At 35.1% G+C, this 288358-nt stretch overlaps 2 protein-coding genes across 7 annotated transcripts in view; one reads left to right on the top strand and one right to left on the bottom strand.

Annotated features, from left to right (window-relative positions):
• Positions 1 to 21513, top strand: part of LOC149567027 (Ubiquitin-like superfamily protein) — a 66563-nt gene extending 45050 nt beyond the window's left edge. For all 5 annotated transcript variants that reach the window (XM_089820244.1, XM_089820242.1, XM_089820246.1 and 2 more), the window contains one exon: positions 21252 to 21513. In XM_089820244.1, coding sequence (XP_089676370.1) covers positions 21252 to 21334 — 83 coding nt within the window. In that variant the 3' untranslated portion in view covers positions 21335 to 21513. The remainder of the gene's footprint in view (positions 1 to 21251) is intronic.
• A 64378-nt stretch (positions 21514 to 85891) lies between these two features.
• LOC149567028 (uncharacterized) lies at positions 85892 to 191117 on the bottom strand. 2 transcript variants are annotated; one of them, XM_089820249.1, is made up of 4 exons: positions 190197 to 191117; positions 164042 to 165303; positions 163484 to 163562; positions 85892 to 86010 (listed from the first exon to the last, which is right to left on the bottom strand). In XM_089820249.1, the coding sequence occupies exons 1-4, from the start codon at positions 190500 to 190502 to the stop codon at positions 86005 to 86007; spliced, it is 1653 nt and encodes a 550-aa protein (XP_089676375.1). In that variant the 5' UTR covers positions 190503 to 191117; the 3' UTR covers positions 85892 to 86004. The 2 variants fall into 2 exon arrangements, with proteins under 2 accessions (XP_089676375.1, XP_089676374.1); XM_089820248.1 differs by lacking the exon at positions 85892 to 86010 and adding an exon at positions 87258 to 87902.
• Positions 191118 to 288358: the final 97241 nt, after the last annotated feature.

Raw genomic sequence — 288358 nt, forward strand, 5'->3', positions numbered from 1 at the left:
ATGGCCACTTCTATTCTTGTGTCCAGGTATTTTCTGTTGTTTGTTGATGAGTTCAGTAGAAAAATGTGGGTGTATTTCCTTAAAAGGAAATTAGATGCATTTCTTGTATTTTAGAAGTTTAAACCTTTAGTTGAAAGAGAGTCTGGGAAATCTATTATTACTCTTAGATCAAACAATGGGGGAAATTTTGTTCTAATGTTTTCTCTAGCTTCTCGGATACACATGGCATCAAACACCAGTCAACCACACCCCACACGCCACAACAGAATAGTGTAGTTGAACGTCCAAACTGAACAATCATCGAGATGGCTCGATCCATGCTCAAATAGAAACATGTTCCGAAGAAGTTTTGGGCACAAGCAGTTAATACTACAGTTTATCTGTTGAACCGGTCACCCACAGTGGCAATCAAAGGTAAAACTCCGAAAGAGGCTTGGTCAGGTCGCAAGCCCAAAATCAGTCACCTGAAGGCTTTTTTGGCTCCCTTTTTTTTGTTTGATCCCCGATGCATCATGCACCAAGTTGGATGCCAAGAGTCAGAAACTCATGCTTGCTAGATACAACAGTCTTTACAAAGCTTACCGCCTGATCAATGTTGAGACATCTCGTCTCATTTACAGTCATGATGTGGTCTTTGATGAGCAGGGAGGACCATTAATGCCTGTTTTTCTTGTTCCCGATCCCATAGACCAACCTATGAAGGCTCATAATTTGGGAGTTAGGCTTCCATTAGGTCCACCTGATGGGAGGGCTCCAGTAGCTCTTATAGCTCCGATCATACCAATGATCCTTGTACAGACACCTCCAACTTCTCCTGCAGGATCACCTCACTTTGTAGATGCTTTGCCTGAGTTTGATCCAGATTCTTCTAATGAGGAACCTAATTACCAAGCATCTCCTGATACTAATGTTGGTCATCTTGCTCTCCGGCCTTAGTGGTGGGCTAAGACACTTGCTGATTTTCGTGATGATGAGCTCATTGATGGGAGAACTGCTCGGAAAAAGAGAAAACCTACAAAGTTTGTTAACTTTTCTCTCATGGCCAACATTCACAGTGTGTTTGAACCTCAAACATATTCCGAGGCTAAAGGAATTCCAGAGTGGGAACAGGCCATGGCATCTGGACACCATAGCCTGCTGAAGAACAACAACTAGGTCCTTTTTGATCTTCCACCAGGTTATAAACCCATTGGTTGCAGATGGGTTTACAAAATCAAATACAAATCAGATGGTACTTTAGATAAGTACAAAGCTCGTTTAGTTGCGAAGGGCTTCTCTCAGCGTCAAGGCATTGATTATGAGGAGACATTTTCTCCTACTGCAAAGATGAGCACCATTAGAATAGTCCTAGCCATGGCAACACAATTTGGCTGGAAGGTCCATCAGATGGACATCAAGAGTTCTTTCCTGAATGATGATCTCCATGAAGAGGTCTACATGACGCAGCCTCCTGGTTTCACGGTTGTTGGTAAAGACCATCAGGTTCTCAGATTGGTGAAAGCTCTCTATGGCTTGAAGCAGGTCCCTTGGGCATGGTACATAAAAATTGAGAAGTACCTCAATGATGAAGGCTTCAAGAGGAGTTCATCAGACTCAAATCTGTACATCAAGACTACTAACAATGACATCATCCTTCTAGTTATTTATGTGGATGATTTGATCATCACTAGCAGTTCGACATCTTTGATTCAGGGAATCAAACAAAATTTATGCAAGTCTTTTGATATGATTGACTTTGGGCTCATGCATTATTGCCTAGGTGTTGAGGTCTAGCAATAGTCTTCTTGTGTATTCATCTCTTAGTCCAAATATGCCAGGGCCTTGTTAGACAAATTTCGTATGCAGGATTGCAAGTCTGCATCTACACCTATGGAGAAAGGTCTCAAGTTATTTGTAAAGTCTGATTCTCCTTCCATTGATGATACTACATACAGGCAACTAGTAGGCAGCCTCATCTACCTCTCTACTACTAGGCCTGATATCAGCTTCGTAGTCAGTGATATTTCACGCTTTATGACAGCTCTTAAGGTTGATCATTGGATGGCAGCAAAGTGTGTGCTTCGTTATGTGAAGGGCACTTCAGATTATGGACTTTTGTACTCTCAAAGTTCTAATCCTAAACTCAGTGGGTTCATAGATTTAGATTGGCAGGCTCTATTGGTGATAAAAAGTCAACTTCTAATATGTGTGTTCAGTTTGGGATCCGGTGCAGTCACATGGACCAATAAGAAGCAGTAGGCAATTTCTCTCTCCTCTATAGAGGCCGAATACAAAGGGACTGTCAAGGTAGGATGTGAAGCTGTTTGGCTTCGTTAGATGGTTGGGGATATGCAGATGTCACCAGATGACATCACATAGTTCACCTAGGCTATCCTCAATCAATTGCATAGCCTTCTTCAAGATGGTATCATTGTAAGGTGTAATAGGAGCTGCTATTCTGATAATTTCACTAAGGCAAGAGGCAACCGGAAGTCTCATATTTTCATGCGGATTCTCTATCAACTTGTGTTGGACTAAATCAACCATCAAGGGCTGCAAAGCCCAATTCAACATTCTCCAATCAGACTGGTCTGTTTTGGATAAACATGAATCCACTTCTTCCATCTTAGAAAGAAGACTATCCCAAGACTTCATTGACTCCAATTGCAATCTTAATACACAACCCATTCCCTACTTCTGTTTCTTTCTCCAAGTCTCGTAATTGTTCACGATTAAAAGTGTCATTAAATTCATTTGAGAAAACATAACTTTTCAGGTTTTCCATAATGTTTATATGTTGTCCTCTGAAACTAAATCTTCCTTACACTGCTCTACTCTATCTTTTTCTCTCAGAGAAAACTTGTCAAAAAGTTGCACTCAATTACTAAGTCAAGAGCACTCTCAGCTGTAAATTATTTGTTCCCAGAAATGATAATCTTCTTTGATGCATGTAATAACCTGCAATATTTTCAGATATGATTAGTCCTTCAGAAATGAGTAGGCCATACTGAGTAGGATCAACTCCACATCAATTTACAAAGGCAAAGTCTCCTTTAAATCACTAGATTCCAGCATCTATGAATGGCTTGTAGACTTGAAATTGATTCCACCATAGATTGGCTTGTAGCTTCTACATTTCCCGAATTGACAAATTATAGAAGCACAAATTTACATATCAATCTAGCTACCAGACATTCTGTCAAACAGTGTGCTGATTGTTACTACAGATTTTATATATCGGCTGAAACTAGTTAATCAGTTGTATTTCCTAACTGTAAACCTTAGGAAATCTTCCCTATTCCTCAGTGGCTTGGAAAGATGAAGACTGACAATTTTTAGGCCGACAAGCACTGTCAGGGCTCACTATATACACCTAATAGTTTGCAGCTGATGGAGATGTAGTTATTACATTTGGTCTTTGCGCCTTCTCTGGTTTCCAGATTGTATGCAGATCGCACCAGTCAATGCTCCCTTGACAGCTTGGTTCCTAATTTCTTGTTCTGGTCAATTCACTATATTATTATCACAATAATAATAGAATATATAATATTAATTGATACAACATAATATAATGTTATATATATTGATGAATGAACATAATTATGATATAATTCATTATTAAATATAATATATTATATTGATAATATATTATACTTGCAAAATAGATAGAAGATAAATATTCTAATCACTATACTATCATTGTAAATTTAATATACTTTAATGTATTAGATAACATACACAGACTGAGTATAGCAAGGACAATTATCTTGAATATCAATAGAAGATTTTGGGAAGAAGTCGATGATTGATATTTCAGAGAATAAGATATGAATATATGATTAAAAAAGCATTACAAGGAGGAGGACGACAGATTGGCAGAGCATTTGACTCAGCTGGCAAATTATCCATTTCATATCAGTGTTGAATTAACTCATGACACAACCAGGGGATGACTGGTTGTGAAAACTAAACTTGTTAACAATGTATGATAAACAATAATAGAAGTGAAAAGAAATATATACTCCAAACTGCCCATGCGATGATCGTAGAATACGCAACAAATGGAAACAATGAGTAGTTTAAAATAAATGATAACAAAATCATAAGCGGTGCCTTCATTATAAGGAAAGGTAATATTTATAAGACGTGTCTCTTGGAATTATGTTATTCCATGGTATAAGGTGTTCACAATGTCTCAAACAAAAAAGCAGAAAAAGCTTACAGCTCATTATAAGATCCACTCTTTGAGCACTTACTGTATGGATACAAAGAAGGGCAAAATAAGGAACCCTCCTTCTTAGCTGGCACCAAATTACAAGAATAAATATTTAAATCAATACCATTTGTACAATATTACAGGAGCATAGCGATAGTTAAGTCATAGATGGCAATCATAATAAGACACCATCGAGAGTTAGAGCATAGAAATAAAGAAAAAGTGGTTAGTATGCTGGAGGCATGTATAGTAAACTTGTAAACAACCCCTCATTAATATTGTAAAACAATATTCATTGGGAAAAGCTGACATCATCGCATTAATCCAATCTTTATTTAATATCACTGTGCACTCTTGGCAGGTCACAATCATAACAAAGGCATCAATTTGATACATTTGGGATATACATCAGCAAGTTGATTCAATGCACTCAGCACATAAATATTACAAATTTGAATAAACAAACTGGATAAGAGTTGATTGCAAAAAATATTTGAGGCATCTACATGAGGCATACAACAGATAAAGGGAATAGTTTGTTTTATTTCTTATATCCATCACATATCGGGTTTTGGGAGTAATTTCCGCATTGGAATGAATTAATGATATACAATTAAGTATTTCTATAAGGAACAATGTATATATTGTACCTTTTATTAATTACAGATCAGATCCATTGCACATATCAAAAGACCTAAATATTTTATAATGGATTGAGATAACTTTCATCAAGACAATTTTATTAGTATGGGGAAGGGTTTGTCTATGAAATTGAGATTGGAGAAATACACCACATACAACTCTTGACAGTTAAACCTCTACATATCAGAGAAACAGATCTGGATAGTCTCCTGCAAGACAATATTAGTCCCGATCCGTATAGCACCGGAGCAGGGGCATTACAATAATGGACCTGTTAATAGTGTCTACAACAATTAAATCTCATGCACCAAACGGAGTAACATTATGGATGCCCCCAAAAGCTTAGGAATCAGATCTAGTACACCTCAAAAATTCATGCATAGGAGGAACCACTCAACAATGACATGAATTAAAATTATAGGAGCCACTCATTTAAAGGTCAACCCCACCAAATATTTAAACGTCGAATAGAAACCTCGTAGTATTTTTTTTGCCCTTCATGATACTTATCAGAGGCATTGCATTAATACTATATATCCAATTTATCTACTAAGATCTCTATCACATGGTTACCGAGCTTATAGCTTCTTATGAATATTGTATTTGATGAGCTGACAACATTATGCTACTTAAAATCTTGTGGCCTGATTAATTATTATTCGTGCTGAAGTAAAGATAGAAACCAAATAATGTCATTGTTAATCTCTCATACAAAGTGACGTTTATCCTTCAATCATTGGCATAAATTACACCTCACTTCCAATTTTGGAATGACGTTCCATTGGTATTGTCTTCCACGGCTGACAGCTCCTTGCAATCTTCTGATTCATTCCCATTCCTACTGTCCACATTCGAGCATACCTCTATCTGTAAAAACCCAAGATGCCTGTTCGAATTTTGGTATGGGTTTGTGGGTTCGGGCAAAAAGAAAATTGCATTTGGATTTGTGGGGGGTTCGTGAGTGTGTATATATATGCATTATATATAAAATAAATAAATAGAAATAATATAAAAAAAATAAGAAAAACAATATTTAGGACTAGGCTTGACTGCTATGTTGTTTTTAGTTATTTAATATGTATTTCAATTTGGTGTGATATTTTAAATCATATTTATGCCGTATTTGGATTAATTCAATTGCTATTGATATTTAGCATATTTTATTTTATTAATGGTGGGCTTGAATGCACACACACATGCACACACATTTGTATGAGCTGTACCATTTAAGCCTAAATCATATCAAGTTGCAGTTTACTAATGGTACTATTATACCATTTTGGCTGATTGCATCTTATAAAAGTACCATTAGTAAACTGCAGTTTGATATACACAAATTAATTAAGGGATTAATTTTGTGTGTGTGTGTGTGTGTGTGTGTATACACACATTTGTATGAGCTGTACCATTTAATTTAAAATTATATCAAATTGCAATTTACTAATGGTACTATTGTACCATTTTGGCTTGCATCTTATAACCGTACCATTAGTAAACTACAAATTGATATATAAACAAATTAATTTAGGGCTCAATTAAGGCTCATCTTGGCTTGAATTGTGGTTCGTGTATATATATATATATATATATATATATGTATGTATGTATGTATGTATGTATGTATGTATGTGTGTGTGTATGTATATTTACGTATGTGTATAAATATATGTATATACACACACACATATAGCTGTACCATAATAAAATAATTAAAAAAATAGTTTTCGTGTTTTTAACATACTTTTTGGCCTCATGGGTTCTTGAGGGTTTGCTCGAGGTCCTTGAGGGTTCGCACGAGGTCCTTGAGGGTCCCTGCAAGTCTAGGCATGGTCCGCGCTCCTTGTGGGTTTGCAGATCCGCGGGCCCATATGGACCCACAATCCATGGCATGGACCTTCCCCTTACTGACTACAAGCCCAATACAAATTCGGTCCCAAGAAGGGCCCAGACCCGAACCTAGTTGATAGGGTCTGAACCCTGCAACTTAGGTAAAAAAATCTTATGATATTCTCTATTTCTTCCTCGGCAAATACCAAAAATTGTCTTCTTGTCTAAAGGCATGGACCACCACATTGTTTCATGTGTAAGGGCTAGGGCAAGATAATGACGCTTGGAATGTAAATATGACTTGTTTCACCTTAGAGGGAGGCATTTTTTTGTAAGAGCTTCAAGCATATTCAGAATATTAATTCTATTATATTCTTCCCTCATCTGTCAACGAAGCATGGTGGCCATGCCATTTGGCACCAAATATTACTAACCACCTTGGTATATAAATGATACAATATTATAATATTCAATTCATACATGTTGCACAAACATCTAATTCAACTTCTCAAAGAAATATTATATTGTCCCCAATCCTTTTTAAAATTTTATCAAACACTGTTGTTCCCTTTATTAGCACCAAACATCAATTAGAAGTAGGACCCAATAATTTCAATATGCTCTCGTAAAGATACAAATGTTTATCAATATCATTAAAGTATGACATCTTAAAATCACTGGAACAATTCACATTAAATAATTATTGAGAACATTAATATATGATATTATTTACTTCATACTAACATCCGTCAACAATTTCCTTGCTATAATACTTTAGAAAATAGTTTTCCTCGTGTTGTTGATGAGTATCAATGAATCATCCATAGCCAAAATAAATTATTTCTTAAAATCTTTTTCCAAACCTTCAAACTACCACCATGTGCATCACTTGTCTCCAGTTATTCCCCTCTTCTAGCAACTAGGATGCATGCAGGAGATTCTACAAGCGTTCAATAGCCCCACACACTTAATTCCTTCTATAGAGTAATGAAGCAGGTGTTCATGCTTAAGGTGTTTACAACTATCTCAGGAGGAGGGCAATAATGATTCATTTCTACTAGCACCTTGCAAGCGTATTTCGATCGTTTGTGTCAACTTGTGGTGAAATGTTCAATAGGGAAAGACCTTACCGTTTTCGCACAATACTTGTTATTTGTAGCTTATTGTGGGGTAAAAGTACAAACCTGTATTTTACTTTTATAAAGGATAAGGTCAATAACACACCAACTGTTCAACATCAATGCCACAAAAGTGGCATTTGTGTTTAGAATTTGAAGATGGTGTAAACTGATCAAATGCATAAAATTGGATGAAGTTTATGCCTATGATTTTAAAATTTCTTTTTGAGCAAGAATTTATATATTTAAAAAAAAATTGAAGACCCTTTTTTAATTGCTGAAAATATGGGGTGTAGTTCCCTTCAAACAAGTATATGCAAGCAATTTTTTAGTCTCTAATATCAAAATATGTATAGATGAGATAGCTAGTGGAGAAAAAAGAAATATTGATTTTCGATGTATATTTTCTCAGTCATAAGTACTCAATGTTGAACTTATTAATAATCAACTGTTTTTTCTCCTGTCAAAATGTCCAAATCAAAGCTACCTAATTTTAAAATAAAATTACATATTCTTAAAGAGGACTCTCTCCTCTAGTGCTAAATATAAATTTTAATTTTTTTGATATGCTTTACTATTTATTTTCCTTTTTTGAAGTAGCATCTTCTTGAATGTTAAAACACCTACTTGCAATATTTTGAAATTTTAACATATTATAACTAATCAAAATGCTAGAGAATTTAATATCACGTTGATTTTGAGTTTGAGAACTACAAAATGTATTTTTAGTTTTTGAAAGAAGTTGTGTTTTGATGGAAAAATGTGATTTGGCCAAAACAGGGTCGGATGTTCTCTACTCTGACATATACTTCTACCTTGTGCTAAATAATGAAAAAGTACTGAATCTCAAGAAACATAGAGGCTTCTTCTAGACTATAAACCAAGAATCCCAGTGATATATTTGTATAGAAAATATAGATGCCAATTAAATACTTATGGTCAAAAAAATTCAAAAACTCTTGGCCAAGCTCGATATTCACTGTAACAAAGATTAATATTTTGCCATGTGAATGATAAACTGAGGATGAGCTTTGTACCTCATAATTATATGTTCTTTATAAAATAAATGCATTCATCGACCCTTTTTATGCAATTTTTAATCACTTATTTGTAATACCCTTATAGATATTGAAGCTGTCCACAAACTTATTTGATGTCTTGCATTGCATATAACGTCCAAATTTTTATTAAGTCTTAAATAATTGGCCTTGTAATCTTCAATTATCGACATTTATTCTGGCATATCAGATATAAAACCTTTCAGTTTTCTACATAGTAACACAGAGCCACGTACCCCCCTCCCCCTTTTGCCCCACGTCCTGGAGATGGGGACACACCGGGGACTTAGGCACTTTGTCTTCCCATTCCCAATGGCGCCACCAAATTCTGCCACCTCTGCTGAGGATGAGGGGACGTCTCGGTGTTGACTATTTGTTGATTTGACTATTTATGTTGAATGTTTGATGTTCCAATTCAATGCAATGTTCAAGTATTTACTCTTTTACATCTATATATCTTATATTGCAATATATCTTTTCATAACTAGCATTTTAAGTAACATATGTATAGTATATACAAGCCCCCTCTATCCCTCACCACCGTCCAGGCCCCTAAGTCACCTCGCCCTAGAAACTTGTCCCCCCGTTTCACCATCCCCTCATCTCCTAGGGCAGTGTAACAATAGTTTTGTATTATGCAACCTCATGGTCTTGCAGGAAAGCTGGATCGGATACCACTATTATATCTCCAACCAAATATTCTCCCCAAGTTCCTCAGAAATAATTTTTAGAATGCAAACATATTTTTTAATGCAATAAATTACAGATTAGTCAGTAAATAAACCAACAAATATTCAAATAAAGATGCTCAGAATTGTTATTGCTTTATAATAACCAGCAATACAATAAGATAACAAATTCCAATCTTAAATACAGTATCAACAGTCAGATTGACATGACTACAAAATGAACCTGTAACTCTCGATGTGAATTTTGTCATGAATTCACCACATAACACAAAACCTGGACTTGTATCCTATCCACCCAAGAAGCCTGAAGGTATCCATCCTCAGGTTCTGAAAATGAATGCTGAAAGCTTTTAAGTTTCTCAAAGAGAAAAGTAAACCCAGACTGAATCCAAGTATGCTGCAAAAGTGTTCTTTCTTTAAACTCAAAGCTGTGACCCTTGAGCTTTGCGTTTTGTCTTTTGTCCTCTCTCTTCCTCTTTTGTCACCTTTTGTCATTTCTAATATTAGAAATGACCTTTAAATTATTTGCATTTAGCTACAAACAAGTCACCTTTTAATTATCTACGAATTGTGCTTGTAATTTCCAAGTGTCCCCAAAAGGGATATTACAGTCTCATTTCATATATTTCGCGTAAAGAGATCTCCTTTTGCAGGACTGCAGATCTCAAAAGATCCATGCCCTCATATGTGTACCCCATTCTGAAACATTACATAACTGTGAACAAACATAATCACATAAAATGAAAACATCTATAAAATTCACCTCTACGATTTTTGCAATTGGTACTCAAAAGCTTGGTTATAAAATGTAATTTGCTACATAACTCCTACATTGGTCCCTTTGCTTGAAGGGAAGATTGTGATTTAATAAAATTGTTAGAAAACTGAGTTATTTCAGAATGAGCCAACTATTTCCTTTTGAATTGCCTCAGTAGGTTGAGGATCCGTGTATGATTGTACATGAACTTACAAATATTTTTGGTGTTTACTGAAGTATCAATAGATTTGATTAACACTGTGCTACTTGAGAAACAAACTTAGTCAATGATTCCATAAAGCTTATATTAAAAATTTTAATGACTAAATCAATGTATTTCAAGAAGTACAACCACTTGAGGAAGAAACTTGTAAATTTAGCTATATTATATTTTTATCTGCCCTACCATTAGTCATGATAGTGCAACTCTTTTTCCTCCTCCCATTCATTTACTATTGTGGCTTTCACGTCAGCCATCTTTTGTGACAAAATGGTGCCTTTTATCTCCTAAACATTAGGGGCTTTGAACCCCGTATCACAAACAATAATGCTTAGTTGTTGATTTGTGACACGAATCCGATTCGTGTGCATGAATCGGATCCGTGGATTCAGGATTTTTTTTTCCCAATTATGATTCGTGGAGGATTCGTGCATATATGTATATATATACACTAAAAAATGAGAGAAATATACATAATTCTAAAACTAAATCATTTCATAGTATGAATCTATGATTTTAATATGCATCTATAAATTTAGTATACTTGATAATTAATCTATTTTCACGATTATAAAGAAAATCAACACATTTACATTGAATTATTGAAAGTGAAAGTTTGTAACATTCAAAATATAGATCATTAAACTTAAAAGTTTGTTACATGATTTACTCATAAAAGAGTCGAGGGTCAAGACTAAAGTTTTTGATTTAATCATCAAATGAATTTTCAAGAAAATCCGCATTAGAGGGGTACAGATGAGCTGCAAGTCCTACATCTGTATTAGTAAAGCGACCCAAACCACTAGCAGTAGAGGGGATTGTGAACTCTAAAGCCTCCTCCTCATCATCCACAAAAATCAAAGTGGATCTAGCAAGATCCCGGATGGTCATATCTAAATCGGGAGTCTCGGGTGCTACATCCCAAAGCTTTTCGAGCACCTTCTTGTACATTGGATCCTTCGGTGACAACAAGCGCAAATTGTTGTGAATGAACACAAGGTCTTCTACTTTTTTGGAGCCAACGGGTTGCGTTTGACTGAGTGGATAAAGGAGTAAGTACTCCAATTCCGTTGAGCTACAGAAGAGCTGGCAACCTAAAGAGAAATAAAAAAATTATCAATACAACAATCAAGATAAATTCAAGGAATTGAGAGTGTAGAAATGAACTTTAGGTGCTAAATTTTACAACTTACTTAGGATAGGACCTTTATGGCAAGAGGTTGGAGGTACATGAAGGCTTCTCGTAAAGGTACCACCATTTGATGGCATCCATCCTGCTTTGGTTTGCTATAGCAATAGAGTGGAAATTCTCACCTGAGATGAAGGTAGCAAATTCACTCCTCACAATTGCCCCAATCTCTGGATCTTGGAATATTTTAGCTAGTGCCCTCTTATACCCATTTGCAACCTCTGCATTTCTAAATGGTGGCACTCTACCTGGAAGGCGAAGTACATCTGCATTATAGTACCTGGAGATAACAAAAGACAATTGAACACTATCAAATATCAATAGCACAAACATTGGATAACATAAACACAAGCATTTGATATCACTATAGTAACTCGGGGATAGAGCATATGCAAGGAGGTGCAAAGGTGTGGTCATCTTGTTCCATGATGACGAACAATTGTTTCCACCTTGTTGTAAAGGGTGCCCTGAGGATCATTCTCCCTCCTCTGTATGACCTAGGATACGAGTTATGAATAATAATTATAATTAGTGATTATGTCAATTTAAACTTTAGAATCTAGATATCTTTCAAATAAGCAATTGTTGTAAAAGAGCATAAAACTTACTATTTTAATTTTTCCAACATAGTGTCCATAGAATCATAAATATCCCCAAGGCATGGCTCATCACTGTTTGCAAAACGAAGCATTGCCATTATTGGATCGGTGACTTCCAACACATAAGTCACAAGACCCCACCAATCTTCATCTAGTATCATTCTTCTCATATTTAAGGCCCTTGCTGTATTGGAATTCTTCCAAACGCCCGATTGGGGGCTAATGACTATATGTTGCAATGCTTCCTTTACCTTCACAAGTCGTCTCAAGACAATTTTGTGAGAGGCAAAGCGGGTTTCAACAACCTAAGAACATGTTAAACTCAAGTTAGTAATACATTTAAAAATAAAAACATGTTAATGTAAACAACAAAAAATAATAATATTAAGGAATCCAACAATATATAATTGACTATTAAATATACAAATTTACCTTCAATAATTCCAAGTCCGAGAAATTCCTAAAAATTGCTTGTGACATGTGGTGATTTGTCACAAACATTTGAATCTCTTGAGCTTCCTCATATATCCTTTTCACCCAATCTATTTCGGTGCTAATTGATTTCATCACCAAATAGAGAGAGTGGATGGTGCATGGTGTCCAAAAGATATGATCATATCTAGACTCTACAATTATCCCTGTAGCCCTGCAAACTTTTGCATTGTCCGTGACCACTTGGACAACATTATCAAGACCCACTGACTCTATGGCATCAATGAGAATACGTGAAATAAATTATGAATCTTTCACTTGCCCTTCACAATCGATTGCCTTCAAGAACATTACCCCCTTAGTGCATACAACAATAACATTGATCAATGGACGGTTCCTACAATCTTTCCACCCATTCGAAATAATAGACACACCCTATTGAACCCAAGAATCTCTTATTGGTTGAAGTTCAGCCTCTACAGATTTCCTCTCATCATGTAATATGGTAGTGCGCAACTTCTCATAACTAAATGATCTGTAACCACAGGGTGCTTCATTTATTGCTTGCACCATCTCCCTAAAATAAGGTGATCTCACAAAATTAAATGAAACACCATTTGCAATAAAACATCGTCCAATTTTGTGATCAGCAATGTCTCTCATTTCATTTTGGAATGAATGCCCTATCTAGTGGGCCTCTCTTGCGGGTGAGTGGAGATGGGTCTGCATCTTCATCATTTGTAGTTGGCATAGGCAAAAAAGGATGCGTTCTTGTGCTTATTTGATTGGATGGTGGTGCTGGTGTATTCGTTTTTTTGGAAGCACCACGTTTTGCTTTTGCAACTGCTCTATCAGCATCTTTTTGCTCTTTTGCTAATGCTGCTATTTGTGTAGCTGATAATCCCTTCTCATCTTCCCCACTACCCTGACGCATACTACCTTGACACATGTTAATTCCTTCACCCGCAGGGCCCAGAAAATGTAGTTTCACTCGGGAATAGGAGCTTCTATGTTGTACATTGCAATAATTACATCTCCATATGTATGTCCCATCCCTAGGACATTGTGTGATTCTTGTTGTGTGTCTCCATAAAGGAGACCCCTTATCAATTTTGAAGCTTGGTGATCCAGCCCCACCCACTGAGCCTTGACTATTCATTGTTCTATTCTTGCAATCTAGAAAAAAAATGAAAGAGAACCATGCTTCACACTTACACAAAAACTTGAAAATTTGGAAAACTAGAAATAAATCAATAATCTATGAAAGAACTCAAGAATATGGTTGAAATGCATACCTTAAACACTTCTTGCAAGGTATCTGGAGCTCCACAACCGATCTTCTTCAAATCCAAGCGCTTTACTTCAAACTAGCAACTATGAGAGAGAAAAATAGAAAGCAAATGTGAGTGTAAATGAAGTTGCATAATGACTTAAAGGGTTGTTTTTAGGGTTTGGACCAAAAGAAAGTTATTAAAAAAATTCATTGGGCCCTCTTGTTACCTTTTTTATTCTCCCTTTCATGTGGATTCGCGCGGATCCTCACGGATTTGCATGGATCCGGACTCGGATCGGACCTGAATCCAGATCCGGTGTCTGACATGCGAATCCGGTAACTAATGACATCAACCATGTCTTGCCAATAAGGAGACCTAGCACAAATCCATTAATTAAAATAAGTATTAGTGGAGAGTTTAAATTTGAAATTGTGATGTTCTTATTTTTTTGTGAGCATCATAGTTCGTGGGATTAGTCTTTCATTTAACCCTCGTAGGCTAATCACATAAATAGAGGGTCCTTATTGTTAGTGGCAGAGGCTATTTTCCCACTCCAGAAGTCAAGGATGTTCAGGATTGCTCTTAGTTTGCAACACTTACTATTTATGGTAAGTATCTGTTTCAGGAAAGTCAGGCATTCTATATTTAGAAGGACATTTGAACAACTTGGAGGTAGTGTTGAGATTTAATATCATTGGCTAGAGCAGTTATTTTGAGACTTACTATTTATAATAAGTCATTATTGAGTTGGTATATCTAGTAGGGATACTCAAATTCGTTGGATGATTGTGATTAACTCATTGCAGTTGGTTCAGTTTCAGGGATTTACTATTTATGGCAAGTCGGTGGATGATAGAGAGGAACTCTTGCTATTTTTAGTGAGGCAATGGGTTGCATAGTGGATACAATGGTGAACTCCCAGGTTCTGACAGAAGCGAGAAATAATGATTATCTTGGGATTATGACATTTTAATTATTAATAAGAATTCAATGTGTATAGCATACATGTTACACTTTGTTATTAAAAGGACTTTTTAATGTTTGTAAAGTCAAATTATAAAGTACATATGCGGATTAGTGCAAAGTGTCAATTTAAAAAGATGTAAGTGATTATTAAAATAGATTATATATTATTTTCTTGTGCACCAAATGGATGGAAATATAATTAAATATTATATTTCAAATATATCAAAAACAAGTGCAACACAAGTTAAGTATTGTATAAGTCATGAATAGAATATTCAAGAAGCTACTGGCCGATTGGGTTTAAAAGTTATAACTGCATTCAAAGCAAGAAAAAAATTCATTCTTGTGCATTTGATAACTTTCTTTGTCTGGAGAGGAGATTGAAATAAGGGTTTCAAAACTACAGCTCGAGGAATTGTAAATTCTTCGGTCTGCAGCACTTTGAGTTGTTGAAATCCAATGAATTGTGTGCAAGCAACGATAGCTTTATACAGAAGCCATGATTGAGCTAAATGGTGGTGAAGTGAGGGTTTGGATCCATAGATTTTTCAGTGATCGTTAGCAGGTGTAGATACCAGTAAGCATTACTATTTTTGCCAGCCATTAAAGCCTACCTATGAGACAAATTTGGCAGTCACATAGAAGCCACGTGAGACAAGTAAGGTTATTGCAGGTGATTGCCAAGGCAGTGTTTTGAAGTATTGAGGCCTGTTTCGACTAGAAAGTACCTCCATTACATGTTTGCATGCATTGGCACCAGGTTGTAGTCAATTGCTGAGAGCTGCAATTCATCTTTGGGCTCCATTATACCTGTGATATTATTTCAGGTTTAATATCATATGCTAAGAGTTTATGTTGATATTATTTGCTGGGTTCTGATCTGCATTCAATAAATTGTAATTGCTAATGTTGGCACAGCAATGAGGAGGGAATGGTACATGCCAAATGTTTGATGTAATGTTCATATCTGTATTGTTCATAATCAACATATTAATTTTTATGACAAGTGTATGATGAAATGTCAATTAGCTATAGGTGTTGATTTGCTTAGTGTAAGTCATTAACCTGCATTTGGGAGATACAAAGAGGTCTTGCATTGCATCATTGGCATATGTTTAGTTTCTTAGAATCCGTTACCCAGTATGTAACACCATTTGCAATTGTCAAAACAAAACAAATCATTGAAACAAAGAGCAGCAAGTCCAGACTTTGCATGACTAGTGTTTGACAATATTCCTTGAGATCAAGTTTCTATAGGATTTGCATAAAAAATTAGAATTTACAGAGTTGTTAAAGTTAGAAGGGAAAGAATCAAGCTATTTAAAAAAAGAATTGTTTGGCTGCACAAAATGGAATGGTGCATTATAACCGAAGTTTCCAATCATACTTTAGTAATATCATGTTTATCTTTGTTCCAACCCATGCTTTCAAGTGATGTTTTGAAATCCATAGTAGTGTGTGGCATAATTTATGAATGTAACCTAGATGCACGAACTCTCGGACCAATGCTCCAACTGCCACTGCCAATGGACAAATGGAGGAATGGAAGAAAAGGAGTTTTCAGTTCTACCAATTGCTTCCATCTCTTCTCTTTGTGGCTTTTTAGTTTTTCTTTTCTTTTCAAAGGTTTCTAATTGAAATTGCACTTCGTGCATAATCTTTAGCAGATACTTTTGGGCATGGATTAGTATCTCAGCTTGGTATAACAAGCTACCTCTCCTTTCTTTTGTCCAAGAGTGACAATACCATGTTTCCAACAAGGGACCCTTTTAGCTAGGGCTTGAGACATTTTGATAAAGACAACTATAAATCTAAAAAATGCTGTCATAACATATAGATAGAAAAAAATAGCATAATGGTTTAAATTTTATAATAAAATACTATAATTAATATAAAGAATCTAAGGTTTGCAAATATAAAACTATTTTCTTTCCACCAAAACACCTAGGGTTTGTTAAGTTAAAATGAAATTTTAACTTGCCTAGAGTTTGTGTTTTCGCACATTAAAGAAAAAATAGAAATGGAAAAGGAAATGTAAGAGAAACACTGTTTAAAAAAAAAAAAAATCTTCAAAATACAAGCTTGCCTCTTAAGTCTTGCTTGAAAGCACTGGTGAGCTCTTCTCAATCTTTTTACTCCTCTTGCTCAATCTCCTTGCTGGTTGCCCTTCAATGCAATTTAATTTTGGGTCAAAAATGCTTTTTTTCTTCTTCTTTGGTTTGAAAATGAAATGAAGTTTCTTTTAGGGTGTAGGAGACAAATAATATAAGACAAACATATTAGTGAATTGTTTTTCTTTGTTTTTGAGTTAGCAGCCACGGGCGAGTCTTTCCATTGGGACTTGATAGGTTTGGCTAGTCTTGCAAGTACTTGACTATGAAGTCTCCTAGACTCATTCAGTCTCACTCGTCTTGGGACTGGCTGAGTCTACGTGAGTCTGAGCAACTCTTGTAAGTATGGTCCAGGGCTTCCTTTACTTTTTTAGGAATCCTCCTAGCTGCACACCAATTACACATCTTTTGTTCAGTCCCAAGTCTGGAACCCGCCACTGCCTATGTAATTGAAATTTAGCTCGCTAGGTGAATTAAACTAAGCTTCCAACAAACACCCAACATGAAACTTCAACCATTGACTGATAATTTCGACTCTGCTTCCATTCCAGATGAATACTTATATCTTACATACTATAGAATGTTAACAGCTTTTAACCATTTTTTGTCTAGGAAATGAAGACTAATCTATTTTTGCTATATAAATTTCAAAACAACATTGCCATTTGAAGTTGGTCTTACCTTATTGATTAAGCTAACTTTGCCATACGTGATAATCATGAGTACAATCTTGTCTCCTTTGATTTTCTGTCTGGTGGTGTTAATATTGTTTATGGTTATGCGCCATATATTTTTATTGATGTTTAGGAACATCCTCTTGCCTTCTAACTACTCTTTCTTCAACTCCAATTTTCATACACCAATCTGATATGAATGTGATCTTGCTTAAGAGCTAACATTTCTACTAAGATCAAATACATATTATTGTATTCAAACAATCTTCATGGTTCTGTTTTGTGTTGCAACTAATAAACACAATTTTTTGTTTTTTAAACTGAATACAAAAATGTTTTACGTGTATTTGTTCTATGATCCATATGATATTCAAACTTACCTTGGCAAGAACCATACTCCTACTTATCAACCATACTCCTGTCAATGTCAATTTCGACTTTTGGTTTGTATCCTTTTGTTACTCCAATTTATTCTTGGCTTTTAAGAAAAATGCATGTCAATATTGCACCAACTTTAATATTAGAATATAATAATGTCTCTTTAGTGGTCATCTTAGTTAGTCTTTAGTTTATTAGTTTGTTTTTATTTCTGTCTTTAGTTTAAGGAGCTTTCATCTCCTTTGTTTAATATGACTTCAACATCATCGATTATAATGTTTCTTTAATGGTCATCTTAGTTAGTCTTTACTTTATTAGTTTTTATTTCTGTCTTTAGTTTAAGGAGCTTTCGTCTCCTTTGTTTAATACAACTTCAACATCATCGATATACCATAACATGGTATTAGAGCAGTTCGATGGGATTTCATAAAATTTGGAGAATTTTTTAAGAAAAATTGAGCCTCTTCTGATATGATTTTTTTTTTGATTTTTTAATATAAAATTCATTAGAGGTATTTTATGAAATTTGTGCACTGTCTTCAAAGATTTTTGCTGAAAATCGCAAGCCTGATTGAGGGTTTTGATTGTGCGATCTCTTGGTTTGAGTAAGGTCTCTGATTTTCAAAGGTTTCATGTATTTGCATGTGAGTTGCATGTGCATTTTGTTATTTGCATGTACTTGCATCTGTTATTTTACAATGCAAAGTCTATTTTTTGCTGCATGAAGGTTTCTTTGATGGGTCTTCAAAAGAAATTCTTTGAAAAAAATTCTAATGGGTCCTCAAAAATTATTTGGAGAGTTAAAAATTTTTTCCTCAAAAATTAGTTGCATCTTATTATTTTTCCTTAATAACAAAGCTTTATATTCTCTAATCCATGTCTTAGATTCCATTATCTAGTTTTGATCGATTTTTCACCTCAAATATTGTGTTTGATTTTTTCAAAATTTCTCCTTAAAAAATTGTGTCTTCTGTAGTTTGTTTTGGGCATCATGCTCATCTCATCTGTAAAATTTGGAGGGTTGGCCAATTTTCCCTCAAAATTGTGCTAACTGTTCTCAGTGTTTGTCTTCATCTCCAAGGAAGAGAAGCTCCATTATCCAACATCAGGTTGGAGGTCTTGTGATGATATCTTGTCAAATGTTTTGCTGATTTTGGGAGGATTAGTGACAAACTCATCTTAGTGGTAGAGTTAGTGACAAACTCGTCTTTTTTTCGCAAATTATTCTAAAGGAGGCACCCCTCTCTGTTATTTTTTGGATGGATTTTGGCTTCTTTGTCATTATCATTTTGCAGACCTAGGGAGGGTCTTACAACCAGCAGAATGTTTTGCAAAATCTGTGACCAAAGGACAACAGTTAGCTGCTGATCATTAAGGGAGGGTATTAGAATATTATATTGTTCCTTTAATGGTCTTCTTGGTTAGTCTTTAGTTTATTAGGTAGATTCTATTTCTGTCTTTAGTTCATGATTGTTTTTTTTAGAAGCATCGTCTTTGTAAATCTGTATTATTAGAACAGGTCAATGTGATTTCATACAATTTGCTGAATTTTAAAGAAAAATTCTAGCCTTTTGTAATATGGAATTTTTTCTCGAACTCTTTTCGATATTTTTGAAATAAAAAACAGTAGAGGTATTTTATGAAATTTGTGATTCGTCTTTGAAGATTTTTGTTGAAAATTACATCCTTGGTTGAGGGTTTTCATTGTGCGATTTTTTGGTTTATATTATTTTCCTCAAAATTATCTTCTGGGTTTATAATTTTTTCCTCAAAATTAATTTGTTGTATTTTACAGTTTTTCCCTAAAAAATGATGCTTTATATGCTGATTCATGTCTTACATTCTGTTGTCTAGTTTTGATCAATTTTTTCACCTCAAAAATTGTGTCTTGTTTTTCCAAATTCTCTTCTTAAAAAATTTTCATTTTGTGTAGTATGTTTTGGGGCATCATGGTCAACTGCAAATTTTGTAGGTTTTGCTGATTTTTCCTTTAAATCATGCTAGTTGTTCTCACCGTTTGTATTTGTCTCTAGGGATGAGCAACTTCGTTATCCAACATTAGGTTGGATTTTTTGTGATGATTTTTGGTCAATTGTTTCACTAATTTTGGGAGGGTTAGTGCCTGACTCATTTGAGTGCCAAAGTCAGTAGCAGACTTTTGTCTCGTGTTGCAAACCATTGTGAAGAAGGGGATACCCTTCTTTGTTCTTTAATGGATGGACTTTGGCATCTTGATCATTTATATTTTGCAATTCCAAGAGGGGTCAGAAGACAACAATTAGACATTGACCATTAAGGGAGGGTATTAGAATATTATAATGTTCCTTTAATGTCATCTTAGTCTTTATTTTATTTAGTAGTTTCTACTTCCATCTTTAGTTCACAATTGTTTGTTTTAGAAACATTCATCTAATTAAAATTAATATAAGGAACTTTCATTTTCTTTGTTCAGCACAACTACAACATCATCAATTTACCATAACATCTAATTACCCTTCAGTCTTTCATTTACTTGTGCTCTTGAAACCTTTCCCAATGCTGATAGGGGCTAGTGATCTCTTTGGCCTCTATTCTTTACAAATGTTTATTAGCTCCATAATAATACTAGTCAATACAGAAGCAGAATCCCCTATAAAAGATGGGTTGGCAATTTGACAACTTCAAAGGTGTCTGATCATCATCATTGTGAGGAATATCCCGGATATGGTTCCTAGTGAGTAATTTATCAATTGTTCCCACATATTTGACATCTTTGTATACAAAAATGTATATAAGCACACGTGAATGTGAACCCATCTGTATGCTTTTATATGGTTGCTGACTTCATCAAGTACATTTAGGTATATAGAGAGGTTTTTTCATCACATACTGTTACATTTTTCTATGTACATATGATTCAAGCAATTAATTATTTTTACATGCTCATTATTGTTGAGTTAACAATGTTTTTGATTTGAATAGCATACATACTTGGAGAGCTGCCGGCCTGTGTATCATGTGTTACCCTGAAAGCATATTGGTTTTCCAGTTTCCTTATTTCACATGTGCATTTTTCTTGCCAGTGTTTTCATGGTCTTGACATGGTTTGAACTTTGATTGCCATGGTTTTGTGATGTTTCTAGAGAATGGCCAGTTTGAGGACGTCGACATTGAAAAGCCAGAAGATCATCACAGCCTATTAGAAACTGATGTTTCTGCAATGTGACAATGATCCAAAAGAAATGAGTTTTATGTGAATTTTGGTCCAGTTGTCCTAAACATTATTTTCCCTATCCAATCAGAAGTGTAATAGTAGTGTTTCTATGTTTACAGATATTCTTGTGAAGTTGCAGAATAAGAGGAAATGTATGTAATATAATTTCTACTATTTATGTTTTTGTGAAATGCAGGTATCTTGGTAACTATACTTAATTTTTGTAAATTTGCTGGTGGTTTTAGGTTACGTTTACTTTATAAAAACCTTTCTGTTTTATATGATGATATGGTTTGCGGTATGCATTGTTGAGAAGCCAATAGAGAAAACCAAATATGAAGACAAAAACACTAAAGCCAAGCAAAAAGCCCTGTCACCCTAGCGTTAGAGCCATCATGCATGAGCTGAAAGTCCATTTTACAAGTTGCTACTTGACATCAGAAATCTTTTAACAGAAATTAGGTAGCTCCAAAAGTTCATTCTGTAATAGAGATGCCAATAAATGACTTCTACTCCAAAAATCATGCACATGGTACCAAAGGTAGCCAGCCACACTAATGATCACTTGGAAACCCCCCAGTAACCAGGCCACAACTTGTATCCATCCCATATTTCTTATAAGAAAAACAAGGCTAAGATATCTGGTCAAGGACATTGATGCACACACCATGTGTGACTTCGTGACTTCCCCTTGTGATTTTTACTCTATGCACCCAGTGCCCACATTATAAAGAGGCCACCCAACACCTTGCTTACTGGAGCTAAGCACATGTACCTCTTTCTCCAAGGAGAGAATTTTTTCTTCCAACAGTCCCATCCTTGCAGAGCCCTTCCCACCTTTGATGAGGGTAGAAACATGTCTTCATATTGTCTGGGAGCAGCATTTGAAATAACCACACTTGAAGAACAACATTTGGAATGAAATTTCCAGGTGAGATTTAAAGACTTTACATTTCTTGAATCAGGGAGACACTTGTGAACATTCCTCTCTAAGAACAACTTTAAGAAAGGTTAGGGAAGCATTGGAAAGTTGAGATTCATTCAAAATGCCTATCAATACAACCCCCTTATGCATTGGTTCATGACTAGCATTCTTGGTATGCCTACGTGTCATCCCTTGTGCAATATATCAAAGAAAAAGAAAAACACAACACAACACATCTCAAACACCCCACCAAAACACTCACAACATCACAACTTAACTGAACTCCACCCAGGGCAACAAATAAAAGCCTTATTAAATGTCGAGTGCAACCCAACCTCATTTGTACATACCCATGCCAGCTTAAATGTCTAAGAAATCCATTCTTTTGCCAATTTAAAGTTCAATGTCATATATAAAGGGGTTACATTTTCATACTGCCCTAAACCCTTAATTTCACATTTAGTGCTCTCAATTTTTAACAAAAATGAAATAGAAGAGCCTCCAACCGGGAAATGTCCATAGAAAGGACTATAAGTTCTTAAATAATAAAATAACATGACATTTAACAGGTGAAGACCTTTTGCGGAGTTTGGAAGATAGCTATAGAACTGTAAAGGGTGCTACGACCCACAACAAAGTTTGTAAAAAATCTACTATAGAGTTCAAAATATGCTTGCAATTTTAATAATAAGCCTTCACAAGTTTAGCTCCTTAGACTTTCAACCCAAGTTCGATCCGTCTAAGGTTTGCATTGTTTCCATAAGAGAATGTCCTTTAACAATAATATTTTCATCTCCTTTTGAAGTTGCCACCATAATTCCTACAATGAGGGCTTCTCATTCAGCTTCATTATTGGATTTAATCCCCAAGAAGAGACTAAATCTATATGCAAAGCTCCCTTTAGATTCTCTAAGTGAAAAACCTAAACATGCATGACCACATTATCTCTAGAAACATCGTAAAACATCAACTTAACAAAATATTTAGGGCAGAGCCCACTTAGTCACTTCTGGATTTTAAGGATCTTTTAGCATCCCCCTTCTCTGTCAATTGTACTTTCTCCTATGTGTTGAATGGGGAAAAATCATTTATTTTTATTCATATACAAAAATAGAAAGGACTAATGACAAACATTAAATGAGATGTTCTTTTGATTGTCAATGTGCCCAATATGGTGTGAGGTGAAGTATGGCATATTTAGGTAGTCCAAATGGAATCATCTACCTACAAGATGACTTGTGCTCTAAAATGGAAGAACATTCAATTTTCTTTTGTTAGGAAGTATATGTTGGGATGCTCAAAGCAAAAACCTAAGATTACAAGTACATCAGAACCCTGATGCTGTAGCAATCCTCTTAAAGAAATTGTTGTTTAGAGGGATATCGTTGGTTCTTGTTTAGCGTGTACCATCATCTCAAAATTCCCTCGTCTTCAAGTTTGTCAGTTTTATTTCACTTTAAGCCATAAACATTTGAATGATAAAAGAATGTGGGGTGCAAAATGATTGAGAGTTTAGTGGTGATTGGAACTAGAGGCCTAATTGTTTAATTATGCAGTTTTTTCCATGATGTTTATTGGGGTATGAGACTTCAAGGAAATTGTTAGGATAAAATGTTCGTTGGATTTTTGTGGTGTATTTGATTTTGAATTGTCCATATATAAAGCTTTTAAAGAAACATAATATCTAATGTATAGTGTGGATGCGACTAAAGAATGGTTTGAGTAGAGATTAGTTGCTTGTAAACATCAATCGAAAATTTCTCCTTATTGAATATTTGAATGATATGTGAATTGAACATGATATATGAAATCCCTGTAAAAATGAAAATGGTTATAGGCCATGTTATAAGTACTTTTCCAATATTGTGTGTAAGAGAGTAGTTATTATTTCATGAGAATTCAATAAATAATTTGTAAAAAGAAATTTACCATTTTAAACTATTTTTGTTTTATGTATTTTTTTTTAAAATTAATTTTCGTCTAATGTTTGTATACAAGTAAAATTCATTGTATTTTAAGACAAGTAATTAAAAATAATTATGTATTTGTAAACATACAACTTTACAAAGAGAGGAGTAAAACTTAACTTGCATGTTTAATGTTTCGGCATATTTTCAATTGCACTCTTTTACTTTTTGGTATTCTTTGGAACAAAACAAGTACGTGTAAGAAAAATTCAAAAAAAACAAGTGGACAAGACAACTTGAATGGAAAAAAAAACATACTATTTGAATCAATTCAATCTTGCATAATACCACAAAAAAAAAGAACTACATAATTGTCTAAATAAAATGGAAAGCATAATGTTAATAGCTTTGCTTACAACTACTACAACAGAACTACATATTAGTTAAAAAAGTAAATATTAGTCTAAATATAATGAAAACCAAAAATGTTAATAGCTTTGCTTACAACTAATTTACAACAACTTATATGGGACCCTGAAAGATGGATGATACGTAAAGAAGAGTGAGGAGACTATATTTTTGTAATAAAAAAGTGACGATCATAGAATTTTGCATCATGGAGTGTTCGGTCTATAAGGATATTGTTAGAATAAAGGATTAATTTAATTACTTTTACTCCCTACTTAAGATTCGACTTAAGTTTTCACCATACATACATGCATTGCCATTTTAATTAAATATTAATTATTACATGTCATTTATCTCGTAGGGTTTTTTCTGTTAGGTTTTACAATCTCCTTCTATAAGGATTGATCCATTGTATATTTTTATTAATTCTTTTTGTTTGATAATATAATTTTGCATATTTGAAAGCCAAACTCTTGCCTTCTCTTGTCTGTTGCTTCTCCATGACAGGTTCTTGCATGTAGGTGTTCTACAAGATCTGTGGATTTGTTCTTATCAAACCCTTCATGGTATTAGTGCTGAATCTATTGTAGCTTATTCGTGTTTGAAGAAAAAGAGGAATGAGGGTTTGTTGGATCAAATCTAGTATTTTCAAGGTATTTTTTGTGTGGAAATAGTGGGTCTTTGAAATTCAGAGCACTTTGAGTCCAAACATACATCACAATTGGATTCATAGTGTATCAAAACCCCTAATTTCATATAAGGCACTTTGATTTTGGATGTTGTTGACATGAGAGGCAATTGTTTTTTGCTTTTAGGCTCTGTACGAACACGACACAAATTTCAATGCATTTTTTTGCAAGGAAGAATTAATTTTTTTTAAAATGCTATAAAAAATAGTGCAATCCATATAAAAAAACACGTCGCTAGCGCTTAGTTGGCGCACCACCAGAAGTGGTCGCTCCACTGCAACACTTCGCCCACCACTGATGGTGCCCTTTGTGGGCTTCATCTCGGCCCTGTGCAACTACAATGCCACCCGCAAACCACCACAATGCAACTCATGGACCACTACAACGCTCTCGCCACCCGTGGACCACCGCAGTGCCACCGCCACCCATGGAGCACCACAACGCCACCACCACTAGTGTCGTGCCACATGTTGTCACCAACGCCCAATTTGCCAACTCGCAGTCACATGGTTGACCAGGGGGCTAAATTTTAAGCACCTAAAGGGGGTTTTTCTTTTTTGCTTCTCGGAGAGCCAATTGTTTTTTTTGCAATATCAAGAGCATATGTTATTTTTTTGGGCAAACAAGATACCATTTGAAAGCTGATTTTGAGATGGACATGTTTGTGCAGGTTTTTCCTGATTTTTTTTCCAGTATGGTTTTTGATTTTACTGTTAAAGTTCGATAATCATTTTTGCATTCTGGGGGACCTAATTTGCGCAATTTAGCTCAATTTTTTGATTTGAAAGAAGCGTCGAAAAGCTCTTCTCAAGCCCTTTTCATATTCTCTATTTTTTTATCATAAATTTTCAAAGGTACATATTATACTCAACTAAAACATTTTTTCTCCTTTCTTGTATACACATTCTTTCTAGCATCCGGGGCTTAATTTTTTGCATTGTGGGGGGTGTTCTTTAATTCTTGTTTCTATTACTTCAGTAAACCATAATTATATCAAAACAAACACCTTCTAAAACAATGGATGATATCTCTTCTTGTCTAGTTTTTCTAAACCCATGTAACTATCACACATGGACAACTTTCATGACATGACTTCTTCGTTCAAAGAGTTTGTGGTGTTGTTTAGATGAAGTGCAATTGGTTTTGTAGAGATCCTATCAGGCTTTGCAACACATGAATATGATGGATGAGATCATGGGTTTGATTTCTTTGAGTGTTTCAGACAACTTGCAGTTTCATCTTGATCGGTGTGATACTCCTTGAGAGATGCGGGCCAAGCTCAAGGACTTGTTTGATACCATCAATGAGTTCAGAGCACTTTAGATTGAGGCAAAGTTTACATCACATGTACCTGATGCTTTTGCCTCCATTCAAGAATTTTTGATGAGGTTTAAACAACATAGATCTTAGTTACATGGTTGTGGGAAAGTGAAGATTGATAAGGAGTGATTTTATTTGATTTTGTCAAAACTTCGAGGAAACTTTCAGATTTTCTCTTCTACCTTCCATTCCATTATGGATGCTTTGGGTCCTAGATTTACCATGCCAACATTTTGAGGTATTCTATGATCAATTTACTAAAGAGCAAACCAAGCTTACTTACTTGGACTCTCTAACAAGATCAAAGAACTAGGCATTGGTTTCTCAGACATCTACATGGAATCCAAAGCTGAAACTGAAGCCCAAAATAGATTCAAGTGGCAGTGAGAGTTCCTCTAAGCCATCTCCAAGATCAGATACACAAAAATCCACTCCAAAGAGTAAACCTTCTAAATCTGGTGAATCTTCCTCCATGACTAAGAAGTTTATAGGTGGTCCTTGTAGTTTTTTTGGCAATGAAGGAAATTTAATTTTTAGGCGTTGGAAATGTCTTGAGGCTTTAGAGGAGGCCACACAACATCACATTATTGCTTCTTCAAAGCCACCACCTCCTCCTTCAGGGAAAGGACATGCTCTTTTTTTGCGAGGTTTTTCTTCTCCTACTAGTTGGATCATTGATTCATGTACTTCACACCATATGACACACTCACTTGATTTGGTTACCTCGCACAACTTTCAGTTTTAGGTTCTGGCACTATTTATTTGGAGGGTGGTTCCCTACAAGATGTTCTAATAGTTCCAACCATTTCTACAAATCTTTTGTCTGTCTATCAGATTTGTTATTATGGCTTTGGTAAGATAGTTGAGTTCCCACAACATGATGTGGTTATTCGAGACCTTCATGATCTCGATTTGGTTGTTGCTACTGGGAGTGTTGATTTACAATATCATTTATATCGGTTTGATGGCTTCGAGAGCTCCGGTTCTATAGGTGTTTTTTTGTTTCTCATGCAAACATAGTGAGCAAACTTTGGCATGAGCATTTTGGCCATGTCAACTACAAATATGTACAACATGTGTTCATAAGAGGTAGTGACTAGGCTATCTCAGATCCCTTGTACTGACGGTGTTTGTTGAGGTTGTGCACTTGGAAAACATCACAGATCCTTTTTCGACAAGTAGATCCACATGTGCTAAGGCACCATTGGAGTAGATACACAGTGATCTTATATCATTCCCCACTCTATCTTTTTCAAGTGCCCGATATGTGCTTACCTTTATAGATGACTTCTCTAGATGCACATGGGTGTACTTTTTGAAGTATAAGTCTGATGTCTTTGATTCATTTTGAATCTTTAAGACATTTGTGGAGAAGTAGTCTAGTCTTTCTGTCAAGTTTATATGCAATGAAAATGACAAAGAAAATGTGAACTAGTCTTTCATATATTTTTGCGCTGACCATGGTTTACATCATCAGTTCATAGTTCCTCATACCCCTCAGTAGAATGGGGTTGCTGAGAGAAAGAACATAAGATTATGGTAGATAACCAATTGTATGACAATCTCGAGCTATGAGTCCTTCATTTTGGGCTGAGGCTATCAATTGTGCCAACTATATTCAAAATCAGATGCCTCACAAGGCATTGCGACATTTGACTCTTGAGGAGGCTTGGACTCATGTCAAGCCCAATATTTCTACATTTTGTGTTTTTGGTAGTGAGGCTTGGGCATTTATTCTAGATGCTCAAAGGAAAGCCATGGAGAGGAAGAGCCGACCACTCATATTTGTTTACTATTGTAAGGATGTGAAGGCATACAAGTTGTTTGATCCTAATTCCAAAGAGTTCTTGTTTTTGCGAGATGTCCAATTTGATGAGCGCTATCCTCAGATGTAGCCTCCATCACCAACTTCTCTCTCAATGACTAGTGCTTCTTGGTTCTCCTCTATAGGATTATGTAACCTCTATGGATGATCCTGATGATGATCTCCCATCCCAACCTCCACTACATGTTCAGTGAGTGCCCAAGTGGGCTCATGATACTATTGATGTAGCTAGACCTACGGAAGGAGATGCTTCAGATTCTTGTTGCCATTTCAGATGATCCACATAGTCTTTGATAGACAACATGACACTTAGATTGGGATAGGGCTATGGATGGGGAGTATTATTCTTTGATGAAGAACTACACTTGGGATCATTGTCCTCTTCAAAAAAGAAGAAAGTTGGATTGGTGCAAGTGGGTGTACCGTACCAAGTTTGGTGCAGATGGTTCTATTGACAAGTACAAGGCATGTCTTATTGCAAAGGGGTTTTCATAGGTGGAGGGTATTGATTAATCTAAGACCTTTGTTCTTGTCACCAAGATGAATTCTATTCACCTTGTACTCTCTCTTGTAGCTTCTCAGGGATGGGCAATATTTCAAATGGATGTGAAGAGTGCCTTTTTACATGGAGACCTACACAAGGAGATCTATATGGAGCAACCTCATGGTTTTGTGAAGAACTCTTCTATGATTTGCAGACTTAAATGGTGTTTTTATGGTCTCAAAAAAGCCCCCTTGGGCTTGGTATGAGAAGATGAATTCCTTCTTGTTGTTTCACACTTCACACCCTGTCATTCTAATGCTATAGTGTACTTTTAGTGTCATGGGGCTGATCTATTAATACTTGTGCTATATGTTGACGATCTCATTATTACGGGTAGCTCACCCTCTATGATTCAAAGTGTTCAACGAACTTTATAAGAGAAGTTTGAGATGAAAGACCTTGGACTTCTACACTATTTTTTGGGCCTACAAGTTGTTCAATATTAGGATGGGGTAGCCATACTCCAACATAAGTACGCTCTTGATATATTTCAAAGATTCAACATGCTTGATTGCAAGCCTGCTCCTGCACCTTTTTAATTGGGTGTTGTTTTATCTACCACTTTCTCCACTCCTACAGTGGATTCCAATGTATATAGACATCTTGTGGATAGTTTTTTGTACCTAACACATACATGTCCCAATCTTTCTTTGCAGTTGGCCTTGTCTCTAGATTCTCACATGATCCTCTTGAGATTCATTGGCAAGATGCCAAATGTATTTTAAAGTATATTTGACATACTGCATGTTATGTCATTCACTATACATTAGGGGATCCTCACATTGTTGGTTATACACACTCAAATCAGGTTGGTGATATTGATCATCGAAGGTCTACTTTTGGCTTTATTTTCTATTTTGTTTCTAGTCGTATCACTTGGTCTTGCAAGAAGCAACATGATCACACATTATCATCTACAGAGGCATAATACATGACAATTGTGTTGGCTAGTAAGGAGGTTTTATGGTTTCGACTCTTAATGACAGAGTTTGATTTTCCCCTTGATAGTTCCACCTTTCTTTGGTGTGACAATTAGAGTGCTATACACATTTCCTGCAACCCAGTTGAGCATTAGTGGACCAATCACATTGAGATTCATATGCACTTCATCAAGCATTTAATTTATGATGACTCTCTTATCTTGGAGTATATTCTCATTGTTGAGCAAGTTGCAAAAATCTTCACTAAACTTTTTTACATCCTTGCGGTATCTTCAACTGCATTCTATGCTTGGGGTGAAGGGATTTTTCATTGGGGGGTCTCAGTGATGAGTACTTCCTTCTTCTTTTTTTAGCATTCTTCTATCTCTTTTTGGAGTAGGGTTTTTTCACATGCAATTTTCCCTATTTCTCTATTTTTCAGAGATTTAGTTGTGTTGAGTACCTCTTCAGGCCATGTTGTTGGGACCCATTTACGCTTTCAACATTGTAGTTTCCTTTCCTTTTCATGCATTGTTTGTAGCTACATTGTTGCTCATATGGGGTGTTAGAGTAAAGGATTATTCTAATTACATTACTCCCTAAAGATTTCAATTTATGCACATGCGTTGTTATTTAGTAATTAAATATTAATTTTAGATATCATTTACCTCACAGGGTTTCCCTTTTAGGCTTTACGATCTCCTTCCATAAGGATTGATCCATTGTATATTTTCACAAATTCTTTTTGTCTGATAATATATTCTTGCATGCAGGTGTTCTACATGATATGTGCATTTGTTATTATCAAATCCTTCATATATTTAGATAATTTCTATTGACACATTAAACATGAGCACCTTTAGTAATTTGTTTGAGAATGAAAAAATTATAAAAATTGACAATTTCTTTATCTAAGATACATAATAGACGATCCAAGATATAGAAGAAAAAGAAATCAAGTTGGTAAGGTGTTGCCAAACTTCTCTTTGCTGCTTCGCTAACTATTTATGAGCCTTATACGCTATATGGCGTCCTAAGTATTATTGAAACATACATGTAAGCTGTAGACTAGGTGCATGTAGGGGGTAGCATGTGGATCTCTACACTGAATATAGTGAGTTACATATTGAGGCAAGTAGATGGAATGTGCAAGTGAGATGAGGATTAGCTAGTTGTCTAGCTATTTCTTATAGGACATAGATGATCTTGTAAATAACTCATTGTCAAATTCTATAGACTTTTTACCTAGTAAGTTTCACTCTATTAAGTGGCCAAGTTTGAAATTTGTGCACGAGATTTTTTTAAATAATTTGTATAGTTTAATATTTATACATATGCTTACTTTATTTTATGTTCTACCTTTTAAGACAAACAATATATATAATGCATTACAATTGCTCTAGACCTTTTTTTTGGTAGGCCTTGCTTGGTAAACTCCATCTTTTAAACTTTGGTCTACCAATATTATTGCTTGATTGGTTGACCAGGCCTAGAATTTGACTATTAGCCCTACTTGTCATATGAGCTTTTTAATGATGGTTTAGTCATTTTAATGCATTTCATTTTACATTTTAAGATTAATATTAGTTGTCATTTTTAATTAATTTAAGAATGCTTTTAAATTGAAATATTTTATAAATATAATATAAGTAATAATTAGTAATATTTACAAGAAAATTTGGTGTTTCTAAATGCAGATGTTTAATTAAATACTATTAAATTATAGAAAAAATTTATGAATCAGTAATATATATGAATTTTAAAAAGTTTCTAAGTTTATTTATTGCATATTAATATTTTAAATTGCTAAAACAAGTTTATATTATATTTTAAAAATATTACATATATAACTATAATAAAAATTGACAGTAATTAACAAATGACTCTTTTATCAAAGATTAACTTCTCTATTGTCCAAGTACATTTTCTACTTGTCATATACGACTTAAAACTAGAAAAATGATGACCATCAAATTCTAGGTCTCAATAGACTATTGTTGTTTGGAAATCAACGATTTTGCATCACTGTCAGATGCTTGGAGAAAAAATAACCATATGTCATAGAAAGAATTAGCTTTTCAACAACATAGGAATAATACTATCATTTTTGAATTTCTAATTTCAAGGTTAGAATAGGTATTGTACATTTGAAAAATCACATAAAACCCAATGGTAGAGATTGAACAAGTTTCGGAGAAATCATCTCTTCTAAATATGTACATTTAGAAAGATGTGGGCATGGGAAAAGGATGCGACCATCCTCCAGACAAAATGCACCTTTGACAAAAATTGAAAAAATCAAAATACAACAAATTTTCCTGAAACTTTCAACATTTGTTCTTGATGATCTAAATATTTTGTAATAAAAATAACAAAAAAATTGAAAAAAATCACTATATTTTCAGAAGTATGAAAAAACTAAAAGTTTCAATTTTGATGCATTATGTCTAGAGGATAGCTGGCCTTGTGGGAAAAGGCCTAATTGTATATTTAGTATATTTTAAACTTCCTTTTGGGGCAGTGTGTACATCAAAATATGGGCATAACAGGGCATAGAACACAAGTTTCAACAAGATTTTTACAACATGGCAGACTTCTTACAACACTACAAAAAGACGCTTGAAGAATGTCTATGAAATTGTGCATCTTGATTTGTTCTTCTATAACAGGATATAGGTTGGTGCGGACTGTGAGAAGTCTATGAATATTATCTTTTGGTTTTTGTTTTGTTTTGAATACTAAGGAGAGAATTTTGGTAGAATTGTATGCTAAAGGTCATCGTTTCGAATCTCATTTCATTTTTTATTCTTAAAAAAGAAACCTTTAGGGAAATGACCACTAAACCTGGATACTATTCTATGGTTGTGATGTGTTTTTGCGCTCATAATATTTTATGGCATGGATTTCTTGATTGTAATTTAAGAATCATTCTTTGAAATTTTAGAATTTCAGATGGCTGATTCTTTCTAATGATTTGGGTTTGGATGTTGGGTCTAAGAGGCATTATGGTTTCTTTTCTCTTGCTCTGATTGATTTTGTTCTGTCACATTTTATTATATCAATTCAAAAGTTATTTCAATTTTAGGAGGTATGCTTATAGACCCTTTTAATTTCCATGAGCCACATAATCATTGCACATGTCTTTGCAATCACATCTCAATACATGAAGCCTTATAGTGAGCCCCTTTCTATAACTGAGATTTTCTTTTTATACCCAAACGTTAGATTTCCGCATACTAAAATTATGCAGATATTGCTCTACCCTCTTGGTACAGGCTTATTGTGTATTTATCACACCACTTATTTTATATCACTGTATAGTCATCTGATTTTATGTTACAACTCTCAAAGTTTCTAATTTGTAATACACCATTCAACTAGTGTAAAAATTTGTTTTAGTTTCTATTTTTTTTCTATATGTTGGCAGCAACTATATCAGCCAAAAACATTGAGGAAAATTGAAAAATCCAAAGATCAAGGGTTTTTTCAACTGATTAGGAAAATCTTATCATGAAAATGTAGAAGCACATAAAAAGAGGGGAAAACTTGATTAGGGAAAATCTTATCTTGAAAATGCAGAAGCACATAAAAAGTGAGGAAAATTTGTTCCCTAAATTTTAAGTCATTTAAATAGTGTAGAGATGTACAACACAAAATTGAAATAAAACAATAATTTTGTTTGAAATTTTACAAAGGCAAATGAAATACTTAGATTGGTATAAATTGAAAGAAAATATGTCCTATGCCATGTTCATAGTTGACATTTCTTTTATGAAAGTGGAAATAATTTTGGCCTGTTGCATCAATCAAGGCTACTATTTTAATTCAATTCTAAGTCTTGAGGAGAAGAGGGGAGGTTTATCTCGATTGGTGCCCCTTCCTCTGATCTTCTTTATCAAAATATTGATATGTTGCATCCTTTTAATATCAAGTTAGCCAATGTGCTAGTTTACTGGAATAATAGAAGATCTAGGACTAAAGCTATCTCTAAACGTTTGGACAGATTCTTGGTTTCCTACTTCTAGGTTAGTTGCTCTCTTACTCTCTCTTCCAAAATTGCGGCCTCGCAAGGTTCTGATCATTGGCCAATCAAACTTTCTGCTACTGGAATTATTATTCCTAAGAAACCCACATTCAAGTTTTAGTTGATGTGGGTTTGAGACTCCTCTCTTTATGATCTTATGGCTAGCTAGTGGAGAGATGGTGCCCTTGCCTATGGTACTTCTATGTATTCTTTCTCTAAAATGCTTCAATATATCAAAAGGCAGCTCAAAATATGGAATAGAGAATATTTTGGGAATCTTCATACCATGAAAATGAAAGCTCAAGAGCACCTTAATGTCGTTACTAGGAAGATTAGGGATCTTACTTTCTTTGAGGCTCTAGGTAAAGCTAAATCCCTTGCCTTTAAAGATCTGGAGGAATGGGAGCTTCGTGAGGAAATATATTAGAAGCAAAAAGCCAGAGTTGATTGGCTCCAGGAGGGTGATAGGAAGACTACCTCTTTTCATAAAATAGTGCAATATCATCAGAATCAGAGCTATATTTATTCTTTAGATAACTCTACCGGGTACTTTTATGCCCTCTTTTATGAGGACTCCCCTTGTAGTAAATGAAGAGACTATTATTTTGTCTTGTATTCCCTTCCTTGTTACCCAAGAAATGAATGATTTCCTTATGCGACCGCTCTCTTTGGATGAGTTGGAGGAGGTGGTCTTTGGTATGCATAGAGGAAAAGCTCCTGGCAATGATGGTTTTCCTGTTGAATTCATTCAAAATTTTATGATATTATTAATCAAGATTTGTAAGAGGTGGTTAGGGAATATTTTTCTAGCTAGCAAATGCTTTGAGCCTTGAATTGTACCTTCTTGGATCTTATTCCCAAAAAAGATGAGGCTAATCAAATGGAGTTTTTTAGACCTATTGCTTTGTGTAATGTGGTCTACAAAGTTATTACTACGTTGATTGCTTAGTGGTTCAAAAGGTGTCTCCCTACTATTATCTCAGAAGAACAATGAGGTTTTATTATAAGACGATTTTTTTTAGATGGGGTTGTTATTGCTACAGTAGTTATTCACTCTATGGCTAGTTCAAGGAAGTAATCTATGTTTATTAAGTTGGATATGGCCAAGGCCTATGATAGAGTTAAATGGAGTTTCCTCAAGAATACTCTTATTTCCTTTGGCTTTATCCAAGAGTGGGTAATTTGGATTATGAGTTGCGTTACTGTTGCATCTTTCTCTATTCTTCTTAATGGTCAACCTTCCTAGTTATTTGGTGCCTCTAGGGGTTTGCGCTAGGGTGATCCTCTCTCCCCTTATCTCTTTATTATTATGGCTAACAACTTGGGGAGATTCATCAAGTATTAGGATTCTCATAATTATATTCATGGTTGGCATTGGGATAATGGGTTACCCTAAGTTTCTCACCTTCAATTTTTTGATGACATTGCACTTGCTGGTATTGCTAGGGTCTAGGAAGTTGAGGCTATTTGACATACTCTTGAAATTTATTTGGTGGTGTTAGGCCAAAAAATTAATGAACATAAGTCATCTATATATCTTTTTAATACTTCTGAAGCTATTCAAAGGGGGATTATTAATGTCCCACAGTTTCAGATTGGGTTGCTACCCTTGACATATCTTAGTATTCCTATCGTTATTTCTAGGAAACCACGTCTCTTCTAGCAAAATTTTCTTAACAACATTTAGAGAAGGTAAATAATTGTACTCATAGATGACTTTCTACTACTGCTCAGGTTACTCTTCTTCAATCTATTATTCTAGGAGATTGTTTGTTGACCTAAGAAGGATGGTCTTGGGTTGCACTTTGCTATCTTAACTAGCCAAATTTTGGCTACTAAATTTTATTGGCATTAGTGCTATGGAAAAAAATCAAATTTGGGCCCGTATAACCATTCAAAAGTATTTCATGGGTGTTTATCCGCATTCTATTTCCTCATTTCCTTTGGAAGGTCATAGCTCTATGGTATGTAAGACATTTAAGAATGGTACTTAGTTATTTAAGAGAGGTCTTTTTTAGATATGTAAAGAAGACTCTGAGACTTTATTTTGGTTTGATTCTTGGGATGGTAACCCTCCTATCTTGTCTATGTACCCTCATCTCTAGATTCTCTATGATTCTTTTCTTGCTGCTAGATGGGATAAGGTGGTTCATTATAAGGCCCTTATCACTTAGGCCTTGTTGTTGGCTATAGATGGAAGGAATCTTTATATTGGCCACTTGGGGGCTTATAAGAGGACCCGCCTAGAACTCTCTAGGATTTTGGCTTCTAGAGAGTGTTTCTTTTTAAAGGGCTTGGATGTTTTGGCTTGGGGTGGTGCTCCATCTGGTAAATACTCTATTTTTGCTGGGTACCAGGAGCTTAGTAGAAAAATTATTTCGAGATGATATGGTGCCTTGGTAGAAACCTATTTGGAATAAATTTTCCTAGTCGAAATGTAATTTCTTCATGTGGTTAGTGGCTCACAACCAGTGTCTTACATGAGATAATATTTGTAAATGTGGATTTTAGGGCCCCTCATTCTATGTTTTTTGTAGTAATGGATTGGAGTTTGTCTCCCACCTTTTCTTCCATTATTCCTATACTACCTAGATTTGGCACCTTTGGTGGAATGCTTGGGGTTGTCCTTGTAGGCATGCTTCTTCCTTGTTTGCTTTCTAGGATCACTTGGGGAGTGCCCCCACTAAATCCTTTCCTCTTCAATCTGCATGGGTTTTTGGTCCTTCATTCATTCTTTGGCATATTTGGTTGGGGAGGAATAAGATAATCTTTCAAATGTTCGGATCAGAGTTATGCGATTTCTCATTCTCCACATGAGATAATTTAGGTTAAATGTGTATTAGATGGGGGTATGGATCCTAGGGATGTTACCTTCTGCAATCACCATTTTTAATCTTTAGGGAGGGGTCTTGGGGGCTGCATGGTCTTCCTAGACAACATAGATGAAAAAATGAAGTGATGGGTGAATTGTGAGGGGCGTTGGACTCCTCCTCCTGGAGTTCTAAAATTCAACACTAATGGTTCTTCCCAAGGGAATCCAGGTCCCGTTGGCATTGGGGCAGTGGCTTGTTGTAGTTTTGGCGATGTTCAATTTCTTTTCTCTATACATAAGAGTTCTCATACTAACAATCTTATGGAGGTGTTAGCCATTTTACATGCTATGGAACAATGTTGTTTGAGGGGATGACATAAGATTATATGTGTGTCTAACTCCCAAGTGGTGGTAAAATTTCTTACTTCATAGGTGCTTGCAGAGTTAGTTGGCCTATGGTTTTAGTTATTAATCAGACTCTTCTCTTTTGTAGAACTTTGGAATCTGTTTGTTTTACATACATCCCTCGGGAGTGGAATAGAAATGCAAATTGCTTGGCTGAATGGGCTTATGATTATGTACAAGATTGGAATGCTATAGATAGGGGGCAATTACCCCCCAAATTATCTCATGAAATTGATAACCTTGTTGGTCGGGATAGAGCTCTTTGCTAAGCTCTCTCTTTTGTATCTCTAATTATCTTGATAAATTTTTTTACCCCTCTATTAGTAAAGCTGCTATTTGAACCATAGTTTGCAGACTCTTTACTCTTATAGTAATGGAGAGGCCTACTATTTGAACCATAATTCATAGACTTCAACTCCAATAGTATTAGAGAGGCCCAAAATTTACACTAAACAAAAACTTGACAATTTCTAAAACATCTAATTTTTTCAAAACACATAAGTTTTATGAACAATACAACCACAAAGCTAATCAAATGAATCCAATTTTTTGCACAAATTTCCACATCTATGGCATGGTGAGTTATGTCATTGGACTCCTTTAATTTTTTCCAAATACTTGACAAAAAAGATTCAATTCTGCAAATAAACCCTACGAGTAATGTGATAACAATAAAAACTTGCAAATACTTAGCATCTTTCCAACTTTGTGATGTATTATTGTACAAATAAAAAAATTTCAGTATCTTTGTAAAATAAGGTGTAGTACCAAATTTAATGTTTGAAATCTTTATTATTTTGGGTAAATTTCAAAATTTGGAAAATGTATTGTGGGAGAAAGTAATTTCACAATATGGTTTTGCCAGATATTGAAGAGCCATATAAACCATTACTTAAGTTGACAAGGTTGAAATTGGAAGGTATCAAACACTCAATGGTAGCATGTAAACCAACAAAATAATTAGATTATACAAATAATTTTGAAATTAAATTTGAATACTATCTCATTGTAGCATGTAAATGGAATTTCTTCATCATTTTCAAATCCAAAAGAGCACCTATATTTTTGTTTAAGAATAATACTATAACAAATACTTATTTAATCTTTATTTCATACCCATGTGCCATTCAATATATTTACCTATACTTACATTGATTCTACAATCAATACATTTAGTTATTTCACATTGACCAACTTATATATAAATGCTTATCAAGATGTGGTTTGAATCATTTTTCTTGAAATCTTTAGAATGCTAAGGTGTATTAATAGCAATAATTATTTTTTTAATAATTTTGAAGTGCATTATTTATTCAATACATTATTAAAAAAATGGTTTTGATAATAATGTTATTATCTTTATTTAGTGCTATTATCTTATTTATATTATTTGTATTTCTTATAGTAAAAGTATATATTCTTCAAATTTTCAATAAAATCCTTTTTGAAAACTAAAAATCAATATGATCTTATGGTAGGAGTAGGAAAGTGTTATGACATAGAAAGATATAGTAATATCAAGAATACAAAGATTGTTAGTTTGTATATATTGTTAATTTGTAGGCCAAATTGTATGGGTTCTTCTCATTTTTAATTTTAATTTATTTTGCAATTTGTAATTAATTTTAAAGACATGCTAGAGAAAGATTTTTAAAAAAGAGAGTTTTAACTAAACACAAAATCCCAAGGTGTATATATGGTTAGTACTATTAATCAATAAACTAGTTACTCTTTTACATTCATTTCCATTTAAATGGTTTTTTTTAGTGACCATTTTTTAGGATTATCTTGCATGCGAGTCTATTATTTATGAACATTTTAAATTATTAAATTATATCTATAAATATTTACATATATCTATATTATTTTTGAAGAAATAAAAACTTCCTCTAATTAAGTTGACCAACAAAATTATAACCTGAAGTTTTCAACAACTTATCATGTTTGTGTTGCTACATAGCTACAACCATCATAACAATTAAATAAAATCAAAATATCTACTAAGTTTTTATAATTTAAGGGACAACATTAAGCTCAATAAATAATATGAAAATAAATGAATTTGTCATTTGCTTCTTGATTTATAATCTAAAATCATTTATGATCTTTCAAATTTATTTAATTAGCTAGAAAATCTTATATGCAATTTTATTGACATTTATAATACTCTAAATTTATTACATATTTTTCATTTATAATTTATAAAAAATATATACTTTATTTATTAAATTTATATTTATTAGATAATTTTTCTTTTCCTTAAAAATTCATAAAGGTTTCATCTTCTTCATGTTCGAATGATTTTTGTTAAGCCCATTTCCATTCTCGACTCTAATCTAGCATTTTTAGAAGCCCTTGAATTTGAAACCTCCCATGATGTATCTCATATTCTTGGATTTATTCCTAGATTTTGTGACTTTGTGCACATTGATGAGCCCCAAAAATTATATATTCTCTATTGGCCACGACATGTTGCTCCCATAGGAGTTGATATCCCCTCTGGATCTAAGTTGCTTAATTGGACAATTCTTTGCTTGTGCAAACAAATTCTTATTTCCAATGATGCTTATGTTTTCCAATAACTTGTTGAACTTTCACAATAGAAGTTTCAAGCCCAACGGATGCAACATAACCATGATGTCATTTCTTGCTTAACCCTGCTTGAAAAACAACTATCTGATTCCCACTTTCAATCTCTCCAAGACCTTCCTGCTTTGCATGTTGATTATCATGCCTTTAAGGCTAACGTAGAAGCATGATGGAAAACACAAAAGCAAGCCAGTTTTGACATATTGAAAACATTGACTATGATCTCTAAAAGCGTTTCCCAAACTCATCCCAAAACATTCATGTCTTTTCCTTTGGGAACCACTAGCATGGAAATTGAAGAACATTCGTGATTTCTTACTAAATTAGTCAGTAGAAGAGAAGCACCTCTGTCCCTAAAGAAATGGCTCCAACCAAAAGTACCTATAAGGATATTGCCATAAAACAACAAGTTCTCATGACCAATATAAAGAATGGAGATAGGAATGGTGCAATTTGCACAATTTTAAGGTTGAAACTCCTCCATGGTCAAAATTTGACTCTTTTGATCCCATCAATAATTTAAGGAGTATTGAGGCCCTGATAGAATGGAATCAAAATAACATCAACACCAATCCTATAGTACTGCCAAGAGAATATATTTTGCAAGCCTTAAATGAAATGTTTGTATTGGATATAAAAGTATGGAATAGATTGGATGTTCAGTATGGGGAGGACCTATTAGTAGCAAGATTGGATGCAATATGTAATCAACTTATTCTCATGGTTTTTGGACATACTAATGTCATTTAATGCATGTAATACAATAATTTTATGGAGGCCAATTGTTGTGATCTTGCACAATTAGATAAATACTTCAATTATTAATATCAAAATTTCTACTATGTCAGGCATGAGCAAAATTAAAATGCAATGTATTTTACATTTTTCAAAGCTTGGGGAGTAAGCTTGACAACTATTACTTGCAAAAGTGTCTGGAACACTTAGTTCTCACCAATTGCGCCATGTAAGATATAACATTTCCCCAAATTTGTAATTTTATTATTGAAGTGAATAGGGAAATTTGTCCGAACCATAAAGAAGAAAAGTTTGAAAAAAGGATAAGGCCTGTAATTGCTAAATCAGTATGCAAACAATTGCTGCCTAATTATGGTTGTGATAATTTCTCTAGGTCACATAAAAAGGTTTATATCAATTGCAAGAAATCTATTGATTGTTCCTACAAAGTAAAAATTTGTACCTATGGAAAATCTCATAAAACTAAAGGCCTTTTATGAAAAAATGAATTTTTGAGGAAAAAAAAGGATTGGAGACCTACATGTTATATTTGCAAAGGCCTTCATTATGCAAATTATGTCCAGATGGGCAAAGAAAAAGGGGAAAATCCAAAGTCAATAGTGTTAATTAGCTTGGGCTTTCTAATGAAGAAGAACATGAATATTTTAATGGTTATCTCATAGAACCCTTAGATATTCCTTTGGACTCTTTATCTGATGATGAAGATGAATTTTTTGATGTTTGAGAAACTTCTCAAACACCACCAATCACTGACTATAATGACGAATCTTTTGACACCTCTAATTCAGAAGTGGCATTTTTTGTAGAATGATATCTTCATCTCCATATTATCAATCTAAGCATCATAACTTGACTGAAATCATTAAGGAGATTAAGCCAATAGAGAAGGAATGAAAGATAATGTTAATTTCTCAAGGTACCTAGCAACATGATAATCAAAGGCTTGCTACTCTTCACCTATAGATGAACAATGTAGAAGAGAAAGTTGCTTGTCCTTCTTCACCTTCTCAACCATCAACCCTTAGGCCTTGGCATGATTCAAGAACTGGTGTTCCTCTCTAGACAACACCATCTACTTCTTCAAGAAAATTCTCACAAAAATCTTGGCATCATCAATGTTGTTCATTCTTAAATAAGGTCATTATCCAAGCACACAAGGAACTTGAATATCTACAAAAAGAGGATACACAAGAAATCACAATTGAACTCTCTCAATACACTAAAGAAATAGAAGGGAAACTATCATCTATCCAGGTCTCTTTAAGAACCTCCTCCTTAAAAGGCCCATATCTAACCAAAGGAAGAATTATTATGCAGAGAAAAGCCTTACTCTCCTCTGTTAGAGAAAGCACTAAGAGCTGAAATATTAGAGGAAATGGACTCACTAAAAAATTTGCACAAAGTACATGTGGTTTCTACTACATCTTGTCCTCGTATTACACTTTTGGTCCATTTTCCATCCATCAAGCCATATAATCTTCACTTTTTTCTTGGCACTAGTGCAACTGTTAATATTGCTTGCTATTGATGTTTTCTAAAAGACCAATGGACAACTATCCATACATCTTCATCATCACACATCTTCCTTGGTTTGTATAGTACCCATTGCTCTCTCCACCAATAAGGTAAAGTATGTCATTTTTTTATAGTTTAAACATGATGGTTATGATGGAATTATAGGTAGCCATACTTCGGCTATGTAGGACCCCTTTACTATTACTAAGAATTCCTTTTAGTTCAAAGAAGTTCCTTTCCCATGAATTACTCAAGTAAAATATAGCACTACAAAAGAAATTGAGCTATTTCAAAATATAAGAGGAGAGGATCGAGTCTAGTTCACTAAGCAAATTGATTCAGTCTAGTGTCATTTTCATGAAATACAAGAAATGTTCAAAGGAAAGCTATTTCCTAAATGTTTGACAAAGATGCAACAAAATTTGGAATGTTCTCTACCTCTCAAGACATATGCAAATGTTAAAAAGATTATTCCATGAGGACATGCTAATTGCTTCCTCCTAAGAAGATCTAAACATGAAATGCACAAAAAAGAGATTGCAAATTTATTATCTAAAGGTCTAATCAAGCCGTTGTCCTCTCCATTTTCTTGCCATGCCATAAATGTCCCCAAAAAGGATGAAAATGGAAATGAGCTTCTTGAGAAGTGACTAGTAGTATATTACAAGCCTTTAAATTCTTTCTTATTGGATAATCAACATCCTCTTCTCTATAAAGAGAACATATAGAAATGTGTTTGTGGTACTAGTATCTATTCAAAGTTTTATTTGCCAAAGGGATTTTGACCAATAAAGCTCAAAGAATTTGATCAGTATAAGACTTCTTTCTCTATACCACAAGGGCTCTACCCATGGATAGTTCTCCCATTCATCATCAAGACTGCTACATCTATCTTCCAACAAGCCATGGATAATTTGTACAAATGATATCTTATATTTTTCTAAGGATCCAAAGAGTCATGTTGAGCACCTAAAAATATTTCTTGAAGTATGGCTTCTACAATGGTATCATATTAAACCATGAAAAATATCAAATTTGTAATGAATCCTTTATATTTATAGGCAATAAAATCCTTCCCCATTGAAAGATAAAAGCTTAGAGCCATATTTTATCCTGAATAAAGAATATTTTTGTCACCAATTTTAAAGAACTTCAGAGGTTTTTGGACTTGGTTAATTATATTGTTATTTTCTACCAAAATGTTGCTTCTAATAGGGCATTATTAAATAAGCTCCTGAAAAAGAATCCTCCCACATGGACTAGTGAACATGATACTGCTATCCAATGTATCAAGGCCAAATGCGTGAAACTCCCTCTAGTTTCTCTACTTGGCTCAGGTCCTAAGATTGTTGAGATTGATCCAAGTGCTTCCTCTTGGGGAGGAGTTTTAAAAGAAGTTACCTCTAGAAAAAAAGGAAGAAATTGTTAGATATGTCTCTCAATCATTTAAAGGGAGTGAATTGAACTACACCAATAATCATAAAGAAATTATCGCAGTGGTTAATACATTTGAAGAATTTCATTTATTTTTGGCCGATTTTTTAAATTATGTTGCATAAAAATCTACAAAATTTGAAAGGGTTCTTCAAGAAGGAGTCAAAGAATAAGGTTGTGCATGGTAGGCCACTTTGGCAGGCACAATTTTTGGATACCTTTGAATTTGATTGTGTTCATCAACCATGAAAGGAAAATATTTTGGCTAACTTTCTTTCTTAGGGAGGTTGTCAAACTAAAGAAAAGTAGTGCTACATGGTTGTGGAATCTCACATTTACAATAGGTATGTTAATATGAAGGATAATGACCTCAATGAAGTCCAAGAAAAAGCACACACTTCTTACTTTAGTTGCAAACAAACTATTTGGGAAAATAGATTTCTTCACATCGAGCCGCCCTCTTAATTAAATGGCCAAACTTATCGTGATCCATTCTCTGAAGAATTAATAACCCCCAATTGGAAAGAATGTTGGAGTTTAACCTTTATGATCCCTTATAATCATCATTTTAATGAAATGGGTAATCCTGATTATTTTTGGATTCATGATAATATTGGCTCCAATGACTTTTGCATATGCCAATTATGAATCAAGACTTCTTAGGAACATGATATCATGGGAAATATTGACATCTCTAGTTTGTTGATTTGCAGGGACATGATGACTTCAACTGAAACATTATTGATGAGTATGGCCCTCAAGGATTTCTTCTCACTGAACCATTATATAAAAGAACACTTTTCATTGTGGAGCGTCATAGTTTCACTTGGTTACACACATATATTATCTTTATACAATCCAAGTGTATGATGATAATCATTCAGATGGAGAACGTGTACAATAGAAACAACAAACTACATAATATCTCTATTGGTGGGATGACCTTAATTGATATAGATTATCATGACATCCATAATGAATTATTAGGGGGTATTCCCCATGAATCTGATGAGTTAACTATGATACTGACTAAAAATGTAAATCTTTTAGATTATGTAGAATACAAGGATTGCCACTTTCTACCATGTGGTATGATATTCCTCCTTACCATCACAATAAATAGTACAATGGTCTATCTCTACCATGGATGCTATCAATGTAAAAGATCCATGTATCCACTTACTGGTGCTAAGTGGTCCATTATCACTTCGTGGTTATGAAAAAAGTGACAAAATAAAGTCTAGTATAATATTATAGTATTTTAGTATAAAAATAGAAAAAATTCATCATGAGCTTACACCTCTTATTACCAACCTACCTTTCTTATGTGGACCATTTATTCTTATCCATTTGCCTCTTTTCATAGTGCTTTTAATCCTTATCTTATCTTATCTTTTCCAAAAGATATCTTTTTTCCTTATCTCACCTTATCCTTTCCACAAAATACCCTTTCTCCTTATTCTCATAATCTTATCCTATCCATACCTTATCTTTTTAATCTCCTTAGCTCTCTAGATTTCATATTCATATCCCTTATTCTCGAGCCCCTTCCTATGACCTCTATAAATACAACCCTGTAAGCTCATTTGAGGAAATCAAGTGTTAGAATCTTGGGGATCTTAGAGTCTCGAGTCTCTAAGTCTATATAAATTAAAGTTTGTGTATTCTCTCTACACACGTGCTTCGTGAAATCATCACTGTAGATCAAAAACAAAGTTAAAAGTTCAAAAGTGTTGGTTTGAAAGTTCGCTATGTTGTGTATCCCCTGTTATCCATGTGTGTATTAGTCTATAGTCTATTTATTCTCTATTTTCTATCCAATGACCCAAATAATGGTCTATAGTATGAGAAATTATTGGCATTTAAAAACCTCTAAATTTATTAGATAAATTTAAGTTTTCTTTTCCTTAAAAATTAAGATTAGTTAAACTTCATATGTATAGTCTTGCTTTTATATTTATAGTTTATTTTACATTTATATTTATTCTCCAAATAAATAATTCCAATTTTTATCATTCTTTTTCCTTTCGTTTGTATGTTCTAATAATATCTAAGTATTTATCCTCTCACAAGTCAAATATGATCCATATTTTTTTATTTGATATGGTAATAGTCTTAATTTTGTTTAACAACTGAAGAGAACTATATGTCAAGGTTTCACAATGATCTAAGTAAAATAGTAAATTATAAGTTAAGAATAGTATGACTATTCTATCTATCTTAAGTAACTTAGTATTTTCATATGCATAATTATTCCAACTTATTCAGAATAATTCTATTTATCATTCATTGTAGAGTAAATATTATTTATCCCTCATTATTGTTTAGATATTTATTTACTTGCCAAAAGTCTAGGATAAACAAAATTAAGTTTATAGGGTACATCGAGAAATAAAAGAAAAAATATGGGAAAATTTGTTAATTGGACATTTTCACAAAGATTGCAATGTGCCCTAGCTACTTAATTTTTGGCATTTTTTAATGCCAAATGTACAAGGAGAAAAACCTAAATTTCAAATTCAAGAATGCATGTAGAGAAGAATATCTATGTGCAAGCTAGGAAGGGTATGTGTTAGCAATAGGAAATAGTGAGAGGAGGGAGGGAGGGGGGTGGAATCAATATTTCACAAACTTTTTCCCAACTATGGATATTTGTAATAATCTTTAAGCATGAAAATGCAATGAAACTAAAAAGTAAACATAATAGTAGCACAATGCAACTCATAACATAATTATTTGTTAACTAGTGAAACCTTGGCCAAGGGAAAATCTCGATGGGGATGGTACCCACAAAATGATCCACTAATCAAAAGTATCTTATGAAAGATATTGACCATGTTAGGAGTCTATTACATCCATATAGTGTCTCTGTCCTTGTTAGAATACTAGGCCTTGTTAGAAGCCTCAACCCTATTAGAAGCTAGTATTATAATTACAAAAGTAGAAAGACAAGCCCACTACTCAAACATGCATATAAAATGATATATTTCTATACAAAAAAGGTGTAGCTATAAAAACCTCTTGCCAATGTTGATATCTTCGATACTAGATTTGTCCTTGATTGCTCTCTTTACAAAACTTTGCATATACTTCCTTTTCTCTGCTCTAACCCAAAGTTTGCATCATATCATTTTTTTATTTCAATGACGTATTCATCACATAACTTTTCATATAGAAATATTTCCTTTATATCCTTCTATTTTGTCCTATCAGCCTTCAAGTCTTCACACATGTCTCAAAATACAAATTTGACATTTTCTAAGTTAGGGGTAACATCTAGAATGTTATCCTATAATATTTGAGTAATTATTTTGGTGAACCATAATAATTCCTGAACACAATTTACCATTTCCTTGCCTATGTTCTATTCTACCTATACATAGTTGTAACTAGTAAATCATTGATATATCTAGCCATATAGCTCATTATGACTTGCACTTTGAGAAATAGAGTCCCCATACTCTGTATTATCATCCCTCAACTGTACATATTCCAATTCACTAGTTTTGATTCTCTCCAACCAAAATGGTATCTCTATTGACACTTATCCTTTGTAGCACTTAAACAATTTTTTAGTTGTCTTCTCCAAAATATAACTCCAAAAGTTGCTCACTGAGTATATGAAGTTCTTCACATGGCCATACAAAAATTTCAACATGTAAATCATTTATTCTTATATACCATGTTACATTATACATACTCCCACTTATATTATACCTTATATTCCCTTTTACATTATATACTATTCCTCATTTTCATAAATTATTATACAATTTTTCCATGCGACTACTCCCCCTCCGACATCAATGACAAAGGTGATTGCAAAAAAGTATTTAGAAATCAAGATTTTGGAATTCAACCTTCTTGTTTTCAAATTGACTGGGTGAATAGGCATGAGATACAATCAACAATTTTTTTCTTCAAATTTGTAAAATATTTATCCCATGTGTCTTGGACTACCTCAAATACACTGATTAAAGTGCATAGTCCATAAGATGCTACCTCTACTACATTCAAATATGAGTATACAGACTTCTCATATATTGCCTTAGCTTTAAGGCATTCATCCAACTTCTTTTTAATATGACTTATTATTCTCTCCCTTCATAGTTCTATTGGTATGATATCATCACTCACTTTCCCACTTTTGTTCTCTAAATATTCAATCTACACATTGGGTAGATGGACCTCATTTATAATTTTCTTCAACTATTCATGTTTTTCATTTAGTGCTTTTGTGATGTCTTTGATGTAATTGTGTGATAGGGCACACTGTCTATACAAAGTGTTTCCCCTTTTTAGGCAACTTCTTAACTCTTTGATGCAAGAGTCAAAAGCCACTAAGTCTCCTCTAATTTCCTTGCATATTGTGTCAAATAATTGTACATTATGAATGACTTGACCTTTTGCTGATGTGACCTCCAAGAGAGTGGTAAACTGATTATCAAATGCATTTATTACCTCTTGGTCTCTCTTCTCTAGATCTGCTTCACTAACCTTGACTTGAATGATGTCTTGCACCTTAATAGCCGCCTTCTCAATAATTTCTTGATTCCTTTTTATTCCTTTAGTCTTTTGAATGATTTATCTTGTGGAAAATATTGATAACTGACTAAATACTTCAATCTATGGATCTCTTGTGGTTGCCAAGGGTTTGCTACTCATCATACTTTCCAAGAGTGATTTTAATGGGGACTTGGATGATCGTGGAGCTTATTTTCTTGGTTCTTTGGTTGGCGTAACTAACGAAACTTGCAATCTCTGATATTCAACCTATTCTACTTCTTGGATAGGCTAAGGTGTCAAGTTAGCCTTGGTAGTATCATTTTGTTGGCTTGGTTCATCTTGTTACTGGCTAACTGTAGCATCTTTCCCCATCTCAATATGTCTTAGTTGTGATGAGAAGTGGGATGTTTCCTATACTTTTATCTTCCACTTTTTCTTCAAATTATCCTCTTCCTTCTCTTCCTCTTCTTCTATTTCTTTACCTTTATCCTTCTCGTCATCAAATATAGGATAATCAACTGCATTTTCATTAGTCAAATTGTCAACAATATTCCCTTGATCCTTGAATGGATCTTTCTCTCATTAACAGTGATATGTGTGTTATCAATGTTCATGGAATCATAATCAATGGTGATTTATGGTATCTCAGTAACTATCCCTTCAATGTTTTCTTCTGTTTCCTTGTAGACTTTTTCTATATTCATCATAATGTCCTTTTTATCTTAATCTCTAGAATACTAGGGGCTAGAGGCTCTTCTACGATTATTGCTATTGTAGTATCCATTTATGAAAAGCTAGGTGTTGCTGCTAAAGTTGTAATTATTTTATTTTTGGCCTCTTCACTATATCCTCTTCTCACTTCACTTAATACCCAATTGACAAGTCTTTAGTATCCTTTGTCACTTCTTCTTTCAAACCTCCCATAAGTCTTATTACTCTCATCTTGTCTTGCAAAATTGAGTTAATTCTATGTATGATCCTTTCCATTTGTGCATTATTATTTACATCATAACATGTTTTGATAATCTCTTCTCTCAAATTTTCTTCTTCCTTCTCTATCTTTAATCTGACTTCATTCAATCTTTCATATAATTCTTTTGGTAGTTCTCCATGATTAAAGGGTGTAGTCCATAGGATGCTACCTCTGGTGCATTCAAATTTCATAAATGACAAGCTCATAGTATCTCTATATTATCCTCTTAGCCAAATTTCCAACAATCTCCCCCTTTGGCATTGATGGCAACATGTGGAAAAATTGGCTTAGTCCCAAAATTTCAAAAATTATAAAATATGAAATTCTTCATATGGTCATATAGAATTTTCAAAATGTGGATCATTTATATTTAAATACCTTATTTTATATTATACATACCCCCCCTTAAATTATACCTTATATATCCTTATATAGTGTATAGGGTATGTGCAAGACCATGGTGTGCCAAACTATGCCCTTAAGTGTCAGTGTAAAATCATTAAATCAGGTTTATTTCAACTTGATGTACAATTTTGAACTAGTTATGAAGTTTATATTAAAAAGTTGTAACAATAGAATCTCTAAAAAATTGAATGTAGTTTCTAAACTACCAGGTCTTATCTAAAAATAATTTAAGTTGATCAGTCAACAATTCATATTCTAATGCAATAGTACAAAAATTTTAGGACACAAATAAGAAGCTAGTGTATGTTTTTACCACCTTAATCACAATCAAATAATGATATTTTTAATATGATTCTAGATATAAGAAGTGGACTCATGCTTGAATGTGACACATATTTTTGGGCATTTTTATTCCAATAAAACAATTAATTAAATTTTTTTTGCTACAACATTTTCAGAAAAAAGTTCTCATGTTTGACCAACTTAACTATTTTTTAAAAAAATTGTAATAGACGAAGCATAGAATGTGACACATCATTTAGATTTTAAAAATGATTTATGATTTGAAACTTATAGTTATTTTTCAATCAGTATTTCAATCAACACTTTATAGCTAACTCCATTAGAAAATAAGTAAAAGTTACTAAAATTGTAATTTGACAGACATTATATCGATGGAAAGATGAAAACATTATTTAAGAAACCCTTTTCATTTCATCAAATACAGATGAAAAAAAGGTTGCCAGCTACATGCTTAAAGTAAAAAACTCAGAGAAACATGGTAAAACCACATTTTTGGGGCATTTTAAGCGTTGCCCATGTAGACTTGGTATCCAAAGCTTGGTTACCAAGCCTAAATCGGATATCTAATTATTAGATACCCTTTTTCCTCACAAAATTATAATTAATTAAAAGAAAAGGATTTCTAAAAGATTTTTTCTATATATAATATTACTTATGAGCTCTTTTGAGGACCCTTAATATGTATTTCTTATAGGGTCTTAGGACACTTAACCACCCATATAATGGTTCAAAAAGATCGAAAAGGGTCATAGGGTACCTTATGATCCCTTTTGACCCATTCAAATTCATTTTCTATGTCCTTAGGGGTCCTAGGATTGAAAGTGTCAAAAGGGGTAATAGAGTACCCTATGGTCCCTTTTGAGCTATTCAAATAGATTATCTATGTCGTTAGGGGTCTTACGATTCTTAAGCATACATAATGTGATTGAATGTGTCAAAAGGGATCATAGGTTACCTTATGACCCATTCAAACACATTATTTATATCATCAGGGGTCTTAAGATTCCAAAGAACACAATATTCAAATAGGTCAAAAATGGTCATAGGGTACCTTGTAACCCCTTATGACCCATTCAAGTAGATTATTTATGTTTTTAGGGGTCCTACAACCCCTAAGTGCACATAATGTGACCGAATAGGTCAAAAGGGGTCATTTGGTACATTATGGCCCCTTTTTACCCATTGGACGACATTATCTATGTGCTTAAAGGTCCAAAGAAGTTAAATGGTATCCTATGACCCCCTTTTGACCCATTCAAACATAGGAGATATATCCATAGGGGTCCTAGGACCAATAAAGACATTTTTTGTCATTAAATGAGTTGAATGGGGTCATAGGTTATCCTATGACCCCTTTCAACCCATTCAAACATATGAGATATGTCAGTAGAAGTACTAGGACCCCTAAGGACATATATTATTTTTAAATGGGTTAAAAGGGGCCATAGGTTACCCTATAACCCCTTTTGACCAATTAAAAAATATGAGATATGTTGATAGGGGTCCTAGGACCTCTAGGGATATATTTTTCCATTAAATGGGTCGAAAGGAGTCATAAGTTTCTCTATGATCCCTTTCCACCTATTCAAACATATGAGATATGTCCCAAGGGATGTTAAGACACCTTAAGACATATGTTGTCATTGAATGGGTTGAAAGGGATCATAGGTTTCCCTATGATGCCTTTGGAGCCATTTGAACATGTTAGATATGTCCCTAGGGGTCCTGAAAGCCCTATGGACATATGTTATCATTGAATGGGTTAAAAGGGGTCATATGTTTCCCCATGACCCCTTTCAACCCTTTTGAGCATGTGCAATATGTTCCTTGAGGTCCTAGGACCCCTAGGAACATATGTTGTTATGAAATGTGTCAAAAGGGGTCATAGGTTATTCTATGACCCCTTTTGACCCATATGAACAAATGAAATATGTCCCTAGGGGTCCTAGGACCCTTGGGGACATATCTTGTCATGAAATGTGTTGAAAGTAGTCATAGGTTATCATATGAACCCTTTTGACCCATATGAACAAATGAAACATGTCCTTAAGGATCCTAGGACCCCTATGGATATATGTTGTCATGAAATGGGTCAAAAGGGGTAAGGGGTCACAGGTTATTCTATGACCCCTTTTGACCCATATGAACAAATGAATTATGCCCCTAAGGGTCCTAAGACCCTTAGCGACATATGTTGTCATGAAATGTGTCAAAAGGGGTCATAGGTTATCTTTCAATCTATATAAACAAATGAAATATGTCCCTAGGAGTCTTAGGATCCCTAAGGACATATTTTGTTATGAAATGCTTCGAAAGGGGTCATAGGACATAGGTTATCCTATCTATGTCCTATGACCTCTTTCTATCCATATAAATAAATGAAATATGTCCCTAGGGGTCCTATGACCCCTAGGGACATATGTTGTCATGAAATGTGTCTAGAGGAGTCATATGTTATCCTATGATTCCTTTCAACCCATATAACCAAATGAATTATGTCTGTAGGGGTCCTAGGACCCCTACAGACATATATCATCATGCAATGTGTCAAAGGGGTCATAGGATATCCTACGATCCCTTTGGAACCATATGAACAAATAAAATATGTCAAAAGGGGTCGTTATCCTATGAACCCTTTAGATCCATATAAACAAATGAAATATGATCCTAGGGGTCCTAGGAGCCCTAGGCACATAGGTTGTCATGAAATGTGTCAAAAAGGGTCATAGGGTAACCTATGGCCCCTTTTGACCCATATGAATTATGTCCCTAGGGGTCCTAGGAACCCTAGGGACATATGTTGTCATGAAATGTGTCGAAAGGGCTCATAAGTTATCTTATGAATCCTTTCAACTTATATGAACAAATGAAATTGAAATGTGTTGTAAGGGGTCATTAGTTATCCTATGACCCCTTTCAACCCATATGAACAAATGAAATATTTCCCTAGGGGTCTTAAGACCACTAGAGACATATTTTGGCATGAATTTTTTTGAAAGGGGTCATATGTTATCTTATGACTCCTTTCAACCCACATGAACAAAATAATTATGTCTCTAGGGCTCCTAGGACCCCTAGGGACATATGTTGTCACAAAATATTTTGAAAAGGGGTCATAGGTTATCCTATGATCCCTAGGGACATATGTTGTCATCAAATGGGTGAAAAACGTTCACAGGTTACCCTATGACCCCTTTCAATGCTTTCAAACATAAGAAATATGTTCCTATGGGTCCTAGGGCCTCTTGGGACATATGCTATCATCAGATGGGTTAAAAGAGGTCATAGGTTTCCCTATGACCCCTTTGGACCCTTTTGAACATGTGAGATATGTCCCTATGGCTCTTACTACCCCTAGGGACATATATTGTCATCAAATGGGTCAAAACACTTTCAACCATATTTAACATGTGAGATATGTTCCTCGAGGTCCTACAACCACTAGAGACATACGTTGTCATCAAATGGGTCAATAGGGGCCATAGATTTCCTTATGACCCCTTCTGACCCATTCAGTCACATTACATATGTCCTTGAAGTCCTAGGACCCCTAGGAACATATGTTGTCATGGAGTGAGTTGAAATGGGTCATAGGATACTCTATGAGCCCTTTTGGCCAATTCAAACAAATGGAATATGTCCCTATATAATTATTATAATATATACTATATAATTACTAAGTTATAATGATTATAACATATACTATACTGCAATACATACACTATAATTAAATATATATTAAAATTACACAGACATACTATATAATAACTGTATATAGTATTTTACATATAGATAGTATATTAAATTTATACTATATAACTAATATGTATGCTAAAATATATACTATATACATTAATATATAATATCCTATATCCTATATAATAGAATACTATCCTATATCTTATAGTACTATCATATATAGTATATGTTATAAACTCATACTATTAAATATATCCAACTGTCTATATTTAAAAAAGAGAATTAAAATAAAATTTTGTTTATTTGTCTCATTCTATAATGACCAAAAAGGCATAAAGTTTACAAATATAATTTTAATCACATGGATCAAGGAGGAGAGAATCTCAAACTCTCACTAAGTTTGAGTCCAAACCCTCAAATTTCCATGAGATTCCTCTAGTATGGGTGGTGAAGGATTGGGTTACCAATATATCAGATACTTGATATATCTGATATATTAGATACTCGATATATTGAGTATTTGATTTTCTTAGGTAATGGTTATTTTTCTTTGGTATTAGGATCGGGGGGGAAGTTAACACAATTTGTAAAGCATTTTTGGATGTCTTTAGCCACTTTTTGTCCCACCATGATCCTGCACATATCCATACTACTACTCTTTTTCATTATATGTTATACAACTTTCCCTGATACTATTCCCCCTTTGACATCAATGACAAAGATGATTGCCAAAAACTATTTGGAAATCAAGATTTTGGAACTCTACCTTCTTGTCCTCAAGTTGATTGGGCGGATAGGCACAAGATACAATAAAAAAAGTTTGTCTTCAAATTTGTAAACTATTTATCCCATGTGTCTTGGACTGCTTGAGATACACTAATTAAAGTACATAGTCCATAAGATGCTAACTCTACTGCATTCAAATATGAGTATACAAACTTCTCATATAATGCCTTAACTGTAAAGTATTAATCCAACTGCTTCTGAGTATGACTTATTTTTAAAGTGAGGTGTTTCCTCAAAAAATGAAAATCTCTTTATTATTCTCTCTTTTCTTAGTTCTATCAAGTTGATATCATCACTCACTTTCACACTTCTATTCTCTATGTGTTCAATTTGCACATTGGGTAGATGGAGGTCATTTACAATATTCTACAACTCTTCATGTTTGTCATTTAGTGCTCTTGTGATGTCTCTAATGTAATTGTGTGATAGGGCACATTATCCATACAAAGTTTTTCCCTTTTTTAGAAAACTTCTTAAATCTTTGATGCAAGAGTCAAGAGTCACTGAGTCTCCTCTAATGTTGTTGCTTACGATGTCAAATAATTGTGCATCATGACTAACTTGAGCTTTTGCTGATGTGACCTCCAAGAGAGTGGTAAACTGATTTTCAAATGCATTTATTACCTCTTGGGCTCTCTTCTCTAGATCTGCTTCACTAACCTTGACTTGAATGATGCCTTATAGCTTAATAGTCAATTTCTTGAGTCCTTTTGATTCCTTTATTCTTCTTAATGGTATCTATTGCGGAAAATGTTGATAGCTGACTAAATATTTCAATTTCTAGATATCCTATGGTTGTCAAGGGTTTGTTATTCATCATTCTTGCCAAGAGTCTTTTCAATTGGGATTCAGATGATCTTGGAGCTTCTTTTCTTGTTTCTTTTGTTGGAATAACCAATTAAACTTGTAAACTCTCATTTTCAACCTTTTCTACTTCTTGGATAGGCTAAGGTGTCAAGCTAGCCTTGGTAGTATCATTTTGTTGAGTTGGTTCATCTTGTTGTTGGCTGACCATGGCATCTTGATTTGTCTCAATATGTCTTAGCTATGGTGTGATGTGAGATGTTTTATATACATTTATCTTCCACTTTTTCTTCAACTCATCCTCTTTCTTCTCTTCCTCTTCTTCTATTTGTTTATCTTTATTCTTCTCTTCACCAGAGCTAAGATAATTGACTACGTTCTCATTAGCCAGATTGTCAACAATACTCCCTTGATCCTTAAAGGGATCCTTTGTCTCATTAATAGTAATATGTGTTCTATCAATGTTCATGGAATCATCATCAATAGTGATGTGTAGTGGCTCAGTAATTGTCCCTTCAACATTTTCTTCTTCTTCCTTACTAACTTCTTCTGTATTCATCATAATTTCCTTTTCTATCTTTACCTCTGACGTACTAGGGGCTAGAGTATCTTCTGCAACTATTGTTGTTATATTATCCATTTCTAACATGCTAGGTGTTGCCGCTGAATGTATGGTTATTTCATTTATGGCCTCTTCAATGTAGGCTATGCTCACTAGTTCACTTAATACATGATTATCGAGGTCTTCAATATCATGTGCCACTTCTTCTTTCTGACTTCCCAAAAGTCTTATTACTCTCATCTTGTCTTGCACAAGTGGGTTAGGTCTATGCATGATTCTTTCCATTTGTGCATTGTTCTTTACATCATAACATATTTTGATAATCTCTTATTTCAAAATTTCTTCTTCCTTCTCTATCTTTATCTGACTTCATTCAATCTTTCGTATAATTATTTTAGTAGTTCACCATGAAGGGAAAGTAAGGGCTTCTTGAATTTGGTCATATATTGAATTATAGTTACACCCAAATTCCCCTTTTCATACACTAGATATCTATCATAATATTGCATTCAATTATTAAGCTTACCTTCATTCAAGATAAAGTCATTCATGTTCTCAATCTTGGGATTCTAATTAGTTTTCTTTTTGTTGTTTCCTTCTCCTTCCTCTTGTTGTTGTGGTTGTTGTTGTTGCATTTAAGTTTCACATGGAGTAACTTGTCATCTCATCCTTCCTTCATATGTATTTATTACCTTTTTCCTTTTTCTTGGTCTAGTAACCATATCTTTGACTCTTTAGGGCTTGGGTGCTTCTACTTGTTCTTACTTTACCCCAACCAATCTAGCTGATCTCCTTGTACTAGCAGTTGCAAATGATTGAACATGAATTATGCTAACATCTTCTCCCATGGGATGATCAAATTATGGTGTAGGTGCTGATGGTGTTGTACCAGGGCCTTCCATTGATAATGTTAGAACCATAAGAATTTTCTTTTGTCCAATCTCCCTCATTTTAGATACAATTTTCTTAAAATTAGAAAAATCTTGGTGGGTCATCTTAGTTTTCTTTAAATCTTCTTCATTTCACTATCAATTTTCCTCTTTTCATGCTTTTCAAGATTAATTTGATATGCCATCTTCATGTTCTCTTCTTAAGTTCCAAATCTTGAAATGTTAGGATCTAAATAATAGTTTAGAATATTTTGAGCATAACCTTCAATTTCTTCTTCCGTGACTTCATATCTAAGTGGGTCTACATACATCACTCTAGGAATAACTACCTCCATGCTAGTAAAATCAATATCTACCATGAAATATACTTCATCCTTGTACTTTTCAATCATAGATTTTGGAATTCTTGATCTTTGCTTCATCTTTGACTGAAAGGTTTTTACAATAAGTGTTGTGCTATTGTCAATCTTGTCAATAGGATGCCTCCTATACAAATCTATAATCTTTTCCATTGTATACTTCTCACTGATCCAATAAGATATAGGGATGAATGTAAATCTCTTCAACATATGAGAAAACATATACGTGATTAATGACTGAAACATGAATTGTGCATTCATTGTTTTCTTTATCCTTTCCAAATTGTCTAGTAGTTGAATTCTGAGAATTTCATACAAGTTTACTTGAGCCTTCTCAATACATAACATATCTACTGCATGTACAAATATAGCTACCACCCCATCTTCCCTTGAACTATAACATAGCTTAGTGGAAATAATCTTGCTCACAAATCTTACATCATCCTACTTAATTTGACTGATTACTACCCCTTTGTCATTATAGGCAGATTTGGTGTTTTCTATCACAATTTTCTTAACATTATTTCCATTGAGAAGAATAGATCCTTTACCACTTAAGCCAATAACTACATCAATCAATTCGGTTGTAATATCTATTACTTTTCCATCCATCCAAAATTTCTCATCATGAATTCTGCTCAAAATGATCCAAGTCTAGCCCTCATTATCAAAATCATGATAAAACATATATTTTACTACATCAACTTGACCTAGGTGCTCAAACCCTTCCTTAAATGACATATCCCATTTCCATATCTTATCATATTCATTTGAAATGTTGTTATCTCCTGTAGTCTCAGATTTGCAACAAGGGTAACTCCTAATGTCTTCCAAGCATAAATCTCTATTGGAAATTTGAGAAAATAAGGTGTCAAGTTCATCTTCTATACGTGGTATAGGGTTTATCTTTAATTTAGGTCTTACTACCTCCATAGCATTATACAAAATTGATTCTTCCATTCTTTACAAATTAGACCTTCTCAAACTTAACTTCATAGATATACAAATACCTTTAAATCACAAACTAGGGCATTCTTCATGAAGACAACATAATTATTTGTCAAATCCTTCAAATTCCTTGCAATTTAATCTCCAATTCACTTATGAAGGCTCCTTAACTCTTTTCTTGATCAAATGGTGCTTATTCTATCAAATTCATCCATTATATCTAACTCAATTTGATTCTACATTAATTGAGCAAGTACTCAGGACTAAAAAGCTAATTTCTTTAACCATAGAATTGTTTTTTATTCGTGCACTTGCATATGAACTCATAAATGCACGCACACTTAACTCTAGCTTCCTCTCATCCATATCAACCTATTTAGAACTTTGCAAGTCTTAACTCAATCTCTCAAGGGCTAAATAATTTTTTGATGCCATTTCCCCTTCACTCATTAATGAATAGATTGGTTAAATGATAAAGGTTTGTCAACAACTATTACCGACTTCAACTTATTCTTATATATATCACTTGCCTTCTTTTCTACCCATATTTGTGTGCTTGTAGGCGTCTTAGATTTAATAAAATTTTCACTTAAGTTCTCTACATGCTCTTTCACATTCTCTTTTTGCCTATCATTATTCTTTTCATTCCTTCTCATGTTTTAGCTTACATTCCTTCTATACTTCATGTTTTTTGATCTCATATTGTTCATCCTAGAAAATCTTGTGGTATGTTCTAAATTGTTGCAAATCTATCATGCTATCACATTGTTTCCATATCTAGGTTTTGATTGACTAATCTTTAATCTTCAATCTCTAGCAATATGTCCAAAATTGTTGCACTTGTAACACATAACTCCATTTATTATGAAATTAGTTGCCCCAATAGGTCTACTAGCTACATGGTTAGTACCTTGATACATATTACTAAATCTAAGTTTCCTACATTCATTAGCTCTATGTCCATAAGCATAAGAATTATAAAAATAACTAGAAATAGGGTTAGCATACTTACCTGTACAATCCTTCTTCATGTGACCAATTTCATTGCATGAAAATAATCTACCTTTAAATTTTATCCTTACTTCTTTAGGTTGTTTAGATTTTATAGGTACTTCTTTGTTTAGATCTTGTTGTTGTTGTTTAGACAATTGGATCACTAGATTTGGTTCCTCAATACATTCAAATCTCTTAGATGATTCACCTTCAAATATCGGTCATATCAACTTAAGGTCTTTGTACCACAATCTTCTCATTTAGATTTTCAGTGCTGGAACACAACTTCTCAAGATGTTGCTTTGTCTATATAAGTTCTCCTTTCACAATAATATTGTACTTGTCAAGTTCTATAAATTGTAGCTTTGTAGACTCAAGTTTACATGTCACCTTGGTAAGTTTGAATTTCAAATTTGCATTCTCAAATCCCTAATCAGATTTGCATTCTCAAATCCCAAATCAGATTTACTTTTCTTCTCATATTCCATCAAAATAAATTTAAGATTGGTAATTTCAAGCTCATGATTTAGAATCTCATTCTCCTTCTTAAGCTTATAAACTACATCATTATCATTGATCTGATCATCTAACTCTTTCTTCTTGGAATTAGTTGATTCAATCTTCTCTCTCAACTTATGAATGATAGCTTTTTCCTCTTTGAGTTTTTTATTTAGATTATCTCTTTCTTATGTGATTACATCAAGTTCCTCAAGAGCTTCTTCCAATTATTATGTAACTGATCCATATCCATAGTGATCTTACTCAAGCTATTAGGCCTCCTTTGAATAATTATGCTTTGATACCAATTGCTAGAAATAGAAAATATTGAGAGGGGATAGGGCGGCGGGGGGGGGGGGTTGGTGGGTGGGGGGTGTGAATCAATATTTCATAAAATTTTTCCTAACTATGGATATCTTTAAAAATCTTCAAACATGCACATGTAATGGAACTGAAAAAATGAAGATAATAGTAACACAATGCAACTCATAACACCATTATTTATTAACTAGGGAAACCCTGTCCAATTGAAAATCCTGATGGGGATGAGACCCACAAAATTATCCACTAATCAAAAGTATCTTGTGAAAGATATTGATCCTATTAGGAGTTTATTACATCGTATAGTGTCTCTATCCTTGTTAGAGGACTAGGCCTTATTAAAAGCCTCAACACTGTTAGGAGTTGGTATTACAATTACAGAAGTAGCAAGATGAACATTTCTCAAACATGCATATACAATGATAGATTTATGTACACAAAAGGTGTAGATACAAAAACCTCTTGACAATGCTGATATCTTCAATATTTGGTTTGTCATTGATTGCTCTCTTTACACAAATTTGGATATACTGCCTTTTCTATTCTCTAACACAAAGTTCACATCATATAATAATTGCATTTCAATAACATAGTCATAACATAACTTCACATATATAAATATTTCCTTTATACCCTTTTATTTTGTCCCGTTGGCCTTCAAGTCTTCACACATGTCTCAAAATACAAAATTGACTTTTGCTAAGTTAGGGTTAACATTTAGGATGTCATCCCATAATAGTTCAATAATTAATTTGGTAAGCCAAAATAATTCCTTAAAATAATTTACCATTTCCTTGCCTCTGTTTTGTTTTGTTTGTACATGGTTGTAATTGGTAAATCATTGATATCTCTATCTGTACAACTCATTATGACTTGTGCTCTAAGATATAGAGTCCCCAAACTCTCTACTATCTCTCCTCAAGTGTGTGCGAGCCATTTCACTTGATGTGAACCTCTCCAATAAAAAATGTGTCTCTGTTGACACTTATCCTTTGTAGCACTTAGACAATTTGCTAAGTTTCCTTCTCCTAAACATAATGCCATAATCTACTCACTAAGTATAGCATATATGTTGCCATAAATGACAATCTCATAGTATCTCTATATTTTCCTCTTAGCCAAATTTCCAATAGGATGTAATTTTAAGATGCAAATTAGATGGGGAAGTGTTTGTAAAAGAAGATTTTTGTACCATAAAGGATCTCCATGTCTAGGTCAAATAAGGAAAGGAATTCAAATATGTAAATCAAGTAAATGAGGTGTTTCCAAAGGAAACTTCTCTACTTGTCTAAGAATTGCAAGTGGTGCCTTCAAAAACTCACATATGGCGTTTAAGACTACAAAGATCACACGACATAAAATGTAACCACTCCTTCTGATAATGTTCTATTCTTTCTGATAAGTAATCATGGAGTATTGGCCATTGATGTTGGTATTGAGGGTCTAAGGGTAAGTCATCTTGAAGAAACAGATGTCCTATCTCCTCTTTTCTCAAGCACTATTAGTTTACTTGTTATGGCCAATGCGATCTACCTTAAGAGGTTTATGGTTTGTTTTTGAAGTTGAGACAAAATAAACTTTCTTACTCTCCTTTTATATACCACTATTCTTATAAATGTATCCCACAAAAACTCTACTATCATTTTACATTAATGAGATGCAAATTAATTCATACTTTTTTCTCAATTTTACAACATGGTTAATAATGTAATACTATACATAATATGCTATCTACTTTTTCAATTATGAACATTAGTGTGATACACAACATTTACTACATTCATGTAGATCATTCATCACATGTGTTTTTTTTTAATGAATTTTGTTTAGGAATCAAAGTGTTAGGAAAACACACATTCATATCTCTTTTATTGAATGTGTTTCATTAAGTAAAAGAATGAGAAACATACTAAATTATTATTTCTTCGTAAGATGAGAGCTTATTACGATCAAGTTGTTTTTCTATAGATGACATCAACTTTTAACAATACACACACATGCACCTCCTACTACACACACAAAGACAAAAATAAAAAATACTAACATAAGAAGCAATTATTTATCTTTTGAGTTGAACTAAATATTTCATGAATAGTTATATACAAAATTTGTAACACATTTCATATTCATTTCATGATGAGATCAGGAGTACATCTTCTTGAAGTCACACACATTCAATGGAAGAAGAGACATACACCATCTTGCAGATATAATTATTCATTTTGTCTTTCTATATAGTTTGAAGAGTGATTCCTTCTTAAAATTTCTAGTCTATTTAATAGATCTCAATCTATGCAAGAAAACACATAATAGATCTAAAAGCCAAAGTAAATATTACCTCCCAAACACAAGATATAAAAACAACCTCCCTGAAGCAAGGAGGTATCCAATAGAACATGGTACATTCTAAGCATACACATAGAGGGATAAAGGATAACATGGAGCCAATCACACACAAAATAAAATCCTACCCAAGGATTGACTCACACAGATGAATCTTTACAAAAGATTTCTCATATGGAGGCATAAGTTAAAAACTCAAACAATGGCCCATGAAACAATGATTATTTTATCTTCTCTATTCACTTTGAATAACAAATATCATCACCTTTACTTGAGAGATCCTTTGATAACTACCTTATCATACCATTCATAATTGATCAATGCATAATGAAACCTCTCATAACTATTATGGAGTGAAAAAGACCCAATTGAAGTTTCACCCTATTTCAACCCCTCACTTTGGGTTAAGTAGAAAAAAATAAATAAAATAGGTCATCAATAAATTCTTTATATTTTAATAAATTGTGGTTTTAGGGTATGTTATTCTTATAATACTCTAATACCTATACATACAAAACATTGAAATATTAACAAGAAACATGTAACTATTTAAAAAAATGCCTCATAGAATTGTGGCTTATGGTGCTCTATGATAGAGATGAACTGGGAATTTTTCTTGAAGGATTAATGATCTGAAGAAAAATATATTTTTATGAAATAAGATAGAAAAATATGGTTTTAACCCAAAAATAGCCCTATCCACCACTCAATATATTGCTTGTATATCTTCCTATCAACATAATTATTGCACCTTGTTGGGGTGCAATTGCTAGTATTTATTAAGTCGTTATAGATATATACATGATGTTTTCTCTCTACTTTATTTTATGCTTGTTTTTATTCATATGTGATTTTAATTATAAATCTATTCTAAATTAAAATTTATTTGGTTTTATGGCATGCTATGGTTGTTGGAATGATCATGGATGGTTTGGTAATTGTGGTAGTTTTTATTTAATTTTGGTGTGCCATGCTATTTTCAAATTTCTATGTGTAGCCATTTGTAGATGTCACTGCCTTGTTCAAAGGCTAATGTTTTGGCCTAAATGTCGTGGAAGTTCTCTAGTAGTCAAGCATGTCAAATTTGGAAGGACAAACAAGGAAGTAAATTATTTTATGTAGAGCCATAAAAAATGATGCCTCATGGTATGCTAAGATTGTAGGATATGCTCAAAAATGGATTTTCTGAAATGGGCTAACAAACTTTCAAACAAATGTAATTAGTAGGTGTTAGATCATATTTTACAACTTTTCATTGCATTCTACCTACTTTTCCCAAAATAGGGATTTAAAATACAAGATGGACATCTATCAAAGGATATTTTTGTCAAATGTTATAATTGTAGTTTACATGGTAGGTATGCATATAAACATGGAAGCATAGACAAGGAAAATCTTTTCTTTATATAATACCTAGACATTTTTGTCTACAACAATAGTTGTAGGATATTCACTTAATGGATATGTTGATAAGCTTTTAGAAAGTTACAAGAAAATGCATATATCAGATGATATGGATTATAATTTAAACCATGCCAATTGTGTTTTCTTTAGTTTAATTTTTCCTTTTAAGTATTTACTTTTAGGATACACATTAATAAGAGAATTAACAATGTATAAATGACTCACCACTAACTTTAATGGAAAAATCCATGAACTTCCTTCCTAAAATCCATTACCATTGAACACATACGTTAGAAAATTGTAAGAGTAAACTCTTTTGACATTACTTCTTTCCATAATATCTAGAAAATGTCTCAAACCTTCTTTTCCACCATAACTTGCAATAATTGTAGTTAATGAAACCACATTTATAATCATACATATTTATTAGATGTATTATATATCTGCTAACTAATTGCATTTGACATACATATTTGTTAAAGTAACTTAAGATCGTATCTGCAAATGTATATTCATTGCCATTGTAATTGATGATTTCCAAATGTAGATTTGGATCTCATATATGTATAAGATAGAGGAGGAGACATGTCTCTATAGTTAATCACGATTTAGTTTATAAATAACTATATGCATAATTCATCTTTAACATATATATAATATTAATATATTAACCATATATGTAATATAATATATAATGCATTATATATCTATATATATATATATATATATATATATATATATATATATGTATACATATATATATATATATATATGTATACATATATGTATATATGTATACATATATATATATATATATATGTATACATATGTATACATATATATATATGTATACATATATATATATGTATATATATATATATATATATATAAGATACTTATCTTAAGGACAATTTATCATCAATGAGGTAGCTTTAACAAAATCAATCCAATAGAGGCTACAAAAAAGTCATGTCCCATAGCTTATGTAAGTCATAGACATACATACATACATACATATGTGTGTGTGTGTGTGTGTGTGTGTGTGTGTGTGTGTGTGTGTAGTCTTATCAGTAATATGGGACATAAAACAATGTTCATATAAATCATGAATACAAATACTCAATGTAATGAGTATATCATTTCAACTGATGCTATACTTCAACACTCCCTCTTAGCAAGGGAGAAGTAACAAAAACATTTTATGAGACATCGGAATCAAGGATATCTATACACAACATATTATCTGATTTTAACACTCTGAAGTAGTGTCAAATAACTACAATCACAATGTTATGAACACTATTATAACATATATTATGATCTCTAATTGTCTGAAACAATATCTAGAGTAATAATGAAAATATTATCTATGATCTCTAATTGCCCAAAGTAATGTCTAGAGATGTCCATAGTAATAACATGAAAATTTGTTACTCATGATCTCTAATTACTTGAAGCAATGTCTAGAGATGTCCATGATAATAACAAATGAGTTTGTTATCTATGATCTCTAATTGCTCGAAGCAATGTCTAGAGATGTCCATGATAAAAGGCCTATCATTTGCAAGATCGTCACCTTATAAACAATTACCTTCTATTTGTTCATTATCTATGATCTCTAATTGCTTGAAGCAATATCTAGAGATGTCAATGATAACAGGCCTATCATTTGCAAGATCGTCACCTTACAAACAATTACCTTCCATTTGTTCATTATTATGGCATCTGAAAAAATCTGGCCCAAAGAACCATGATAACAGGTCTACCATTTACAAGATCATCATCTTATAATGGTTACCTTCTGTTTATATATGTTAATGAAAGATTGTCACCTTTCATTACATATCATATGTGAAATAGAAACCACCATGAACCAAATCAAAGAGTGGTACACAGTGTTTTCACCTCATAATTCTCTCATAGAGGAGAGTATATTATAAAGAATTTCCCTTAGAACTTCTCCTCATAGAGAAGATATTATCCACAAAGAATTTCATCTCAAAATTTCTCCCTCTGAACATCAATCCTGGGAAGTCAGGTCCTCTTGTTACTTCCTCAGAAACTCTCTTTTCCCAAGGATTCCTATCAAACTCATCAATCCCTCATGATATACATAGGAGTAGGCCCATCAACATCATGTAGTCAGCCACATGTATTTCTATACTTCCTCTGAGTATTAATCTTCTAAGCTCCAGTATTGCCTTAGAAGAAATGTCGTACTCCCTCTTAATGTAGAAGAATCTCATAATTTTAATCATCAAAGATGTTTTCTTCAAGAGCCTCACTTTATCTATCTTAATCATTAGGGTCTTTGGAACTACTATCATTAGATTTAGTCTACACAATATTTGGTAGCATATGTGAAGCACCGACCTTCTTTTCTTGTAAGAATATCCTCAAACATAAAGGAAAAGATCAAAGCAAATAACCCTTATAGAATTACAATTAAGAGAGAGACTACAAATTAGATAAATGCAAAAGATAAGAATACTTATCTACCCATGATGGTTATGGAATATCTCCTTTTCTAAGGATGGTTCAAGTGAGAGTGAAACATTGCCTATTATTCCCCCCCACAATGTAAAGTTCCCACTCTTATATCATCATATGCTTTAACATCACATCAAATTTGACAACTTCTTTCTAAGTCACAACTTGCTCTTTTCATCCATTTAAGCTCCAAACATTCATTAAGCTTGATAGTAGAAGCCAACACAAGCTTGTCCACAATACGCCAATATCTTGATTGAGTATGATTGTGCCACTTGAATGACTCTACAACTCATACGTCAAGATTCATTTATCAAAGAGAGATTCATAGATACTTTAATTTAAAGTCACAAATTTCTTATGATGTACACAAGGGGTAGGCTCATTCTCATAGTTGCATGAATTTCAGCCTCTTGACTGTTACAATATATCAATCATTAAAGATTCCATCACAACATTTGTTTACTCCTTTTGAATCGATATGATTGATATCACTGACAGTTGATGAAACCATATCCTCTATCTACTCCCTCTAACAAATGCGTCAGAAACCTTCTGAACATAAACCTTCTAAGCTTCTAAAATAAACTTTTCTTTAACAAAGTGTTAGACTTTCTCTGAATTTGATATTAATCCTCCTTTTCCTACAAGAACATTCTTAGAGGAAAAGATCAAGGCAAGTGTATATAAAAATAAGTAAGCGAGATATTACAAAGATTAGATAACAAAATACTCAAGGATAATAAATAAGATCATTTCAATATAATGTAGGTAAAAGTCTAATTTAAATATATATAAATGAAACATCTAATTTAAATTATCCTTTGATTATATTTATACATTTTGCATTTGTATATTCACTTATATATAAATGTAAAGGATACAATAATAATATACTAATAATATATAATGTACTATATTAATGAATAAAAACAACATAACTTTATCTTATGAACCTAATATAAGCTATAAACTTGAAATATAATCACCATACTTTATTAAAATACGTATACCTCTGATCGGTGGGGTCTTCAACGTAGAAATGACGTAAATGGCCTTTAACCCTCTACAACTTGTTTCACACGGTCAATGCACTATTGACATGGATTATCAGTATGTGCACCTCCTGACGTAACCCTGTTTCTTTGGCAGCCTGGTTTCGATGTGGTTTGTATAAGTTGATGTGTAAATGGGTTCATCATGGTATTAATTCCTCTGCCCTTCATCGTCTTCGCCAACTCTCCTGCGATCTCCTTAATTTCCATATTGACCAGGGTGAGCTTGAGTGTTTGCCATGTTTTCTTCTATGATTATTAGTTTCCCCAATGACATGGGTGTCTTTATATTCTTCCCTGTCGAATGCCTTATTACCAAGAATGCATTCAATAATGGGAACGTTTGATAAAGCATTCTTATGAGTCGAACAACTTCTTACACTTGTCCCACTATCTTGCCTGTTCTCCTGATATGGATGGGATCTATGCACTAGTGACAACTGAGAAGGGTTGTTTCCTCCCCAAGCTTTGTTTGAGATGGGGCCCGACGGTTATACTCTGCTCCAATGTGGATTGCAATCTCCTTGTATTACTTGACGTCTACATACTGTGCATATTCACGTCGACTGTATAAGACAATATTTGTTGTAATTCAATATGTGGTTATATCCTGTGTTGGCGGTGGAATTAACTGGCAATGGAATTCACTTGCACTTAGTTCATGCCTCAAATATTATTAATTGGAATGTAACCTCCTTGATTGGTTTACGTAATTGTCAATTCCACGTACCTTCTTCCAATCCATGATGCCTCCCCTCTTGTATCCGTTGTGATATTATTATGTCCTTATTGCACCTTGCCTGGTCCAAGTCACTTTCATTTTCCTCCAATCATATCTCTTCTATTATATCTTTTATTCACTCTATTGAATGTCTTATCCTCTGTTCTAGTCATTCCCCTTTTTGTACCGATGTCTGTTGCTTGTTGTCTTTCTAATCATGCAGATGGAGACCCCACATGGTTCCTCCATTCTTTGTTCCATTTGTCTGGCCATCCGTTTCACATATTAATGGCATTAATCAATCCTGTGGTCTTATCATTCACAGATTTTGGTTCTGATAGCATGTTAAAGTAACTTAAGATCGTATCTGCAAATGTATTTTCATTGCCATTGTAATTGATGATTTCCAAATGCAGATTTGGATCTCATATATGTATAAGATAGAAGAGGAGACATGTCTCTATAGTTAATCACCATTTAGTTTATAAATAACTATATGCATAACTCATCTTTAACATATATATAATATTAATATATTAACCATATATGTAATATAATATTATATATATATATATATATATATATATATATATATATATATATATATATATATTAAGGACAATTTATTATCAATGAGATAGCTTTAATAAAATCAATCCAATAGAGGCTACAACAAAGTCATGTTCCGTAGTTTATGTAAGTCATAGACATACATACATACATACATACATGCATATATATTCTTATCAGTAATATGGGACATAAAATAATGTTCATATAAATCATGAATACAAATACTCAATGTAATGAGTAGATCACTTCAACTCATGCTATACTTCAACAATATCAACAAGAACATTTCCAACACAAATATCCTCTTTAAACCCAATATTACCTTACAAACCATGGACGTACCTAGCCTCCTCTTACTTGCCTATGCTACCATAAGATCCATGAAAAATGGTAAAACCTAAGCATATGGATCATTGCCAACCCTTTGCATTTTCCCAAATACTTCTAAAGCACTATTTCCTTGACCTTAATGAAAATAACCTACAATCAAAGAAGGCCACAAAGAAACTTTTCATTCATAGACTTTTTGAAAACACTTGGTGTACATTCCTCATACAATAGTAAATGCTTAAGGACAAGTGAGACTATGTTTTGGATTCCAAAAGTGACAAATCATAACATTGGATTTGAATAAAACAATTTTTTTTGATGTTAATCATGGGGATATACCAGAGGGGTGCTAATATATTGTAAATTTAACTATTGGTTTTAGAATTAAAAAATGGAGAGGTATATATATCATGCATTCTTGGGAGCCACACAATTGTTTTATTTGGTCTATAAGAAGACAAAGTGTTTTTACTATTTCTTCCTTCTTATCCTTAGTCTCCTAATGAAATCATGGGAAATTCTAACACACTCCAATTAAAAGGAATCGTGTTGGAGAATTTCCATAGCCTTCTTAAGTGATGATTCTAAGGAACATATAATTGTAGACATCAAGAAGTATGTTTCAACTTTCATGAAAGATTGGAAAGATGGACAAGTGGGCTACATCAAAAGGTACAACCAATAAGGTAAGTGATATATATAATTTTAATGAGTCATTACACTTGTTTTGTTGATATTTTACTAAAAAATGAAATAAATTGAAACAATAAAATTAAAAAAATTAAAACAATGATGAAAAATCTTCTATTAAACCCCCTAAATACTGCATAAGCAAAATTCGAACCAAATTTTGATGAATTAAATGGTTGACACAAACATTAGGTCACTTCAAATGCTTAGATTAGATTATTTCACCTTTTGGGACATCAAAACCTATAAATAAGTTTATTATCCTGAACTAATAATTATTCTAATTCAATCTCATGGTGATTCTCATTTATGCACATGATTTAGCTCATATTGTGAATTGTAATTCCTTTAGCACATATTATGAGTTGATTTTGAAAAAGTATTAGGTTTGGAACAATCGTTCTCTTTTTGTTGAACCCTAGATAACATCCTTCAACCTTCTTAATGAACTACTCAATATGCATTCAGTTTGGATTTTCCTCTCCAATCAACCACTCCATCTCTTGAAGATTTCTTCCTTTGAGCATATTGGAAATTATCTTGGTCATTTCCTGAGGGAAAATGAAATTGCTGCTACTTTGTACCATGCTACTTTCACACACACTTTGGTCAATATGGATACCTCTTCTCTGCTATCAGGTGATGTGGTACTCATGGCAAGGAATATGGCATGGTCTCAAGCGATGGATTATGTGGAGCTTCCCTTTCATTGTCGACATTGCTTCTCTATTCAACACGTAACTGTTGACTATTCTATTATGTGTTATATGCTGCTTTGTGGAAGGATGCAACTATTGGTCACTTGACTTCTTGTGTTTCTGATTCTTTTTTTGAGGACACATTATCTTTTGATGAAGAGGAAACTCCTAAAAATATGGACGTTGCTTATACTGATGGTCAAAATCAAGGTTTGTTGCTCTTCAAATTCTTGCTTCTGTTGCATCTTAGGATATCATCCTTTCTACTTTAGGTACATCCCCCTTTGGCCTTGTGGTCCATTCTAATCCTTATAATTCTACTTTTTCTTTACAATAGCCTTCTACTGATACTCCTACACATCTTCAACACCTGGCCACTATGTTTGATGAGAGTCATTTATGATCCATATTCATATCATCTTTTCACCATTTTACATACTGTCATATTCATTTTCATAGTCTATTTTATTCCATTTCATCCATATTTTTATTATCTTATGTTGCATATGGTTAAATATAAATAATTAATACTTAATAAAGTTTTTAGATATATTAATGAAACTTTATAATTGATTGATTTTACTAATCAATATAGTAATTTTATGCCTTGAAATACATATATTTATATATCTTGGAACATATAATACAAGATATGTGGACTTATGGAAAAGAGAAAAATTTGCTGATTAAAAATATCATAGTCTATTTTGCATTTCAATTTGTAGAAAACTGAGGACGAATTTCAAAAATCCACGATCTGGGTTTTGTATAGAACTAGGCCATTTAACTTTTTGTGTGGCAAAATCTTCAACAACTAAACCGTTTGGAAGGTACTTGCAATTTTCTAAACATCATAATTTCTAAATTTACTTCAACAAATGCTCCACATTTTTCTGCAATGACTTTAATCACGTGGAAATTGATTTATGGAAGATCTAATTTGTTGGACAATCTATGGTACATATGATTACAAAGATGGACAAGAATCTAACCATTCCCATCTCTATTTTTTTCTTGTTGTTACAACAAATTTATAATGTGGCCAACAAATGGAATTGTATGTGAGCCATTCCATTGTGATATTTGTTGATAGCTGGAAAATAAACTATTCTCTTTTCCTTCAATTGGTTTTAGTTTGTTATAAGTATGATCTTATATATGTGGTCTGCTAAAAACAAAGGGAGGTAGATTAATATCAAATATTTCAAACCTCTGTACTTGAGTTTTCTGTAGCAGCAACTTGTGTAAACTCTATATTATTGGATGAATAAAGAATTATCATTATGATCAAAGGAGTGTAGAAGAGCATTAATTTTTCATCACCAAGCATACTGAGGAGGCAGGATCCACTTCTCAGAATGACTGGTGATTTGCTTTAGATTAGAGTGTGTTTTATTTTATGTATGTTTTAATTCAATTTCTTATATAAAATTCTTGTATTAGCTTACTTTTTTTAATTCATGTTATTGTAATTAATTATTGATTCATGTATTGTTTAAGATATAAGTGTAAATTCATATTTCTATGGTTTCTTATTTATTTTATGCAATGTTAAATTATAGATTAAATTTTATATTTTATAATATTTTCTAGTTTTTACAATAGTTTTCCTTTAGATTTAAACGTTCAATTCCTACCACCAATTATGTTTTGATTTATTGTAGGTTTCAGCTTAGCTCCTGTCGCCAGGAAGTGATAGTTCCTGTCACCAATTTTGTTTTGTTTTGTTGTAGGTTTCCTTCCACATGTTCTTAGTTGCATCCATCCCCGCTTGGCATGCTATTTTCATCCCTTGAGCATATAGCCACTATACCTTTTACAAGTTTACGACCTCGAATTGATATTTAAATGTGAGATGAATTGGCTCTTAATCTTATCATTTATCTTTAATATTTGTACCACAGTTTCACCCAACATTTTTGGCACCGTTTTTGAGGAAAGATATTAAAGGTGTGAATCATAGTAAGTCAATTTAGGAACAATGCGCCTTTGGGAGTGTCTGATCATGCGTCGACCTTGCTCAGTCCGATACCTTGGGTTTGTGCTGTAGTAAATCATTTAGGTGCATTGTTTGCAAGTAGGTCTTAGAAGTTAGATCCATTATTTATGTTATAATTTGTTGTTGTGAGTAATTGGTAAAGAAAGAGAAATTTGACGAATTTTTTGTTTGTTAAAATGATGCATTTTCAAGGTAGTCCAACATCAAATTTGAAAACAAGACTTTGTGGAGGAATTGCGTCAACCAAAGGTGATGTTTTTACATAGTCACTACCTAATGAATGCAACTTAAATGATCTTTGATCTTCCATTGTCACAGGGATGTCCAATTGTTATTTCTACATCTAAACAAAAGGATATAACTGATGAATTTTTAGAACAGTGTGATTTTGTGAGTGACATATTAATTGCTTGTTGTTTTATTTGTCATAGACAAGGTGATAAATTTATATGCACAAATAATAAAGAACACATGGTGAATGAAGTACTATATCTTTGCGAGCCTCACCATGCTAAGGATGTAAGTGAAAAATTCTTCCTTGTAATTGGTGAACAATTTCATACACCAAATCAAGAAGATCAAGGTATGGATTACTCTATTACATTGGAAAGACAAAATATTTCTTCAAAACATAATTTTCCACCTGGTGTGCACAATGAATATAATCATGCATTCTCACAACAACCTATATATCCATCTTATATTCTACCATCTCCATTATTCCCATTCTACTCATATCCACCTACTCTATATCCAATACAACCTTTTCCACTATCCTTATTCCATTCATTTCACCCACCATCCACCCCAACATATCCACCAATGGACTTCATAATTCCTAATAAAACATCACATAATAAGGTGGATCAAACTACATATAATGCTGAGATTTCACTGATGCTTTTTCATATGCATGAAATTGATGACATGGATAAAGAATGTGATTTTGGTTTCAAAGAAGTAGAGGAACATATTTACCAATTTAAAAATCACCATATTAGTTCTTCTTATCTACTTCTTAAATCGCTAAATTTTGAAATATTTCACACACATAAGGAAATAAACCATTATGATTTCATACTAAAAAGGTATTTATGTGTGTTGGAATTAATCATGCACCAAAAGATGATATATTGTATACCTTAATCATTCAAGTGTTGTGTATGATACCAAATGATATCTTACAAGACCTACCCTTTAAGAATGTTTTAATATTCAAATATATAGATCTTGGGAAGCCTATGATAAAAATGCATATTCCTCACACATTTATTGATTTGGGTCCAACTAATTAAACAAAACTTGAAGGATTTGAATGCATTAATGACCAAATAACATGTGTTGCAAATGGATGTTCATTATTCTTCATTGTTGATTCTTTACATTATCCTGAGCTGACTAAATACACTATGGATGACTCATTCATTTAACAAGAATCAAGGTTTTAATATCTATATATTTCTCATTCTTGGTTTTTGTATCTTAAGATGATCATTCATAAAGAATAGGCACTGAATCACTTTCTTGATTCTTTGGACATACTAAAACTCAAAGATATTCTTAAATTTGATTGCTTAAAAATTTCTTAATGTTCTCATGACCCTGCATGAAGTTAAGTTGGAGGGAAATCCCTCCAATTTTGTGACTCTTGGCTGATTTACGATAAACCTCCATCCATTATTTCATTGGTCCTTCTGGTAAACCTCCGCATGTGGGATCTCAACCAATTAAAGGTATGTGTTCTTGTGTTGATTTTTCTTGATATTATATATACACAAGCATTTTTAGTTATTTATCCATTTGTTATTATTATCAAGTATCTCTTCATATTAATAGCTCTACCTATCATTTGCAAAAATAAATTGCCTACTTAATGGTAGAGTTATTGAATGAATGATCTTTTTTTACTATACTTGATGTGCTTGGTCTTGAAAATGTGGTTACAAGTCTCTTATTTTGGAGAGATGATATCAATTGGTAATATTTCTTTGTGTGAGTGTCAAGTAACACTCTATCTTGGCTTTTCCCAGCTATATGGAGCATGGTGGTCTCTAATTTGGTCTATGAGATTCCAGAATCTTTTAGTACTATTTTATATAGCTACACATCCAAAGACAACTTAAAGAAATACATAAGGATCCTGGGTGTATTGCAAATCATCACATGCCTTCCTAGACATGTGTCTCTATCAAGGTATATTTTAGTGGCTAATATTCGCAAATTGGCTAATTTTAGAATTTTTTGGCTAGTAATTTGGCTAATAACTTAAGATTTGATATAACCTAAATCGCCATAGTTTTATAAAATTTAGTTCTAGAATATTTAAAATCGCTCAATAATTTATTTTATTGAAAAATTTAAATTCAAATATTCGCCACATTATTTGTTACATGATTAGATTTGAGTCACCTAAATATAATATATTATTGGAGACATTAAATTGAACTGACCAATAATTATCATAATTATTAGTTACTTTAGGGATATATCACTAATATTTAGTTTTTGCTATTGATTTAAAGTATATGTAACGATCCTCATAATATTCCACGAGGTGAAAAAATGTTCAATTTTGATTTGTAATATTCCATGGTGATTAATGAACTTCCTATTATTATTGAGATTCATCAATATTTGAAATGAAAAAAATTATTCAAAAATAATCGCCAATAATAATCATGTTTAGAATAAAAATTTGAAAAATTTTCCAATAGAAATAATTTTGTTTTTTCAAAATAATGAAAGATTCGCCAATATTTTATATCCTTTTTTGGAGGCAACTTTCTTAAAGTTTACCCTGGTCTCTATTTGCCTCTAGTTTTATGGACACACTGGTGACTACAATTGGTTTTCTGGTAATGAAGGCGTGTTATTTCATGCAATGGATACCTCATATTCTTATTAAGATAAGATAACATAGCTTTATGTGGTGTCATCATAGAGCAATATATCTTTTGAGAATTGTCCTTGTTATCAGTAATTCTTTTAGTCAAGTGTGCTAGTGCATGTTCTGAAGTTCTACAAGACGATTCCATAATCAGTGGCATTAGATACATGGATCAAGATTGGTTTTGTGGGAAAATGGTTCTCCTGCTTAGGTTATTCTTGGTTATCATTTCGAGTTCACTATATAACCTAGTTTCAATAGTGCCTTTTGTCAAGAGATGGAAAGAAATCAGGTTTTTGATGATATCACTCTTTGTCATCCATAGAAGGAATTATTTTTTCCTTTGGTCATTCTATGTAGTTATTCAAAAATGAAAAAAAAGAAAAAAAATGAAAAAGAAAAAGAAAAAGAAAAAAAAGCAATAAAAGATCCAACAATGGAAACCTTCGGGTGTTGTTGGTCAGTTAATATTTGAAAACTAGTTTCTGACAGATATTAATTGAAAAATAAACTCTCAATGGTGAAAACTATTTTTACATCCCATTAAGCAGTAAGTGCTTGAAAACTGGCTTGCCAGTGGTCACTTATCATTATCAAAATTTGAAAAAAAAAAGAGAAAAAATAATAATAATAATGAAAAAAATGCACTAATTCGGTTGAGTTAACCATTTTTTTTTCAGGGACACCCAGTTACTTCTTTGGTTGTTTCTCTCTTGGTGTTTCTTGCATCTCTTGTTGCACATTGTGTGGTTATACTTCTGTTTCTGGTGATCACCATGATTTTGATCACATATCCTAAGTGCTACACATTAAGTTGAGATGCTATGGAAAATGGATCAAGCTCCCTTCAGTGTGCTTTATATTGCTTCTTTTAGATGGCGACCTTTTCTCCAACATTTACTCTAGTCCACATTTGTGGTTCTTTCTCAGTTTGAGGTTCATAGTTGCAGTGATCTTTTGGCTTCTGGACCTTGGCATCCATGGACATGCATGTTGGTAAAATAATCAATTTTATTTTTCATTGTTTCATCTCTTAACTTTGTTTATATTTCTTATATTATGTTGATCATTATGCAACACCCCTCCCTATCCTCTCCTTGTTTCCCGTGGACGGTCAACCTTTAAGTTGGGGGGAGGAATGTCATCCTATTATCTTCCATCCATCACCCTTAATATTTCCATCACACTATCCATTATATCCATCATACAATAGCCTTTACTTTGTCTCTTATCTCTCCTGTTTCACCCATTTAAACTCCTCTTGTGCAAATTGAGATAATTTTTTCCTATATGTAACCTTGTAAACTATGATGCTATAAAAAAATGAAAAGAAAAGAAAAAGAAGATAGAAAAGAGAAACAACTTATGCAAAATTTGAAATAGATATCCCTATTGAAGAAGGGAAAAAAAAAAAAAAACTTTTCATGTGAAGAAAGGGATTTGTGTTTCTATATGAGTTATCATGGTTTAGGCCATAAATCTAAGTACTTGCATTTGAAAACTAAAGGCCTCCTGATCATTATGATTGCATGAGGACGTACAATATGTTAAATTGGGGCGAATGATGAGAGTCATTTATGATCCATATTCATACTATCTTTTCACCATTTTACATACCATCATATTCATTTCCATATTCTATTCTATTCCATTTCATCCATATTTTTATTATCTTACGTTGCATCTGGTTAAATATAAATAAGTAATACTTAATAAAAAAATTAGATATATTAATGAAACTTTATAATTGATTGATTTTACTAATCAATATAGTTATTTTATGCCTTGAAATACATATATTTATATATCTTGGAACATATAATACAAGATATGTGGACTTATTGAAAAGAGAAAAATCTGTCGATTAAAAATATCATAGTCTATTTTGCATTTCAATTTGCAAAAAACTAAGGACGAATTTAAAAAATCCACGATCTGGGTTTTGTGCAGAATGAGGCCATTTAGCTTCAAATTGAGGCCATTTAGTTTTTTGCATGGAAAAATCTTTAGCGACCAAACCGTTTGGAAGTTACATGCAGTTTTCTAAACATCATAATTTCTAAATTTACTCCAACAAATGCTCCATGTTTTTTTGCAATGGCTTTAATCACGTGGAAATTGATTTATGGAAGATCTAATTTGCTGGACAATTTGTGGTACATATGATTACAAAGATGGACAAGAATATAACCATTCCCATCTCTATTTTTTTCTTGTTGTTACAACAGATTTATAATGTGGCTAGCAAATGGAATTGTATGTGAGCCATTCCATTTTGATATTTGTTGATAGCTAGAAAACAAACTATTCTCTTTTCCTTCAATTAGTTTTAGTTTGTTATAAGTATGATCTTATATATATGGTATGCCAAAAACAAAGGGGGGCAGATTAATATCAAATATTTCATACCTCTGTACGTGAGTTTCCTGTAGTAGCAACTTGTGTAAACTCTATATTATTGGATGATTAAAGAATTATCATTATGATCAAAGGAGTGTAGAAGAGCATTAATTTGTCATCACTAGGCGTACTGAGGAGGCAGGATCCACGTCTCAGAATGACTGGTGATTTGCTTTAGATTAGGGTGTGTTTTATTTTATGTATGTTTTGATTTAGTTTCTTATATAAAATTCTTATGTTAGCTTACTTGTTTTAATTCATATTATTGTAATTAATTATTGATTCATGTATTGTTTAAGATATAAGTGTGAATTCATATTTCTATGGTTTCTTATTTATTTTATGCAATGTTAAATTATAGCTTAGATTTTATATTTTATAATATTTTCTAGTTTTTAGAATAGTTTTCCTTTAGATTTAAACGTTCAATTCCTTCCGTAGGAAGTGACAGTCCTTGTCGCCAGTTATGTTTTGATTTATTGTAGGTTTCAACTTAGCTCTTGTCGCCAATTTTGTTTTAGTTTGTTGTAGGTTTCCTTCCACATGTTCTCAGTTGCATCCATCCCCACTTGGCATGCTATCTTCATCCCTTGAGTATATAACCACTATACCTTTCACGAGTTTACGACCCCATATTGATATTTAAATGTGAGATGAATTGGCTCTTAATCTTATCATTTATCCTTAATATTTGTACCACAATTTCACCCAACAATGTTCATGACTGCCCTAGCAGATTCTACTTCATTGGGTAACCTAAGGATAAAAATTCCTAGATAATAGAAGTGTTTTTCGAATTGTCTCTCATATTCTCTTGGAATGTGACTTTGTCCTTTCTATTGAAGAGCTTCTTTTATACATGGTGATTATTTTTCTAGTCAATACATGTTGTCTTATTTATGTTCTATTGATGGTCTATTTTTTTGTTGTTAGACCTTTTTTTTATAAGGGTCACACTCCTTGTTAGGCTATAATCTTATATTAAATAAATTGACAAGGATATGACATCACTCCCACTCCTATCTTTACCTAACAAATTTTAAGAAAATAAGTTTTCTTGCCTTCTATAATGATTGATGAAAATAGTTTTTTAGGAATTGGGAAGCCATGAGCCCATCTTTTTGTGACATGTCCATTTCTCCAATGTGGGTTTGTCATCTTTCACTTATTGCCTACCTAGCTCTAGCGTTGCGCTTGCATCTAGGTCCATTTTCCTTTTGCTACTATTGGTTTTGGGATTGGTTACAAATTGATTACCTACATTAACACCAATAGTGTGAAAAAGCCTCACACTATTGGTTATTCAAACATTGTGGATTTTTTTTTTCCAATTTTGGTTATCATTTGAAGGAAAATTTTCATCCCACTTTTTGTGTCAAATCCTCCTTGGTGGTGTGGTGGAATATGGAGACTACAATTATCTTAAGAGTTTTGTACATAAATTACCTATGACCTTCTTTACTTGACCTTCACAAATTGGTAGTGGACACTTGGAGGCCTCTTGTCATGGATAAGATTAAACTCTTCTCTTATGCAAATGCTTTCTTCATTTTTTTTTGTCTCCCCAAAGGACATTGATTAGGTTCTTGAGAATAAATTGTAGGCTTGGGAAGAGTATTCTCTCTTCATAAAGACTTGTTTACATTATTTTACCTTATTGGGCCTCTAAATGCACAAATGGTATAGGTTAGATTTATTAATATTTCCCTCTAATTTTGGGATGTTCAATGCTATGAAGTTGTAGGCAAATTATATTGGTCGCTTATTTGAGGGTTGATGCTTCCACTTCCTAGATGCTCTTATTTTTATGGACACTGAGATCTCATAATTAAGATGGAGGAGAAAAACCACTGGACCCAACCACTTGAATAAGATGGTCTACTTTTTATATATGATACTTATCTACTAGAATTAACTAAGTGTAAGTAGTGGAATTAATACAGTGATTCTATAAGTATTGTGATTAATACAATAATCAATACTAAAGATAACATAAGTTTCATTTATAATGTTATTTATAATAGGCATAAATAAGAATCTATACCATAACATGATAGTTTATAAGAATTCTAAAGAGAATATCCAACATGATAAATTGAATAACATAGCCACAAATTCAATCACATTATCACCTAAATTATTTATTATGTTCTCAATATCTTTTATCACCATCTTAGTTTTTGCAGGTGGTTGTGCTATTAGAGAGGTAATCGTTGTTACTTCCCCTTGGTATAAGAATCCAAATGAAGATATCTCCTAGACTATTGTTAGTAGAAGGAAGAAAAGCATTCCTAAATATTTATCACAAACCCATGCTAGAGTGCTAGGTCAAAGGCCAATTTATCTAAGATCTAATATTGTCTAAGTGGGACCTTAGGGGACACAACTTCATCTTTGTTTGTATTTATTTCTAATATCTTTATCATAGTCTTATCTCACTCTTTTTGGTTTGGCTAAGTGGTTTGGTTTATCCCGTCACTCACAGTACATGTTTTGTTTGCCTTTATCTTTGTTCTTCAAGGGTTCAACTCCTTTCAAACTTAACAATATTAAGACATCTTGGTTAGGGACATATTTTGTATGAATCATGCTTGATAATTTTTTATCGATTTCTCTACAATGTGGCCTCCTTACTCTGAATTTAGTTTTTTTGGTGTTATTTTATATATGATTGTCAAGTTATAGTTGTATGCTTCGAAACTTGTAAGATTCCTTGGGTAAAAAATAATCATATATTCATACATTATCAAATTATTAAATCGTAATAATCATTTTAATTAAAATCGTAGCAAAATAAGGGTGTTGTCCCTTACACAACCACAACCCAAATTGTCAATAAAGATCAATGAGCACTAACAACAAATAAGATCACTATACATACATACATACATACGACAAGGTCAATAATATACCATTAAAACAACACTTGCAAAAGAACTAGTAACTCACATCAAGAGTATATTTACAACTAACCCACAATGTGGGGAGGGGAATGAGAAATTGAAGATTGACCTTTACTACATCATTAGGCTACCATTTGTTCAATAATATATACTATGATCCTCACAAAAAGGGGCAACATGTGGGGAAATCCTACTTTCAAGACTACAATCACAATGGGTACAATGCTTACAAAGTTGTAGATCATTAGCCAAAAATCGATAAAAATTATGAGCAACATAGAAAGATGGAACTCAATGGCTAGAGGAGGTTACAATCAAAACAAGAGGTGGGGTGAGATCTATAGGGTATGAGGAGGCCAAATCGTTAGAATGGACATAATCCTTAAAAAAATTATTATTATCTTGAGAAGAGTCATCAAAGAAAGAGTTTGAATCCATCACATTCAAATGTTCATCATCAACTTCCTTCCACCAAGTGGTAACACCTTCACAAGACAAGAGAGAACAATCAATTTTTGAATGAATAGTGGAAAACCATCAGTGACATTCAAAGCTGAGAACCTTATAATCTAAAAAATTAATTCCATGGCATATCCCCAACCATAAGGACCAAATCTCCATAAAGAGGCACAGAGATGCCAATGTGAATCAAAACTTAGGCAAAGTTAGAGAGACCCATTGATTTCACTGTATCATCCACCTTTAAGAAATGACCAATAGAGTTGCCAAGAACTCTCCAAAAAAATGTAGAGGAAGATTGGGGAGATAGAGCTACACTAGAATCACACTAAGTGGTTCAATAAAAGGGTTGGATGAGACTATCCTAGGTTTGGCTGAAAGGGAATGCAGCCCCAAAACCCACAACTTGCTCATTACCATATCTTGTTCATTTGAAGAAACAAAACTTGAAATAAAAATACCCTTAGCACAAGGGAAATTCTCAATGTTAATGGGAACTAGGAGTCTCAAAGAATTAGTCACCGAACGTTCAAGATTCGATTGAGAGGGTAAAAACCAACAAGTCTATTAAAAAATTCACAAGATTGGTATAAGTCCACATTATCCATCACATCTAGGCCATAAAACATCGAAGAGGAGGTCTTGGCATGGGTAAGAGGCCAAGATTTGGCCTTAGGAGAAAGACTAAGAAAAACATGTTTCTCAATAGTGTTCCCAAAGATGACATGCACAAAATAACCAACACAACAAGCATTGTCACAACAAAATTCTTTGTACCAGAAGCAATGTTCATACATACATGCTCACCCTCAAAACCAACATACAAAAATGGAAATTCACATGCATCTCCAAAATCATTTCCAACAACATCCATGACCCTAGATCTAAATTAAGGAAGCAAAATTATAGCAAGTTGATTCATTTAATTTCCTTAGTGGGTGGCAGAAGAGGGAGCCACTAGCCATCAAGTCGTTTTATATATATTATCAAATGTTATGTTATATATTTTTCTCAAATTAAAATAGCACGATTATCCATCATATGCGCATCAACTTTAAAACTAAGCATCTTCCATTACTATTTAGGAATATATGAAAAAAAAGTACCTATTGCATATCAAATCTAAAAGTAGATCCAAGATGAACAAATAAAAATCAAAGTATATTTTAAGATTTAGTTTGCAGTAACCAATATTAATTTCCAAATATAATCAAACAACACACAACTATAGGATTTTGAAAAATCTATCATCTTATGATATAAATAAATGTTGATTTTAAAAAGTTACCAATACTTTTATCTAATAGAATTAGACAATTTTAGGCATTAATAGTTGACTCCCCCAAAGTCCTTGCAAGACTAAAATAACTTTCATAAGAGAGAATGGCAAGAATAGATTGCATAATAATGGTGTTTTAAATGATTGATTGAATATGAAATATATAATGAAACACCCTTAATTATAAAGACAATGTTGAGAGGTAGTATAAGACATGATTTTGGCATGTGGATCTTAATTCTATTCAAGAGACCACTATCTCAATAAATTACTAAATGACCCAGGAAAATAGATTCAAATAAAAGTAAAAAATACAAGATACGACATGCCTTATCTTATTGATTGAGGCTTCTAAAAACAACACTCAAGACCTCTGTAAACTTAAGTTATGTGAATAAGTCCTTTACTAGAACTAGTGAAAATACTCGGTACACGACCTTATTCACACCAATCCCATTAAAGTACAAAATATGGAGAAGACTGTCATACACACATTCAAGATTATGATGATGGGTGTGGGCTAGAAAGACATGTCTTTGATAACGAGAAAAATAGGTTTTGAAGGGGCCCTGAAACCTTATACAATGAGAAGAGTGAACGAGATATCCTCACAACAACCAAATGCTACCATAGAATAGCAATAAATGTCTAGCAACTTAGAACAAACCAAAGAAATGGTGTCAAGGACAGTAACACCCAAGAACTCCTAGGAGAAGCAATCAAGAAGAATAAAAACCAACCCCAAATTGCTCAAGTGGGTTTTTAAACCAAGTCCCTACAACTTGCAAAGTAAAAGGAAAAAGATCATATTTTCCTTTGCCTCCCTTATTTTAGGAGTGTATAGTCATATCAAAATGTGGGGCGATCCTAGAATATATTTCCATAACTAGGAAGTAACCTTCTTCTACCTTGGCAACCTCATCCTACCAAACTCGAGAATCCAAAATAGAGGATGTAGAAGACATGGGAGGGTCAACACAATGCTAAGAGCAAGGGAAAACAACAAAACAAGAACTAACATTAACAAAATAAGAAAGAGAGGTTTGCAAAGTAAAAAAAATTGTACATAGAATGAGTTGATTCATCGAGGGCATGAGTAGTTACCTCAACATTTCATTGTACAGAGCTAACTAAAGCAGTCACAACAACGATTTGCTAGACAAAGCCAACAATCATAGAATCAACAATAAAACCCACATCAGTTGCAATCATCTTAAGAACAAAAACCAATTCAATAAGGGGGGCTTCACCCCCTCCTAAAGCATTCTATATTGAAGCTGAGTCAGGAACAAATGAAACAAAGTCATCATTCAACACAGATTCCAAAAAAGCCTCACTTAATGAAATCTCCACCTCTTGAGATTTTTTTTAAAATATCATATAGTGTTGCAAAGAGGCTCCCTTCCATCAGGAGGATGGCTTCTTAGGCTTAGCCATTTCATAGTCACACTTTTCTGCCACATGACCTATCTTGAAACATTTTCTACATCTGAAAATGCATCCTTCATAATATAATGTGTGAATCTAAGCACCCTTTGGAGAAAAGAGATAAATCTCTGCAAGAAGACTTTTAGATGCATCTATATCAACAAGAATTCAAACATATCTGGAGTGAAGGATATCCGAGGACTCCAAATCTACCATTAAAAAATCTCCTAAACCCCAAGCCACTTCTCCATGCATAAAATCCACCCATAAATGAAGTGGAAGGCTAGGAAGTCGAACCCAAATAGGAAACTTGCAAAAGGATTCAATGGTGAGATTAAGAAACTAGTGTCAATGTTTAACCATCAATTGAAAGCGATTTTACCAAGTGAAATTTTTTTCATAGAGAATGACCTTTATCCTATAGATTACAAATCTAGCAATGAAGAAACCCTTCACTAAAGGAAATAACTTAGTTGAGTATGAGATAATAGGTTCTCAATGCTTAGAAATCCAAGCATGGAGACCTGGAAGAGGATACCAAAGCCCCTTGAGATGGCAAATGACAACATCAATAGAGAGAGCCTCAACTCGCCGCTCAATGTAAAAAACCATGTTAGGTACCTATGTATAATGCAATTCTATCATTAACAAAGAAAGAAAGAAATCCATTGTGACAACTACTATCACAAAGAAAGAAACATACAAAAATGGATGATGTATGGCAAACACAATGATAATCCCCTAGGACTATATCCGTCGTGAAATTATAATCAATAATACACCATAATAAGAAAAGAGAGACAATATAGTCACCGTTAGAATGTTTAATATCATGTAGAAATAGTGAGTATTCGAAGACAAAACATATTCTAATGCAACAACAATTTTACCTCTCGAAAGAAGAAAACCAAGTGCTATGCAAGAATGCTTCCCATTATGAATAGCAATTGGTCGGAAGCAAATTTAAATTTGAGGATGACATCTTTGATATATACTTGCATGTTGTGAAGCCCTTGAATGATGAAGATGTCACAAACCAATTAGATGCATACCTAATCTCAACAAGAGTTGAAACTCAAGAAACAATTATAAATTGGTTTAAACAAGATCGAAAGACAATTATGAAGTGACAATAGTTGTGTCATGAGTGTCCTCAAATATGAGAGATAGCCCCTCAAATTGATCCTTCAAGTTAAAATTGTGAGACTCCACAACCAAAGAAGCCAGGTCTAATAAATAAATAAGTACAATCAAGAAGACAATAAGATACATATTGTAATAAGTCATCAAAAGTTCTCAATGAATTGGCAACAAAATATGATTGCATCATCTCAATTAGATAAATAGGAGTTGCAAGAGAATTCTACAGATCATCAACACACTCAAGTTTTCTATTATACTAAAAAACTCCTATAAGGTATCATCATTGAAGGGAATATTTTCCACTTCTTTAATTGGAATGAGGTGATATGTAGCATGATCATCTAGGAATGGAGGATTATGTAAGTCTCCAAAAATATCTTGGATCTTGGTCCAAATAATATGTGGGTACCTAATTCTTGAAATTTGATTAAAGGTTTCTCTAAAGAGGCGTACACAAAAACTACAAGAAATCAATCCCAAGATATGATCATTGTTTTAACCCTAGATAAATCTCTTCTAATTTTCTCAAGAATGAGTTCATAAAGATGAGGTAGAATAATAATCCACCTATAATGTGTCTGAATGTCCTTTTGTTAATACTCGTAATGTCCTTTATTAAAGTGTTTACAAAAGAGTTGCATAACCATAATTACAACAATGATACACTTCTCAAATAATAAAATTCTAGATCAATAAATAAGTGACTATGTCAAAAGCATGCATCCATGCTATACAATTCAGTGCTGATCTTCACAAATCTATATGTCTATACAAATTGCATCCACGAGGAGGAATAAAAACCTTAGATTCCTCCAAATCAAAGTCTCTAGTTTTGATAGTTTGGTGATTTATCTTAAATTTTCAAGCCTTTTGAACATGACAACAAGGTCATATTTTTCCTAAAGTGCCCCCAAAAGTCAACTACCTCCAAGATTTAGTAACTCAAATCTTACAACAAAGTAGCAAACAATTGCAGATCTGACCAAACTTATGAAATCTTGCAAACTATAAGTAAAATTTGACTTTTTTGAAGCTTAAATTCTATTGTGAGGTCTTTGGAACCCCAAAATGCATCCTCAAAATGCTTCAATGCATATAACTACCCTTAAATCTTGGAATATATTTGCTACATTGGAGCTCTACTACCACATAGGAGTTGATTGGTAATTCTTCAACACCGTTAGAATATGCAAGAACAAAATAACTCTAAAAAAAAAAGCCAGAAAGACTGCTTACAAAATAAGAATGCATTAAATGATTGATTAGCCGAGATGATTTTAATTAAGTCACATACAATATATAGAAAACATTTATTACAATTATACTTGTTTTCACACCAAACTTAATTTCTCATATTAATCCTTCATTAAAATTATATTTATATTTCCTATTTATATTAGTATCAAATTCAAATTTACACCAATACTCTTCTATTAGAATTAATTAATCTATCAAACTACAACAGATATTTTTAAAATATTATTTACCCTTCTCTACACGCCATTTTGTTCCTTACGTTTATACTCTTTGGACCCACTTAATATGCAACTTTGTCATAGGCGATCTGCCCCTTCGTTTTTCATCTTACCTTTATTCCTTGGAATTCAAGGCATACAATATTCAATATCATTTTCTATAACACTCGAAATGCTAGCATTCATTACTTGATTTCTTGGGTGTCTCTGGTCTTGACTACTCATCAATAAAATACCATTGAATATACATGGGTCGTCCAAATGAGATGTATGCTCTATCTAGCATCAAATCTGAAAAAACATTTTGTTGTTGAACATATATCATATTCTTGATTAAAAAATTAATTATATGTAACATAAATGATGTCAACACATTATGATTACCATTAATCTTGTTCTCTCTAACCTTTATATTCAACATAAATGGTCTAATAGTTGCATAAAGTGTAAAATCATACATTACTTTTTAAAATATATATTCAAATTTATATGATATCTATGCAGTAGACCCTTAAATGGTGTTGAATTCAAATCTTCCACAGTACCGAAGGGAAAAATTAACTATTTGATTTGTCGTGAAATACACACTACTAAGTGCATGTTGCTATCTTGAAAAGGATCAGTCACTTGAGACCTGCACCTAATCAACAATTTCATGATATACTCTTGGTTGGCACATATATATTCCTAATGGCAGCAGTTATCAGTTTGTTAATCTATCCAAACAAGTTGAAAATGTGGATAAACATAGCTAGGCGAAGTTAGTGGTCACGGAGGAGAACCACCATAAAAAAAAAGATGTGAACGAGACAAAAGAAAGAATGGCTGGGAAAATGGAACATTGAGATACAAAAATATCCTAACACCAATATAGAGATGAGAAGACTCGTGCTGGAAATTCAGGGTTGTCATGTGGACAAAGCAAATGGGGCAGAAGAAAGGCCATTATGTGAGAGAGTTCAACCCCACTTGGGGTCATCAAGATAAAGACTACTTATGGGTGACAATTAGAGATAAAGCTAGATTGCTAGTGGTGCAAGGATGAACCGTATCTCTTCGTTTATGGTTAGAGACAGTTACATGATAGTTTCCACGGAGGTTTAGGAAGAAAGAACATGTACTTTAGGTAGCAAAGGGGTTTTGAAATTGAATGAAACTTTATTTTCAAATGTGTTCCTTACCTAAATATCCGTGAGCAGTATTAGAACCTGAAGGAGGGTTGTCTAAACCAAGTTTTTGAAGAAGCAAGGCTGGACAAAACCACTAGCTTTCTGATAAAGATTCATAACAAGAGAGCTGACATCAAAAAGAACATGAAAGGTCTAGGTTTTGATGCTGGGTTCCTCAGACTGTTGTCTTGTGGACGTCATTAAAATTCCTTCAATGATTCATTCATTTGTATAATAACAAAGCACAAGAGATAGAACAGATACTGTTCTCCTACTGAAAGGTCCATCTTCTCAAAGAAAACATCTTGTACTAAATTTACTATCATGAGAGGAAAGTTAAAACATCTTATCAGCCAAGATGAAAGAAAATATCAAACCCAGCTGTCTACTGGAACTGCAATTTATCATTGTAAAACATCAGGAAGAAAGCTATTTGAGTTATACCATTGATCCAAACATTGCACCACGAGCTAACAAGTTACAAAACTTATGATACAATATTAAAGATTCTCGGTCTTGACACTTAAACAAAAGTGAATAATCATTAAAATAGTGACTGGTCCTCCCAAAAACAAATTTAATGCACCTCCTACCACATCCATAACCTGTACACGTCATTTTATACATAAGATACAGCATTCATTGCATAAGTAACAACCATGCTTTCTTATGCAATTTGAATGCAATAAAAATCTTGTTTATCACATCACAGGGATGAAATATGAAATTGTTCAATATCTCAACCTTGTCTTCGCCCCTTTGTATCTGAATTTCAACTGCCAAGGACCACCTTGCAGTGGCAGGATACAAGTTAATTTGATTGTGAGAGGCAAACTGCCACCCGTCAGTTTAGGACTCATTAAACATTTTTTCTTCAAACACCAACCTTTTATGTAGAAGTGTAAGCTGCTCTTTGAACTCCAAAAAAAGGGTTTTTCTTCTTTTAGCCTTCTCAAAATCTTCAGTGCCTTTATGAACAATTAAAATTTTGCTAGGTGTACACTGCTTACGGCACTGCAACAGCAACAGCAACAAACAATATCTCTATTCAGTTCAATGCAAGTAAAACTTTCACGTCGAGTAGAGGAAATCCTATATATAAAAGTGAAGATTTTGATAACTGATGATTATATTGATGAGTAAATAGCAATATAAAAACTTCAAAGGAACTTCCACTGGGTGAATGACAAATATTGCTTAAAGGTGATTACATAAACAGAGATTACTAAGAGAAGCAGAGACCTAAATAATTGTTTACCGAGTAAAATTACATATCAAACCACAAATTCCAATAAACAAGGCATCATTTTCTTTACTTCTCTTTCAAACAGAGGGAAGCTGGCTGTCTCTTGAGATGGGATATGGCAATGAGCACGTTCATGCTTGCTGTGAGAGCACATATATTCAGTTGCCCGCCTTACCCATATTTAAGAGGCATCCAAGTCCCTCCTACAGCCAGTCCCTCCTACTGAAAGATTTGGGTGGGATCTAAGGTCTCTCAGCCAACTATGTTTTCCATTTGAAGAAAACATAAAGCATTGGCATGTAATCTGAAGGCATTTGTATAGCATTAGTTGCATGCCTTCTTGAATATTTTTTTTCTGTAATGGCTTCAGTTGTCATTTATAAGTGATCACTCCTACTGAAAGATTTGGTTGGGGTATAGGATCTCCTGCCTAATGATATTTTTGATTTGATAAAATCCCAGCGCATTGGCATTGAAGCATGCAGCAATCCGGTGGTCATTGCATTGCTTCACTATGGCCAAATGACACCTTTGCTTATTCATGGAGAGAATTTCCTCAATGGCTTCTGTTCTGCTTTGGAGGCCTTCTTATAAAAATTCACCTCAAAAGATTATGGCGTTCATACTAAAAGGAAAGACACTCTTGCATAAGTTTTGGATTATCTTTTGCTCTTAAAGATATAAGATCAAGAGATTAAATCTTGTAAGGTGTTGATTTCAGCATATGAAACCGTGGAGGTTAATTGTAACAGTCACTGCAGAGAGATGTTATTTCCCACTGCGATATGGATGGATGTATCTTTTTTTGGAGAGATTTTGCACTAGAGGATGTGATGAGGTTAGAAGGTGATATGAACCAACAGCTTACATGCTCACCGTTTCATTGCAAAAGAAAAGAGATAGGACTATCATTACAAAAAGCAAGTTGTAGGGTGCTCATATTGGTTAGAGATGAAGGCAAAGACCTTGTTTCGTTGAGAGAAAACCTAAGTTACCAATTCGAATCCAGATGTGGATGTGGGAATGAGAATCCCATACATGGATACGTAATTTTTTTTTTTTTGAGGTTTCAGATGTGCTTGGGTATGTGTGTTATAAATTTGTATATATACAAAAAAAATGGAGAAAATATACAAAATTAAATCATTTCATAGTGTGATACTTCATCAATGATCAATGCAAAATGCCAAAGATAAATACTAAACGCCATTCGATAGTTCACAAATGTTCAAATAAGAGATACCAATATCAATTGAATTGACATTTTTGAAAAAAATTATATAAAGATTTAAATTTTAATCCATGAGTTAGCAATACCATGTTGAAAGATTGGAGTCATATTATACATACTAAACCAAACCCCAAAATGTCTAAATAATATTAGATTCATTATAATATTCTAATATATTATATATGTATTTATAAAACATTGCATCTTCATATTACTTGAAGATTATTAACGTTGTTAAATTTTCACATAAAATATCTTAATAGTAATTTCCTTCATACAACGATACCATGGCAACCAAATGTTGTCATATAACATGAACTGAATTTTCAGAAATGAAATGGGAAGCAGGCTCTGGTTTAATTCATCTAGTCAGGTATATGAGTTTGGAGAGAGAATGGTACTGCTGAACATCTTCCCTGAGTTAAGCAATATCAACTTCGCCAAATATTATCTTCCAATTGCTAGTCATCAGGTCGAGCATCCATGGTGCTGCCTCTCTCTTGTTATTATCCCAGTTTTTCTTTGTTATGCATGTCCGGTTGCTCACAGGGCATGCATTTTCACCCTGTTGGTGCATCCGGATGCACCAACAGGGAGAAAATGCACGATGCACCAACAGGGAGAAAATGTGCACCCTGTGAGCATACCCACACACCCCCTCTCTGCATCTGCACCTGGACAAACCCACATCCATAGGCAAAGGGAAGTGCACAAATCCAGTAACTAAGGAGAAGACAATCAAGATACGAGATCCTGGGTCTACAGAACTCTTGTTGAGCTGGATGGCAAACTGAAGAAAGGGTACAGTAGAAACAGATTTTGAAGAGTTGACATTCACATTCCTACGTTATTTATAGTTGCTGCCAATTTCCAGGTTGATTTTAGGGTTGCCTTAATGAGGTAGTGTAGCAGTTTCTTGCTTTTTCATTGTGAAGACTTTAGCACTTTTTCAGTTTGCCCTTCTGTAAGTTTTCAGGGGTGAACTACTTGCATGAAGACATTGTCATTTATAATAGTTTCATATTTTGATAAAATCTGAGAAATGCCTCTCTTGATTCTAGACTGTGAAAATGCTCAAGGATAGATCCATTCAAAAGAACAGTTGAAACTTTGACAGGCTGACATGCAAAATTCCTTGAAAATGTAATGAAGTCATCATCATATGCTTGTTGGTCTTCAGAATCTGCAATCTTGATTGAGTTGAACTACATAGGCTCTACCTCAGTATAGGAGTCAATTCTACACTCTAGATGATGCATCTAAACATATTGTCCTCTCCTCAATGGACTGCACCCTCACCGCTGACAAAAGTCCGTTGGTGAAATCCCTCAATATCATGTACTTACATTTGTAATTCTCCTCAGAACTTTGCCACAAATGCAAGGTAATGAGCAGTGATAGTTGAAAACCCACGAACTATTATGTTGTTAGAAAGTAAAGTCCACCAGGATAACTGAGACGGGGAGCGGGGAGGGGCGTGTGAATCAGTTATCCAATCAAAACAACTTTTATCAACCTTATTAAATCTGAAACATGTTATCAATAAGTGCAATAACCATAGCAAGATCACCGTACACAATAACACCAAATTTGTTAACTAGGGAAACCCTTGATCAGAGGGAAAACGCCAGTGGGGATGGTATCCACAAAACTATGTAGCAATATATAAGTTCCTTACAAGAGGATGGACCCTGTTAGGAGTCAATGAAACACATTCAGTACATATCAGTCCTTGTTAGGAGACTTTGGAGATTCCAACCCTCTTAGGAGTTGTGGAAGGCAGAAGGATCTACTGCCCAAACAGCTTCAAGGAAAAGACCACCGAACTTATTGTCCAACTGATCTTAGTCCTATCCTTGGCAAAATAATACAAATAAACAACTGTCCACAACAACCTTTTTGCCAAATACAGTCTCTTTGTCATCTTTCCATGCCTTATTCGCACCAAACATTTCTTTGATCTCAAGATATTCAATATCAGGTTCACTAGATCTCACATCCAAGTTCGCATACTCACATTACACATAAATTGCATCACTTAATCACTCTTCAATACACATTCCACAAGGAAAACAACTTTCCTTTCTACCATGTCCTAAAGCTAATTATTGAGTCAGCCTTGAGGCTTTCTCAATTTACAATTAATATAGGACTACATTAAGATAATACAATACACGTTACATTACATCTTTTCACAATTTCATAATACTATCGACTCAAATTCTTTAAAACTCTTCACACGTGCAATATTGAGATGTGTGCGTTTGACCACTACATCTTCGTCATGTCTTCTACCTCTGTACAACTGTGCTTAACCAAATTCTATCTCTGTTAGGAGATATAATCAAAGCAACAATAACTGCTTCTCAAGAACTCTGCCTGAACGTTGTCTTTAATAAATCTTGAATAACTGTCAATTGTCTTCATATTTCCGCATGCACCACTTAACCACATAATCTCGACATTTGTAGACAAGTCCTCAACTACACATAGCCTTATCGTCAATCTTTGTCTGCTGCTCTGTCAATCTTTACAGAGTCATTAGTATGTTGACATCAATGACAAACAATCATGAATGCGACACACAATCATGCTAACAATCTCCCCAATGCTCCAACAATGCTAGGATACTCCCCTATAAGAATATCATCAACATTCATGCTAGCAATCTCCCCCTTTGGCATTGATGGCAACATAGATGAAAAGAATCTAAGTCCCATGAATACCGACACTCTTCTGCAACTGCTCCCCCATTCATGCTTCTCATGAATGTTCACTGTACTGTAACCATATTTTTCCTTTCTCAAATCCTCTTCATCAATGAAATCTAAATCTCAGGAACAAAATCCATCACTATGCTACTCCTCAATTGACTATCTTTCCTCATTTCTTGTATGTTTCTCCCAATGTACAATGAAATGTTTTTCATGTACATCTTCTCCCTCATTGACATCAATGGCAAAGGCATCATTATGTCAATTCTACCTCATAAGATCTTCAACAAACTCAAAGTGTCCAAAGATGCTGTTCAATACCAATTACCAAGTGTCCTTCATGACTCAGCTCAAACATAGATACTCCCTCATAGAGGCAACATCAAACATCCAATCCAGATAAAGAATAATGCTCTGTATCACTGGACTGATGCAATCTCTGCATCAACTACTCAGAAGTAGGCAGGGGCATAACCCCAAGCATACCTCTCAAGCACTCAAACGTATCCTTTGACAAAGGCTTTATGAATATATCTGCTATCTGCTCCTTTGTACTGATATACTCTAATCTGATCTCTTTCTTTGCAACTTTCTCTCTCAAAACACAATACTTAATAGATACGTGCTTTCTCTTTGAATGTAACACATGATTCTTAGAGATACTCACTGTACTTGTGTTATCGCAATGTATGATAACAGGCTCTATAAACTCAACTCCAATGTCCTTGAACATTTGCTACTACTACATACTCTGCTTTTGTTGTGCTCTGTGGAATACAGTCCCATTTCTTGCTTAGCCAAGAAACCAATCTTCCTCTTAAGAAAAATGCTCCACCACTTATACTCTTTTTGTCATCCATACTGCCTGCCCAATCCGCATCAATATATGCACACAAGGTAAATTCATTTGATTTGTCATACCATAACCCAAAATCAGATGTACCCTTCAAATATCTGAAAAATCCTCTTTACTGTTGCATAATGTGATTCTTTAGGACCAGCTTGAAATCACGCCACAATGCTAACTGCATTAGCTATATCCAGTCTTGTGTGAGTCAAATACTGCAAACCTCCAATCGTAGATTTATACTTCTTCTATTCAACAGTAGGTGACTCATCTTTGCTAGATAACTTGTGACCAGTTATCATAGGCATACCAACCAGTTATCATAGGCATGAGTGAACAGTCATGCCCCCTCATCACCTAATCATATAATCTTAGAAGATTAACAAACTTTACTCTAATAAACTAAGAAGAAACCTCCAACCGCTTCAGAACTAATTAATAGGCAAATCGAATCTTATAGAGAAAGACAACAGATCTTTTGAATATTAAAAAAGGTATGATGATAATGTGTCTCCTTCATTTGAGATTTTGAAACTGCCTTGAATCTCCATGCTCCATGCTTTCGCACAACACACCAACCCAGCTATAAGCGGTGGAACCTATATATTGCATATGTGAATGAAAAAGGTGTTAATTCCCGTAAACATGCTGCTTGCTCCTGATGATGCTCGCTTTCCTCTTCTGCTTTAACACCTGTAACAAACAAAACAAGATAAATATCAGTTGAACTCAAAAAAAAATACAATATTCTGCACTTAAATCCTGGCATCGGATCTTAGAATCGAATCTTATGCTGGCTCCTGTAATAGTTTCTCCATTTGTAGATATCAATACTTCATTGGGCGCAAATAGAAGGAGTTTGTGGTTTTAATATTTCTCCTCTCGTCATGAGGCTCTATCATGCATGTCCATTTCACAGGTTCTTTGTGCCATTTAATATTCCCGATGCCTATGCGCATCTTCCATTTCCGCGTTGGTCCCTGACAACAGGTTCTGTATCCACGTAACTATATTTTATCTGTCGTTTATGTGTTTATTGCCCTTTTATATATATTCATTTTATGATGATTCCATCGATCTTTGCAAGTTTGACATTCACGATATCTTCCCTATATTCAATTCGGCGACTTGCTTGTTTCTGCACATATTGGAGACCAAATTTCTTGGGCATCGTATTTTCCTTAAGTGGTGCCAAAACATCAGCATATTGCTTTTCCAATGCTTCCAGGACTGTCTTTTCTACATCAGCAATGGCATTCTCTGAAGCAAATGTGTATTCAGGCCAGCGATGAACAATGATTTCATATTCATTTAATGTGTCTTTAATGCGTTCATACATGTCCCCAACAAATGGTGATGTTGCACATTGTGTCGTAATCTCAGTCGATTGGACCTTATCAGGCTTACAAGACTCGAGCAGTAAAAGGCGTCTAGGACTATATACAAATGGAATAACTCCTTTGCATCAACACCTCCTTTTACAGGACTAATATTGCAGCTCGCAATATCTCGCTGGAAGTCTGCAGTTGCAATTACAAGTTCTCCCACAGGTAGAGCAGGGCTAGAGGGAGGGCATGCAATAAGAAATGCTCGTAATCGGTTGCAGAGATCCACATTATATATGGCAGCAGCAATATTTGGAAGATCTATAGAACTCGGCAAAATGTGCTGATTATGGATTTCAATATCAGTTGAAACTTCATTTCGAATATTCACACAAAGTGCTTTCATTTTTGCATATGCTCTTGAAATATTTAATGCATCCAACAAAATTCCTTCATTGCCATTTGCAACAAACTCATCGGTCTCTGCTATATGTCACCTTGACCCTTTTTTTTCACAGCAGTCTGAAAATAGCTGCACAAAATTAACTGCACCTCGGGAGATAGTATATCATGGAGAAGAGTATATATCTTTACAGCAGGGGTAAGAGCCGGTGCAGCAATGCCAGTAGCAGGTCCAAATACATCAACTAAGCCTGATGGTATTGAATCATCCAATGATTTATAATTCTCAAACACCAAAGAAAGCAATTGCTCCACATGGTCTTCAATGTCTCCTAAAATCCATTTAGATTATATTGAGTATTATTTGCAAAGCTGAGATGGCAGCCAAGCATGGCATATTTGCATGTTCTGAAAGAATAGAATGGACAATTTCAACACTGATATTCTGATCAGCCAGAAGCTGTTCTAGCCTTCGTGTCACAAACAGATGCACATCAGCAATGATGGAAGGTGAGACATGTAAAGGTTGGGACTCAGCTGCTATTTGTATTGCCAATGTCAAATCCACATTCTTTTGATTTTCTACCAATATTTGGACAAGTCCCTATGAAATTCTGTGGAGCCCAAAAGGATCACTTGTTGCAGATGGCTGACAACCTACTGCAAAAAGACCAACCAAACTGTCCAACCTGTCAGCAACAGCTAGAAGAATGTCTACATCTGTTTTGGGAAGCTCATCCCTTGCAAACCGAGGAAGCACTGTTTCATAGCATCAGCAACAAATTGATTCTAAAATTTTGGGTTCCATCACAACTTGTTCAGGGTGCAAAGTCCCTCCCTTAGACCCTCCATATCGCCAAGTTTGTTATCAATAGCTATCCTTAGGCCAGGAACCATGAGTTCTGCAAGTACCACTGCTTCTTGTTTGTACATGAGTGTGTATGCCCCATGGTCACCTTGTAGGAGGTACGGTAGGCCCTTGACACCGAGGGCAATTTCTCCACCCAGTCTTCACCTCCTATCCCACATGACTTATAGGTAACTCCCAGCAAAATTTTATTAGTTGCTTCTGCCTAACCGTTTGCCCACGAATAATATGGACACAACAATATACGGAAAATTTTGAATTCAGTGGTTAGAAGCTTAATGACATGATTGTCACTCATCAATTGAATTTGAATGCCATACCTACTTATAATTTGTTCGTAAATGAATTTTGCAATGCTTAGTGTTGAGTTATCTGGCAATGCACGTGCTTCAACCCATTTTGTCAAGTACTTCGTGGCTGCCAAAATATACTGACATCGCTGGACACAACTAGCCTTTACAGGTCCAACAAAGTCCAACCCCCATCTTTCAAATAGCTCTTGTGCATGTGAACGGTTGAGCAGCATAAAGTCCCTCTTAAGAGGTTTTCCTACTCATTGGCAAGTATCACATTAGACAATCCATTCTCTTGTATCATTGTACAATGTTTGGCCACCATAAACCTTCTAATAGTACTTGCCCCGCTGTCATATCACGACCCATATGTCCCCTTGCTGGTCCTTTGTGGGCTTCCTTGAGCACACTTGGTACTTCCTCTTCCATCACGCATCGCCTGAGTACTTGGTTTGGACTCATTTTATATAACAATCCATTTATTAGTTGGAAAGTCCTACTCTTGAGGATCAACTTCCTTCATTCCCCTAGAGGCATGTCCCAAGGAAATTGGGCTATAGACAGATACTCTCCTATACTTGTATACCACTTGGGGAGTAAGACAATATGAAACAAATGCACGTCTGGGAAGTCGTCATTTATTCCAACAGGGGGCTCGCTAGACTTAATATGTGATAGTTGTTCGACAATCACATGACTACATCTTAGTTGTACGATGGTCTTGAATGTGAACTCTTAAATTAAGAGAACCCATCAGCTTACCCTTCCCTGAATAATGGGTTTACTAACTAAGTACATGAAGGCATGATGGTCCACATAAAAGGTGAATGTCATCGCCAATAAGTAGTGCCTGAGTTTTTGGACATAATAGACCATTCCAAGGGGCTCCCATTTTGTGGTGTTGTAATTCTTCTCAGCATTTGACAACAACCTACTTGCGAAATATATTGGGTGATCCAGTCTATGCGCTCCTTGAGCCAAGGTGGCCCCAATGGCATAATTTGATGCATCCACATGCACATGAGATTCTTTATCCCAATTAGGGAATGCCAAAATAGGAGCACTTAGCAACCTTGATTTTAGTTCCTCGAAGGCCTCTCCTTGTTCATTCTCCCAAACGTATACCTCCCCCTTCCTTGTGAACCTATTCAATGGAAATGAAATTTGTGCAAAGTTCTTTATGAACCAGCAGTAGTATCCGATGTGGCCGAGGAAAGATTTGACACTAGTCACATCCGTAGGAGCCTCGATCTCTACTATCACCCACACTTTATCAGGATCTTGTTTCACTCCTGGCTTGCATACTATGTGCCCGAGAAACTTCCCTTGTGGCACCCTAAACCAAGACTTCTTTGGGTTACTATGTGCTCGAGCAACTTCCCTTGTGGCATCCTTTTGGGCAATTCTTATACAATCTTTGGTATTTGACTCTTGTTTAGCCTTTGATAAATCATCAAGAGTAATGTGCTCTCTACCGAATAGAAGATCCCTATGATCATGCTTTTGATTAGTCATAAAAGCATCTAGATAAATTCTCTCAGCTTGGATGTCTTCTGGAATACAATTTTCTCGATTTACATACTCCAAATTCTGATTTTCTTCACAAAAAGGTTCTGAAAATGGCTCATATTCAAGAAATACAACTTTTCTTTGATAAAAAATCTGATCAAACATGACAGTTGGAGAATTCTCAGAACCATGCTCGTATGATTGTATTTCTTGCTCGTAAAGTGAACTGATGCACGTTTCACCCTCTAGATGCACATCACGATTTTTATCAACTTCAAAATTATCATAAGATTTGTTATCTTCATTATAATGCTGATATACTTGATTGCATAAAAATTCCTCTTCAAAAAATGGATTTAAAAACATAGAAAACTCAAGCACATCTCCATGAGAATGTTCATCCGGCACCTCATGTGTTTCATATATAATGTCAATAAATAGGATATCCTTACGGAATTGATCCTTCTGAAAATCGTCATCTATTTCATCTGGATAACATGATTTATCTTCGGAGAAGATTTCTTGATATTCTCCATGAGCCTGTTTGTACAAGGAATTCTCCTCAAATCTTTCATCCTTATGAAGACATTCTAGAGCTTCATCAAAAATGGGAAGCACATATATTAAATCATTAGTTTTCTTACTTTGATAAGACATTAACAAACTTTGCACATTTTTCTCAATGTGCTTTTGATATTCTATTTCAAGCAAATCAAAGATCTCTTCCATACTAAGGAGATCATCGTCTCTATGATCATCGGTGTCAGCAACTTCAATACAATTTCCACCATCGATGGATTCTTTCGCTCTGATCCCCAACCTCTCCTGTATATGAAGCGTTACTAGAGCCGTGTGTTTCCTCAGTTTTGTGTTTTGTTGTCAATTCATCATTTACATATTTGAGAAGGATGAGCAATTGAGGATCATGTAAGAGGCCTAGATTATCCATTTTATCGCAAAGATGAGAGAAAGGAGGTTTGCATTCTGAAGATATTTCTTGATAAACATTAAACATTCTTAGGAAAAATTGTGTTGCAAATTATTCCTCTTGTTTTTCTATATTAATAAAAGCATTGAAAGGATTCTCTCCACCATTACCAAGACTGTCATCAAGCATATGGCCTTTCTGATCATAAGCCCCCTCTTCGATTTTGCATTTGTTGTTATATATTGTTGCACAAGTCTTATCATAGATGGATTCTTCCTCAGATCCAAACTTCGTTCACTTCTCTATACTTTTCTTCATTTTTATTACCTTCCTCTAATATTTGAAAAAGAAGTTTTGCATCAAGATTCTTTGGTGAGATTCCCAACTCAAAAAATTTGTTTAAAAATTTATCACATGGAGGCTTGAGGTTAGATGGTATCTCTTGATAAATACTTGTCATCCTCAAAAACAAATGTGCTGACATCTCGCCTTCATATCTTTCTACATTGAAAAAGGCACCAAGCAAAGCCATATCAAGATTCTCCATGTTGTGACCTTGGTCTTCATACATATCTTCTTCTTCTTGGTCATGGAATATGGCAAGGAATCACTGCTCCAAATCCCTCCATGATGCAATACTTTGTGTGGGCAATAAATCATATGCCTCCCTTGCAAAATCCTTCAAGGTTCTAACAAAAGCCTCATTGCTTGACCTTCTGAATCCACTTTGTATGCATATAAGAATCTGTAGAAAGCATCCAAATGATTGAGAGCACATTCACTACCATCTCCAAGAATTTGGGGGCGATAAGTGAGAGTCTTAAATATAAATCATTAGGATTATATTTAAATCTTCCCAGGTCCAGCGATCTATCTTCACTTGGAAGATTTTGTTTCCGTTTCTTTGGTTGGAACATTTTGCAATAACAATGTCCGTTCTTTCAAGAATAAGAAAAGTACATCTCTTTGAGTCACTTCCCTCAACAGAGTCACTAATGATCCAGACACTCCTTTTGTTGAAGTACCAATCAAAACACAATAGAGTCGCCACCTCCACATGGAGGAAATAAATCATCTTTAAGAATTTGAGTTCTTCTCGCTAGTAGAGTACACCTCATCGAAGATCAAACCTGTAGCAAAGGCTTAAAGAAAATATATACAATGCTTCTACAAGATCAAATCTTCTCATAGCAAATTAGGATTTACGAAACAAAATTACAAAAGCTTGAAATCAAAAGCACTTCAATAAATTTATAAACTTATTCAGATTTCAAATATATCGAAATACTTTAACAAATCAAATAAACTTTAACTCTTATTGGTATGAAATCATAAACTCTTTAGGGTTTTTTTTTGCAACTCCCCAGTAGAGTCACCAATCTGTTGGTTCTCAAAACCATAGATTGGAATCCCACAAGTCTTGCCAACTCGATGCTGGGATATCCAACCGGTTAAGGCCAACTTGACAAGACCGATCAACTTGATTTGAGTCTTCTACACTTCTGGCTTTGCAATGCCAAGGTGGGTATACCTATCCTAAACAAATCACTTAAGTCCAAGATAATTATAACATATCGATTTGAATATGAATGAAATGAAAGTTTCCCAAATGGCAAGGATTACAAAAAGCTTTAAACTTGCAAATTACAAATTAATAACAAAAGTAAATGATTGTATAAATATGAGTGTTTTAAATAAAATAATAATTATGCATTATTGCAACAAATGGATATATTAATTCTTCATAGGAAAGATATGAAATAATTGCCAACGTATGGATTGCAAATCATGAATAACATAAAGACCAGTGCCGAATTTAAAGGGCAATAGAGTCAATATTATAAGTTTACAACGCACAACTTTATAAAATTATACGCACATCAACTATAAATAATTTAGTAGTCAAGATGCGATGGATCAAATAAATGGACAAAATTTTAAAATAGTCTATAATGTATTTTGACTCCCGTGGTTGGTAGACAAACCTGACATAGATATAAGAACAATTAAATATTTCATCATATCTATGATGATCGATTTTAAAATGCTATAGTTGATCTCATCCTCTTACCTATCATAAAAATTATTTATAGAATTTAAAAATAATTATAAAGGACAAAACTCTATAATATTTCCAACTCTAAAGCTTTAAATAAATATTTATGGTTACAAATCATGCCGGAAATAAAAGTGCACTAGAGACACTCCTTACGGATGATCCATCCAATGCAGTTTGACTCCAGAATCGTATAAAAATTTATTCAATAATCCAACATCCATGAGTTTAGTTCAAAAATCCATTTCTCTACCAATGAGAAAATAATATATCAATAAGGCGTATAGTATAAAGTATGCAATTTTTTTGGAGAGCATATATAAATTGTGTAAAATATATCCTTATAGATTTAAGAAGGGTATCGGTTGCTTTTCCAAGCACCGCGTCTTTTCATAACAGGTCACTAATTGACATTGTTAATCGAATACCATTTCACAACAATTAATAATCTATTTGTTGCATTTGATAATTTGTTATAGGCATGACAACGATAAGTCTGGGCATAGTCTTGTGAGCCTTGGAATGTTTTTGAAATGCTATTTGTGCATATAAGCGCATCTTCATCGTTGAATATCTTCACTGCCCAAACATGATTTTGTATACATAGCTTCTCTTGTTCATTCCATGATGATGATCATTGCTCTTCCTCCCGCTTGCATTATCTCCATACCTGAGCAAAATATAGAATATTGTTAGATATAAATGGAAACATGAATTCTTGGTGCCCAACTCCATATTTTACGCAAGATGACACAAGTAGATAATCGATGTCTTTAGCCGGTCAGTGGTCTTCTTGTCCTGCATTTTGTGGTAACACTATGAAACTTTTTCAATTTAGTTTTGCATTTTCATTTTTTTAATTGGGTAGTATTGATCAACCAATCAATCTATTTGATATAATGAATTCTTTTGTTGAAGGCTTCCAAGTCCTTTAGCGTTTATGTTTGTTGAGGCTATGCTTGATTTTTGAATCCTTCAATGTCCTTTTTCATGTTTTTGAATGTGTGTTTGTTAGCTTTTGATCTTTTAGTTTTGCTCAAATCATTGCCTTTAGTTTTCCCTTCGATTTGATCTTTACTAGAGCCTACTTGGAGTTGGCAATCAAAAGATTTGACTATTTGAGCCCAAAAAGTGGACCTTTTAGGTGTAACTACACGAATTAAAAATATCATGTTATATTTTTAATTTGACATTCACTTTTTGAAAATATAAAATAAATTTACTTTATGTTACGTTTTTAGGTTACTTTATCCTTTTAATTTTCACTTAAAGTAACTATAGTGCACTTTATGTTATATTTTTAAGTTGAGTTACTTTTTGATTTTTCACTTAAGTGACTATATTAACCTAAGTTGCACAGCTACCTCCTCCCCCTCCCTCCAAACCAAGGTAAGTTCGAACCGGTTCAAATTTCGGGTCTGGTTTGAACTTGGTTCGACCAAGGTCCTTTTTTTTCACACTTGGTTCGATTTGGTTCAAACTGGGTTCGATCTGGTTCGAACTGGGTTCGAACTTGGGCGAACCACCTTAAAAAAATCGAACCTAGTTCAAACTTGCAGAGATGGACGGCTAGAAAGTGTTTAGTTAGCAATTTTTTATAATTTTTTGGCGTCCATAAAACCTAAAAAGGTGTTTTTAATTGGTTTTGTTCCCTCTCATTGTCATTTTATGTTTCTAAATAGGTTATTTTCTCTTAAGGGAGAGCGCATAAGTTTTTGAGCAAGCATCCCGTTGTGCAAGGAGGAGTTTGAAGATTGATTTTTTGGAGTTCTTCAAGTGTTTGTGCATTATTCATACACATTTGCAAGCTTGCAATGGCTGGAAAAGGTAAGATCTTATTCCATTTGCTATTGTTTTTGTTCTACGTTTTTCATTTTTCCATTTCTCTTTCAATCTTCATATATTTTTGAATCTTTTTCATTATTCCAAAATTTGTCATTTTCTTGCATATAAATTATGAATGTGTATCTAATTTTTTGCCATAGGGAAAGGAATGTCATCTACCTCTTTATCAAAAGGAAACACTGAACAAAGAATGGAACCAACTTTGATTCTCCTCTATGGAAGTATGTAGACATTATAAAACCCCTTCCAGGTGGTGGTGCACTCTGTTGGAAATGTCGAGGATGTGGTGTAGAAAGAAATAGTTCTTATTATCGTGTAGTAGGTCATTTATGTGGTTAACCTAGAAGAGGAGTCAAGAAATGCCCTGGCAAAAAAGGTGCCCCTATACCAAATCAAACTGTGCTAAAATATATTGAAGAGCATGAGGCAGTAGAAGAGAGAGGACACAGGGCAACAAAACTCAGTAGCAATAAAAGTAAAAGAGCAAAGAGAATGCAGCCCCTTTAGATGTTATAGTACAAGATCACCCCTTCTTTAGTACCGCAACAGACATTGACACTGAATCTGTCCCCGTTGTACACAAAAGAAAGGGGCCACTAGAAACTGCTTATCAAAATAAGGGCTGGGAAATTGCTGACTATAAGGTGGGAAGATGCCTGTATGTAAATGGGTTGTCCCTTAATGTTGTCTACTCTCCATTTTGGAAGGACATGTTGAGGGGTGCCAATGAAGCTCCAAAAGGGTATTGTGGCCCCGGGTATGAGAAAGTGCGCACCACCTTGTTGGATGAAGAGGTCCAACGGATTGAAAATCAATTGAAGTCCATAAGGGACTCATGGGTTGAGACAGGGGTGACAATTGTTTCAAATGGCTGGAAGGATTCCAGGAAACGTCCCTTGATCAATGTCCTTTTGATGTCCCCTAAAGGGGCAATGTTTCTGAAAGTAGTGGATTGTGAAGGCAAAGTAAAAGATGGGCCATTTATTGCTGATATACTAATTGGGGCCGTTGAACAAGTGGGTGCAAGAAACATTGTCCAAGTCATAACAGACAATGCAAAAAATTGTAAAGTAGCAGGTTTGTTGGTTGAATCACAATGTCAACATATCTTTTGGACACCTTGTGCAGTCCATTCACTCAATCTTATGCTGCAAAAGTTTACGAACCAAATTGAGGGGATCAAAATAGTGTATGAAGAGGCTAAGGGCCTACAAAAGTTTGTCACAAGCCACCACATGACTCAATTTCTTTTTAGGAACTACTCAAAATTGGATCTATTGAAGGTAAATGAACTTGAACTCAATTTGAATTTAGTAATTTAATTTTTAATATTTGACAATTTTTTATTTTTCATATTTTACTTGTGCGATGTGTATACTTTTCTCTAAAATATGTATCTAATAGTTCTTGTTTTTTGCTCTACTTTATGTCATAGGTTGCTGAGACCCATTTTGCATCACATATAATCGTCTTAAGATGACTTGTGCAAGTGAAAGATGCACTTCAAGGTATGGTAATCAGCCACAATTGGGGTGTATGGAAGCAAAAGAACACTGAAAGGGCAACAAAATAAAGGATAAGCTATTGGCTGAGTCATGGTGGGAACGTGTGGAATATCCCCTTAAGATCACCGAGCCCATTATGAGCATGCTTAGGTACACTGACATGGATAGGCCTTGCCTTGGAGAGATCTATGATGGCATAGACTCAATGAATGAAAAGATCAAACAAGTTATAAATGAGAAGAGCAAGAGCCGCACGAGACCTTTTTCAAACAAGTGCAAAAAATTATTGATGAAAGATGGAACAAAATGACCACTCCATTACATTTGCTTTCCTATGCCTTGACCCCCAACTACTATAGCTCACAATATTGTGATCTACCAAGAAGGTTGCCACCATATAGAGATATGTAAGTGTCTAACAAGTACCAGGCAGCATTTAGAAGAATATTTCCTGATGATGATATGAGAGATGTAATCATGGATGAGTTCATAGAGTTTGTCAATGCTAGAGGTCTAAGTAATGATGCTTTTCTGTCATGTCCCCATTTTGGAGGTAATTTGATTTAATTAGTTTAATTAATTAAGTTGTCCAAAATAATGAATATTTTATGAGGATGACTAATTAATTATTTTAATTAAATAAATAAGTGGTATTAAGTTAATTATTTATAAAGTTATCAAATAATTAAATATTACAAAATAACTTTATATTTAATTAATTTAATAAAGTGACTTGAATTATAAAATATTTTATAAACTCACTTAATAGATAAAATAAAATAATGTTCTAGAAGTTTCTGGAAAAAGTGGAGAAAAAGAATATATAGGCATGGAGGGCTCATTGTCTATCATCCAAGTTTATTTTCTATATTGTGTCTACTTGAGCATTTGTGAAGTTTGAAGGCCTACAAGTATTCAGCTTAATCATTGGGAATGATACCTCCCAAGTGATTGCATAACTGAGGAGGTGAAAGATCCTTTGAAGGGTTGCCCTTTAGAAGTGGCACTTAGCCGTTTTAAGTTGAGCTTAATTTGCATACTCAGACTTGAGGGTTTGAGTTTTTGGTTGCAAGAGAAATAAAAAAGGCAGTCCGAAAAAGCAGATCCGAAAAAACAAATCCAAAAAAGCAGATCCTAAAAAGCAAAGCGAAAAAGCAATTCCGAAAAAGCAAGGCGAAAAGGCAGCATTAGTAAAAATTATTACAGCCATCTACAATCAGGTTCCTTTGGATATTTTATGCATTTTTCTTATCATTTAAATGCATATTAGAAGGTAAGGTTGTAGGTGAAAGTTTGTATCAGATTTAAGCATTATTCTTGCAGATGTAAGCCAAGAGTCTTGGCCATTTCATACTAGCATTGTAGTTGACATTATATGTGCAATAAAGGAGACATAAGTTGCTGGTCTGATATAGTTGTAATTGAATATGTATTTATCATTCACAATCAGCTTATTAGTTTGCATACCAATTGTTTGACAAAATGTCAATTGGCTGTAGGTTCTCTTTTTGGCATAAATAATGTTATAATTTTGCATACCAAATGTTTGTATTAATGCCACTTGGCTATAAGTGCATTAATGCCATCATAGGTTGCATCCAAAGTGTTCGTCATAATTACTATTTGCTGGAGCAACATATTGCAAGTAGTTTTAGTTACATATTTGCATTGAATATTGTCAAAATAAGTTGCACATTCATGTTAGGTCATTGTTTAGTCAATTTTGAGTCTTCTTGCAAAAAAATTCTAATTGAAGAAAGAGTCATTAACGCAAAATGAAATACTATATCAATCATATGACCCTTGTATGTGAAGTGTTTGACAAAATTTCTCAATTCAACATTAGAGGTTTTTAGTGGCCTATTGGTAGGGGTCATTACAGTGGTATCAGAACGCTTTTTTGCCAGCCTGACAGGGTTTATGCAGCCACCATTCAATTTAGTTAATAAGAGCAAAAACAAAAGGGCTCTATTTACATAGGGAACCAACACAGTAGAGAACATGGCTGAAAAACATTCTCAAAGCCCACCCAAAATTATGAGAGATGATGAGGCTTTACAGCATCAGGATAGGCTTCTACAATCAATAGAGGCAAGTACACAGGCAATGATGGCTATGATGCAATATTTGATTGGGAAAAACAAGAGAAATAATCATAATAATGACCAGGATGACAAGAGCATAGCAGGATCACAACATGGGCAAAGTACACGGTCTGGGACAGCTGACAGACCCACATGTCCTACATTCAGGGAAGAAACTCCATCACTCACACCTGATGCTATGGTAACAGATATCGCAGATGAACTCCGACAAGCAAGGAATGAGTGGAATTCATTACCAACATATGTACAGGACGGATGGACATTTGACAGGTACCTGAACTACAGAGTTGCCATGCAGAAGCAGGCAGATAAACACAATGAGTTGCAACAGGTCACCAACAAGTTGACTGGATTTCTATTTGGCAGATCTTCTCACAGGGCAGATGACACAATTACAAAGAACTTGCATGAGGAGTTCGAGAATTTAGCTTACAGTTAGGCTGAGGTCTTAGATTCTACTCCGCCACAGGAGGAAGTAGTGAAGGATATTACGCAGATTGATAGTAATTGTCAACTTGATACTCAAGTTGAGATAGTTGTATACAGGTCGCCAGAGGGTGATGTCACAGGTACTCAGGATGGTTTGGTTACGACAGGCAGTGACTACAGCGTAGAGGGTTCAGATGATGATTTTGAGGATGTTGTTGTGCACAATCGTGAGATACCTAGTAGAGATGAGCAAACATTGAGTATTCATGACTTTGCTGAAAGGGAGTACCAGGCACATTTGGATGCTTCGTCACATGAGGTTGACGCTAGAAGTACTTCTCATTTTTTTTCCAACCAACTGAAGGTGAGCGAAGACAGTATTGTGGCTTCATTATCTCATCATGATAGGATGTGGGATATGATAGAGGATCACATCCGAGTGATTCAATTATAGGGTAGAAATAAGGGAGTTCAGGCAGAGTCTTCTTGTGTTGACTTATAGGCAATTAGGGAAGGAATGGGAACGATGAAGTTGAGTTATTTACATCTTCTATCAGATCGTGACCATCTTCTTAGCCTTGCCGGAGACTATTTAGATGCCTTGAGGAGGAAGGAGGAAGTTGACAGGCTTTCTCGTGAGCTTGAGGACACTCAAGCTTCTTTGGTGAATACTCCATTGGCATTACAAGACTTGGAGAGACATGGGGATAGGCATGGCGTGGAGTTGAGTTTAGTTTCATCTTGCACACCTGATACTCAGCTTTCTGCAGCAGGTGGATCATATGTGGTCGTTGATAATGTTGTGAGTTCGTCTTGCATTCACATCCAGGATACAGGGACAGTGTCAGACAGGTATGTGGAGTTGGTATTAGTCATATTACTCAGGTGAGGAGTTTGCTTGAGTTACTAGCTGATTCTAGTTTACGGATATGGACTCGAGATTGTTATATTGGCGTTTGGGATTCAGTTGACTAGAGATTTTTATCACTTTTTGCCTTTGGTAGCAATGATTGTTTGGGTGCTATCATGGATTTGATTAGCAAATTGCACAGTGTTGTTTTTTCTTGTGCCAACAGCTTGTCCAATGTTGGTATTAGTTTTTATACGCAGGTGTTGGGCTTTGTTCACATATCCAGTCGACCATTCTTGCTGGAATGTGTTGATGATCTTTCATATTTGGCAGTATGTACAGATGAGTCCCAGGATCATACTGGCATTGATGACATCCAGGAGGATGCAGTGGGCAGTTTTGAGGACTTAGTTTCCTCGACAATTTCTTTTGGTATAGAGGAGTTGGACAGCGATGCTACAGTTTTTGATACTCCGTATGTTGATATGAGCTTTGGAGTTGATTCGCAGGATATGGATGGTAATACTCTAGAGACCAGTAACTTTGAGGATACTCCTTTGGATAGTGCATCAGAGGAGGACTGTAGGAGACAGTCTAGCCAATGCCATCATGTGTCTAGTCAGCTGAGAGTTAGTGAGCGAGACATTGCTATTGCTTGCCGACATTTCGATGCTGCTCGTCAATTGTTAGTAGTTTATGGATGGGGTTCTCCTACTAGTGATGAGTAGGGAGGCAGTTATCTTTCCTTGACAGAGATCCACTCTTTATGGGAGGCTATCTGGATTCTGAGACAGAATTATATGCAGTTGGTAGCCGATAAAGATTATCTTATGGAGTGGGGTAGTACAGCATATGACGCATTGTTGGTCAAAGAAGATGAGGTGAGTGAGCTTACTCAGCAGCTCATGGTGACTTCTGAGATTCTTGAGAGTACATAGGTGGCTCTCGAGGAGTCACAATTTCATTTGGTTGAGGTGACCATGGAGTTAGAGCGACTGCAGTCTTTACCAGATTCTGTACAATCACAGGTTGTGATGTCTGGCGATTCGAGGATGTCCATGGTCGAGATTGTCAAAGACAGTGGAGATCGGGATGCATCCATCCTTAATACTAGCATTGGCATGTCGCACTCTCTTCCACAGGGTTCAGGTTCAATTGAATTGGGTGTTGCAGCAAATTATTGTAGTATGCTTGACATGGTGCTGGTCTCTACTACTGATGGCATGGAGACTGGTGATGTTGTATCAGAGATCGTGTGTGATGTTGGTGCGCCGACAGTTGGCATGGTTCCTGCTAGTGATACTACTCCTTTGGCAGTGTCTTCAAAGGTAGTAGTAAGTTCAGGCTTGGTTAGTGATTGGTTGCAGCTAGTTTCATCTGGATTGCAGTCTAAGCCACTGATTGGGATTGGCGGATTCTGTCGGCATTACATTGTGAGGTATGCTCATCAATTTACCTTTGATGACCATGTTGATGAGATGATGATACAAAGATGTACTTTGGTTCCTAGTGCTTGTCATCAGTTATGGGATGGTTTGACGCCACGGGTTGAGAGTTGCGATGGGCATGACATGGCAATAGGTTCTGCGATTGACAACTTGGTAGTACATGACTTAGAGCAGGAGTTTGGGAGTGATGCTTCAACAGTTGTTATTGATTCTACTCCTTTGGCAATGTCATCTCCTGATTTAGCTGGTGATCAGTTGCGGTGGGTTGCATCACCTGTGCATGGCGAGCTGTCGCCTGAGGCTGGTTCTTTTAATTAGCATTATACTACAGGGTATGTTCATCAGTTTGCATTTGATCCATGTGTTGAGGAGTTGATGTCAGGCCGACTTGGTTTGGGTTCTATTTCTTGCTTTTTATCTTGTGATGTATACTCACCATCAGCGGTGCATGGGAGTTATGGTTATGAGACAGTGGCCAGTGATTTGCAGAGTTGTGCTAATTGCAGTAGGTGTACAGTATGTGGATTCTCCGAACTTGTTGCAGTTTTATTTGGGAGTGTTCACCATTGTGACAGAGTTGGATGGTACATCCCGCATAGGTCAGTGGGATGCGTTGATGGTATTTACTATGTTGGCAATTTGGGATGTCCACTCTACTTGGGTTTTGATATTTTGGGAGTTTGTGTCTTGTGGGTTCCTGACTATGGCAGTAGTGGATTTGAAGTTCAGTTGAGTAGTGATTCACGCTTCATTCATGGATTCTTCTTGGTTATATTGCAGAGGATATTGCAAGAGCCTGCGTTGATTGACAGCAGTATAGTTCATGACTACATTTGGGATCCAGGTGGATTGATTGGTTTATTGTTCAGCCATTGCTTGGGGACAAGCAATTTTAGGAAGGGCGGATTGTCATGTCCCCATTTTGGAGGTAATTTGATTTAATTAATTTAATTAATTAAGTTGTCCAAAATAATGAATATTTTATGAGGATAACTAATTAATTATTTTAATTAAATAAATAAGTGGTATTAAGTTAATTATTTATAAAGTTATCAAATAAATAAATATTAAAAGATAACTTTATATTTAATTAATTTAATAAAGTGACTTGAATTATAATTTTATTTTATTTTTTATTTTATTGATAAACGACCAAAGCCTAGATTTATTACTATTATTTGTTGAAATTATTTATTATTATATGTTAAGCGAACGTAGATTCGAACCCAAGACCTCCCACATAAGAGGCTCACAAGTTACTGTTGCGTTGTAGGCTTTTGTCTAATTATAAAATATTTTATAAAGTCACTTAATAGATAAAATAAAATAATGTTCTAGAAGTTTCTGGAGAAAGTGAAGAAAAAGAATATATAGGCATGGAGGGCTCATTCTCTATCATCCAAGTTTATTTCCTCTATTGTGTTTACTTGAGCATTTGTGGAGCTTGAAGCCCTGCAAGTATTCAGCTTAATCATTGGGAACGATACCTCCCAAGTGATTACGCAACTGAGGAGGTGAAAGATCCTCTGAAGGGTTGCCCTTTGGAAGTGGCACTCAGTCATTTCAAGTTGAGCTTAATTTGTATACTCAGACTTACTTGAGGGTTTGAGTTTTTGGTTGCAAGAGAAAATAATAATAACAATAAAAAAATAAAAATAAAAAGGCCAATTCGAAAAAGCAAAGCGAAAAAGCAGATCCAAAAAAGCAAAGCGAAAAGGCAGCATTAGTAAAAATTATTACAGCCATCTACAATCAGGTTCCTTTAGATATTTCATGCATTTTTCTTATCATTTAGATGCATATTAGAAGGTAAGGTTGTAGGTGAAAGTTTGTATCAGATTTAAGCATTATTCTTGTGGATGTAAGCCAAGAGTCTTGGCCATTTCATACTAGCATTGTAGTTAACATTATATGTGCAATAAAGGAGACATAAGTTGCTGGTCTGATATAATTGTAATTGAATATGTATTTATCATTTATGATTAGCTTATTAGTTTGCATGCCAATTGTTTGACAAAATGTCAATTGGCTGTAGGTTCTCTTTTTGGCATAAATAATGTTATAATTTTACATACCAAGTGTTTGTATTAATACCACTTGGCTATAAGTGCATTAACGCCATCATAGGTTGCATCCAAAGTGTTTGTCATAATTACTATTTTCTGTAGCAGCATATTGCAAGTAGTTTTAGTTATATATTTGCATTGAATATTGTCAAAATAAGTTGCACATTCATGTTAGATCATTGTTTAGTCAATTTTGAGTCTTCCTGCAAAAAGTTTTTCATTGAAGAAAGAGTCATTAAAGCAAATTGAAATACTATATCAGTTATATGAACCTTGTATGTGAAGTGTTTGACAAAATTTTTCAGTTCAGCATTAAAGGTTTTTAGTGGCCTATTGGTAGGGGTCATTATATTTTCGTCATCGGTTCAAGAAGGATGCTCATGGTTGGTGGTATCTCCATGGCCAAAAATTCCAAATATTGTAGCCCCTTGCAATCAAAGTTATATCACAAGTTTTATTTTAAAAAAATTAGCTCACTTTCTCTTCAAAAGAATCATGACTAGAGAGTGATTTTAAATTTTTTATAAGATTGAATTAATTCTTTTTTAATTACTTACCCTGTGTTGTCTTTATAGGTTGCTAATTCTTCTGCATCAAAAAGAAATTGGAGCACCTATTCTTTCTTCCAGTCGGTGAAGCGCAATAGGTTGCTATCAAGAAAAATAGAGAATTTGGTATTTGTGCATAACAACTTGCACCTTATTTCGCACAAGAGTCAAGAATACAAAGAAGGGGAGACAAAGAAGTGGGATGTAGGTGCAGAGATTGTGGACTTGGATGCTTCCACTGCTCAGCTTACAATTGACGATTTTGATGACTTTGATGTCAATACCATTGCTGATTCTGCTGCTGATCACATTGGCCTTAGTGCAAGTAATACCGAAGGCGGAGAAGAAGAAGAAGATATTAACTATATAGTTTGATTTAATCTTCGATTTTTAAATCAAATGCTCTAGTAAATATTACTTTTAAAATGATATTTGCATATTATATTTTAAATATGATAGTGTAAATGTTATTTATGATCCATTAAAGTAATATTTCATCAAAAATTAAAATAACATGTGCTTAATTCATCACTTAAGTTGTGCAAAATATGTCTACAAGCACATTTCATCAAAAATATGCAATTGCACCCAAAAGGTGCGATTTTGAATGGAAATGCATGTAAGTGCATAAAAAACATGCATATGCATCTTGGAAACCCGTTTTTACCACAATGCATAATTTTAAAACATGTTAATGCACCTAAAAGGTGCATTTGAGTAAAAAGAAGCTCAATACATGTTTTTGGAAAATAACGAGAACTCTCATTTTCACACTTTTGGAGTTTTCTCAAACTCCATATTCCAATTCCCTTTAAGTAACTTGCCTCTTGGCATGTGTGAGTCTAAAACCAAAGGCATGTGTTTCTTTTGTGCTTGTTTTTGTTGTTTGTTTGCTTGCTTTTTCGTTTTTCTTCATTTGGAAGAAGTTGCAAGTTCTTTTCCAAGAATTTGAGCATGTTTCACTTGACTCCACCTTTCACCTTTTCGTGCAAGTGCATCGTTTCATTCCATATTCATGATTACATGTCAAGGCACATTGCATCCTTTCCTTTCATATGCAATCTCACCCTCCATCGGCACTTACATGTAATCTCATTCTTCTTTCCCACTTACATGTAATTCCATCCTCCATCCATATTTACATGTAATCTCATCCTTCATATGCATTTACACATAATCTCATTCTTCGAACCTCATTGCATGTTTGCATCAAGTCATGATTGCATGTAAATCACTTTACATGCGATTGCATCTTGAGAACCCAATTTTGGTAAAGGTCAATCTTTTAAACACCAAAGTCATCATTTGCACACATCCATATGCATCCTAATTTGCATTCTCGGCCATACCCACAAAACCCACCATTGCTCACATGCCATCCATTTTCCTAAGTCCCATTTTAGCCCTCCGCATGTACTTTCCATATCACATCCAATTCATTACATATATTCCATGAGTACCTAATCAATACTCCGCATATATTGTTCCTTAGAGATCCATTTTGCCAATATTCTCATGGAAGTTAGAATCCATATCTTCCAATGATGGATTCAATTCCATTGAAATTTTCATGTTGCAACAAGTCAAGATATGCCAAAATTTCTATAAATAGTGAAGACATCCAGTAAAGAAGGCATGTTTCAAATCAAAGAAGTTGTAATTCATTTGGTCTCCATTTTCCGAACGGTAGTCCGAGAACCCGAGTTCATGTTTGTAATTGAAGAGGATGTATTACATGAAAATGTGTAATTACATGTAATACAATTTAAATGTGTGATGACATGTAATGTCTAATGTTCCCGTTATAAAATAAATTATTAATTAAACTATTGTTAATGGGCCGATTGATTTAGTATATCTCAGACCCATTTTTGTTTTGTTTCCGTAGGTTTGTGTAGTCGTCGGCTATCTTTGTACACCCTCTAAAAGTTTTCCCCGACGAGTATTTAAGCACAGCTTGTAAGTAGTCATTAGGTATGCAATTTGGATTATTTCTTTATTCTGCGAATTCCTGTTGGAGTTCTAGAGTTGTTGCATATATAATACTTCGCTCAGATCTGACAAATCAGAGCACCATCTTGTGGTAAATATTAATTGAGGATCATATGTGTTCAATTTCCATTCTTGTTTGATGTCATCTAATAAACTTGGATCTATAGGTTTATGTTTGCATTTTTCCTCCATTCGTACACCATCCAAGTGGCACTCACTTTTGCTCACCTTACATACCATATGGCTTGGTTAATTGCACCGGTTTCTACCATACGGACTACTCACCATATGACCTTCTTGGCCCTCACACCATACTTCCCTCCTTTTAGTCACCGTAAGACCTCCTTGCATAGATGGAAAAATTACCGAATACTCGGCGAGTTTAAAAAAATCGCTGATTTTTTCAGCTTGGCAAGTTTTTTGCCACTTAACTCGCGAATGCAAAAACTCGGCTGCAACACAATTAATCACCGATTAATCACCAATTACTTGGCGAGTAATCGGTGAGTTTTTAAAAAAAACTCGCGGTTTGCCTGGCCCGTGGCCTATGATGGCTTAAAAGGGCAAACACTCGTTTTTTTCTTATTGTTTGTTGCATTTGTACGCACTATCTGCTTGTTTCTTTTGTATTCTCTTTAATTAACTTATTAGATGCATCTTCTCATTAAATTTTGCAAAATAAATGTGTTTTTAATTAAATTTCAGTGGTTTTTTTAGGTTCCCGAGTTTTTTTTTTAAATCGCCGAGTTTTTCCCGATTAAACTTTTGGGGGGCTTGGCGAGTTTTCCAACTATGCCTCCTTGTACCATCGTATAGCCAGACTTGCTCACCGTACACCATTTCTTTCCATTGTACGACACATTTGGTGTCCAATAGCATACCATACGGCCTTCATCCCTGACCGTACACCCTTGTTTGGCATCTGTACAAACTTACCATACTGCACTCAGTCTACCGTACGGCTTCATCTCAGTGTCTGCATATTGATTTGAGAGGAGTTGCAAGTATAGAACATCACAGTGGTATTAGAGCTTCGATCCAACCAGCCTATGGACAGTGAATGCGAGTTTATAGCCGGAAGAGAAGAAGAACCCATTTCGTTGATAAAATGGCCACAAAACCAAAACCCACAACTGTCGAACTCATGGCACTACTGAGAGAACTTGTGAGGAACCAAGCACAAATCAATGATACTCAACGACTCATGGAAGAAACTCTCAAGAAGTTGGCAAACAATAAAATATCCGGTGAACAAAATGGTTACAACGCAGACTCGGTATCAAGTAAAGAAAACCCTCATCAAGTATGCTCTCAACCTTCCATGTCTTCTTTTCCCCCACGGATGGAGGCACCACATGGAGAGAAGCAACCGACCTTTAAAGAAATGCAAGAACAACTAAGAGAAGGCTGGAAGAATGCGAATTTGGAGGAAGATATATCCTACAAAGATTACACAGATCTAAGAATGAGATATTCGGGAGGCGGAAACAAAGGATATTTTAACGATCATCTCAAGAGTAAGTTGAGTAAAGTAAATATGTTCATTTGATGGATCTGGATCCATATCTGCACAAGCGTGGGTAATGAAGGCGGATACTTGCAACTTAATCCCATGCCAGAAGAGGCAATTAAATTTGTGGACTTACACTTGGAGGGAGTTGCACATGAATGGTGGCATCACGGCACCATCACACTGGGGCATGATCAAATAAAGACTTTTGCAAAATTCATTGAGAAATTGATAGATCGATTTGGTGGTAAAGATCCAGAACTCAAATTCAAAGATTTGGCACAGTTGAGACAAACTGGATCAGTTGACCTTTACATTGGGGAATTTCAGAAACTTTCTGTTTTGGTCACTAACATTTCTGGAAGAAGACGGATAGTGCATTTCATGGACGGATTGGCAGAACTACTAGAAGGTTGGGCAAAAGGGCTCAATCCTGCCACCCTGTCGGAGGCCATTAAGAAGGCACAGAGTATGGTATCATCATCGGTGTCATCCTCTTGGGGTTACTCACATTCCAAACGATTGGTGTTTTTGAGGGACAAAGATAATAAACCTACGCCAAGGAAGCCGTTGTTGGACGAAGCTACCAAACAAGAGCTCCAAAGGAAGAAACTATGTTTCAATTGCAAGGGACCATGGGAACCTGGGCACAGATGCCTCAGGAAAGGAAAGATCCACTAAATTGAGGTCGTGTCCAATGATGAGGATGAACAGGAAGATATACCCTTCGAAGACAACCAACCCCACAAGGACACCAAAATGGTTAGTTTGAACCGTATGGAAGGAATTGCAGCATTGGTACGACATAGAGGAATAATCGCCCTAGCCGGCAGCCTGAGCTGTACAGTGTTTCGTGTACGGGAAACCCTTCAAGGACAAAGGTTTATGATGATGCTTGATAACTGAGTCACTCTAAACTTCATAAACTCATCTCTGGTGAAAGAAAGAGGTTTGCCTACAGAGATGCACGTAGGATTTTAGGTCAAGGTTGCCGGAGGGACTCTTCTACCCTACACACACCTTGTTCCTCAGCTAAGTATCACAATGGCTAATCACACAGTGAAAGGATTTCTTCATAGTGGACCTAGATGATATGGAGGTTATTTTGGGCATACAATAGATAGAGACACTTGATGAATACACTCAAAGCTTCAAACGAATGGACTTCACTTTTGTTGTCGATGGGAAGAAGGTTGTTCTCGGTGGAATGGCCAGTGAAGGACAAAAGGAAATTTCTACACATTGAATGGAGGCAATTTTTTGGCGTGATGACGTTGCTTGGGCTCTACACTGTTTTGTCTTGGCAGAGCCCATAAAAGGGCAACGGACACCTCCCCAGGATGTTGATCTCCAGAATATCTTGAGCGATCATGATGAAGTTTTTATAGACATCCCTCCTAGCATACCTCCCCATCGAGGGTTTGAACATACTATCGAGTTGGAAGTAGGTGTCAAGCCAGTCATAACTACACCCTACCACCATCCCAAGAAATTCAAAGATGAGGTCGAAAAGATGATCCAGGAGCTACTTGAGAAAGGATGGATTCGTCCCAATTCTAGCCCTTTTGCATCATCAGTGGTATTGGTAAAAAAGGATGGAACGATGCGCGTGTGTGGACTACCATGCATTGAACAAAAAGACGATAAAAAATGGATATCCTATTCCAAGGATTGACGAGTTGTTGGATGAATTACATGGCGCGGTTTATTTTTCAAAAATAGATCTTCATTCCGAATACCATCAGATCTGCATGAGGGAAGAAGACGTGGAAAAGACAGTCTTTCGTTGTTACTATAAGCAGTATGAGTTCCTAGTCATGCCGTTCGGATTAACGAATGCGCCCGCTACATTCCAGTCATGCATGAATCGCATCTTCAACAAACAATTGTATAAGTACTTATTGGTATTCTTTGATGATATTCTTATTTATAGCAAGACATTGGAAGGGCACCTGAAGCATCTGGATGAAGTCCTAACGATCATGAAGGATCAGTCATTGTTCGCCAAGTGATTCAAGTGTGAATTCAGCATGACAAAAATATTAAACGTAGGGCACGTTGTCAGTAAGTATGGAGTTCATGTTCATTAGGAGAAGATTCAGGCTATCTTTGATTGGCCTCCCCCAAAATCAATCTCTTAAGTTGCGAGGATTTTTTGGACTGTGCAATTATTATTGGAGGTTTGTAGAGGGATTCTCTTAACTCAGCACACCATTAACAGATCTAACAAGAAAGGGCTCCTTCCCATGGAATGAAAAGGTGCAACTCACTTTTGATAAATTGAAAGAAGTAATGAGCACTAGTCCCGTACTGGAATTACCCAATTTCACTCGACCATTCATTCTGGAGTGCGACGCATCCGAAGAAGGCATTGGCGCAATACTGATGCAAGATAGACACCCCATAGCCTATGAGAGCAGGAAGCTTACACAAACAAAATGCTTATATTCCATTTATGAGAAAGAGATGCTGGTCATCATCCATGCACTAACCAAGTTCTGACAATATCTAACGGGTGCCAAGTTTGTCATTCGTATAGATCACAATAGCTTGAGATATTTTATGGAGCAACAAAAGGCAACAAAAGTGGGTAATCAGGGTTCAAGCTTTTGATTTTGACATTGAATATATGAAAGGAAAGAACAATGTGGTTGCAGATGCTTTGTCCAGGAAACCTGCCATCTGCTTACTAACCCAAATTTCAGCAAATTGGAAAGCACATCTGCTGGTAGAATATTCCAAAAATACATTTGCCTGTGAGCTAATGGACGAAAACACCTAGGATGATTGGTACAAAGTGGTGGATGACATCATTTACTATAAAAATCAGATATATTTAGTGCCAGATTCCAAATTGAAGCAAAAAATCTTGAAGGAAGTACACGACTCACCCTTGGCAGGACACCCAAGCTTCCTCAAAACTTACAGACATCTCAGGGAGAGGTTTTCATGGAAAGGTCTTAAAAGAGACGTATTGTAGCATGTAAGAGTGTGCGGTCTGCCAGTAGAACAAATCCAAACATACTCTACCACAGGGTTACTCAACCTCTATCAGTTCTAGAATAGAAGTGGGAAAGTATCTCGATGGATTTCATTACTGGACTTCCCAGCATGAACGAAAAGGATTGTATTTTCGTGGTGATTGACCGACTAATGAAATATGCACATTTCATTGCCATCCCCTCCGATTTTCAAGCCGCATAGGTAGTCGATCTGTTTTTTAGAGAAGTCTTTCATCTACATGGGTTACCCCTAAACATTGTCAATGATCGGGATGGGTGATTTATTAGTATCTTCTGGACATAACTGTTTTGGCCAGCAGGAGCATAATTGTCAACAAGTACTAGTTACCACCCTTAGATAGATGGACATACAGAGATTGTAAACAAGTGGCTCGAAGGCTACCTTCAGAAATACGTTTCAGCACAACGGACATAAGTCAAATGGATGTAGCTAGGGGAATATTGCTACACTACCCTTCAAAGCACTGTACGGGTACGAACCCCTTTCCTTCATCGACACAGTTCTAGGTGACAGTCGCGCACCAAGGGCGAGGGACTAGCTTCAGGAGGAACAGGACATCCTAAGATGCTTGAAGGAGAACTTACCAACGGGCACAGAATCAACAAAAGATGTACGCCGACAGACATCGAATCAAGAGAAGTTTCGAAGTGGGAGACTTGATCTACCTCAGACTTCAACCATACCGAAAATCCTCATTAAAGGAAAAGGGGAAAGAAAAACTAAAGCCATGATTTTATGGCCCTTATTGAGTAGTTCGCCACATTGGTGAAGTTGCCTATGAGTTGGAACTTCCAGAGGGGGGTCGTATTCATAACGTTTTTCATGTTTCCTGCCTTAAGAAAGTTGTGGGACAAAACATCAGAGTAGTTGTAGACCTTCCACCGCTCAATGAAGAAGGAAAGCTCATATTGGAACTAGCCAAGATCATCTAAGTACATGAGAAGACCCTACGTAACCGCATGGTGAAGGAATATTTGGTATGTTGGAAACACTTGCACATTCGATGACATCTAGCATTGCATTTGCTTGAGAACAAGCAAAATTTGGGATGGGAGTACTGTAATGTTCCCATTATAAAATAAATTATCAATTAACCAAAGTCGTCATTTGCACACATCCATATGCATCCTAATTTGCATTCTCGACCATACCCACAAAACCCACCATTGCTCACATGCCATCCATCTTCCTAAGTCTCATTTTAGCCCTCCGCATGTACTTTCCATATCACATCCAATTCATTACATATATTCCATGAGTATCTAATCAATAGTCCGCATATATTGTTCCTTAGAGATCCATTTTGCCAATATTCTCATGGAAGTTAGAATCCATATCTTCCAATGATGGATTCAATCCCATTGAAACTTTCATGTTGCAGCAAGTCAAGATATGCCAGAATTTCTATAAATAGTGAAGACATCCAATAAAGAAGGCGTGTTTCAAATCAGATAAGCTCCAATTCATTTGGTCTCCATTTTCCCAATGGTAGTTCGAGAACTTGAGTTCATGTTTGTAATTGAAGATGATGTATTACATGAAAATGTGTAATTACATGTAATACGATTTACATGTGTAACGACATGTAATGTCTAATGTTCCCATTATAAAATAAGTTATCAATTAAACTATTGTTAATGGGCCGATTGATTTAATATATCTCGGACCCATTTTTGTTTTGTTTCCATAGGTTTGTGTAGCCGTCAGTTATCTTTGTAAACCTTGGAAAGTTTTCCTCGACGAGTATTTAAGCACAGCTTATAGGTAGTCGTTAGGTATACAATTTGGATTAATTCTTTGTATTGCGAATTCCTGTTGGAGTTCTAGATTTGTTTGCCATTTCGGAAGTGAAAGTTCTTCCCTATTTGGCTCATGCAGTTTCGGTGGGATTCAACCCTCACCCTATTTCATTGTTGCATGTAATACTTTACTTAGATCTGACAAATCCGAGCACCATCTTGTGGCAAATATTAATTGAGGATTATATGTGTTCTATTCCCATTCTTGTTCGGTGTTATCTAATAAATTTGGATTTATAGGTTTATGTTTGTATTTTTCCTCCATCCGTACACCATCCAAGTGACACTCACTTTTGCTCACCTTACATACCGTATGGCTTGGTTAATTGGATTGGTTTCTACCGTACAGACTACTCATTGTACGACCTTGGCCCTCACATCGTACTTCCCTCCTTTCAGTCACTGCACACCATTTCTTTCCTATCATATGACACATTTGGTGTCCAATAGCATACCGTACGACCTTCACCCTTGACCGTACACCCTTGTTTGGCATCTGTACAAACTTACCATACTGCACTCAGTTTACTGTATGGCTTCATCTCAGCGCCTGCATATTGACGAGAGGAGTTGCAGGTACAATACATCACGTAAACCTATAATTTCTCTTGTTAGTTAGACCGGGTCAAACTTGGTTGAGTTGCACTCACTTTTTTGTCAACTCCTTTGCTGTATGCAAGAAAGCTCTACCAAACTATAAAGGAGTGCCCCTCTCATTGTAAAAATCATTTTTTGCTGTATGCAAGAAAGCTCTACCAAACTAGTACAAGCATAACTTTGATTGTGTAGTACGAATCTAGGAGAAAAGAGAATAAAAGAAGCATTTGGATTCGAAGCTTTGGCTGGAAGCAATTGTGATAGAGCAAATTAGAAGCTTTGACTATAATTTGTGTCTATTGTCTTTGATTCATGTTATTATTGTGTGTTCAATAATAGAGCATAGTGAGTTAAGAAGCAATCGGAGCCGAAGCTTTGACTGGGAGCAGTTGTGGTAATATATAAACTACAAGCTTTGACTTTAGCTTATATTGCCGTCTCAAATTCACGAAAGATAGAATTTCCCTACTTCTGGAAGTCTTTGCGCCTCAATGGTAGAGGTTTTTCTTATAGAATAGAATAAAAATCATCTACTTCTGGAAGTCTTTATGCCCCAATGATAGTCTTTTTCCCTTATAAATTAAGTAAACAAGACTTAGAGCCAAACTGGTACGCTTTCAATCAGCCTTTGAGTAGGTGTTGGTTTACTGTTATCACTGTTTCCAACTACTAGATAGAAGTGTAGTTAGAGATTTCATCTTGCCCATTACTCACTCCGCAGGTAAGTGGATTCTTTCTTGAAGGTTAAGAGAGAATACTTGTAACACCCCTTACAAAATCTCTCAACTTCTTGCTTCCCTTGAGTTGATCCAAGGAACAGTGAGAAGGGGGAGCCTTCCCTTTAATTTAGGAGAGACTTTGTCTCACACGCTGTGGCTAGTCTACTTATTTTGTGACTGGATTTACCCAAAACTATCGGTTGCAGAATATCCACCCAATAGGTCTTCAACAACTACTCCATATTTGGCATACTTATGGTTCATGTGTGAGTCGTGGTTTCTATTCAGACCATATCCAACTTCAGCACTGACAGCAAAGAGGGAAAATAACAAGACACAGACTTTAGATGGCAACGTCCTCATCTCAAACACACACAAGTTGTCGACCAATGCAATTTACGACATCACTATTCAACACAATGGATTTCTCCTTACCAGCGGCATATGTATATCATGTTCAAATAGGCTCAGTGTGAACCTGTTTACAAATCAATACTAGAACTTGCCACCATTCGGTATTCTGTGACTTCACTTCACAGTAGTTCCAAAGGCGGTATATCTCTTGGTTATATGCTAAACTCAATAAGAATGCCATTTCGTTTCTAAATTTTTTGTATGTTTGCTAATGTGCTCATTCCAATTTGTATTCTATGCAGGGCAGGAAAGAAGTAGGGACTGCAATGAAATCCCAGCTATCAATCCAGACCAGATGCTAGTTAGTAAAACAAATCATTTATGCCTCTAGAACAGTCACTTCCTTGTTGATGCTGCTTATTTCTTTTTTATGCACTATCTGCTTTGGTAAGGGTCAATCAATGTCACAACACTAAATTATCGCCTGTGGAGTCAGAAACATTTTGCATTTACTTGACATCCATCGGGTTTACTTGATATGACCTGGTACTACTTACAATGATTTCCACTGGCCTTTTTCCAATTAAAAAGTGCTTTTAGTATTTCACAAAATCAAGGGCAGTCTGAGATGTGACAATATTACAAGAATGCTTGCTTCATCCTACATTCTTATCCTGATACTGCATTTTTGCTGTCATCTATTTGAACCCATATACATGTTCCTTCAATATGATGAATACACACCTGTATAATTCTGAAATATTTAAACTCCTGATATCATTTCCAGATTTTGCAAATATGGTGAAGATCGTGATAATGAACTGTCCCTAAAATATACAGCTTTTCTGCATTGTATACTCACTGTCCTTTGTTTCTTGTTCACTTTCAGATGATCTCCCAATTCATATGCAATGAAGTCATAAATTTCTTCATAGGTAGCAAGATTAGTTTAAGGCAATGATAAAGTGCCCTTCAGTGTTATAGTGCTGCTATAAATATGCGAAGCAGAAATATTATACTAGTCACATGATGAGAAAACCAAATAAGATGTTCAAATGGAAGCCTCAAATTTGCAAAATTTGGGGTTCCATCAGTATGTGCTATAAGAGTCATTTTCTTTGTTATGCTCTTGTTCTTTTTCCTTGGTCTACAGGTATATTCTTGTAGGAAAAGAGGAATGATGCATTAGGTATATTGCCAAGGCATTTGTGCAAGACTCGATCTTATGATAGTAGCTCCAAAGTAGTCTTTGATCTAGCACTTTCACCTGTATGTGAATCATTACAGATGATAAGATTCTCTTAGAGTAAGATATCTTCCATGATTGGTACTATGTGAACAGAGTATTCTTTGATAACAGAGGGAGAAACTAATGGATTTGCTTAAATTGATTGTCAAGAACCTTGATCATATTGGTTCAAAGGGAGCATACCATGTCAAGATGGTTTCTCTAGTAACCAGGGAACTGTAGCAGTCAAAGGGCTATGATTCATATGATGGAGTTCCATGTATATACGCTAGACAACCTTTATGCAGATATCTAGGTCATGATATTCCTAGATAGATGAATACTTGTTGGATCAAAGAGCCTACAAAAAGGATCTTGATGCAAGCTAAAGAATAAAGAAATGACTTGCTACCATGAGGTCAAAAGATTCATATCAGATTCAAAGGGAAATAGACAAATCCATTTGAAAAACCTTGAACGAGGAGGTTAGGAGGTTGACAAATGTACTCGGAGGTTCAAAAGGGAACCACAATGTCAGGAATGTCTGCTGTTGCCAAGCTTGGTGGTAAATTCACAGTTTGTTACATTCACTCGTGTTACTATAAAATCAGACAAGTACATTTGTGTACAGGAAGCTGCTCTTGCGAACAATGTTGTGATCATTGAACTAATAAATCATGTGCTTTATGTTGAATCTCTTGGAGCAAGATATTTTTCACAATTGAAGAATATGAACAAGGCATGCCTCTGTGACAGAGGGAGCAGCTCAAGGATCTACATCAGTAAACATCTAATGATATTCATTCAGAGGGAGTATACAATAACAAGATGGTTTCTCTAAATAGTTCAACAAACAACCAATATTCTCACCAAGTCTCTTCCAGTTCCTCGAAAGAAGGTTGTGTACTTTTAATATAAACTTGGTACGTTAAGAGATTGAAGCCTAAACTGAAAAGGAGTTTCAGCATCAGTGATCTATTATTTGTATTCTTACATATTCTTTCCTTTTGAGAAAAATGTTTGAGGTGAAAGCCATTGTTTCCACCCTCTAGGATGAGCCATGGTGGATCCACCCTTTGATATGTTTCATGGTGGATGTCATGAGTATGACTCCATGATTTCATTGGTTTAATGATTAATGGGTCTCTGTGAATATCATTGAGAGGTGATGATCTTTAAATAATGTACACTTGTTATTATGGTTATTGTTGTAAGGTGACAACTTTTCAATAGTTTAACCTTTCTATCATGATGGATATCATGTGACTTGATAGTCGTGGACATGTCATGATGGTTCATGTCTCTTAAGCTAAGTTACCGTATTTGCTGGTTGACCCCCGAATTCTAAAGTCGATTCGTTTAACATTCAAATTCGCATCATATTTGTCTTTTTTCTTGGAAAATTCATTGTAAATCTGCCGAGCAGGACCCTGGTCAAATTAGAGGCAACTTTGACTGACTTCAAACTTCTCTGAATGATTTGGTTAAATGTTTCTCTGCTTTTCAGCAAATTTGGATGGACTTTTCCCTGACCCTGACACTGGTTTTGTTTTTATTGAAGTATTTTAATTTTTTTTTGTCCATTCGGGAAGGAACAACGGCACTGGCTCAGCGAAAAGCAGTGCTTACAGAAAATCATGCGCACAAAAAATGCAGGCATAGGCAATCATTGTAGATAAAAACAACGGAAGAACCATCAGAAAATTGTGGGCTTCTTTTTAAAAAAAAAGCAGGCATAGTCATTTAGCAGAGAATATAATATATTTAACAAAAAAAATTGTTCTCTTGATATTGGAATTATGTTCCACATGCGACAGAATTATACTTTTGCATGACAGAACTTTGACAGTGACAATATTTCATTCAGTTTACAATGGAGTAACTGGTGGATAATTGACAATGAAAGTAATCATATTCTGTCCTAAGACGGGATAACTGACTTTGACAGAAAAAAACATAAAAATACCAGCACAAAATTTAGCATGGGGCATTTCACCGTACTTCAAATTTTTATATTTAACAAATTCTTTCCTTCGCCATTAATTAACAGCTAGTATTCCCTATATTCCAGCATTTTATTTTGTGCTAAAGCAGTATTATTATAATGATAAGTTTTAATGTTTTCATGTTTTTTTTAAGAAACGGCAAGAGGAATAGCATAGCTAGAAATATTGTAACAGATTTTATATATATATATATATATATATATATATATATATATATATATATATATATAATTATTTTTGAAAAAAAAAATCTTGTACGAGGGAATCCAAAACAAACCCGAATCTCCAAAAAAAATCGAGTGAATGTCAAACCCAAATGTCCAACCGGAATCCGAACTGGAAACTTAGCTCTTAAGTGATATTAACTAAGTGATGGGTAACCATGATGAGTTATATTACTGAGATATTTCATGGTGGATATTCTGTAATGTAATATCTGTGGATATGCCACAAGCAGATATTCTTTTGGTAGGCATCATGTGACTTGATGCGAGTGCACACATACTATAAAGGATATTGTGAGTATGGCGAGAATCATGTGACTTGATATTCGGGGACATGCCATTACTCCTGATGTCATTGTGAGGTGACATCATTTATGGTGGATATCATTAGGCTTAATATCCGTGGACATGCCATAACTCCTGATATCACATTGAGGTTGTTGATTTATAGTAGCTTTGGTTAGATATAAGAATGACAGTTTGAATTGGTTATATATGCATGTATGTATGTACGTCGGTCCACTATGTGAACTCGCATACATACATACATGCACATTCCTTGTGCTCAAAAGGAATAATCATTTCAAAAGCTTTGAGATAAAACTATCATTCTTGTATTTGATTGAAACTTTATGCATCATAGGTTATAATAGATCCAAGTATATTGCAATCTGTACTAGAAGATTCTAATCTTATTTATTGTATCTTCTCTTGCCTTAGATTGAGCAATGATCGTATGCAATAATATTGATTCATAGAACAGATCAAGCATGATTGTATGCATTAATATTGAACCATATTATGGACCGAGCAATGATAAAAAAAAAATTAACTACAAAATTAGTGACTTGCCTAATGATACTTGGTTAAGCAATAACTAACCCGATTAGGATCAGGTTTATGAAAAGCCATGTCATAAACGGACGTGTCTCCACATTGTCCTCTAATGACATGTCTCATGAGTTGATATATATGTACATGCCGATAGACCAAAAGAGCATCGAAATTCATTAATGCCCTCTCACTTGGTGTTCGGCAATTCCATTTTTGAAGTGAAATCAAATACTCAGCATTATGTTTATATTTCATTGTTATTGGTATTCATATTTCTTCAAGAACAAATTCTAATCATAACCTACAAGTACTAAGAAGAGATTAGTGCATTACAATCTGAAATTAAAAGATATCTATTAGCGTGAAACTAAATTTAATTTACTTTAACAGAAGTGATATCCCTCCCACACAATTTATGGATTTATTGTGTTTATATGAGGATAGTAATCATCCTCCCTAGCTAAGAGGAAGTGTTAATGAATTGTAGCTTAGATCAGCCTTAAGCATTTGATCTCCATCCTCTGATATTCTACTATGATTATTGGTTATCATACAACATGATTAATAAATCTAAGATAACAATCATGTGTGTGTGTGTGTATTATACATGTATAATTAATAAATATACATATATTGATGATTGAAATTAAAATTGAAATAACTAAATTTTTTTTAAGCAAAAGTGGCAAGCCACTAGTATTTAATATATTATATAAATAAACTGGTTGGAAAGCTCATTGGGTAAAGAACTAGAAAGAAAACCCTAAATCCTCGGTGATTGCATAAACGGAGTGAGAAGGAACATGACCTATCCCTAACAAATTCTATTATCACTCCCTCAGACAAAAGATAATACAATATACATACATAGTCCTATCAAGATACAAGAATGGGCCAACAATATGAAATCCCCTTTTCTAGACTATACCCCTTTACATCCAAATTACATGACTTGCGTGACTTACATGAGGCACCAATCTTATATGGAAGCCTTAATATGACAAAACCAAAATTATTGTTTTTAGGACGATGCTATGCTTCAAGACTGGAAGTGTTAATTGTTTCGATCTCTAATTGGCTCTCATATGCCTCCATTCCGGCGTAATTGCAAGATCGCACCTCACTCTGCAAACAAATGTGGGATTGAACATGGCACAAAGGTGAGATTTGGGAATCCATTTGCATTGCACAGAAAGTGAAAGGGTCATATTTGCCTGTCATGCAACACACTACCCGCAATTTGAACAATGGAGCTGAAAATAAAGGACTGATAAACACACCCACATCAAGGATTTTACATATTCAATACCCAATCTCTGTGGAATTTCAGACTTCTTTGTAATTATTTATTTAGTCTATGAAGCGCACAATTTGGAAAGCATATGGGCGTGTTCCAGCATTGATCCTTTGAATCCAGAGACCGCACATGTGACGCTTCTTGTTTCACAACTCAAATGTAATAACATTGCTTGGCTATAGCTCTAACAAATACTAATATTTCTAACTTTTGACATTACCTCAAAATATTTAGCATTCAATGCCAGTACTACTAAAAAGAACTCCAAGGCTAACTAGATCACATTCACCAAAATTAGGCAATTTTTGAACAACACTGATGATGACCAAGCTCAATTCAATGACAATGATAGATTTGCATTTGCTTTACTATGCCATGTAACATTAAAAAAAAAACTGAACTACTCCATATTTATCTCTCAATTCAATTTACATCAGCATTGAATCAAATTACATCTCAGAATTTCACACACTTTCTTCCAAGCAACAATAATGATATAAATGGAAGATGCAAACCTTAAAAAATCGATCCACAATACCTTAGCTGCAAGATCAATGCTCAATTCTAAAACTCCAAACCCTTAGCCAGATGCTTCAATAAGTATATAATAATCAAGATTATTCTCCTCAAGTACAACAAATATAGTAGGAGATGTTGGCCAATTGTATATTTCAGCACAATTGCCAAGATCTTCTCAAACTCAACTCTTATACTTCAGCAAGGGCCATATAGAATATCAGAACTCAAAAAAAGCCACAAAGAAAGCAAAAGCAAATAAAATATCCAAGCATGCTTTCCACAACAAATGAGCTTGTATTTATAACCTTCATATGCCCTTTTTGTTGCCAAAATGTAACTTCACTCAAGAAGCTTCACCATATAACATTAATTAGAAGCTTCCATTAGATTCTTTCACTTGACTTGGCTTAACTAATTAATAAATGGCTCTTTCCAATGATATCTCAACTATCAACTTAAGTCAAATTATAACTTTATAATAAGCCATTTAATAATCATTTGGCCACTAAAAATATAATAACTTCCAAAATACTCATCATTTAAATATGTCGTTTGAAATAGGAGTCATACCTATTATTTCTCCATGTGACCAAAATGCACTTTCCAAAAATAGAAAAGGGTCCATCTCAATCAACTTTCAACTTACCATAAATAGTAAGTACACAAAACTAAGCCCAAACGAAGTCCAATCTAAGCCAAACGGAGACCAACCTGTAGCATATTGTATTGTGGAGAAAACAAGTCCCTCCCAATCCAAGCCACTACCACGGAAGACGCTCTATTCACAATAATTAGCCTATGAGGATAACAAGAATAGGCTAATCTCTCAAACTCCTGTTGGGTATTTTAAAAACTCCCGACAAAGAAAATCAGACCTTTTCGAGTGCATGACACATTTTAAAACATGCATTTGGTCAAAATTGAACCTTTTGAGATGGACTACATATTTTAAGCGAAATCTCATGTTTTTGATGCAATGACATATAAAACTCACTTTTGATGTAATGACACCAAAAAGGTCCACTTTTGATAGTCTTATTCCTTTAAGTTGAACTTTATATGCAATAACATGTAAAATGTCCACTTTTGATGGATTTTACATGTAATTGCATATAAAATATCCACTTTTGATGACTTAAAGTCATTTAACAAACAGATATCAATTTAATTTCATTAAAATGTTACTTTAATGGGACATAAACAATATTTATATCTCATATAAAAAATATAACACATAAATATCATTTTAAAAGTAACATTTAAATGAGCTTTCGATTTAAATATCAAAATTAAACTGAAAATATATAGTTTATGTAGTGACTTCAAGTGAAAAATCAAAAAGTAGCCCAATTTAAAATTATAACATAAAGTGCACTATAGTTACTTTAAGAAAAAATTTAAATGATAAAGTAACTTAAAAACATAACATAAAGTGAATTTAAATTATATTTTTCAAAAAGTGAATTTCAAATTTAAAATATAACATGATATTTTTAATTTGTGTTGCTGCATCAAAAAGGTCTACTTTTGAGGTACTAAAATGACTGTAACTCTTGACTGACAACTCTGATTATGCTCTAGGTTAGACCAAATCAAAAGGAAAACCGAAAGCCATAACATGAGCAAAACCAAAGGACTAAAAACTAACAAATGCAAAAAGACAACGAAGGCTTCAAAAATCAAGCAAAGGCTTGACAGAAAGCAAAACAAAAAAGAATTGACGAAAGCCTTCGGTAAAACAATTTGATAAACAAATTGGAGTTGATTGATCGATCAACATATAACAATTGAATATCAAATTCAAACTTAGAGATACGCAAAACTAGCTTGAAAAAGTTTCATGCTGTTACCAACATTTTGTGGTGACAAAATGCAGGACAATAACTTCGATGCCAACAAAAATGGGGGCATCAGAGTCCTCCCTCCTCGAGATTGCTTGTCTTCAAGCAATCCAGCAACACAATGAACTCCAACCTCCACCTAGATCTCAAATCAAGAAGTATGTGACATTCCTATTGTTACTAAACCAATTGCAAATCAACATCATCAAGACCAACCACATGTCCTACAGCATAGCACCCAAAACTTTTGCTAATGATGTAGAAGTCAAAATGTCACCAAAAGACAACTCCATAGAAGATTTATGCATCCTCTTCTTCTATGTTTCCACCCACATAATATATATTGGACTGGAATCCTAATCATCACCAACAATTCCTGAAAAAGACATAGCTATAGGAGAACCATATGTGCTCATGCCAATTGTATCAACAATAGGTGTTGTCACATCAAAATATGTTGTCCAGGAACATCACCAACTGTCGCAACAGAAAAGTGAACTGAATCTGCAAATTGTGAAAGTTGTCCAACTCCACTTAGGTGAGCAATTAATATTAACCTTAAACAGCAGATTGTCATAAGACAATGCTGCATCCATGTCAAATATAGGATTATCCATGAAGTGAACCTCACCACTGTGTTGATTTGAACTATAACATGACTCTGCCTCAACACCACTCACCTCACCATCATTGACATGTGTGCTATCATCAGGACACATCTATAACCACTGCATGCATACTGTTGAACTCCTCGCTAGATGGCTCAACCAACATAGAAGCGGTTTCTGATATGACAGTATCCTCGTATGCTTCTACTCCCACTATCGTTACATCGCCGTCAAATACATGATCTTGGAAACTCATGCCAATAACAATATCATCTGACTCAACCTAACATATATTCTCATCACATTCCACCACAACTGTACCCAACTCATGCAGTGTCTCATAAGAAATGTCCTGCGCATTTGTAGCCGCAACTATATCATCACATTTCACTCTTCGAAAAAGAGATTATGCTCTACTCAAATCTCGGATTTGAAATCAATTGGATCATCCATTTGTGCTTTTGATTCAACTCATTCACTAGCACATCCAACTGTTTCACAATACCCTGTATCTCAGATTCTCCGTCCCTTGGAGAAGTACACCCTCTGCAAGTATAATACTACCCAGGATGAATCTTTTATCACCATCCATACTGTTGAATCAAACTGATAATTGAGCCCAATTCATGTAGGCTAGTAGGAAACCGCATTGATACCACTATAATAACCCCGCCTGGCTCTAGTTCTAACAAATACTAATATTTCTGACTTTTGACATTACGTCAAAATATTTGGCATACAATGCAAATACTACTGAAAGAACTCCATGGATGACTAAATCACATTCACCAAGGTTAGGCAATTTTTGAACAACATTGATGATGACCAAGCTCAATTCAATGACAATGATAGATTTGCATTTGATTTATTATGCCGTGTAACTTTTTAAAAAAATTGAACTACTCCATATTTATCTCTCAATTCAATTTACATTGGCATTGAATCAAATTACATCTCAGAATTTCACACACTTTCTTCCAAGCAACAATAATGGTAGAAAGGGAAGATGCAAACCTTAAGAAATTGATTCACAATACCTCAACTATAGGATCAATGCTCAATTCTAAAACTCCAAACCCTTAGTCAAATGCTTCAATAAGTATATAATAATCAAGATTATTCCCCTTAGCTATAACAAATACAGTAGGAGATGTTGGCTAATTGTATACTTCAACACAATTGTCAAGATCTTCTTAGACTCAACCTTATACTTCAGCAAAGGCCACAGAATATCATAACTCAGAAAAAGCCACAAAGGTTGCAAAAGCAAATAAAATATCCAATCATGCTTTCCTCAACAAATGAGCTTGTATTTATAACCTCCATATGCCCTTTTTGTTGCCAAAAAAACTTCACTCAAGAAGCTTCACCACATTACATTAATTAGAAGCTTCCATTAGATTCTTTCACTTGACTTGGCTTAACTAATTAATAAATGGCTCTTTTCAATGATGACTCAACTATCAACTTAAGTGAAATTATAAAGCTAAATTATAACTTCATAATAAATCATTTAATAATCATTTGGCCACTAAAAATATAATAACTTCCAAAATACTCATCATTTAAATATGTCGTTTGAAATAGGAGTCATAACTATTATTTCTCCATGTGACCAAATGCACTTTGCAAAAATAGAAAGGGTCCATCTCAATCAACACCCAGCTTACCACAAATAGTAAGTACACAAAACTAAGCCCAAATGAAGTCCAATCTGAGCCAAATGAAGACCAACCTGTAGCATACTAAATTGTGGAGAAGACAAGACCCTCACGAGCCAAGCCACTGCCACGGAAGACCCTCTATTCACAATAATTAGCCTATGAGGATCGCAGTAATAGGCTAATCTCTCAAACTCCAATGCCAACAAAAATGTGGACATCACGTCATATCAGCTAAAATAGAAACCCAACACAAGAATGTCCCTAACATTTTTCTCAATCTTCTCTTCGTAGAGCACATACGTACAATTAAGACACTACCTCAAAATCTTAGAGAATGTGATGAATATATAACCTTGTGCACACACTATGCCAACCAACTTGGTGTTGTTTTCCCTTGCAAGATAAGCAAGATTATTGTTTGAATCTGAGCGTAGAGGCTCAAAGCTCTTCCCATCGTTCTCCTGGATTTTGAAAGGAAGATTAAGGTGAAGATCCAACCTCAAATCCATTGAGGATTTATTAACACTATCATGTCCACCAACTCTTGGATCTTGGCAGGCCATTATTTGGCTCCCAATCACAACCCATTTTCCTCTTCTTACAACAGATGTTGAAAATTGTGCAAATCCAAGAAATATGAAATTAGAGAACAAGTGGAGATGAGAACTAATCTTGAGTAGTTATGTTGAATTAGCTCATTAGAAGAGCTTTTTATCCCTAGGAAACAACTTTTTTTATCAGCGAAAGATTTGTTGAGCTGTGCTCAGAACATGTTTTTTTTATTAAGCTTGGAACTAATACCAATATCCTGAAGATCACGGAGCACCTTCCAAGTTTCAAGGAAATTTCAAGTAATTCTGAAGTGTAATCAACTCTCTTTACTCCAAAACCCTACAACTCAAGCAATTCTACTTGATAGCAGTATTCAGAAAGTTTAGATATCCGTCTACAATATCCCTCTATTCTAACAAAGTACCTAGATTTGTAGCCTCCAGGAAACATTAATTAATACCCTTGTCAATTTCATTTTTTAAATGACCACAAATCCTTCATTGCTAAGTAATTGATTCTTGGAAATAAATGGTGAAGTGAGTTCGTCTTGAAAGACTTTAATTGGATGCCATCACAACCCATGTTATAGCTTAAAGGTACGCCAATTTATTCCCTTCTCTAAAAGTATGGGAGACTACATATTCCTCAAAGGAATTAAGCATATGCCAAATTTGATTCTGAACATAAGCTATTGGCCAAGTTATGGAAGATCTAGTGAGACAAGCATCAACTATGACCAATGAATCACCTTCTATATGTAATTTGGAGAAACATGCGTCCTTCTCCATTACCAATCCACCTAATAGTGCCTAAGCTTCTGCCATGTTATTCGTTCCTACGGGGATTAGGCAGGCTTTAATTGCTAGTGGTGACCTTCATAATCACTTATACAAATTCTTGCACTTGACTTCCCCAGATTACCACACGAAGAGCCATCAAAATTAATTTTTTAAAATCCTTGCAATGGAGGAATCCACCTAATTGATGCTCTCTCAATTGCTTGGAGTCTCCTAAGATTTGGGGCAGATACCATTGGGGTAACAATGCCTTTCCATGCTCTAATTACACTTCCATCCCATGCTGAAAGCCTAAAGGTAATGATTACATCTGGAATAAGAAAGATCGACATTCACCACCTCCAGTATAGTCTTCTCTATTCCTTCTACCACATGTGCGACTGAAGAAATCTCATGTCGAAAGATTTGCTTATCCCTCTCCCACCAAATTGCCCAAACTACTCCTGCTGGAATACATTTCCAAATGCAATGGAATAATGAATTAATAATGATTAACTATATTAATCATGCTGTTAATTAACAGCCAACACATGAATTAACATTAGGTTGTGATTGGTGAAAAGACATGTCCCTATGTAGACATTTCTCCAATCATTTATATATATTCGATCCAATATAACTAGTGAGGTACCGAAATCAGTAAGTGCCCAAACAAGTTTCAGCAACATATTATATAGAAAAAATTAAAATTACTATAACCTCCAAATCTGATTAGCTTTAACAATTGGACCTAAGAAACTGTTATCAATCCATTTTTAAGGGAGCATTCAAAATACCATAGGATGCAATTGAAGTATGTTATGTAACATCCCAATGGGTATCCCAAACTATTCTTATTGGGGCCAAAAGCTCATGGTGTAAAAAGTTGTGTCAAAAATCTCTATGGAGGGCTACAAGGATTTGATCCTCATTGTGAAGGAAACCTTTTTGAACCATAACCAGAGAAGGTATTGATTGTTTTAGAAGTTTTTGGGGATGCCTCAAGTCACATAAGACCCCAAGAGCAATGAGAAGTTAAAGTTGGATGTCTCCTTTAGGAAAGTGCTTTGTAGCCCTAATTGGTTGCTTTCAAAGAGATAGGCAAATTTGGGGAAGGAATCTCTTTTGTCAAAACCAATATCCTCACATTCATTGGTTGAATTCTGATTGTATTTGTGTTGTCACTCCCTGCTCTGCATCAGTTGGTATCAGAGCGAATAGAAGAGTTTTGAAGTTGAAGGACGAAGGTTGTCAAAATGCCACCAAAGAGTAACCTGTTATCACTTTAAAATGTCACCAAGGATGATAATCTCTACTTATATTAACCTGATCGGATCTTATGCTGGCTCTGATACCATTTTAAGTTTTGATCAGATTTATATGTGTAGAGAATTTTAGTTCTATTTACTGTTTTGCAGATGTATATATCTCACCAATGATTGAACCTTACATAGTTCAATGGCCTTCAACGATTGCTGTTTTCAAGTCACAATAATAAGTTTATTAATATCAATCCACAATGAAACAATATTGATCTTCTGTGACTTGATGTCGCTGAGATAGGAATAATCGAACGGCTGAATACTTGTCTTGCTCCGCACTTGTCAATTTCTGTATATCACAAGATATCGGTTTCGGTATAACATTGACCCAGATTATATAGAAGATCTAATCTTTTTGAAAGTGTTTTTCATATTTTTCTATAGTTTTTCTGTATCTTTTTGTTTGGCCTTTTCGGAGGTCTTCTACTCACAATTTCAAGCCGAAACTATAATTGGTCCCTAAAACTGGGCAGCCGTAGGCTCACTGTTTTAGGGACTAAACTAGATTTTTTAGTTGTTCTTTCCAACGGCGTAAGCGGTTCCAAATTCTGAGTTACGGGTCAAAAGTTATGACCCCAACAAATTGGGGTAATTAGACACCTAGTTTGAATAGTTTAGTTTAATTTGTTGTTTATTTTATTTTAGCCACATAAACATTTCAAATTCATGGTTATGGTGGCTGTTGACATTCCATAATTGTATATATTCTTTCAATCTCAATGAATAGGATGGCTTTTGGTTTGCATACAACTCTTTCGAGTTTTGCAAGATTTTCCAGAACTTGAACATTGGTATCACAGGTAATTGATTCACCAGATATCGTGCTTGCAGCCCACTTCATCAATTCAGATCAAACATATTTAGTAATATGAGGGTACATGTCTCCCGCAGAAACATGAGACATGTTCTCATAACAAAGACTGACTCATGTTAACAACTCTTCAACGATCATTAATTAATTGATATGTTTGCTGTGCTACAAATATTGATACTCATCATTGATGCATAGCATGATTAATAATTATTATATTAGCCCAATCATGTACATATACATACATACATATATGTGTGTATGTGTGTGTGTGATTATTAATTTACTAATATTGATCATGCATTATGATCACCATAATCATAGCAAATAATCAGATTAGTATACAGAAAAGGATAGAGATCAAATGCTCAAGGCTGATAGGCCACTTATTCATTTGATTTCATCAGTTAGAATAATCCAACCAAAGCTACAATTCTCTAACAAGCATTTTGTATTTAATAATTAATTGATAATTATTTAAAGACTTTATTTTTAGATAAGTATATTTTTTAGTCAAAGATTATTTCTTTAAATATTAATTAAAAAATATGTGAAATAATCAAAGAATTCTAAAACATTTATTGCATAACATATATTACAATAATTTATTAATTGTAAGATGTAAAATTTAGTATATTACGCTTATCTACAAACTCAAATCATACCTATAATTGAACTATAACTATTTTTATTTTATAATAGTACTCTATTATATTAATATTTGTTGAAATATTATTTCTAAATATGGTATAATATTATAGTATTAATAAAATATATTAACATTAGACTGTACTAAAACTACTTATAAAATTAAATTTATCCAACAACATTAACCATCATTGTCTTTATGATTGACTTGTAAATACAATTATTATTGTTTTCTAATTATATTATAATAAATTTATTTTTAACTTGTATAGTTCATGTCTGTGTTGTACTGGGTTACATGCATATATCCTTTCTTCTTGTCCTAAGTCATAGGATTTATCAAAATTCATCCCTGAGATTCAATCTAAGTTCTAAAAATGTTTATTAACAAAAAATCTAAGTACTAAAATTTGAGATTCGATTTATTATAAAATTAGCTTCTTGTCTCCCAGCGTATCATAGCCATAACAACCATTATAACCCTCTCTCAAATTGCCTAGCACTTCACATGATTGAGGCTTATGTCGGGACAAATCCCCCTCCAGCCGATCCTTGTTGTCCGCATCTCCACACTCAATGATAAGTAGCTGGACATCATCCTCAGCTCCCAGAGTCATTGTTTCTTGGAAGAAATGACGGAAGATAGCAATCAATCCACATGATATTGGTGTTGTCCTTGAGTTGCATCTTAGCCATTGTCCATATGACCATGTAGGAGAGATCATTGAGGACAATTAATGCGATCAAGGAGTTTTTATTTTGTTATGCTAGAGGGTCAAAGACAAAATATCAAGCAGCTTAAAAAATCTTGTACCTTTAGGTACAGGCGGAACTAAACTATGTGAAATGACTATTATGAATAATTAATACACTTCAATGATGATAACTTGTTCTTTTTAGTGATGTTCCTGCTTTCAATGTTTGTTGTTTCAGTTCAAATTAGCCTATTGCATAGAAAATTTGCCCTATTATTCATTGGGCACTGGAGAACGTTAAATAACTCGGCAAATTTTTCTAATGCAAGTGGAAAGTTCATTTGCAAACCTATATAGGGCTTGAGGCTACCACTCACTTGAGAACATACAGTTAGATAGGGCATATTAGAACTTCCCACCATCAACTCATCTTAATGACAGACATAGCTAAGGGATGGAGACCACTAAACAATACCAACCGCAGACTACCTATTACTTACATACGCACTTAGCACGGGATCAAACCAGTGAAGCTGTGTAGTCATATCCATCCATTTGTGCAAGAGTTAGGTGGTGGATAAGTAACATTAATAGATTAATCTACCCTCCAATCCTGCAGGGGGATTAATTTGGGGAACGTTTTTTTGGAGGTTCTTCTAGCACTTTAATTAGCCTGCTAGAGAATGAAAGGGCACTGGTTCTCGCTCTGGGTATGGTTGTGTTGGCCCATTGCTTTTGATGCCGATACATCTCATGATAATTATTCTATTATTTGTGCCTTTGCTTGCTTTGTTTTGGGTACTGACTGTTTACTGCATGGGGTAAATAGATTAATGCGTACAGATAATGAACAGAAACATGTAACAGCAGTACTCCTTTTATTATTCGCATATATGCCGAAGAGATTACATAATGCTTATGATCATGATTACAATGATCTCGGAGGGTGTGTATATACTTTCCGAAGAACCTTCCCGAAAGGTCGTCGGCTACATAACAAGAACCTTCCCAAAGGGGTTGTCGGCTACACAATATTTACCGACGACATCAACCCATCAGCTACACAATATTTACCAATGACATCACCCCCCCCCCCCCCCCCCCAAAAAAAAAACATCGTCTGTGGACAACAACACAACAAATCTCAAAAACAACTAATTACATTAGTTCATAGATAAAAAACAACATAAACATCATGAACTAGAAGGCTGTGTCTCTCAATGTTACTGGTTGTGCCATCAGGACTCCCAACGGTTTGATCCTGTGCTGGTTTTCCATGAGCAACTGGAAGGTAGGTGGCCACAACGTTCGCTGTCCCAACTTCTTCCAGGTATCTTCTAGTAGGACGTTTACCCCTGAACCTCCGTCCACAATTGTGTCTGAAAGGACCTTCCTAATATACCCATTTCTACGACCGTCGGATGGCGTCCGGATGTGAGGGCTAACAACATTGGGTCTGCTGCACTTGCTCCGCTTTTCTTCTTCCTTCAGTGTTCTCTCGGTAATTTAGCAATCGAGGCTATGTTCGTGAGTGCTATCCGTAGTTGAGGCATTGTGGATCAAATCATTTAACTTGACTGGTATTTCAGTTTGTAATATCTGCCTTATGATGTTTTGTTCTGCACAGTTCCTCATTGAGGTACTGGTAGTGTCCTTCAATTGTGATTTCTTTGCCTGTGTTGATTTCGCAATTTTTGCCCGCGCTTCTTCCAATCTCTTCTTTTCTTCTGTTGGGTCGGGGTACAGTTTTGCTTGCTTACGGGTGATTGCCAAGACTTATTCGTCCGTGTCGATGCTGCTCAAAGTCACTCCTGATTTCGGGCACTTGGCATCTTCATGATCTCTGGGACCGCTCCATCTGTATAACAACTTTGATGCGTTTGCCAACGTACAGTTTCGAGCAAAGTGGCCCCACAAATTGCATGCTCGGCATTGAACCATCGGGCGGCCGTTCGCATCGTACTAAATTCGGTTGTGGCTCCCATTATTATTGTTGGCATTATTGTTGTTGTTTTGCCCTCGTCTATTATTTTTGTACCCTCTCGACGTGGCACCTTCGTTACTGGTGTTTTCACTCCCTCCTAACGCGAAAATCTCATGTATTAGAAGCACTTGTTGAGGTTCTCTTGTTTTCATATTGAAGAGGCATTTTTTTGTGAAATGTCCCATGATCTGGCAAATCTCGCAAAACTGGTTCTTTGGACAAGATCCCTTTGTATGACCTTCTGTCTTACATTTTGTGCACCATAGCTCGTTTCCCTTCGTTTCTTTCTGCATATTCTTAAATTCCTTCATCATTCGGATCATATCCTTCGGGAGAGCTCGGACCTTCTTGCTGCTCTTTTCGTCATCCCTACTATCTTCTCCCGAAGATGTGTCGTCATCTAAGTCAGATGAGCTAATCTTCTTCTTTTTTTTGTTCTCTGCTCACTTTCTAAATTCATCGCCCGATTGTATGCTTCGGTGTATGACGATGGCGGCACAATCTTCATTTTCTTCTGTAACTTCGAGCGTAGTCCTTCAATGAACCATCTCTTTTGCAACCCATCTATTGGCTTGTTTTCCTTCTTGTTTATTAATTCTTTTAATTTTCTGGCATGTTGGTGAACAGATTGTCCTCCAAGAAAAGATGTGCAAATATAACCCTCAATGCCCAAGTGGGGGGACTAATCAACACCAACAGTTGGATAGGTCATCATTGGATTGATAACCTTCCTCTAAATTTTATCAGGTACAGCTCCCCGTGTGAGATATTCAATGAATTAATTATGGATGCTTTTAACCAGAATGCACAAAAGGATTACAAGCATCTATTCGTAAACACAAAGTAGATGCGTAAACTTAATAACTGAAAAGAAAAAAAAACAGAAAGCAACAGACCACACAAAGTTCATTTGCTGCATGTTGCATTACAAAGGACAAAGATCAAAGAAATAATTTCCATCCTCCTGAGGAAAAGAAGAATCAAAGCTTCAAAGAGATCTTGATATCAAAATGTGTTCAGAAAACAGCAACATCAGATGCACTTAAAGAAAACTAAAAGTTAAGGAAAGATAACAATCAGTGGAAAGTAAACTGCCTAAACACAAAGTTCTAGTTCGCAGTTCTCTTTCAAATCTCTCTTCTTTAAGATGTAAAAGACTACAAAGATCTAATTACACACTACATCAGATTTACTATCTAGAAGAAAATGAAAACCCTCTCCCATACATTAGATTTCGAGATCAAATTCCCTTTAATAACTAACACAAAGTTTAGTAAAGTAAAGCTCTGTTTTGCCTTCTTTTCCCTAGAGAACTGGAAAATCTCTCTATGGAAAACTAGAACCCTCTCCCTACAGTAGCGTAAAATCTCCCTCTGGAAAGGAAAAATGGAATCCCTTCTTAGTCTTTCGCTAGCCCTTTTATTATCTTCTCATTCCCCTAGAAACTTTTCAGTTTCCCTAACTGAATCCTAGAAAACTTTTCGATTTCCCCTTTTATATTATTTTCAGCTTCTGGCAATATAATGACTATCCTCTTTATAATAATCAAATATTATGATTTGCAACTTAATCAAAGATCCCAATTAATAATCGGGCTATGATGATCTTCAGATGTATATGTTTTAATTCCACGTGTTGGATAAAGAGAAATAATTGAAACCAATCCCCGTGTTCTGTTCTAATCGGTATTCTTGAGACTTAGTTATCTCACAACTGTAGAATGTGGGTAGTGCATAATCCAAGATGGCCGTGGTCTGCTCCTGATCTTCTATCAATCACCATGTGGATTCTTTTCAAGCCGGTGGGCATCTTGAACATTGTAACAGGTAGACATTATAGTTCCTTTCGATGTGGACTTGCTAAAATAGCTACTCATGTGCTCGATGAAAGAATGCTATATATTTCAGAACCTGAGACCATGTCTACCACCTTCATTAGTACCTTGTTTTCCTTGGCATTTTATCAAACATTTCACTTGCCTTTACGCGACATGTCCACCATTTGTATGTGTAAGACTTCATTGATGAGAGGGAGAATCAGGTTTGGTGCCACGGATCACCACCCATATGATATCTTTATCAACTTCTTCATAGTCAACACCTTGCTCTTTTACTCTCACGGTGAACAGTGCGTAGAACATAGCTTTGATTGGGATGATGAGCTGCAGATGTTCCGTTAAAATTTGTGTATATTCTTGCCGGCTTTTTGCATGTGGAGGCTGAAAATGTACAATATGTATGAAACACCTTTCACTGTTGAAACCATCATATGACAATTATCGTGGATACTCTAGCATTGTTTATAGGCACCCAATGAATGACATGAGCATTTCTTGAGTTGGAGATTTAATATGCCTTATCGGCATACATATGGGATCGGTGAGCCATCTGGCACCTTTAAGTCGAGCGTAATATATCTAGTATTCATCAACAATGAACTCCTTGCACAACAAGGGCACTGCAACATTATTATCCTTCGCGGTTATGGTAATGAGATTTCGATGATGACATACATTTACCACTGTCTCTTCCTATTCGATTGGTGCTGAACCGATCATAGGAGCATGAATGCTTTGTTTTGGTGGAGTCGGAGACATGAGCAAACATAAATTTGTGATCTATCATAATCTCTAGTTTATTGGTTCAAACCAGATTCAAGAGGCTTTCATCTTTTCTCCCCGATGAGGAATAATTTGGCTCTTTCTCTTCACCAAGCCGATTTCATGCATGTTCTACATTTTAAACATGGGCTGCAAAGAATTGAGTATTTTCAGAGTTATGAAAGACAACTGCCTGGGCTTCCAAACCAAGACTATGAGATGAATGAGGGCATCGGCATTCTGCCAGACACTTCTTAGTGTCTTTAATTGGATCGAGCTTTGAGATTCTTTTAGACTGTCATTCACATAAATGCTCCTCTATATAATTCCCCTGACCTTGGATAATTCGTTGTTCTAAGATTTCATAATCATGACTTCTTATGGCTTTATTGGAAACATGCTAAAATCTTCTATCAATTCCGAGAATGTTATTGTATTGAAAGCCATGATTTGTATTACTAATAGTTGTACTTACAGACTTCCTCACCTATAATGTTATCATTGATACTCAGGTGGAACTGAATCCATATTTTGAAAATGCATTCTGAACCTTTTAATTGAACTACCAACTTGGAACAAGGGAGTCTCAAGACCAAAATATGAATCATTACCTCTGAAGTTCTCACCCTATTCTTGCATATTCTGGACACCATCTTCTAAACACATCTGTAGTGTTACATAGAACCATTGATTTTACCTGAAATGCCAAAAGAACCCTTGAACTTGTTGAACTCTAGTCTTTGAGCCTTCCAACTTGTAGCTCACCTTTTGAATTATTATGAATCAAGGTGGAGCGCTATTAAACTTCCCTAAATGTCTGAACTTAATCTTTAAAAAGGGGCTGCACTCTTGAATTAATGAACTCACTCTTAGGATCAAATTTAGAAGACATGGGAACCATGATTATTTTGAAATGTAGATATTCAAACTAGTTTTGAAACTGGTCATTTTGAATCCAATTTGGAATATTCCTCTGAAATAAAGGATTGAAACTTGAACTCTGAATTGCTGAACCGAGATGGATCAAAAATAAGTCCTTGAACCTTAGCTATTGAATTGGGATTCTAAACTTTTCTGAACTAAAAAATCTGCATTTTGAACCACTTCGAACTATCGAAACACTTTGAACTGCTTTAAACCAAATTCTAAGTACTTCAAAGAAGTTCAAAACCTGAAACTGAAAGTTTAAAAACATGGCTCCATGTGTACTAACAATACTCCAACTGTTTCATTTTTTCCTTGCTTTGTGTTGCATATCTCTGCTACGATCTCATTGTTGTCACACAACAATTGAAATTCGGTGATAAATTCATTTTTAACTTCCACCCAATTGGTTAATTTTTGGGGATCCGTATCAGCAAACCAATCAATTGCTACACCTCTTAGGGTTTCCAGAAATTGTCAGACCCATTCATCTGTGTCAGTTATGCCATTCGTAGTCCAAATTGTTTCGCATGTCTTACAGTGTTGGATTGGATCGGTCGTTCCATCACTATCAAACTCTGGCAATATTTCCTTTGGTCCAACCATTACTATTCAAGTTGGAGGTACTTGTGTCCCCGTGCTGTTTTGCACACCCGCGTTGTTCTGCACCCACGCGCTGTTCTACACACCCGCGCTGTTCTACACACCTGCGTTGTTCTGCAAACCCGCGTTGTTCTGCACACCCGCACTGTTTCGAACAGTCGTCTTATTTCCAACAGTCGCGTTACTTGGTGAAAAAGGGTTTCCCTCGAGTCCTTCCGAAAGTGTATCGCGGACGAAGAGTTCACTCCACGCTCATGCTCCCTCGGCACTCTGCGCTATGCGAGTTGATTCCCTTCCATCTGGATTCTCTTCCCTCGGCGTATACAAGTTCAGAAATTCCTCACTTGTTTCTTCCACCAAATTCAACCACTGTCAAGTCTCTTCCAACAATTCCTCGGTGCTTCGGTGTCCATCGACGATCTGCTGAAACCTCCGTCTACACTTGGCCTGTTGTGCCAAAATTAAATTCCCTTTTGCTGTGCGTATTTCATCTTTTTCCTTCAGCTTATTCTTATTTTGGTTCAGTTGATTCGGCATTAGTCTTAACTCCTCTCCCTTCGTTCCAGGTCCGTTGGGCAATGGCGCCAAATGTTTACCGCATGGGGTAAATAGATTAATGCGTATAGACAATGAACGGAAACATGTAACAGGAGTACTCCTTTTATTATTCACACATATGCTGAAAAGATTACATAATGCTTATGATCATGATTACAATGATCTCGGAGGGTGTATGTATACTTTTCGAAGAACCTTCCTGAAGGGTCGTCAGCTACATAACAAGAACCTTCCCGAAGGGGCCGTCGGCTACACAGTATTTACCGACGACACTAGCTAAATGGTGAGCTTGGAATTAGTGACCTGCACATTGCTAAGTCCATAAGGCCCATTTTGATTTGCCTTATTCTTGAGTGTTGCTCTGTAATTAGTGGTTGCTCAATGCCAGCATCATGTATGTTGATGGTATAGCAAGAAATGTTGCCAATATTTATTTATGTTTTTAATTTGTGTTATTTTTGAGTTAAAAATAATAAGTATACACCTAAAAACATTATCAATCACCAATCAGAAATTAGAAATTAATTATTAAAAATACATTTTAAAAATAAAAGTCTTGAAAACTTAAGAACTCAAGATCTTTTTATTATAAAAACTAATAGAAATAGGGCAACTGAAAAGATTAGTTCGTTGCCTATATATAGGGAGAGACTAATAAAAGAAGCATTGTGGAAGTCTTTGAGGGCATTCTGGGGTTGATAATGTTTTGGATCAGGTAAGAAGGTTTTACTTTTGGCCTTTTGAAGTGGTATATGGTTTGAAGCCAATGAGCATATTTGGACTTGAGAGGTTTGGCAAAGACAAAGAAGAGAAGTGCTGAAGGTAAAGCATTTGCAGAGGCCATGAAAGAGATCCATCACCAATTCAAAGAGACTTTGCAACAAAGTGTAAGGAAGTACAAGAAACAAGCTGATAAGAAAAGGAGAAAGTACGTTTTAAGGTGAGAGATTTAGCCCTGGCCCACTTAAAAAGGAAAAGATTGCCCAAAGGATACCAAACTGCTCATGAAGAAGATTGGACCTTGTAAAGTGGTTCACAAGAATGAAGCCAATGCTTATGAAATAGAGCTCTCTCCTGTGGTTGCTATCTCACCTATATTTAATGTTTCTGATCTATATACCTTTAAAGGATATGTGGTTGCAGGTATAAGTCATCAACAAGGTGTTGCTGATGAAGAATGTATTAAGGATTTACCAGCCCCTAAACTAGAAAAGATTGAATAGCATCTTGGCCACAAGGAAGTGGAAAAAAACAAGGAACAAAATTTCCAATGAATACCTGGTCCAATTGATGGGTCTCCCTCACAAGGATGCCATATGGACAATAGAAGACATAAAATAACATGACACCACTGTCCAAGAACTCATCTCATATGGGACTTGAGATTCTTCCTTCCCCGATGTATGCTGTACGGGAACATAGTGCTTTCATGCTGAGGCAGCTTTGAGTCCATCATGTTTGATTCATGGCAATCTCTTAAAATAAGGACAAACAGACCATTTGTAATATTTTGAATTCAATTGAGTCATGTGGATCAGTAAGCCTATAAGGACAACATGTTGTCATAGCAATGTTGAATGTAGTAACATTGTCAAATGAGGGATCTATTGTATATAACCATGTTACAAAGCCATTTGGACCTCATTAGACAAGTTTTTGATCTTAAAGAGTCATGTAAGGTCCATTTATAAAGCTTTGTTAATAATGTGAAAAAGTTGCTTGACAACTTTGCACTTTGCAATTTTGTAATGTTGTAAGTTTTGAAGTTCAATGGTCACCGACAGTGTCAAATTTGGTCTCCAACCTAGTGCAACCTGGAGTGGACAGCTTGGGGCTCTGTACCATTTACATTTGGCTTCCTTCTTTTTCGAGATCCGCATTACCTATTTATGCTTTACTTTATGTGTTTTTTTCAGTTTGTGACTAACGTTTTTAGTTGTTTTTATTCCCTCTCTATTTTGTGGTTTTTTCTTAGCTTCTCCATGCCTTCTGCATTTGTGATCTTTAATAAAGCGCCTCTTGGAGTTTTCCTCTCTAAGCCCTGCTTCGTTTTTTTGTTATAGTGGTGTTATAGAAGTTAATGAGGAAGTACGTCATTCAAAAGGGCTAATAAATCTGGGGATACTGGGCTAAATAATCAAAATGATGGAGAAAATATTTTTCATTCGAAGAAACCTAGAGAGAGCTTTCTTGCAAAACCCTCTTATAAGTCCGTTCTAACAAAAGATTCTCAGAACACCTACCCATATTCTACAGAATTTGATAGACAGTTCTTGGTGGCAACAAAGGAAGGAGGGGAAGTTTTGAGGAAAGTTTCCAATGGAAGTGGAAGTAGTAGTAGAGTTGACCATGTAAACACCAGAGGAGGAAACGGTAAGTTCTCCAAGGATTCTTGTAAGACTCTCATCCTTTCTCCAAATGATGACATGAGGACAACAATTAAAAATCAATGGGAAAGGCTTAAAACATTAAAATTTCTTTGTTGCAATGGACTTTGAGATTTTACTTTCAAGGAAAGTTTTTGATGACTAGTTGAATAATATATAGGGAAAAAAATTGGGCATTGATGTGAGTTTCTGCAAAATGTTTCAAAAGGGTTTTTATATAAGTTTTTACAAGAATCATTCTATGCAAGGAAGGATTTTGAAAAAATCATTCTAGAATGTTGGCATATCCATGTTTAGGGCTTTCCCTTGGTCTGCAGGATGTAATATAGAACAGGTTATGGCCCATTCTTCCCCAAACTAGGTTGAAATAGGGAATCTCCAGCCAAAATTCTGGCCTTTTTTGCCTAAGATGCTCAAACCCTTGGGCTCTGTTCTCCAAATAGAAGAATCCAAGTTTACTCTATCATTACTCTTGACCCGAAAGTTTGTATCCCTAATAAGATTTAGATGGACTTAGAGGGTTCTTTATTTTAATGGGAATTAACCTTGCTCAAAAATATAAATGCATGCTTTCATTGTAAAAAAATGGCCCTAACAGAAAAATGTAATGCTTCGTTTCCCTTCCAACACGATCTAGCTTATCAAATATTTGTCAAATGCACAACGGGGAAGCCGTAAGGTAGTTCAAGTGCACAATGTGGAAGGTCATACGATAGTGTTGGAGAAAGCAAGGCGAAGTGGGGCTCATACGGTGGTAGTTGAAGCCATACGGTAACAAGAGATGAGAGGTCGTATAGTTGACTCTGAGAGGGCGTATGGTTGAGGAGAGGAGGCCACACAGTGATATGTTAATACAAGAAGCCGTATGGTAATAGTGGGGGTGATTGTACGGTCTAAAAGTGCAGTCCGTATAGTAGAGTTTGGGAGATGTACGAAAGTTGTAGAGGGTTGTCGGGTGATGGATTGAGCTACGCTCAAATATGCCAGAACAAGTGAATGTATTCACCAATAATGCCAATTAATGTCAGTACAAATATTGAAATCCAATCACAGATATATAGATATATGTATTTATAAACAAAGATAGTGCGCGGAATTGCCAAATCCAAGCAAGTAATACAGAGACGGAGTAGGGTGAGGGTTGAATCTCACCGAAACCGGATTAGCCAAGTAGGGAAGATCTTTCACTTCTGAATGACAGACAACAAAGAACTCCAAGCAGGAATTTGTCGTACAAAGAAAATAATCCAATCGCATACCAACTACTACCTACATGTCGTGCTTAAGTACTCGTCAAATAAACTTCCCGAGGGTTTACAAAGATAGCCGACGGCTACACTTAGGGAAACAATTAAATAAAAATGGGTCCTAGATAAACTAAATCAATCGGCCCATAACAAAGTTTTGATTAAATATTTATTTTATGATGGGAACATTATAGTCCTCCCGTCCCAAAATTTGCTCATCCTCGAGCAATTGCAAATTCATTTCTTAGAAACCTTCTGTAATCAGCTTCTTCATTTTCGAGTCAAGTACCAACTAGATCTTATTACCGTAGTAAAAGATATCATCAACAACTTTGTATCTTTCATCATGTATATAGCCATCCATCAGCTGACTTGCAAAAGTGTTCTTGGAGTACTCGACCAATAGATGGGCCTGCCAATTATCCAAAGAATGGGGTAAAGTGTTGACTATTATGTTTATATTTGCAACATCTAGGATCATTTCATGTTTAAAAATGGCCTTCGTTTGTTTGATTGTGACTTCCCTTGGCCCTTTATTTGACATGCCTCTTAATAGCACCTTGCCATTCGTCTCCAATTAAAAGTTCATCCTCTTGAAACTTTGGGTGTACTGATCGAGGGTCTCCATCCACTGGATGCCCAATATGATATACGTCAAGGTATAGTTTCCCATGGAAATTTTAGTTGTGGGATGACATGAGTGTAGGGTAACAAGGTTAGGGTAACAAGGTTCCTCTAGCCACCTTAACCTCAAATCCTCCATGATCTACTGCGTGCAAGTCCTTACTAGTGACCAAAGATGAATTGATGAAATTGAGTGTGGCACCACTATCAATCATGACTATGACTCATTTACCGTGAAGTGTGCCATGAATGCTAAAGATACTACTTCCAGCCATTGTAGTGAGTGTAGCAATGGAACCCCCTTTTGTATGAGGGCATTTATTCTCTCTTGCTGGTTAATTTCTTCACCAATCACTATAGATATTTGTCATTCGTCGTCGTCAGGAAACACCTCAATGTAATGAATCTTTCTCTTCCCAAGGCAACGATGACCTAGTCCTCATGGTTCCTTGCACGTGAAACAAAGCTTTTTCCTTAGGAGCTCTTGCTGGGAGTCATCATCCAACGAAGGTTTTTTCTAAATTGGCTCCTTGTCTTTGTCCTCTTGTGGAGAAGGCGTTAGCATAGCTACATGAGTTTTGGAGGAAGATGCGGCCATGTCATGCACCTTCGTTGAGAGCGCACGGGTTGAACCCTTTGATCTAACCTCTCAAAGGCTCTCTCAGCCCATCCATGAATAAAACGATTCAATATCTTTCGAACATGTCTATGACTAGTACTGATAGCCTTTGGAACTCAATGAAGTAATTGTCTACAGTACCTATTTGTCTTAGCTGAGCTAGATCTTTGAAATTTAGTTCAGGATCCCTCCCATTGAAACGGTTGATGAGTCTCTCAGTGAACTCGACATAAGAGGTTACTTGGTTGTGGCAAAGAGTGACCAATCCATGGTGCCACCACTCTTGCGCCACTCCTAGATGGAGTGTTACGAACTTGATTGCTTCCTCTTCGGGCATTAGGTTGAGTTGGAAATAGGTGTCTGCCTTCAGAACCCATGCTTGTGCAATGACGGCTTCAGATCCATCAAATGTTGATAAGTTTACCTTTCCAATTTTTCTCTTGAGATCATCATTAAAATAACCACGATTTCCCCCACTTGAATATCTCATTCTTAGATCAACATAGTCTTTGTAAGATATATCAGCTTTCATATTCGCGTTCCTCCAATCTCCCTAAAGTTGTTGTTGCATTTTCTGAAAAGTAGGCTCTCTTTCTTTATGTGGTGCTTTCGTTCTTGGAAGGAAGACGATACCAAGGGTTGAGAGTGAGAGGGTTGAGAGTTTGTCCTTCCAGTAACAGAGTCGTCACTATGGCCATTTTGTTCTCACGTTGTCTTTCCCTCGACCCATTTTTGTAATGTTTCTTGCATAAGCCTTTGGGTTTTATTGATTCGCATTTGGTTTTTGCTGAGCTCTCTTAAAAGATTCATGAGTTCTGTCGTAGGATCCTAGGGATTTTATATTCTACCAACTAGGTTATCTTGCCTTATCCTTCGGGTATAAACTTGCATTCACTTCCACAGGCTGGCAGAATCACTGGTTCTAATACCACTATCATATTCTATTTCCCTTCCAACATGATCTAGCTTATCAAGTAATTGTCAGGTGCATAATGGGGAAGTCGTACGGTAGTCTCGGTGCACAATGTGGAAGGTTGTACAGTAGTGTTGAGGTCGTATGGTACTGTTGGAGCAAGCTAGGAAGGGTGGAGGAGGCTGTACGGTGGTAGTGGAAGCCGTACAGTAGCAAGAGATGAGGCTGTACAATTGACTCTGAGAGGTTGTACGATTGAGGGTTGAGAGGTCGTATGATTGAGGGTTGAGAGGATGTATGATGAAAGGAAGTCGCACGGTGATGTGTTAATACAGGGAGTCGTACGGTAATGGCTCGAGTGACTATACAATCTGAAAGTGTAGTCTGTTCGGTGGAGTTTGGGAGATGTATGAACGTGTACGGAAGTTGTAGAGGGTCATCGAGTGATGGATTGAGCTATGCTCAAACATGCTAGAACAAGTGAATGTATTCGCCAGTAACGCCAATTAATGCCAGTACAACTATTGAAATCCAATCACAGATATATAGATATTTGTATTTGTAAACAAAGATGATGCGCAGAATTGCTCGATCCGAGCAAGTAATACAGAGACAAGGTAGGAGGGTTGAATCCATTGAAATCGGATTAGCCAAGCAGGGAAGATCTTTCACTTCCGAAATGGTAGACAACAGAGAACTCCAAGTAGGAATTCACAGTACAAAGAAAATAATCTAATTGCATACCAACTACTACCTAAATGTTGTGCTTAAATACCTGTCGGAGGAACGTCCCGAGGGTTTACAAAGATAGCCGATGACCACACCTACAGAAACAATTAAATAAAATAGGTCCGAGTTAAACTAAATCAATCAACCCATAACAAAGCTTTGATTAAATATTTATTTTATGACAGGAACATTACAAAAAAATTGGCCTCGATAAAGTTTTGGTCAAGAGGGTTTCAACTTTTCTCATGCCCAAAACCCTAACAAGATTAATAATAACAATACTAAGAAGAATATGAAGACTACTAATATTGAGGTTCCTATACATAGAAGAATATACAAGTCAATGAAATTAAAGAAGTTGAAAGATCCAATTTAGCAAACATGGATTCTTTTGCTGAAACTAATAACAAGAGCACTTCTATCTCTCTAATCCCCTCTCTGAAAAAGATTATGAAGTCATTCATAACTCTCGAACTCTTAAGGTTCATCCCATGCCTTCTAACCTAGATCAAGTTAATATATTGAATGATGACCAAGATACCCCTGTTAGAAAAGATACCCAACAGTTAGCCTTAAAGACCATCAATAATAGAGCTTAGAAAATTAATAACTCCTTAAAAAACTCTTCAACAACATCCTTGAAGCATAAAGACCACACAGTTGGATTGACGGTTGATGGGAAGAAGGATGGTAAAGAGGGCCAAATTAAAATTGATAATAGGTATGTTAAGAATCATAAAGAAGATTCTGCAATGACAGATGGAAAGAAAGATGGTAAAAATGGTGATAGAATTGAAAGAAAGATGGTAAAAAATGATGATAGAATTATAACTAATTTAAAGATTATAGATGTCTATAAAGAAGAAGTATTTACTTAAGTGGTTGGGGAAAAAAAGAGAAAGATGCTTGCTAGAAACTCTATATCCAAAAGTTCTAGCTTGAATAACAAACCCAAGAGAACAAAAGTGCTTGATTGTTTCAATAGGCTCTATAGACTTCAAAAACCCTCCAAATCTTCATTATGATGAATTTTGCTAGTTGGAATGTCAGAGGCCTTGAGATGCCAGACAAAAAGTATGTAGTTAGAGATTGGAGAAATAAACTATAGTACTTAGTTTTTGTCTTTTTGCAAGATATTAAAGTAATTGGTTATCAATCTTTCACTATTATGAAATTCATTTGGAACCGGGCTAAACACTTTATTTCCTCTCATAAGAAAGGAAGAGGAGGAGTAGGCCATCCTCATTATTCCTAAATGGGAAGATTATCTTGTAGACAGTGGTACTTCTTCCTTTAATAGAGCTATGTGGGTCACCCTTAAGTGGCAAAACAAATTATGTGGCATCTTTACTGTATATGCTTCCAATGATTATAGAGAGAGAACAACATTATAGGATTGGCTAGCCATGGCTCTCCCAAAAGCTCTTTGGATTGTTGCTGGTGATTTAAATATGGTGGAAGTAGGAGAAATGTGGAGCAATCAAAAGTTTTTGGAAAGAAAATGAACTTTTCTTCTGGGACAAATTTAAAGGAGATTGAACCTAGTTGATCCTATTCATAGAAAGAAAGATTTATTCTCTGACATCTGGTTTACTTGGTCAAACAATCAAATGGGGAAACAGAGAGTTTGTTACAATTTAGATAGAGTGTATGTTGACTCCTCGGTCTACTCCTTTCCTTCTTTGGAAGGCTTTCTTCTATAACGGTTAACTCCGCATCTATTTCTAATCATTCTTGTTGTGGGGTTTTCACACCATCGCCCCATTACAAATAAGGACACCCTCTTTTTCTCTTGATCTTGTCCTTTTGGTTTTAGTTCTTGCTGGTTTTAGGCTCACTCCTCTGAGATTCCCCTCTTTTGAATGAGAATTGATAAAATTGGCCAAGTTTGGAAAGTGTTGTCCAAGTGGCTCCTAGGATGGAAACTGTTTGTTTGTCTAAGAATTGAATGTCTTGACATAGTTACTATTTTTAGCATATCTATTCTTAGTAAATCTATAGTAAATTTCATTGCTTCCCAGATTGACCTTAATTTGACTTTGGTACGTATCTTTAGAAAGTTTATTTTTAATACATTCCATTGCCTCCTAGATTGAACTTATTTTGACTTTGGGACAACTTACTATTATTTAAAGACTTAATTTTGGTAAATTTTATTGCCTCCTGGACTGACCTTATTTTGAATTTTGGACAACTTACTATATTTAGAAAGTATACTTTGGCAGGTCTTATTGGCAACAAGTGAGCTCTGGTTGATAAAGAGACAAAAGAGTATCTATTTCTATATCCAAAAGAATGGGCAAGCAAGGCAGTCAATTAGAGTGGTTAAGTTTGGAATCACCCTTGAAATATCCAAAAGTGGAAAGGTGTGAAAGCATCAAAAAAATTGGTTGTTGCGAAATACTTCCATTATGGAAAAAATCCACAATCACTCAAAAAATCCCGCCTTGGAGAAAAATGGTTGTTGTGTAATTCTTCCATCATGGAAAAAGTCCATGATCACACAAAAAATCTTGCCTTGGAGAAAAATGGTTGTCGCAAAATTCTTCCATCATGGGAAAATCCACTATCACTAAAAAATAATTCACACCTTAGAGAAAAATGGTTGTTGCATAATTCTTCCATCATGGACAAAATCCATGATCACTCAAAAAATCCCACCTTAGAGAAAAAAGTTGCAGAATTTTTCCATCATGGAAAAAATCCATGATTACTCAAAAAATCCTGCCTTGGAGAAAAATGGTGGTTGTAGAATTCTTCCATCATGGACAAAATCCTTGACCACTCAAAAAATCCCGCCTTGGAGAAAAATGGTTGTTCAGAATTCTTCCATAATGGACAAAATCAATGGCCACTCAAAATTTTCGCTTACAAGAAAACTAGAAATCTTGGGAAAAAGGCTAAGTGTTTGAAATTTTCTCCTTCGTGGAAGAAAAAACAGCCGAGTGTTGGAAATTTCTCATTCGTGGAAGAAAAAAGGCCGAGTACAGGACAAATTCTCCTTCATGGAAAAAATGCCTAAGTGTTTGAAACTTTGTCCTTCATGGAAGGAAAAATAGTTAAGTGTTGGAAATTTTTCCTTCATGGAAGAAAATTGGCCAAGTGCTAGGAAATTTGTCCTCCATATCTCAAATTTCACCCTATTCAAGTGTGCACCCACAATTGGAGAAATGATTGATGGTGATGAAAAAAGAAAGGGGAATTCTTCAAAAACATAAGAAAAGACATAACAAAGTAAATTTAAAGCATTACAAGAGAAAGGAGGAGAAAGCTCCAGTTCTAGAAATTCAAGAAAGACGCTCAAGTCCCAAATTCTAGTCCCAATATCAAAGACATCCAAGTACTGAGTGATCCAATCCCAAGCGTTCAAAGTTCAAAGATCAAAGTTCAAATCTAAAAATCCAAGAACATGGTAAAGGAAGTTTAATATGAGGCAATTCTAAAGTGACATAATCATCAACAAGGGATTCCAATCCTTTTCAGGGAGATAAATTTCCAAGAAGGTACATGGAAGATGGGAATGTTTGAGAAGAGATTTTTAGAAAAGTTAGTCAAAGATGGATCTAAGTCACAAAGTGACATGGTTGAAAAGGATTCGAGATTATGTGGCATCCATCATGATTCTGTGGCACCTAGTTATCTTTATTAATGTGTCTAAGGTCTCCAAGTCAAACTTCTTTGCATTCAAGGAAGGGAATCAAGAATAATCTATTCAAGGAAGACTAAGCATTTATCAAGTAATGGACATGCATAGTGGATATTTATTGCACCCCACTCCCTTCGCGAATAAGCATTGCATAGTGGCTATTTATTACCCACTTTACTAGTGGATTCCTTATGGTATTAATGTAGATTCCTTTTCTTCACCATAACCCTAATTAGGGCTAATGTGGCATGATCTTGGTCATTAGTTGTTTTCATCCGGGCCACCTGTTGTAGTCAAGAACCTATATCAAGGCCTCACTTGTCATTTATAAGAGGATTTTCTGAGATTGTTGCTATGAGCTACTAAGATAATAGATTTTTCATTAAAGCTTCATGAATACTTGATGTGTCTTGGTGCTTTCTTATTCTCTTATATTCCCTCATTTAGATTTAGTTTAGTTAAAGTGTTTTGATTTCAATGGAGAAGTTGATGGTGTTTTGATGAATTCCTTTGGTTCATACTTTTGACGTTTTAGTGATTCTAAACCGTTGTGCAAAGTTAGCCTGAACCCTTTTCATGCATATTATAGTTTGCTTTATATGAAGATTATTTAATTTATTAATTATATTTTAATAATGAGAGAATTTATAGCATTTGTGTTGTTTATTCATGGTATATATATAGTACTTGATAATATTTTAGAATTAAGATGTTAATAAATATAAATAATAATATCTTAAACATTATTATTTATCTAAGTTACAGATTCGTCTTGGCCAAGGGTGGATGCGGAAGCTGGTGCATGTGGATGCCTAGTGCGTCCAGAAGCCATGTGAATGTCGACAGGATGCGTGTAGGGTGGAACAACTCTTTAAGTACTCTATTTTTTATGTTGAGCACAATGGAGGCAATAAGACATTCTGTGCAATATGGTTGTCTAAATCCCAATGCATGTAATCAACCAATGGACTGTATCACACGTCTCCCACTCAAAATCCCGCTGAAATCAACTGTGATTGTGATGCATCTCCAATCGACGTTACCTAGCCAGGATAGGTTTAACGCATTCTTCCAAATGGTAGAGATATATTTACACTTGTTTTAGTTTTTAAATAAAATTTTACTTAAAATATTAATAATATTTAACAATATATATAATGTATAGGACCTTGGTCCCAGGCTAGACTAGAGGTTTTCTTTCTTTGTTCTTTCCTACCAGTGCTCATTTGAACAGAGATAGTGTATTTCCTTTATTTTGTTTAATAAAATTTTATAAGACCACGACCTTTTATTGATCAAAAAATAATAATTATAATATTTAACAATATTATATTATATAGATAATATTTATATATATGTAATATTTAGTAGTATTATATATATAGTAATATTTAGCAATCTTATATTGTATATATATATATATATATACACAGACGCATCCATATGCATCCGCATCCTCACCCAAATAAAAATCACGCTTCCCGTATCCACTTCTGAATCCACATCCGAATCGGTAACTTAGTTATTTATTTATATAATTATATTAGGTTATATTCTTATCATTGATTATTTATTTACAGTTATATTTTAGTTTTATTTCAATTTTTTATAATTGTTATTTGTTTATTTACTACGGCAATTATTGTTATTTAACTTATTTTTAATAAATTCTTCTCTAGAAAAGGGAACATTACAGCCCTCCCTTCCCAAAATTGCTTGCCCTCAAGAAATCTCGATCTAATGTGTGCATCTTTGATATTTATTCCAGTATCCCTAAACAATTGATTTCACATGAGATTAGAACTATAATGCAATCATAAATATAAACTTATTGATTTGAAAATATCATGTAATTCAATTTTAAAAAACAATTCAAATGATTAACTTATATTGATTTAATGTAGCATTTACATTCTACTCTGCTAAGTATTGCCTGCTCCAAGAATGATATTATCAAGTTTGACACTCACCAAGAATGCCTTTTTTCTTAAAAAAAATTTACGCTCATCGAGAACACCTAGACCATGTTCTGACACTCACTAGAATGTCCCATCAAGCCTTGACGTTCACCAAGAATGTCTCTTGATCAAGATTTGACATTCACCAAGAATGTCCTTGATCACTTCTCAATACTCACCAAGAACATACAAACCATGTAAGGACACTCACAAAGAATGCTCTCTGATCAAGCTCTGACACTCACCAAGAATGTCCTTGATCAAACATTGATGCTCACTAAGAACGCCTAAACCATTAGTTGTGCAACTCACCAAGAACGTCCTTTGCCAGGAGTGGCGACGCTCACCAAGAACGTCTAAACCATGTTTTGACACTCGCCAAGAATGTCTTGACACTCACCTGAAATGTCGTTAATCAATATTTGATATTCACCAAACATGCCTTTCTTCAAGAATCTCTTATATCTTTTTTGTCAAATCTTGCTGGTTTATAACATAATTTATTGGTTCTCATCCTTTCATAAATACTTAGTGTCCATAATAATTACCACCACTATTTTATTAATTGAATTAATTTAATAATAAATATTCTCTTGTATTTCTTCTTGTTTCTTATAATTTTGACATATACTTCTCATATATGGCCCTCAATATATTTGATTTGATTTCCTTCTCCTAGGCAATAGCTCAATTCCTTGACTTGATGTAAACTAAGTGTGATCTCTGTTGTCTTTCAGTCATCCTCTTATGTAAAGAAGCATCAAATTATAAGGCTCTTCACAAACGAATGAATCCCACTAGGATCCATTCCTCTTCTTTGAGTTGTGGCTAGTATGTTGCTGATGAAAAAGTTATATTATTATATCATGACTTCATAATCAAAAAATTTGACTTGCAATAATTCCATAAGGCCATGCTGCCCATATTCTATAACTGAGCTAATGGCTTTTGCTGATTATGGATTTGTTCTTGACTACAGTCCTGAGGTGCCTATCTTCGTATATTGCCTTGTGAACCATACTAATGGCTTTTTGCTGATTATAGCTTTATAAATATCCTAATATGGCTATTACCACCTGATGGTGTATGGCCATGTTGATTATATGTTCGATATTGATTGCTGATTGTATATTAGTTTTTATCTGGATATTGAATGTTGAACGAATATAAATTGTTCAGTCGATCTGCTTCCTTCTACCCTCTCATAAGATGTGTTTTATCAAATAGTTGATTTTTTCTAATCCATATGATGTTTACCATGTATGCAGACATTGAACTTTCTTATAGAAGGCTTGTATTCCAAATACTATAAGTCTATGTATACCAGAGCTCAAAATTTCATTCTGACAATAGGTTTAGCAGATTTGTTTGTCTTTATTGCACACCTCAGACTAGGAAAATGTGATGAACTGGAGGAGTAGTCTTCAGAATCATCTGGCATTCCTGAATATGTTCAGAGATTCACTTACCATGCCAATGGAGACATAGAAATTAGAGTCTTTCCTTCTTATTTCTGCACCAAAGATAGCACTTAAAAATGGATAGACAATATTGACACTATTCATGCTAGAGATTGATAATTGCTCTTCCATGTTTTCTATTGATGCTACTTGTTGTCAAGTAAAATACACCGCTGTGTTCTTTCCATTCTCCCTATATGATGTGTTAAAAATATATGAGAAAATGAATTATTGCTTGTCTCTGCAGATTTTAGTCTTGTTCTCCTTCCTTTATATTGTTTGAATCCTCTTTCTCTTCTGCTGACTGTATTTTCTTTATAACTGACTCTGCATTTGTATCTTTCTGCTCACTGAAAATTTCTTCTTCTGCGTTCAATCTTCAATTAATTTCCTTCTTTGTTCACTACACTATTTTCCTGATTCAATCTTTATCCTGCAGGATACCAGGATCAAACTCTGATACCACTGTCATGTCCCTCTTTGAGACCTTCATTAAAAAATCTCTTCATTCTTTGATTGCAGACTAGTTTCTTCTCTATTTCTTCCCCTTTTTGTTTTTCAATTTACATTCCTCTATATACTTGCATAATTGAAGTAGTATGACTATTCATTTAGTTATATTATATTAGGTTATTATATATTTTATAGTTTGCTTTATATGAAGATTATTTAATTTACTAATTATATCTTAACAATGATAGAATCTATAGTATCTTTAGTATTTATGATAGAATAAGAACCTGCCTGGTTGAAGGAGAAAGGATGGAATTGGTAAAGCACCAATACTATTCATCAAATACCTTTGTCATTCCTTTTGCGGCCTCCCCTTCCACTAAAGACATGTTGGCTTGAATATACTCTAAAATTGAAAAGAAGCATCTCTTTAGCTGATAGAGCTTGAATTGTGCAGAAAGTTCCAGCTTCTCAGTCTACTTATTTTGCCTCCTCTTGGATTTTCACTAGTTTCTAGATTGATAAACTTGATAGAGTTATGAGAGATTTTCTATGGTCAGATGGAAAGGGTAATAAAAAAAGACATGCAGTTAAATGAAAATGGTGTAGCATGCTTAAGAATATAGGCAAACTAGGAATGAGAGATCTTAGAGCACATGGTATGGCTCTAGCCTCAAAGTGGATATTCAAATCCGTAAGTGGTAATGAAACCTGGAAAGTTCTCATTAGGAACTGCATTATTAGATCTGCTATCAAAAAAGGAAAAAAGTGGAAGAACCAATCCTTTTCAGATATGATTCTGCGTGACTTTGAGGTCAAAGTTTTTGGTTCAAATGCTTTTGCTTCACTCTAGAAGGCATAGACTCATGTCAGAAGGTTTTTATACTTCAAAGGTGTTGTTGACAACTCTCATGTTTCTCTGTCATTGATAGATCTCTTTGCTGGGGACTGCAGTTAAATGGAAAACCCCTTGCTCTTACCCACAGTTGCTCTGCTAAACAATGGTATGATAAGGTCATCTCTGTCATTAGAGACATATTGAATGATAATAGGCTAGGGACATGGTATGAGCTTAGAGTTAAGTTTGATAGTCCAGTTACTCACAAGAAAACATATGCTCTGATCAGTGAAGCAGTGGGTTCCTTTTTTCCTAGCGTATTAGTTACTGTTAATATTATAGTTTAGTCAGATAAACATAAAGTGTGAATTCAAAAGAAATATAATATATAACTCTATCTTATGTGTATATTGTATTTGAAATTATATGATTTGACATTTATAGAAATTATATAGTTATTATATATATATATATATATATATATACCTATCTTATCTACTTTATCAACCATACATATAATTTATTTGTGTAATGTCAAACAGTTGACCATCATAAATACCGACCACCAAAATCTAATACTGGAAAAACATAATCGCAAGTGGTTGACTGCAAATCACGAAGGCGACTAAGGTTTTGTTAAAACTTTGACTAAGGTCGCATCCATAAAGGAGGGAGATACGTTACCAATTGGATGTGCATCCCACATAGGAGACATGTCCATTCGTGGATGGGTGTCCCAATAGCAAGTCAAACTCCCTTCTAAATAGTGTGGTCAATGGGTATTCAGATGAGAGCACATTGAACATTCCAAAGTCTTCTATGTCACTAGCTACTGATCAACAACCCCTTTTCCCCGGTCAAACACATATTTCAGTCACCTCTTCTATGTCAAGTACAGTCTGCCCATTCGGGGATAAGACAACTAGCTGCCACTGTGTACTGAGTTATATACATATATATACTATATATACATATATTTATATATATATATATATATATAATTCAGTCAAAAAGGATAAAGAACCTCTACATATATAATTCAGTAAATTAAATTGGATTCCAAAACAAATCTGATCTCAAAACTTAACAGTTACAAACCTTGATATTAATAACATTCTTAAATAGAAGGACGGTACACCTTTTATGGATATTTCTACTTACAAAATCTACAATATGATTAAGAATGATGATAATATAGTATATACTTAAATCATTAAATCAGAAATGGAGCCTTGATTGGCCAGACACCAAGTGGCACTTTATTTTAGATATTTGGGGGCATCAGCCTAGTGAACCTAAAAAACTATGTTTCAGATGGCCTCTCCTTCTCAAAAAGCTTCTTGTTGGTAATATTTTGCTTTCACTTGGAATTACCCTCTCTTGTTGTTCTCTTTGTCATGTTCCCGAGAATAATCAGCATATTTTCTTTGATTGCAAATTTGCTATCTTGATCTAGTCCACTTTTTCTGGCAGACCTATTACTTGAAACTCCCCTTCTAATTTCTCTTGGATTGAGATTCTTGCTGCATTTGTGAGTATTTTTTATGCTAAACTTAATAATCTTTGGTCTTTTTTTTTCTGGTGAAGTCCTTTGGTTTATTTGCAAAAAGAGAATGAAGTGTTTTCACTTAAGGACAGTCCAAGAGATCACACATGTGCACTGTCAGGAGTTTTTTCATGCCTATCTACCTGACATGGTAGGGGATCAACAAAAGGCAAGATAGGACGGATAGGTGGTTCAAGGTAATCAATGCCATTGGGTGGGTGACTTTATAAATGTCATACTTTTTTATATTGTGCTAGCAAAGCAAATTTTCATCGTCATTCATATATGTCAATTGTCATATGTTGAGAATTGTGCATAGGTGTGCAGGCACATATGCTCGAGGTGAATATTGAGATTTCTTAGGAATTCAAGCATTTAACGAAATGAAAATGCATTCATTTCACTCTACATGGAGCTACTTAGGCTAAAGGTATGAGTTGTGGTATTATTCTATAAATGGCATTTGCAGCAAGTAGTGATTCACTATCGAGCACTCCTGAGAAAGTTTTATCCCCCGTCAAATGGAAACTTCAATTCATTTGCTAGCAAAGAAAAGACAAATATCTTTTGTGAGAGAGTTATCTAAGAAGTGGTTAAATGTCATTATCTATTTCCCACATGATTTAGCAGTGGATGCTATTAAAGCCATTCTTAACGACGAGTTCTTGATGACTTACCACAAACACAAGTCAGCACCAATGTCTCGACAATGTTTCTTGCGATAATGCAAGACACAAGTGAACCAAGAATAGGTGTGAGGAGTTGCATGAGAAAGTCTTGAAGGCTACATTCTTGGAAGAAACAGATGAAGTGACTGAGAATAGAGATAGGGGAAAGACCATCCTAATTTCCCAACACTTCTATGCAATGCAGGGAAGTGGCAAGTTGATCAGGAGGTTTCCAATAATCTTCTCCCCACAGCTGGATAAATACGAAGAAAGAAAAACAATTATCAGCCGTAATATCGTCTTCCTAAAGAATCTTTCTGATCTTGTGATGATTGACAGAGAAAGGTGGATGAAAAACTACATCTAATGTGAGGGTATGGACAATGACAGGGAGGAGGATCTTGTGATAGAGGGAGAGATCAAAGAAGGCCTAACAAAGAGGAAGACTGCAAGAGGGAGAATCGGCATAGCTGTGGACCAGGCTACTCCACTTATGCTCTATTGGCTTGGCAATCCTAGTACTTGACCAGATGCTTGTCTAGGATCTCCTTCCATAATCCTAAATACATAGATAGTTTTCAGTGCAGTCATAACAACAGATAGGATAGATTCAACAATTTTGTGGCGCTTTTACATAGTAACCTCCTGGCCCAAGGATATCAGACAATTCTGAGCCCCACTTTTTTGGGCTTAAGATGAACTTGCATATGGGAGATACTAGTTGGATTCCCATCTTTCTTAGATCACTGATGTAAGATTTTATAATGATTAATATAGATGGGAGTCAGCCCTATCAACTATTAATCTACCAAAAAATAATAATAATGTGACTTTATAAAGTCACTTAAATAATTTCCCTAGGTGGACGCCTTTGAGGCAGTGATAAAATAAAATTTATAAGTACCATGAAGCATACTAATTAAAATTGTTAAATAACCTAAAAGGGGCATTGGGTTTTGAGGAAGAAGATAAAACACAATTTGGGCGCCCAATCAGAGATTATTCAAGAAATTTCATTTTGGAGAGCTTGGCTTGAGAGTTGAAGCAAAGGTTTGAACCAAGAGCTTTTAAAGACAAAATCCTTCACAAGATTGGATATCTCTGAGAGTGAAAGATCTTTCTAGGTATTCTTGAGGCGATCTCATTTCAGGGATTGCAGAACTTAACTGAATTTATTTATAGAACAATTGATAGAGTTTTTGAAGGTAGATTTGAAAGTATAAAGTGATTTTAGATTTGAGGTGACAGAAAGCATAGATTGAAGATCATTTACTTCTCCAGCTATACAATTCCTGGTGCAGGCTGTACCACTTCAGAGGACCTAGCATGAGATTTTGGGAAATTTAAAGGGCAAATTTGATGAGGATTTCTTGAAAAAAAGTAACAATATAGAAAGTAGGGGCCAGCATCACTAGCACTAGTATATAAAGCACCACCAGTACCATGAGAAAAGACATAGGTTGAGAGAGACGAAAAGATAGAAGAAGAGAGCATAAGCATCAGTAGTAGTTCTAGCACCAGTACCCACAGCTAAGCAAGCATCATAAGCAGCAGTAGGTTATACATAAGTTTATAGGTTGATTCTGTTCTTTGGCTGTACAGAATTGTTCTGGCAGACATATTTCCTTCATTGTTCCTGCTTCTTGCCTGGCTAGACTTGTGAGCTAGTAGATCTGCTTCTTTCAAAAATTAATACTCTTGCCTGAAGCTGAATAAGTATGTTTTGTTGCATCATTTGAACAAAAGTTGTAGTTAAGGATTGAAGGTTTTTTTGTTGTATTTTTGAAATCATTATTTAGTTTGCATTATTACTTTCAATCATTCACATTTCCGCATTGTTTGAAATTTGAGAAAAAAAGAGAACAAATCGAAAATCAGAAATTGCATTATCAGAACAAGGCAGGACATTTCAAGGAACCATTGTTCATAAGCTAACCTTCTTAGAAATAAAAAGTACCTAGGAAGGGGACATTATAGACAACTCATACAAGAATCCCATCCATTAGTATCCTACCTAAAGTTAAATTAGAACATAACCATTTATCTGTTTACTTTAATAAGTCCTTGTCACTGAGCTTGTCAGGAAAAAATACCATCTTCAATCACTCATTGAGGCACAAGCACATATCATGGCTACGTCATCATCCAAGACCTATCTTAGGCACCAGTGCAACTTGTTGTAATGTGATGAGTAATGCAACCACCTTTAAGATGTAGACTTATAATTAGAGTTTTGATATTTGTTTTGATGCCATGGATATCATATCCCAGGAGCTTATTATACGTTTGAGAAGATGTTATATATCTGTTTTCCTTCAGCTAAAATTTGCCTTTATAGTGATGTGATCAATGTATATTGGTGTATATGATCACATTAGCTTCTATTTGATGGTGCTATTGTGTCTTTAAGATTTATTTATTAAAGGGTGCATGAAACACGTTTTCAATCCTTAAAACACTCAGGATTTTTTGGGTTTTCCAATTTTCAGAGTCTTTCCTGTGTTTTTACAGAGCTTGGCTGCTGAATCTGAGTTCAAGTAAATAATCAGCTTGCAGATTCCAAGTATTGTAACAAGAACATACTCTGATACCACATCGATGAATTTATTTACAGAAAAGAATAATATGATAAAAAATATTTCATGAAAATCGATAATAACAAGCCCCACTTCCAAGAGGCCACCTCCAAATTCTTCAAAACAAGCAAAACTTGCAGTACCATACTTAACGACTACTTACTAACTCCCATATATATAGCCATCATTAGGAATATTAGCAACCTAATCCAATAAGGCCAACCTAGGTTGCAATAATTATACATACAGACTCATAAATGACAAGTAAGAATTATGTGAGCCATAATTGATTATATCACATCCCAATATGAATATATGCTATAGGCCAGAGGCACGCCATACAACAGTAGAAATATCACCAACACAAAATGTGAAAAGGATGTATGGCTAATATGGAATATTGTGGAACAGATATTTATTCTGCAAGCAATCCGACAATGATGAAAGAATTTTAATTTGCTTGATAACTATGTTACTCAGGGACATGTTTCCAGAAAAAATTGACCCCGTTCCCACGTCCCCCTGTCCCGGAAACTCGGAAACTTCCAGAAACCTTTCCCTTGGCTGTCCCATAAAATTAATGCTTCAGTTTTGATAATTTGTTTGATTTCCACTCTCATGTGAACTCTAAAGTTAAATCATTTAACACAAACATTATATGTTAAGGTTCTATAATTTATATAAGCATGCATTATCCATGTTTTTATATGAATATTTTAAATTTCCCTGTATATTTTAAATTTTCCCTACTTTTTATATAGCTGTTCCCACTGCCGTCCCCTGCTCCGAGAAAAAAAAATCCGTCCCGGAAACCCGTTTCCCTGTCCCCACATCCCCCCATCCCAGAAACCTGGGGTAACATAGCTTGATAAGGGAGTTCAATAAATTGGGATGAGATGACGGGCGAGCAGAAAATTGGGGAAACTACAAGAGAGGGATAGAGATCACTTAAAATCAATCTGAGATATAATTAAACCAGAAACAAACCATATTTGGAAAAAAAAGTGCAGTTATATATTTACAATCACCTCTGATTTTATATTAAAGCTTTCAGAGATGCTACCAGTACCAAATGCTCCATCATCTATATCAGGCAAAACCCAGGGCCTGCAAAACATAGACAAAAGACTTAGGTCTTATTCTTTTACTAGTAAGAAAATGCATTTATCTTTTGACAACAACATACTAACTCCAGTGCAACAAAAAACATTCATTCATATATTGAAGTGGCATCTAATATAATTCATTCACTGATTACGAAATGATAGTCAGGCAATGTTTACAAAAATCTTTCACTCTCCAAACAGCAGAAGTTTCACTTATTATATTGGAGTGTTAATTCAAATCTCATCTATCCAAATCAAATAAGCTTATGTACATGCCTTGGAAATAACAACAGTTTCAGAAGTTGTTTTCATCAAACTCCATTAATTATCCTCAGATAATAGAACAAACTCATAAAAAAAGCAAGCACTAGACCTGCTTTTTCTAGGTAGGAAATGCACAAAAGGAAAAACAAGTGGACCCTAGTTTAAACAGGAAGTGTAAAAAACGTCATGTAATTACTAAAAGCTACAATTCCACACCTTCCATTTGAAGAGACGATAAAGAAACTTTCATCCTGAAAATAGTTTAATGCCTTCACCAAACTTGCACGATCCTGAAACCAAACCAATCCTCTTGTAAATTGTTCCAGTTTGAGGGCTGGTAAAACATGAACGTGAGTAACTCTGCAACCCAGGGAAGTTATGAGTTCCTTCACATCAAATGGGTTCACATCCTTTTCCAGATTATCTAAAACCAGAGCTTCCAAGGCAGTAAATTCTCTCCCCTGAGTTCTCACATCACCATAACACTGTTCACATACACAATCTGTGCAGCAACATCTAGATACATCAAGGTCCATTTGAATCATCATGTTTCCTCTTTCACTTGATAGCATTGGTTTTATACAATTCCTATAATGTCTGCCATTTGAAACCCTTAAGTAGCCAGTTTCTGCCCCATCATAAATTGACTCGTCTTTTGTGAGTGCACTTACAGCAGAAATAGGTAGCTCGTTGCACCTGCGCAATGAGGAATGAAAGAAACATTGGCAGTGAGCTGTGAAAGTGTCACCAGAGGTTGTTTTACATGGATCGTATGCTGGCAAGCTTGACTGTCTCATGTTTGACTGAGAAGGTCTTGAACAAAGCTTCATGGAACTCGGGCTTGTCTTTTGGCATACATTACAGGTAACATGATTTGATTGAAGATTGTAATCACATTCAGAAAAGGGCATATCAGCATTTTTCTGATTATAATCCTCAACGTTTCTTCCACTAGTGAACATCTCGCTATGTTTTACAATCCGCCGCTTAACATTGCCCCTAGAATAATGAAGGAAAATTCTTTTGCCAAAATTGCCCTCAATAGTTTTTCCATCCATCTGCTCCTCTTCCATGGTCAATTGTTCACTTTTTCTTTTAGAATTGTACCCCCCATCCTGATTTTCCATAGCCAAGGATGACGGTGACCTTTTCGCATCACCATGACCAGATAATGAATAATCTTCAATATTCCCTTCTTGTCTTGTATCAGCACTCAGATGACTGTTCATCTGATCTGCTTTTGATTCAACTGCCATTGAGTGGAGATCCAGACTAAGCTCTTGTTCATTAGATTGAACAAGCTTTACAAACTCTCTGATTATTGGATGGATTTCAATGCTCCCTGTAGTCAACAAGCATATATTCTGGCAAGACACCGAGGTAATTCTAAATGCATTTGGTCCAGCTTGCCACAAAACCTTAAAAGTGCATGTGCACTGGTCTTCGCCATCTATCGAACAATGTTCAGACTTACAAACCTGTAACCATATATATTCTGTTATCATAATGTCAACTACCTCATGAAAATGCTAGCTTACCATCAAAGAAACAATGGAATAATAAACCAAAAATATAATATGATAAATAACATATCTGGCACCCAAATGCAAGCATATGTTAGGATATCCTTTCCCGCGCTGGCTTGGCTTTATTTATAAAAAGTGAATCGCAGTTTTAGGACAATATCTATGTTCCTCAAGTTTAGTCCAAATTAATTCTGAGATTTTTGTACAAGGGAGCCATCAATATAGCACACTAGAAAAGGGAATCAGAATAAAGACAATCTACACTGACCACTGATTGTGCCAGCAAAGTTGATGCACAAGCACAAATGACTTATTTGCAATATCACATATCTAAGACCACTTTAACTCTTCTAGCATAGTGCACCTATGCAACCCAAGAGATTGGTTTCAACCACAGTCAACATCTCATACCCAAGACCACATCACAGAACAGAACAGTATTGAGTCTTGACGATATGAAAGTTCTTCAAATTATGGGAGAAGCGCCCTTAGATGGAACTAAACCTATACTAACAAAATTTATCATATGGACACTACTAATTATCTCTTGAGGTTTTTGCATTAAAAGTAAACATCTGACTGACTATGTTTTATCCCACATGCAACACCAAACTGTCAACAGTCAAGACAACAGTGAGATTTTCAGATATATGAGGGATTAACAATTCAAGCATGAACAACCACAGGTCTAAACTAATTGGCGCAGAGGCTTGTATTTAGCTGAAAATTGAGATTTGATTGAATAACACCAACAGAAGTCAACTACCAGCTGAATCAAGGACCAACGAACTGGTATCAATATAAAATAATTATATGAATAAGCATCACAAGGTTCCATTAGAAAAACCACTAAAGCAACATGCAAAATTATCGCCTTAATGAAAAACTGGCATCAACAAAGTTTGACTAGGTTAATTCAATTTACTTGACGGAAATGCGTATGCAAGAGAAATGATCTCTCTATAAGTTTCTATAGCACAGGCTTTACATCAACTCACAAACATTCATTCAGTACACAAACATAGAGAATTAACTTCAACCCTTTGCATGGCAATTTCAGCAGCATGAGTCTGTCCTCAACCCTCCTATATTATGTGTTCATCATGCACATTTATAACTCTTGACAGCAGTTTCTCAGATTAAAATTATATTAAAATGTAATAAGTGCCCCTGGTTCTTGCCCAATATTCTGCACTGTATTACCTGAGTAATTTTGTCAAAGCAGTCTGCTTGCAGGTGTAAATGTATTGTTTTCAGTTTGAAAGAGGAATGTCAAATGTTTAATATGAGTTTGGGCAGATTTCTTTGCTCAGAGAATACCAAACATATAGAAATTGAATATCAATGTGACAGGATTAACAGTGAAGTCATATATTTAATCCATCACTGCAAAAACAGAGATAAGAACTTTATTTCTGACCTGTTAAAAATTACACAGGACATGAACCTTCAATTGCTCAACATATCTTCAAATGTGCAAACAGCATGATACCAAATACTTTATTATAGACTTCAAGACCAGTTCATCAGAAAAAATGAATAAATTACAAAACCATAAAACTCTGCTGATTCACAGATCTCATCAAACTATAGTCTTTCTGCCAGAGACTGCAACTATAGGATTTTCCATGATACATTTGTTGTCTGGGTAATCAGGTCTGTGGGGCAAGCAATTGAAAGAATTCCTTACCATGTTAGGCATATTCAAAGACCAATCGAGGGTCACCCTGACAAAGGTCCTTCTCACAATTTTGCAAATTGGATTTTCAAATCAGATTTTACTTTGATTAGAGTTTACAGATGCAGTCAAAAACCCCATAAATTACCATGTTTTGTATCAGAGAGACTTGCGTTTTTAGAGTTCATTTGGCAAATGCTTTGGTTCGAAAAGGAGATGAATGCTCCAAGGAAGAAGGGCACATTCATGCCCCATGTCAGGTTTGTGGGTTTCCAAATTAGTTCTACCGTGATTGAACAATTACAAGAGTATTTGAATGAAACTCACAAGTTGGAGAGAGGAGAAGATAGATTATACGATCGTGAAGGACATATCAGATCTTTTGTTAAAGAATATAGACGCGAGCTTGACTTGCTGGAAGATATTGCAAGGAGCTGCATGAGCACTTCTGATGTAATGCAGAAGTGGAAAAAGTGGAATATGTTGCAAAAATTGGAAGATGAGAGGCAGAAGAAAGGATTGATAAAGTTACATGAGGAGCGGGTCAATTAAGTTCTTAGGATTGAATTGTGTAAGAAGGATTTTGAGAAGTTTTAAGGTAAATCTTTCGATGTCCCATCTCCTAAGGTCAGGCCACCTCCCAAAAGGCACAGGAAACTTATTATTAATGAATCAGATACTCATTCCCCACCACCCATAAGGCAGAAAGGAGAAGATTTCCTTCCCATGGTTCCTTATAGTAATTCAGACGGAAAGGTGGGAGAATCTGAAGAATCTGCAGCCACTTTGAAAAATTTGAGAGGAGAAGAAACAGGTGTTAGAAATAAGAAATACTGAGAACGGGGGGTGAATCAGTATTCCACAAACTTTTGCCCAATTATGGATATCTTTAACAATCTTAAAACATGCATATGTGAATATGCTAAAAAGTAAACATAGCAATAACACAATGCAACTCATAACACCATTATTTGCTACCTCGGGAAACCTTGGCTAAAGGAAAACCCCGGTGGGGATGGTACCCACAAAATGATCCACTAAACAAAAGTATCTTGTGAAGAAAGATATTGACCCTGTTAGAAGTCTACTACATCTGTATAGTGTCTCGGTCCTTGTTAGAGTACTGGGCCTCGTTAGAAGCCTCAACCCTATTAGAAGTTGTTATTACAGTTACAAAATGCATGCAAGATGAGACTACTACCCAAACATGCAATTACAATAATATTTTGTACACAAAAGGAATAGGTACATAAACCTTTTAACAATGCTGATATCTGCAACATCTGATTTGTCCTTTGTAGCTCTCTGTACATAACTTTGCATATACTGATCTTTCTCTGCTCTAGCATCAAGTTCGCATCATAATACAATAATATTTCATCACAAAAACTTTACACAACTTTGCATCCAAAATTCTGTCCTTTATACCAAGTAATTCTGTCCTGTCAGCCTTCATGTCGCCACACGTGTCCCAAAAATTAAAACTAACTCTTGCCCACTTAGGGTTAACACTAGCATATCGTCCCTAAATAGTCAAGCAATTATTTTGATAAACATAATAATTTACACAAATAACCACTTTCCTTAACTCTGTTTTGTTCTGCTTGTACATAACTGCAACTGATAAAACATTAATAACTTCGTCCTTACTGCTCATAATGACTCGTTCTCTTTGCATGTAGGATTATCATACCCTCTCCTTGCTTCCCTGAAGTGCACACATGCCAATTCATTGTCTACTATGTTCGCAAACCAAAAAGGTGTCTATGCTAACAATTAAACTTTGTGAGACTTAAAACAATTTTCTAAGTCTTCAAGGCAAACTTTGTTTTCATAACACGCTGACTTAATAGGGATGATATGTTTCCATAAATGATAACCATAACACATTTCCATACCTCTTAGCCAAATTGCCAAAAATCTCCCCCTTTGGCATTGATGGCAACATATGGGAAACTTGGCTGTCTTAAAATGCAAAATTTCAAAATTGTGAAATTCTTCAGATGGCCATCCAAAATTTTCAAAAGGTGGATCATTTCTATTATATACCTTCTTTACATACCATCTTTACACTATGCATACTCCCCCTTAGTCTATACTCTACCTTATATCTCCTCGTACATACAATTTTCCATACAATCACTCCCCCTTTAACATCAATGACAAAAGTGAGTCGAAAAGCTATTTATAAGCCAAAATTTTGATTCCACCTCTCTTCTATGTTGATGAATTATTTAGCAATGAGATGCAATTAGAAAACTTGCCCTTTAAATTGATCAAATCTTTGTTCCATGCATCTTTGACTGAATCTAACACAGTGATGAGAGCGCAAAGTCCATAAGATGCCAATTTTGTAGCTTGGAAGTCTGGCTATGCAAAATGTTCATAAGATGTCTTCACCTTCAGACAATCATCAAGTTGTTTTTGTTGAAAGGGGATTATTGAAATGTGTTTACCGCATAGGTTAATTAAGAATTGCACACAGATAATGAACACGAACAGCAAACTCCTTTTATTATATTCGCATATGCCAGGACATTACATTATGCTTCATAAGATGAATGATGATTTACAATGATCCCAGACAGGATATAAATACTATCTGCCGAACCTTCTCGAAGGAGTTCGTCAGCCACAAACATTATGTCCGCTACAAACTATTTACCCGTTGGCTACAAAATCTTTACCGACGACGTCGGCTACAAAATACAAAAATACCGACGACAATCAAGTCAGCTAACACAGTTTCTACCGATGACACTTAGCAGATTACAACTCGGAAAGAGTTCGTAGTCTTCTATTTGCCAGTGGTAAAGGCCATTCACCGAGTCTAGGTCGTCATCATTCGATCCTCCTTCTAGTGTCAATACTCCTCCTTCGTCCAGTTCCATTCTCCTCTTTCCTTCGTCATCACTTTCGCCTTCACCTTCTGAATCTGACGATGCTACCTCCTCAACTACCATTTGTGTGTGCAGGTCAATTACGAATCTTTTGCCTCCGCGCTCTATTGATAGGGTATTACGTTTCCAATCATGTTTTACTTTTGCTTGCACCAACCAATTATGTCCCAGAATAGCATCATATCCTTTTCTTTTCAATGGAATGACTACGAAGTCCAATAAAAATGGTTGTGTTCCAATAGTTACTGGTTGCGCCCTCAAGGTTCCCAACGGTTTGATCCTATACTGGTCTGTCGTGAGCAACTGGAATGTAGGTGGCCACAACGTCGGCTTTCCCAACTTCTTCCAAGTATCCTCTGGCAACACATTCACGCCAGACCCTCTGTCGACAATTGTGTCTGTCAGAACATTTCCCAAAATCCCCATCTCGACGACCGTCGGATGTGAGTGCCAGCAGTATTGGGTCTGTTGTCGTCACTTCCCTACTGTCCCTTCCTGTGTCCTCCATTGCTTTCGAAAACGGTGTATGATTCAAAATGGCCGTTCGTAATTGGGGCATTGTGAGGTCGTCACTTATCTTGACCGGTACCTCCGTTTGTAAAATCTGTCGTACGATGTTTTGTTCTGCGTAGTTCCTTGCCAAGGTGTCGGTGATGTCTTTTAACTAAGATGTCTCCGCGGACGATGCATTCTCAATCTCCGCCCATGCTTCCCCAAATTTCCTCTTTTCTTCCGCCAGGTCCAAGTACTCTTTTGCTTGCCTCCGCGTAATTGCTAGAACCTCTTCTTCATCCGTCCTGACGATGATCAGATTCACTCCAGACTTCGGGCACTTAGCATCTTCATGGTCTCCGGGTCCGCACCATCTGCATAATAATTTCGGTGTGTTTGTCATTATACAATCCTGCGCAAAATGACCCCACAAATTACATGTTCGGCATTGACAATCGGCCGTCCGTTTGCATCATACTGGATTCGACTTCAATTGCCATTATTATTATTGTTCGCATTGTTATTGTTGTTTTTCCCTCTGCTATTATTCTTGTATCCTCCTAACGTGGCACCATCAATGTTTGCATTTCCGTTCCCTCCTAACGTGGAAGCTCCCTATGTAAGAAGCACCTGTGGAGATCCTCTTGTCTTCATGTTAAAGGGACACTCCTTTGTCGAATGGCCCATGATCTGACAAATGTCGCAAAATTGGTTCTTTGGACAGGATCTTTTAGTGTGACCGTCGGTCTTACACTCTGTGCACCACAGCTCACTGCTCTTTGTCTCCTGCATATTTTTAAACTCCTTCATCATGCGGATCATGTCCTTCTGTAGGGCGCAGACCTTCTTGCTACTGCCTTCATCGTCGCTGCTATCTTCGCCAAAAGGCTTGTCGTCATCAGGATCAGACGAACTAGTCTTCTTCTTCTTCTTTGTCTTGTGCTCACTTTCGAGATTCAATGCTCTGTTATAGGCTTTCATGTATGACAACAGCAGCACAATTTTCATTTTCTTCCTCAAGTTTGGGCGTAGGCCTTCCACGAACCACCTTTTCTAAAGTCCGTCCGCCGGCTTATTTTCCATTTTGTTTATCAAATCTTTTAATTTCCTGGCGTAAATGCAGACAGTTTCGTTCTTTCCTTGCTTGGTATTGAAGATCTCTGCCACAATTTCATTATCGTCTCGCAATAGTTGAAATTCGGCCAGAAACTCCTTTTTAATGGTATCCCAACTGTTTAGCTTTTGTGGATCTGTATCAGTAAACTAGTCAATTGCCACGCCCCGTAGGGTGGCCGAAAATTGTCTCATCCAGTCGTCTTCATCAGTTATCCCATTTGCCCTCTAGATCGTTTCACATGTTTTGCAATGTTGAATGGGATCGGCTGTACCATCGCCATCGAACTTCGGCAGTTTCTCTTTTGGTCCAGCCATCACAATTGGTTTCTGTAAACAGGCGTTGCTCGGTCCTGCAACACTGGCACTCTTCACTCCCACACCAGCGGTCTACACTCCCACACCGGCGGACTGGTCTCCCACATCGGTGGACTGCACTCCCACACCAGCGGACTAGTCTCCCACACCGGCGGACTGCACTCCGACACCGGCAGACTGTTCTCCCACACCGACAAACTATTCTCCCACACCAACAGACTGTTTTCCCACACTATCAAACTCAACAACTGCGAACCTTGGTGAAGAAGGGTGTTCTGAAGTTGTCCCCTGCGGAAGTATTTCCCGGACGAAGAGTTCACTCCACGCTCTTGCTCTGTCGGCACTCCAAGCCGTGCGAGTCAATGCTCTTCCGTCTGGATTCTCTTCCCTTGGCGAACACAAATTCAAAAACTCCTCCCATGCTTCTTCCACCAATTCCACCCGCTGCCGAGTTTCCTCCAACAAGTCTTCCGTGCTCCGGTTTCCATCGGCAATCTTTTGGAATCTCCTCCGACGTTTGGCTTGCTGTGCCAGAATTAAATTTTTTTGCACAGTACGGATTTTATCTTTTCCCTTGGCCTTATTTCGATCCTTATTAAGCTGATTTGGCATCAATCTTCATTCCTCCCACCTTCTAGATTCATAGGGCAACGGCGCCAAATGTTTACCGCATAGGTTAATTAAGAATTGCACACAGATAATGAACACGAACAGCAAACTCCTTTTATTATATTCGCATATGCCAAGACATTACATTATGCTTCATAAGATGAATGATGATTTACAATGATCCTAGACGGGATATAAATACTATCCGCCGAACCTTCCTGAAGGAGTCCGTCAGCCACAAATATTATGTCCACTACAAAATCTTTACCCGTCGGCTACAAAATCTTTACCGACGACGTCGGCTACAAAATCTTTACCAACGACGTCGGCTACAGAATACAAAAATACCGACGACAATCAAGTCGGCTGACACAGTTTCTACCGACGACAAAATGAATAAGATTGATGAACCTATCATGGGACAATCATTATTTTGTCACCGATGTCAAACCTACTACTTATTGGTGCGACAATTGCTTACTTTGGCCTTAATGTAATCATTTGTTTGATTGATGAAGAGGATTTGAAAAGAAAGGATAACAAGAGAACCTAGAGAAAGGTTGAGTTATTTGGTGTATAAAAGAAGCACTAAGCCCAAGCAAGACATTGATGATATAGTGTATTGTTTATCTACTTAAGGTTATAATGAAAGGATACTTGAGCAAAGACTTGAAAAAGGCTAAGTAAAGAAATGTGTCTGGCAAGCCTAACCGAGCATACAATGCAAGCCAAGAAAAGTTAGTGCAAGCCAAGAAAAGTTAGTGCAGGCCAAGCATAAAATTAGTTGAAGCTAAGCAGTAAGTTCAGTATTCATCGAGCAAGAGAAATCTAGTTAGTGCCGAGTGAAGCAAGTTAGTAAGTGTCGAGCACCAGGAAAGACTTAGTGTATGTCGAGCATCCCCTGTAGGCCGAGCATCAGAAGACAGTGTTTGCCAAGCAAACAGTGTTATTGCCGAGTGATAGTAAAATGAGTTAGATCGAAGATTTAACGAATCTAAGCTGACAAAGTTGATTTCTTGAATTGTGTGAAGCTTGTGGAAGATAACTATTATGAGATGGTGGCATAGAATTCAAGATAAATCGTTTAGAGGCAAACTCAAAGAGGATTGTAGAGGAAGTTTCTAGAAGTGAATGAAATGAAAAGATGGATAGATTGAATGAATCTAACCTAACCCTAGAATGGACGATTGTGGTTAAGCAGCAAAAGACTTAAATTCTCTATATAAGGAGAAAGTAGACCAAAAGCAACTGGAGTCATGCGTGAGAACCTGAGAAAGACAAGAAGTCTGGAGTGTTGCTTCATATGGTGGCCGAAGGGAGAGTCTGCAATTGGTATACTAAGCAAAAGGGTTAAGGAGATGAAGGCTTGAAGGGTGAAAAAGTTGTCAGAGACGAAGAGGATGAATGCCAAGTAGAATGGAGGACTGAATGTGAGATCTGTAATCTGCAAGTGAGTTATTTCATTATCAGATCAAGTCCTGTTATTACTCTTTAACAATTGTATCAATCTAGATAAATCTTTTCGTTGAACTAACCGTCATTAGTAAATCCTTTAACAGGGTGACATTCTAATAGAATGTTCTAAAGTCTGTTTACCGCATAGATCGATTGATTAATGCACACAGACAGTAGATGGAAATAGCAGAACTTCTTCCTCTATTCGCATATGCCAAACATTACATTATGCTTGATGATATCTCTTGATTAGATGCTTTACAATGACCTAAGAGGGTGTATAAATACTTTCCCGAAGGAGTTCGTCGGCTACATACAACATGTCGCAACATAACAAGAACCTTTCCGAAGGGACCCATTGGCTACATAACAAGAACCTTTCCGAAGGGACCCATCGACTGATACACAATTTCTACCGACGACATCATCCCCCCCAAAAAGAAAAGTCGTCAGGAGACGACTATAGAACAAAACTCAAACAACTAACTACAACAAGATAGATCTGCCACATCACTTTCACATTCGTTCTGTGCCTGCACCAAACTGGTCTCCAACCCACATTGCCTCTATAGCCACAATATTGTCTCCTTAGTCAAGCTGACCTTGATAGCCACCTGTGTTGCTTTCTCTGCTTCCAACTCTGGGTCCACTGAGCCAAGTGTCGCTGCACTGCCTTCAACTAAATGATCAACTCCTCTCGAGCTCTCCATGCATCCACCAAAACAGCTTCACGTCCAACACCTACTCCAAGTGCCTCTAATGCGCAGACACTTCATGTCTGTAGCAGCTCTAGGTCTCATCAACGGATCAAACTTCCCACGACTGATATCCGCAATGACTAGGGGTCTAGGGGGCAATGCCCCCGGCGGGGTTGAGAGGCAACGCCCCTGCAGGGTCTTGGGGCAACGCCCTGGGCGCGCTCCTTGTCACAATACAGGGCGGGGTCGTGAGGCAGCGCCCCTCGCCGCCAAGACCAAATCAACACTCTGAAACCCACACAAAATTGCATGGAACACACTATTTTTGTGATTTCTTCTGATCCCACACTCTTTCTGGCAACCGCTGATGTTTTCTCTTCCCTTTGGCATCATCCATCACTCATTCTAAGCATTCTTGATTTGTTGTAGTATAGTGGTAAGTATTCCCACCTGTCACGCAGGTGACCCGGGTTCGATCCCCAACAACAGTGCCAAATGTTTACCGCATAGATCGATTGATTAATGCACACAGACAATAGATTGAAATAGCAGAACTTCTTCCTCTATTTGCATATGCCAAACATTACATTATGCTCGATGATATCTCCTAATTAGATGCTTTACAATGACCCAAGAGGGTGTATAAATACTTTCCGAAGAACTTTCTCGAAGGAGTCCGTCGGCCAAATACAACATGTCGCAACATAACAAGAACCTTTCCGAAGGGACCCGTCGGCTGATACACAATTTCTACTCACAACAAAGTCCTCTAACAAAGCTCACTCCTAACAGGGTGAATGAAATCCTTTGAACATGTCACATTTAACAGTGTGCATTGTAACCTTTAACAGGATTGGTTCCTCATAGGGCTCACTTCAGAAGAGTGAAAATTGATAGCATGTTACTGGTGGTTTTTCCCAAATTGGGTTTCCACGTAAAATCCTTGTGTCAAAATGTGTGATTGATTTTGTGGTATTGCATGTTTACATTTCTACAAAGTTATTTTGACCTAAGACAACAATATGCATATGTTTAAGATATTGAATGATCAATGCATGCATAAGAATAAGTTGCAGTACTAAAAAGTTTTCTTTGTACATTTGAACCTTGGAAAACTGATTCACCCCCCCTTCCCACTCTCAATTATTCTAAAGTATTCCAACAGTTTCTACACTGAGTCAATCTTCAATGACAAATGTTCTCTTAGTAAAGAGAATCTCTGCAATATCTACTCCTTCGATTGTTCTAACAATCTGCGCTCATCACAAATCTTGCTTATTCTCTGCTCCAAGTCAATGACTTGAGCATCTGCATTCCTGATCTCATTTACCACATTCTTTAATTCTTCCTTTTCTCTTATATTAGTGATGAAGGTCTGAGACTCTGAATATAATCATGTGACAAGGCACATTTCTCACATCGTTCCTTCCCTTCATGCACACATCTTCTCAACTCTTTAATAAGTGTCCAAGTTTGCTAAGTCATCTTTCACATTCTTACATACCTTTCTGAAAAGGTTTACATCATGCTCGGCTTGTGCCTTGATTGTAGCAACTTCAACCAAAGACTTATAGTGACTATCAAATTCTTCTAACACTTTAGCTGCTTTCTTCTATGGATTACGCTCACTGATTTGAATGTTCATCAAACTTTCCATTTTTCCCATCATTTTTCTCAAGAATATCTTTAGAGCCTTTGATTCCCAAGTTTGCTAAGTCATCTTTCACATTCTTGCATACCTTGCCGAAAAGGTTTCCATCATACTCAGCTTGTGCGTTCACTGTAGCAACTTCAACCAAAGACTTAAAACGACTATCGAATTCTTGTAACACTTTGGCTCCCTTCTTATGTGGATTACTCTCACCGGTCTGAATGTTCATCAAACTTTCCATTTTTCCTGTCATTTTCTCAAGAATCTCTTGACTGCCTTTGATTCCTTTACTCTTCTCTACAATCCTATTGGTAGCCAATGCTGATAACTGACTAAGCATTTCAATCTCATGGTCCCCTGCTACTGCCAGTGGTGTATTGCTCATCATGCTAGCTATTAAAGATTATAATGATGATTTAGATGAACTAGGTGCTTCTTTGTTTGTCTCCTTGGTAGGAGTAACCAACTGATCTCGTATCCTCTGATTGTCATCCTCTTTCTTTGTTTGTTGTAGGGGCTGATTTTTTGCATTTTTGACTCGTCTACATGCTAACTAATAATGATTTTCTTCTTTGCTTCAGTATGTTTAAGTTGAGGTGTGAAATGACAAGTTTCTTGTACTATAATCTTCCAATCAATTTGCAACTTCGCATCAACATTCTTAAGGGTCTCGGCCAATGTGGCTAAATCTTTTGATTTTTCTTTGTCAACTTCTTCACATCATCATCAGAACTTGGTTAGTCAGACAAATTCTACATGGCCACATTGTCAACAATATTTGCTTGACCCTTAAATGGATCCTCGGTCTCATCAACTGTTATATGTGTGCTATCAATATTCATAGTGTCATCGTCAATAGTTATCTGTGTCATCGTCAATGGTTATCTGTGGTTTCCCAATGACTATCTCTTTAACACTTTCTCTTTCTTTGCTGACTTCTACATTTTCAACAGTAACTTTCACTGTTTTTGCCTCTACTGAAGTAGTAGGAGTTGCTCCCCCTAACATCATGCTTCCTTCATCTTTACTAGGCTCAGGTGTATCTGACATTATCTTGTCTTCTGGAGTCTTCTCTGTTGCAGTCCTAGATATGTTTGTCTGTGATGTCTTAGGCAGTTCTGCAGTAGATGGAGATGTTACAATTTCTTTTCCAACCTCTTCTATATAGGCTCTGCAAATGGGTTCACTAAGAATATGATCCAGAAGCATTTCAGTGTCTCTTATATTCTCATCTTTCAATCCTCCCACAATTCTTATTACTCTCATCTTATCTCACACATGTGGATTAAGAAAATGCATTATTCTTTACATTATAGCATTTTCTCACTACTTCTCTCAAAGTCTCTTCTTCTTTCTTTACTCTCAACCTCTCCTCATTCAATCTGTCATATAGTTTTTTAGGTAATTTGCCATGAATTCTGAGAAGGGGTTTCTTAAATTTTATCATGTACTGAATTATTGTTCAATTTAATGAAGGATCAATTTAATTCATTACACAGTCTTGTTACCTCATGAATCAAATTTGCTGAAATGTCAACTACATTGTCACCTATCCAGAACTTCTCATCATGAATTATGCTTAAGATAATCTTGGTCCAGTCTTCATTGTCAAATTTGTGGCCAAAACATATACTTCACTACATCATTCTGACCTAAATGTTCAAATCCATCCTTAAATGAGATGTCTTGCTTGTGTACCTTGTCAAATTCATTTTATATGTTGTTTTCTCCTACTGTCTAAAACTTGCATTGTGTATAACTCCTAATGTCTTCCAAATAAAGTACTGCGTTGGAATTTGTGAAAATGTGGTTGTAGGGTCATCCTCCATTGGTGGAATAGGGTTTAACTTCAACTTAGATATTGGAACTTCCTCAACATTGTGAACCATAGATTCTTCCATTTCAACAATTTAAACACCTAACCTTCATAAATTAACTATGCAAGAGTGTAAATACCTTTAATTCGAGATCTAGGGCTTTTTGCACGATTACGATGAAAAGTTTTGAAAAATTCTCCAAAATACTAGAAATTCGCTCTCAATTTCACTTCTATATGCTCCTTAACTGTACAAGCCTTAATACACTCATACAGGGGTTAAATAAATTTCTGATGCTAATTCTCCTTTATCTTCTATTAAATAAATTGCTCAAGTAGATAGAGGTTTGTCAGCAACTATTACTGACTTCAACTTGTTTTCAGGCATGTCATTTGTCTTCTTCTCTACCCAAATTTTTGTGCTTGCTGGTGTCTTAGCTTTAAGAAATGATTCATTGAAATTTCCTACATGCTCTTCCACATTCTCTTTCTATCTTTCATTGTTGCTTTCTTTCTTTCTAACATTGTTGTTTCCATTCCTTCTAAAGTTCATGTTCTGAGGTCTCATGTTGTTCACTCTGCAAAATCTTGCTATATGTCCTAAATTCTTGCAAATCTTTCTATATGTCCTAAATTCTTGCAAATCTAACATGCGATCACATTGTTTCCATATTTGGGTCCTGAATAACTGATCTGTAATCTGCAATCTCTAGCAATATGTCCAAAGTTGTTGCACTTATAACACATAACTCCATTCTTATGACATTATTTTCTCCAATAGGTCTACTAGCTACAAGGTTAGTACCTTGATACATATTATAATTAAAATCTAGGTTTCCTACATTCACTAGTTCTATGTGCATAAGCATGACAATTATAACAACAACCAGAGATAGGACTAGTACACCTACCTGTAAAGTCCTTCCTTGTGTGACCAATTTCATTGCATGCATAACATTTTCCAGTAAATTGCCTCCACTTCTTTAGGTGGTTTACATTGTTTAGGTACATCTTCAGATTCATTAGGCCCTTCCTTGTTTAGATCTTCTTGTGGTTGTTCAATTTGTTGGATTACAAGATCTAGTTGTTCAGTAATCTCAGATCTCTTAGATGATTCACCTTCATAGTAACCAATACCAGTCTTATCTTAACAAGGTCTTTGTGCCATGATATGCTCATCAAGCTTTTCATTGCTTGAATACAACTTCTCAAGATATTGCTTTGTCTGTGTAAGCTCTCCTTTCACAATAGTATTGTACTTCTCAAGTTTTGCATATTGCAACTTTGAAGTCTCAAGTTTAGATGTCACCTTGGTAAGCTTGGATTTCAGAGCTAAAATTTGATTCAATCTTCTTGTCATCATCCTCCATACACAATTTTAAATTTGTAATCTCTAGCTCATGCTTCAGAATTTCATTTTCCTTCTTAAGCCTTGTAACTGCATCACTATCCTTGATCTGATCATTGGACTCATTCTTCTAGGAATTGGCATATTCAATCTCCTTTTTCAACTTCTGAATGGTAGCTTTAGCCTCTTTGTATTTCTTCTTCAGACTATCTCTTTCTTCAGTGATTACATCAAGTTCCTCAAGAGCTTCTTCCAGATTCTTTTGCAATTGATCTACATCCATAGTGATCTTACTCAAGTTGTTAGGCCTCCTCTGAGTAACTATGTTCTGATACCAATTGTTAGAAATAGGAAATAGGGAGAGGGGAGTGAATTGGTATTCTACAAACTTTTGCCCAACTATGCATATCTTTAACAATCTTAAAACATGTTTATGTGTATATACTGAAAAGTAAACATAGCTATAACATCATACAACTCATAACACCACTATTTGTTAACTAGGGAAAGCCTGGCCAACGGAAAACCCCAATGGGGATGGTATACACAAAATGATCCACTAAACAAAAGTATCTTGTGAAAGATATTGACCCTGTTAGGACTCTATTATATCAGTATAGTGTCTTGGTCCTTGTTAGAGGACTAGGCCTTGTTAGAAGCCTCAACCCTGTTAGGAGTTGTTATTACAATTACAAAATATATGCAAGATGAATCCACTGTCCAAAAAAGCAATTACAATGATATTTTGTACACAAAAGGAATAGGTACATAAACCATTTGACCATGCTAATATCTGCAATATCTGATTTGTCCTTTGTAGCTCTTTGTACACAACTTCACATATACTGATCTTTCTCTGTTCTAGCATCAAGTTCGCATCATAATACAACAGTATTTCATCACAAAAACATTAAACAACTTCGCATCCAAAACTCTGTCCTTTATACAAAGTAATTATGTCCTATCAGCCTTCATGTCTTCACACGTGTCCCAAAAATCAAAACTAACTCTTGCCCACTTAGGGTTAACATCTACGATGTCGTCCCTAAATAGACAAGCAATTATTTTGATAAAAAAATAATTGCTTAACACAAATTACCACTTTCCTTAACTCTGTCCTGTTTTGCCTGTACAGTACTGCAACTGATAAAACATTAATAACTCTGTCCATACTGCTCATAATGACTCGCGCTCTTGTAAGTAGGATCATACCTTGTTCTTGCTTCCCTCAAGTGCACATGTGCCAATTTTTTGTCTATGATCTCCGCAAACCAAAAGGGTGTTTGTGCTGACAGTTAAACTCTGTGATACTTAGACAATTTTCTAAGTCTTCAAGGCAAAACTTTGGCCTCATAACATGCTGACTTAATAGGGACGATATGTTGTCATAAATGACAACCTTAACACATTTCTAGACTCACATCTTAGCCAAATTTCCAACAATAGGACCCTCATCCTCTCTCTCCATATGTATCAAGAAGAGATCCATGGATACCATGCACAAACTTTGGAAGATGACTAACCCATTGATGTAAATGATGAAAGAGAAGCCATATCAATGAGCTTTTTTTCTAATGAAAACTTCGTAAATTCTCAAGAGTTTAAAGACTTTTTGTTGCAAATAAAAATGAAGGATTTTGAAGTGAAGAAACAAATAAGGTTGATGGGAGTCGAAGAGTCCCAGCATGAGGAAATTACTAACCAATAATTAAAAGAAATGAAGTTGGATTAGATTAGTTGTACCCTGGAAAAAAGGGATTTGGTAAAGAAGAGCAATATCTTGATTGTTCTAGGCCTTTCATTGAAACAAGTATTTCCACTTAATCAAGGGAGGAAGTGGGATGATTCGAATGAGGATAAGATTCTAGGATAAAAATATAATGCCAAAACAGAAACTCTTGCTACCTGGATCAGTTTCAAGGGAAGTAAAAAAACAAAATTAATTGATATTTCAAAAGGAAGTGATGGAGCGGCAGTTGTTCAAACACTTGAAGACACAAATCCCCTAGTATCAGCCACAGAATTAATGCACAGGGCCATGTTCAAAAAAGAACCAAGTTAAACACATGCAAGAAAAATTGGAAATCTCACAGATAAGGGAAGTTGAGATGAAAAAGAAATAAATGAATTGTATTTGAAGATTGCTGCATAAGGAAGTCCAAACTTTGGAATCTGAGGATAAAAATTAAGCCATTGTTGTTCACCAAGATGTTTCTGTTGAAAAAAGCCATGACAATGTTCTAGAAAAGCTAATGCAACATAAGTCTTGTTATCATCTAAAACTGCAGCCTTGCTGAATTTAGTAGAACTCAATGTTTCAAGGAAACATTGAAACACTCCTAAGTTGTGGTTCACTTGAAAATGGAGTGAATCTCCAAATAAGGCGGGCTCCTAACTTCTAAACTACTGAAATTCTAGGAAAAGGGATAGAGAAATCTTGGAAATGAATAACTGATAACTTAAATGACATTAAAACCTTGAAAATTCCACTGTAAGAACCTATAATGAAATGACTTTATGAAATTGAACACTTTCAGAATGACACTAGTCCACTTGCAAACAAAACCCCAGAATCACAACTTGGTCTAAACAAGAAGTTCAAACAACACTTTGAAATTCCACCTTATCGATCACTTGACGAGACTAGACTACAACAAGAAGTAGGATAAGACTTAATAACCTGCAAATAGTATGGCCTTCAAATATATTCACTTCAAATCTGAGTTACAGAAAATATCATCCAAAAGACCAAGAATCAGAAAAAACTCTTTTTTTCCTTCAATAATCAGAACTGCCTACAATGATCCATCCAAAACAATATCCCCAAAACAACCTTTTGGTCGGATTCATGAAAATAGCCAGGAAAAAAGGGCCTAGAAGCTTCCAAACTAAAGTATTTTCCCCTAAAAAACTCCACCAAGTCATAATAATACCTATGACTCATCTTCAACTGTCCTCAAAAGCTTCAAATGGCCATAAAGACTTCTTAACTAACAAGAAAAGGTCAAATTCGACCTCTAAGCCCCTATATTCTCTCCACATGTCCTCAAACTGAACCATAACTCATAAGTCAAACATAATGTCCCCATAACTTACAAGACTCCACATTATGATACATGTCATGATTGATTTTTTCAATTATTTGCATTTTCTAATAAGAAATATATTGAATGGTTTATAAATATCATTTAATATTTTTGTTATACAATTGTTCACTCAATGCAAACATAAAGTATTAAGTACCTAACTACAAGCATTTCCTAAATTTTTCTACCATGGCATATATGATTACTATGCTCCTAGAAAATAAAAAGAATCCCATCATATCCCCAGACTTCCAACATTAAAAACTTTGATTTAGGACAAATATGCTTTATCGAGCTTAGTTCTAAACCTCATTTCATTTTGTCTTTTGGAAATCTAGAGAGTTCGAGAGCAAAAAAAAAAAAACTCTGTTGCTAGGGTTTGAAGAGGACTTTTACAGCTCAATTCCATGGATTCCTGAGTATGCTTGGTTCTTGAACACCAAATTGAAGACACTTGAGTTTGTTTTATTGATACCTCATGCTACTTTTCATCCAGCTTTCTTTTTGCTCGTTGTTTCTGAGAAATTTGGAGTTCTCTTGCCACCATTAACGAGCTTGATGGTCTTCTGTGTTTGTCACCATGGATACCAGCTAGTACTTTTTCTATTGTCATTTTTTCACTGTGATTTTCCACTTAACTATTATGAAATTGGAGATGGGGTTTAATGTCATTTTATAAGTCTCTTTTTTGCATTTGTTACCCATTATACAAGAGACTTTTCTTTTCAAGCATTTGTGAAACGCCATTGTTGGGTATTTCTGACACCACGCACAAATATTGTAATTGAGATTTCTCTTATCTTGCAATTGTAGATGCTGTTTTCCTTCTTGAGGATTCTACTTGAGGGTTTAAGATGTAAGCAACCTCTATTACTTTCCATTCGAAAAGGAACCCTTATATCATGACCATGGCTGTAGGTTATGTCAATTTTCCATTTTACTTGTTTCAATCAATGAAAAAATCTATGTTATATCAGATTCAAAACCCAAAATGGGTTTTCCTTGCACATTTTAAGCTCGAGATTGGAGCTTGTCTGCTTCCTTGTGGTTTGAGGGCATTTCCACGGGCCGCTCCTTATACTGGCGATTTTCTGAGAAGTCTTTTAAAATAATTTTATACCACCTTTGCTAATTTATTTGCCATTCTTACAGGATTCTGCAGTTGAAGTTTAGAGAAACCATTGGTGGAAATTGGATGTTTTTCCTCTTTTCTTCATCTTCTGTCTTTACCAAGGTAAATGTTTTTTCTCAAAATCATTTAAATGCAGGGGAAAAAATCAGGATCTTTACTGGCTTCTGATCTCTGTCACTTTTCACACCATTTGTTTTTACTGGCACCACTTGACCAGGAGGATGAAAAATGGGAAACAAAAGACTGCTATGTCCATATATTTGCAGTTTTACTGTTGTTTCAGTTTGTAAAGTATTTCTCCAAGTTTAAAAGCTATAACCTGTAGCTTTCCATTGTACTTTTGACTGAAGAAAACCCTTCATCCGATGTTGCTTCATCATTCTACAATTGCATATACAACTTCCATTCTGGCTTCTTACTGAAAACATCCTTGCAGCCTTTATTGCTAAAACTTATTGACCTTACACCCCCCTTTTGAAGCATTTGTTCTCCTCTGAATGCATATTCCTTGTCTACTCTATATTTTGAAATGATGCTCCATGCTGAAATGTAAAGTCTCTGCTTCTGTCTTGATGTTTATCCCTTATCAGCACAAAAATGCATTTTTCTAATGTACCTTTGTTAGCTATTACACTTGTCTGCATATATTTAAAAAAGGTTTCAAAATTGATACATTTATTCTTGATAATACTAACTCCTTGCTGCTGTTGTAGACTCATTCGAATGATAACACATTCCTCTTGCTCACTTGCATTATTAATATAGGCTGCACTATCATTTGCATATTATGATTGTGTAGACTTCTTCATGGATTTTCACAACATATATTTATGTTGTGTTACATGGCTTTCCTACATGAACATGTCTCAGTCTTGTCTCTTACTTAGATGCTTTCATTTCCAGCATTATCTGATTATCATGAATGTATTTCTTTGTTGGAGGAGCTATATTCATCTATTAAGTTTCAAATTCCTGATAATCTGCCCCTTAAACAGTTAAATGAGTCATTTTCTTTCTGTGATTCACAATGTGCTAATAAAAGGTTTCATGCATAATGAGTACGTGTCCCTTTAATTTATGCTCATTCTTTCCATGACTGATATAAGATTTGTTGTAGCTTTCACTGTTGGAAGAGTAAAATGTTTCATAACTGAATACATCCCTTTAATATTCTTATAGTACTTTTAATCAGCTTTAATGATCCTACCTCTTATAAGCACGCCAGGCTCAATAACCCTTGTGGGAGCCAACGGTTATATCCACGTACTTATGAAAGGTTGGATGCTGTACAAGAAACAAACATGTTAGGAAATAAATCAGGATTTCTTAGATTTTTGGATGTAAATGCATATGCAGAGGGTAGGATGGTGAGATTGTTGGCCATTGCTTAGATCGTTTCGATCTAACCCATTTTCACTCTTGCAGGATTTGGAGCAGGAGCATGGAATGCAGAGCAGCGGGATCAAAGATGCGGAAGACCAGCAACATAGCCAGTCATTCCAGACAATGGCTCACACCCATGACCCATTTACTTTGTTATTCTTTACTTTCCTCATTTTCATTTACATGCATAGATCAGATTTTGGTTTATTTCCATGGGTTAGTTTCACAGCCTGTGTGAAACATAATGAGCACTTAATGAATAAATTACATTCTCGGAAAAGATTATGGTTTAAATTCGCTCTTTGCGATGCTTTTCGTTATAAAATGTAATTTATCGGCATGAAATACCAAGTGTTTGTCATAGCAAATACATGATCGCAAGCATTAAACAATCAGTCATTTTCAGCAGTGTGGCTTTTTCTGTTTGAGCCAGTAGGTTCAATAGACAACAAGTCTAAAACTGTTTTTAGTATCCATGAACAAATTCTTTCTTTCAGAGTTGATATAGTTATTAGTAAATGTGATGAAGTGTACATTGGGTATCATACTTTGGTAGCTATGTTGGAAACTTTCAAAAAGAATAAGCCTCAATTGGAAGAATAGTTAAGAAGGTGGAAGCCCTCCCGCTTCAATCTCATGAGACTAAATGAAGTGACACAGAGATCTGGATGCCCCAACAAAGATTAATAAAGTAGAGGAAACAATTGATACAAGTATAAATGAGTTGGGATATATTGTGCAAGAGGGTACAATTGAACAAATATTGTCTTCTTTTAGAACAATTAAACATTGGACCATACCAGGATTCATGGACCGAGAGGGCAAGAGAAAAAACTTAGAGGAATGAAAAATAGAATACAGGGATATATGGTTCCAAAGATCATTGCACATCTGAAAGAAGAAAAGGACTTCAGCATTTCCAAATTTAGTATATTCTTGGACAAGGTCATCACACTTGAAAATTTGTTTTCAAAATTTCTGGTTGAAGTTTGGGCCATTACTGGAAAAAGATGGAAAGCTTTCTTGCTATCAATGCCAGATGTCATCCATTACACATGACCAACACATGCAGAGATCGTTGAATGAGTCCGAGAAAATTTAAAGCCAGACGGATCAACTCCACAGGATACCAAAGAAATATCTAAGGGAGATATAACTACTATTGAATAAACCCGTCCAATTAAGGGGCATGTTTCACATTATGTTTCTTGATGATACTCATTTTGATTTATGAAGCGTAATTTAACATCTTTCAGTTGTTTTAGATAGTTATGAAAGGTCAACAATGCAAACGGTTTCAAGCTTGTTGCTTCCCCTGTTTTTTCTTAAAGGGGAAACTGAGATTCTAGTAAGATATATGATAGTAGATGATAGAATATCTAGATTTTGAAATGGATGAATCATGAACTCAATTGTACTTTTTGAAATCAACAAAAAGAAGCGATGTTTTCTTGTCCAGATTTGAGGTTTGAAAGTTATCTCTTATTTCAACCAGTCATCTGCAATTATTCATTATAATATCAATTGCCATCTTGTAATGCTTGTGCAGAGAAGTTATTTGTTCTTCATGTTTATCTGATTACCAAGAAGCATATGAGAAGTATTTCCCTCTTGTTTCTTGTCTAATTGGTTTTCTGCACAAGAAATTAAGTTCAATAGGACGGATGAATGGGTATAAACTTAACCATTTTCTGCATTGATAGTGTTTGATTGTTGATGGTGTGTTTTAAGTATATACCATCTTACAGAATTGAACATAGGGTTGAATGAGAGTGACTCTGGAGACCAAATTGGATAAGGGACTGGTCTTATCTTCATTCAAGAAGTGAGGTCTTGATTCATTATAATTATACATTTCAATTTTAAAACATTTAAAAGCAATATGTTATCTTTTCAAATTTTGATTAAGTATTTTAGATGAAGCAAGTGAAGCAAATAATTGCGAAGTCACACAATCAGATTTATCTCAAGAGTATTTGCCATCTTGAGAGATCATACAAGTTTTGTCACAATCTGCTATAAAAAGCCTTAAACCTATCATTTGGATTAAGTAACAAGTTGTCCCACATTGGTACTGCAGAGCCAGAAGTGCAAGGAAATTTGATCATTGATCATTCCTATTCATTGGCCAGAACTGATTGAGGAATCCTAATAAAAGAAGTGGCAAATCTTTTAGATTTCCAATCTGTGATTTAGGGAACCGACAGGTGCAGGGCGCTTTTTGGAAATTGGGGTGAAAATCACAATGGAGTAGCATACAAATCTACAAGATAATTTCACAAGGCAATGGTAAAAGGGCATAGTCAAACTTCACACTATTTCTTGAAGTGGGATTGGATATGATGTCGCAAATGTAAAAGTTGATCTCCGTTCAACAGCAGGTAGAGTTGTTAGATTGGGATTCATACATTAGGGAACAAAATACTCGGACTCAATTCAGATCAGTAATGCTAAGGCTTATCATGAAATATTTTTCGATGGAGTATTCAACAAACTGATCCTATGAGCTAATGAAACAAATGAACTCGTTATTGCAAAAAGGAAAGAGAAAATGGTATTGGAGGAGATATCAGTATCTTTAAACATGCATTTCATTTTACCGGTGAAACTTAAAGTTATATCAGCATCAATTGGAAATGCATTTATGAATGTGCAGATCTTGTTAGACCTGTCTAGGATCGCTGATTTCTGAAATGCTCAATCTTCTGAGATCAGTTATACATTGGAGACACCATGCTAATTTAGGTTACAATCTAGTGAACAGCATCTGAGGAACTAACTCATGGTCTGTGTTTCTTCAATTTGACATCCTCTTTTCATGGAAAAGTGACAAAAAGGATTCCTCCTTTGAAGTTTCCCCTTTGTTGCAAGAAAATTCATCAGGTACAACTTTGAATTAATATGGCTGGTTTGAAATCATAGCAATCACCATATGCCTACAGCTCCTTTCTTGTTTTGTGGTCAAAAGCATGCCCTCAAAACTAAATCCTATCATTGGATGTAGCCTCCCATCTTAATTGCAGAGGAAGAACACCAATACAATGGTGATCTCTCCAGTTGTTGGTAGTGTTCGTCATTATCAATCGGGTAAATAGAGTTAAAAAGTGACTAGAATCCGTAAAGACAAATCTGTTCTCCAATACATGTAAATAGAGTTGGCAAGAAATTGTGATGCAGTGCATTGCCCACATAGAAAATTTGTATAAAGACAATTATTTTTTCAGTTAAATTTTGTTTAGTCTTTGTTTAGTATATCGATCCCTATGTGTGGAGGAAATTATGTTTTAAATTCACGGTATTGGTTTACATTCACATTTTTATGGGATGAATGGGAACTATTGCTCCAAGCCGCAGACATTTGTATAGAGTTTTTCTAGTTCAAAAGAATAATTTTAAAAGAAATTACATATTTTTAAATATAAAATTTTAATGACTGTTAAAGAAAAAGCAGTAAAATTAAATATTATGGGGCCACAAGCTCTACTAATTGCTTCTTAAAATGTTGAGCAGTGGCTGCTAGCCAAAGTTGAGGTCTCATGAGGAAGAATCTGGGATTGTTTTTTTTAGGAGAGGGGGATCCCATGAACTCAGAAAGACTCCTACAGGATTATTTGAAAGTTTTTCCAAAAAAACATAACAGGCCTAATTTTTTGAGGGGATAGCAATTGCCCCCAACATAGGCTTTTCACTGCTACTTGTAAATCATCTTTTAAAAAATCAACTTTTATTAACGTACTTTTTCATTTTTATATTTATTTATTTAGGTGAATTGAATATGCTATAAGAACCTGTATAAGGCTATGGTCTCAAATTGGAGGGCTACTTAAAAAATTTGAGAAGGTGCTGGTCCGGAAATTCAGCAATCTTTTGAATTAGATGGTCCCAAAGCTTTTATAGAAGTAGCTAATATAAAACAGTTAGTCAAAAAATTAAAAAGAAACTAGTGGTCAAACATCAATCTACTTCTTCCATTACCTGAGAAGTTGTGAAATCTACTAAAGCTATTATCCCATGCAAGGAAGCTACCTGGACTTTCTGAGGGGGCATTGCTGAATAAATTTAGTTAGGATCCTTTTACAAATAGGTGTTCCAATGGACTTTATGGAGATGGCTAGGTTGCAAAATTTTCAATATAGATTTCATGATAGAAATGAATTCAAAAGAAATTATTGAGGTTGGGGTCTTACGTAAGGGAGCTTTTTAAAAAAATAGAGTTGAAGTTGTTTGCTATTTTAAAAGAAGCTGGTAGTTGTGCATAAGAAAAATAAGCTAAAAACATTTATCCACCAAAATCATTTTTTAGAAAAATTCTAAAATTAAATATTTGACAAATGACAAAAATATTATTTCAAAGCTAGAGGAATAATTTCTAGCCCCACCCTTTTTCCACTAGGTTGCTAAAAAGTAGCAACTCCTATTTTAAAATAGAAGATTTCAAATTATTCCATTGCCAATTAATTTTTTTCATGAAATCACCCACTTCCTTTGAAATAAAACTTAAGCCCCCTCATAATAACCTTAAGTCCCCTCATGCGAACCTGCCCAAAAACCTGAGATGCCTTCTAAAGATATCATGTGGTCGGAAATACCTTGAATTGTAAGGAAATTTTCCAATTTCGGCCTTCATAAAGTTCATAAAATTCGAGTTAAAATGTTAAGGTTCTTATTTACGATGATAAACTTCTGATTTAACCTGTACAAAAATTTCCATTATCTCGTGGAACCTGTCCTTAATTATAAATCTTGAAGCCACGCATGGAACGGCTTCTAACACCCATGGAACATTTCTCGCAATTGGAGCCGGAATTCTCAGCATTGGTGAAAAAATTGCTCAAGCACAACCATTAGATATGAGCAGGCGCTGAAGAGAGACGCTTGAAAACTTGCAGCACCAACAGAGCTGTTTATAGAGAGTAATTGCAAAATGGCGAGCTAAATGTAGTATTTTTTCCCTAAAAGTTTTCTTGCCACTTTTCGCTACTGACAGATAAAACCCAACACATACAACCGTAGATAATTATATTCAACATCCAGAAAACTATTTTCTTCAGTGCTACTAAAGCATTGTGAGCAGACATTTTATGAAAAAGAATTAAGCATACAGAACACTAATGAAAACATCTGGGAATTAAAACATGTACTAAATGGAAAGAGCCAGAATGTCACCTGTTTGACAGTGGCGTCAAAGAACTTAATTTCTTGGTCATCAGTGATGTATGAAGCACAAATTTGCATGCCCTCCTGCACTTGATGACAATGCTCGTCCTGAAGCTGTCTGCAGGCCAACCGAAATCTAGACCTGCTGCTCTTAAATTCTTCAATGGACAAAATCTCATCATACTCGCAGTCATCTCCAAAGTCGATATAATGCACGAGAAGCTCATTCTCTCTCAATTCTACACTAACTACATACCACGCATCATCATCCTTGCATTGATACTCCAGCTCTATACTCCCTTTTGCCATGATCATCCCCAAATTCGAATTTCAGCCACATTAATCCAGTGGTCCAGCAAGTGTAATTTAGACCTGGACTTGGATCCCTGCTTTAATTACTGCAGTGCGTTGTCACAGAAACACTCGTTTCGCATTCCAATTTCGCTAAATACTTACAAACAGCAAACAACCACAACCAGCAACACCATCGGAATGCCTTGACGAATTCCGTGTAGTGAGTGGACGGGTACGGCAATTTAAACGTGTCCCTGTTCGTAGTAGATGACAAGGAGCCTGTACAGCTGCAGACATGAAATTGCATTTATCAACTTATTGAAAACTGCACCAGAGATAGGGATTGGCATCAGTGTTTTTGTTTCCAAATTTTTTTATTTTTGTCTGAAGTTGTTCGTTCGAGGAAATTTGTTTAAAGGGGAATTTGTGGACAAACATGCGCTAGGGAAAGCCGCCCTCAGAATTTGGGGGAAAGTTCCTTATTTCAGTGCTTGAATTTTGTAATGCCGCATCATTTTCTGGCTTGTTCTTAGTTCTTAGAATTGAAATCGGAGTAAGGGTTACCTTTTATTTCAATTTACACATATGGATAGATGAGATTTAAGTCTACAGGGTGCACGTAGCCTCTGAGATCTTAGTGAGTTTTCATATTTAGTCATTTTTGTACTCGTAATCTTTTTCATCTATAAGTTCAATTTTCTTTAAAATCTACAACATTTTTTATATTGATTATAAGGAGTTCAAAATTACAAAAAGGAATTGCAGAGTATCAAAACATAATCACAAGAGGTCTAGCCTCACACCAGAGATAACCGACTAATAATTACAAAGAACCAAAAAAAGAGACAATCCTAGCAGCGAGTGGAGCACATCTTCAAAAGTATCAAACCAGGGAGTCCAAGCCAAAGAGCCTTCCATCCAAACTATGCTTTTATGTTCCTGAATCTGTTTAAGCATATAGATCATTTCTCTGGTAGTACCATAGTTATAACTCCTTATTTTCTTGCTGATAAGGTTAATAGTGTGATTGAAAGTCTGAATGTTGTCCATGTGTAGTTTCCAAAAGTACCCATTCTTCACCCCATTGGCGAAAAAGGTGGCATGACCATCTTTAAGGAGTCTTTTGAATTTAGCTTTGTCAACTTTCATAGTATTTAGAACCTACGAGAGAATTTTAAAATGGGTGAGACTTTGAAAAGACTCAGTAAGCAATCTGGGAATGTTTTGAAACCTTTCATTATTTCTGCATTTCCAAATTTGCCACAAAATGTTAGATGAGAAAATGTTCCAAAACATGTTAGTATCCTTTTTAGCATTCATAATAAAACCAGTAATAATTTCAAAAATGTTGAAATTAGAAGGGATAGAGATGCCAAACATCAACCAAACTTCTTTAGCAAAGTTGCAATCAAAGAATATATGTCTTCCCGTTTCTGGGGCTTTGCAAATGCTACAATAATTAATATTAGAAAAATTGTTACTAATAGGAAGCTTATCCAAAATAAGAAGCCATTTAAAACATTTAATTTTAGGATCAATTGAAATTGTCCATAGCTTATCAAATAATTTCTTCGAGGAGGAAACATCTAGATCAGTGTACCATATTTTATTAACGTGATTAACAATAGATTCACTATGATTAATAATAGAATAAATATTCTTAGCTTTCAACTTGGTGATGATGGTCCCATCCAACCATTTAATTTTCAGATAGCTACTGGAATTAACATGGCAATTAGTGGGAATGTCCCTACTAGCTTTGATAATCATATTATAGGTTTTCTTCTGAGAGTTAAGCAGGTTAAATTTACTTTTTAACTCCTCCCATAGGATAAGTTTATCATTTTCAAAAATATCGATAAATTGTTTCATCCCACAAGTGGCCTAGTGCTTGGCAGAGCATCCTTGGGTAAGAGCAAGGGGTTTATTACCCAACTTAAGGTTCCACCAAATGGATCTTTCGCCATGGAGAGTCTTGTCATCATGAAAAAATTTGTTCTCAATGAATTGGCTAACATGGTCCGAGGCTTTTCAAATGGACTTGAATATAATCGAACCTTGAACCATGATAAGAAAATCACCTCAAATCAAATCACTTAAAGGAAGATTTTTCCAGAATTTGGCTTTCTTGGGGTAACCCCTTTTTCAATATTATTTCTAATCAGAATTTTCCATGGGTCATCTCCCTCCAAGGCATGAAAGATCCATTTGGAGGCCAAAGCAAGACCACTAAGTTTGAGGTCCTTAAGCCCTAATCCCCGAGGAGTTTGTCAACATGGCACCACTCCCATTTAACCAAATGAATATTTTTGTTCCCTTTCCCATCAAACCAAAAGTAATTGTGGATGGCTTTCTGAATTTCCAGTACATGGTAGTCATTGAACATCCAGGTAGAAGCATAATAAATATTGTATGAAGAAAGAATTTTTTGGCACACTTGGATTCTACTAACAAGAGATAGAGATCTATTGTGCCATTTATTAAGTTTATTATGGATTTTTTCCTTGACCTAGCTCCACATTTCTTTCAAAGAAAGCTCTATGGAGAAAGGAATACCCAGGTATTTAACAATTTCACAGGGGCCTCCCCATTGGAACCTGAATTTATCAAACCAGTCTGGAGGTTGATCTTTCCATCCAGACATATAGATTTAGGCTGAGATAAACAGGCTCCCAAAATTTTATAGAAGAAATTAAGTTTATTGATCATGGCTTCAAAATTAGCTTTCGAAGCTTCATGAAATAAAGAAGTATCATCAGCAAACTGACAGTTAATATTTTCCTTATTATCAGGGAGGTTGATACCTTCGACTAAAATCTACAACATTGGAAAAAATTGTTTACATAACTAAACCATTGATATGAACAATATTATATTTTTATAATTAGCATAAATAAAATAAATATTGATGTGTTATTTACAATTATATATTCATATTTATTTTTATACTTTATGAAAATAGATGATTTCCAATATTAACACAAAATTTACTCAATTTTCTATTTGTCACTTTAAAGCTAAGTATAATGATACCTATCAAATTCATATTTAGCAAGCTAAAGTTTTGTGAGACAAGGTGACCTAGGTGTGCGGCACAGAGCCATATTTTTAATTTTAAAAATGATAAAATGTAAAATTAGAATTAGGGAAAACAAATAGAATTTAGCTAATAGAATTTTTTGTGTTAGTCTTTTGTTGGATGACTTTTGTTGTTTTGATAAATTACTTTATTTTTTCTATTCTTTGTTTCCTGGATAATTTTATGAGAGAGAATTAATTAAGTTAATTAATGGAAAGATAGAGAAAGAGAGAGAGACCATTTTTCACTATTCAAACATATTCTCTCTCCTCGTACTTTAACTTCTAAAGAGAAGTTTGGGTTTGAGTTTGGATTTCTTTCTCTCTTTTAAACATTTTCTCTCTCCTTGTACTACCTCTCTCTACATACTTTAACTTCTAGAGAGAAGTACGAGTTTGGGTTGCCTTCTCTCACTCAAATTCTTCTCTCTCCATGTACTAAAATACCCTCTCACTACATACTCCAACTTTTTAACCTAATCCTAACCCGAATTTCCCCAGTGTTAGTCATTCCATGAAAACTCAAAAGCACAGAGGTTTTCGCTTGGGTGATTGGTCAAATATCTTGCAGCACAATACTCTCTCTCTCTCTCTCTCTCTCTCTCTCTCTCTCTCTCTCTCTCTCTCTCTCTCTCTCTCTCTACACATGATGGAATGTTAGCTCGATAGGAATACTTGTTTTTCTACACCAGTTTTGTTTTGCATAATAGCCAATAATCTCACATCGGCATGCCTCTTCCATCACATGAGAAATTATAGGTAGCAGATCATATGTAAAGATACATCTCCAGCACATCAACTCCCAAGCAAGGTAAAGCACGTGAGCAGGCCAGAGAGGAAGAAAGTTAGGAGTAGCTTCCAAGCATTTGAGAGAATTCATCCTGCATGTGGTAAGAAGGGAGGCGTATCTATTTGAACCAATACCCTAAGAAAGGAGGCGGCTCATGTCATGATACTTCCATAAAATAATTGACTTGGAGTCAATTTCATTACAGGGCCGATCACATTTCCATGTGAATGCGTGGATTTTGAATATGCAATGTAAAAGAAAAATTGAAGATCTTTGATAAGAAACCCAACACCCACGACATTTGTTGGAACCATAGACAAGGCATGTGCATTGTTTTTATTGAAGGCCAGATTCATGTGACCTACAACCTTGAAGGAGATTAATGCATTTATCTGCAGCCCACCTTTCAACTCACAAGCCTATACAAGGCATATAAAACTCTAGATCTGCAGGTATATATATGAATATGCAGAGTAAAGGAGACGATGTGTTTGACAGTAATGTTATGGAGAATTTGAATAAATTTTACGGACAATGTGACTTCATTCTGCACACAAGCGACATTCAATAAAGTGTGAAGCATTATCACAACATTTTGAAGGGGAAATCGACATTGCAACCCAAGTTGGATTTGTCTCTACCTCTGAAAAACTTTGATGTCAGATATGGTAAAAGCTTGAGAAGTTAAGTCTGAAGACATGTGATTTGTTCAACCAAATGCCTCAGGCCATGCATGCAGTTTAATGAAGCACAAAGTGCTAAACATAAATCAAGCATGTTAATTGTTTGACAGAATGTTGAATGTGAATGTACCCACATTCATCTCGCAGAGCCGTTGACTTGTTTGATAAAATATCATAAACTAAGGGAATATACCAGGGAGGAGACTTGTTTAATACTTCACATTGAAACAAGAAGATCATCGGTGCATGCTAAAATATCAGACCATATATGCTTGCAATCTAGCATTTTGTTGTGCTTATAAATAGCTCATCAAGATATATTCATAGAACATGAGCATACACGAGTTGTAGGTCAAATGTTTGATAAAATGCCTCAACGACAGGTCATCACTGGATTTGCTCAGTTATAATGTGAATACTTAATAAGGAAATAAGGAAGATTAATTGGTCAAAGGCCTGCATATACCTAAGAACTTTGAAAAGAAGAAAACATCAGTTGAAATGGTTTTTTCAATAATTTGAAAATACAAAATTGAAGGAACATTGATCGAGGGATTTGGTAAGTGATACTATGAGGTACAAATTCCAAGGTAAAGAGCCTCCTACGATATTAACAAGCACGCTTCCTGAGATATCAGATACAAAGATGGGACATATGGAAATTGCAAACTTTTGGAAAATGATGAGTAGAGAAGATAAATCACCCTTGGCACAATGAACATTGGAAAGTGGTCTAGCCCATGCAAGAGGACACCCACTTGTGGTTCAATGTGCAGAATTAGTTTTAGAATGTATCAAGGCGTATGATCAAAATTCCAGGGACATCAAGACCTAAGGAGGTAATGTCGTGGCGAGGCTAGATCCAGTTTCTATCTCCATCACATTTAGATTTCCAGTAAGAGAAGAATTCACAGAAATCTCTAAAGAAGGTACCCAAGGATACTTCCATCAGAAGAAGAAAACATGTGTGAATGTCATTTCTAGGAGTTGGCTGGATCAACCTAGACGAGAATAGTCACAATTGCCAAGAGTTTTGCGCAGAAATATCTTTAATGAAGACATTTTTGATATGATAATTCTTCTCAATAATGTGATGGGAAATCAAATGGTTGAAGATTTTCAAGATTGGATGTTCTTGTACATTAATACTATCACCACTGGAAAACAATTTATGGATTTTAGAGAAATAGTTAGTGTTGCTCTTCATCACCAGTTAATCAGATTCAATGCGAGTCAGGGGTTTTACACGTCCTCGTACTTGATGTATGCAATTGCTAGTATAAAGTCATGGTCTAGTCTTAATCCTTATGGGGAGTATAGCTTAACCACACAAATTTATAATTATTACCCCCAATTGTAATTAAAACAAAGTAATGCACACTTTCGTAGGGTGAATGATGCTTTTTCTATGCTTACAGCCAGGGAGCTACAGGGAGATATAGGGTTTCAAATTTCTCTTGAAGCAACCAATCTTGTCAGTACTTATGGTAGCTTCTTCATATAGTACCCCTAGTTCACTTACATCCACATTGGAGGTTTTTAAGATTGTCCTCTCATGTTGCCTCGCTTCGTAGATGACAAGTTGGTGCTTTCAAAAGTTTGCAGGTAAATCGGTCAAGTAAACAAAAAGTGCAAGAACAAAAGATCAATTCCTTTCCCAATTGGCATTAGGCACTACAGTTATCTTTCTTCTTTATATGCTCAAAATATTGAGAGATACATGGTGAACATAACTTTACACTCTTTCCACAGTCGCTTCCCACTTGATGGTAGTAGGTATGTTAAAAATAACTTGGCACTTAGACCCGGCTATCTTTACTTCCCTACAATGGAAGATTATTGAGCAAACTGTGAAAATGACTTCGAAGTGAGGAGAAGGGACTGGATGAGATTCATAGTACAACAAATAATTGATTACAAAATGAAATGGGATGTGACAGGCATAAAATAGGATGGGTTAGACAATTGATTCTTTCTTCTTTGAGCATATACAGTTGTTAGAATTGTCGTATATTAATTGGTCTCTGTCAGGATTGAAAGACCTTAAGGAAAGGGCCTTCTTTGTGATTCAACGAACTGAAAATTGGTTGAAGAACAAACTTAAAGAAGCCACGACTACTAAATCAACAACAAAAGGTAGTAAAAAGAAAATTAATAATTCCCAAGAAGGTACATCAGTTTTAGCCATTACACCTTATATCCTTCCTTCTTCTAGTTCTTTACATAGTACACAAGGTCGATATGATGGTGAAGACTCGGACAAAGGAGTTGATCTAATTTCAACTGTGAACTCAATGTGGTCACCAGGAAGAAGAGATCAAAACCCAAGGAGAAGACTTTAAAACCAATTCAACAGATGATAGATGAAGCTCCCAAGATGAACACTTTACCATCATTTGTAGATGAGATGATTCAATCCATAACATCTCCTACATGCTCATTATCTCCTAAAAGTGCGGAAGAAAATGTGCATGACTTGGATTTATCATCTACAATCCTATAGGTTCCTTCAATAATCGGTCCATCTACCAATACCTCAACATCTTGGTTACAACAAAGTTTGGAGAGGAAGAAGAAAAGGATGATCCAATTGGAAGCACCAAATCTAGATGTCATAGCTAATTTAATGCATAAAGGTGCAAAGACAAACAAGACTAGAATGGATTCTAGACTGCCAGTGAATCCTACCTCTCAAAACTTATTTGTTGAAATTGCACAACCAGTCATGGAGAAGGACATAAATGAGGCAAATGAATCTGATTTTAGCATCACTAAAGTAGATCTAGGTCGAACCACCCGTGGGGGAAGAGAACACAATTTTCAAGTGTCAGCTGTTATCTTGATGGAACAGTCAAGGAGAGATAAGCAAGCTAAGAATCAACTCAAGTGTCAAGTTCGAGCACTTTCTTCATGCATCTGATTGATGGTCGGTGATTCCTTTCCAGATCCTAGCTCATCTACGGAAATCACAGGAGATCCCAAGAAAATGTTTGATGAAGAAACCATTCAAGACATAGGAGAATGCCAAACTTATGGTAAGATGGTGAAAGTGTGAGTAAAAAGTATGAAAGAACGAGCATCAAGCCTATTTCAGGAGTTTAAGGTTACATATGCTAAGGCGGGTCATATACAACAAAACATTTGAAAAGAGTTAACAAGTCTCAAAGAACAACAAACATTTTGGAGAGAAATTGATGCTAATTTAGTAGAGATTAAAGGAATAGACATCAATATAGTCAAATTGTTGAAGTTAATCACTAGTGGAGAAAAACAGAAAATTGACATATGGCTGGAAAACATCGGATGGAAGATTGGTAGCATGAGTCAACAATTGGAAGAAGGAGAACAATTCTTAAACTCCTACAAGCTACTGAAAATGAAGGCCTTGGGGAATATACCGATGATTGTATAAGGTATCCCTATTAGCAAACACACTCAAGATCCAGACATATCCTCCATTTTGGAATGCATAGAGGTAAAAATCAGCACCAAACTTGGCAGTAAACAAAGTTCAAATGCTAGCATTATGATGAAATTGAGCAGTCTCTTAGTGGCGTTGGACTCCTATATTCAAAACTTACCAGGTTATGTCATAGATTTCAATGAAGTCAGAAAGAGACATGATCTATGCAAGCTAAAAATGCAGAGCTTAATTGTCATTAAAAACAAGGCTTTGGCTCAGGTCATCAAATCATTTAGAGCATACAAGGCAAACTTGACTTAGCTACTCACAGCACTTACAGATCAAAGAGCAAGCTCAGGAAATATTAGTGATCATAGTTAAAAGTTAGAAGTGCATATGTCTAAAGTTGTCTTAGGTTTTTATTTATGTATTTTGTAAAAAGGTCAACTTTAGAATTAACTTTGGTTTTGTTTGATGTCTTAATTTTTTCTAACTGTAGTTAAACATTGAAAGTTAGAGTTAGTTACAAACTATCTTCAGAGTAGTCCAAACTCTAACTTTTTGAGTAGTTACAAACCCGAAAAGTTAGTTAAGCTAGAATAGCTACAAATTCTGAAGTCTCAATGTAATAAGGGACTTTTTTTGGACTTGGAGACAAGGAACACTTATGTTTTGATAACAAGGCAATTTTTGGAAAGTCTGTACAATTGTTGTTCTTGTAATCAATCATTTCTTATATTCTCGGTGCTAAGAAATAAAGAAAGTACACTTTACGTTCTCTCTTTCTACATATTTGAAACGTTGAAATATTGCTTATTTCTTTGTGATGAGTGTTTTTACATTATTGTGCAAACATTCATGAATGATTGAATCAACATTGTGTCAATGATAGCTCTCAAGCGTAGTTCTTGATTGTTTTCATTAACAATTTACATTGATTTTATGGAAATATTGAAGTCGTGTGGTACATTCGCTATCAATGGTTTCCTTTTTATATTCTAAGTTCTAATCATCTTTATTGAAAAATTTAAAAAATTATCTTATGAGTGAGCTGCCCCTCTAAACACAGAGGAAGGCTAGATATCAAGGGCCTATCCAACTGTTAGAGACATCGATTTGCCACACACTCCAGTGGGCTAAATTGCATATTTTCTAAGTGACATATCTGTTTACCAACATTCTTATTCTTATGTTTTTCAAAAGTCAATTATTTTTACTGTTTTCTATCATTGTAATACTTAAAATTACAATCTAGATACTATTTATTTCGAAAGGTGTTGGTGTATTACCTTATTGTTTACATTCTTATTCCTATGTTTTTTGAAAAGTCTATTTTTCTAGTGTTTTCTATCATTGTAGCACTTATAATTACATTTTAGATACTATTTATTTAGAAAAGTGCTCATGTTCAAATAAGATAGAAAAAAATATGAAGATAATTTGAAATCTTTTTTCTATAATTTCTTTCATTTGGAGTTGCAATACTCCTATCCCTAGCTTGTAAAAATATCATAACCATAAAAATATTAAAACCATTGTTTCTCATGATTTTATTTTCTATCATTGAATCATCTTTAAATAGCAACAACAAAAATACAAGTTGCTTTCTCTATTTCTAGTCTTGAAATTTAATGACATTCAAATACAAGTGATTTCTAGCTCTTGAATATACAATATGTCAATCAATTTGCTAAATAATAATTTTTTATGTATTTAATTAATTAGGTTGAAATGGAAGTTTGAATAAATCAATAGATCTAATGATTATACAACCATTTATAATACAAATACAAATACAAATTATGAATCTAATTGTAGATCCATTTGTTTTCTACTAGGAATTGGGTTAAAAAATAAATAAATAAATAAACATTTATTTTAGAATTAGAAAGAACTATTATTAAAAGTTAATTTAACAATAAATCAACAAGCAATATTATGCTTTGAAGTTGATTTTAAAATGTATAATAGAAATATATATACTAGTAATAAAGAAAAAGCAAGAAACTTTAATATTATGCTTTGAAGTTGATTTTAAATTTATAATAGAAATATATATTTTAGTAATAAAGAAAAAGCAAGAAACTTCTAATTTTTAACAAGGAAACATATCTTTTTGAAAAGAAATTTTTTATTTTGAAAGATTTATAATAAAATATGTTTCTATAATTTTTAAAACTTTTTTATTAGTTTTATATCTATAAATAAAAACATTTATTATTCTTTATTAATGTGGTTTATTCTTATGTTGTTCTTATTAGTACTTGCTAGTCCCTCTCGTAAGGTAGGAGACTAAAGTTATCGGGTGCTTCTTTCTTATTAATCTACCTCAAAAATTGTACCTAATAAACATTTCACCTAAAGTTTTCTTGGTTCAATTATATTAGTGAAATTTCATTGTATTATTTCTATTCTCTAATTGGCTAGAGCTATTTTAGTTGGTGGTTTTTCATAAATCAATCAACATTTTTCTAAAAATTGCATGTCGTATCAGATGGCATTATGAAAATAGTTCACGTGGAAGATCTTTGCCTGTACATTTCATTCATGCAAGGATTCACATGTCATGTTGATGCTTCCACATTTTGAATGCATATATTGAGGTGTTCAAACTATCATACATATTTTTTTTCTTTTGAGTTTGCATTCAAATTAGTAAAGGGAGGTTGGATCCTGCAATGAATTTCATTATATGTTCATAGTTTCTCAAAGTATTTTACCATTTTTTCAAGCTCCTCTAAAACCCTCGGCGTTGGAAATAGTAAAATCATAGTGCCCTCTTTTATTTGATTTATTTAATTTTCCACTCAAAATCCTAAACCCTAAAGAATCTTCTGTTATGTTTTCTTTGTTGCTTTTGTTGTTTCAGATAAATCCTCTGTATGTTTTGGAATCAAATAGTTTGTATGTTGCTCTAGGTGAGAGACTTTTAATGGTTGAGTTGGTGATTTTTAAAACTAATAGAATTGTTTTGTTAATATACATAATTCTTTGTAAATTTTGTGCCATATTTATGCTAAAGGCGTAGTTATACTAGAAGACAACTTAACATTGTTGATCAACTATTGAAATCATATTGAATTTGAATGACGATTGAATTGGATTTCTCCATCGATCCTTCTTCTATGATTTTGGTTAATGAGAATGTTGTAAGTAGCAAGCATTATTGCATTTCAAAAGTAATCGAAACATTTACTCATCCTGGAAGCATATTGTGCTTGGATCGATGAGAGGGTGAAGAAATACGATGATGTTTTGAAGACATCATTGATCGAGCATCCCATGGTAGTGGTCTATGGCCCCTTCAAATGAGTCTTTTATAAAACGGGTCCATGAGAAACCAAAGTGTTAAAGAGCATCTCTACAATCACTCTCTTTCCCATGAGTACGTAGGCATTGAAGAATTATATCTCTACAACGAGTTTCAAAATCCAACATCGTATGAGAGAGAAATAGAAGGGACAATCCCAAGTTTAGATGGTTCTTCTTGTGAATAAGCTCATCTTTTTAGTCACTGCAACCTTCTTCATCAATATTACCGACAAGTCTGAGAGAAGCCGCATCCCTAATCTCATCAAAATTGTAGCACACTTACGAAGGAAGAGTATTTCAGTGAGCCAGAGAAATTCGGTCATTCAAGGTTCCAAGAGGAAAGTAGGGAAATGGTTCCTTACACCTTCCTACCATTCGTTGCGGGCTAATGAGTTTTCAAAGATGGAGATATTGTTGTTCATTCATCATTTTGTTTAATGCTTCTAGATTTTTTTAACTGCAAAGAGCTTCTTCCATCATTCTCCACGACGACACAGATGAACCAAATTGTTGAAAGGATTTTTGCCCTACTTTAAGAATGCATACTTTTCTGCTCTATTTTGTTCGTTTATTGTTGTTTTACCTCTGCATTCATCACATCTTTGTGGCTTTTCATCTTCATAATTGTGCAATCTTTGGTTTCTCTATTGAAATGTTTTCTTGTGCTTCATGTTGGTGGTTATAAGCCAAGAAAATTCTTCTCAACAAGGCTGATAAAACTTAGATGTCTTCATATGACAGATTTTGAATTTTATTATGTTTTCAAGAGCCCCTTTTTCTTTATACAAGTTTGTTACCTTTTTAATTAGATAGTGCACTTGCAATTTTCTACATCCACTTTTATTTGTGCACATAGAATTGTGTAGCTGAAATAGGAGATGAGATTTCCTTGGGTTGTTAAATTTGGGATTGCTTCATTGGGGCTTATTGATTGATATTGAAATTAGATTAAATTTTGGATTTGCTTCATTGGGGCTTTTATCTTCATTGGAGCTTATTGATTGTTATTGAAATAAGAAAACTTGTTTTGTTTGCAATTGTTGTGGTCATATGCTTCTCAAAATTAGAAAAATAATTTTTTAAATTTCGTAAATTTGTAGTCATTTATGTTCTTAATAATTTCATTTTTAGAAGAATAGTCATTTATGTTCTTAATCATTTTATTTTGAGAAGAATAGATAATGAAATGTGTTTTCTTCAATAATATTTTTATTCAATTATTAATAAATCATTGAAATAGAATTCATTAGATGCAATTTAACTCAAAAAAATTCTCAAGATCAATATAGATTTTAAGTTAAAACATATTTCACTAATAATAGATATATAATTTTAAATAGCCACATCATTTCCCATCAAGATTTAAAATATAGATCACTAATAACATGATTTTAAATTAAAACATAATTTAATTTAAGAATTTTTTTGTTTTACTTTCAGAATCAAGCTTGCTATAACACAAGGCAAGGACTCAAGCTCTCTGGAGCTCTTGTTGTATCACTTTTTGAGTTCTTAGTGGTTAAAACTCTTTACTTTCACCAATGAAAATCAATTATTTTTATGTTTTCTTATAAAATTAATATATTGTATAGTGAAGATGCAATTTTTTTATGCTTAAAAATGAACAAAACTAATTTGTAGCTATCTCATTAGCTAAAAGCAATTCGCCTCTTATACATGCTTTTCACAGAAGCACTCTAAAAATACGAATTTTGATACATTTTTCCGGATTTATTAAATTGGTCTAGTAATTTACCCAATACTATTCATGACGTATATTAATAGTATTGGGATATAACATTAAAAATTGTAATATAATACAATATTATAACATATATTTTATTTAACTAATTATTATTTATAAAATATGGTACTATAATATGGTATATAATATAATACTATATTATATAAGGTATTAATGATGATATATAATTAGAAAAAATAGAAACTAAATTACAGTTAAGATTATTAAAAATTCATTTAAAATGTATTTAATTAAAATTAGAATTATGGTTTAAAGGGTCACATAAATACTTTTAGGATGTTATTATGTTTTGTACTTCAAATTTTAACTATTTACTATAAATTTTTAAAATATCATAATAATCAATCAATTAATATATTTAATACTAATAATAATAGTCATCAAATTATAAATTTATATATATAAAAAGAAAGTACTTAGCCACTATGTGGTACTTGTTGTACTTGTGGTAGGCTAGTAATACTGCCATCAACATGAATTACTTTTTGATTAATCAAATGTTTATAAAGTTTATATATTAATTTATTATTAAAATTATTTCTCTCATTGACTCATTTGATTTGGTGTTATAGGACCCTTTTTCATATTTAATATTTTTACATTCTTGATAAATCTATCTATAAATTTAGTTATAATTACTTTTATTTATTACTATTGAAATTTAATTATTTATGTGATATTTTGTAATACATTTTATAATAATAAAATTATATGCTACATAATTTTAAAAAAAATATTATACATATATTTTTTAATAGTTTAGCTGTAGGCTATTTGTGGGAACTTTGTTCCAAAAATTTAATTTTTGATAGAAAAGTTGTTGCCTTCCTATTAATTATTTACCAACGAGTTCTTATCTCATTCCACTTTTAACTCTTGTTTTGATATTTATGACTTGTTATTTCCACCTTGTGATCTCCACTTTAGCTCATGTTGTTCTCTATTTATTTAACTTTTGATTTTTAAAATTAATTTAAAATTTAGTTTTAAAATTATTTTAAATTACTTTTTATATTAGTTTAGTTCTTTCTTTAAATATTATTTTTAAGTTTCTATAATTTATTTAGTCAATAGAATATGTGTTAAGAGAGGTTGTTGTTTTTTCATATTATTATTTTTATTTCTTTTATTAATTTTTCATAATAGATATTTTGATAAGGTTTTTTTAAATGATTTTTTTTTCACATTTGATAAATTGAATTTAAATAAATAATATTTATTAATCTATTTCAAAGATTTTAGTAAATATTATGTTATTTAAATTGAAAATTATTAATAATCTAATTTATTCACATAAGATTATATTTTAAATATCCATTTTTAACTATTATTTTTATTTTTCTATTTATTTAAAAAACAATTACTTATATCCACATTAACTAATGTTGTGATCTCTATTTATTTTAATATTGATTTTTAAAATTGATTTAGGTTTTAGTTTTTAGATTATTTTAATTTTTTTTATTAGTTTAGTTTTTTCTTTTACTTTTTTAAATAATTAAACAATGATATAGCCACTTTATATATATATATATATATATATATATATATATGTTATTTTTTTAATATTACATATACTCTAATTCTAACAAAGAAAATGGTAGGTGATCAAACCAGGTTATAATTTTCCAGGAATGATACCTCCAATTTACAATAGTTTTATGAAGGAGGAAGAGAACCTAACATAACCATCTGACTAATATATTCAAATATTCACATAATCAATTGTGATATTACTTTAATAAGAAGACATAGTATCTCCAAAATGGAACCGAAGAGCACCAAAAAGATGTTGCAAGAATCAAAACCTTTATACCAATTCAAATGTTGACCAATCTACTAAAAAAGCTCCATGCAACAACCTGTGCAGATCAAAAAGACAAAACCACATAAACAAAAATAACACCATAGCAGCTTATCTTATTCCTCCATGACTCCTTCTATAGATGTAGAATTACGAAGCTTAAGAGTAAGATTAGGAATGAAATTGGAAGGAGAAATCAGTGAGGGAACAAGTGTCTAAGAAGATTCATGCTCCAAAAGATCCAAAATGGCAAAGACAATTTGATGCACATTATTAACACAACTTTTGGGCAAATAGTGATGCAGGAGCATCCTGGCCGTCGTGTTATCTCGTTGATTCTGTTACAACAATTGCCGAGTGCCAATAATTTTTGTAGTTTAAGCCGAGTTGAGGTTATCCCACATTATGTTATTACTCGAGTTTGCATGTTATCCCATGTGCCAAGTTCCATAGAGTGTGCCAAGCTATTCTTCATGTGTTGAGTTACCTAGTGTATGTTGAGTGACTCTTCAACTGCCGAGTTGTCCTATTTATGCTGAGTATCATGATTTCTGCATTTTTGGTGCAAGCTGACTTGCGAGATTAATTTTAATCATGTCGGTTATGATGAGATCTTTCCTTGGGATTTGTCTAGACCATTGTTGGGTCAGCCTTGCTATTATGTAATGTTCTAGAAAGATATGTAAGTCATTTTGGCAAGTATAAATAGAGTGTTTAGGCTTAGAGTTAGGCAGTTTTTAGAGAGGAGTCCTAGAGGGAGCAGCTTGGATGTAGAAGTTTGTATTTGAGTCTGGAGATCTATTCTTCTTTGAAAGATGTATTCTTCTTTGTAATGGTTGTAACCCGGAAGGCCATACAGTCAGGCATGTTGGATGTAATTTTCTTAATTGGAATATATGATATATTGTCTCTTTGGATCTGAATCTCACTCCTCTTGTTCATTTTTTCGTTATGTGTGTGTTTGCTAGTTTCTGGATCACCTCATTTTGGGGTACATTTGGATTAGCATTGCATCATTTGGTATCAGAGCTCAGTTTTTCCTGAGTGTGCAAGCAGATCACCGAAGTATGAGGTAGTTTGTACCAGGACCTTGGTTGGGGCAAAGTTTATCAGAGAAGGGTTTGATTTTGAAAGTCCTAGCTAGTTAGCGATTTGGTGTAGGGTGGAAAATCTACAAATTTAGCTTGCTTTTGCAGAGGACTTGTCATTCGTTCTTTATTTGTGTGTGTAAAGATGGTTTGAGGAAGGAGAAATGTTGATCCAAAGTTATTGGACATGCTGAGGAAACTTGCAACCAGAGTAGAAGCTATTGAGTTAACACAGAATTGTGGAAGACATCTTGATGAATATGATTCTTTTTGGGATGATTTACATGAAAGGATTGATGATCTGGAAAAGCCTAATTTGAGTTGGCATCTAAGGATTAGAAAGAAGGTTTGTTGGCTAGTTAAAGAGATTATGAAGAGAAGAAGATAAATCATGGAAGTACATGATGATTTTGCTGAAATGGAGGAAGTATCTTTTGGTTTTCATGAGAAGATGGATAGATCTGACATGGAAATTGTAGAGCATTTTGTTGTGCACAATGAGATTGTTGAAGAGGATAGTTTCACTTATGTTGGTAAGGAATTGGATGTTGTTATACAAAATGATGTTAATGTTGGAATGGATGTGATTGAGGACTTATTTGTTACTGTTGATCTAGAGTTATATGTTCATTCTATTATGGATATTGTTGATCTGGATGTTGCTTTACTTGATAGTAATCTAGTTGAGGATTTCATAGGTGTTATTGATGTGGATTTACATTATGTTTTTCTTGTTGGTAAGGATCTAAACTTATACGTTGTTGCTGAGATGTTGAAGGATATAGATGTTGTTCCTAATATGGATTTTCGTGATGTTACTAATTTACAAGTTGTTGGAAGAATGAGTATATATACTATTATGAGTATGGATGACATAGGGTTATTGTTGCATGTTCTTGATAGGCATTCATTTTCTATTGATTTGGTGGAGGATTCTTATATTATGGATTTGTATGCTTTTTCTATGATGGATCTACATTTATATATTGTTGATGATCGGGTTTGTGATTTGGATATTGTTGCTAATCTAGTTTTCATGTATGAGGATGATGTTATGGATGATGCCAATGATAAGTTGCAAATGAAGCATTGTGATTTTTAGTTGAGTTCACATGTTGATTGGTTGGATGAGATTCTAATTTTTGAATGGATGAATCATAGATGGTTGATTTTAAGATTTGATCTCTTTTCTTTGATGAAGTGGAAACCTTTTGTAAAGATGAAGCTGAGTATAGAATTTTCTTTTAGAAGAAAAATGTGGGACATATTTTTCTATTTACCTGAGGAGTATATGTAGGAGCATCTAAGGTCTTTTCTATTTACCTCTATAGTCTGATCCAGGAGCATCCTAGCCGTCATGTTATCCCACTGATTCTATTACAACAATTGTCGAGTGCCAGTAATTTTTGCAGTTTAAGCAAAGTTGAGGTTATCCCATGTCATGTTATTACTTGGGTTCAAATGTTATCCCATCTCACCACTGTAGTGTGTGTTGAGTTCCACAGTGTGTACCAAGCTATTCTTCATGTGCCGAGTTACCTAGTGTATGCCGAGTGACTCTTTAAGTGTCGAGTTGTCTTTTTTATGTCGAGTATCAACATTTTGGACGTGATTTCTGTATTTTTGGTGCAAGTTGACTTGCAGGATTGATTTCAATCACGTCAACTATGATGAGATCTTTTCTTTGGATTTGTCCAGACTGTTGTTAGGTTGGCCTTACCATTATGTAATGTTCTAGAAAGATTTGTAAGTCATTTTGGCAAGTGTAAATAGAGTGTTTAGGCTTAGAGTTAGGTAGTTTTTAGAGAGGAGTCTTAAAGGGAGCAACTTAGATGTAGAAGTTTGTATTCAAGTTTGGAGATATGTTCTTCTTTAAAAGATGCATTCTTCTTTGTAATGGTCGTAACTCGGAAGGTCATACAGTTGGGCATGTTGGATGTAATTTTCTTAATTGGAATATATGATATATTGTCTCTCTGGATCTGAATCTCGCTCCTCTTGTTCATTTTTCCACTATGTGTTTGTTTGTTGGTTTCTGGATCACCTCATTTTGGGGTACATCTAGATTAGTGCTGCATTAAACAGTCGCCATATTGTTGCAATGTAGCCATAATTGAGCGAAAAGACTGCCTCTCTAGGGCCTTTTTAATGCTCTCAAACACCACATGAACACCATGATTACTAAGAAGTGAATGATGATGAAATAAACTCCCAATAAGAGAAGCACCACTCCAAAGATCATACTTCTAACAAGCTTTAGCAAACTTGCCACCTTGCAAGAAACTAGGTCTGATAAATCTAGAAACTATCAACTCCAATGGAAATAGAGACTGCAACAAATCAAGAGAGGTTGACAAAAAAACCAATAGAATCTAAGAGGAATATATCAATCTTTTTCCAAAAGGAAGGAGAATATCATGTTCAATAATCCTCTTAGTTCCTCTTCGAATATGAGGATGCTCACAGTAAAAGATAGTTGCCAACATATCATCTTTAGTACAACCTAGAAAAGGCATTTCCCAATCTTTAGTTTCCAAGAACACTCTATAATTTTTTGGATAATAATCCCTATGTAGTGATGAGAAAGTTGAGAAAATGTTGACTGGTAGCTAACTCCAACCAAAGAGTTGTGATGACCAGACATAGTGTGACCATTTACAACAAAACGACGACTCCCACAAAATGCAAAGACCAATTCTCGAACCTAGAAAACCTAGAAAGCCAAAAAGACTCCTAATCTTAGCACAATAAAAAGTAACACATGGAAAGATGACCTTTGTGCCAAAAGATATGAAATCCATTGAATAATAAGCAAAAATTAGAAACCTTTGTGCCAAAAGATATGAAATCCATCACATAATAAGCAAAAATCAGAACGCACGTATGTAGTACTTTAGTCCAGTGATAAATTAAGATATATTTAATACACACGATACTATATAAAATAATGGCCAATGCCTCTTAAATAAAGAGAATAAAAAGCACATGAAATCTAAAGACCAACAACCAAAATAAAATGATAAATGTTGTCGTAGCATAATGCCAAATAAAAGGCAAGCAACACACCATCTAACAAAAGGTTTTTTTCTTTAACTATTGCTTTTTATTTTCTATATTTTATTTAGTCAATAGAATATTTGTTAGAGACATTATTTTTTCAGATTATTTTTTTTGCATTTTTCTTATTAATTTTTTATAATAGATTTTTTGATAGTATTATATTATTTAAATTGAAAGTTATTAATAAACTAATTGTTCACATAAGATTATTTTAAAAAATAATTTAATTATCGATCTCCTATCGGCTTATCATTGCAAGCACAAAAGCATGCAACTGCTAGTTTACTTACTATATTAATTTATTATAATAATAATTAATAACTATTTCTATTACAATGATTTTAGTCATTAGGCAAGCACTAAACCATTAATATTTATTATAGGAAACTCAAGATTTTATTTAATAATATACATAATTTGATTTTATAATATGTATAATATAAGCTTTTATTAAAAAAAAATCTATATTTTTATTTTTATATATTCTATTTTGATTATTATACATTTAGAATCATTTAGAATCTTACAATAGAATAATTTTTTAAAACTTAGTTGTAGTCATTTTTAGTATGTAATATATTTATTTTTATATTATTTGTTATATATTGATATTAATTTAAAGTTATGAATTTAGAAACTTGCTTGTTTTATTTGAAATATTTTAAACATTACTAATTTAAAGCTATGAGTTCATAAAGACTTTTTATACATTACCAATTTATATTTATTATTTTCTAATTTATAAAATACTTAAATTTAAAAAGATTTGTTAAAAAAAAAATAAACTGAAAAAATTGGCACTAAAAACATAAAATGAAAGTTATTAAAATAAGTTACTTGTCATTAAAAAAAGCATATGACAAGTAAGGGCGGTCGTCGAATTCTAGCCTGGTATTGATAGGAAATAGAACTAAAGACTCTTAAACAAAGGAGATGCTCTAAAAAAAACATTAGTTATGAGGTGACAATGTTGAATCATGTTTCCTTTCTTATTGATGTCTGATCCTTCCTTGCTTTTATTTTTACTTTTATGAGGCAAATTTTATGTAGCAAAACTTGTCTTTATAATGTTGCAATTTCTTGCACTACCAATCAACTACATGGTCAAAGTATATTTTTAACTTAAAGGGTTTCATAAACTATCAATTGTAAAGTTTCCACAAATTTTGTTATTAAATCAAACTTAGATAATACCTTCTATCCTTGTTGTAGATGATCTTCTTTATCTTTTGAATGTAGGAGGTGTTATCAAAATATTAAATGTTGTTCCGAAATTTGTTTTATCTCTGTAATAAATTCGTATAGGTAGAATTGCTTAAAGGAGCAGACTTATACTTCTTGTGTGTCCTTTAATCTACAATCACACCTTGTATAAATACCTTGACAAAAGGGCATGTCCCTTAAGGGACATGACCCCCTTAAGGAACACGACCCTTTCTAGGTCAGCCTAAACAATGCATTCTCAGAATCGGTGCCCAAGGAGATCATGTTTAGCAAACAAGAATAACTAAAATTAGTTAAGGTAAATGCTAACACACTCTCATCGATGAAATCGTGAATCATTCCTATTCAAGGAGCAATGTATTTAAAGGCCATCACAAGGTAATATACTAAGATAAGGTCTGTGCGATCTGCACAATTAGATCTGTATGATGATCGAAGTTATAGTTTTAACATTCCCTCTTAACTTGATAATCATACTGAGAGATAACATATCTAGCATCATCAATTTCGATGAATAAGCATAGAATGATACTCTACATCTATCTGAATCTTATTTATCTTGTGGTATCATTGAACACATGATACTATGTCATATTACTATACTTGTGATATGATTTATCGTTGATAGTAGTGATAACCATATTGCATGGAATGCAATACATAGGATAAAACCTGAAGAATGATTAAATTCTTCTTTTATCTAGGTTGTGACTCATGGGTACTAGCAATCCTATATCACAACATGATCCTGAGTTAAGATCTACTTAAACATAGGAAAAAATCTGAAGAATAAATTCTTCCTTTATCCAAGTTTTGACTTGTAGGCATAAAAATGTCTATGTCACAGATGATCTTGAACTCTTCTAGATCTGACAGTAGTTCTCTATTGTTCAACACATTATCTAAAAGATCATCATCTCTCATATTGTCTTTCGTACAAGTGTTTATTATCTCAGAGATCACCACCTCTTAAATAATGAATAGAATTGGTGGAGCCCATAATAGTGAATAGCCTAAAAATAAAATGATTTTATTAATAATTTAAAGAGTACAAAAAATTTATAATTCAACCATACCAAGTCTTTTTTTGAAGCGATATATCTTCACTCGAGAGATAGGTTTGGTAAGAATATTTTTTGTCTGATCTATAGTACAAATATATTCTAATTTTACAGTATTCATGTCTACCATATCTCTAACATAATGGTAAGGAATTTCAATATGCTTGGACCTGTCATGAAAAACTAGATTCATAGAAAGCTTATGGAACTCTGATTATCACAATGAATAATTCTAGGATTCATGGCTTGACCAAATAGTCCCACAAATAAATTTCTAAACCAAATTACTTCCCGAGAGGCCATCGTTGTTGCAATGTATTCAACTTTTGTGGAACTTTATGTTACTAAAGACTATTTTTTGCATATCCATGATATTATTATTGATCCTAAACTGAAACAACATCCTAAAGTACTTTTTTCTATCCATAACACTTCCACCCCAATCTGAGTCTATGAATCCATGTAAATTCAAGTTAACTTTCTCATATTTGAGCCCAAAGTTAAGAGTGCCTTGTAAGTATCGAGTGTAATGTGTTTGACTACAACTAGGTGAATCTCCTTTGGCTCACACATTAATTGACTTAAGGCGTTAACATAATAGAAAATATTAGGTCTTGTATTTACCAAGTACATAAGGGACCTAATCATCTGTCTCTAGAGAGTAGAATCCATGGAAAAGACATAGTAGAGTAGAGTAGTCTCCATTGGAGAAGACATAGACTTGCAGTTCCACATTCCAAATCTCTTTAAGATATCTAATATATACTTCCCTTGATTAAGTATAATGCTATCAGAATTCTGCTTTACTTCCAATCCCAGGAAGCAATGAAGGAATCCCAAATCTTTCATCTCGAATTCTCTGATTAGATATTTCTTGCATTGATCTATGAGATGATCATCACCTATTATTAGTACATCATCAACAACAATATCAAAATTACCATATCATCTCTATCCCTTTTACAATATAGATTTGGATTAGCTTCATTTTTGGAGAACCCTAAGCCGGTAAGATATTTATCAATTCTTTCATACCAAGCCCTTAGAGCTTGTTTAAGCCCATAGAGAGCTTTCTTGAGCCTATAAACAAAAACTTTAGAATCATGAGTTTCAAATCCTTCACATTGCTCCAAATATACCTCTTCTGTAATCTTTCCATTCAAAATTGTTGTTTTTACATCCATCTAATTTACTTTCCATCCCTTCAATGTTGCAATAGCTAGGATTGCTCTTACAGAGGTGTATTTGGAAACAGGAGCAAATGTTTCTTCATAATCAATCCCTTCTTTCTGAGAGAATCCCCTGGCTACAAATCTGGCTTTATATTTTTCAATGCTATCATCAACAACATGCTTTATTTTAAATATACACTTGGAAGAAATAACATATTTTCCTTTAGGTCTAGGAACAATTTCCCAAACATCATTTTTCATAATGAATTGGTATTCTTCCATAATAGTACCCTTCCAAGCTGTATGTTTAACAACATCTAAAATATTGGTTGGTTCTAATTTAGACAAATGATTCATGTTTTTTGTATAACTAGAAAATCTTTTGGGTCATTTGCTTTCTTTGATTGTTCCAGATGGTGCAGTGAAGTCTAGTGCTTCCTCTACTATCTTAATGGCCCAAAGTGGTCTTTTCTTAAAATTTTGAGTTTCTTCAAGATTGAGATTTTGAATTTCATCTTCAATTTCTTCAAAGTTATCCCTTTGAGGTATCCCTTTGAGGCTTAGAATCAGTATTTCTTTCAGAACTAGGTAAGGAAGAAGGATCTTTAGAACTTAGGGCTCTTTTGAATGCTAAATCCTCTTCAAAAGTTAAGTTCAATATTTTTTATGACCATGTATGAAAATCCTATATGCTTTAGATGTTTCACTATACCCTACAAAAATCCCTTTCCTCCTGGAGGGTTCTAACTTAGTTCTCTTTTCTTTTGGAAAATGTATATATACTGGGCACCCAAAAATCCTAAGGTGACTTATATTGGGTTTAAACTTAGTAAAGACTTCTTCAGGAGTTCTATCTCTAAGGTAGGAGTGAGGACTTCTATTTTGAATATAGACAATAGTACAAGAGGCTTCTGCTCAAAGATAATATTCTAGATTTTGATTAAATATCATGACTCTTGCAACTTCTATAATTGTTCTATTCTTCCTTTTTGCTACCCTATTTTGTTGTGGGTTATAAGGATGTATACTCCCTCTTAATTCTTGTTTCTTTACAAAACTCTTTAAACAAATCTGTAGTATATTTCCTTCCATTATCAATCCTAAGAGTTTCAATTTTATGTCCTGAAAAGTTTTTAGTTAAGGTTTTAAATTCTTTAAATCTCTTTAGGATTTCTTCTGATTCTTTGCATCTTAAGAAGTAAATCCAACTTTTTCTTAAAAAATCATCTATAAAAAGTATATAGTACCAAAATCCTCCAAGAGAAGGAACATACATAGGTCCACATAAATCTGAGTGGATTAATTCCAAAGCATTGTTAGTTTTTCTAGTGATATCATGAAATGGACTTTTGGTGTTCTTATCCAGACCACATCATTTGCATATGCTTGAGTGATCTTTATTCAATTCAGGTAAACTAGTAACCATCTTCTCCATAGTTGACAAGGTTTTGAAATTTAGATGTCCTAACCTTCTATGCCATATTTTGTTTATATCAATAACTTCATGAATTAAAGCTTGAATAGGTCGACTAAGTTTTGAATTTAATTCATACAAGTACCCTTTTCTTTGACCAATCAATTTTTCTTTCTTAAATGAGGAGTCCTTAGCCCAGGTTATTACTTTACCATCCATGAATGCAACATTATGTCCATCATCTTTAAGTGTTGTAACCAAGATTAGATTCCTTTTTATTCCGCATACATAGAGTATTCCTTTGAGAAGAAGAGAATTACTTGACTTTAGTTTCAAGGTGCGATTTCCAATTCCTTTGACAAAATGTGTCAAATTATCACCGATGGTGACTTCACCATTAACCTTTTTTGATATAGAGTCTAGTGCTTCTTTGTATCTTGTAATATGTCGAGATGATACACTCTCAATCACCCATTCTTTACTTGAGACTTCATTTGACAGTGACAAATACAATACACAATTCTCAAGATCATAGTTATCTTCTTCCCTAGTAATGTTTGTACAATTCACTTTCTATTTTAGAATTCTTAAGGCAATTAGATCTATAGTGTCCAAACATTTCACATCTGAAGAATTTTATTTCAGATAGATCTTTCCTAGGTTTTTCATTCTTTTGATTACCCTTTTTCTTCTTGAAGTACTTCTTCTTTCCTTTTTAGTAATTTGTATTAAGAACATGAAGTTCTTCATCTTCTATTTTCAATTTTCCTCCTTTCTTAAGTTTTTTGGATTCTTCTTGAAGACAATCTCCCTTAAGTCTATTGAAGTTAGGAAGATTATCTCTGATACTTACTCTTTGTGTGAATGTTTCCCATGAATCTAGTAATCCATCTATAGCCATCAGCCTTAGTTCTATATCATTAATGATGGTTCCTATACTTGCAAGTTCGTCTCTTAAAACTAGCAACCCTTGGAAAGTAAGAAGTCATTGATTCTCCCCTCTTTATTTGTATATGATTTAGTTGCCTTTTTAGTGCTAGAACTCTAGTTGCATTGTTAACCTCATATGGGTTTAGTAATACATTCATCATATCAAATGTTGTTTGATGTTTCGTTAGCATGGGTACTATATCATTTTTATCCCCATCTAATATTATCTATGCGGCTTTCATGTTTCCTTTTCTCCAAATAGTTTTATGAGATTCAATAATAGGTTGTCTGGATGTTGAATCAAACAAATTATTTTACATCATTTTCTTCAAGAATCATCATGATTTTGAATTTCCAAGCATCAAAGTGTTCTTTCCCATCAAACCTATCCTCATGTCTAATTGTGTATGCCATTTGAAGATAGTAGAATGATGCTAGATATATATTAAGTCTGATCATTTAATTTGTAGAGCCTAGGTTTTACTACCAGAGCTCTAATACCATGTAAAGTTTCCACAAATTCTATTATTTTTAGACTTAGATAATACCTTCTCTCCTTGTTGTAGATGATCTTCTTTATCTTCTGAATGTAGGAAGTGTTATCAAAATATTAAATGTTGTTCTAAAATTTGTTTTATCGCTGCGATAAATTTGTATAGGCAGAATTACTTAAAGGAGCAGACTTATTCTTCTTGTGTTTCCTTCAATCTACAATCACACCTTTTATAAATATCTTAACCAAAGGGCATGTCCCTTAAGGGACATGACCCTATCTAGGTTGGCCCAAACAATGCATTCTCAGAATCAGCGCCCAAGAAGATAATGTTTAACAAACAAGAATAACTAAAATTGTTAAGGTAAATGCTAAGATACACTCATCTATGAAATTTTTGATCATGCCTATTCAAGGAGCAATGTATTTAAAGGTCATCGTAAGGTAATATACCAAGATAAGGTATGCACGATCTACACAGTCATATCTGTATGATGATCAAAGTTATAGTTTTAACATTAATGTATATATGTGTGTGTGTATTTATATTGTAAAGGCGTTATTTTTTTTATTAATGTTTTTCCTTTCATTTTCCATTTCCATCAATATATTGAATGGGTTCAACGATATAAAACATATAACGATGGTTCTTATGTTGTTGGATTTAGCAAGCAAAGTTGGATTCTTTAATTGTTGAGAGGACCTTTATATATCTATTAATATTTTAAACTTTCAAGAAATAAACTATTAAATTAAAAAAATATGAATATATAGATAGATAGCAATTATATAACATAATATTTTAATAATATTTACAATTAGCTGAAATATTAGACAATTACTAAATACTCTATTAAAAAAATGACTTATTTTTGGGATCAACATTTTAGAGGTTGTTCTTTAACAAATTTAGGTGTGAAAATTTTTATAATACACATTATATTTCTATTGGTAATTTATTAAGAATTGACACAGTGCAAGACCTAGTGAATTCCGAAAGGAGATGACCAAGCCCTAAGCTTAGAACCACGCGATGTAAACATAATAGTAACACAAGATCTAATACTACATTCAAATTTTTATTCTTAAATCAACTGATTACATGCAATGTGTTAGACTATAAGGCCATCTCGATTATAACCAAATACAAATGCAATTACAATAACAATTATGCAAGACCTCACAAGATCCAACCAAACCCTAGCTAGCCCATATTTGTAACACCACAAAAATCTGGTAGAATCCTCAAGATAGATCTAAACTTGTGCTCAGAAGCCACCAAGAAACCTCCTTGTTTCCTTAGCCCTCACTCAGCTACTAGCTCTACTTACAATTCACAACTACAGATTACTAACTTGAAAAAACACTACCTAAAACCTCCTTTTATACTTGCATGACCACAAGTTAGCCTATTGCAAATAGAATCATCTTAGTTATCTTACAATAATCATTAAATGCACATAGGAGAAAGAACCAAGGCCCCAGATAAGTCATCATGCATCCCACAATTGATCTACGTCATGACCATGTGCAATACACATTAAATGCAACAAATTGCTTGATCCAATCTCCCAAGAACACTAGTCAATGAACCAAAGCACTAATCATAAAAAAAAACCTTCAAGCAAGTCAAGCATCATTGAGTATACCAATAAAACACATTCATCGAGCTCCTACAAGCATCATCGAGCACATGTTCCACCAAGTAAAACATTAATCGAGCACTACAAACTTCAGCAAGCTGCTTTAGTCACCGAGTTCCTAAGGCAACACTAGAACTGAGAACACCCCAGTAGTGACTGAACATCACTTTCATTCAACTGAGTCCACCAACTCTAAGGTCAAAAACACTCCAACATACAGGATTGCTAACTACCCCAGGACGCTCCTACATTAGACACCCCAAGTGTGAAAAGATGTTCTTAGTAGCTAGAAGATTATCTTCTGGGATTAACCACATAAACCTTGAACTAGTTCTTCACATTAATGTCCTCCAAGTCTCTCCTTTGTTCCACTTTTGCAAATCCTTTTCACCAATAGATAACTTCTTATCCTACTTCTTTACATCATTCATTGGTGTTCCACAGGTTTATTTTCCACGTTGATATCCAACCTCATGAGAATCCTTCAACTCAACTTGCCTACCAAAAATTAGGTTCCTCCTACCAAGTTTTGCATCTTGTAAAGCAATCAATGAAAACTTGCCACCCTTCTCAATAATAAATGCATTCTTGACACAAGATCATGCACTACCCTGCAATCATATTGTTAAGGTCTACTAAGTAATATGTGAAAAATACTCATATTCATAATACAATACAACACATGATCAACATATTGTCCAATCTGAAGATAAACAATACATTGCTCCCTTACTTTCAAAGAATTCTCATCTTGTAAGTAGCCAATCCTATAATGATAAGGATGTCTCACTCTCCTCAAACCAAGTTTATGAACCATCTCCTCAGCAACTAGGTTATTAGTACTACCACTATCCATAATTAAATTCTATTAACTACCAGTAGACTTACAACAAGTGTTGAAAAAATTCCTTCTTTGACAAGGTTCCAACACCTGCTTACCAAGCAATGCTCGCCAAACTAGCAAGTTCTCCTTCTACTTGGGCTCATTCACCAAGTGGTTAGCCTCATTCACCACAATAGTTCTTCAATCACCAACCTTGTGCAAATGTTCAAAAGATCAATTCCCTTCTTCTCAATAATAAAAAACTACCCTTAAATGCACTTCTACATATCATTTTCCTTTGCTTAATAGGCTTTGGTTCATCCTCAACAATCTATTTATCCTTCACTGAGTGATCTTGCTTCTCCTTCCCTCGGGAACTACCTTGATGTCTTCTCTTCAACTTATGTGCTACCTTCAGAGCATACTAATAAGCATTCTCAACCGAATCAATTTTCAACATACCAATCTCATCTTGAATATTGAATTTTAAACCATTAACATACCTAGCCACCATTTCCTTAAAAAAAAATTTGTCTTGATTGAATAGTCAACTTGTAAATCTCCTCGGTATAATCTTTCATAGTCACATCCTTTTGTTTCAAATTGTGAAAACCTCTTAAACAACTCAAGCTCATAATGAACATGAATAAACTTAGCCTTCAATTTTGTCACTATCAATCTCCAATGAGTGATCTTCATTTCAGCTTCCTCTTCTCTATCTGTCTACAATTCTTTCCACCATAAAGAAACATGTCCTTTCAACTTAGTCTATGCCAACCCCACCCTAAGTAGATCACTAGTATCCTCTAACTCAAAGTAGTCTTCCAATTCACCAATCCAATCAATCAGGTCTTCGAGATTTAAACTACTTAAGAAATTAGAAACATCTATCTTGTGCTTCGACTTCAACCGAGCTTCAAATCTATCCAACCGACCAGTTATGTCTTCCACAAATCTTTCCACATGATCGATTATATCCTATCCACTAGATCTAGCAACCTCAAAGTCTTTAACAACTTCCTCATAACCATCTTTTGTACCCATGTTCCTTAGTACAACAACTATAGCCCTCATGATCTCATTGAGGATATCATTCTTCATCAACTCCATCTCAGACATAAAATCTGATCTAACCTTCTCTAAAATCTTAGTCTACACAGCATCAAAAATATCTACAATCATTCTAGGGTCCAATCTTCTCAAAAGAAATCATCCAAGATCTTCAAAGACCCAAAGGAAAAAATTACCAACCAGATCAACCTTCACTTAGATGTCACCTAAAGATGTGCAAGGCCCAATAAATCCCCAACGGAGATGACCAAGCCCCCAGCTACCAAGCAATCAGTGGAAACACAATGGTAGCACAAGAACTAATACTAAATTCAACTCTTAAATCAATTTATTTCATGCATTGTATAGGCTATAAGGCCTTCTCAATTACAATCAAATGCAAAAGCATTTACAACAATAGTTCTACAAGTCCTCACAAGATCTAGCTAAACCCTAGCAGCCTATATCTGTAACACCACAATGATCTGGTAGAAACCTCAAGAAAGATCTAAATGTGTGCTCACAAGCCATCAAGAAACCTCATTGTTTCCTAAGCCCACACTTAGCTATAAGATCTTCTCATAATTCACAACTCAAGATTGATAACTTGAATCTCTACTCTTAATGCCTTCACTGCACTACCTAAAATACTACCCAAAGCCTCCTTTTATACTTACATGAAGATAAGTTGGCTTGTTGTAAATAGAATCATCTAGAGCCCAAATAAACTTGATATGTCTTAGTTGGCTTATAACAATCAATAAATGCACATAGGAGAAAGAACCAAGACCCCCAATAGGTCCTCATGCATCCCACATTCAATCCACATCACGATCATGCACATTAGACATTAAATGCAACAAGTTGGTCAATCTAGTCTCCCAAGAAAACTAGTAAGTGAACCAAACCACTAAGCATCAGCAATAACCTACCAAGCAAGCCAATCATCATTGAGTATACCAAGAAAGCATGTTCATTGAGGTCCTAAAATCATCACCAAGCACAATTTCCACCAAGAAGAATATCAACTAAGCACCAAAAACTTCATTGAAAAAGCCCCTTCAGTCACCAAGTTCCTCGAGCAACACTAAAACCAAGAACTCCCCAATAGTGACTGAGCATCACCTTCCTTCACCAAGGTCAAAAGCACATTGATGTATAGGATTGCCAACTACCCCAACATGCTCTTGCATCAAGAATACATGTATTCTTACATTGATTTGAATTAATGATCTAATTTTCAAATTATAGAAATTATATCACTTTCCCGATTATCAAAACTCCTATTAACTCATTGTTGCACATGCAAAAGTGTGCAACTCCTAGTAATAAATAAATTTCAACAATGTTAATACATGTTTTAAGAGGTGACCACTCATGTGCAAATAGTGGATTATTTATTAGCTTTTCTATTTGGTCATTGGCTCAATTGTGTACCACTACTGGGATATTTGGCCACAAGTACTGACATTTTTTAGTGAATGATTGCTGGTGTAAAATAGAGTGGTTATCAAGTGACACTTTTAAATTGTCATTTTTTAGTCACTTGGTATTCAACAATCTCTATAGAGATATTTGTGAATAACCAGAAGTTGAAACTTGAATTTTAAGATCTTGACTCACATCCAAAACTACATAAAATTTTAAAAAAAAATCAAAATCCTACTTGGAGTCCTAGGTGCGTGAAGTTAGCTTGAGCAACTACTAGGGACTTTCCCTTAGTTTTGAGTATAATTTTTTGAGTTTTTTTATATCAAATTGAGATAGGGGAAGAGTCATAAATTATGTACACCTGATCTTCAATTATTAATGGTAAAGAATTTTTTAAAATGATAATTAAAAGTTTGTTAAAGACAAAATTTCATAGTCTACAAGGTTAAACATACATATGAACATTTTTTAATACCCATAAGGTTAAACATGCATATGGACAATTTTCAATGTCCATGAAGTTAAACATACATTATTTTTTAGACACTCTACCTTAAAAACTTAGACATAAGAAATTCTATTTTTTCTATGCAAGACAATGATGAGCTCCCTCAATTTCTTAACAACTTCCTTGTTAGAAATATTCTACCATGACCCATCCATTAAGACATTAGCATTATTGCTCTGAGTTTCATAATAAGAATCACAATCCAAAATGGAGTGTCTTTCATATTCAACTTCCCTAGAAGTGCAAAGCACATACACACACCCTTTCTTCTCAAAATTATTTCAATTATTTCCACCTCAAATTTTCAAAATGAAGCTTATGAGATTTCTTAATTGAGCGATGAGTTACTTGGGTTTCCATGGGATACAAGTCATTATTTTTACTTTTTGAGAAATATCACAAGTGGTTTTGAACTCATCAATATAATACTTTTATTTTTTCCCAAGAACCTTATCACAAGAATGTTTGTTAAATTTATCTAAAACAAAAACTTGTATCTTTGTTTCCTTTGGGGTGTGCATTCAAATATATATACTACTTTCTCATTCATCTATAGTTTTGTCTTGATAAGTTTCATATGTACCAATAGGATACCACTTTTTAGCTATTTTGGTTCCTAGTTGGTCCACTTTGTTCACTGTACTATTAGGTCATTTGTGCATAAGTACTAACAATTTTAATTGCACAATTACTAGGGCATCTTTAAATGGGTATTAGGTGATACTTTGATATGCCCACATTTTAACTATTTAATGCTTAAAATTCTATATAAAGCTTTGTTAATACCCAAAATCTTAAAAAAATATTTTTAAGTAGCTTAGTCACATATGGAGGCAACAATAAAAAAATAGTGAAAGATGAATAGTTTTGGCTCTACAAGTATGCACAATTAGATATAACGACCACTAGTATGCTCTCCTAGCCAAGACAAAATTCATGCATAAAAAATTCTTCTATTAAAAATCAAGGATTGGGTAGTATTAATTTTGTCTAAGTTGTCAAACACACGATTCTCTTTTATTGAGTGTCACAAATTGAGGGCATGCATGAAACCTATTTTGTAAAGAGTCATGTTCCTCTTGATATATTGAAAGTCACAAATTGAAGGTCATGCATTCAACCTCTTCTATCATGAGATATGAATTGAGGGGCACACACTAGACCTTTTTAATTAAGAGTCAAGAGTTTATGGCTATCAATTAAGCCAAAGTCATTAGGTACATGATCCCAACACCATCCCTTATTATGTTGATGCCTTGAATTTGACATTTAAATTCATCCAACCGAACCTCCTCACCCTTGTAGCTTGAACTAACTAAACACATGGTTTGTGAAATTTCATATTAAATATTACTTTTTAAATGCATTGAATACATCCATTCTACTCATAAAAAATTAATCAAGTATAATCTAGTGACCATTTTATGTTGAGAGTTCTTTAGAGTAATCAATAACAAAACACGATTTGTTATAAATAAAATGAGCACCTAGAAATTTACCCCTTTTTATATTGTTCAAATTCAAATGGTTGGAAAAGGCAAAGATCCATTTTGACTTGGTCATATAAAAACCTAAGATAAGTATCTATCTATATCTAACTAAAACTTTCTTTAAAAGGTAGAGCATAAGAGTGCAATTTGAGTGAATTTGTAGGATAGAAACCTATAGAGTTCTTGGAATGATCCAAGGAATACGTACAAAATATTGGCCTCAAATTTGGCTAAATGTTGCAAAGTTATTTCTTGATATATAATAGAGATCTAGCACAAAATTTCAAGTAATATCACCAACAATGTGGCATTATTTTTTAGATTGATTTTAGGCAAATTCCACAATCATATATATTTTGAATCTCACTTTTGGTTATTATGCTAAGTACCATTTCCCATAATATTCAATATCCTAAGCACATTATTCCAAATTTATATTTCTCGAATATATTTTTCTAACTTATATTGATTATGTTTATTTTACTTCATCTACAAGTATTAATAGTCTAGATTAATAATCGACAAAATTTTATTTTATTTTCAATGACCTCATCTAATCCTATGCATAAAACCTTTTTGGTAAGGCTTCTATTACCTTATAACAATCTTCTTGCTACGACGTGTATTACCTACACACTTTTAGATTTAGCTTTTTTAGATTGCATCTTATTTTCAAATATATACCTCTATTTAGCCTCATTTTGCTTCAATTATTCATCCTCTCTACTATTTGTGTGCTTTCTCATATTACAATTTCCCCAGTCTATAAATCCTAGTTAACTACTATATTAGATTTGTTTTCATTGTTTAATTTTTTGTTGTTATTATTATTATTTATGTTAAAGTATACATTTTTCTTTCTTTCTTTTTATTTATATCTTTTATCCAAGTACATACCTAGACCCTAATATAGAAAAAATTAATCAAAATGAAGCATATTCTAATGCTCTAATGAGAACCAAGAATATGATCGAAATGCTCATGTAAAAAATTCCATATCAAATGAGTGTGTTGGCAAGATTAACTAATACCAAAAATACTACACAATTTATGGACAGTTTTCATGGTATATTTACAAGTAAACCATATAACCTTATACTTTGCAAGTAATTTAGGATAAGCTTACTTTTTACGTAATGATTAGTGCATATATGCCCACCACTAGAATAGATCTATCTTATAGCTTTACTCTTTTCATTAACAATTATCTCCATAGTATTGTGTCTACTAGTGTCTTATCATTTAGTATCCACCCATTTTCCTCCTATTCTCGACATTATTTACATTCTCCTAAATATATTTGTTTTTTTTTCATATGAATGGTCCCCATATGATGTATCACACTTCTATGCATTTTTTCTCCACTACTATTGGTATTTAATTATCTCATTCACTCGATCCATAGATATACTTCATACCAAATCCCATCCCCAAAATACCTTTAGGTTTTTCTTATTTGGTGTAAGTATCCCACTTAATTACTTCATTAATTGACTTTTCTCGCTTCTCATAGACCTCCTAGACACTCCCATTTCATTACAATGTCTCTTTATCTTACCTAGAATCACTTTTCATATCAAGTAGAAAAGGGAATAAATATGAAGTGTAAGGTGGTGATGATTTATGAATGCTAGAAATATGCCAATATCTTATGATATTGTCAAATATCCATTCTTATGGGATTTTTTTTATTATAGTTGTCAATGCATGAGAGAAAAGGTGACCCTATACACATCTTGGATCCTATACAACTACAATTATACACTTTCTTTATGAGATGCATATTTAACAAAGTCTTCCCATCACTTTGAGAAAAAAATCCATTGAATGATTATCTTTGTTACTTTAAAGCTATGGTCAACCTTTGTAGGGCATCACTTGAGTATTTCTTAAGCAATTTAAAGTAGTAATGAGACTTAGAGTAAATATTTTATTTATTTATTTTAAATATGCATACTAGTGATGATGTTATATTCTATTTCAATTCTTGTGTTCTAAGTTTATTACTTCTTTGCATGACCTTGAAGTGCAAGATGTCTTTATTAAGAAGTTAATCAACCAAATTCAAAATAACGTGTATCTCAAGAGTCTTGATTCCATACATGGATTTGTATACACGTGGTAAAATAAATGAATCCAAGTTTCTTGTGCTTAATACATTTTTATATAGATGATCATGTCAAAAAAAATCCTACCCTTCTTACTATCAAAATTCAAAGAATCCTAGATAGAGTAATCCCAGTAATTTTCCTTTTGAATTCTTTAAATAAAATGCTTCATGGAAGTTCAGTGAACTTTTGCAATCTATGAATGACATGATTTAAAGTTCGTAAAGTGCAATAGAATTGTATTCTTTTTAATCCATTCATCAAATTCCTTTAAAAAATTCCCTAAGTCATACATTGATAAATCATTTTGTAGTTACAATAGAATTAAAAAGTACTTTACACAATCTTACTTTAATTCTCAATGACAATGTAGTATTAAAATTGTGTGTGTTAATGATAATGAAAATCTATTAAGTGCTCCAATAATATTCTAAATTTATAGTTCTCAAACATATTTTGTTAACTTAGATTGATTATTTTTATTTGAGTTCATTTTCCTATTCATTGTTTAAATTAATGATTGAGGTAAAAGATTGCATTGACAATTATATGATTAAAATTGGTTGTATTAATAAAAATAAATTTCTGTCAGTTTCCCCACTAATATTAGATTATTTATTTATACATATCTATATCAAATTCATTCACATAATATTCATATACACTATATGAAATCTATCAATGATAATGTGGAATATTTGACGATATATTTATCATGGGAATTTTTGTATCTAAGGTTGTGTATTATCCTCCCCGGTATCATTGATTTTAATTTCTGATGATGAGATCCTACAAATAATTATTTTAGCTATAAGAAATAGGATAATTTTAGAATTTCATTGCCTACTATGGTTCTCATTGATCTTGCATGCCAATACGATATTTGTTTAGAAGATGATGTTAATCTCATATTGGTTTTGACAAGTGGGTGTCTATACACTTAAATTCATTTACTTAGTTCATGCCAAACAAAGTAACATATGTCGAGCACAACATGTAAGGATATAGCATGTCAAGTAAATAGTGAGTGCCAAGTCACCCATATGTTGAGTCACTCAAGTGTCAAGCATACAGTATGTGCTAAGTGATTCAGGAGCCGAGCAAGCAGTGCATGTCAAGTCATTTAGTTACCAAGTGACAACATTGAAGTCATAGTTAGTATCGAGCACCAAGGACTTCAGATGCTGATTAACACAGTTTTGACATAGTTATTTTTATTGGCACAAACTACTATGTAAACCATTTTTGAGCTAACTTAAGGATTGAATTATGATATTTTGGTGATAAGGACTGATTTTAAGTGGGAATCCCTATGTATTACATGCATCCAATCAAGTAAAAGGAAGGTTTAAGTGGCAATATGGATGAATTACAATAATTGATTCATACCTAACCCTAAGTCACCTAGGTCTTCTTAAGGAGGACAAATTCTAAACTTTTTGATGGGAGAATAAAGGGAATGAATGAATGATCAAGGAAAGTTTGCATACACAAATAGGAAATTCATGGTGACCAAGGTATTATGATCTAAATTGAATTGCAAAATCAGTTAAAGGAGCACAGAGGAAGGGAACAATGAACAATAGAGAGACATTTGATCAAGAAGGATCAAGTATACATCAATATAGAGGTGTTTTGACATCAAACAATAGAGTGTTAATCACAAGATCATTGCCGAGACATTCTAACAAGTGAATCAATTAAATCTCTTAATAGAGTAGTCCTAACAGGCTATATTGAAATCCTCTAACAAGGTGCTTGCTTAATTGTGAGTTGAAGTCCTTTAACTAGGCACTCTTCTAACAAGGTGTTGAAATCCTCTAATAGGTTAAGACCTAATAGTCTTTGTAAGTCTTTAACAGGGTAGACCTTTCACAAGGTAGATCATGTTTCATGATCAAACATTGTAACCTTCATTAGATACACTTTATTACTGTAGTAGTGAAGATTTGTGGGTGTCATCCCCACCCCAGTTTTACCTTCTCATTGGAGGGTTTCTGGGTAATCATATCTTGTGTCATATATGTGTGAATGCTTACTTGTTTACATATTTTAGATGTATATGCTTTACATGGTATTTTAGTTTACTTATTGAATATATGAGATGGATGTATGGTGAATGTTTTTATGGGTTAAAGTTTAAAGCATTGATTCACCACCACCCCCCCAGAGTTTACCTCTCCTATTATAATTTCAACAATTGGTATCAGAACTTTGTTCTTTGAAAGTAAGGCTTTGTAGCTTTGAGGAAAGATCTTGGAAATGGAAGTCTACAAGTTAGGAAAAGTTATTGAGAATCGAGAGATTGAAATACAACTCATTCTACATTAGTTGAATGAAGCAAGAGAAGATCTAAAGAAATCATGGAAAAGAAGGAAGAAAATGTCTATTGAGGAGAATGACACACAATATCGAGATATGGACACTATTACGCTATTTGCAGATGGAAACTCTAATGAATTTGATGTAGCAGTTGTGAATGTAATGAAAAAGAAGAGAACCCTAGTTGAAAAGATCATGAATCTTAAGAGAGAGCAAGAATCTCAAGACATACTACTGTGTGAGTTGACCGAATAGAAAAGAAAGCTATGGAAGATAGAGTCATGATTGAAGATGACAAAAGAGTTTTGACCAGAAGACTAGAAGAGAGATCTTCAGAGGTAACTATGATTGCTAATATGCAATTAGAACTTTGGGTTAAATGATGATTGCAAATCATGAACTGAATGCCAAAGATATTGAAATCACAACACTAAAGTTGCAAAATGAATAGTTGAGAAATGATCTAAAAAGGAAAAAGGAGTTTGCTGAAAGTTTAAATAAACCCAGTGAAGCAATCAAGTACTTTGAACAATTGATGAGATCCCCTAGATCTAACAATGATACATCTGGATAGGGATACACTAGTATTGAAGAAGGAGAATCATCCAAAAGTGTTGAAGAAAGAAGTAACAAAGGTAAGAACTCCAAACCCACTTGTCATAATTGTGGTAAGAAAGGAAATGCTGCTAATGTGTGCAAGAGCAAGATTGTAAATCAAAATGTTAAGTATTAGAGCATGGGTCGCTACCATAAGTGCAACAAACAAGGTCATCAGGCACATGAATGCAGGACCAAGACCATGCACACTCAAATATTTGAAGGTTACTATTATAACTATTAGTAGTATGGACATAGAGCTTTTTAGTGCAGATCCAAACCCAAGTGGTCATTAAACAAGCAAACTAAGATAAAGAACAATGACAACTCTTATAATTGGGATTATAATACAAGGTATAGTTGTCACTACTGTCAAGAGTATGGACATGTTCTTGAGAACTGTATTACAACACACTTTAGAAGTGATTACAAAAGGTGGTTGAGTCAAACCAAATATCTTAGTTGTTTGAAGACTGGTCCCATTAGCAAGTATTGTCCAACAAGGTCAAAGGCACCAAGTTGTGAGTTCAATAAAGGCAAAGGCAAGGTAGATATTGAAAATGGCAGAGATGAGATGAACAAGACATGGAAGAGAAAAGAAGATTGCAACACATCAAGTGTAGATGAGATCACTGCACCCAATGGGTTAGGTGATCACACCTCATCAAACTAAGCAATCAAGAGGTATGTGGGACTAATATTTAAAAGATATACCATACATTAGTTCCAAGGATTTAGTTTTGAAAAGATTACATATGCATGAATAAAGATGCAAATTATTATTAGAAATCAAGGATAAATCTTTAAGTTTTGTTAGTTTTTCATGCTACTGCCAAGCATGAAAAGTTTTATATGGTTACTGAACAAAATGTTAGTTGATGGCGAGCTAATAAATTTTTTTAGTTGAGGTCAAGCTTGTAGTGTTTTCCAAGCATATGGAAAGACATGTGGATGCTGAGTGAGCCATAAATAAATTGATGCTAAGCTTATAGATGTGTAAGCACTTAGCATTAATTACAGTGTTTTAAGGGTTATTTGATCAATTTCTACTCATTTAACATCATTTGAATTCAAAGAAGAGCACGAAGAGATAAAGACAATTTGGAGAATTTTATCTTTGCATTTTCAAAAGATTTGAATGGATTTTGACACCATCTTAATAGGATTTAAAAGGTATTTAATGTGTGTCAAGCTACGCAGTTTCAAATTTCACAAACCCTAGATATATGTAATGGCATCTAGTTCTTCTAAAGTGAAAGGTGTAGAGGGAAAAGAGGTTTTTAATGTTTAGTTAATTAGCTATAAAATCAAACAACCTATTTTCAAGGCTATTCCAAACATAGCGTATAAATAAGATCCTTCCAATATGTTGTCTATAATACCATCGTGAGTCTTGATGATTCAAGATGTAAGGAATTGTTATACTTGCAAGATTGAAAGCATAGGAGACATGGAAATCATAGAAGAATATGGAAGACTATGTGAAAACATAGCGTTGAAGGAAGATGACAACATTATAGAGAAGAAAGGGTTAACTTGTGCCCTAGATTTCCCCAATGTCTTCAAAACAGAGTGGATTAAGATTGTCTTAAGAAGAATCCATGATAGCTTTGTGTGGTTAGAAAATGGGCTAGTTAAAATCACAAAAAAAATTGTTCATAGGGTAATAGGGTATCCAACCCTAGATCGGCCAAAGACTATGAGAAATGAGTTAAAGGAAGTCATTGAAAAGAACACAGGGGTTGTATGGAATAAAGGGGGTTATGACTATTGATACTATCACAAATCCCCTAATAGCTTTTGTAGAGAGGGTAATTGCACACAATTTTTATCAATCTAGTAGATTAAACAATGTATCTTGGATTGTAGTGGATATAGGCTATAAAATTGTGAAGAAAGATCATAACTATGATCTTGCCGAGTTGCAGCTGCTATAATTGATTGAGAATTTGGGAGCCATAAGGAGAACCAAGAGTGCTAAGTGTAAATTTGGATCTATTCTGCTATGTATTTTCTTATATGTGCAAAATACATTTCCTACATTTGGCAAGGTTGCTTGGAAGGTGAATAGATCAATTGCAGTTTAGATAGGAGAATTTATTGAGCAGTTAGGTGATAACTTTGAGTCAATAATGAATAGTTATTTTGAAGATTTTAAGAAAACCATGAAGAAAAGACTAAGGATGCTAGTCTCACTAGCAAAGAAACATTATGATGATGTTTGCTTCTTACTTGATACTGATCACACATATGTTCATGCAAAAATTCTTAGAGTGAGAGGCTAAGGCCATTAGATTATGAGATCAATGTAGATGAGGCCTCTAGAGCAATCACAACATTACTTGCAGAAGAAGTGGATAAGCAAGCCAAAGCATTTGGTAATTATGACTTGGCTAAATAAAAAATCACTATAGATTTGAAGACTACTTCAATGATAAGAAAGAAGAAGAAATTGGTGAAGAAACTAAAATAAAATTGGGTGAAGGAATCGAGGAAGAAGAAGAGGAAGATGTAGAAGAAGAAGAAGATGACACATAGACTCAAGCACCATTGGCATTGACACAAGGATAGGTTGAAGATTATAAAGAAGAGGAAGTAGATACTACAGAAGGTGCTAAGGAAGAAGAAGCTATTGAAGCACCTATTACTACTAACAAGAAGAAAAGAAAACCAAAGACTCAAGTAGTGAGAAAAATTGTAGTGCCTCTCGTGTTTTCAGTTTGTACCTTGTCTATTTTGTTTCAAGAGATACTTGATATTCTTATTATTTGTACTTTGAGATGACTTGAGGGTTGGATGTTATACCTTGATTCAATATCATAGATGTTATACTGTTATGCTATTCAGTTTATCATATTTTCATGTTGATGCCATTTTGAGATGACAGTAGATCTATGATGATATCTGAGTATTTGATATTTGGACATATTTTTTGATTATGTTATGTGATGGATTTTATGCTATGGTGATTTACTTCATTCTTGTCTCTTTATTCTTTATGTGAACGTAAGTTATGTAAATGGATTAATTAGGTATTTAATGCATTATTGCTTCAACTATGATATTATTATGCAATTGTAATTGATCGTGTGTTTTAGTGTGCAGGAATTATATTCCTGGCAGTGGCACATGGAGTTAGTGATTTAGCTATTCATTTTAATTGTTTAACTAAACCTTTTGGTGATTATTAAGTTTGAACTCATTTGCATTATGTAATTAGACTAGCGAGTGTGTCTGTGCATTTAGAGGTTCGCATTGCCGCAAAAATTTGTTAAGTGATTTTCTATGATTTTTGGTTTTTGGGCTTTAAATATTCTTGAATTTAATTTCTAGTAGCTTTTCCTTAGGTGAATTCTCATTATGAGGAATCACCTATTTTTGTTTGGGTTGATTAAGAGTCTAGCTAGTTTAACTCGCTATTTTTCCTAATTGACTATTCATTCAAAAAGTGAATAAGTATTGAAAAAGGGATTTGTATTTTCACTTTTCAATTTTACAAATTAGAAATTGGAGAGCTTTTTTGAAATCCTCTTCTTGAAGGATTGGATTTATGTTCGTTTTCAGAGCTATGAGCATGAGATTTTTGTGAGATCAATCTTGTTGGTTCTGGCTTAGGAAGACCTTGCTTTTCCGTCACTTTCAATGGTATTGGCAAGTTATTTATTTTATCAGCTTGATTTTGGTTTCTATGCCTTTTTTTTATGAGGTAGAGCTTTCTAGTTTTCTTGTTTCTGCTTCATTTTAGCTTTTGTTTCTTGTAGCAGTTTGTTAGGAGGCTGAGAACTAGTGTCCCCCTCTATTTCTATTTGTTGGTTCTACCTAGTTGGTTGGGCATGAACAATTTTGCAATTTTTGAGATGGGGGTTTGGGGATTCACGCCGGTATGCTGGCCATTTTTGCATACGTTGTTTGAACCCAAATATTATTGGATTTTTGAGGATTTTCTAATACATTGTTTGAACCTAAATATTTTGTTTGCCCAATGGGTTTTGATTTCAAAGTTTTCTAATTTTTGGGGTTTTTAACCTCATTTTGCGTGCCATCTTGTTTTCTCAAGTTTTCTTGGCATGATGTTGGTCATGGACCTAGACGATCCGTTTGGATGTCAATTAGACCACTATTACACTTTTATGTTGAATTGGGATGCGTGTCACGTCTGTCCTCCCAAGTCTATTTTTGGTTGAGTGAGTTTCTACTTTATGTTCTCATCCAGTCCTTGTGTTATGATCTTTGTAATGGTGGTCCACCACACATGAGTACATGCATGTACATTTTTCAGGTGACTTAAGAGGCTCAATCTTCTGTAGTACTTCTAGAAGTTATGATTATTGGGGTTGGGTTGGCAATTCGCATGTCTACAGGCACTCATCGTTGGATGAGCATGGGTAGGGTAGGGTAGCATATGGAGGGGGCTTCTATCTCATAGCCTAGCAATCATGGCACCATAGGTTGGTAGAGGGAGCTTTAATTAAGTGATAACTAAGTAAGATATTGGGTGGTAATAAAACTTAAGATAATAAAATGTGTGAGCACCCAATTAAGTTTGAGGACACAATGTGTGAGCACCCGTTTAAGTTTGAGGACACATGATCCAAGCTTGGGCTTGTCAATGCCAAGTGACTCTCCATGATGTCATCCCCTACTTGTTATCCCATTGAGTGTTTGATCAAGACCTATAGTTAATGCATTGTCTATAGTCATCATACTGTCTAGTGTGTGTGTTAGCCATGGATGTTTGCTTTATGTGTGTTTGTGGTTGGATCATTATCTCCATTAGCATGGTAGGTGTGGGCCTACAAGTTCTACATGGTTGGGAGGCTACCTACCTATACCACTGCTAGGGACTAGTGTACAAAGATGGTCTATTATCCTAGTGTGGTTGTTGTTGGATGTTTTCGCTTGGTGCTTGGGTTTTAGAGTATGCTTTCTTATGATTTATGCTTTCATTTGAATTCTTGTTTATCATGTTTAGATGATGTTAGTTATTGACGCATTTCCCTATTATGATGATTAGCATATGATAGATGATGTTATCTAGTTTTGTAGGATTATCTTATGCTTTACTTTTAGCATGTTAGATTTCCTTATGCTTATGTTGTGGCACATTTTAGTAGTGACATCCTTATATGATAGTACTGATGATCTGATTGGTAGCTTGGGATGTTATACGCAGGGTATGGCTAGGCCCACAATGGTCTTATGATGATATTATGGTTGGGAGGAACCACGTACTTAGTTTGGTTATTCTATACATTGTAATGTTTTTTTAAGTACACTACGATGTTACCTTATGTACTTTCCTTTTTCTTATTGTTAGATGGTTAGATGTTGTTTCCATCTTTTAGTATTGTGTTTGAGTGTTTACGCCTCGAATGGTGGATCCATACTCCTCGGTGTGGATAAAATTTATACTTTAGTTTTGTTACCTTTTTGGTTTTGGCTTGCTGTCTTGGGATCTCACAAAATTGTGAATCCTCGCATGAGGATGCAATATCTCGTGTGGTGTGTTGGGTTTCTTCACGTGGCCTTTGACACTTTCTCGTCTAAAACCCAACACTAGTTTTGGGTGTCTTGGTTGTTCGGCCAAGAACTTTCTCACTCCATATGGTACACATCCTCATGCAAAATGTACTTCCTTGTGTGGCATGTTGCACATCTTCATGTGAAAACATTTTAGTCTATGGTCCTCATGTAGAAAAAAGGGGGCATCTCCACTAGTTTTTGGGGATCGATTTTTTGTGATTCTATTTCCCTTTGGCTTTACTTAATTTAACATGCTATGATAGATCTTAGATTCCTTATATTGTTGTCATTTTAAATTTCAATTTCTAGATGAGCGTGTGTCAGTTTGGGTAGTGGTGCTTAGAGATTTGTTGGTTACAGGGATGCTCGTTAAGCCTTCTATTGCGATCTATGTGATCTATATATGATGTTGTCATGTGCACTCATACTTATAAAAAAAATCTTGGCTTTCATTTCATCCTTGTTCCAAGGATCTCCGGGCGAGGCATTACATCTGGTATCAAAGCCCATGTTGCAACATTGGGATCTCTATGTTATACTTGCACTATGGTTTTGTTTTCTATTGTGTATTATTATATTATGGTTGCTATTTTGATATCTTGTTAGTTCATGGTTTTGACTCTTATGCTTGTGATCCAAGTCTTCTAACATTATCTTGTTGTTATCATAGTGATGCCTCGTGGTCGGGGTGGTTCCCATAGTGGAGACTATGAGGAAGAACACCAAGAAGAGGGACGTCAGGAAGGAGATGGAGGAACATCGATAGGATCATAACTAGGAGGAGGGGTCCCATCATGGGGATTCCCATCACTCAGAGAATAGAGAGGAGGAACATGAATGTGAATATTCTCTTACTCCACTAGGTGGTAGAGGGCATCATTGGGGTGGTAGGGACCATAACAGTAAAGATTCTATTAGGTTTGATATCATGAAGTCTCTTCATCAATCCAAACCACCATTGTATGATGGTAAGGGAGGTGGCCTCAAGGCAAAAACTTGGTTATTAGACATGGAGTGCTACTTTACCATGTACCCACATGGAACCAATTTAAAGGAACATTGTGCGATTATGCAGATGAGGGACCACACATCCATATGGTGGAATATTGAGAGTTAGAAGCTCCAAATGAGTGTTGTAAATCTCCCCTAGGAGATCTTTGAGGAGAGGTTCTGAGAGAGATTCTTATCTCTTCAGTTCAGAGAGGCCTGTGCTGATGAGTTCCATGTGATCTGACAAGGGAACATGACAGTGGATCAATATGAAATCTAGTTCTTTAAGCTTAGGTAGTATTCTTGTTACAACAATGATAATTTACTCTTGGCTCATAATCTCATCTGAGGCCTTAAGGGTGCCCTTATTAGAGAAGTCTGTATGCATCAACCTAGGACTCTTGGTCTCGTTGTTGAGAAGACACGTATTATAGAGGAAAATTTAGCTAGGGGTTTTAGTAGTAGATATGTTTCTCATAACCAAGGTGCAAGGAATTTAGGGTTGGATGCATAGTTCACTCTGTCTTCTAGAAAGAGCCAAGCCCAATCAAAACCCTCTTAGGGTGTTTATCATAGTAAGGGTAAGAAGAGGTTTTGGCAAAAGGGTGGCCAATATTTTAGTACCATCGAGAAGAAATGAGATAACCAGAACCAAGGACAGAAATCTCAACAAGATCGTCCCCCTCAGAGTGTTCAACAGTATTCTAGTAGGGGTAGTGCACCTTATCCTAGTGCTACCCAGGGTGGTCATGGAACAGGTTCTAGCTATGGGGGAAATTGTTTCTCTTATGGCCAGCCTAACCATAAATATTTTGAATGCTCCATCAAACCATCTTTAGGACCTGGTAAAGGCTAAATGAGATTTGAGCCTACTATAGGAGATGCTAGTAGGAATTACCGAGTCTTTGTGGCAGTTGAAAACTATCAAGCGAATCATCAAGGTACAGTAGTCGAGGCTACAAGTAAATTGCATGATATTTTAGATTCAATTTTGTTTGACTCTGGTTCTTCAGATTCTTCCATATCACCATCTCTTGTTTAGTGATGTGGGCTAGTGGCAGTGTGTTAGGTCGATAGGTGGTAGATTGAGTTAGCCATGGGTTCCAAAGTGGTTGTAGACTTGTTAGTCAATGGTTGTATTCTAAATTTGAGTTCCTTCACCACCGCACTGGATCTATGCATTCTACCTTTGGGATCGTATGACATTGTGTTGGGCATAGATTGGTTAGCTACCATCAAGAAAATATAGATTGTCATCGTAAGATGGTATAGTGTGTGGATGAGATAGGTGGGTAGGTGGAACTTTTGGGAGTCTCAGGACTAGTCTCACTTTGGATGATCTTAGCTAATCAGCTAAAGCAAAGTGTGTGGATAGGTTGTTAGTTGTTTCTTATTTTTGTCAGTGATCTCAAGGAAGCCAATAGTCATACGGTGACACTTGATGATCACCCACTCCTTTGTGAGTATGCAAATGTGTTTCCTAATGAGATTCTATCCTAATGAGATTCTAGGTATGCCACCACAATGTGATATTGATTTTTGGATTGATCTTGTACTAGGAGTGAAGCTAATCTCATGAGCTCCTTATGCATGACTATCAGGAGTTGAGTGAGTTCAGATTGTAGTTGGAGGAACTGTTGGCCAAGGGCCATATTCATCCTAGTGTATCCCCATGGGCTATACCAGTCATCTTTGTGAAGAAGAAGGATGGTTCTTTGCATTTGTGCATTGACTATCGATAGTTGAATAAGGTGATGGTGAAGAATCATTATCCTTTGCTGAGGATAGATGACTTGTTCATTTAGATGAAGGGAGCACGAGTGTTCTCAAAGATTGATCTAAAGTTGGGATATCATCAACTTTGTATCCAAGTGGCTAACATTTATCGAGAAAATTTTTGTACACAATATGGGTATTGTGAGTTCACAATTGTATCCTTTGGGTTAACAAATGCACCATTAGTGTTTACGAGTTTGATGAATGGAGTATTTTTCACTTACCTAGCTCAATGTGTCATTGTATCCTTGGATGAAATATTGATCTATTCGAAGACTATGGAGGAGCATGAAGTCCATTTACATCAGGTACTACAGTGCTTGAGAGACCATCAGTTGTATGGAAAATTGAGTAAATGTGGGTTCTTCTAGTCAGAGGTGAAGTGTTTGGGACACATCATCAGTGGTGATGGAATTGTAGTGGATCTAGAGAAGATTCATGCTATCATCGATTGGTCAGTACCCACTAATGTCTCAGAACTTCATAGTTTCATGGGATTGGTGAGTTACTACCATCACTTCATGAAGGATTTCTCACAAGTAGCTCATCCCATTACTTATCTTTAGTAGAAAGGGAAGAAGTATGTTTGGTCAGACCAGTATGAAGCATCATTTAATGCTTTTAAGGAGTGTTTGACAAGTTCACTAGTCCTTGCAGTGCCTAATTCTATAGATGATTTCATGGTTTGCATAGATGCTTTGTTAGAAGGCATGGGTACAGTGTTGGTGTAGGATGGTCACGTAATTGCATACGAGTCTAGGAAACTCAAGGACCATGAGCTTAACTACCCCACTCATGATTTGGAACTTGCAATTATGGTGCATGCCCTTGTCTGTTGGAGGCATTTTCTTTTGGGATATAGGTTTGAGTTGCCTAGCAATCATAGGAGCTTGCAATATATCTTTACTTAACCAAACCTTAATGTACGATAGTGTCATTGGATGGAGTTCTTGTGCGAGTATGCCTTTGATGTTCATTACATTAAAGAGAAGAAGAATTTCATCGTGGATTCCTTGAGTAGGAGGCAACATGAGGTATCAGTGATGTCATTGGGAGTGGATTTGTGAGGCTTTATCTTGGAGGCCTTGCCTATGTCATCATAGAGACATGATTGTATCATGGTAACAGTGGAAAAATTGTCCAAGGTAGCACACTTTTCACCCATGAGAGCATCCTACACAACTTCTTCTATAGCACATGTTTTCTTGGAGGATATTGTTTGTTTGCATGGGATCCCTCGTTGGATTATTTTGGATAGAGATATAGTGTTTACTTCTGCACTGTGGACGTCTCTCCAACATGCTTTGGGCATGCAACTCAATTTTAGTTTAGCTTATCACCTAAAGACCGATGTTTAGACTAAGAGAGTGAATTAGGTTCTGGAGGATATGCTTCACACGTATCTTATGGATAGGGAGGTGAAGTGGGAGGACTATTTATACCTTGTTGAGTTTGCATACAACAACGAGTATCATAGCTATCTTGGCATGTCACCTTTTTAGGCCTTGTATGATAGACCATGCCGTACCCCTTTTAGTTGGGATTACTTAGAGGATAGAGTTATTTTTGGTTCAGAGATGCTTGAGGACATGGAGTAGCATCTTGTTCAGATTAGGGAGCATCTAGCTACTTCTCAAGACAAGCAAAAGAGGTGTGCAGATGCCATAGGGTGGATCATCACTTTTATGTTGGTGACAAGGTGTTTTTGTGAGTGCATCTGAGGAAGAGCCCCATCCATTATGGAAAAGGTTCTAAGTTGGTGCCACATTTTGTCAAACCATTTGAGATCCTCTAGAGGATCGATCCTATTTCTTATCAACTAGCATTGCCACCTAGTCTGTCACACATCCATGATGTTTTTCATGTTTTTATTTTGAGGTAGTATATTCTAGATGTGACCCATGTTGTTGATTGGGATGCTTTGCAGGTAGCAAACATGAAACTTACTTTGGAACCCATTCATATCCTACAGCACCGGAGGCTGACCTTGTGAGGTTGGGACATTGAGTTGGTTGGACCTGAGTGATGAGACCTCTATGACTTGGGAGGATACTATACGTTTGAGGGGATTGTACCCCTATATTTTTGCTAGCTTCCAGGAGTAAGCCTATGCTAGTGGGGGAGGATGTAGTGCCTCTCGTGTTTGTAGTCTGTACCTTGTCTATTTTGTTTTGAGAGATACTTGATACTCTTATTATTTGTACTTTGAGATGACTTGAGGGTCAGATGTTATACCTTGATTTAGTATCATAGATGCTATAATGTTATGTTGTTTAGTTTATCATAATTGCATGTTGATGCCATATGATGATATCTGCGTATTTGGTATTTGGACATATTTTCTAATTATGTTACGTGATGGATTTTATGCTATGGTGATTTACTTCATTCTTGCTTCTTTATGCTCTATGAAAACGTGATTGATGTAAATAGATTAATTAGGTATTTAATGCATTATTGCTTTGGCTATGATATTATTATGCAATTTCACTTGATCGTGTGTTTTAGTGTGTAGGAATTATATCCCTGGTAGTGGTACATGGAATTAGTGACAGCTATTCATTTTACCAATTTCATCTTTGTATGGTCAACGTATCCTTATTTTAATTATTTATTTAAACCTTTTGGTGATTATTAAATTCGAACTCATCTGCATTATGTGATTAGACTAGTGAACATGTCTATGCATTTAGAGGTTTGCATTGTCACAAAAATTTGTTAAGTGATTTTCTGTGATTTTGGGTTTTTAGGCTTTAAATCTTCTCAAATTTAATTTATGATAGCTTTGCCTTAGGTGAATTCCCATTACAAAAAATAACCTTTTTTTTTTTGGGTTGATTCAAAGTCTAGCTAGTCCAACTGGCTATTTTCCCTAATCGACTCTTCATCAAAAAGTGAATAAGTATTGAAAAAGGGATTTGTATTTTCACTTTTCAATTTTACAAATTAGAAATTAGAGAGATTTTTTGAAATCCTCTTCCTAAAGGATTGGATTTTTTTTTGTTCTAAGAGTTGTGAGCATGGGATTTTCATGAGATCGGTCTCATTGGATCTAGCTTAGGGAAACCTTGCTTTGCCATCACTTTTAGCGGTATAACGGGTCATTTATTTTATTAGCCTAATTTCAGTTTCTACCCCTTTTTTTATTAGGTAGGGCTTTCCAATTTTCTTGTTTCTGCTTCTATTTCTAGTAGCAGTTTTTTAGGAGGCTAAGAATTAGTGTTCCCCTCTATTTTTGTTTGTTGGTTCTACCCAGTTGGTCGGGTATGAACAGTGTCCCAATTTTTGGGATGGGGGTTTGGGGTTTCGTGCTGTTATGATAGCCATTTTTGCATATGGTGTCCAAACCCAAATATTATTGGATTTTTGAGGATTTTGTTCCCAAGGTCCAAATGGGTTTTGATTTTGAATTTTTATAGTTTTTGGAGTTTTTACCTCGTTTTGTCTGCCACCCTATTTTCTCGAGTTTTCTTGGCATAATGTTGGTCATGGACTTGGACGATCCATTTGGATGTCAGTCAGACCATTGTTGCACTTTTATGTTGCATTGGGATGCATACCACATCCATTCTCCCAAGTCTGTTTTTAGTTGAGTGACTTTTTGCTTTATGTTCTCATCTAGTCCTTGTGTTATGATCTTCATGATGTTGGTGCACCATACATGAGTACACACATGTAAATTCATTCGGTGACTTGCGAGGCCCGATCTTCTGTGGTACTTCTAGAAGTTATGATCATTGGGGTTGGGTTGGGAATTTGCATGCCTATGAGCACTCATCATTGGATGAGAATGGGTAGGGTAAGGTAGCATATGGAGGGGGCTTCTATATCACAACCTAGTGATCATGGCACCATAAGTTGGTAGAGGGATCTTTAATGAAGTGATAAATAAATAAAATATTGGGTGGTAATAAAACTTAAGATAATAAAATGTGTGAGCACTTGATTAAGTTTGAGGACACACGATCTAAGATTGGGCTTGTTGATGTCAAGCAACTTTCCATGATGTTAGCCCCTACTTAGTGTCCCATTGAGTGTCTGACTAGGACATGTAGTTTATGCATTTCCTATGTCTTGGTTTCAGACATCATATTGTCTGGTGTGTGTTTTAGCCATGGACATTTTCTTTTTTGTGTTTGTGGTTGGATCATTATCTCTATAAACATGGCAGGTGTGGGCCTATGGGTTTCACATGGTTGGGAGGCATAGCTACCTATACCACTACTAGGGGCTGGTGTATAGAGATGGTCTATTGTCCTAGTGTGGTTGTTGCTGGATGTTTTCACTTGGTACTTCGGGTTCCAGAGTATGCTTTCTTGTGATTTATGCTTTCATTGGAATGCTTGTATATCATGTTTAGATGATGTTAGTTATCAATGCATTTCCCTATTATGATGATTAGCATATGATAGATGATTATATCTAGTTTTGTAGGATTATCTTATGCTTCACTTTTAGTATGTTAGATTTTCTTATGCTTATGTTGTAGCATGTTTTAGTAGTGATGTCCTTATATGATAGTACTAACGATCTGATCGATAGCTTGGGATGTTACGCGTGGAGGATGGCTAGGGCCCACGATGGTCTTATGATGCTATTATGGTTGGGAGGAACTGTGTACTTAGTTTGATTGTTCTACACATTGTGATGTTGTTTTAAGTACACTGTGATGTTACCTTTTGTACTTTCCCTTTTCTACTTGTTAGATGGCTAGATGCCATTTCTATCTTTCAATATTGTGTTTGAATGTTTAAGCCTTGAATGGTGGATTCAGTATTCCTGAGTGTGGAGAAACTTTATCAAGTCATTTTTGTCACCTTTTTGGTTTTGGCATGCTATTTTGCAATCTCATGCAAAATCATGCATCCTCACGTGAGGATGCAAGATCTCGTATGGTGTGTTGGGTTTCCTCACATGAAACCTAACACTAGTTTTGGGTGTCTTGGCTATTTGGCCAAGCACTTTCTCACACCACATGGTGCACATCCTCATGCAAAATGTACTTTCTCACATGGTATGTTATACATCTTCATGCGAAAACCTATTAGTCTATGGTCCTCATGTGGAAAATAGGGGGCATTTCCACTAGTTTTTGGGGATCAATTTTTGGTCATTCTAGTACCATTTGGGTTTACTTAATTTACCATGCTCTAATAGATCTTATATTCCTTGTATTGTTGTCATTTTGGATTTTAGTTTCCAGATGTGTGTTTCATTTCAGGTAGTGGCATTTGGAGATTTGTTGATTATTAGGATGGTGGTTAAGTCTTCCATTGTGATCTATGTGATCTGTGTATGATGTTGTCATATGTACCAATACTTTAAAAAAAAATATCTTAGCTTGTATTTCATCCTTGTTCCAAGGATCTCTAGTCAAGCCATTAAAAAAATAAAGAAGGTTGCAAAACCTAGTCAGCCTAAAGCAACAACACCTACCACAAGGGCTAGTACAAGAGTCACTGCACAGAAGGCTAAAGAGGTAACCAAGCCTAAAGAGCAGGAAGGTGGAGCATAGAAGAGACTGAGGAGGAAATATATTGGTCAGGTTGAAATTGATGAGGAGACGATTGAATCTAATGACAACAGCTAGTTCCAAGTGGTGAGTCACAGTCCCTCCTAAGACCTAGATAATTTATGTGAGAATGTTAGAAATAATGTTGATATGTTAGGTTTCTCTCACATTGAGTTTGATAATCTTGGAAAGATTGAGAAGAATCAAGTAGAGGAGGCAGCATATGCCATGATGGCTAGGTAAAAACACAAACCTGTGTCACCCTTTCTAAAGAAACGAGAAATCAAAATGCGACAGTTCAACATTAATGATAAAAAAATGGAATTTGTGTTTAGAATTTGAAGATGATGTAAACTAATGAAATATGTAGAATTGGATAAATTTCAATGCCTATAAATTTTATAATTTTTTTGAGTAAGAATTTATTCATTTTCTTTTATTTTGAAGTAGTTTTTTTAACTGTAAAAAATATAGGGTGTAGTTCCCATCAAACAAGTATATGCAAAAAAAATGATTTTGTTCTGATTTGAAAATATCTTATAGATGAAATGTATAGCTAGGGAACAAAAAAATAATTATTATTTTTGATGTATATTTTCTTTGTTATCAGTTCTCAGGCTTGACCTTATTAGAATCCAATAGTTTTTTCCTCCCGTCAAAACTTCTCCATCAAATCTACACCCTCTTGAAAAAAAATTACATAATCATGAAGAGGACTCTCTCCTCTAGAGATAAATATATTTAAATTTTTTTTGGTTATGATTTGCTATTTTTTCTCCTTTTTTTAGGGAGAATCTTCTGAAATGTTGAAATATCGACTTATAATATTTTAAAATTATAACATATTATAACTAATCAAAACACTAAAAAAATTATATAATGACGATATTATATCTCAGATCTATCAAAGGGTATTTTTTGTTTTTGAAAAAAAATGAGTTTTGATAGTGAAATGAGATTTGACCAAAATAGGTTTTGGTATCCTAAATGGTGACATAGATATGTGCATTTACCCTATAATTCAAAAAGACTTCTCTAGAGCTTGCCAACTCCAAATTCCTAAAAGCTTATATGATAGAGTTGAGCAAAAACGGCATTATTGTTTGAACACTGAAAGACAAATTAGGGAGACATCCCTTGCTCAAGTTATGCCAAAACTTAGTAAGGTTGAAATGTCTAAAGCCATAAAGAAATATGTTGCAAGATTTGTACCTAAGTATATGGTATTTAACATATTGTAGAATAATGTAGAGGATATTGTGAATAAGTCCAAAAAAATGTGGAAGTTAACATATAGAATGATAACATCAAAAGAAGATGACCAGAAACCTATTGAGGTAGGAGAAGATAGAGAAGATGACAATGAACAAGGCACAGTTGAGGGAGACATTGATATGAATATTGATGATCAAGCACCAGCTGAGGAAGATAAACAAATAAAATAGAGTGTACAAGACACACAAATGTCAAGTGCCAACCCTTGACAAGTGACAAGTATAACCACTGAAACCATCATAGTAAAGGATGTTTATGATACTATTGATCTAAACATCAATCCTATAATAAAGGAAGATTTGAAAAAGATGCTTGTCTAGTCCACTCTCCAAGCAAAATTATGTGACAACCCTTTACTAGTGAGTGTAGATGAACTTCAGAAGACAGAGATTATAACTGCATGGGAGGAAGTGAAAATACAAGAAACACCTATAGTCACTCCTCAAGTCACAAGCATACAACCTTCACCACCCATTATTGTATATCAAAGGAAGGATACAATAGGTTGCACTATCAGTGCACTCATGGAAGGCACTTCTGTCTTAGAAATTGAAGAAGAATCTGAAATAGAAGAGGTTGACATAATTGGAGAAGACATGGTGTAAACACTAGTCAATGATGGGACACAAAGTCAAACAAGTCAGGTAGATATACTTGCACCTCCAACATAAGATCAAGGTGCAACTAAAATCTCAGAGGTAGACAAGGAAATGTCTGAAGAGACAAGTTTGACACCCAAGTCGAAGGAGCTAGAAGTAATCCAAGCATTGGTGACATTACTAGAATCTGGTACTCCTTCTAATCAAACTCTTTAGAAGCCAAGCACAGATGTTACACCATTACAATTCTTAGTGCTGAGTCCTAGCTCATCTAAGGCACAAGTGATAATTACTTATGGGGATGTAAGCCTAGATAAAGAGATTGTATTGCCAAATTTTGACTATGCAACAATAACACTTGAGTAGATGGGTATACTAAAAGAGGCCCTAGCAAAGAAGAAACACTAGGAACTACTCAGAAGGGAGCAAAGGTAGAATCAAACACTGATTGAGATCAAAGAATTTTTCTTAGATGCATTCAGTTTGCCTACTCTAGATGAAACAAAGCCTATCATTGAACAATTGACAAATAAAAAAAAAAAGAGTAAGTGACATAGACCTAGATACTAATGCCAAATTATTAGAATGGTCTGAAAAGAAGTTTCAAAATAAGGTGAATGAGAGAATATCTACTGATATTGCACAAACATATAGGTTGCATTGGCAACTAAGATAGATGGTTGGAATAAGGTACTAGAGAACATTTTTACTCTATACACCAAACTATGTAATCCGACACTCTTCACACAAGAGATAAGGAATCACATCATGATTTTGGAGAGCTAAATGCAAACATCCAGTGCAAAATTGTCCATGTCTCCAGCTCAAAGTGAGAAACACTTTACAACCTTACTGCAATCCCAAAGTTAGTTAGCATCTTTACAAGCAAATGAAGCCAACATAAGGGCTAAAATGATTAGTATTCAGTCGACATTGACTCCTCATATGGATATTTTACATAGGGAACTAAGCTATACATAAACACTTATGAAGAAAGACCCCAATCTTTCTACATTAGATGGTTTAGTTCACCTTTTTGCCAAGCTAGCCATCCAAATTAAGTCTTTGGAGGTAGCTTGTGATAAATGGGATGCAAATCTTCAAATTATACTTGAGGTCCATAAAATCCTTTTTGGAAAAATAAACTATTCTTATATACCCCATTAACATTAGTGTCAAAAGGGAGAGTAAGAGCATGAGGCAAAATGCGGGAGTAAGGTCAAAAGGCAGAGTAAGCAAGAAGAAAAAAGAGATATCTATCCAAGAGGGAGTAAGAATAGAGAAAGAGTATTAGTTGATGTAAATCTACTCAAAAAGAGATAGATTTTGATATAGAGTATAGTACAAAATAGATCAAAAAATTCAAGGGGAGTTATGAAATTTTGAGGTATAAGTCATGTTGCAAAATTTTGACATTTTGAAATTTTGTATAGAAGCTAAATAGACATCTATGTTATGCTCGCAAGAATAAGAGTGTTAATGTATGACCAAGTGTTTTTGACACTCATGTCAAAGGGGGTGATTGTTAATCTCAGATTAGTTTTGACAAGTGAGTGTCTATACACTTAAAGTCATTTACTTAGTTCATGCCGAAAAAAGTAACATATGTTGAGCACAACATGTAAGGATGAAGCATGCCAAGTAAATAGTGAGTGTCGAATCACTCAAGTGCGAAGTGATTCAGGAGTCGAGCAAGTAGTGCATGCTGAGTCATTTAGTTGCTGAGTGACAACATTGAAGTCATACTTAGTGTTGAGCTCCATGGACTTCAGATGCCGAGTAACACAATTTTGACATAGTTGTTTGTATTGGAAAAAACTATTATGTAACCCATTTTTGAGCCAACTTAAGGATTGAATTACAATATTTTGGTGATAAAGACAAATCTTAAATGGGAATCCCTATGTATTACATGCATCCAATTAGGTAAAAGGAAGGTTTAAGAAGAAATATGGATGAATCACAACCATTGATTCATACCTGACACTAAGTCACCTAGGTCTTCTTAAGGAGGACAAACCCTAAAATTTTTGATGGGAGAATAAAGGGAATGAATGAATGATCAAGGAAAGTTTGCATGCGTAAACATGACATTCATGGTGACCAAGGTATTATGATTTGAATTGCATTGCAGAATTTGTTAAAGGAGAATAGAGGAAGGAAACAGTGAACAACAAAGAGACATTTGATCAAGAAGGATTAAGTATACATTATTATATAGGTAATCTAACATCAAGCAATAGAGTGCTAATCGTAGGATCATTGTTGAGACATTCTAATAGGTGAATCAGTTAAATCTCTTAATAGAGTAGTCCTAACAGGTTGTATCAAAAATACTCTAACAAGGTGCTTACTTAATTGTGAGTTAAAGTCCTTTCACCAGGAACACTCAACAGGGTGTTGAAATCCTCTAATAGGGTAAGACCTAATAGTCTTTGTATGTCTTTAATAGGGTAGACCTTTCACAGGGTAGATCATGTTTCTGTTAGAATTCTTTAGAATAACTGAGAGGGGGGGGTGAATCAGTTATTCAAGGTCCAAATGCCCTATTAATACCTTTTTACTATTTTTTAATAAATCCATACCCTTTTCATCTGTTCAAACTTAAATCAATCATATAAGCAAGTTACAGTAAATCAATATGCAAAGATAAAACATTCAAGATCAACACATGACACAATGATTTACATGGAAACCCAATTTGGGAAAAACCATCAGTAACATGCTACTTGATTCTCACTCTTCTAAAGTGATGCCCTATTAAAAGCTTGCCCTATTAAAGGCTTACAACACACTGTTAAATGTGACCTTGTTAGAGGATTTCACCAAACTGTTAGGAATGGGCCTGGTTAAAGGTCTTTAGAACATTCACTTGGAATGTCACCCTGTTAAAGGATTTTTCTAATGGTTGTTAAACCAACCTAAGCCCATAGGATTTAGACTTATAGTTACAATTGCTAGAAAGTAACAATAATGGTCTTTTGATCTGATATAACTTACAACATACTTTGTGGATTTCAGATCACACTTTCAGTTCAATCCTTATGCTTGGCTTTAATCTCTTTAGCTTTTAATGCTTGTCTTCCTCTCAAGCTTCGTCTCCTTGAGTCCTCTAACTCATTCTACCAATGCAATCATCTTTGTGGTCGTCTATACAAATAGAATTTCTGTGCTATCTTCTCCTAGGCACATTCTTCAGCATTTCATGCTTTTATGCTTGACCACTGTCTCTCTTTCCTTCTATCCCCTCTCTCTCTCTTTTTCTTATTAACTTATGTCTTCTTATATAGAAGTCTGATTTGCCTTTTTCACCCAATTCTCCCTCTTCAATTTTAGGGTTTCAAAATTTGATTAGGTAGGATACAATGTATCTATCCCATATCTTGTTTTCTTCTTGAAACTTGGCCAGTTGTATCTTTAAAATGTTCTACATGGTGTTCTGTGCCACCAACTCATCATTCTTATCTTCCTTTTAATTCAAAAATTTCTAGATAACAACCTTGTTGGCTTATATCTGGCGAATCTTCAATTTCCTAAATAATGCAGCAACTCGACATTATTGAGTTACTGGTGCTCGACACCTTTGTGTTACTCGGCACCTATACCAGCTCGACACTTGAACTTGCTCGGCACTTGAAATTACTCGGCACTCGAACTTACTTGGCACTTGAACTTACTTGACACTTGAACTTACTTGGCACTCGAACTTACTCGGCACCACTCGGCATCTGAAGTTTACTCGGCATTAACTAGAACTTGCTTGGCTCTTACTAGCTTGCTCGGTTCCTTCTCTCTAATGGACTTAGTTTGAGGCTTACAAAAGACTTAGCTAAAACCTTAAATCTTTGATATGTTTCAGTGTGCCCATTCTTTGTAGTATGTCATCAAATACATTCTTTCATCAATGGCTTAGCTAATCCTTGTACTTCATTACAACATCATAACTTCAACCTTTCTCTAGGTATTTTAGTTACATCTTATTAATTGCCTCCACCTTGACAATTAACTAATTGATAGTATTTGGATCACTAAAGCAATTGTCATCCCTGCAAGTAGCAAGTTTGACATCAATGACAAAACAATGATTGAGGACATTCTTTACTAGTTCCATATTTTATTCCAACAATCTCCCTCAACTTTTCTTATAATTATTTCCATCATTTCCAACAGTTTCATGATCAAACATTGTAACCTTCATTGAATACACTTTATTACTACAATAGTGAAGATTTGTGAGTGTCATCCCCACCCCATTTTTACCTTCTCATTAGAGGGTTTCTAGGTAATCATATCTTGTGTCATATATGTGTGAATTCTTACTTGTTTACATACTTTAGATGTATATGCTTTACATGGTATTTCAATTTACTTATTGAATATATGGGATGGATGTATGGTGAATGTTTTTATGGGTTAAAGTTTAAAGCATTGATTCATCCCCAAGGTTAGACAACCTGTCACTGAGCCAACTATTGTATGATGCATTAATGGTGATTTTAAGAAAGAATTTTGTTAAAAGGAGAAATCAAAGGTTATTATTTCATCACAAATTTTTAGAGCTAAGAGTGAAGAGTATTCCAAAAGCCCCCAAGCAATTCAGAGCAATTTAGTCAAATTTTATTCCTGCATTTAAAGTATTACCAAGCAATATGGCATCTTCCAAAACAAAGTGAAGAAAGTTTCAAAAATGTTGGTTTGAGAAGTCGATTGTAGAGCCCCAACATTCAAACTGAGTCCAACATTTGCATAAGAACTTGACCCAACTGGAGCTCAATCAAAAATTCCTCTTAAGGTACTCCTAGTTCATGAAATTTGGTTGTATTATCACTATTATATTCAAGAATTAGGAGCCCTAGAGATGAACTAGGTGTATAACAAGCTATGCATGGATGGGAATTTGAAACTCGAGCACAAGCTCTTGGAAAATAAAGGTTTGATGCATATCCTATATATGCCAAGAGATTTTCAAGGAAAGTGGATTAGGTTTATTCTAAGCCAAGTTCACGACATGCATTTATGATTGGATCAACCAATTCAAAATCGCCAAGAAGATCATTCATAGAATCATAGGGTTGTCGATGCTTAACAAGGCAAAAACCACCAAAACCCTAGGTTGGGTCAAACTTATGAAGAGGAATCTTGCCAAATGGGATGGTAGAGGCATGAAGATCAATGGAGTAATAGACATGGAGATAAAATTTGGTATTTTATGTTATTGCACATAAGATGTACAACTTATGTCATATGAACAACGTTCTGTGTGAAGCTGTTGACCTTGCATACAAAGTTGTGAAGAAGAACCTGTCTTTTTACCTTGTCGAGCTACAACTTAGTCAACTCAACAAAAACACGAAGAGCATTCATTCATCAATGAATAATTAATCCATGTAAGTTTGGATCTCTTTTGACATGCTTATTCTTTTATGTACAAAATTTTTTCCCTTCCAAAGGAACTATGGCATGGAAGAAGGATACACCAGTTGTGTATCAAATTAATGAGTTCATAGTAGAAGTGGGTGATAATTTTTAAAGGATAATGGATTTGAAACTTTTAACAAGAAAATGTAGAGTAGATACAAAATTTTGAAGAAATTAGTTGAAGATTACGAACAAGATATATGTTTTCTTGTGGAATGTGAAAAAGTACATATCCAAGAAATAAGACCAAGAGTGGCATGGTTAAGCCTCTAAGATACAATGTTAAATTGATGATATAAGGGATATAACTGAGGCTCTTGTGAATGAGCTAGTAGACCCCAAAGCACCATATTTTGGTACCTATGAGCAAGCCAAGGTTAGGATTTCATTGGAGATCAAACTTCCTCAAGCTATGAAAAGAGGAAGAAAATAGGTTGAGAAAATATTGAAGGAAACCAAGAAGTCCAACTCTCCTCTCCTATTGACAAAAGGCAAAGGAGATGACATTGAGGTAGAGGAAGAAGTTGAAGAACCTACAGAGGATGAAGAATTTGAAGAGGAGAAACCACCCAAGAAGAAAGGGAAGGTTATCATAACCAAACCTACAAATTCCTCCCCTATTGTGTTCACAAGGGGATCTACAAAGTCCATGAAGAAACTGAAATTGTAGAATGAAAATGAAGAAGAAATAGTCTTCAAGAGGTCTACCCCTACCTTCCAAGATAGACCAAAATGACTAAATAATGGAGGAGGCATGGAAGTTTTCAAATTCCTCATGAAAAAAGAACCAAAAAAGAGCATAATCAAATTGAATAAGCCCTAGTGGCTAAGATGGTGAAGTAGAAGTACTCTCTAGAAGAATAGACAAAGAAAGTTATCAATGCCTTACTAAAGAAAGTTGCACCACAATGGAATAACACATTAAACATTGCCAAGGATATCAGAGAAAAAACCCTAAGAAAACTTATGTCAATTCTATCTAATAAGGAAGTGAAGGAATCATTAATGAAGAATGAATCAAAGTTGACCCCTAAGTTCAATACATTCCTGATCCTATCAAAAGACATTGAATCAGTTGTAAAGTCTAACACAGTTGCATGGAAGAACATCTATGGATTACATAAACCTACTAAGGAGGTTCTGCAATAGATAATGAAGGAAAAATTTAGAAATATGATGACGAAATAAATGATGATGAAATTGATAATATGGATGAAGAAGTCAATAATGAAGAGGATAAAGAGGATTAGACTGCTAGTGGAGACCTCCCTGAAATTTAGAGTATTCAAGACTCATATCTAAAGAAGATAGTAGTAGAGGTAATGACCTCCTCCCTCCCACTCTCTTTGAGCAAAGCCTTAGTGCAATCCAACTTAGAGAAGGCCAATACTAAGTTAGTTAAGGTAAACATTATTTTATCAAGCACCCAATTGATAATTGGAGACATCCTACTGAGTGCTATGCAAACAATTTCATCTACCAAACAGTAAGTTTTAGTTGCTATAGTAGTGGATCAAATAAAGTCACAGCCAACATCAATAAGTTTTCCTATTATAAATACTATTTCTACTATTGTTTCTACTATGGAAAGTGCAATGACATTTGAGGTTAAGCCTCAATTGAGCACTGAAGTTTTGAAGAAAGAAAAGGAAATTATTTCTTCTACTATTCAACAAGAAAAGGGTATAGAGGTAGAAGCCTCTACTGAAGAAATTGACCTAGAGGAGGACATTGAAATACCAGATTGGGATCTTTCCAATCTGACTCCTGATCAAATGGATACCCTTGGTGAGATTTGGAAGAAGAGGGGAAAACAACAAAAGCTTAGAGAGGAGAAGAAAAAGAAAAACCAAGTTCTTGAAGATATTAAGAGCATTGAGGTTGATGAAAAGAAACTAATATTGGATCAACTTTTTAAAGTTGTTCACAAGTGTAATGAAGAATTAGGTGGACAAGACAAAATTCTATAGAGGGTAGAAGGGAAGTTTGAAAACAAAGTCTTGGAGAAAGTAGCCCAGAAGATTTTCATTGACCAAGTGGAGTTGTCCACTATTCTAGATACATTTAAAGATTCTGTAAACAATGTTGTTACTTTATTTGTAAAGTTAGGTGATATATAAAATTGTAATAAGGAAATTAAGGATAAGCTATCCAAGATAGATGTTGATATGAAGGCAAGTGCACAATAGTTGTCACTTGATCCTAGCAATAGTTTTGCACATTTTGTGAAGATTAGATATCTAACAAGTCTCCTGACATAATTATTGAGGGAAGAAGCTAGGATAAGGGCCACACTAACCGAAATATAGGGCATGATACTTCCTAACATGGATACAAAGAAAAAAAAAAATTGTACATGCAAAAACATTGATCCATGACAAAAATTTCTTAACAGATGATCACATGATGGAATTATCATCAAAGGTCTAGATAGCTTGACATAGATCAAAAGTTTTGCAAGAAAATTGGGACAAGACAAAATCCATACTTTTGAAGTTATATAGTGATTTCCTTTCGCATTTTGGCATTACCTTGTAGTTATGCATTTTTGGCATTTCTGTCAAAAAAGGGGGAATACAGAATGTATATATCATATGTAAATCAAGGGGAATGTATGTATGTATGTATATATAAAAGAAGGAAATACATGTACAATATTAAGGGATGTATATACATAGCAGAAAATATGTTTACAAAAATAATTTGAAAAATAAAAAAATAGAGCCAGAGGTTATCAAGCAGCAGCAACAGACAATGGTCAAAATTGAGTTACATACCCAAATTGTTGATAGGAGGAGTTTTGACTTGTATTTTGAGTATTCAGATTTTTGGTATAATAAGTGTTTTTGTCACTACTGCCAAAGGGGGATATTGTTGACCTTATGGTCAAATCATTTTTCTATTAGTGACTTAACACTTTGTCAGTTGTTTACATTGCTATTGAGGTCCATATGCAGAAAGAAAAGTCTCCTAAGCTTTATAGTTTCTACCAAGCATCTGAGACTAAATGCAGTGTAAGTCATGTTTCACAATTGCTACTAAGCTATAAATAATATTGTAGTGTTTGTTGAGCTTCGAAAATTCTACCAAGTTCATCAATGCAAACCATATAAGATGTAGTATTAGCCAAACTCCATAGTGTTACCCAAGCTAATTAGTGTTACCTGAGCTGGTAGTGTTAACAAAGTGAATGAAGGTAGTGTTGATTGAGCCATTTAGTGTCAACCATGTCTATTGAGTTCTTCAGTATTTGCTAAGTCACCCAATGCTAACCAAGTTCCTGCTACTCTAAGTGATCAATATAGATCGAGCACCAGTGTCAAACAAATGCAAGAGTTTTTTGAGTTTATAGTGTTGTTGAGTGTCAAAATATCACTTGAGTGGTCTTCAGAACCTAAGTTACAGTAGTAAGCTGGCTCAGTGAAGATTGTTTGAATTAGGTTTTATAGCTAGCTCCATAAGGTAATTTATTAGATTGGTATATATATGTAGTATATCTTTTCATATCCAATGCAACATAGAAGTGGATAAAACAAGTAGTATGAGTGAAAATTAAGAAGGCTACAAGAAGTCTAAGGAAAAGTAGAGTCTTATCTATCGTAGTGAGGTGGTCATTGTATTTCAAAGGGATCTCATTCAACAAACTGAGTTGCAAGATGAGAGATCAGCCACTGATTCATCCTAACAGGTGTATGATCCAAATCCTCTAACAAGGTGGACTTAACAGTCTTTTCCAAATCTTCTAACAAAGTGCATAATTTATTGTATGTTGTAAATCCTTTCAAAAGGTGGACCTAATAGTCCTTATTGCTCCTAATAGGGTAGATCACTAGAAGTGATCAATTTTAAGCTTTAATAGGATAACTTTATATTGTAGTATTAAAGCTTGTGGGTATCATCCCTACCCCAATTTTACTTTCTATTTTGAAGGTTTTTGGGCTACCAAATATTGTGTCAAGTGTTATGAATGTTTTATTTCTTTCAGTATTTCATTCATGCAATTAGATTAGATTATATTATGAAGGTTTCATTGGTGAATAGAAGTTAAAGCTTAATTGGTTCCTAATTCACTCCCTTCCCCTCTCAGTAACCCAGTCTATACTACATTTCCAACATTGACCTCTTTAAATAGAAATTTGGAGACAACCTTAGGTAATAATCAATAGCTCTAGTTGATTGTTATTGTAGCTTAATGCTTAGTATGTGTCGAGCACACACAAACTGCTCGACACATACTAATGCTCAACACTAACTGCCATATCACTCAAGATGTATTGTCTAGACACTTATGCTTGGCATGCACTATGCACTCAGCCTAAGTAGTAGCTCGATTGTAGTAATGACCAACCAACTATGCTAGATAATGACTAAGTGTTGTGTCACTACTTTTTCAAAACCATAACAAGATTAACCAACTCCCCCTTTGACATGAGTGGGAAAAACACTTTGTCATGGCATATATAATCTTACTTCATGCATAAGTCAAACAATGTAGAATTTTTTCTCAGTCTCCATATAAAATCTCAAAATCTCAAAATTTGCAAAAATGTTGCCATTACCTTGTGACTTCTGTTGGTCTCAGATTGGTTTTGACAATTGAGTGTCAACACACTTAACCAATTTCCAAGATTATGCTGAGTATAATATAGATGTCGAGCTACAGTGTGCCGAGCCAGAAATTCAACACGTGTCAAGTGAAGCTCAAGTGTTGAGTAATAAGTGATGTCAAGTCACTATAGGTGCCAAGAAAAGTATATATGTCAAGCTAAATATAATTACTATAGGAGTCGAGTGAGACAAAATTCGTGTATGTGTTGAGCATCAACGACTAGTAAGTGTCGAGTAACACAAAATCAACCTATCAGTTTATGCCTTCACAAACTTAGATGTAAACCATTTTTGAGTCGACTCAGGATGAATCTTGAAGGATCTTGAAGATAAAATCAAATCTTTTGCATTCCCTGTGTAATCAACATGCAACAAATAAGAAAAATGGAGAAAGCATGCAACCAATAGGAAAAATGAAAGAATTGAGTGGGAAAAGAAGAATTAATATTGATCGTAGATTCATACCTAACCCTAAGTCTTTGAAACCTTTAAAAGGAGGACAAAAATGCATCATTCACATGCATGAGTGAGAGTTTATGGGAGAATGCTAGAAAAGTATAGAGGGGTGTAAAAACTTAGAAAAGGAAGAACATTGCAGAATTTAGTTGATCAAAATAGAGCATCAGAACTTCGAGGAGAGACATATCAGATCAAGGAAGGATCAGAACAGATAGAGTAGAATGAGGATCTAGAATCAACAATTGAAGATTGCAAGTCATCAGGTCAAGACTTTCTAATACTCTCTAGCCATTGTATTAGGAATGAAAATCCTATAATAATAGGTTGGTCTAATAGCCATGTTGTAAATCTTTCAACAAGGTGTTAAATCCTTTAATAAAGTAACATTCCAAGTGAGTGTTTGTAAATCCTCTAACCAGGTCACTTTTAACAGAGTGTAAAGTCTTTAACAGGACAGGCCTTTCACAGGGCAAACCATTGGAAGTGGTCAATCTTTGTAACCTTAAATAGTTACATATTGTTGCAGTGATAATTTGTGGGTGTCATCCCCACCCTAGTTTTACCTTCTCATTTTGGAGGGTTTCTGGGTGACCAAAACCTTTTGCTATCTATTTTCATGCATGTCTTTATTTTTCATGTTAAGTAGATATGTTAGATACATGTGAATGATATTAGGTAAAATCTTTAAAAGGTTAAAGTTAGTTACTTCTGATTCTCCCCCCCCCACAAAATTAAACCTTCCCAATTGTGAGTTGAGTTCTCACAAGGAAGAGCCTTATAGCTTGGAGAAAAGATCTAGAAATGGAAGTATAAAAACTTGGGAAGGTCATAGAAAACCAGGTGATTGATATACAACTTTCTTTACACACTTTGGAAGAAGCCAGTGAAGAACTAAGAAAATATCTAAAGAGAAGAAGAGAGATTACCATAGTTGAGAATGATACACAATATAAGGATATTGACACCTCAAAATTATTTGCAAATGGAGATTCCAAAGAGTTTGATGCAACAATAGCAGACCTAATGGAGAAGAATAAAGCTCAAGCAAAAGAGATCAGAACTCTTAAGATTGAACAAGAATCATAAGCCATGATGCTTTGTGAAGTGACTGAATAGAAGAAAAGAGCCATTAAAGATAAGGTTATGGTAGAAGAAGACAAGAGAAACCTTGCCAACATAATGGAAGAAAAGTTAGTTGAGCTTGCAAGAATTTCAAACATGCAACTAGATACCTTAAGTCAGATGATGAATGCACATCATGAACTAAATGTCAAGGACATTGAGATCTCCACACTAAAGATGCAAAATGAACAACTACAAAATGACTTGAAAAGAGAGAAGAAAATTGCAGAGAGCTTCAAAAAACCTAATGAGGCCATCAAGTACTTTGAACAGTTGCTGAAATCACCAAGAGGTAGCAATGATACTTCAGGAGTAGGATACACCAGCACTGAATAAGGAGAGTCATCCAAGACAACAAAAGAAAGAAGTGACAAAGGTAAGAACACTAAATCTACTTGTCATTTCTATGGTAAAAAGGGACATACCTCTAATGTATGAAAAAGAAAGAATACCCATCAGCATGACAAACCAAAGAATGTGGGTCACTGTCACAAGTGCAACAAGCAAGGACATCAAGCACATGACTGCAGGACTAGGACTATCAGAACACCAAGATTTTAAGGTCACTACTATAATTGCAAGAAGTATGGACATAAAGCTTTTGAGTGTAGATCAAAGCCTATGTGGACACCTAATTAGCCAACAAGGGGACATCACTATAATTGAGACTAGAACACTAGGTATAGCTGCCATTACTGTCAGGAATATGGACACATACCTAAAAATTGCATAAGAACACATTTCAGTGGAAAATAGAATAGATGGCTTAGCCAAACCACATGCTTCAGTTGTTTGAAGACTAGACATATTAGTAGGAATTTCCCAACAAGGTCAAAGGCACCCAACTCAAAGATTAGCAAAGGAAAAGAGAAGGTAGATGTTGAACACATCAGAGGAGAAATGAATAAGACATGGAAGAAGAAAGATGGAAGCAACACATCAAATGAAGGGATCACTTCACCTAAAAGGTCAAGTGGTCACACTTCATCCAACTAAGCACAAGAAGGCACATGGAATTGATATACAAAGCTTTATCATACATCAGTTCCTAGACAAGTAAGTGATGAAAATAAGAGATTAGCATGAATAGAGATACAAAGTTAAAACTTCAAGTTTTCACCAATATTTCCAAGTAAGAAAGTTGTCTTTATATGCCAAGTAGAATCCCAGTACAAGTCGAGTTGATTACCAAAGTCAGTAGAAGTCGAATGATTAGTTGTAGCCGAGTGGTAGTAGAAGCCGAGCAAAGAGAAATTTTAGTTGAAGCTGAGTGAAGGATACTTCAGCGGACGCTGAGTGGTGGAAAGACAATGGAAGATGAGTAGTACAAAAATTCTTAAGAAGCCAAGTGGATAGCTATAAATGCACTAAGCATTAAATGCTATTAAAATAAGGTATATGATCAAATTTTGAACCATTTTTCTTCATCATGAACATATAGAAAAGATGAAGAAGAGTGTAGAATGACTTCAAAATAAAGAATTCAGCATTTGAGCATATTTCAACAGTGATTCAGTACAGTTTCATCGATCTCAAGGTATTTATACTAGTGCCAAGCTATGCAGTTTCACATTTTCTTTGTGTTTAAACTCTAGATTGCACAAATGGCCTCTAGTTCTAGGAAACCATATGAGAAAGAGCCATTTGAGGTCCAACTTGTGTCTAAAAAAGTAAAACAACCTGACTTCTGGCCAATCCTTGAAGTGGCGTACAAAAATGATCCAACTGGAGCCCTATCTGTTATACCTCCTAAGGTAGTTATGATCCAAGATGTTAGGAGATGTTACAACTGCAAGATAGAAGCCATTGGAGACATGGAGATGAGGGAAGCCTATGATAAGTTGTGTGAAAATGAATTTTTGAAGGAAAAATACCAAATCATTGAGAGGAAGGGTTTGACTCATGCCCTAGAATTCCCTATTGTGTTCAAAATAGAATGGATTAGAATTGTGCTCAATAGGATTCATGATGGACGTTTGTGGTTGGAAGATGGCCCAGTGAAAATAACAAAAATGATTGTATATAGAGTAATAGGGTATCCAACCCTAGATCGTCCAAAGACCCCTAGAAGTGACTCTAAGGAAGCAATTGAGAAAAACATAGGTTCCAAATGGAACAAGAGAGGAATGACTATAGATACTATCCAAGACCCTCTTGTTGACTTTGTTGTTAGGGTTATTTCACAAAAATTTTATCAATCCGGCAGACTTAATAGTGTACCCTACATTGCAATGAATGTTGGCTACAAACTAGTAAAAAAGAATCATATTTATGAACTTGCAGAATTGCAATTGCAATAGATTAATGAAAACCTAGGAGCAATAAGGACAACTAAAGGAGCACAGTGCAAATTTGGTGCAATTTTGATTTGCATATTTTTCTATGTAAAGAATGAATTTCCATCCTTTGGTTAAATTGTCTAGAAAGAAAATAGGTCTATAGTAGCTCAAGTAAATGAATATATTGAACAAATGAGAGCTAATTTTGAAATATTAATGACAAGTTATTTTGAGGATTTTAAGAAATCCATGAAATAGAGGCTAAGACTACTTGTTTTACTAGTAGAAAAAAATGTAAATGATGTATGTTTTCTTGTAGATATTGAATATACCTACATTCAAGTAGCTACACCAAGAGTTAGATGGCTAAGACCTCTTGGCTATGAGATAAACATAGATGTGGCATCTGCAGCTATAACTACATTATTAGCAGAGGACGTGGACAAGAGTGCACCACATTTTGGGACTTATGATGTGGTGAGATCAAAGGTGGACATGGAGTTGAAGACTACCTCCACACTGAAGAAAAAAGGCAAACTGGTTAAGAAGTTAAAAGAAAAATTTGGTGAGGGCACTGCTGAAGAAGAAGAAGATGAAGAAGAAGAACAAGGTCAAGAACCATTAGCACTGACCCAAGGCATAGGTGAGGATGTAGAGAAAGAAGAAGATGCTGAGCAGGAAGCACCCAATGCTGAACCCAAGAAGAGAAAGGCAAAAAAACAACCTGGTGCACAACCCAAAGGGAAGAAGAAAGTAGCTAAGCCGAGCCCAACCAAGTCTACTACAAGGGCAGACACCAGGGAAACAACAAAAGTGGATAAGGAACAGACAAAGAAAAAAGCCACAGATCAAGGAGGCACTATAGAAAAGAAAAGAAGAAAATATGTTGCACCCCAATAGTTAGATGAAGAGAATACTAAACTTGACAATGATCAATTCAGAGTGGTAAGACATTTCACCAAATCTAACTTGGAAAATGCTTGTGATAATATTAGGGATAATGCAAACTTAACTGGTTTAAAGACCATTGATTTTAATAAGTTGAGTAGAGAACAACAGATCATAGTTGAAGAGTCTATCTATACTATGATGGCCAATTTCAAGACTACTCCACTTGAACTTGACAATTCTATGCCTAAGGAGCTAAGCTACATTATTGAAAATAAATGGCATTACTGCCTAAATATGGAGAAGGAAATAAGGGAGTCAACATTGGCTCGTGTAATGCTAGACCTTACAAAAGGTCAAATAAGTAAGGCCAGTAAGAAACATGGGAGCAAATTTGCACCCAAATACATAGCCTTCAACATTCTATAGAATAAAACTAAGGATGTTGTAAAGAAGTCCATACAAATGTGGAAAGTAATTTATGGGTTAACAACTATCAAGAAAGGACAAGAATATCCCTTTGAGGGAAGAAATGATGAAGAGGAAGGAGAGGAAAATGAGAAGGAGGAAGAAGGAGAGAAAGAGAAAGAAGAGGTTACAGTGGAGGAGAAGACACATAAAGGTGATGAGGCAACAACTGAGGAGGAGCAACAAGAACAGAGTGTCCAAGACACCCAATTGCCACCACCCAATCCTTGACATACAACACCTACATCTATAGAGAAAGTAATTGTAAAGGATGTTCCTGACACCTTAGGTTAGAACATTAATTCTATTGACTGTAGAGGATCTCACAAAGATCCTTCACCAAACAACATTGCAATCACAGTTGTGCACAAATCTTGTTTTGGTGAGTGTAGAAGAGTTACAAAAAGCTATAGCTGAAATAATTAAGGAGAAGGTGAACACATAAGAACCACCTTCACAACCTCCTATAGCTACAAATGATCAACCAGAAGAGCAAGCAACACAAGACACAACTACTAAGGTTGATTACATAGTGATAATAACAACAACTGCAGAGGAGTCAACAAAGGAGCAAACTGAACAAAAGGATCCTATAGCACAAAGCCAAGGAGCACCTCCTCAAATCACTATAATTAATCAAAGTAGAAGATAAGAAGACAAGTAAGAGGAGAAAACCCGAAAGGAAAGAGAGCAAGAGGCAATATAAACTCTAGTAAATTTTCCTACCTCAAGGACTCCTACTAAGCAACTGAGCACTAATGCAGTACCACTGCAAATATCAGCACCAGGCTCGAGCTCCACCAAGGTAGCAAGGGTACTTCACTATGGATACCCTGCACTTGATGAAGAAATAGTCATACCAAGTTATGACTACAAGACAATGAATCTAGCACAGATAAATGAAGTTCAAGAGGCACTAGAAAGGAAAAAGAAGTAGGAGATACTCAGGAATAAGTATAGGTAGAGGCAAGCACTAATAGAAATCAAAGACATCTTTCTTGATGCATATAGCTTGCCCGTACCTGATGAAACAAAACCCATCATGGAGCAATTGTCCAACATAGTGGACCAGGTACAAAATGAAGACCCTGATACTAATGTTAAACTATTAGAATGGTCTAAAAAGAAATTTCAAATGAAGGTTAATGAGAAGATATTTAGTGAGATAGCACTATCGCAAGTAGAACTGGCTAAGAAGTTGTAGACGCTTAAAATTATCCCAAAAGACTATATTAATTTATTTAATATTGCCCTTAACATTATAATTAATTATTTATAACTTAATTATATTTATCATATTCTTCTACCTATTTAATTAAATTTATTTAATTAAGTAGGTTCACTTTTTTAAGGTATTTAAATTTAATTTAAATACTTCTATCCTTAGTTTATTAAATTTATTTAATGCATGACCCTCCATAAATCCCCCTTTTAAATAAATCTTATTTATTTAAATCCCCTCCATCTCGTTAATTCTCTAAACCAATGATTAAATTAAATCTTATTTAATTTAGTCTTAAACCTAGCCTAAAAACTAGTGTACACCCATCACTTTCATCCTTCTAAGCCTACCCACTACTTAATCTCACTTAATTACCTTAATCACCTTGCTAAACCCCCTCTTAAGCCTAAGTGTGTGCTCACACATGTGTGAGGGCCACTCACACTTGCCACACCCCTCACACTTCTCACACCTCTTACAACTTTGTCTCCCACTCCTCTCTCCAAGTTTGCTTACACATGTGTGAGCAAACTTTGAATGTTGACCACTTGCATGACTTGCTTACATGTCTCTCTAGTGGAACCTATGTGGATGCCACATAGATGCCACCTTACCAAGCCCTCTCTCAAGCCTATAAATAAAGCCCTTGTCTCAATCATTTTCCATCTACCCCATATGCATTGTTATCATGCTAGTTTGATGTTAGAGCTTGTTAGTGATTTCATGTTTGCATACTAACCTTTGGTAGTTGATACCTTTCATTGCATTTGCATTGTTAGATTAACTTTTTTCTTGCATTTCCATTCTCATTTCACTTGTATTATTAGATTAGTTTCTTTCTTGCATCTCCACCTCCATATCCTTGAATGCTTTCAAACATGGCTACTTCCATAGCCATTGTTTGAGGTGTTCTTCATTCATTTAGCATAGGATCATTATAACACTTACATTTTCATATCAAGAGTTTCAATATAGTTGTGTTTTGAGAGAGCATATCAACATCCCTCCAATCTAAACACACCAACAAGGCCTCTCATGGGTGCCTTTGTTGAGTTGTTTGAGGTTTCTTGAGGACTTGATCTTTTGGTTGCTTTGGGTTGCAAAACTCAAGCAAGTGTGTGTTAGTCTCTTTTTTATTGTTGAACATTTTATATATACATATTGGCTAACGTTTGCTTATTTTCTCTTGCTCTCAATAGGTCTACTTTTCTAACATATATTTTGGCACATCCGATGGGACTCACGTCCTTATTTTCCTTTTAAAAATCTATCAAGAAACTATCATTTGTTACCAAAACCCATGCATTATTGTTTGTGCAACATGTAGTGTCATCTACGTTCTGTCGTCTTCATAGACTAGTGTCTGTGCAGACTAGCATCTGCACAGACCAACATCTGTGCAAATCGATGTCTCTGCCCCACTGCATTAAACCCACCTATTCTACATTAAAGTCTAGTTCTATTGTCTGCACAACTTATAATATTGTCTACGTGGTGGGCAAATTTGAATTGCTAAAAAAAACCAATTAGTCATCTGCACCCCTTCCTCTATTGTCTGCGTTGTGGGCAAATATTTGAGCTTATTGAACCCAAAATGTCATCTGAGCTTGACATTCTGTTGTCTGCATTTTACAAACTATTGTCTGCATTTACTACTATCGTCTACATTTTGTACTTTATTATCTATGTTGTGTGTTGGGTTACTTTTGTCATCTATGTGTTTTAGTGTCTCTAAACCTTGAACTATCATCTGGGCCTGACAAAAGTATCACTAGACTGCAAGCTGTACCTTTTTACCTTCTATTGTCTACACAGTTCAACATCTGTGAGTTCTAGCATCTGCGTGTTTTAGCATCTACGTGTTCTATCATTTGCACCTGTCAACTATCGTCTACAATTTTTGGTAGAGTTATTAAATTTTAAACACATTATTCACTAACTAGTTATTTGCAGGGATTTCTAACAAATTTGCATGCAAGAAACAAACCTTGGAAAACTTAAAACAAACCCATAGTGATTTTTATCACTTAAGAAATTTTTAGTGATTTGTTAGGATAAACCAGAGACAGAAATAAAAACTACATGTAAATATAACCAATAACAGAAAATAATAGATCACACAGAAATGAACACAAGGCACCAAGATTTAACATGGTTTACCCAATCTCTGGGCTACATCCACCAAACAGCAAGTCTGATCTTATTACAATCCAATGATTACAACCTGATTACAGTCCGTAATCCCTTATAGCTCAATACCGCTATAAGAACCAATTTTGCATCACAACATAATGAAAATACCTAACCCTAAACCCTTTTATACAAGTATTTTATCCATTTTAGGGTTACAACATGTCAGCCATATGTCAGCTACAACGTCGGCCGAGGCCCAAATTTTTTTACTAATTATGAAGTATGTACAGTACTTTCCTGATCAGTCACCATAATCTAACAATCTCCCACTTGGGGACTGATCAAGCTCCACACTAAACAAAAATCTCCCACTTGGAGACTAATCCTGTAGCAATACCACTACCACATGGGTCTCCCACTGGATCAAACCACCCTGGACTCTGCTATTCTTTTATTCATGTTCAGTCTAAAAGACCAACCGAAGCTGAAGAGAAGTTCAGCTTCTCCCTTGTTACAACCTTTGTCAACATATCTATTGGATTATCATTTGCATGTATCTTCTCCAGCTTTAACTGTCCATCCTCAAAAACTGACTGAATGAAATGGTACCGCACCTGTATGTGTTTGGTTTTAGAATGCAAAGCTGAATTCTTTGCAAGATGAATGGCACTCTAACTATCTGTGAACAAATAATTATCCTTCTGAGGATGTCCCAATTCTTCCAAGAATAATTGAAGCTATATCATCTCCTTGGCTACCTCTGTAGCAGCAACATACTCTACCTCTGTAGTGGATAGAGCATTAATCTTCTGTAACCTATAAACCTAGCTCATAGCTTCCCCACCAATTGTAAAGACATAACCTGTAGTACTCCTCCTGGTATCAATATCCCCTACCAAATTTGAGTCAACATAGCCCTGTAAATTAGTAGTAGAGCCCCCAAAGTGTAAACACTTATTGGATGTGCCTCTCAAATATCTGAGAATCCATTTGACTACATTCCAATGCTCAAATCCTGGATGACTCATATACCTGCTAATGACTCCCACTACATGTGCAATATCTGGCCTAGTGCATACCATAGTATACATCAAGCTTCCTATAGCTGAAGCATAGGGTACCTTGGACATCTTATCCTCCTCTTCCTGTGTCTTAGGACACATCTCCTTAGTCAACTTCAAATGACTAGGTAAAGGTGTGCTAATAGCTTTAGTATTCTCCATAGAGAAACATTGCAACACCTTCTCAACATAATCAGCCTGAGATAGCGTTAATGTTTTGTTCTTCCTATCTCTACAAATCTTCATACCAAGGATTTGTTTTGCTGCCCCCAAATCCTTCATAGAAAATGCATGTGCTAACTGGTGTTTCAGCCCCTTAATATGATCCATGTTAGACCCAGCTACAAGCATATCATCAACATATAAACATAAAATAATGTAGCTATCATCATCCAACCTCTTAAAATAAACACAGTAATCTGAATGACACCTATTATATCCATGCTCATGCATAAAATTGTCAAATTTCAGATACCATTGCCGAGGTGCTTGTTTCAAGCCATATAAACTTTTCTTCAATTTGCAGACTAAGTTCTCCTTACCTTTGACCTCAAAACCCTGTGGCTGAGCCATATATATTTCTTCATCCAAATCACCATGAAGAAATGATGTTTTAACATCCAACTGCTCTACATGCAAATCTTTAGTAGCCACAAGACTTAAAACAATACAAATAGAAGTCATTTTAACAACAAGAGAAAATATCTCATCAAAATCAATTCCCTTTTTCTGTGCAAATCCTTTTACAACTAACCTAGCCTTAAATATTTTCTGACCTCCTTCCTCTTCTTTCAACCTATAAACCCACTTATTCTATAAAGCCCTTTTACCTGCAGACAACTTGCATAGATCCCATGTCTTATTCTTCAACAAAGAGTCCATTTCATCTTTCATTGCGGACTCCCACTGAATCTTAGTATCCACCTGCACAGCTTCATCATAACTTTCAGGTTCACCAGCAACAGTAAGTAAAATAGAATACAAAGAGGGAGAAAATTTTTGTGGAGGTCTAATTTTCCTCGTTGACCATCTAACATTCACTGGTGTGTGTGGTATTTTTTGTTGCAGTTGTTGCACATCATGAGGAATGGCTGGAACATTAGCTTTTGGAGTATCATCCAACACTACATAAGCATCTTCTTTCTTCTCATGTTGCGGCAACAGATCTTTGTACAACACTTTCTCATTGAATATGACATCCCGACTTTTAACAATTTTATGATTTTCAAAATCCCAAAGCCTATAACCAAATTCATTAATGCCATATCCAACAAAGACACATTTCTTTGATTTAGCTTCTAGCTTGGTTCTATTTTCAGAGTCTATATGAGCAAAAGCTTCAACACCAAAGGTCTTGAGAAAAGAATAACTCACCTTCTTACCAATCCATGCCTCCTCTAGAATACCACAGCCCAAAGGAGTAGAGGGACCTCTATTAATCAAATATACTATAGTATTGACAGCCTTCACCCACATGTGTAAGGGCAACCCAGTATGCAACCTCATGCTCCTTGCACGCTCCATTATAGTCCTGTTCATGCGTTCAACCACTCCATTTTCCTGTGGAGTCCTTGGAACAGTTTTCTGTCTACAAATACCATTAGTGGAGCAATAATCTTCAAATTCATGACTGCAATACTCACCACCATTATCAGATCTGAGACATTTTAATTTCTTACCAGTCTCATTTTCAACCAAGCATTTCCATTTCTTAAAAGTTTGAAATACATCAGATTTCTGTCTAAGGAAATAAACCCATATGTTTCTAGTTGTGTCATCAATAAATGTAACATAATAATGAGAGCCACCAAGGGAAGATACATGAGCTGGTTCCCATACATCTGTATGCACAAGCTCTAATTTCTCCTTTTTTTTTTCCTTCCCAGTCTTTACAAAACTCACTCTCTTTTGTTTTCCATACACACAACTTTCACAAAAATCCATATTAACACATTTTAGACCTAGTAAAACTTTCTTTGAATGAAGTACTTTCATACCTTTCTCACTCATGAGCCCAAGTTTGTTGTGCCACAACGCTATATCAAAATCTACAACAGCTATTTGTTCTCCCTGCTCAACTGTAGCAATTGTTCCTGAACATTCATTTTTCTCTGAAACAATCAAAGTAGAAGGAAAAATATGACCTGTACAAAGATATAGGGTGCCTACTTTCACACCTTTTATTACTAAAAGGGAACATTTTGAAACCTTCCAATTTTTATCATTAAAAGTAAGTACACAACCCTCATCACCGAGTTGCCCTGCTGAAATTAAATTCCTACTCAGCCTTGGAACATGTCTTACCTCATGTAGTAGCCAATGATTCCCATTCTACAACTTATTCTTAATTTTTCCCTTTCCAACAATCTGATAGGGTTCATTATCCCCCAAATAAACAAGCTCAAAATCTCCTTGGACATAATCAATGAAATAACCTCTATGAGGTGTAGCATGAAATGAAGCACCAAAATCTAAAACCCATGAATCATCAACACTTTCTAAAGACAGAAGTAAATCATCCTCTTTGAATTTGTTACTTACCACATTTGCGTCCTTGTCTCCATCTGATTTATCTCCTTCATTTTTCTTTCGATTCCAACAATCTTTCTTTTTGTGCCTTGGTTTCCCATAGTACTAGCAATCATTTGGTCCTCTTGATTGAGACCTCCTCCCCTTTGACTTTCCTCTTGATTTCCCATGATTTCCAGAGTTTCTTCCTCTCTTAGTTGTTCTGCCCTTGCTTTGTGCATTCAAAGCACTTCCTGATGTAGATCCACTTGAGGATTTCCTATGAGTTTCCTCACTCAAAACAACACCGATCACATCATCATATTTTAGGGTACTAGATCCAGGAACAGAATTACTCACTACCATTACCAAGCCATTCCAGCTTTCAAGCAAAGAACACAAAATCAAGAGAGCCCTAATTTCTTCATCAAAATTGATATCCACAGAAGATAACTAACTAGTGATAGTATTAAACTCATTCAAATGATCTGCAACAGATCCACCTTCTGCCATTTTCATATTAAATAAATGCTTCATGAGAAATACCTTGTTTGAAGCAGAGGGCTTTTCATACAGTGTCTCTAGGGTTTTCATCAACTCTTCTGTTGTCTTTGCTTTTGTAATATTAAATGCCACTGATGGTGCCAAGCATAATCAAATGCTTCTGAGTGCCTTTCTATCCAAAAGATCCCATTTAGCCTTTGACATAGTTCCCTGATTCTTGGCTTTACCTTCCAATGGCTTCCATAAATCCTTCTGATGCATATAGTCTTCCATTTGCATCTTCCATAACTGGAAGTTCTTCCCATTAAACCTATCAACCCTCAGCTTACCCTCATTTTCCATCGCTCTCACTCAACCATGAGACTCCCACTCAACCATGAAACTTTCCTACAGAGGATAACTGAAAAAAACAACAACTAGGCTCTGATACCACTTGTTAGGATAAACCACAGATAGAAATAAAAACTACATGCAAATATAACCAATAACAGAAAATAATAGATCACATAGAAATGAACACAAGGCACCAAGATTTAACGTGGTTCACCCAATCTCTGGGCTACGTCCACCAAGCAGCAAGTCTGATCTTATTACAATCCAGTGATTACAACCTGATTACAGTATGTAATCCCTTACAGCTCAATACCGTCATAAGAACCAATTTTGCATCACAATATAATGAAAATACCTAACCTTAAACCCTTTTATACAAGTATTTTATCCTTTTTAGGGTTACAACATGTCAGCCATATGTCGGCCATAATATGTTGGCTACAATGTCGGCCACGGCCCCCACTAATTATGAAGTATGTACAGTACTTTCCTGATCAGTCACCATAATCTAACATGATTTTCATCACTTTAGGATTAAAAGGTTAATGAACTTGCATGATATAACCACTTGTCTTTTGAATGCATGCTGCAAATTAACAAGTAAAATTCAAACACACTCTTGAATATTTTTAAGGAAAAAAAAAATCACATCCAATCTTGAATGCCTTAAAGGAATTTACTCATATTTCATTGGAATGGATGTTTAGGTAGAAAACTCAATCTTAAATGCCCTTAAGGAATTAACCATCTTTTCATTGGAATGCATGCTTAGGATAGCAAACACAATCTTGAATGCCTTAAAAAAAATTGACATGTTTTTCATTGGAATGTATGTTTAGGATAGCAAACACACTCTTGAATGCCTAAGGTTATTGAAGCTTGCGATGAAATATTTGGATTTGGTGCTTAAAATGAACTCACACACTCTTGAATGACTTAAAAAAAATTTGTTTCATTTTCAACAATTTGCTTATGCACACGGTTGATTTACTTCTTTTTGATGAATCCACGCTTTTCATTTATGTTGATGATAATTTCAAGTTGGAAAGAACAATGTACGCTTAAACATGTGTGTCTTCAAAGTAGATTAAAAAACCTAAAGCTTCATTGAAAAAGAACAAGTGTCTTTTAAACCCCGAGGCCACTTACGTATTCTCTCCCCTTGCGCCTTTGGGTGATCTTGAGAGCACAAGAAATAAGTGGTCTTGTTTTTCTTTTTAGGAGGCCTGCTTGGGGATTTCATCACCCCTTGGGATAACCTCAACTCTAGTGTTCTAGCAAAGTATAAGAATCGAGAGGTGAATCGAAAGACACATCTCTTGGAAGTAAAATTTTGTCACTCTTGGCTAAGCCCCAAAGAACTTTATACCTTTGGAAAGTGAAGGTGGAGATTTGGGTTACCATCTCCTCCTGGCTATGTGGCATTATTTTCTTTCATCTATAGATTTGGGCCTCATGTACCTTGTGTATATCAAGGATGCCCTTTAAATAACCCTTGTACATCCTAGTTGCAGCCTTATTAGGATTGTTGGCATGTTTTGTGTGCCTGATTGTTTAAATATTCAAAACTAACACCAAAACTTCAAACAAGTTAAAAAACGAGTGAAATTGTGAGCTAAACTTTCAATGAGTGAAACAGTGGTAAGTGGGTCCTCTTGACTCATGGTTATTTACAAGGGTTCTATATTAGGTCTAGCATTTGAAATTGATTGAGTCTAGTTACAACTTGTTGCAAAAATTTTGTGCTTAAAACTTGGGTCTTGTTTTGTTCCTGCCATGACCGAAAAAGTCAAACAAAAGAAGGTGAAATTGTCCAAACCATTTGTTTACAAGGAAAGGAAGAACCTAGCACATGGTGATAAACAATTCTGATATGCTATCAAAGACATCCAAAAAGAAGAAGCTAAAGAAGAGCGGTATGATAGAATTGAATACAATGCTAAACTTCAAAATTGGTCTACCTTCCTTGGAGTGAACCCAAGATTTTTGTTCCCAGTAAGCGAGGATTGAGTTAACCATATAAGTGACCACCACACCTTCATTTTTCACATCAACCCCATTTTATTTTTCCAAATTTCTGGTCTTCCATTTGCAAACTTCCTCTAGAGAATTTGATCATTTGAACCTAAAACTTTGGCATAAGAACACCTTCCGAGATCATAACACTAGACCTTTTATCCACAAGAAAACACCTATCACTCATTTGGGATCACAAGTCCATCTCGAAATAGTGGCTAGTCAATTTTGTGTCCTATCTTGCCTAAAGATCACTTGACCATCTTTGGTAAGAGAAAGATACTTTTAACCTATAATCACACTTTGTTTTCTAAATCAAGGTATTTTGTTTACATCTAGGTTGTTGGCCCCTTTCATCACGTAAGGTTCAACAATTCTCTCTCACATTCCTCTTTTTCTTCCATAATCTTTCATCCATTGGTTTGGTCACTATTGTATGGTACATACGTGATCTGACAGATTCACATTCAATCCCATGTCTCACTTGTTGGATTCATTAAGGCAAAAAGAGATGGAGAATCATTTTCCTCCACATGCTACATCACTGGGGGGAGCACTTCCTTCTAGTTCAAACTTTGGTATGCCTAGCCTAACATCCACACAAGAACTAGAAGATCCTTTCCACAATACAACTTTGGGAACTAATGACAAAGAAGTATACCAAGAGGAAGAACCTATTAACAACAAAAATATCCCTAATGATGTTCGAACATTCCTTGTAGATCCATACAATGTCAAAACGATGGAAAAATCTATTAGGGCAAACAAGACTGAGATCTTCCTAAACTTGGTTAAAGATGGTGTTAATGTCCCTATGAGCTTTGATGAGACCACCATGTTTAGATAGATTACAAAGGGTGGTGCTCCTATATTTCCAAACACAACCCAAGCATCTAGCCAAGGATCCACAGTGACAACTAGTGTTGCATCGACATCAAGTGGCACCACACAACCAACATTCCAATTAAGTGTAGAACATATCCAACAAATCATTAGTGCCATACCCAACACTACTATGCATGCTAGAATTCCGCAGTCCACCTTAACAGGTCTAACTATAGGATGCTTAAACATTGGGCAAATGTTTACTCAACAAAATGACATTCCAACACAACCAATGCATTCTGCTTATTCACAAATTCCAACAAGTATGGTGAAAACATCTGTACCAATTCCAATGACTGCATATCAATACATTGGTCAAAGTGGAGTACTCCCACCACCTCACAATATTTTTGGAACTCTTCATAGCTTGGGAGGTGGATTTACAAATTCTCAACAATCACAAGTGCAACCAAACCAAGATTTAGCCCAACAATTGTATGAACTTTGAAACTTGGTACAATTCGTAACCAACAAAGGGGTGAAAGATTTCTCTTTTGAGGAAGTTTTTCCCTTTCCATTTGATAAATCCATTAGTATGATACCATTCCCACAAAACTTATAGATTCCTAAATTTGATAAATATACACGAGAAACATGTCCTATTACACATCTCAAGGAATTCTTGGTTTTGTGTTAAGAAGTAGCCTATAATGAAGATTACCTTAAGAGGCTCTTCACACGAAGTCTTGGAGGCCCCACTCTAGAGTGGCTAATGAACTTACCCAAGGGTTCCATTACCTCTTTCAATGATTTAACATGGAAGTTTGTAGCACAATACTCTTACAATATTGAACATCATGCCTCATTAAGTGTTTTGTGCAATACCAAACAACAAAATGGTGAAACATTTGCCAACTTTCTACAATGGTGGAGACATCTTGCTAACTGCATGCCCTAAAAAATTGAGGATTCCCACCTTGTGGATATATTTATCAAAAACTTGATACTAGAGATGTCTTTCCACATGAAGATGGCTAGTCCTAAAGACTTTACTACATTAGTCAAGAGAGGCAAGAGCATTGAAAATGGGCACTTAGACAAAGGTGTAATTAAACATTATAGCTCATCATCCTCAAACAATGACATGAACAACAGTAGAAAACCCAAATTTTGGTCCAAAAACAAAGGTGTCACACACAATGGTGTCACTGATGTTAAAAGTGTACGAAACCTTCAAGGAGGGAACAACAACAACTATCATAGCCAAAACAACAACAATTCAAACCATGACAATCAGAATCAAAACAATAGGCAATCTCACAATCAAACACAATTTCTTCCTCACACCAACAACAATACCAACATCAATTACAACCATGGCTATGGTCACAATAGGGTGCTCACTAACTTTTTTGAACCCTTGGAAGCCATATTCCAAAAACTAGTGGATCACAATTTGATGGTATTTCCCAACACACAACCCTTTGATGAGAATCAAACCAAATCAAAATGATATAGGAAAAATGAATATTGCAAATACCACCACATCAAAGGACATGACACAAACAAGTGTATAAAACTCAAAGTCTTCATCCAAAATCTTGTCAATGATGGAGAAATTGAGGTAGAAGGAGGACCATCCTCTAAATATACTAAACTGAAGATATTTCAAAAGCCATTTCCAGATCACAACAATGACAATAACAACAATGGAAACAACAATATGAACAATTTGAATTGAGCTTCTACATCAAATGCACTACCTTATGACTATTCTACTAACCACATATCATGGTTTGACTCCTTGTGTGGTAAAATAGAAACCAATGATATATGTCATTTTGACTCCATGTATGGCCACATTGAAGAGATAGACACTCAGCTGATTGTGATGCAACCACTTGATGCAGAAGACTTACTTTGCAAGCCGCCACTCCCAACCCCACTAATCCATCAATTCCACATGCACCTATTGCACCATCCACCTCACAAAGGTCGGCTTCTTGCTATGATGTGTTGTCCCAGTTAGGTAAGACTCCACAAATATCCATTCTAGAGCTCCTCACCACATCACCCATCCATAAAGAAATTTTGGAGAAGGCTCTTTTAAAGTCTTGTATTCCTGAAAACATTAATGCCTCCCAATTCATCGTTTGAAAATGGGAGAGTATAAGTTTGAAAATGCCTTATGTGTTGGACAACTACCACTCTCCCCTCGTTCATTTGGAAAACCTTCATAACTACTACCTCCTGCCAACAAGGATATTGTGCATGTTAACAAGATGACATTTGAACATTGGGGTTCACTTAGTGATGAACATATGGAATCCAATATCCTGGATTGGCTATATTTTGATGGAAAAGATGAACCTACAGAATTCCCCAAGGATAAGTATGTTAAGGCCCCTCCCATTATCAAAAATATGGGGTATCATGGTACCAACCTTGGACCTAAAGAAGATGGAATCAGACAACCCCTTGAGGTTAATAGCTATCCTAAAGGACGTGGTTTGGGCTTTGATAAACCCAAGGTGACCTTTGTTGACAACTATTGTATGGTTGAACCTAATTCTAAGACTGAAGAGGAAGAATTCTTTGAAGTTACCTTCCAATACATTGAGGATGACCTAGATACCCATGTCCATGTCATTACCATAGTTGACCTTTCACCCATCGACCTACCTCTCACCAACACTAACATGATAGACTGGGACCTTCAAGACACACCACCAGCTCTCGATATCTATAAGTCTAATGAAGTAGTGATGGCACTCTTTGGCCTTAAGAATCTCTAACATTATGAACATGAGATCCAATACAATGAGGAAGCCTACTTTGGTAGCCAAGTCAACTCTCTTAGTCACAAAAGTGAAAAACAAAATAAAAATGGAAAAATAGAAGAAACATCCTCTAGTGAAAACTCTTTTAGGGCACTTTTGGATGAAGAAAAAGATAAATAAAGGACACATCTTTTGGTGAAAACCTCCTAGAGGTGCCAGAAGAGGGAGAACTTGACTTGTCATTTAGATCCTTACCACCAAAAACATCATCTATTTTGAATGACGACACAATTCTAGTCAATTTGGGCACAGAGGATAATCCAAAAATCACCTACATTGCAGCTACCTTAAATCTTGAAGAACAAAAGGCAATGACTGAATTCTTGAAAAAAGGGTAAAATCAATTTTGCATGGACATACAAAGACATGCCTGGTTTAGACATAGATTTGGTTGTGCATCATTTAATAGTAGATCCCAAGATTAAACTAGTGAAGCAAAAGTTGTGCAAGATGCATCCTAAGGTAGCACTTTTAGTCAAGGCAGAATTGCAGAAAATGTTAGAGGCAAAGTTCATTTGCCCTATTGATTATCCTGAGTGGGTCTCCAACATTGTTCCTATAGGGAAAGCATCTGGGGGCATTTTTGTTTGTTTAGATTTTTGTGATTTAAATCGCACATGTCCTAAGGATGATTTTCCACTTCCTAACATAGACATCATAGTGGATTTGACTGTCGGACATGAGATGTTGTCTTTGATGGATGGTTTTTCTGATTACAAGCAAATTAGAATTGCAAAAGAAGATCAACATAAAATGACATTCACCACCCCATGGGGAACCTTTTATTATCAAGTCATGACCTTTGGCTTGAAGAATGCCAACGTCACCTATCAACGCACAATGACTACTATATTCCATGATCTTCTACATGTTATAATGGAGGACTATGTTGATGACATCCTAGGAAAATCAAAGACACATGACTCCCACATTGATGTGCTCACCACCATTTTTGAAAGGCTGGAGAAATATAAAGTGTGGCTAAATCCAAAGAAATGTGTGTTTGGGGTCAAATCAGGTAAATTGCTAGGCTACATTGTGTCAAGAAGAGGTATTGAAGTAGATTCTGCCAAAGTGAAAACCATCATAGAAATGCCTCCACCTACCACATTGAAACAACTCTATAGTTTTCAAGGAAAATTACAATCCATTAGGCAGTTTGTGTCCCAATTGGGAGATAAGGTTCATCCACTTCAACATTTTCTTCACAAAGGAAATAAGTTTCAATGGGATTGTCTATGTCAAAAATCATTTGAACAAATTAAGGCATACTTGGCTAATCCTCCAGTTTTAGTCCCTCCAATTGCAGGACGACCATTGATTCTATACATTTTAGCCACTTCAATTGCCTTAGGTGCCATTTTGGCACAACTAGATGACAATGGAAATGAGCAAGCCATATACTACCTTAGTCAAACACTAGTTTGCTATGAGTTGAACTACATTTCTATTGAGTGAGCTTGTTTGGCAGTAGTCTTTTGCACACAAAAGCTACGCTATTATATGCTTAATCATACCACACATCTCATTGCCAAGATAGATCCACTCAAATATTTGCTAAAAAAAGCCTCCCTCATTGGTCGAGCTACAAAATGGGTCTTGATTTTAAGTGAATTCGACATTGTCTATAAGGATAGTAAAGCCATTAAGGGACAAGTAATTGCAGACCAACTTGCTAAAACTCCTCTTCAAGGAGACCATCCCATTGTTGCATATTTTCTAGATGACATAAATATGATTGTTACCCCTAGTATACCATGGAAGCTATTTTTTGATGGTTCCTTTTTTGTTTGTTACACCGCAAGGAGATCTCATTCCTAAGTCTTATAAAATTTCATTCCCTTACACAAAAAATATAGTTGAGTATGATGGATTAGTTACAGGGTTGCATCGGGCTATCAGATGAAATATCAAAAGCCTTCTTGTCTTTGGAGACTCACAATTGGTCATTAAAAAAGTTGCAGATGAATACCACACAAAGGATGAGAAGTTTTTGCCATATTACAAGATAGTTGAGGATCTTAAACAACATTTCATAGAGATAGTCTTTCAGCAGATACCAAAGGCTAACAACATAGTAGCAAATGCTATGGCTACCATTGCTTCCATGATTTCCATGCTTGAATATAGTCCTAAATGTGAGTTTCTTGTTGAGAATCTTGTTACTCCTACTTATGAGCAAACCGATTCAGAGTTGGTGTATGAGATTGTCGATCCTAAGTCTCCATGGTACATTGACATTTTTTCCTATTTACATCACAAAACCATTCCCATAGTCCTCACCCCAAATCAAAGCAAAACCTTCATCCGTTGCACTGCCTAATATACCATCTTGGGTGACTTACTTTTCTGAAAAAACTCTGATGGAACCCTCCTTTGATGTCTTAGTTTAGATGAAGCTAGAACAACATTAAAAGAGGTTCACCAAGGGATTTGTGATGCCCATTCTAGTGGCCTTATGTTAGTGAAAAAACTTCTTAGAATGGGTTACTATTAGCCTACTATGGAAGTAGATACATATCATTTTGTGAAGAGATGTGTTCCTGGTCAATAACATGGCAATTTGATACACGCCCCTACCCAAGACCTTCAATCCACCATCACCCCATGGCCCTTTTCTTGCTGGGGATTCGATCTTGTTGGTCAAGTATACCCAAATTCTGCAAATGGCCACAAGTATACTATTTCTGCCACTGAGTACTTCACAAAATGGGTTGAGGCTATCCCATTAACCTACACCACTAGAAAGTAGACTTCGAAGTTCATCTTGAACTATATTATTTTTCATTTCGGTATACTCCAAGATATCATGACTGATAATGGAATGCCTTTCAAAATTTAAGAATTTTCCACATTGTGTAGGAAATTTAGAATCACCCAAAATTTTTCCACCAAATACTACCCCCAAGGCAATGGCCAAGCTGAAGCTACTAATAAAATCATTTTGAAAATCCTAAAGAAAACCATTGACACAACTAGCTGTGATTGGCATCTTCAACTTGCTCCCGCCTATTAGGCCTATCGCACCTCCATCCGTACCCCCACAGGAGCAACTCCATTTTTCCTTTTTTATGGTTCCGAAGCTGTCTTGCCCATCAAAATTGAGCTCCCTTCCCTCAAAATCTCTCTTAAGAATTTGATGTCTAAAGAAGAATACAGAGTTGCTCGCCTGCAAGAACTGCAACTCCTTGATGAGAGACACCTCAATGCCCTAAACCACCTCTGTGTGTATCAAAATTGCCTTCAACTTCAGTTTCACAAGAAATTCAAGGCATGAGAATTTGAGGTGGGTAACTTAGTTTTGCAACATAACATGAGGAATCTCCAAAACCGTAAAAAGAAAGGAAAATTTGAAGCTAATTGGCTTGGTCTATTTATCATTACAGCCAAATATGGTTTTGGGGTATATCAGATTGCCACTCCAAAGGGAGATCCACTCCCTGAGCCTATAAATATCCAACATCTCAAGCAATTCTATGCTTGAGTCTTGTAGTTCCTATATAGTGTTGTTATAGTCCCACAAAAATACAAAAAAATCTGAAAAATCTGAAAAAATTCACAAAATGTTCCTGAAAAAAGACTAAAAATAAGAAAAAGTTCTTGAAAAACTCATTTTTGATCCATTATCTATAAGGCTCATTTCACTTCACTCCATTCCACCATTTCATTTTACTTTTGTGCAAAAGTCGTATCTAGCTTGTGCTTGTCATGCATCCAATAAAAGACCTCTTGTCCGCAAGGTTTTACTTCACATCCACTTTTAAAAAGACCTCTAGTCCATGAGGCATTTTCTCATTGAGGACTTGTTCAAATCCCATTACATTGAGCTTTTCCCACAATAGTGACTACAAAAAGACTTAAACAAAATCTCCTTTGAGACTTACCGATTTGAGAAACTTGTTCTTTTCACAGCCCTTGCCAACAAACAAACAACTTGCGATAACCAACATCAAACAAAACACACTTTCATAGGATGGATCCTTCCTATAGGTGACATTATGACATTCACTTCTAGACCTAAGGTTCTTGGCAAGAACTGTGGACTGGCTGACTACTTGGTCATGAGGTCTTTTTTTGGTAGATTTCATTTTGTGTGTTAGTGGAAGCCTTTTATGGTGCACCTTGATCTTCCATATTTTAGTCATACCTGAATGGCTCTCATTGAATACACGTGTTGTTTGTGGTCTGATCTATTTTTGAGGCTTCAATACATGTGTGTAAATTTTAGGTTATGTTAATGCGTTGCGCAATGGGGGCAATGGGTTCAGACATTTTCCACCAAAGATCCCTAAAAAGACTTTGGGTGTGCCTAGAGCTCTTCATGGCATATATGAAATTTGTTCCATCATGAATATGAAAACTACACCTATTGTCCTAAAGTCTTTATGGTCTTGTGCATCTAGTCCACACAAAGGAGCCTTGACATTTATGCTTCTATAACATATAATGCATAAACTCTTTTGCAAAATCAAACTAAGGTATGCTCTTTCATATAAACACAATTGAATCTCTTGGTATCAGGTAGTTAGGGTTCATATAGTATAGGGTTTCATTGAGCCATGCTTGAGACAAGGGTCATGTTTATTTCCCCCCTCCTATGCTATGCTACCTGGTTCTTACAAGTGAGAAGTTTTGACACATGTCCATTCATTAGGTTCATTCATGTTACATTAGGTTCATTTCACTTTGCATTAGTAGTTATTGACAATTTAGCATACATTCATTATTTATTATTAGATTGCATCATTAATTCATTACATACATCCATTCTAATCATCGTATCTAGTGCCATATACATCATAAAAGCATCTCACAATACATATAGTGCATCCATACATATAAAATACAACAATGCATATATCTCATAGTCACCAACAAACTTGCATCATACACATGTTAGGCATCATATATACATCATAAGAAACATCACATCACACACATCCTACATCACAAATGTTAGTATCCACATCATAGATATCATATGCATAAATCATAATCATACATACGCACATAGGGCCAATCCAATCATGTCATATATATATATATATATATATATATATATATATATATATATATATATATATCAAAAGAATAATGTTTGTATAGTCTGTATGCAAAAACAATCATGTAGTCTCATGTACATATGCATCCTCAAAAACTCACTGCATCTGCACATATCTATCAAAACTGCCCACTATACAAAATTCAAAAGCTGGCTATGAGGGCCCTGACCCCCTTGTTTCACCCCCTTGTGGAGGTCGGCATTGTCCTATAGACTACTCTAATCTATTTCTACCTTTGATAGTCCATGAGCTCGAGGCTACCTGAAAATTAGGCTACGACTGATCAGCAGGCACGACATCATGATATAGTGACCTATAATAGGCCACCTCTTGAACTATTTGTGTCTTTTCTCGATAGGCTAACATGGCCTCCTGCATAATCGCCATGACTTCCCTAGGCTGTAACATCTACCTCGCTATATCTCGCTGCCTGCAATACTCGTCCAATTGTTCCTGATGGGTGTCTCACTTGACTCGTAGTGTGGCCACCTCTCCTCAGAGGGTCTCTAGCTCTGCGAGCTCATCGACATCCACATGCACCTCAAAATTGACAAACTCCCCAACATCCACCTATGCTTGTAAGGCTGCTAGGGCCTTCCGTGTGCTGTCTTCCCTAGCCCTCTATACTTGGACCTCTACTTGTAAAGCCGCCATGGCCTGCTGTACACTATTTGCCCGAGTTTTCTCTACCTGTACCACACCCTGGAGTCAAGAAACCTCCATATGGAGACTATCCTACTCTACCCTAATCATCTGGGTCCTTTGCTAGCCCTTGTCCTTGTCCACCTAGTGGTACTTATATCTGTGGCCCCTGTGTTGGTGCCTGTACTGGTGCTAGTGCTTGTGCTAGTACTAGCCCTGGAACTCTCCTTGCATGGGCTCTGTGCCCTTGTGGTCCCTATTGCACCCCCTGTGCTAGTGGTGGCATCATAGCTACCTTCCCACCATCCCCTACTCTGTCCCCTTTCCACATGCCTGCTCTATCGGAGGTGGTGCCCCAGGCACTGTCAATCTGATTAGTTGGTGCACTATCCACCACTGCACATAAGTTGGTGTCATCCCAGCATCTCCCTGATTCTACCCGTATACCTAGGACACTGGCTACATTAACACCCATAAAATTTGAGCCAACCATAGGTTAGTCCCGTGACCCCGTAACCTGCCATACTCTTGTGACATGATAGGGTATAGAAACCTATTGGGAACTACATCTGTGCTCTGCCAAACTGTTGCTACACCCTAGAGGGCATATATCTCATGATGACGTTCATAGATCTCCCAATTAGCTAGCTATCTATCTATGTGTACAGGAGATACAACTGATCCTCTACATCATCCTCCCCTCCAACTGCCAGCATGGTACCCCATCGCTCCACTCCATCATATGGGGTCCAGTCAAACATAATGATCTTGTCTATACATCGATGCCAAAATCCCATCGACTCTATAGAGGTATACTGGATGGGTGGATGGTATCTATAGGCGAATGGTTCATTGGGATGTTTGGTCTCGTATCTCGTAATCAGCCTTGCAACACCAATATGCTCTCATGACCATACCATCAATAGTGTCAATCCTGGCGCCATAGTCCTTTGAGTCCTGTATGCACACATATGAAGATCATGGTATAGCTTTGCCAGAATGGTCTAGCCCTAGTAGAACACCACATCATCATCCTATAGTAGGGTGCTCAGCACTCGCACCACCTAATGGGAAAGCTATGCCCAACATGGTTCGGTACCATCCTTCAGATAAGTGATGCAAGATACATAACTAATTTGGGCAATCTTTGCTCCAACACCTCCTGCCATGTCAGCTAATATCTCTGAATCGATGATCTCTATCATCACTTACCAAACCACTCCTGCAGAAATGGATCTGCACCCTCCAACACATATTCTAGGTACATACCCCAGATAGGCAATCATAGAATCTGCCACACATCTAGTAGTGTGATTGTTGCCTCTCTAGTAGGTAGATGGAATCTCGAAGTGAGCGTGTTTCATAGCTTAATAAGTGTTGATAGTTGCGCTGAATGAGCTCATAGATCTGGCCACTCATGCATGTGCTCTAACCCACACAATTGGATGTGTCCCCACTCTCCCCCTGTGAGTCTCTCCTCTAGCACCATTGTTGGAGGATACTGCTCCCTCGATCAGAACACCATCGTCTCCTCCTGCAACATAGACATGTAGATGGTTAGTCTCTTTATCTTATGTCATCCCTAGAATGGGGCATCCTACCTTGACCTCTGCCAATTTTTCCCAATTTGTGAAGACATTGATTGGTGTAGATGTCGATCTATGAAGACACTAATTGATGCAGATGTTGATTAGCGTAGATGATAGTCCACAAAGATGCCATTTTGGCATCTCTGACGATTGCATAGAAGACAGTTTTCCCACCAGTGGCTACCAATTTTTCATCTACAGAGACAATGATATGGAGATCATCATCTCCAAACCCCTCCACCCTCCTTTTTCATCTACACAGACGACAAGTTGAATCATGTCATCTCTGTGGACCCCCTTTTCCCTAGTTTGTTGTCTACGTAGACGACAGGATAGATCCTGTCGTCTTCGCAAATGATGCGGTCTCCATTTTGTTGTTTGTACAGACAATAAGGCAAAGACTGTTGTCTTTGCCTCAACCACTTTTTAGGCCTATTTAATGTGCAATAAGTGCTCTTAACTGACCAAATCACACAAAATTTGATGAAGTGGGTTAGACGACTCACCGATGGGCCCATGTTTGCTAATCACTAATACTCCCAGATGTGCTCGCCAAACTATAATCAATCAATGGGGTCCATTTTTGCTCTGGATTCTATGCTTTCTAGGTGTGCAAATGACCCTTCTTTGAGCCCCTTGGAGGCTTATATAGGCCCTATTAGTTTGTGGTGACTGTTTAGGAAAATATTGTACAGACTTCATAAATTCTTTGGCCAAATTTTTTTTGGTACTATTCATAGATTTTCCACTAAAGTAATGGCTAATATTCACCAATTTATGGATGACATGTAGTAACCCTAAAGCAGTTTAATACTTGTATAAAAGGGCTCAGGGTTAGGGTTGTTTTATAGTGGTGATGCGAAATTGGTTCTTGCGATGGTATTGAGCTATAAGGGATTAAGGATTATAATTAGGTTGTAATCACTAGATCATAAAAATATCAAACTTTCCATTTGGAGGACGTAGCCCAAAGATTGGGTGAACCACATTAAATCTTGGTGTCTAATGTTCTTTTCTGTGTGATCTATTATTTTCTGTTATTGGTTATATTTGCATGTAATTTTTATTTTTGTTTGTGGTTTAATCCTAACAAGTGGTATCAGAGAGAGATTTTTTTAAAGTTATCCTTTGCAAGAAAGTCTCATGGTCAAGTGGGAGCCATGGTAGATGAAGGTAAGTTGAGGGTTGGCATGTTTAATGGGCAAAACTTCCAGTTATGGAAGATGCAAATGGAAGACTATCTTTATTAGAATGATTTATGGAAGCCATTAGAAGGAAAAGATAAGAATCGGGGCTCTATGTCAAATGATGAATGGGATCTTTTAGACAGAAAGGCACTTGGAAGCATTTGGTTATGCCTGGGACCATCAGTAGCATTTAATATTACAAAAGAAATGATGATAGAAGCATTGATGCAAACCCTAGTGAAACTATATGAAAAGCCCTCCGCTTCAAACAAGGTATTTCTCATGAAGTGTTTATTTGATATGAAAATGACAGAAGGTGGATCTGTTGTAGATCATTTAAATGAGTTTAATACTATTACTAGTCAATTATCTTTTGTGGCTATCAATTTTGATGAAGAAATTAGGGCTCTATTAATTTTTTGTTCTTTGCTTTAAAGTTGGAATGGCTTGGTAATGACTGTGAGTAGTTCTATTCCTAGATCTAGTACCCTAAAATGTGAAAATGTGATCAATGTTGTTTTGAGTGAGGAAACTCATAGGAAAACCTCAGGTGGATCTACATCAAGAAGTGCTTTGAATGCACAAAGCAAGGGCAAAATGACTGAGAGAGGAAGTAACTCTAGAAATCGTGGGAAATCAAGAGGAAAGTCAAAGGGGAGGAGGTCTCAATCAAGAGGACCCAATGACTGCTAGTACTATGGGAAACAAGGTCATAAAAAGAAAGATTGCTGGAATCGAAAGAAAAATGAAGGAGATAAACAAGATGGAGACAAGGAGGCAAATGTGGTAAGTAACAAATCTGAGGAGGATTCTTTGCTTCTATCTTTAGAAAGTGTTGATGATTCATGGGTTTTAGATTCTGGTGCTTCATTTCATGCTACACCTCATAGAGGTTATTTCATTGATTATGTCCAAGGGGATTTTGGACTTGTTTATTTGGGGGATAATGAACCCTGTCAGATTGTTGGAAAGGGAAAAATTAAGATTAAGTTGCAGAATGGGAATCATTGGCTACTACATGAGGTAAGACATATTCCAAGGCTAAGTAAGAATTTAATTTCAACAGGGCAACTCAGTGATGAGGATAGTGTAGCTACTTTTAATGATAAAAGTTGGAAGGTTTCAAAATGTTCCCTTGTAGTAGAAAAAGGTGTGAAAGTAGGCACCTTATATCTTTGTATAGGTCATATTGTTCCTTCTACTTTGATTGTTTCAGAGAAAAATGAATATTCAGGAACAATTACTGCAGTTGAGCAGGGAGAACAAATAGCTGTTGTAGATTCTGATACAGCACTGTGGCACAATAGACTTGGGCACATGAGTGAGAAAGGTATGAAAGTACTTCATTCAAAGAAATTTTTACCAAGTCCAAAATGTGTTAATATGGATTTCTATAAAAAAATTATATGGAAAACAAAAGAGAGTGAGTTTTGTGAAGACAGGGAAAGAAAACAAAAAGGAGAAATTAGAGCTTGTGCATATCGATGTATGGGGACATGCTTAGGTATCTTCCCTTGGTGGATCTCATTATTATGTTACATTTATTAATGACACAACTAGAAAAGTATGGGTTTATTTCCTTAGATAGAAATCTAATGTATTTGAAACTTTTAAGAAATGGAAATGCTTGGTTGAAAATAAGACTGGTAAGAAATTAAAATGTCTCAGATTTGATAATGGTGGTGAGTATTGTAGTCATAAATTTGAAGATTATTGCTCCACTAATGGTATTCATATACATAAAATTGTTCCAAGAACTCCACAGGAAAATGTAGTGGTTGAATGCATGAACAGGACTATAATGGTATGTGCAAGGAGCATGAGGTTGCATGTTGGGTTGCCCTTACACATGTGGGCAGAGGCTGCCAATACTATTGTATATTTTATTAATAAAGGTCTTTCTACTCCTTTGGACTGTGGTATTCCAGAGGAAGCATGGACTAGTAGGAAGGTGAGTCATTCTTTTCTCAAAACCTTCAGTTGTGAAGCATTTTCTCACATAGATTTTGAAAATAGAACCAAGCTAGAAGCTAAGTCAAATAAATGTGTATTTGTTGGATATGGCATTAATGAATTTGGTTATAGGCTTTGGGATTTTATAAATTAGAAAATTGTAAGAAGCCAAGATGTCATATTCAATGAGAAAGTGTTGTACAAAGATCTATTGCAGCAACATGAGAAGAAAGAAGATGATTATGTAGTGTTGGATGATACTCCAAAAGTTGATGTTCCAGCCATTCCTCATGATGTGAAACAAATGCAACAATAAATACCACACACACTGGTGAATGTTAGATGGTCAACAAGGCAAATTAGACCTCCATAAAGATTCTCTCCCTCTTTGTATTCTATTTTACTTATTGATGCTAGTGAACCTGAAAGTTATGATGAAGTTGTGCAGGTGGCTACTAAGATTTAGTGAGAGTTTGCAATGAAAGAAGAAATGGACTCTTCGCTAAAGAATAAGACATGAGGTTTGTGTAAGTTACCTATAAGTAAAAAGGCTTAACAAAATAAGTGGCTTTACAGGTTAAAAGAAGAGGAAGGAGGTAAGAAAAGATTTAAAGCCAAGTTAGTTGTGAAAGAATTTGCACAGAAAAAGGGCATTGATTTTGATGAGATATTTTCTCATGTTGTTAAGATGACTTCTATCTGTACTATTTTAAGTCTTGTGGCTACTGAAGATTTGCATTTCGAGCAACTTGATGTTAAAACAACATTCCTTCATGGTGATTTGGATGAAGAAATATATATGGCTCAGCCATAGGGATTTGTTGAAGCAAGCACCCTGGCAATGGTATCTAAAATTTGAAAGTTTTATGCATGAGCATGGTTACAATAGGTGTCATTCAGATGACTGTGTTTACTTTAAGAGGTTGGATGATGACAACTACATTATTTTATGTTTATATGTTGATGATATGCTTGTAGCTGGGTCTAACATGGATCACAGTAAGGGGTTGAAACGCCAATTAGCACATGCATTTTCTATGAAGGATTTGGGGGCAGCAAAATAAATCCTTGGTATGAAGATTTGTAGAGATAGGAAGAATAGAATATTGATGCTATCTTAGGCTGATAATTTTGAGAAGGTGTTGCAACGTTTCTCTATGGAGAATGCTAAAGCTGTCAGCACACCTTTACCTGGTCTTTTGAAGTTGACTAAGGAGATGTGTCCCAAGACACAAGAAGTAGAGGATAAGATGTCCAAGGTACCCTATGCTTCACCTATAGGAAGCTTGATGTATGCTATGGTATGTACTAGGCCAAATATTGCACATGCAGTGGGAGTCATTAGTAGGTATATGAGTCATCCAAGAATTGAGCATTGAAATGCTGTCAAATGGATTCTCAGATATTTAAGAGGAACATCCAACAAGTGTTTACATTTTGGGGGCTTTACTATTGATTTACAGGGCTATGTTGACTCAGATTTGGTAGGGGATATTGATACCAGGAAAAGTACTACCGGTTATGTCTTTACTATTGGTGGGGCAGTCGTGAGCTTGGTTTCTAGGTCACATAAGGTTAATGCTTTATCCACTACAGAGGTAGAGTATGTAGCTGCTATAAAGGTAGCCAAGGAGATGATATGGCTTCAGTTCTTCTTAGAAGAATTGGGACATCCTCAGAAGGATAATTATTTGTTCATAGATAGTCAAAGTGCCATTCATATTGCAAAGAATTTAGCTCTACATTGAAAGACCAAACACATCCAGTTGCGGTACTATTTCATTTGGTCAGTTTTGACAAATGGAAAATTAAAGCTAGAGAAGATACATACAAATGAAAATCCAAAAAATATGTTGACAAAGATAGTAACAAGGGAGAAGCTAAATTCCTCTTCAGCTTCAGTTGGTATTCTAGATTGAACATGAATAAAAGAATAGCAAAGTTCAGGGTGGTTTGATCTAGTGGGAGCCTCATGGAGTAGCGACATCACTACAGGATCAGTCTCTAAGGGGGAGATTGTTGTTTAGTGTGGAGCTTGATCAGTCCTCAAGTGAGAGATTGTTAGTTTGTGGTGACTGATCAGGAAAGTACTGTACATACTCTTTTTTTTGGGTACTATTCGTAGATTTTCCATTCGTAGATTTGCCACTAAAGTAATGGCTAATATTTTCCAATTTCTGGCCAACATGTAGTAACCCTAAAGCAGTTTAATACTTGTATAAAAAGGCTCAGGGTTAGGGTTTTTTTATAGTGGTGATGTGAAATTGGTTCTTCCAGCGGTATTGAGTTGTAAGGGATTATGGATTGTAATCAGGTTGTAATCACCGGATCATAAAAATATCATACTTGCTATTTGGTGGAAGTAGCCTAGGGATTGGATGAACCACATTAAATCTTGGTGCCTTGTGTTCTTTTCTGTGTGATCTATTATTTTTTGTTATTGGTTATATTTGCATGTAATTGTTACTTATGTCCATGGTTTAATCCTAACAAGCCCTCCAAGTCCCCCTTTTCAGCCCATATCTTTTCTAAGCCATGCTCGTCCTCTATTTGCCCGCAAGTCATGCAATGTCTTCATTTATTCCCTTTTTCTCATATTTTCCTTTTTCCAAAGACTTTTTTCTCGAAAGTTGTGCAAAATTTATTTTTTATGCTATGTTCGCGAGGGGGCACCCTCCTCCTCTGTTGTCATTCCTAGGACTCCTACTTTCTCTAGGGCAACCTATATTTTCTTTTCTTTGATATGATGTTGTCCTAACATCACATCAAAGAGGGGGAAAATGTAGACGCTTAAAATCATCTGAAAAGACTATATTAATTTATTTAATATTGTCCTTGATATTATAACTAATTATTTATTAATTAATCATATTTTTCATATTCTTCTACCTATTTAATTAAATTTATTTAATTAAGTAGGTTCACTTTTCTAAGGCATTTAAATTTAATTTAAATACTTCTATCCTTAGTGTGTTAAACTTATTTAATGCACGACCCTCCATAAATCCCCCTTTAAATAAATTTTATTTATTTAAATCTTCTCCATCTCATTAATTCTCTAAACCAATGATTAAATTAAATCTTATTTAATTTAGTCTTAAACCTAGCTTAAAAATTAGTCTACACCCATTACTTTCATCCTTCTAAGCCTACCTACTATTTAATCCCACTTAATTACCTTGATCACCTTGCTAAACCCCCTGTTAAGCCTAAGTGTGTGCTCACACATGTGTGAGGACCACTCACACTTCTCACACCTCTTACAACTTTATCCCCCACTCCTCTCTCCAAGTTTGCGCACACATGTGTGAGAAAAATTTGAATGTTGACCACTTGCATGACTTTCTTACATGTCTCCCTTGTGGTACCTATGTGGATGCCACATAGATGCCACCTCACCAAGTCCTCTCTCAAGCCTATAAATAGAGCCCTTATCTCAATCATTTTCCATCTCCCTCATATGCATTGTTATCATGCTAGTGTGATCTTAGAACTTGTTAGTGATTTTCATGTTTGCATACTAACCTTTGGTAGTTGATAGCTTTCATTGCATTTGCATTGTTAGATTAGCTTGTTTCTTGCATTTCCATTCTCATTTCACTTGCATTGTTAGATTAGTTTCTTTCTTGCATCTCTACCTCCATATCCTTGAATGCTCTCAAACATGGCTACTTCCATAGCCATTGTTTGAGGTGTTCTTCATTCATTTAGAATAGGATCATTATTACACTTGCATTTTCATATCAAGAGGTTCAATATAGTTATGTTTTGGGAGAGCACATCAACATCCCTCCAATCTAAATACACAAACAAGGCCTCTCATGGGTGCCTTTGTTGAGCCATTTAAGGTTGCTTGAGGACTTGGTCTTTTGGTTTCTTTGGGTTGCAAAACTCAAGCAAGTATTAGTTAGTCTCCTTTTTATTGTTGAATATTTGATATATGCATATTGGCTAACGTTTGCTTATTTTCTCTTGCTCCCAAAAAAACTAGTTTTCTAGTATACAGAAGGTAGAAAAGGTGAAAATAGTACTTGAGAACATATTCTCATTATACTCTAAATTGTGTGACTCTTCATATTTCAAACAAGAGACTAGCCAAAGAATACTGAGCTTAGAGAGGAACCTTAGGATATCAAGCACACAGCTACCTGAGGATCCAGCTCAAAGTGAGAAGCATTTTGCAACAATGCTTCACACCGAGAAGGAGTTAGTTGTATTAACAATAGAAGAGGCTAATGTTAAGGCCAAATTGATACAGTTATAGTCTGCAATAACCCTGCATCTAGAAGTATTACATAAAGAGATGGCCTATGCAAAAAATGTTTTGAAGAAAGATACAAATCTTTCTACACTAGAAGGCCTAGTACATCTTGCAACAGAGACAACCATCCAGCTCAAAGCACTAGAAATTGCCTTAGATAATTGGGATGCTTCTCTAAAGATGATAATGGAGGTAAATAAAACATTTTTGGCTAAATATTTCATTCATTCTTAGGACCCTTTGACATAAGTGTCAAAAAAGGGGGACATGATACATTTTTGGGAGAAATATATGTAGATATGGGGGAGAAATAATGAAACCCAAAGGGGGAGATAATAAAATTTTGAGTTTTGAGGAGAGATAAGGAAATAAAACCAGAAGGATAACAAATACTACAAGGAGATGCATAAAAGGGGGAGCAAAAATAAAGGGGAAGTACAAATAGAGCAGATATGGACCAAACACATAGTAGACAAGGCAAAGAGTATCTGACACATCAGCATGAAACAAATTCAACTTAAGGGAATTTTTGGTTACAAAAATAGCACATCAGCTTAGGGTGAGTTACAAGTTTTTTAGGTATATAATCATCTACAAAATTTTGAACAAGTTTTTGAAGTTTTGTACATATGTTGAATAGGATACATATGATACTCATAGAGGTCAGATTCATAATGCTTAGTTAAGTTTTTTTGCCACTCACGTCAAAGAGGGAGATTGTTGGTGTTAGATTGGTTTTGACAATTGAGTGTCAACACACTTAACCAATTTCCAAGATGATGCTGAGTATAATACAGATGTCGAGCTACAGTGTGTGCTGAGCCAAAAATTCAACAAGTGCCAAGCAAGATTCAAGTGTCGAGTAATAAGTGATGCCAAGTCACTATAGGTGCCGAGAAAAGTATAGATGTCAAGCTAAAAAAAATTACTATAGGATCCAAGTGAGACAAAATTCCTATATGAGCTGAGCATCAACAACTGGTAAGTGTCGAGTAACATAGAATCAACATATGAGTTTGTGCCTTCACAAACTCAGATGTAAACTATTTTTGAGCTGATTCAGGATGAATCCTCAAGGATCTTGAAGATAAGATTAGATCTTTTGCATTCCCTATGTAATCAGCATGCAGCCAATAAGAAAAATGGAGAAAGCATGTAGCCAATAGGAAAAGTGAAAGAATTGAGTGAGAAAAGAAGAATGAATATTGATTGTAGATTCATACCTAATCCTAAGTCTTTGAAACCTTTAAAAGGAGGATGAAACCCCATTATTCACATGCATGAGTGAGAGTTTATGGGAGAATGCCAGAAAAGTACAGAGGGGTGTAAAGACTTAGAAAATGAAGAACAATATTGCAGAATTTAGTTGATTAGAACAGAGCATCAGAACTTTGAGCATCAAAACTTTGAGGAGAGACATATCAGATCAAGGAAGGATCAAAATGGACAGTGCAGAATGAAGATCTGGAATCAGCAATTGAAGATTTCAAGTCATCAAGTCAAGACTTTCTAATACTCTCTATCCATTGTATTAGGAATGAAAATCCTATGATGATAGGTTGGTCTAACAGCCA

Source organism: Cupressus sempervirens, chromosome 3 (assembly GCF_028749045.1).
Source record: "Cupressus sempervirens isolate cs-2001-9-10 chromosome 3, ASM2874904v1, whole genome shotgun sequence".
Taxonomy (NCBI): domain Eukaryota; kingdom Viridiplantae; phylum Streptophyta; class Pinopsida; order Cupressales; family Cupressaceae; genus Cupressus; species Cupressus sempervirens.

What these genes read in the sequence shown, in the direction of transcription:
- LOC149567028 (XM_089820248.1), bottom strand. Translation starts at nt 190,502, where the DNA reads ATGATCATGGCAAAAGGGAGTATAGAGCTGGAGTATCAATGCAAGGAT. An exon ending in TTGACGCCACTGTCAAACAG is followed by an intron (nt 165,304 to 190,196) that starts GTGACATTCTGG and finishes ATATGGTTACAG; the next exon opens with GTTTGTAAGTCTGAACATTG. An exon ending in ATCGTCTCTTCAAATGGAAG is followed by an intron (nt 163,563 to 164,041) that starts GTGTGGAATTGT and finishes TATGTTTTGCAG; the next exon opens with GCCCTGGGTTTTGCCTGATA.